Raw genomic sequence first — 271,355 nt, 5'->3', positions numbered from 1 at the left:
CCGGGGTGTCCAAAGTGCTGTGTGGGGGCCATTTGTAGACTACAGCTTGTTTTTTCGTTGACCGGTTGCATATTTTGCAAATAGAATTAATTATTAAAGAAATATATCATAGATATTACACAACTATGCTTTGCTGCGTCACCTATAACACAAGGTTTAGATGTTGATGTTTAGTATATACTGAGCTACATTTTACATTACATTTAGCATCTTTGATGTACAAAATATGATAAAGTGGCCCTCCACATTCTTCAATATTTCTGTATGCGACCCTTGTTGGAAAAGGTTTGGACACCGCTGCTAATCTTGACGGATTATTTCTTTAAAAAATAACAAATTCATGTAGACATTAGATACCCTTCCTTGCTCAGCAAACATTTCAACACGGATGTTAAAGTGCATGCAACACAGGGGGCACTTTTTTTTTTTTTAGCCCACAGCATATTTAAATAATATATTAGTTATGTAGTATGTTACAACAAAAAGTTGAAATGTTGAACGTTGCAAGATATTACAGTAATACTTAGTATTTGCTTTGCCAATTACAATGCAAAAATCAGATGTTTTTCTTTTAAATAGATTTTTTATACTTTGCATATTTTGCCCTACATTGGTTGGCTTTAGTGTGTTTAATAAACAAAGTGGCCTCTGCCATTCTTTCATTTTCAGTATATGGCCCTTGGTGGATACCCCTGTTGTAGAGTCTTCAGAACCTCATGGAATTATCACTGAAAGTTGTTTTTAGCACACAAGTGTCCATATTTCATTTTAAACCTTTGATGTCACTTTTGCAGCAGATGGAAAAAGACTGTCTTCAGCAGAGGTCCTGCTCTATGCATTATTCAAGTGGAGTAAGATTACTTGTGTTAAAACTGTTCAACCCAAACATGCTTCTTTGACCAGCTCTATTATGGTTGTGTATTCAAATTTGCAACACTGATCTGGCATAAAAAAAAATCCAAATAATATTTTGTATTATTGCAGTGGTGTGAAAAACTGTTTGCCCCCTTCCTGATTTCTTATTGTTTGCATGTTTGTCACATTTAGATGTCTCAGTTCATCAGACAAAATTAAATATTATTCAATGACAGCACAATTGAACACAAAATGCAGTTTTTAAATGAAACTTTTTATTATTAATGAAGAAAAAAAAAAAAACCTACATGGCTCCTACCTCCCATCCCCCAATGGTTATAAAACTATTTCTAAAGCTGTGGGACCCCAGCAAACCACAGTGAGAGCCATTATCCACAAATGGCAGTAACATGGAGCAGTGGTGAACCTTCACAGGAGTGGCCGGCCAACCAAAATTACCCCAAGAGCATAGCGACGACTCATCCAAGAGTCCACAACAGCATCCAAAGAACTGCAGGCCTATATTCCTCGGTTAAGGTCGGTGTTCATAGCTCCACCATAAGAAAGACACTGGGCAAAAACGGCCTGCATGACAGAGTTCCAAGACAAAACCACTACTGATAAAAAAGAACATTAAGGCTCATCTCAATTTAGCAGGGAAAATACTCTGTGGTCGACGAGACAAAAGTTGAACTTTTTGGAAGATGTGTGTCCCATTACATCTGGCGTGAAACTAACGCCGCGTTTCAGAAACAGAACATCATACAAACAGTAAAATATGGTGGTGGTAGCGTGATGGTCTGTGCCTGTTTTGCTACTTCAGGACCTGGAAGACTCGCTGTGATAAATGAAACCATGAATTCTGCTGTCTGAAGTATAATGTTCGGCCATCTGTTTGTGACTTCAAGCTGAAAAGAACATGGGTTGTGTAGCAGGATTCAAAACACACCAGCAAGTCCACTTTGAAGAAAACCAAAATTAAGACTTTGGTGTGGCCTAGTTAAAGTCCTGACCTTAATTCTATTGAGATGCTGTGATATGACCTTCATGCTTAAAAACCCTCCAATGTGGCTGAATTAAAACAATTCTGCAAAGATGAGCGGGCCAAAACTCCTCCTCAGCATTGTAAGAGACTCATTGCAAGTTATCGCAAACGCTAGATTGCAGTTGTTGCCGCTAAGGGTGGCCCAACCAGTTATTAGGTTTACTAGGTTCACTTTTTCACACGGGGCCATGTAGGTTTTGATTTTTTTTCTCCCTTATTAATAAAAAGTTTCATTTAAAAAATAAATTTTGTGTTCAGTTGTTTTGTCATTGACTAATATTTAAATTTGTTTGATGATCTGAAACATTTGACGAGCATGCAAAAACATAAGAAAACAGGAACAAAAACAGGAAAAGCTGCTTGTGAGTGTCCCATTCTCAGGCTCACCCCTCATTTCATTCTCTGTCCTGTGGTAGTAACACTCACCACCCAACTCACTCCCATGTGCTGCAGGGCCTGTTGAGGTGGTTTAACAACAGTCTGCCTTGAGCTTCTGGTTTCTTTTAACAGTAACAGGCTGGTGTTCCTGGTTTGAAATGCTTCCTGCAAACAAAAAAGACTTTTTGTTGGTATTAGAATCTGTAACAAATAACACACATACAGTATCTAATAACCAGTATAATAAATACAATTCAATAAATACATAAACTTGATACCAATTCTTTGTATATACGACACTAAATATAAGACAGAGGACGACCATTCATTACAGACTGTTCTTTAAATGATTCATCCATGTAACCTGGGCACCGAGTCATTTATTTATTAGTTCCCACAGAGATGGTCACCAAGCGGCTGAATTATATCAGGTTTCTCACTTAACAGGACAGTTTTCTGCTGCTTTGCCTCCCCTCTAGCCATCTCAATATTGATAGAGCTCAGTTGCCATACCAACCATGAGAGTGCGGCATATTCAGGTCTGCATGCTGTGTGACTAAGAGGTCATCTTTACTAATATCATGATGACTCAACATGCTCCAAGCAAAATATCAGCCTTTGCTTGTCAGTATGTTGTCATTAAATGATTCTTAAATGCAAGAAAACGTCTTATCTGTGGAAAATGCGTGACGCAGCCACACAGACGCGCCGTTTCAACTCGGGCACACCAGTCTTTAAATGGTGTAAACCAGTCCAGTAAACCCAGAATTATGATCAATATGTACCATGATTTGGATGCACCTTGCGGGAAGGCACCCATTTTGAAAGCGAAAGCAAGCAGGCAATGAAACATGACACCACCTTCCTAGCTTGTCATCAATCAAAGCATTAGAAGCTATTTGGTTGCAGAGGGAGAGGGGGAAAGGTAAGATAACACTGCCGTCAAGTGGCCAATTGATGTGGAAACGCACATCATGACTTTGAAATTCCTACACAAGCCTGCCCGAGGTCTTGCCTGGTTTTGATGTTAAAAATCATGATTTATTAGTATTTGTAAGTATTTTTCTGGGGTTAACTTTATGAACTTTGTTAACTTTGTTAACTTTGTTAGTTTTCTAAATTTGTACATGAATGTTTCAATTATGCATTTTATATTTGCATTATTAGAAGGGTTTATTATATAAAATTATATATATATAATTTTATAGTTAAAAAAGAAAGAACATTTCTACACAGATTTGAGGTTTTAGTGTGATTTTCGGACCAACTTACTACACCGTGTCGAAATGACAAAAAAACTGTACAGTCACATGTGAGGTTGTTAACAGCTTTTAAGGAATATAAAGGTAAAAACAAAACCGCTCAATCCTACCCTGGACTCCCAAAGCTTACAAGCTGCCATATACTGTAAAGTAGTCCCTCATTTATCGCAGTTGATTGGTTCCAGACCTGACCGTGATAAATGAATTTCTGCAAGGATTTCTTATTCATAAATGAAAGATTTTCATAGCTAGACAACTTGTTTACAGCCTACTAAATACGATCTTATTACAATCTCATTATTAGAGCCCTTTAGACATGAAATAACACCCCTATAGTCACCTTTACTGTACACTCGTATTACCCAATAGAGTAGACATAAATAACACTTGTGCTTGTGTGTGTTGCTATAAATGTGTTTCCGGTGCTAGGAGAGCGGAGTGGCGGGCGGACAGGAAGTGATGTCGGGGGTTCACCGCTGAGTTTAGCTTGGCGTGGGTTATGGCCACGACGTAAACCTGTGTTTTATTAGGGATTATTGAGAGATCGTTCAAACACGCAATAAAAGCCTGTTCCGGTGATCAAGACTGACACTTGGGTATCTCACCGAACATTACAATAACATTACTGACACCTAGTGTCCAGTATAGAATACTACATATTGTTCACAGCATCTTTGAATGCATCTTCTGAATGTCTTATCATTGTATTTTAGTTCATTTTGTACATTTATATGCTTGAAAATGCTTAATTTAGGCAAAAAATACAAAAAAATAGCTAATACAGTATATGCCTATGGTTTGATTATTAATAGGCCATATTCAACCACGAAACAGCAATCACAGACTGTGTACAAAGGAGTTGTTTAACAATAGGCTGCAATCTCACCCCGAAAGCAACCTTCACCGTTTGCAGTCTTAGCAGATGGAATTACCTTTTTTGCATTTTTGCAAGGTGGGTTTAGGCAGTCTCAGTCGTCAGTTTGATTAAAGCAACCTCATGATTGAACTTTCACAGTCAAATGTATGTTGTCTTAACACTTATGACGTAGGTTTTTATAACTAAGAAAAATCTTCACAACTTTACGCACGCCCTTGTACAGTACAACATTCTAATTTCCTCCCTCCCCCCATTTCGACACCTCTAGCTGGGACGTCATACACATAAATATCAGAGAAATGTCACCACCCAGTGGTCATTTGGTATCATTACACCCTCATCCATGCCATTTGGCTTTGGCACAGAAAGAGTGCAAGTGTTTCATGTTATGGTACGGTATGTGATGACTTGACATGTGGTCTTCTCAATTCCCTGTCATTGTTAGAAAAGAAAAACAGCTTTTGTGTGTCAGATTCCCATTAATAGCCACTGCGAATGTGAGCTTAGATGTCCTACATTTGTTTTCGGATGACCTCAAACTTTGCTGCAAGTCTCGCTATCAAATCACAGCTCTTTGCAAATGATCCGTGACATAATGTAGTCTCTCATAAAAGCTGACACGGTGAGCTCAACCCGGAGCTGATGATGTCAATGTTTGGACCCTTTAATAGGCAGGATATTTCCAGTGCCTGAATCTTTAAACACGTAGGTGGCAGCCAGTCAGCTGAGAATGGGGTATCTTTTAACTTGTGTGTACACCTGAGACCGTCGACTCTTTCTGCTGACCTGTTTTGAGTCGCCACTGAAACATTTGTACCACTATATTCTACTTAAATGTTACAAAAAAAAACATGCATACTTTTACACAAATTCACAAGGTATACCATACAAAATAAAGATACAAATACTTTAATGATTACAAGATACATCTGGCATGAGCCCAAACATACTCACTGGATCATAAGCTTAAATGTAACATGGTGGTGATGTAGCACTGATACTACTTGTACAAGGAACACAGTTTATTGTCTGAAAAGCAAGGCCACTACACAGTTACAAAGAAAGTCACATTATACATATACAGTACATTTTCAATAAAATATAGCTTATGTCTGATGCTGGGATGTCACTGGAATCCCAACCTCCACACACAAAAAATGATAACAGTCTCTAAATTTCTTGCAGGGACAAGTTATACATTGGATGAAACAGAAATGTGTGTTGATTGATTGTATTTTGCTCACTTATTAGTGCTTCACGTCCACTTCTCACTGCTTCTTCTTACACAGGGCAGCTTGGTGTTGCAAGCTCTTGGCTGTCGCCCAGAGGAATTCTCTAGTGGCCTCTGTAAATATAACATTTAGAATAACAGTACCCCATGTGTGGACTTAACCCACTTCCTGGGTCCTTGCTGCATCGCCTGCTGCTCAAACAGGCGCAATAACAGGCCTTCCTATGACCTGGTGAGGGGCTAATTTCAAAAAAGGTGCAATGAAGGGTCTATGTCAAGGCATAAAGGGCAACAATCCAACCCCTGGTGGTTGATAAAGAGGGAGGCTTGCTCAAATTAAATTAGTTTGGGGGATGGCAGGTCGTACGGTTTCATCTCTTTAACTTTCAGCAGTCCATCAAAAGCTGACAAAAGTGCAATAGCATAATTGTTTGTGGCTCATAAAAACAGAACATTCATTGATTCTTTGTGTGTGTGTGTGTGTGTGTGTGTGTGTGTGTGTGTGTGTGTGTGTGTGACTGTATACATAGAAGATGTAGTCACAGGGAACAGGATCAGTTTAAGCATGACATTTCTCTGTTCTGTTGAAATAATGACATAACTATTTCTGCATTTACATTGAAATGTTTAGCTTGGTCTCCAATATTAACCCTCCGTCAGTTAGCAGTTGAGTGACCTCTGAAACAAATGTGTGTATTAATTATATGTCATTTTCATTTTAACATCTGTTGGCATCATGGCTATTATGCACTACGGTTATTCATATGTGCCAGAACTGGACTTCAGACCTGTACAATTTGTATTTCACTATCAAGTATCTATACATTACAATACACATTCCCACTTGGAAACAACAACGGTGTATGTTACATATCTACAGAACATGTGATAGGTGCAATACTGTGAGGACAACAACAGCACGCCATACACTATTTCAAACGTATTATAGCTATTGTATATTTTAGCTATATTTATACATGTTCATATAAATATAGATTGTTTTTTTTCTATGTACATTTTGATATTTCAACATTGCATAAAGAATAAATAATACAAATATAGTCAAATCAAAACAGTAAGTATGACTAGGGAAATGCTATATTAGAGTCAAAATACACTTAACAATCCAAATAATCATGATAATAACAATCATTATTCATAAAAAAAGTGGCCTACAGTCTGGTGTGACTATACATGCTATGCCACAATTACCCTGCAAGTTTACTATGTGGGACTGCTGGAATGACTGGAAAGGGTGAAAAGAAAAAAAAGCTCAGGAAAGGGGTTTGTTTCCTTCTGCTCAGTGTGTGTGTGATCATGTGAAAATGTCCATTAGTCTGCACGTGTGCTACTCAAATGGTGTCGGCGTTATCAGTGTTGTAATCTCCTGCATTTTCACCTCCGGATGTCAGTGGCCTCAAGGTCTTCCTGCTCAGCCACCACTCCAGCATCTGGACCCTGGCGTCGCAGTCCCTGGTTGCGACCGTGAAGGTGGGCGCGGAAAGCCGCCTTACCGCCCTTGTCCCCGTTTCGCAGGGGGCGAGGGTGCTCTGGCTGAGGTGGGTGCGGGGGCAAGGGCCGACGGTGTTCGACGGCTGAACCAGAGGGCGACGGGGTCAGTGAGGAGCAGAGGCTGAGGCTGTCGCACAATGCTCCCCAGTTCTGCTCGCACTGGAGTCGTACGCTGCGGGTTAATGCCTCCTTCACTTCCTCTCCACAGCCCAGCAGAATATTCACCAGCTCCACATAAGGACTAGGCAGACAGGAGACAATAAATTAGATGATGTTTACACAAAAAAGGTCAAACACTTTGACTAAACAAGGAATAATGGTAAAGGGTAAGGAAACAGAAAAAAGTCAAAGGTCGTTCTTTGTTTAAAAAAAGAAGTGTCTACTTACCCTTTAGGGAAGAGATCTTGGAAATGGATCATCTCCACCATCACGCCCACATTCTCCTTAGCGGCTGAGCACAGGTTATGTTTGATATAACACTCTCTCTGCAGCTGGAACACCATCTCCTTAATGGACACACACTTCCTACTGATGCAGCTGAACTTATGTCGAAGCCCATGGGCCATACATTTCAGAGCATCTTTGATGAAGGTTTTCCCCTATGCACACACATACAATGATATTATTAAATCAACACAGTATTTTAGCACGAGTACACTGCTGATATTTGAAGCTATGGAGCACTATAGTGGAGTACATGTTCCACATCACATATGCAGGTATTTTTAACATAACATTACATTTTTAACATACATTCCCACTCTGAGGACACCTACCACATTTCTGACCAGACTAAAAGGTGTTTGCAACAACTGATGGTGCTATAACCCTGAACCATAAAGCCAATTTAGCTGTCAGAAAAAGGAAGAAAGTCACTTCTGGAAAAGACATAATTACTATATATTAATTTTATTTTATTTTTTTTACAAAAAAAAGGTCAGTTTAGTGACCAAATAGGCAGTTTGCATGTGAAAGATACAGTTAAAAATAGCTGAATTTGCATGTTAGATGGACTTTTGGCAAGTCAGCTTGACCCTAACTGTATACACATCCACCCAAGTGCATATTTACAAAAGTTTTTTTTTTTTTTGGGGGGGGTGCGGTATGCAACAACGGAAATAAACAAATCTGTTCACGGAGGAGTCTGCGGCATCGAGTCAGTGAAAAGGAATGTTGCCCCCTGGTTATACAATTTTTGCAAACAGTCCAGTAATACCTGAGAGTCAAATTTGCCAGCATTATGCAGGAACGTCATGCAGATCTCCTGGAGCCCTCGTATCTCGCAGGAATTGTTCTCAAAGCACTCGAACACGCCACAGCCGACGTCTCCAGCGCTCACCAGGCAGTGCTGAATCTCAGCTGGAAAGAGAGAACACGATTAAGAGAGGCAGTGGCACATTACTGCAAAAAGCGATGAAGACCGCAATGCTTGAAGGTGTAACTACACTTTTGCACTGACTGCGTTACATTAAAATATGTCCCAAATGTGGTTTGCTTCACACTTGTTGCTGTTACTACATTAGTCTATCTGAAATACCATACCCTGCATAGAACACTGAGATGGTGCATTGCAGATACAGCCTTGACTTTTAATTTTGGGAACCTAGAGTGCACTTATTACTATTACCTGGTTGTCAACATGTACAATACAATCCAAACATCTACTACTGGCTGCCACTTCCTGTCTACTTTAGTTATGAATGAACGGCAGGAGCAAACCACAGATATAACCGGGAGTCATCAGTTTCATTTTTTGGCTGCTTGCATTTTAGGATCTGCAGTTAGCAAATCACACCTGTTGGACCTGAATAAAATGTCAGCGTGGGGGAGTTGAACCTGATAAATGATGGACGTGATTTTTTATTTATTTATTTATTTATTTTAACCTTTTCATGTGCAGAGAGCAACCCAAGCACCCATCTAGTTTGTAGGCCTTAGTTAAACTTAAGTGCGTAGGAAAAGTGAGCCGCTGTCAGCAGTGCTTGTTTTGGCATCATAAGAATGCGCTTGGATCGTACGCGCTTGGCCGCAGCGTGCATTGAGTTACACGCTGCTGTTATTAAACCTGCCTTCGAGTTTGTCCATTTTATGCAAGAAGATTAGCCTCTAATATTCGGATTAGGAACAGAAGGACCATGTTTCAGCAGGACAACAGCAACCCAAACTAATTAGAATAAATCTAGATTTGATTGGTTGAAAAACTCCAGTTTACCACTAAAAAGCCATTTTTTTTTTACAGAAATCACACCATCTTTGAAGCACAAAGATGCACCACTGTGTAAATTACCACTTACCTTAGTTCAAAGAAAAAACGTGACAGCTTTGTGTTACAGGTGGCAAAGCATATTCTTAATAGTGTTATTAATATAAACATTTCAACTTTTTCTTCATTGCAATGCACCTTTTTGGTCTATTTTTCCCATTTTTGCTGTTGATTTTTCGTTCAGTTTTATTTCTACAATGTGCTGCGGGACAAAAAAAGGTACAGCTGAAATGGCCCCCGGCCCACCCTTTGGTCACCCCTGCCTCGGCCGTACTATTAATAGTTTACTAACATATTCGATTCCTGCCCAAGATTATTTACAAGATATCGCCTTTCTGTTAAAGTCGTGTGCGTAGTTTTAACCAAGCCGGCTGACGTGACTTCTGCATACATGCATGCACTCCTCCCCCCACAGTACACACGTGTCACACTGGTCCCCACGCAGATCCATGCTTGTGCACCGCCAATCATACGTTGCTTACCTGTGTTCTGCAGGGAGAGACGTCCTTTATGGTTGACAGGCTTCTCCGGTGGAGTGTCGTAAATGTCAATATTATCCGAGCCCATGACTTGCTCCAATACCGATAGAAGCAGCAGCGCCACGGCCACTTTCAGTAACATTGCGTCTGTGGAAACTATGCCCCGCTTGCCGGCAAAGATCTGCCAGTGGGCGTGCGTACGTGCGGATGCGTGTGAGGATTCACCTTGGAGCGGGGAACCGCGCGGCTGCGGCCCAGTGTAGAACTAACTGCATGCAGCGCTGTGGATGCTGCCTATATTGCTCTGAGTCCCGGGTGTCAATTTGGATGAAGGAGTTAAGCAGGTGTTGTCGCTCGGCGTCTCTCAGCCAATCAGAGACGAAGACATCCACGTCCAAGGCTTTGGGGGCGTGGCTAGGGAAAGTTACCCATTTTGCCATAAAACTGTGGAGCTATAAAAGAAATATTCACGAGTAAGTTGGCAGGAGGGGGCTCTTGGATGATCGAGTAGGGTTTGGAACGCTATGCAAAAATAAATAAAACATAACCTTATTTGACTTGATAAGCATGCTGTGGCGTTTAATGCAGTCAATGCAATGCATTTGCTTAACATTTCAGCAACAGTACAGATTTAAGCATGTGAAGCATACTAAGATTTAAGCTTCTTAGGCGTTCAAAGTGCAACCAGGGAGCCATCTTCATCCAGTAGTTTGTTTGTTACTGTATTTAAAAAATAAAATAAATTAATTATTAATGAGACTAGCTATTACACTAATGTGCTTTGTCTCCTACAACACAAAGCTAAGATGTTGATGTTTTGGTCGGATAGCTTAGCATATATTGACCTACACTGGATTGGATTTAGCATCTTTCCTGTGCAAAATGTATCATCTTCCATTTTTCTGTTAGTGGCCCTCGCTGGAAACATTTTGGACATTATATCATTTAAATGATTCATTATTTCCAATTACAAATTAAAATGCATAAAAATTGTCGTAAATTTTTGTTCTTCCCAAATAAATCAACTGGCTGCCCGAAGCACGAGCATGTACTCAAAAGCAGTCTCAGAGAAGCCACCAACAATTTGTCATTTTGTGGTTATGATGGGCTAAACATTCAACGATAGCTAACTTTAGTAGCTAAACTTTGTCAAATCGCTATCACAAACTGGCAACAAACATGTTAAGTCGGGCGTTTTTTACGTACTTAAAGCAGGAAGAGGAGGGATATAATGCTTGCAGTATGTTTCAATGTCGATGCCCTATAGAGAGGTGGAGGAACCTGCTGCATCCAGTCCCTTTAAGTAAGCTTGGATAGAGTTAATTAAATAACACTTTTAAGATCTATGTTCAGACATTAAAATGAGGCAAATGTTTCCACTACAACATTCGCAGATGAAATGTTAACAGACAGTGTAAAGATGGCGCTTTAAAAGGTGGTTAAGAGAAGGTATTTTTGAGGATGACATGCGGAAAAACTGTCAGTGCACTGAGGGTGCAGAAGGAGTATTTCAAATGTTTCCAGTGACCATGGAAACAGTGTTTCCAGTTCCAGGTGATGTATGATGTAAGCCTGCATGTTCCTGAGTAGGGCCTTATAATTTCATGAACGGAATTGCAGACTGAATCGCGGAATTGGCCAGTAAAAACAGAATCCACTGTTAAACGTGGAATCTCGTGGAAATTGCCATATTGTGAATGAAATGCTGCAACCGTGAGGAGAAGGAACGTTTGTGTGGGGAAATGTTTCCCCAGCGGACTGCTCATTCATAGCAGCATGTCCTCACAAACACTAACCAGCCCCCTCCTGAACTAAACACATTGAGGCGGCAAACTGAAACAACCGGCCAAGTCGGCGAAAACACTCTTGCTTGTCACCGAGTGTGAGTGTGATCTCCTGCACAGCAAAGGCCAGTGTAAGCTGGCTGTGTTAGCTCATACAGCTATGCGACACTCAGGCTGTAGTTGAGTTTTAGGTAATTAATGAGTTTTAGGTAATGTAACCGAACGTTTTAGGATGCCTAAGAGGCACCCAGCTATCTATCTCACTTACCAACAGTCAAAAAACATTTTCAACACACACCATACTTCTGGCCTTCAAAAATGTGAGCTGGTGATAAAATAAGGGTGTCTTAAGAAATAGCTTACATGAATAAAACGATTGCAGTTGCATCTGCAATTATGGATGTCTTTTTTTTTTTTTTTTTTTTTTTACAAGCACAGATATGGTCGCTTGTTGAGGATTTTGTCGCAACGAAAAACAATACTGGGCAAAATTGTCGAATGACGTATTGCATCAACAAATGTAAGGATTTTTGCATTTCATTCACTGACACAAAAAAGATGCTATACCAAATGGAAAATAAATGGCAACAAAAGAGAATGTTAGGCAAGTGCACTTGGACTCCGATCCTCCAGGGGGCCCCACCGATACAAATTGTTACCTTAATTAAAACAGCAACTTCACCTGAAATAAACCCAACATAAAACTGTGTATGTTATTTTCATTAAAAAATGCACAATGCAAATTTGATACTTGACAGATTTTCATGTGAATGCAGGAGGGATACTAGAATCCCCTGGGGAAACACAGGGGGAGAAGAAATGTAACCTTCCTGTATGACTAGTTTATATACAGCATGCACAACTTTGAAACATTATGGGAAATTATGGGAATATAGAGTGGATGGAGCTGGGGTAGGCTTATTTGTGCTTATGTGGAATGTACAAAAATGAATTGAAAATGAAGAAATGATTGTATGACTGCTGAGAGAAATCTTAATCTTAATTATCTTAATTTTGTCACACTAACACAACCAAAAAAAAATTTTCAAGGGGAGCCTTGCATTCTGCAAAAAAACAGGCTATATTTAGAAATATAAACTTATGATTGGAAGTGGACTGCTTATGCTTTATAGCTCTCAATACAGATAATTATTATGTTAGGACTGCCATATATATAATTTTAACTGAGGTTTTAGGCTGTGGAATTGATTGTCCACAAGTTACCGCAGTATTGTATCCAGGAGCTTGTGCATTCAGAATCTAAGCCTTTCAATTAAATTGTCATTATTATCTGGTATTTATTCAGTAACGCTGGTTTGTTATGATGCGATATCCACATGGCGGTGTTTAACAACATCACTTAATTATCTTCAGTTAAAATAATGTTCCACTCCGCGCGCCACAAATTGACTTAAGGTCTACGGGAACAGAGTGGAAAGTGCAATGCAGAAATTTTTTATGTCTGCTGGATTAGAGTAACTCGCATCAGAGGGTGTAACGCACCATGGCACATGTCTCTGGAGGGTTTACATGTTTCCACGAGACCTTCGACCACAAACTGGAATCTCCTGCTCAACTGATGTCTTCACTGTGAACACACCCTCCATTGACCCAATCAGGGCGCTGCATTGGACCACAGGCCACTAACAATGTGAGTCACCTCTGCATGATGATGCATTCACAATCCATGGGAAAAAATGTGGCCAAACCAAAACTAATGTGATGGATATACTTAAGTATTCTAGTCATTTAAAGACATCCCTTAAAAATCCCCAGGGAAGTTTGATATTTATTCTGTTATTCGGAACATTCTAGAACACAATGTGTTCCAACTTCAGTATTATTTGTATCGGCCACAGTTGGCCGATCGCATTAACAATATGATATGTCATTAAGTGCACAATTGCTTTATGCTTACGCTAAAAGAACTACAGTTCCAAGGATGCTTTGAGTGCGGAAGCAGGAATTTGGTTATTATACTCCACTATCATATGTTTTGATAAAGGTCATATGCAGTGATGGTGTTTTAATCTGACAAATCTTGAATAACTTTGATCAAATGTGGAATTACTATACAGGTAGTTTCTACCTGCACATTTAACGCAGCGGCAGTTGTTGAACTCCGAAGAAAAAAAAAGTCACATGTCGCGAGCGAGTTACGCTGGGAACAACGAGTGCAGGTAGGGTTGATTATAGTGTTCGTAAGGCACAGAATGTGCAGTTGAAATCCTGTGGCGCACTGCCACTTCCATATAACATGTCCAGCCTAGGTGCCCGAAGTGGGGTACGTGTACCCCTAGGGGGTACGCCAATTGTCAATCGGGGTACGTGAATAAAAATGAAAAACAATTAGTGCCCAACTCTCTCAATTACACCTGAACGCCTCACTGCACAAGGAGAACGGAGCAGAAAGGAGACAGCATGTGAAGTTGTTCATTGCTCTGTGTGCATCATATGAACAAATAAGTACGTTTGATGATTATTTTGTGCATTGAGAGTGTTTAATCTTTAATATTTCATTTATATTTGTGTTCCAATTCCCGCACGACACCGCAGTGAAAACCGGTCGCTGTGAGTGGGGCTTTATCATTGGTTGTATTTTTGTACTTCGGATACTGCTTTATCATGATTGTTAAACTTTCCCCTTCAATTTGGTATAAAATGAACATGCAGACTTAAACAATAGCCATCTTGAGTGGACAAAAAAAAGTGAAGCTCAAATTCAATCCATTCAAATGGGAGGATGCCAACATCAAACTGAGATGATTATTTATCAAGAGATGCCGTGACACCCCTATATTATACTATAGTTTATTGCATCGTATAGCATTAGCATTAGGTATTAGGGGCGTCACAAGATTGGATCTATGAGAACGAGACGATAATGTTATACTGAGGCTAATCAATAAATAAAATACTTCTTACCATTAATGTGACTTCTGGTGCTGCATGGTTTTGCTGATGGCTTTGTCGTCTGATACATGGTGAGGTTAAGCTTCATGCAGGCGTTGAAGCCAAACATGGTCAATATGGCAATACCCACAAGCTGCAGTGTGTGTTATGTGACAGGAAGTGCATTCCAAGTTTTGGCAATCACCTGGTCCTGAGGTTAAAATCTTTTCATTTCTGTGTTCACTTGTGGTTTCTCGCCAGCTCAGCTTTCTGTGGTAGTCCTTCCAAATCTTCAGTAATGTTGCTTGGGCAACAAAAAAGTAACTTGTAACTATGTAACTTCTGCCTTCCTTCAGCATATCCAGAAGTCCAACTTTTTGTGTGATGGCTGGCTTCCGCTGCCTTTTGGGTCCAGAACGTTTTGTCCATATTGTGGGTTGTGTTGGGGAGAAAACTTGCAACCATACAGCGTTTAGAGTCACACGCGGTTAGCTTCTTCTTTTTCTTCTATTGTTTACAGCAGGGGTGTCAAACTCGTGCCATGGAGGGCCGAGGCACTGCAGGTTTTCTTTCCAGCCGGTCACTAAAGCAGGTGATTTTAATGATCACCACCTCCTCTAATTTGAGGGAAGGAGCTCATTAATCAAATCAGCTGCTGGAGAAACTGGTTGGAGAGAAAACATGCAGCGTCTTGGCCCTCCATAGCACGAGTTTGACACCCCTGGTTTACAGTATTGGCGGTTAGAAAGCAGCTCACATGGTTAGCTAGTTTGCTAGCCATGACCACAAGAAACGGCACAAAGGAGATTGCTTGACAATGGTCTACAGCCACTCAGGACGCAGAAGACAATGGGCAGTGCAGACAGAAGAGAGAGAAGAGACACCGCCGCCTCGTGCTAAACCATAGAACTACAACACTCAGCTTGCATTTGCAAATGTAATTATTCTTAAAAGGGCCAGGCTTGGTTTGTAACAGCGTTTATATACTGTGACGAGGAGTGTTGACTATACCGGAATTTGGATCCCAGGATGCGGAGGACAAAGGTTGGTGCTTAACAGGTATTTAATAGTCACTGCAGCACAAAAGTGTAGAAAACAAAAAAACAACAGTGCCGGCAAGGCCAACTAAAAGGAAAACAGAGACTAAAAATAACCAGCCTGATGGAGCTACCGGACATGCCGCACAGGCATGCGCTAACCGACTGGATGGCACCCAGGTAGACCAACAGCAATCTAGTAGACAGGACAACAACTGGAAGCTTGGCTTGGTGCCTTCACCGTGAAGAATAGCAGAGTGCCATCCAGTCACAGCAGGTGAGCTTAAATGGATAACACAGATGAAGAGCAGCTGCGGCACGTCCTGCAGCTCCGCCCAAGACGGGAGTGGCCAGGGTCTAAGTGAAAGACTAAGAAGAATCAGTAAAAAGGCACAGCAAATGAGCAAAGGTAAAAAAAATAGCAATACCATACAGCAGGGTGTCACACCTACGATGTAAAAAAAAAAAAAGCACTAAAATCCCCGCTGAATATTTAGATGTAAATGGGGGATGGCCTGTGTCGAAGTGCCACTTTATATTTGAACGTTTCATCGATGAAATTTTATCACTGCAAAACCACCACCGCCAAACCTGCCGTCTCCACAAAGGTGAATTCCTCTGTCCATTTGTGCTGAAATGTACGGTACTCATCTTTCTTCTTGCCATCTTCTTGTCAAAGGTTTTGCGCTAGCTACAGATTTAGCTAGGCGGGAAGTTTACTGCTTGACCACTCAATAGCCCGGTAGGCTACCACATTATCCAATTATAATCGTGTTTTAGCGTCTGACCCGGAAACTAAACGGCAGGACAGTTAGCATCCGCATTGCGGTAGAAAAAGGATAAACAGATTAACATGCATTATAATGTTTTAACACTGTAATTTCTGTAACATTTTACTTTACAAATGTCAGTGTAAACAAAAAAGAAAAAAAATTGTGTTAAGTAACGTGTGAGAGCGAGAGGCAGACAGGGAGCCATACAGTATATGGTTTGCGAGCCATAGGTGTTATCCTGTTCAATGTGAATGTTAACATCTTTTTGTCCTAGTATTTAGAGATTTAATGGACGGTGTTAAGGGGTCAGCATCCCTGCAGGGGTATGTCAAAAAATATCCCCCACATAAGCTCAGTGGCGCAAATGGCAGCTAAAGGAGAACTCCAGGGACAACAGGAGTCCCAATGCTGTTAGGTGACACTGACAACGGCATAACCCTGATGACATCTTGTGGTAAGGGTGGGTTCTGCTTCCCTTTAACTCAACCAGCCTCATCCTGCATTCGGCAGCAGTGATATGGTATGGGAGGGAGTCTGAACGGCAGACCTGGACTTACTGATGATCCTCTTTCAAAGTTTGTAGAAAGTTAAAAACAGAGATGTGGCAAGCCATGATCGCCAACATCTCCAGATACAGCACTTTGAGAAAGAGAGAGCGATCCCCTGGTTGATCAACAAGTTCATTAATAGGTCTACCCCATTACCTTTGTCCATACAGTGTCTGAGGATAGCAAATCTGACTGGGCCTCTGATGTGACTTGTTAGTTGTTGTTGAGAGCATCAATGCTGTGTATGAGTGTGTCGGAAGATAATAGCATTGCTTTCAAAGCAAACCCTTTGTTGAGTCACTCAAGAGTTATTGTCACAGCTTTCCACAAGAACCACAGTTACACCCACACGCTGCCTGTAAAGTACTGTAAGAAGTCTGTAAACTGGTAATATTAATTGCATTCACAAAAGCCCCCCCTTCTTATACACAAGCACACCCCAGCCTGGCCTCTGTTGTGGTTTCACTGGTTGATCACATGCCAGAACCTCAGGGGTCCCAGCTCAGAACATGCCTGCGCTCTGGGTATTAGACTACAACAAACTGATTAAATGAATGTTAGTGCTGCCACAGCATACTTTTACTCAGTTTTCTGCGGCATCATCCAAGGAAACATGATACGAAAAATTGCCTGCGCTCCATCAGTTCACATGCAGTTGTAGGCCTACTTTGTTCACTCCCATGTCCTATCAGCCAATCACTTGCATGCTGTCAGATTTATAATGGTTCTCTCTGAACTGCTAAATCATCACCCTCCTCCACCACTTCCCCGCCATCCAGTTCACCCATCTAATCAACATTTTTCCTCATGGGTACATCGTTGCCTGATGGTGAAGATGAGCACCAGTCCTCATCAGCCCAGCGGTGGTGGAGACCGGTTACCTTGAATGTACTAGTTGATGTGTGATTCTGTAACGAAAAGATTAGCTGTGCGTTTCCGTTACAGCCCCTAGACATGAACTACCACCCCCACAGTCACCTTTACACTCCTATTACCCAGTAAAGTAGACATAATAACAGTGAATGAGCAATTTAAGACATGCCGAATATGTTCGAAAATGGTGGCAACATGTACAAAACAAACTCGCCCACCTAAACATATCCACCCGACTCAGTTTTCCCATTGGCAACAAAAAAACTACACACTGACAGTCAACACTGTCTGAGATGTTTGAGCGGCAAAGAAAATACAAACACAACAGCGCAAAATGGTGTGTGTTTACTAAGAGCGTAGTTTAATACATCGCCAAAGAAATGCTGCTGTTTAATAGAGTTGAAAAGCCAGCATTTCACGTTAGACAGTACAAATTGCCTTTACGAAAATACATGTCAAAATGGCAATTCCACAACTTTACAGAGTGAACAATGACATATTAAAGTAAATACTGCATCATTATGATATTATTATTGTATGTTAAAAATTGACGATGTATGTTTTTCAAAGCTGATACTGATAACGTCCTGCTTCTCAAGACCAATACCCGATTACTTTTTATACCTATTATTTATTCAATTTAAATTTAACTGCAGTTTGTGCATACCTGGAGGTAAGAACAACTCAAACTGTAGAGTTTTCCTATTCAAATATCTTGACATCACTACTATTAACAAAACGGCTATGTAAATATACTGTAACAGTAGTTTAATTGTTCTAAAAAATTTAGACAATCATATCATTTAGCATCAATTGGTGGAACAATAAACTTTTCAAAACGCACCTGCATTGTTTTGTGACTCTGTTAAATAAAAAAGATTGTTTGTCGAGTCATATTTTTTCATTATACTTTTCTTAAAATGGACCCAATCTTGTGTATCGTCTCGAGTTGGGTGTCTCATGACACCACTAATATAATATAATATATATATATAAAAAACATCATACATTGCTGCTCCTCCACTGCCCCCACTGTCATCCTGTACCTACTTCCCCTTGGTAACATCATCCGCCGTCATGGATTTCTGTTTCACTGTTACGTCGACAATATCCAGCTCTATATATGCACCAAATGCTTCCACACACCACTCTCACTTCCTGCCTCTCTGAAGTAAAATGGATTAAACTCAACTTCTCAAACTAAACTATGACAAATTTGATATTATCATAAATGGTCCAAAATCCCTCACAAACAACTTCTCACTCCACATTGACAACACCTCCCTCGCTCCTTCACCTCAGGTCCGAAATCTTGGCCTTTTTCTTGACAGCACCCTCTCCTTTGAGCACCACATCACTAACATATCCCCGACTGGTTTTCAGTAGCCAAGCACCAGACCAGGGGTGACAGAGCCTTTAGTTTTGCTGCCGCTGCACTCTGGAACTCCCTCCCCGCACCCGACCGTAACTGCCCTGACCCGTCCACCTTCAAGACTCGTGCTGAAACCCACCTCTTTAAAAAAAAATGTTATTTTTAATGCTTCCATCTTCCATCTGTGCTTAGTTATTTGCATTTTAGCTCTATGAGTGATATTTTCTGAATTGTATTGCTTTATTGTACATTGTAGTAATTTCATTTGCTTGCATTATTGTCAAGTGCATTTGAATTTTTAGAAAAGCTCCTCTAAATAAAATGTATTATTATTATTATTTTTACTGACATCTAGCAACCAGTGTAGAATACTACTTCATTGATGATAGTATTCTATCTTCATCGTCCTTGGGTGCGTCTTTTGAATGCATCTTTTGAATGCCTTATATTTGTTTTTTAGCTCATTTTGCCTTTTTATTTGTGAAAATGTTTAATTTAGGGAAAAAAAAAGATTAAACACCTGCTTAAATATGCTTATTTTTTTACTAAGAATAGGCCATTTTCAACCACAAAACAACATAATTTATTAATTAATATATTTTTGATAGAGCCAAGCTGGATTAGAATTCAAACCGCAAAGTGGCGATACTATACTTGTTTTGTGTGTCAATTATCTGCATTATCAGATCAAATGTTAAAGTGATATTATTTTGGTTCGTTATTAGCTCTTAATTGACCCTGTCCCAACTTTGCAAGGGTTCTTTTTTGTTGGCTCTTTTACCAGTTAACTGTAGGGCATTTATAGACAAACACCCATTCACACTCACATTCACGCCAATGGGCAACTGACAAAAGTGATCATGCTTGGTTTAATTTAGTAACTATGATGTGTTGAAGCTAGAGGCTTTGTTTATAAGACTTTATGCATATTTCATCTTGATAAACTTTTGACTTAATGATACATTTTACACCATTTACAGTGGCGTGAAATGGTGTTTGCCCCCTTCCTGATTTCTTATTTTTTTGCATGTTTGTCACATTTAAGATCATAAAACATCTTTAAATATTAGTCAGTGAAAACACAACTGAACACAAAATGCAGTTTTTAAATGACGTTTTTCATTAAGGGAGGAAAAAAATTGCAAACCTACATGGCCCTGTGTGAATGAACACCATGAACACTGACCTTAACTGAGGCAACTGAGGCCTGCAGTTCTTTGGATGTTGTTGTGAGGTCTTTTGTGACCTCTTGGATGAGTCGTCGCTGTGCTCTTGGGGTAATTTTGTTGGTCGGCCACTCCTGGGAAGGTTCACCACTGTTCCATGTTTTCGCCATTTGTGGATAATGGCTTTCCCTGTGGTTCGCTAGTGTCCCAAAGCTTTAGAAATGGCTTTATAACCTTTTCCAGACTGATAGATTTCAATTAATCTCAGTTATGTTTTAACAGGGAATCACTTTTTCTACACAGGGCCAGGTAGGTTTGGATTTTTTTTACCCTTAACAATAAAAGGTTTCATTTAAAAACTGCATTTTATGTTAAGTTGTGTTGTCATTGACTAATATTTAAATTTGTTTGATGATCTGATCTATATTGTTCAAGCAAGCACTTACAGCTTCCACAAATAGGTTAGCTTTCCAGATTCCAAGGCTGTGAACCATAAAAAAGCCCCTGGAAGTTTCCTTAGCTTCAGCCTCCTACATAGCTTAGCAGTGGATAACACCCACTCTCATTTCAGTGTAGCAACAATGAACAAAATGCTTTAGCAACTACTGTATTTAGCAAGCAAAATTTCTAGCTCCACCTGACCAGTAAAAAGGTTTTAGGAACCCAGCTCTGCAAGTCAGCTCTAGTCCCTTTTCTGCTACTAAAACTTTACCTAAGAACTGTATGCATTTGGACCACGGGAACTGGGGCTGAATAGAAGTTCCTGGCCATTTTGGAGGAACAAAACTCAGGCCACCTTCATACACAGTACCTTTTAAGTTCCTGGAACTTTTAGGCGAGGTTTGCAGTGCTGAGCATATCTGATTGTATGACTACTTTGAACTGTGCAAATGCAAAACACAATGAATGAATCTTTTGGTTCCAAGAAGTTTAGTTACTAGGAACTAAATGTTCCTGGACATTTGGTGGAAAAGGGGCTTCTGTGAAGTGTGAAAGCACCACATCCCAGGACCTCACTTAACTCGTCTAAAACAATGTGCTATTATAGCCTTTGCTTTGTGTGGGCCATATTGCGCTGGCAAACTGCAGTGTTCACTCTCATTACTGTCCATATAAGCCCACAGGCCCCGCTAGCACAATGGAGTGATTGAGTGACAAGGGGACAGAGAAGAACCATAGAGGGACCTCACCTTCGCCTCGATGAGGAGGTGATGTCATCGTGACTAGAGACACAGGGGTCGACCTCTCTGATAGGTGGGCATGCTGGGACAAATGAGAGTAGCTTGTAGACAAAGGCCCCATTTAATGAGACTGAAACATGAGGCCAAAACTTACTCCGTGGGTGGCACATAGTGTCATAGCTACTGAAAGACCGGTGAGCAATGAATCATCTGATTCAAGAAATGGGCAAAGGGCTTATTATGTAAGGTCATTTCAGATAGCACCATTGAGGCGGAGGGGCCTGGCTTACACGCCGATTTAATCACATAAGGCCTCAAATTTTCCCTGATCCCATAACATTGCAGCCAGAGATACTATATTTATCATGATTGTCAAGTCCAACAATTGTGCAATATAATATGACACACTTACTCCTCATTAGAGTTGAAGGGCCCTTTGTGGCAGCCTGACAATCATTAAAACCTCTCCATTGGCTTGGCTTGTTTACTCTCTGGTAATTACCAGGTGATTGTGCAGCCTGTGACCCACATTCAGAGTCAGGTCAGCCAAGACATGGGGGATAATAATGACAATATTCAGGGATGTGCACGTAGAGAAAGAGTGTTAGTGGATAGACATGTGTTCCTGCATCATTAGACTGTGTTAGAAGACAAGCTGGCTCACAGTATTCTCGCAGTGGAACAATACCTCTGTACACTATAAGACCCAAATGTGGGAAATTGGTCAGTGCTTGATGGGGGTTTGGGACATCCCCATCTCTCTATTTATGCATTTATGTACTAACCTGAAAAGCGAAATCAATAAAGGAGACACAATTTTGAAGTAATGCATATTGTAGCTACAACATAGATCACCCATCTCACATGGCAGCCCTTGACAGAAACAAGTGGCAGACAATTTAACCAACCACCAAAATGCACAGGAGTAATGCGGGTTGCAATACTACTACCTGCTTAAATTTTACAGAAATGGGCTTGTCAGTACCCTAAAAGGTGTGCGCCAGACTCCATGGTGATTCTTGAAATTTCAAATAGGGTCAAGTAGGGCTCTGTTGTTTAATAGCAGCATTAACATGTTGTGCATTTATCAGAAAAAAAATGCTACCGGCAACACAGTAGGGGAGCATGTTTTGACAAATTTTCACCCGTCATGTGAATTTCATATGACTACAAGATGACATCTGCAGAAAGATCCTTTTATAGTATCCTCTAAGTTAACTCATTCAATAATTTCCTAAACCAGGATCTTAATGGTTATAAGCTGGTTCAGAATGTTTTTTTTTCATAAATGTTTATGTCTTCACTATGAGTTGGAGACTAATAATAGCCTCAGCAGGTAACTGAAGAAAAGTAAAGTATTGTCGACTTGGCTTCATTGGAAAGCGTTGTATGTATACATACCCTGACATTTGTGTTGACAGAAAACAAGACTCTACTTTTATAGCAGTAGAATAACTATCTTATATAATTATGTGTGCAAAGAATGGAGCTTTTCATTGCTATTTTGAGAAGAACATATGCTTGTCAAGCAGGAGACCATCTTCTGGCCATGATATAAATAAAGCACATTATATATTTAGAATATCTGTGGTTAATTAGTCAACTCATGAATTAGTGGTTGGGTCCCGATCAAACCAACATCTCACAGATGCTTGTGAACCGCAAGGCCATGATGTTTCAATTGTGGGGTGTTTTGGCATATTTGTTGTTTACGATGTGTGTTACAAAGTTAGGGGTAATTGATCGCTGTGTGATGTGCTTGTTGGAACATGTTGGATTTTTCCGTAAGGCCAGTGGAGAGGAGCGGGGGCTGGGACGCTGCAGAAAATGAAAAGCCTCCTCGGACCATTCAGCTCCAGCACCCATCCATTGCATGAACATGTGCATGCACGTACAACCACATGTGCACATTCCAATTACTCATCTAGCAACATCAACACAGATGGAAAGTGACAGGAAAATGGAGGGCAGATAGGATCTAAAGCGTTTGACAAGAGAGAGGCAGTCAAGGAAGTTACCGTAATTTCCGGACTATAGAGCGCACCGGTATGTAAGCCGCACCCACTAAATTTAAAGAGAAAAAAGATTTCTACATACAGTATATAGGCCACACCTGTCCATGTGTCCGCGTGACACATGAGACATTCGGTACACAGAAAGATTTTACACGGAATGATGTTTTTAACTTTTGATTAAATAAATGCTTTTTTCCAAACGGTGCTGAACTGTGCGTGTAATATGACTACGTAGTTAAAACGCAGCCTACCAGAAAAGTCATTCATCACCATCCTCCTCCTCCTGGCAACTAAAGACATTAAAGTTGTCTTCTTCAGCATCGCAATTAACATCATAATTTTTCCTTTGTCACACACTTTGTCAGTTTTTCTCTCTCTCACTCTCTCTTTCGTTGACGCTCTTGGATTCACTTTTGTCAAGCAAATTAGCCATTTAGCTTGACCTATCCTCTTCACATCTCTGTGTGGAGTTTGCATGTTCTCCCCGTGCGTGCGTGAACTTTCTCCGGGTACTCCGGTTTCCTGCCATATTCCAAAAACATGCATTTTAGGTTAATTGCCGACTCTAAGTTGTCTGTCTCTGTGTTGTGTGTGTCGAGAATGCCTGTTGATGACGGTTAAGATGAGCTGGGTGCAAGAAGAAACTTTGAAACAAGTACCTCTTGTCTTTACTTCACTCAGAACTTGCATGACGTCAGTGGGCATCGTGAAACACAACACGCTCTAAACACACTCAGCCGTACTAGCATGCTCTGCTAAAGTAAGGTAACCCCACTAGCTTCCATTCATGCTCCGTAGCAAAAGGAGTTTCGAAGTTTTTTCGCCAACTCTTGCCGGTGTTGCAGGTCACCATTTCTACATGTTTAGTTCAGGAGGGGGCGGACTAGTGTTTGTGATGAAATTCCGCCATGATTGAGCGACCCGCTGGGGAAATACTTTCCCACACAAAATGTTTCTTCTCCTCATGACAGCATTTCATTCACCATCATTTCATTCATTATGTCAATATCCACGAGATTCCATTTTTATTGGCCAATTCCAAGATTCCGTCGGCAATAACATTAACGCAGAAATCCTAGAAGTCTAAAATATTTCAATGCCCCAAATCACACAGTGCAGGGCTCTTAGAATCATTGGGTGTACAAGAAGTGTCAGTAATATGTATCATATATTTTGACATCGTAAGCTTTTTTTGATTTACAAACAAAAATGATAGCTAAAGACAAAAGAATACTTTGAATGTCAACACTTGGCTCAATTAGGATGATACACGTGGTCCTCGGTTTACAAAGTTCCACGTAACGTTTCACGGTTACAAACGTGAGAAGACAAACTTGAACACAAGACTCGCTCAAAAACTAGTTCGAGCAACTTGAATGCAGTGCGGTGGAAGGATACATTGTTTGCCTGCACAGCAACACTGAGAAAAGATCAATTTTAGTTTACTTTTTGCACTTATTGCATGCAGCAGTGCGCCAAAGAAAAGGAAACCAATCACCACGGATGTAGAGATTGCAAAATTAACCCGAAGCCTCGTGTCAGACTTTTTTGAAATAGTGCTTCGGGGCTTGTATCGTTTCGCAAATATGACGTGACCGATTACGTTGGAAGCGTCATATGTCGCAGCCGCGTATTGACGTCTTGAAACGGATTGGTGGCCGTCATTGCTTTGACAGGTATTTTGGTGCTAGCTTGTGTATATAATAACTATCAAGTTACTGAGCAAAGTTGTTGTAAGGAGCACATTGGCTATATTTTTGTGCGTTAATAATGGGTTATTAACGCCGTGTTTCACGCCGTTGAGTGACACAGAAACCCAGATGTAGCTAGTGTTGCTTTTCACTGAAGCACCAAAGCTCAGAATCTGTTTCGATTTGAAGGAAAGCCTCAAAGCTTCACCCGCCCATCTCTACTCGAATGTAGAAATGAACCTCAGAGAGAGGAGAATTGTCCACCTATATTGGCCTCTTACAACCATCATAGGATAAAGGATAAAGATTATTGAATGCTACAGAGGTCATGGATTCCGTGCGCTGTTACAAGGAGATCTGGGAGCAGAAGAGGAGGTTATCCTTCTCGCCTGGGGCAAAATTTTAAGAAGGCAGAAAGTATATGACCCGTACAGTGAGAGTCACTTAGGAGTTAATTTAGCTCTAATTTAGTTATAAATCCCGACTGACTAAAACTCAACTTACATTACAGTCTAAAAAGAAAACCTGTTCGTAACCCAACCCTTTAATTCATGAATGATATCAGAATGTATTTGTGTATTAAGTTTTTGTTTAAGCTTTTCCCACTTTGAAATGTGTCGTCTTTCCTGATTTTGGAAGTTTTTTCACTTAGACGTCACCCAAACAAACCTCCAGCATTAAAAGATATGAATAAAATGAGTACTTACTGAGTTTCCTTGGCCCTATCTCCATCGAAGCAGTGAAACATCAGCAAATCCATGTTCAGACAAGTGACAGGAACCCACACAGCCACAAGTGGAAGAGCTTGTCATTGTTTTCAGGAGTTACTTTCAGTGGATGTCATAAGTTAGCAGCTGAAGCTAACAGGCTAACTAGCAAATTCTTTCCTTTTCCAATTCTGCTCATTTAACTGCTCCAAAATGCACTTTGTATATAAAGTGTTATCCCACTGAGTGATAATAATAATAGACTTATTCAGTTCACCCGCTTGGTGTTTCAATAGTTTCAAGTTAATTCTTCAAACTAGCTTTTGAATTTCAACACCACTGTCCGGGTTTTCATGTGATGCGTTTGTGCGCTGTTGGCTGAGTGTTTTCAGTGTCTATGAAAAATGGTTCATGTTTATTTTTTGTTGTACTTGTCTCATTTCTATAATGTCATAGTGCATGGTGAAGTTAGCTATGACGGCCAATATGGCAAACGTGCAGCAACATCCAAACGCTCCAAACAGAGAAAAATTATTCAAAAGCAAAAGCACACAAAGTCCTTAACACAAACGCAACAGGAAAATGTCATAATCACATACATGCTGCAAGACCAAAAACAAATGCATCAGAAAAATGCTGGAAATGCAACACACACAAACTCTGATGCTGTAATCCTGCAAGTGACAAAACTGAAGTTTGCCAGGCTACCAGGGTAGTCAGATCTATGCTACGCTAACATTAGCCACGTAAGTGTGCCTTGTCCATCCATTTTCTATGCCGCTTATCCTCATTAGGGTTGCGGAGATATGCTGGAGCCTATCCCAGCTAACTTTGGGCGGGGTACACCCTGGACTGGCCGCCAGCCAATCACAGGGCACATATAGACAACAATTCAAGCTCACATTCATACCTATGGACAACTTAGAGTCGCCAATTAACCCAACATGCATGTTTTTAGAATGTCTGAGAAAACCCATGCACACACGGGGAGAACATGTAAACTCCACACAGAGATGCCCAAGCGGAGATTCGAACCCAGGTCTTCCCAATCTCCTGCCTGTGTGGCCAACATGCTAACCACTCGGCCACCGTGCGGCAAGTGTGCTTTATAACATTGTAAAATATATTACGGCCAATGTTGATTGTTATTATTAATATTATCATCATTATTATTGATTGTGATTGGGAGTTATAGCGCCACCTGTTGCTCTGGCAAGCTCTTGACACCCTACAAATGTGTGCACACTGCTAACAGTCATTTATGGGACCAACCCAAAACCAACCACTGCCCATGTCACTGAATTACTGTTGATTTCTTACAAGGGACAGCTTTATAATGCTAAAATGATGCAACTTTTGCATTTGCTAATTTATGCTTGTTTTTTTTTTTAGGGCGATTAAAAAATGCCCATAGTTCTTTCCTTTCACATTGTGGTTAAAATGGGGCAGGAGACCGTAAAGGCACTTGCTGCCAAGACTTTGGTAAAAGCTCAAACCATGTAGTTGTTCCTTATTGGGCTAGACTATGAAATTTGAACACTTGATTCACTTGTGGTTTTTCTCCTTTTGATTGACACAAACCATTTTAATGAATTGGGGTTTCAGTCCATCATTCAACACAATTTGCTGATTTAATCTGTCTGTGTTTTTGGTGTCTGGCAGCTTGTGCTGGTGAGATTTTCTTAGCATTACACTTTAAATAGCTGCTACTTGACTGTGGAATCACCCAAATGATCATCCTGGTTCACAAGTAATCATGTGACCACAAGCTATAACACTATTATTAACCATGGCTGTGTTAAAGAGGAAAATATCTCAATTTCCTTAAAAATGCAGGGATGGTTAAATGTTTTGACAGACTCCTCGCTGTAGGAGGAGCTGGGGACACAAGCCATCCAGTGTTAACCTAAGGATGCAAACTAAGGACATTTTGTTCCTGGGGGAAACTCGCTGATTAAGTGTTACTATTTTGACAATATATCAACAGACGGAGTAAAGATTAATTTATGAGTATGAAAGTTTTGTCCACAGGACGGGTGACGAACATATTCCCAACATCCTCCCAAAGCTGTCTGGAAAATGGGTGTTTTATTCATTTTTTTTTGGACTGCTGCCTTACTAAATCACTTTCATCATCTCGGTGTAGCATCTGTGAATACTGGTGGCATAAGTATACTAACTCCCAAAATGTATGCAAGCATGTTTCTTTATTTTTAGTACCGAGCCTTCCCCAGACCACTCTGCGGACCCCTCGGATAAAAAGGACTCTTTATTAAAGATGGCATACAGGTCTCCTTCACAAGGTCTGCGTGGGAGTTTTATAACATCAAACAAAAGCATTTGTGAGTGTGGCTTGTGTGTAATGGAGGCCCAACAGGAGATGGGATGATCACAGTGGAACTCCAAGTAAGTCATTTCCAGGATATACTGGAGATCTGCCCACTTAGGAAGCGATACGAATGGGAATCCACAAAGGTTGAATGGAGGCAAGTGGACCGGACTGTTTGTTGACGTTTCATCTTTATTCCAAATGGCTTCTTCTGTTCTAAATTTTAAGTGTGGTGTCTCCCCATGTATGTGTCTGGGGAGTGTGACGCCATCAAACTAGAAAGGCCCTAGTTTGGCGTAAATGTCCTGTCAAACTAGAAAAGGCCCTTTCTAAACAGAGGAGGTTTGCACCATCACCTTCATCTGCTTATAACAATGTCTTAACATCTCTCCCCCAAAGATTGTCTTCTTCCACGGGAAGAATGGCCGCCATTGAGCTGTTTTGCCACCCGTTCACCAGCCACGCCAGTCAGCAACCACAACAACAACCCTATTGTGACCACCCACAGAGGACACACTCACCAGAGACACAAGTAGGGAGACTACACACCAACAATTTAGAACTAAAGACGCCTTTTGAATTAAAAGGTGAAACATCTTCCACAAACAAGAAGAGCCTTGGTTGTCTTGGTTCATCCTTTGCGGATTACCATGACCTGCATGACTGACAATCTTCATTGTAGCCATTTTACTGGCTGTTGTGGAAATTGATCAGACAACTTCTGGAAAGGAAAGAAAATTAGCGAGACAACCCCTATTGGTCCGCAGGTGTGGCCAGAGACCATTTACATGCTTCCATTTCATGAGGCGTTGTCTGCAGCCCACAGAAGGTGGAGCGTGGAGGAGATACCAAGAGACAGGCCGGTTCACCAGAAGAGGTGGGAGGAAGGAAACTACTCAACAGCAAGACCACCATCTTCTCCTTTGTTCATAGAGGAGCCCTTAAAGTTAATCACCGACTGGCATCTTGTGTGCATGTTTTTGCCCCTATTGTGAGAAACAGCGGACCCATGATTTAGCTTGGACAAGGGTGTCAAAGTGGGAGGACAAATTGCAGTGGTGTACTAGTGCCCTAAGTACAGGGGGGCTGGGCTTTGGTAAAGTTTGGAATTTTTTGTCTTCTTTTTAAAAATTTCAGGGGTGGGTTTTGGGTGGGGTGGGTGGATGGGTGGCCCTTCAGAAGGCTTATGGATGAGGGCCCAGAAGTTGATGCTACGCCCCTGGGCACGGACATTAAATTTGGCTCTCAATTTTTAGGCTGGCAAGACCGAATGGCTGACTGAGACATTTTTAAAGAAGATCACTGCAGAGAGATCAAGATTAGTTTTCATGACGGTGGGCGCCACTCATCTTCATGGTTGCAGATTCCAGCCTCCAATCTGATGATTACACTGTCTTGGCCTTTTCCAGCATTCATAATCATACCTGTGGGTTGGATGGGAGCTGACAGCTAGTGAATTGAAGATGAATGCTTATGGTAAGAAGAAGCGGCCCTCTGGGCTCCATGCCGTCCTAGTGGAGCCTGTCACGGTGGGTTGTAGTATGAGCTAATCTAGGAGGTATCACGTGATTTGGGTTATTCATGTAAACCAATATGGCTGAGGGCTTCTACCTATCAGCTAGCCATTTTGTACTTGGTCATGGTCCTGGTTTATTTGTGTCAGACATGTTACATCATAGTTACATAACTCAACATGTCCGAAAAGCAGTATGAAGAGGCAGATCTTATTTAATGCTACCCTCTTCTCAATGTCGCAGCGATTTGGGTATGCGTTCCCAGCCCGTGTTTAACATGTTCACACTTACATAAAGCTGTTTGTTTTTTTTTTAATGAAAAAATGTAGTCTGCTCAAGAGTTTGTTCACTTCTTGGGTTTTTAATTGGTAAAAAAAAAAGAATACAGAATGTACAGTGTATTGATAGACAGGGAGTTTATGCACATGCTAACATATAAAATCAACAAAATAAGTGAATAAATTAGAAATAAATTAAAATAAAAATGAATATAGTCAAAATAAATATGAGATTAAAGATAAGTGAACAAACAATATTTACAGAAGTAAAAAATCGGACACAAACATTGTATGATGCATAAATAATGCAGACTATAGAATGAATGAGCAATAATGAAAATGAAAATGAATTTAATATATTGCTTCATGTTTTTGAAATTGGCTCACATGCTTTTCTGATTTTTAGATGCAGAAAGTGTTGCAGTGTTGTTGTTGAATATTAATGACTTTATTCCATCAGACTACATCGGTCTTTGTTTGTTTCCTTGTAGTGAAGATGATGTGATATTAATATTTGTCAAGTACTTTTCAGGGTGTATACTTGACTTCCAATCCAGGGGACATTGGAGGCATAATGTTCATCATGTTCCCAACTGTCACAGGAAATTCCTTTGTTCATGCTTGCAATACATTTGTGTCTATTGTTCTTTATCATTCATTTTTAAAACGATGACGAGTACATGAAGTACATGATAGTATCATTCGTTTGAACTTGAGCGCAATATCAAGCTTTATCGCCGGCCATAATGTGGATGTGTAAGCTCCTGAACCAGTTGAATGTACGCCGTTGAACGGCGTTAGAGGGACTTGGCCCGAGGAGCTGAGGATGAAGCAGACATGCACAGTGGTAGGAAGTATGTGGTAATTATTGTGTTCACGACTGCCATCTGTCATCTCTCGCCTTCTAGATATTTACTGGACCTGCATTCCTCTAGCTGCCTCGGTGGATGGGATGCGCTTTTCACTGCATGTGTTTGTGTTCTAAATACATACAGGCGATACATAAAGTAAACTAGTTTCTGTGCCCCAGGCCTTCTTCCATCAATTCTAACACAGTGTCCAATTCTTCCCCTCCATAGTTTATACCTCCTCTACAGATTCTATTTGTCTACTTTGAGGTATTTACATTTTTCAGGAATACAGATAGCGCTTAAACATACAAATAACTCTGGGTTTATGTGTTGTGTGTATGTTGGATTCCAAACATTCTCCCTATGGTCTCTCCATAATGAATCATTAGGTGCACGGGTACAAGTATTTAGAGTACGCCTGAGATGTTGCATGCATGTATAGCTGAGATGAGTGCTCTGTGCCTAGTATGGGTAAAATACATGAATACACTTTTGTTTCAGGGATTATTACAATCCAGTCAAATATTGTAACTCCTTGTTACACTCGTGTGACTACTCGGTTCACTTGACACCATTCTGATTTCATGACCCCGAGTGGCACAATTCAGAAATGGCTCATGGCAATCTTTAAAAAAGTATGAAAACAGATATTCCGCCTCAAAATAAACCTTCAGATTAAATATGGTATGAATATGTTATATAAAATAAAGACTACAGTATTATGCCGCGACTCTAATGAGGAGAAGCGGCATAGAAAACGGATGGACGGACATTATCTGAATGAGGTGAGATCTGTGTGGCACATCGACAATGCAAATCAAATGTTTCCTTGTCATTTGTTAAGAGTATTTTGTTGTTTTTACATTTTAATATTGACAGTTAACTTTTTTTTCTCCACAGTGGATCCCCGCATATTCACGATTGAGCATTTGCAACCCCTCAGTTTCATGTTTTTTTAAAAATAAAACATTATTTGTAAGAAAACCTGTCTTTTTGTGCTTGTAATCCCCACAATTAGGCCGTTTATTGGTAGAAAACCCACCCCAGTTGTCCTACAGTGGCAAAACTTGAATTGCACAGAAAGTACTTCAATTTGCTTGAGGATTTGTTCCGTATAGTCAGTGAATCAGCTTGATATTCACATTCTTACTCACACATCACAAACCAACAGGAGCTCATCTACGCAAATGCCTACCTCACTCATGGTGCAACCAAGAATAACACAACACATGTGGAACACACAATGTAACTACTCACAGGGGCGGACTTACCATTAAGCAAACACAGGCAATTGGCTGGGGCCCCAAGATTGCCAGGGGTCCCCAAAGGTTTCATAAAAAATGATTATTGCTTTTCAAAAATTTTATTTAAAGTACATATTACTGTTATAGTTTTATTTCTCATGCTTAAAACTACATCAAAATGCGTAATCCATCATGATCTTGATGATCCGCTCCCCCTCCCTTTCATGCAATGGACTATTCCGTGTTCCTGCGCACGTGCAGATTGATTCCGGAAGATGGGTGCGAAGCAAACTTGTTGGCGCGGAGTTACCCCAGTGGAGTGGAGAAGAGAAGAAAGGGAGCGGGAAACAACAGTTTCCTTAATCGAAACTACCCAAGGTAGACGGACAGACGCTCTTGGCAGGAGCACAGCCGAGGACAATGCAGTAGATTTGGGGATGAAGCCGAGAGTGATGCTTTTCATCACCAAGATGTGAGTGTAAACTATATTAAATGTTGCTTAATGTTCTTATTGTAAAAGTATTGGGATGATCCACTTGTTAGGTAATAATAATAATAATAATAATAATAATACCCTAGGAGGATTTTAAGAACTTTATCTAGCAATTTTCTCATATTCACACTTGTTAGTAGCTGATAAACAATAATTAAAATCGTTTTTTGGGGGGAGAGGGTAAATAAACATGGCAATGTAACTAGCAGCTTCAACTGACAGATAACTAACAGAAATAGGCCTAAATTACATTTTTTAAAGATAAGATAAGATAACAAAAGATATGCCTTTATTAGTCCCAGAACGGGAAATTTCAGATTTACAACAGCGAAAGTACAAGAGCACACAAGAGTATAGTAGATCAGAGGTTATATACCCTACATACATGTTGACCAAGTCACAGGTTTAGAGTATTTCACGGTTATTGCACTTGTTCATTGCATGGTTAATTGCACGGTTATTGTACAGGATTTTTTTTAGCAGTTTTTATTATAGACTCTGACAGCTGCAGGAAGTAAAGACCTGCGATATCTCTCCTTCACACACTTTGGATGTATCATTAAGGGAGCCCTTTAGTGCATTGAGTGTGTGTTAGAGGGGGTGGGAGTCTTTGTCCATCATGGAAAGCCAGCTTGGCTGTCATCCTCATCTTGCCCACATCCTCCACCTGTTCTAGAGGACATCCCAGGACAGAGCTGGCCTTCTCAATCAGTTTGTCCAGCCTCTTCCTGTCAGCTGCTGTGATGCTGCTCCCCCAGCAGACCACGCCATAGAAGATGGCAGAGGCCATCACAGTGTCAGGAGTGCCTCTTGCACCCCAAAAGACCTCAGTCTTCTGAGCAGATAAAGGCTACTCTGACCTTTTTTGTAAAGTGCTGTTGTGTTGTCAGTCCAATCCATCTTATGGTCCAAATTAACACTGAGGTATTTATAAGATGTCACCATCTCAATGCCCCTGCCCTGGATGTTCACTGGTGAAGGGGGGGGGGTATGGGAGCGCAGACAAAAATCCACAACCAGTTCCTTGGTCTTGCTGGCATTTACAGAATGAGGAGGTGGTTTCACTGGCACCAGTTCACAAAGTCCTGAATGAGTCCTCTGTACGACCGGTCGTCCCCTTCTTTGATGAGTCCAACGATGGCAGAGTCGTCAGAGTACTTCTGAAGGTCGCAGGAGGGTGACAGGTGGGAAAAATCCGCAGTGTAAAGGGTGAAGAGGAACAGTGCCAGCACTGTTCCCTGGGGGGCCCCTACACTGCAGAGAACAGTCTCTGACACAAAGTCCCGGGTCCTTACATACTGTGGCCGGTTGGTGAGGTAGTCCACAATCCAGTGTGTGAGGTCATGGTCCCTCCTGAACGTTCCAGCTTGTCTCTCAGAATGTCTGGCCTAATGGTGTTGAAAGCACTGAAGAGAACTCTAACAGAACTTCCGGGTGACTCCACGTGGGACAGGGCTCGATGAAAAAAACAATAATAGTCTTCTCTACAAATTTATAACCTGAAAGGCATGCTGGTAATCCCACACACACACTTCACCAACAGGAAGTTACCTAGCATTCCTTGAGCGTTATAAATTGTATACATTGTGTTGTGTTGTTTTGCATGTCTCTTAGCATGGAAGCATTTATTTTTTATATGTAACTTTGTGTTTTCCATGTGCTGCATACGGTTGCACCGTGAGTTGTTTTGATAACCTCCTGTTGAATTGTGTTAGAGTGTCAAAAGAGATATATTTTTCAGGGCCCCCTTCCATACGCCCAAGGCCAAAGGTCACATAAGTCCCCCCCCCTTTTCATAGCTGTCTCAGGTAAATGCTTGTAACAAAGTTAAGAGTTTTTTCTCGTAAATGTGTGACTTGATTCTCGTAAATTTACGACTTTATTCTTGTAATATTACAAATTTTGTCTTGTTAATTTACAACTTTGTCGTAAATGTACGACTTTATTCTCGAAATCTCAGATTATTTGAATACGCTGTCGTAACAGGCATTGCCTGAGACAGCTATGAAAACGGGGGACTTATGTGACCTTTGGCCTTGAGCGAAGGTAATAGTACGACTTTAGTCTCGTGATTTTACAACTTTATTCTCGTAAATTTCTGACTTTTCTCGTAGACCTACGACTTTTCTCGTAAATTTACGACTTTATTCTCGAAATCTCCACTTGGAAAGTTCAATAATAATAATAATAATAATGATAATAATAATAATAATAATAATAATAATAATAATAGGACCATTTCTTCTGTAGACCCCTCTTTGCCTGGATCAATATGCCCAAATTGGGCATGAAATGCCTCGCAGTACAGTCATGCTGTACCTGGTAGTCCGCATTGTGGCCGGAATTCCCCCACACCACACAATGTGAGTGTTCGCTTTACGCCGTACTCTTCTCCAGCAGATATGTAGCCATCTTGCCGCGTGTCAGACGGAAGGCACCTTAATTCCACACTCCAAGTCCTTCCCGTCAAGCTTGACCATTACATTATTATTACCCACCAGTTGAGAACCACTGGTGTAGACAAAAAGATCAAAGCAACAAGCACCACACAGCAAACTCCGCACTAACAGATAAGCAGACACACACGGCAACTACTAATGCTCGATGGAATGACAAACAACAACTTACATAACATTAAACACACACATAATATTTACAACTATTTACAAAGCAGTCCAGCAAAGCATGCTAGTGTAACGTTATCCTGTCTGTTCATCACAAAATAGACAATAAAATGAAATAAAAAATAACCTGAAGTGCCCACTAGAAGGACAGAATACATGAAAGCCCTTGCACTGGCTTCCATTAGCTGGCATGTTATTTTTTGTCGTTTCTATGTCTCACATGTTTTAAAGCATGTAACCTGCTTGTCAGTCATCTGGGAATCCCTTTACACCGCACTTATCCAAATGACAAGTGTTCCTAAATCAAGTTTTACAGAATGATTGATTGATTGACCCATTCGCAGGACATGTTGATGGCAGCAGGCCAGATGCGACCTTCAGTAAACACAGCACAGGTCCCCTGCAGCCTGTCAGACATTCAAAGTATAAAAGAGTCCGGGTCCAAGCAGTGGTGTTGGCTGTCATGAAGTCAAAGGAGTGTGTATTTTTATAGGAAGATTCCCAAGCCACAGCATTAGCTCTTATTCCCCACAGCCACTCATGACAAACCAGCTGGTTCAGATGTGGCTTTTCCACACACACACACACACACACACACACACACACACACACCCACACAAAAGAGCAGAGTGGTTCAGGCTAATATTTTACAGACCAGTAAAAACACATGACAATGAACAGCGCCTTTAAAGATCTACACGTGAGGGTCTGTATACTCAAAGAGGCAATGGTTTTGCCGTTATCATGATGCAGAAAGTTAAATGACCATGTGGACACATATTTTAGTATTGGCTCTACAGTATGAGCGAGTGCATTTTCATACAACCTGGCAGAAGGTGTTACACATCAATAATGTTGAGTATAGAGAGCCAGTGATGACTTTATTGACATTCAGCTTTTCCTTGACAGTCACGGCAATAAACCGAACCTCATGCTGGTTTAAATTATAATATCATAACTCTTTAACTGTAACATTCCTCTAAAAAAAAAATAGCAGTTCTCCGAAATATTGTGGAGTGTTGCCTGAATGTGCAGTTTCCAGAATATAGAGTTCTTCGAAAAGTAGGTGCTTAAATCCAGGAATGCATGTGAAACCTAAATGTGGCCAAAAGGGTTTCTACAAAAGTGAGACTTGAAATCAGATTGACTGCTCTGGCCAATAAATGGAGGGCAGAGTAACGGGCAATGACATGGAGAGGTTCACTTTATGTTATTCTGAGACAGTTTCTAAGCCTTTTTATCCACCGAGCGCTCGATGGAGTCCTCTATCTGCATTCATCCATATGCACATACACAGACTCTTAACACATATTCCAAAGGTTGAATGCGTCTTTAAATGACCTTGGTATTCTGTATAGCAGGACAGGAGTTAAGTCACTCAGCCGAAATTGTGATGCTGGCATCATCACACATCTGTATGATAATATGCCACCTTAGCTGGTTGCTGTATAGCCTTTGGAGGGACCATCTCTGATGCATATTCTCTATACAGTAATATCCCTCATTCATATTCTCTATACAGTAATATCCCTCATTCATCGCGGTTAATTGGTTCCAGACCCGACCGTGATAAGTGAATCTCCACAACATAGGATTCCTTCTTTATAAATCAAATATTTTCATCGTCAGCCCATCTGTTTACAACCTTCTACATATGTTTTTTAAACATCAACACCCCTTTACACTCCTTTACCCAATAAAGTAAATATAAACAGAGAAAATAAGCCAGTTAAGACATAAATAAGACTCAAGCTCGTGTGTGTTGCAATAAATGTCTTCCGGATGTATGACAGGATGTGGGGGTTCAGAGTTGAGTTTTAGCTGGTTAAGGCCACAACGGTAGCTTGTGTTTTTACTATACTATTATTATTATTATTATTATTGTGCCCATTGTGAGGTAATTCAAAACTGCAATAAAAGACTGTTGTTCCCGCGATGAAGTCTGGTGCATGTGTTACTAGTGACAACTAGTGACAAGTGTAGAATACTACAGTTCATCACCGTATTTGAATGCCTCATACAGTATTTGTATTTTAGTTCATTTTGCAATTTGTATGCTTCAAAATGCCTAATTTAGGCCAACAATGTCAAATCTGCTTAAATGTACATATTTTTAGACTAATAATAGCCCATAGTCAACCACAAAACAACAATCGTTTTTTAATTCATTAATTAAACGCATGATCGAGTAAGAGCGCAATATTCAAACTGCAGAGTGGTGAGGGACGACTGTATACTGTAAAAGAGACTAAGGACACAAAACATGCTCGACATTGGCTTTGTTATCCAATATCCGATGTAACAATGTTGTCTAGCACTTCATTTCCGATACCGATACTGGCAGGAGCTCTATTATAATATTGGTCGAGCAATATTATCGGGCATCCCTACACATGAACAGACATTATTTCACAAAATTATTTTCACAAAAGAAAGCATTTTCATGACAGCATATTGTTTCAAGGGACAGTACTGTATAAATCTAACTTTGATATAGCAGGAGAGATTTACTACCGAGTCATTTTCAGAGAACAGCAATTCTGTACTGCTAAACAAACAATTGGGGTTGTAGTCACTTTGAGGTAAATGAACTCGTAACTATGAATGACTTTTGACTTTTACCTGTCTGATATCGATTCTGAAATGTTGTATATCTGTCGATACCGACAATACCTTCTTTTCTGCTTTCTTGCAATATTTGTTTGCATGTACAGTCGTCCCTCGTTTATTGCGGTTATTTGGTTCCAGACCCAACCGTGAAAAGTGAATTTCCACAAAGTAGGATTCAATATTAATAAACTGAATATTTTCATAGTTAGAGCATAGAAAACCTGTTTATGACCTTCTAAATATGCGTTGTTTTTTTTTATTAGAGCCTTGTAGACATGAAATAACACCCCTATAGTCAAAAGCCTTTACAATCCTATTGTTCTTTGTTTACACTACATTGTGCAGGTTACAAGATCACTGCAGGGACATTTTTTTCCCCCACTCTATCATGTCGGACATGCCATGCCTGACTCCATGCACTGTTGTATCTAAAAGGTACCGTAATGTCTCATCAATGAAACATTACTGACACCTAGTGACCAGAATACTACATATGACTTGTTTTTCAACATTTCTGGACTAATAATAGGCCATAGTCAACCATGACACAGTGGTCATTTATTAATTAATTAACTTTTGAAAAAATGCTATAGAGCGAGAGTTGATTGTATCATCGGTCATAGCACACTTGACAGTAAAAACTGTTGAATATTTTGATTTGTTCAAGAGTTTATTGTGCTTGAAAATATTAACCTAACAAAAATAAACTCATGCCGTCATCCTTAACCATGACACTTTTGCAAATACAGTGTATAGCGTTTTGTCCAGATAAATACAGTATATGAATACTGTCAGGTTCTCAACTGTTTTTTTTTTTTTTTTGTATACATGGAGGGCGTGCGGGTGGGGGCATGACAGAAACTAACGGAGAACCACTACCCTAAGAGAAAAGGATGAATCCACATTGTTGGCCACTGGTTTCTGTCCACAGCATAGCCCAGTGCCACACATCTTGTATCAATTTGCGTACTCCCCTCTGCTGTGATCCAACTTGATGTGTAGGTATCACAGCTTATCACAGCGGTAATTCACTCCTTACCCTTCCTGCCAAGTCAGTTCTTGGCCTTTCTGCCAGGTTATTTTTAGTCACAGTTCTGGGTCACTGAAATGGTCTTCATGTGGTTTGCCAGCTCCAAGAAATTAAACCTGAGCCCTGAACTCTCAGGTTCTGTAGTCACAATCCATTATCTTAAAGCTGCTGATTTTAATCACTCACCTAGATACATAACCAAAAGTGCATTTCTTGTCTATCTGCATGTAAAACTGCGTGTGTGTTTGAGTCCACCCCCTGGTGCATTAGGTTTAAATGGTACAGTACAATGCAAGCGGAAGCTGGGCCCCATTAATGGCTTGGCAAATGAAAGCCCAAATAAAAATAAACTGGATGTTGCCTGATCAAATCTTTATTTGAGTGTTTCTCCTTTACACAGATCAAAGTGGTCCCTCTCAGGCTAAACACGACATCGCAACCCCAAGCCGCGTGGACGTAGAGGTGCGCTCACACGAGGACGGATAGCCATGCATTCCGTATTTGATGAGAAGCCCACTGACGGGCAGGAAATGAACTCATCTCCCTGTCCTCGGCGCATTGGCTCATCTTCTCAGAGCCAACAGGAACATGGAGTGCATCCCAGATAAACATAATGGAGTTAATTGATCAACTGAAGTTCAGATGGGGGACAGGCCTTGTATACACTCAATCCTCTTCCGTTTGTTAACTCGCTGAGCTCGCTCCATTCATCACGTCATACGTACCTGAAAGTGAGCTCTCAGATCACATCCCTTTATCCCGAAGGTTGTCTTTGTCTCTCTTTGTCCAACCCAGTGGAAATTGAAAGAGGATGGAAAGTTGGCTCCAGAGGATGCATGTCTTTTAAAAAGGTTTGAGAGGATTTTACAGCAACTCTTCAGTAAACTACAGTTAACATGTGGAAGCCCTGCCTCTCATTTTTCAATGACTGAAGACCTTTAAAAACCAAATGTCCCCCATGTCAAACAACTTTCAAAATGCAACCAGAATTTGGTGTGGGGGACGCCTTGAAAGATGCACAAAACACCACTGCATGAATCGGAAAAGGATTAACTCGTGCATTTTTTCCCCCCACAAAACGTATTCTAGTAAAATCACCTTAATTATATTTAGAACGACAGTTAAAGTTGATTCTTAGTTTGCTCATTTAAAATTGGTCAGCTTCATAAAAATTAAATAATTTTAATATTTTATCTCGGCCTGCGCCTTTCAAAGTCTAGCCATCAGAATAATTTCGGGTGATCACAGTGGAAGTTACGCAATGCTTGAACTTACTGGCTGAAATGTAACTCGGGCATACCAGAGACGATGTACAAAAAGGGTTTACTGGGCTTCATGTTTTAGTAATAATGGTATTCCTTTCCAATAGGAGAAATACCTCTATGTAAGCCACACCTTCTAATATTGCATTTTTGTATATTATTGATTGATTGTATAACTGCGATGTGATGGTGGTAGTATTAAGAGCTGGATTAAGTTGGTTAAGTCCCCACTGAAGGCCCAAGTGTCAAATGCACGGCCTGCCACTCTTTTATACAGTGTATAGATGTAAACTTATATATGTGCTCAGGAAAAATTACCACCGTTCTCAGAGCTGAAAGCATGCTTCAAAAAGGTCAGAGAAACCCAAAGTCTTGGCATATCACGTTTGCTGTCAAAACACTTTAGTTTGAATGACATGTGCGGTTTGCAGAGCCAAATGGATTCTTTATGTTGCAACTGACTCGGTTCTCCTGAATACATACGCAGGACATGCAGGACTACATAGTATGTTGTGGGCCTGGTATGCAGCATGTAGTGGTTTCCTGACAGCACTCTACTGGTTCAGCTGAGGTATTGCTGGTCAAAAATCATATCGTTTGTTTCGAAAGAAAATTGAACAGTATTGACTTTGAATGACCATGGTGGCTAAGGACAAACATCTTTCATTTCATCTTTTTACAGTCAAGTGAGTTTCCCAACACAAGTGAGTACCAAGATAACTGAGTCTTGCAAGCTGTCAAGCATGGTGGTGGTGGCCTTATTGTCTGGGGCTGCATGAGTGCTACCAGCACTGGCTGAGCTGTGGTTCATAGACAGAAACAACATTCCAATTCAAAAGTCCATCATGCACTGTGACTGAGCATGATCCCATCCGTTGGGAAACTCGGCTGCATGGCAATTTTACAACATAAGGAGCCCAAACACACCTCGAGGAAGGCAAGCGTCTTGCTGAGGAAGCTGAAGGTGATGGAGTGGCTCTGTGACGTCATCATGCAGGGGTGGAAGAGAATTCCAATAATAACCTGTGCAGCGCTGGTGAATCCACGCCCAAGAGGATTAAGGCAGTGCTATATAAGAATGATGCTCACTCTAAATATTGACGTAATTTGGCACACTTTGACAACTGAAATATCAGATACTATTTTTTCCTTCAAAAAAACAGTCTGAAAAAGACAGATCAGTTGAGGTCATCAATTACGGTCTAGAGGTTCATACCTTCAAACCAACAGGCCAGTGTCCAACGAACGCACCGTCACACACACACACACACACACACACACACACACAGGGGGGGAGAGGAGCAGAGAGGCAGCGCTCACCAGGAACTCAAGCAGGGAATATTTAGTTTGTCTCCAACGATGCACCATTATTGATGGGAACCAACAAGAGCAGGACACAGACGATTGCAAATATTAGGCAGTCACAGGTCCCCCTTCGGTGTAACACGCACAAGACGTCCGCAGGTCTCACGCCTAAAAAGCATTTGTCTAAATAAAATTTAAGTGGATGCCCCCCATCAAATAGATGCCTACTATTCTGTGCAGTTTCTATAGCCTGTCCTAATTCTGTGGCGCTCACGAGTCAGACGAGAGGGGATGAGCTACACCTCAGCTGCTTGCTCTTTTATTGAGACAAGCAGTGGCGGAACTGAACTCAGAATGAGCTTAAGGCACAGTCAAATGAACAGGGAGGGTCACTAAGCACACCAACTACAGTCACGGTGAAAGATAAAACATCAAAAAGGTATAAACATTTCACAGCAAAAAACACACTACTAATTGTATGGGATGACAAACAACTGAACATAGCACTAAACATGTAAATCTAACAGCAAAGTATCACAAAGCATGCCAGGCACCTGGAAGGACGCCAGCGACACTACAATACAAATATGACCAACCACTCACCTAAAATGCACCTTCATGTGACAGACTTTGGCCCGTAATGGCATTGTGTGTGTGAGAGTCTTTGACTGCTGGCCAGTCCTTCCCACGGCTGGCCAAACACAACACTGGCACCGCAGCAAAATAACCATCGTGAGCACCTGGCAGGGGTGTCTGAGGAGAAAACGCCAAGCTGAGGCAGCAAGAATCAAGTCTGTGCAGGAAGACGGTCACACCTTCCCCTCTGATCCATTATCCATTCTGGCATGACATGAGCCTAACAGACAGACACCAACACAGTCTTGATTAATAAAGAAAATCTGCAGCCCACACAGGGGCAGCATTTGGAGATTTGTATCAAGTCTCACTCACACGATTCAACACAGTCTATGTAGTCAAAATATGCTGTCAAAGAGGCGTCTGTTGAAGCCTTACAAAAATCTGTTCACCGTCGTATTAATATACACATTTGAAATACAGAAGTATGAATACATGAAATTATACTTAAGGATGTCTGACAAGGATACAAGGAAGTAGAAGAATATGTAATATTTAAATACGCAGTCGAACCCCGATTTTTGAATGCCTTAAAGCTTGTAAAATTGGGAGATGCAATGTTATGCCTTAGATACATTTAGTTTGTCTTTGTGTAATTTAGCTCTTTCTCTGGCCGAGACCATTCCCAACAGGCACGAGCCCTGCCCCAAGCACCTGCCCTTTTGCCCTGCAAAAAAAGGCCTTTTCAAAAGGAGCCCAATTTTGTTTCATTCACTTAAGAACAATTACTCTGTCATTAATTCCTCCCCAAATATGTTTTGATATCTGATGGGGCATTACTTTGGAGTTTTTGCTTGGCGGCGTTCGCAAGCCCCTGCCGTGGCCTGCCCTCCCCCACATGCATGTGACCTGCAACATCAGACAGACAGGTAATAACGGTGCAATCCTGATGTTTGGTGCTAAATTAACCACAACATTACCACCGATGAAAACATGACATCGCTACTGCTCCGATGTTACCTAACCCCCCCACCCCCCCCAAAAAAAACAACAACCTCAAAGCCTTGTCCATCTGCTTACTGACGTTTGTCATGTTTAATGAAGGGAGAGTGGAAGGCAGCTTGGCAGAAAATGTAAAGACAGTTTGACTGTTCAGTAATGTTTCGTCATTATTGAGATGAAAGGTAGGTCGTAAGTTGAGCTGCAGTCTGGTGAGGTAAACGGTGTTATATTATTAGTGTGATGCTGCTTATGCTTCAACTTTGTTAGCAAACAGTACAAAAAAAAAAATTGTGTGTGCGCTATGTTGTCAGCTTCATAGAGATTCTGTAAGTCACTCCTGATTATTATTATGCCCAACAACACTGATAGAAAATTTGCAGAATAATTTATTAAAGTATTGTATTTACACATATGTATTTTAATGTATAATAATAAAAAGATACATTTTTGTGATGGATGCCCTTTTTTCTGGCTTGAGCACCTTGTTGGCGAAGCTTGCAAATGATCAAAAAGCAAAGCAGGCAACAGACGAACGACAAGCAAAAACCAAACAAACAATCAATGCTCCGAAAAACGGAAGATGCCACAAGCCGAGCTAAATACAAATTAACCGCAGGTGCGAATGATTAATAAGGTAAAGTCGGCCCGAAACAGAACAAAGCAGGAAGTCAATACACAAAAGCATTGAAACAGGAAGTGACCAAAAAGGGGAAAATAAACGCAGGCAGAAGCACAGAGCGTGACAGTACCCCGCCCACCCCATCAGCAATTACCTTGTCAAAGTGGCTGTAAACAATATTGTACAAAATTGTAAAATATCTGAGAACTTGCCATTAGGCTTAGGCTGTGACATTTGTTTTAAAAGTCAACAGAATATCCATTTACATTTTCTGTGATCAAAAAGTCTATGGAAGAAAATCAAGTGTCATAATTTTTATGTAGGCCTAACACTCTTAGTGCAGCAGCCAAAATTAACATTTTGTACCATCAGATTTCAATGAAATTTCATCTGCAGATGAAAATACACCCAATATCATATGAAAAAGCAACATTTTCACAGACATCCCCACAGACTCTTCTAATCGAGCGCGCATACACACAGTGTCAGATTTTACCGTCGCTTACTTCTGGGAATTGTTACATTCCTACTAGTGAGGATAGGCGGCATATCTAGAAAATGGATGGATGGAAGGAGCAAGCTAGTTTGCTACTAGTCACCCACTTTTGTTTACACGCTTGAGAGGCGATTTGATGAGGTCATCTTTTGCACAATTGATTGATTTCTTCACACCAAGCTGCTTACCTATTGCAGATTCAGTCTTCCCAGCCTGGTGCAGGTCTACAATTTTCTTTCTGGTGTCCTTTGACAGCTCTTTGGTCTTGGCCATAGTGGAGTTTGGAGTTGCGGACAGGTGTCTTTTATACTGATAATGAATTCAAACATGTGGCATTAATACAGGTAACGAGTGAAGGACACGGGAGCCTCTTAAAGAAGCAGTTACAGGACTTTGAGAGCCAGAAATCTTGCTTGTTTGTAGGTGACCAAATACTTATTTTTCCATCATAATTTGCAAATAAATTCTTTAAAAATCAGACAATGTGATTTTCTGGATTTCTTTTTCTCATTTTGCCTCTCATAGTTGAGGTACACCAATGATGAAAATTGGAGACCTCCCTCATCTTTTAAGTGGGAGAACATGCGCAATTGGTGGCTGACTAAATACTTTTTTGCCCCACTGTGTGTGTGTGTGTGTGTGTATATATATATATATAGTCACATTTGTTTGGACAAATATAATGATGATAACAAATATAGTTCATAAGAGTTTAATTTAAGAGCTGATATCTAGCAACTTCAATGGTTTCCTTGATAACAACCAAAATCAATTAACTTCTTACATGAGTAGATATAGCATTGTACTGCCAAAAAAGGTACCTTTAGTTGTATCAGGCATTAAAATGAACAAGAAACTGAAGAAAAAAGGGTGGTCTAATACTTTTTTGCATGACTGTACATACACACAAATATATAATTAGTATTATATATTATTATTATAACTCATTATTATTATTTCTGTTACTATTATTTAAAACATTGTGTACCTTTAAAAACAAGTAAAATGGTTAAAGGGTGTTTGGTTGGTTTTAAACCAATCAGTTTCAAAAAGTATTAAAATAGCGAACAAGTACAAGTTGACATTAGAATATTTACAACATGAAGTAGCCTTGACAGACTTGATAAACTGAACTCTATTTTTTGTGAGGCAACGGCAACAACATGTACATAAAGCAAAAGAGGGAGAGGTCCTGGACTGTTTAGCTGTGGTTTGTCACTGCTAATGAATCATATTGCAGACATGTAACATCATTCTAAATGAAGCACCGAAATCCTTTCTGTGTGTTGTCATGACATTTTTGCATTGCTTCTGCTTGCATAATGGCCATTTAAGTGTTGTCTGGGAAATTGATAGATAGCATTTGTCTTGATGCACTTTTTCCATCATTCATCAAGTGGGTCATCATAATTTGCGGAGGGCACTTTCTGTGGAACATAACACTGAGGGACAAATAATGGGAGTGGATGGATTTAACCTCTCCTTTTCTGAACAAAAGTGATCTCCATTAAGGCTTCTGATGAGTGAGTCTGTGTGTCTGGAATGGGCAGCAACTTGAAACAGTGACATGAAAAAGCTGCTGGCAGAAACTTGACAAACCCTACAACAGGCCCTTGGAAACCATAATCACCACTTTCATTTTTCAGTCTTGTTTATTTCAGAGGCTGCGGGTTCAATTAAGACCATTTGCCTTGCAATTACTGGGTTAAAAATAATAAAAACGGTTTTGGCCGACCTAAAATACCTGCATTTTGTGTAATGATTTAAGCTGTGCAAATTGAAACTGCAATGTTTGGACATTGTCAGGGAGCTGTGTGAAGCTGCCAGAGTGATAGAAGCATGTTTGTGTGGGTGTTTGTCTGCTCCTGGATGGCTCGCACTTTGTCAGGATACAGCCAAACCCTGCTCCAATTTTCTGCCTGACCTTCACGGGATAATTTTAGCTGTGTGGATGTATAATGTCATGATTTACTGCGAGGATTAGTTTTTCAACAGCCACAACGTAACCGAGGAACATCTCTCAAGGGTCAGTGAGTAAATTTCCCTGTCAGTAACTCTGCACTCACCACCACCCCCCACCCCCCACACTACACACGCACGTACACACACACACACACACACACACACACACACACACACCATGCTCCTCGCCGCGCTGCTTACGGTAATATTTCCAATAAAGTTGCAGAACTTGGTCAGCCGTCGTACTCAGACCAGCAGATGTGCAGATCACACTTAGGGGGACATTTTTCGTGTACACAACACACATACACCTTTAATTCAAAAACTGTGACATAGAATTCAACTCATGCTTATGATGACTTCTGTGCATCATGACACCTTCTTCATGTACTGTAATTACACAAAGTAGACAGACCAGAACATACAGTGAGTACATTTTGCCCTGTCTTTGATTTTATTCATTCATTTTCTACCGCTTCTCCTGCTCATGGTCGAAGATGAGCTAGAGCCTATACACAAATTCACACCTATGGACAATTTAGAATCTCCAATTAAGCGAACATGTGTGTCTATCGGATGTGGGAGGAACCTGGACTAAATACGTCATAATACAAGTAAAGTGTACAGCATACGTGTACCATCGTTTTTTTAGTTTTCATCATGACATGCGTCATGAACCATAGTTGTGTGGTGCGTGACACTGTGACTCAGATTCCATATGTTCATTGATCATCTTCCATTATCATTCATTAGTGTTGAGCACATATACATTTTATACTTGAAAAATGTTTAGTAAGTGTGCAATGCATATTTAGGGCTTAAACGTGGATTGTGCATTTAGCTTGATGGCATCTGTTGCTAGGAAACAATAGCCCATGAATGCAATTGAAGAGGGGGTTCTGCAGCTGAATCTAATGTAATAATTACAATTAATTCGCTTTTATTGCAAATGTTGAGATGAAATCGGAGGAGAACATCAACGTCAAGCTAGCAGGAAGTTTCGGTGTGGGAGGAGCGAGCCATGTATCAAAAATAGACGCTTTTATGGGCGTATCAGCTACTTGCGAATTAATCGCCATTTGCTGATGGTTCGAAAACAAAAGCTCCTTTGTCTACTTCACACTGTGAAGACGTTCCCTGGTGTATTGTATCAGGTAGGTTTGTCCATGTCAGTGATTCTCAACTGGTGGCTCGCCACCTGGAGCCGTTTTCGGTGGGTCATGAGGTCTTTGCCAAAAAAATGATGTAATGACCCGATGGCCGTGAATGCAGCTGGTGTCTGTGTTGTTTGCTACGCCACCACAAGGTGAGTGCCATGTTTATGGCCAACTTGGTCAAGCTTGAGCAGGCGGGGAAGGACATCGAGTGAGGACTTAAACGTGCCATCTAACCAACACACAGCTGCAAACACAAATCTGCTATTCCGCTGGAGAAGAGCGCGAAGAGACAGCGTGTGACTGCTGCACCTCACGTTGCGTTGCATGGGGGAATTCTGCCCACAAAGACGACTACCAGGTACAGTATGGCAGGACTGGGAGGCGTTTCATGCCCAGTTCAAAGAAATGGCCTTCCTATAATTACTAAACTTACCCGCTGGGTGTGGAATCAGTGCAGTTGGACTCGCTTGATTTTCTTGAAGATCTTTCACCTCTCATCCAGGCCCATGTGCAAATGCACTGATTCAACTCCCCAGATGTACCATGTACTGAAAACATTTGACAAAAACACTGAAAAAGCAAAACAATTTAAATAAATAAATTCAACGTATTAAATAAATATATCAGGTTAATTTGGGTCTCCACTTGACTCACTGAAGAATGATGGTGGGTCCCACAGGCAAACCACTTGAGAAGCACGGGTTTATGTAATTACGTACTGACGTCACCAGTTTAGTCAGATTTGGTCCATTTCATGTTTATTCAATTCAATTAAAGTCTTATTATTAATTAATTCTACATAAAAACAATACTACTACTATCATTACTTGCACTGCATAATTTACAATGCAGCAGATGTGTGTGAATCATACATAGTGTACATACTGTACAGCTACATTAGATTGTTCTGGGTGTACCGCTGAGCATTTGTTGCAGTAGTTTATCTTGTGAAAGCCCGACAGTCATGAAAACACATTTATGTGCAATGCATCAGTCTGAGAGAGAAAGAAACCCAAGACCGACAAAGCAGATCACAGTGAACGAGAGGCCGATTGTACAAAAAGAACAGGAATGCAAGCAGAATGTATTCCAGGATTCAGAAGGATTTGCCAAACTTGACAGTTAAGGGCAAAACATCTGTCTTCCCCATTGTGGAAACGGGCAACAAGCAATGGAACAAAAACGGCAAACAATAGAGAGGAACAAAGAAGCGTAAAAGCATAGCTGTGGAAATGAACTAACTATCTGGTGTGCTGCTGTGTGAGCAGACTCCTAGCTGATTGGATGAAGAGATGATCTCAGGGAGGTCTGTGACAGCTGTCAGTAAAACCAGCAGTCAAACTAGAGAGGCCTTGCTTATGCAGCGCAACCATAAAGAAAGCTTTTATGCCTTTGCCATCAAAAGATATTGTTAGTTTATTTCCTTATTTTACACTATTACTTTATTTTTGCTCAAATGATTATATGTGTAAGTTGCACCGGTGTTAAAAGCCGCACCCACTAAATTTAGAGAGAAAAATAGATTTGTACAGTAAATACAGCTTATAGTCCGCACCGGACTATAAACCGCACATGTCCACGTCATAAAATGGCATATTGTGACACGCACGAGTCGATGAGAACCAGGTAGCCCTTTATCTGACAGGAGACAATCATGAGCTATGGAAAAACTCACAAGTTTGTCAACCCATCGGAAATCGCAGGAGGTCATTCCTCAGTGTAACAGTCTGACTCAGGGTGTCATCTTAAAATGAATGCTAAAATCATCACACAGCAACTTAACACTCAAAAGGTAAGTAAGAAATATACAATACAATACCAATACGAGTTTAGAATAAACTCCCAAAGGGTTCCTCTGGTGGAAATAGGCAGCTGAATGAATTATTACAACACGCCAGCAGCCATGGCCAATGAAATGGTTTGCTGGAAGAAATGCATGATGGGAAGCCGCTAAAATTGTTGGGGGGTTTTTTTTATAAAGTGTTTCCAAACTTTTGACCAGTATTGTAGATTTCCTTCTTGTGAAAGTGTTCATTTACACGCGCACGCATGCACGCACAGACACACACAAAACACAATGGAAAAAGATGAAAACCTGGGAAATCAGATGATGCCAAGCTGCTTTGTCTCAGTAAGTCCCACTCCTTTTTAGATTCGGAATTCTCGTCTTCCCTTTTGTATTAATATGTCTCAGGTGGTGTGACACATTCGGTCTTGAAGCGGCAGTGATGGTGAAACAAAACAAACAGGAGAAGAACACGAGTACTTCATTGCTTCATCTACTGGAGCGTGAACTGCATTGATAGTGACACTGAAATGGATTAGGTGTAACGGCAAAGAGGCAACCACAGTGGCTAGGGTTAAATCTCTTTGGCAGCCTTTCAGTCCACACTGCTGGGAGCTGCTGCTGCTGCTGTTGGAGCTCTTGATGTCTTTCTTGCCTGCTGAGGTGAGAAAACCATTAAAAGTAGTTTTTAGCAGTCACAATAGTAAGAGAAAAAAGCTTGAGTATTGTCCCTTTTAGTGATATTTCCCTACACAAACACAACAGCAACACTAGGATAAGGATTTCCTGGATCATTTTGTGTACCATTCCATGATTAACTGTGACTTTCATTTTGCTTAGCATGTCATGTCCAACACAATGAAATGTCCCACTCGCTCCAGACAATCCCCCAGCTGCTGTTATAGACACCATCCACTGAACAGAATTGATCTGTGGGCCAATGAAGAGGCCCATGAACTTAGGGTCTGGTTGCTGGAAGAAGAGGAGGATAAAAGGTAATGACGCAGAGGTTTCAGAGAAGTAGGCAGTCGAAAAAACACTGCATTCACTGCAATACAACATTTGAAAAACATCCAAATTAGGGCTACGTTTTCCACTGATTGACTGGCACTGATAATTAGCATTGATTAAATACCATACAATAGATGATTTATCAATCAGATTTTCAACAAAAGACTAGATAGGACTAGAGCTGTCCTATCTAGTCTTTCAGTATGACCTGATCAGGCCTGCTCGGATGAGAGGCAAAATGTCTTCTAAGACAACCTAAATAGTGGTTCTTGTGATGAGCAGTTAAATCAAAATGTATTTAAAGTCACGCAACATTCAATTCATTCCAACAAACAGGCTTAAGCGGGAGTTACATCCCGACGTACATGTTGCCACATGCACGGACTTTGCAAATTTTTGGGAAATTTGCGCCGTGTGACTCGTGCGTGCCAGGTGTGCTTCGTGTAAGGCTGTCATATGTTTCACTCACCGGGGACGTACCGAGGCACGTGAAGCCCAATCACTTTGATTGCAAGATGGGCGTACTGGCTTACTACAGCACCTTCGGCTATCGTGACCGGGAGAACCACAGTGTACAGCGGGAAGAGCCGCCCTCCGTGGCCAGGTAAGGCACATTAATGTTGAATACGTTATGTGAGCAGCCACCGTGTATCCATGGAGTTCGAGAGGAGTCGCTCCCGCTTTTGGCGAGTCTAAATTGTTCATAGGTATGAATGTGAGCGTGAATGATTGTTTGTCTATATGTGCCCTGCGATTGGCTGGCGACCGGTCCAGGGTCGCCCGAAGTCAACTGGGATAGGCTCCAGTATACCCCCGTGACCCTAATGAGGATAAGAGGCATAGAAAACGGGTGGATGGATGGGCTATGAAAAGCATGGGGGCATACTTACCACATATGACGACAACCAGACAGACTGAACAGACTAGGAATCACACCTGGACAAGACAGGAGCAGAAGGAGAGAGCTGATTGGGATTGAATTACGTTAAAAAAGTAATTAGTTATAGTTACTAGTTGCGTTCCCCAATAAGCAGCCACATTTCACTGTTGGTAACGGTAACTGTCTCATAGGGGTCTTCAGGACACACACACACACGACTGGGAGACGTACAATACATGCATTGTTCTCACTCACACAAGCTTAACTCTCACTTCTAAACAAACTTGACTTTTTTAGAGGGGCGCTGCAACTGCTACATAGACACGGTGTACTTTCATTTTGGGCTCTTCGTCCAACTCCCTTGTTGATGTAGAGGCCAGCGCTGCAACTAAATGTATTGCTCTTATTTTTTAATGCAATTTGAAAACCTGTTGAATTGTGTGATCACTCAATACTTCTCCGATAGCAACACGGTCCCCAGAACCAGGAAGAAAAGCTAAAGGGTAGAAATAGCCTTCCATACAGCCAGGTCTGAGCCGGATTCAAACCCAGACCTACTTGGCTATGAGGCAGGCATGCTACCATGTTCCACCATTCTGCCCTATTCATACAAAAAAAAACAAATATTCTGTATGACCTATCATGTGGACAAAATCCCCATGCGCCTATGTTGCTAGCATCCAATTCACAGTGTGACCAGCTGACTGCCGGAAAATGTGTCACATATCATTCATAGTTTCTAACAGCTGCTTTACACATCAAGCTCACACATCGGAGCGATCAACACCCTCCTTAAACTCATGCCATGTTTGCAGCGATACATCGTGTTCCACATGTGTGAGGCGAACTGGAGTAAATAGGAACATATAGTACATAGTACATGAAATAGGACTCAATATGAGTAGTTTGGTGTAAACTATCTCAAACGTCAACATGTGTAAATGGCCAATCAAACGTGATTTGTGATGTGAAAACATACCCTGTGACGCTAAAAGGAGAAAAAGAAAGTCTGCAAAGTTTGTGCATCAAAACCCACGCAACACGATCGGACCTGAGGGGGCTCTTAGGCCAATCTGAGTGCTTCAGTCTCACATACAATAATTAGCCGTGGTATCCAAGCTGATTTGTGCTGGGTCTTATTGCACGGCCATGGAATGCCGCAGAGTGTCAGTTTGTTTCCATGTACTGGTCCCAGGTCAGGTTCATGGCTCCTAAACACATTTCTACGGTTGTGATTTTGAGAGGGGAAGCTGATACTACGGGTATTATTCCCCAACTTATTGATGGCGTAAATAGATGTCGAGGTTTGCACTCTTGCAGGAATCTGCGGCTCCCAGCCAATTGTCCATGTGGCGACAGTTTCAGCTTCACACAGAAATGAGAAGCATGCAGCAGGCAGCGTTGGCCATGGCAGTGGGCCAACCATGCCAGGCACTCTATCCGTGCTTGATGCAGCATGCGCCCTGTGCTGAATGTGCTGTGCTGTTGTGGAATGATAACACACAAACACCATCTTTCACTCCTTTTCCAGCTACCTTTTATTAGTTTGGTTGTGGGTAAGATGTTCAAAGATCCCATTTACCATTTCCTCCCATTATTGTTTCAGTGCTTCTCACAGGGGATGAATTAAAATGGAATAGTTTGAACTGACACTGCAATTAAACATCTGGTACACGCAGCTGTCCATTGGAAAGTCATTAGTTTCACCATCTCCTACTGACTTGATGTTTTCATTATTTTTAAGCAGATTTGGGGCCTTACTGTGAATTCCAGTATGTAAATAAAAGCTCTGCAAGAAGAATTTTCTTGGTGAATTACACAAATAAAAGAAAAGTTCTGGGAAAGCTTAGCAGTCCACGTCATCAGCTTTTATGTCAAGAACAGCCATCCTTAGGATCTCACAAATGTCAATAGGAGAGTAATTACAGAAAAAAAGGTCTTCTGTGAAGAAACTAGTGGCAACACATTAACCAATGGTCAAAAGCAACACCTGGTGAAAGACCAGTCGTTAGTTTTAACTGCATGTCAATTTAAAAAGAACACAGTAGGTACACTATGTCCATTTTTGTAACATTTCCTTTTGTACTGAAAATAAGCTTCTTTTTGGGAACAGGAACTGAAGTCCAATAAACATCTTAGTGATGGCCAGGGCACGGCCCGTTTGATTTCACACTCACATAGCTGAGTCACAGAATGGCTGTAATGCCATCTCTCCTTGCAAATCATCGAAAATGTTTATGACTTTCTGTAGACAAGAAATAACACACCATAGTCACCTTTACACTCCTATTATTCTGTGTGCACAGGTTGGCACAACTGCAAGGGCAACACCCAACAAACACAAGACAGGAAACACAAACATCAGATCCTCCCACATGCAACATTTTTCTAGCCTCTCAGGGCATCACATAATATATATATAAGCTATACTGAAAAAAAAAAAATATATATATATATATATATATAAAAATATAGAAAAAATAAATGCAAGAAGTAGGGCTGTCAAAAATAGCACGTTAACAGCAGTAACTAATTGATTTCATTATTTAGGGTGTAACAATTCATTCACTACATCAATGCATGTGATTCAACTACGAGGAATTGGGTTCTTAACTTTCCATTCAAGAGGACATATACAGTATATCTATCTAACATTGTTTAAAAGCTAACTAATTGATTGAATCGATACTAGGAAATAAAGCAAGCATGGCAGGTAGATGTGTGTTTTTTAGCACTTTTAATGATAAAGACGTTAAACGTCACTCAATCCAGTCTGCCTGTCTGTGACATCACTGTCTTCTGGATATGTGGTGGTCATGGGAGTTATAGCGGACCTGTGAAACACTTGATTCGCCTCGCTGCGCCGTACGCCATATTGGATGCCTCATTCATGTGTTGCATGGAAGTGTATGACTCGTTTTACTGCCCAAACCAAATCCCAGAGTATAATCTTTCACAGTTAAGACTTAACAATTACCTTTGATAGTATTTGGCCCACAGACTGCATGACTTGGACATTATAACATCGTTTTGAAAGCATAATTTGCCGACGCTGTGGAAAACACTGTATTCCTGTGCACAATTCATTCATTGTCATCTCCCACTCTGTCACTATTTTCAGACATATTCGCATACACATATGCACATACATGAAACATGTGAGTCATGAATGTGTATCCCTGACACACACGCATACACAGGGACACACCGTGCTGGCAGAACAAATGTGGAGTGATGAGATTAGGAATGTGAGATAGTTGACATCACTTTGTACTAGCAAAGATGTGACTGACTGTGACTGGGTGATTGAGTAAGTGTAATATAAGCATGAGTTATAATAAGTTCATTCGGCCAATACAGGCAAGAAAGTTTCAACACCTAATTGAAGATACCATACCACTTTCATTTGCTGAGGAATTTGCATAACGTCTCTCACCTTTGGGTGCAAAGTGCAGGTTTGGATTACACTATTTCAAGTACATCATTAATCATGGCAAGCTATACCACCCTCTGTTCATCCTGATTTTGTATTGCATTTTTAACAATTTTTTTGTACTCATTGATCATTTATTGTTAAGTATGTCAGCATTATTAATCATTTATTCTGGATTCTTTTACAAAAACAGGAATCTAGGAAACTTCACCTGCACTGTCCAGTATCCAGGTATTTATTTCACGCAGTCAAACTGGTTGAATTTTTGGCTAAAAAGTTGCTGAATCGATTGAAAGTTACTGAATCATTTCGGATCGTACCGACAGTATTGTCCTTGAATCGTATCGGCAACCATGAATCGTGATACGAATCAAATCGTTATTAAAACGAATCGCTACACCCCTATTATTGACATTACATTTTTTCACGTAATTAACACATACACATCATGGCCAGCCACGGCTCTTTGTTATGACGGCAGACAGCGGCACATTGTAGCTCCCCACAGAGTCACACACATTCTGACGCTCTTTTATAACTTTATTATGACCTGATCAACAGCAGTGTAATTCCAACACCATATACTGCATGTATCTCCAACTTCAAACACATCTGTCCATTCGTCATTGCAACGACACGTCCTCATTGTCAACAGACAGACTGCGAGATGCATTCACGGAAACTCCGAACATCACAACAAAAAGTTGTCCAATGGTACTGAAGGATTTTCCTCAGGGACTAGGTCCCAATCGAAACTAACTGCAAGATAAAGGGTGGAGGCAAGTCCGGATGTAATTATTATGCTGTCTGGAGTTTGAGAGGCACTGGCCAAGATATAATATTTAAATTATTTTATTTTGATGAAATGATGAATTTGAAATTAACAAACCTGTCATGCTCTGTGTTGTTGCCTATCTGCCGTGTCTTGCAGTGCATGCTGTTCCCCGCAGAAGTGAAGCCACTGTGGCACACCTGCAGCTCGTTAGGGGTCTGCCTTCTTAAACTGGTTGTCTGCTGCAGCTCATTGCCAGATTGTTCCATGCACTTCGCCTGCTTCTTGTCTCTGTATGCCTTCTGTGTTAACTTATTGTGTGTTTAGCTCTCTGGCCTACCTACCTGTACTGTGAGTATTCTTATGTTCTGCCTGGCTTCCTCCAACAGCGACTCATCAGCAGCGCCTTTAGTTATATTGTTTTTTTCTCTGCTACCACTTTTTCTAGGAGCGTTTTTTGTACTCCTTTTTACGTGGCCTTGCCCGTTATTTTTTTGTGTTGGACTCCTTGCCTTTTTGCTCTTTTTGTGTATTGTTTTTTTAGTCCTGTTTGAGGACTCTTTTTGTAATAAACACCGCTTTGTTATCATGGACTGACTCCTATCTCTGCATCACAGGTTCCAAAACACTGCTTAAGCCAATGCTGACAGAACAATCTGCCCAGTATGGATCCCGCAGAGGTGGAGCACTTCCGGTCCGCTTTGTCACATCAGGGACAACTAGTCGGCAGCCATGACAAGTCCCTGCGGGAGATCAGGAAAGCCATTACCGCTTTGTCAGCCAATATAGGGGCGCTGGATCAGCGTCTTGAGCACGTGTTGGCTCAGGGCGTGCTGGAAGGGGCTACACCCCCGCCCAGTATAATCACCACTTGTCTGCCTCTTGCACTTATCCCCGTGGCTACACCGCACCGCGAGCCCAATATTCCACTTTCTCCTCGATTCTCCGGAGAGTCGATCTCTTGTGAACAGTTCCTTAACCAGTGTTCCTTAGTTTTTGACCAACAGCCAGGCACCTTTGCCACAGACCAGTCCAAGGTGGCATTCATTATGAGTTTACTTACTGATAAGGCTGCTGCATGGGCTATAGCGGTAGGCAAAGCCAACCCCGCCACTCGCTCCTCTCTTCTTGTATTTTGGTCAGAAATAAGAAAGGTTTTTGATCTCCATTGATTTTAGGGTATTAGCAGCGGAAAGTGGCTATGATGAAGTGGCGTTGCGGGGCCCTCAAAGTCCATCTGAAGGACGAGTTGGCGGTGCAAGACGACACCACTACATTGGATGAGCTAATTGATCTTGCTATCCGCCTGAATAACCGATTGAGAGAGTGGGACCGTGAACCGGCTGAAGAGGAGAAACCTGCCGGCATCACGTCGATTCCACGGCCGACACACATGGAAAACAGGAAGTGAATAAATGTACTGCAATAGATGTGGAACAGATGGGGGGTCGGATTAAATAAGCTTTGCTTCTTCCTACTCCTTTTGGACATGTGGAATTGTGAACTGAATTATGTGATGTATTCTATTGTAACTTGTATGCATGTTCAAATAAAATTAAACCATTACCATCACCTATAGACCTGGCTCACGCAACACCAAGCCAGATGCACTGGCCAGGGTGTTCGGCCCAGATGAGGTGGACAAAACCCCGGAGACGATCGTACCTGTAGCCAGGGTGCTGTGGGCTCTCCAGTGGGAGGTGGAGAAGAGGGTGTCCGACGGCGTGGACCCACCGGAGGGGTGTCCGGACGGCAAGATGTTCGTGCCGGCTGAAGTAAGGTCGGAAGTGTTTCAATGGGGATATTCCTCCAAGATGGCATGTCACCCGGGGTCCTACGCATCCAGTTCATCATGGCCCAAACATTCTGGTGGCTCTCAATATCCTCGGACGTTAAGGAGTTCATGGCGGCCTCCTCTGTCTGTGCCAGGAAAAAAGCTTCCCACCGGCTGCCTGTACGACTGAAATGGTACAACTTTTCACGTGCATGCAATAATTGTTCTTCTAAGTGGATTTCAAATTAAAAACAACATGCTGATAGAAGACGCCCCACTCAAAGTCTATTAACATACAATAAATAATGATAAAATATGTGCTGTAGTAATAAATGTCTCCAAGAATTCAACACCTCTGTTTGTTTGCCTGAGCAGTTGACTGACTTGTCACACCATTTTCTTTGTTTTTATAGCTTGCTCACACAGCCTATTTATGCAGCCGTGGTGTCAAGTTTGAAGCCCCATTTTGGAATGGTTTGATTTTAATTGCATTTATTTTGTAATCCGTCCAATGTGAATGCACTCCATGCGCAATTTGGGGAAACATCACGTAGCCTTCTTTAGCAAACACCACTTCCAAGGCAAAGGCTTTACCACCATTTGCTATGTTTATTATGACTACATTTCTAAATAAGTGTTTTACTTGCAAGTCGGAGTTGTATGTTAGGAGCAATGAGCCAAGTGGGAGACGCAAGCCTGGTGTCTCAACATGCTGATTCAGCCATACTTCATTATGCTGCCTTTGAAAAAGAGCAGGCCCTTGTACTGTCAGAGGATAAATGTATGGTGCCTGACTTGTCCTGTGTTTAGCGACCATTTACTATTCCCACTATGGCACCGGTTCAGCTAAAAAGTCATTTCACCAGCTGGTGCCAAAAGTAATGAAGGCTTTCAGCATGTTCATAATGCTACCACAATCCTATGTTGTTTAGGATTTTGACTTTAGACATCACTACAGTGGATAAGCTGTGATTGAAGTAAGGACTGTCAGCTTTAATTTAAGAGGTTTCACAAAAATATCTCATTTACTATTTGGCAATTACAGACATTTGTTGACTTTACTCTTACTTTAATCTACTTTATTTTCAGGGGATCAAATGTCTTTGGACAGTTGACATAATTGGATATATGTGCATACTTTTTAATACTTTCTTGAAAGTCCTTTGAAATCCTCGACAGCCTGAAGTTTGGAGTCCATGGAATGATCAAATACTTTGCCAGGATTTCACTGTAGTCCCCTTCACTTGCTACTTGCTTGTGGGTCTCGCTGCCTTCGCTTTATCTTCAGTAAGTGAAAAGCATGCTCTACTGGCTTGAGATCAGACCACTGACTTGGCTATTGCTGGGTTTGCACGTGATGTCACATCTGGTTGCTGCCGTCACGGTCTCAAACAGTACAAAAGTATTCAGAGCTAAAAATCATGTAAAATCTGAGTGAAAATGTCACATACAAGTGCTATTCAAATAGGGATTTTGGAAAAAGGTTATTACTAAGGTGGCTGATTAACCTTTTTCTCTTGTCGAGTGGAGCCGAGTATGAACACGCTCCAGTTTGCAGTGACCAACAACGAGGAAAATTTATACTAAAACCAAAGTTAAAATACTGTATTGTTGGAACTCAAACATGCCAATGGAAATGTGAAATGCAGAAAAAAATGCCTCATAACAGAAAACTATACATTTGTCATTCCCTCATACGGCTTCATCCATCCATTTTCTATACCGCTTCTTCCTCATTAGGGTCACGGGGGCAAGCTGGAGCCTATCCCAGCTGACTTCGGGCGAAAGGCAGGGTACACCCTGGACTGGTCGCCAGCCAATCGCAGGGCACATATAGACAAACAACCATTCACACTCATGGACAATTTAGAGTGGCCAATTAACCTCACCTGCATGTTTTTGGAATGTGGGTGGAAGCCAGAGAAAACCCACACGCACAACATGCAAACTCCACACAGAAATGCCCAGAGGAGAATCGAACCCAGGTCTTCCTGATCTCCAAGCTGTTACTGTGTTGACCAACATGCTAACCACTAGACCACTGTGCGGCCCCGGCTTCATCCAGTTATTCAATAAACAACATACATATACCTCCAAGATTACAAAGCCTGCTCTGTTGCAAGAAGGTATGGTGTAAAAGTACCATAAAAGGGGGAAAAAGTCTGCACCAGCCAAATGTGAACTTGTGACACGATCACGTTGACACGTGCCTGCACCCGCCTCTCTGCCCCTGCCACCCCCTGAGGACTCACAGGCAGGCAGGCAAGGTGTCCCTGGCCCCTCTCCACCCCGGTTCTCCTGACCTCCAGAGCAACACCCCGGCTAAAACGGTGAGGTGTTCTGCCTGAAGGTGTCTGCCCAGCGTTGCTCCATGGAGGGCGGGGAAGTGTGGTGAGCACCTGGGCTTCCAGCAGCTTGAAAATAGTGCGTGCAGGCCGCAGGCCAAAACAGCAAGCAGACACCATCACCCTGGAAGCCCTGAGGCTTGGCTCTGGAGCTCCCATGAAACGATGAAAGACACATACAGCAATGTATTCATGGAGACTGATTTAGTGAAAAACATGGATAACCATGTTAGAAGCATTATTTTCATCTGCTACATTAATTATGCCTGACTCAGAAGATAAGCTAGCACTACTGTTTGAGGGCCTTGTTTCCAACTATTTCATGTCTTTCACGCTCCTAACGGTTGAATGTTCCCTGAACATCTCTCCATGGAGGTGTCCGGGAGGCATCCTGACCAGATGCCTGAGCCACCTCATCTGGCTCCTCTCAATGCGGATGATAAGCGGTTCTACTCTGAGTTTCTCCCGGATGACAGTGCTTCTCACCTTCTCGCTAAGGGAAACCCCAGCCACCCTATGAAGAAAACTCATTTTGGGCGCTTGTATTCGCAATCTTGTCCTTTCGGATACTACCCAAGGCTCATGACTACGTATAGCTGAGGGTGGGAGCGTAGATCAACCGGTAAATTGAGAGCTTTGTCTTTTGGCTCAGCTCACTCTTCACCACAACTGACCAATGCCGAGTCTGCATCACCGCAGACGGCGCATCAGTCTGCCTATGGATGTCGCAGACACTCACACGATTGGAGCAAATCATTTCAACGTCATGCACTGTTATTTACATTAATCTGCCAAACATTGTACAAAGATACAGAGTTTGCATGTGACCATATTCATTGTGTGCCCCCATAGCAGAAATGACGTGGATTGCCTCTCAGTCACCTGGTTGCAACCCACTAATTGAAGAATATTCTGTTTCTTTGCCTTTAAAAAGTCTGCATTATGTTTCAGGTCATTATTTATCTGCATTCTAATGCGCTGTTCTATCATTGTTCTAGTAGAGCGTGAGCAGAGAGTATACTCCTGAACACCTCACAACTCAACTTGTTACTTCAGCTGTCACATCATAATACACACTAGGAAAACATTTCCATTATACTGTACATGCCCATAACAAGTGCTTTGAGTCAAGCGGTGTTCCAGTCCTTCTCCAGACTTTTCTGTTTCCCATCATTCTCACACAAGTTAACCTTTGTTTCATCTGTTCTAACAGTCTGATTTCAGAAAATTGAGGAATGTATAAAATTGCTGTAATTCCTCAATGTTAAAACCGTACATTTGTGAAACTTGAAAATGAAAAATGAAACATTATGGTTGTATTTGTGTATTGAGCCCAAATCATAATAACTATGCCACTGTCTAAATACTTCTGGATCATTGGGCATATGTCGTGTTTACCGCTTGATAGTTGATATTCGGTGTGTTGTTGCCTTCTCTACTTAAAGCTACCTCTCCCCTTCTGTTGACAGCTTTGCTCTACTGAAGAAAAAAAAAAAAGAAGCAGAATTACTGAGTAAAAGGGAAAAAGAGAGCAAATAACAGCTCTTCGACTGTTTGGATTATGAAACCAGAACATTAGTGCAAACCATAATGGCTGGCCAAGCAACTCTCCACAACTTCACTCTCCCAGCCAATGATGTAACGGCAGCCATTTCATATGAAACATTCACTTGTTGCTCTACTCAACGTCTATTTATACCTTTCTCCATCTACTTGGAATAAAGCGGCCTATGTTCGGCTTTTGCCCTTTAAATAGCCTTTTTGTTCAAGCCAAATGAATTATAATGCAACTTTGTGGTGGTGGCCATTTACTTATTATTCAGGGAACATTTTAATACTATTCTTTTGTTCATTTGTTGTTGTGGGTTTTTTTTTTTTTGCCTGGTGGAAACAATAGTTTGTGTTTCAAACTGAATAAGTGAAGGTGATGCATAAATGAGTCACTCAAATGTCTGCTATAACTTGTCCATGCAAGACACTGATGTGTGTAGCAACGTATATTATATATCAGAATAAACTATAGTCTGTGCTCCCAGTCTGTAATTAAATCAGTAGAAGTACACAAAAATACATTCAGCGGAGCATAATTTGCAGCACAAATGCTTTGTAATAATATGCTGCAGCTCACAGCCGCCCTATTCAAGTCTCACTTTGTCAAAGCTGCATTTTACAGCGTGGCAACCTGCGTTCGACTCTGCAGGCAGCCTTGACTGTTTTGGCTTTTTTTTTTAAATGGCGCTCACACATCCTAATGGCTTTACCATTTCGACACAATCATACCATTCCAACACAGACTAACTGCAGTGGTCGATAATCTGCACTAAAATGAGCTCATTGCCTCAAGACCAGACTACTCAGAGATAACAGCAAGGTCTTTGTATCGTATTTCCCCTCGATAATCACACTAGATTAAACTCTCTGTGTGCGTTGTTGCTCAGCATTCAAGCCTACCCACAGAGTAGTGGAATGCCATCTGCGGACAGGTGTGAAGGCTGATTTCGCTAATGACACTAATGGCCTCTGGCACAGTCACAAGAAGCCTACATGCATATTTGAACTTTAGGGACTCTGTTTTAAGTTTTTGACCAGATTTTGCCCTCTGGTGGTCTAACATAGGCAGCACTGTTTTGCAGAGTTACAGTTAGGGACTTAAGGTTAAGGGTTCGTTAGGGGCAATAGAGGGGTTGGCGTTAGGGGTTAAGATTAGGTGTTAGCACTGTGCTTCTCAAATACTGGGGTGTGCCAAGGTGTCAGAGGGAGCGCAAGGGGGGATTTCCATATAAGTATAAGTGTTGTTCTGCTTCTGTCAATTTTTGGTCTCTACTTGTTAGCTCAGCAGCAATTGAGTTCCATTTCAGAACCTTTGCTTTGAAGCACATTAAAACTGAAGATACAGAAATAAAACATGTCAGTTATAACTTATATATGATACAAATAACTTCTCTGTAGCATTCAACATGAACAAAATGTATTTAACAAATGTACTAGCTCAATGCTAATACCTTACACGCACTAGCGATTAGCATCAGCGATTTAAATGGCAATTTCTAACACCTAAATGAACATTTAAATGTACATTCGACTTAAACACATGATGCATAATAAGAATATCATACTTTCAAAAACAATTTCTGTCCCCTGGTAGGGAATGACAGAAAAGTGTTTGCTAGGGTTAGGTTTAGTGTTAAAGGCTATGACGATGGTTGGGAAAGGAGTTGGAGGCTAGAATTTGGGTTATGGTTAGAGTTGGGGGATTAGGGTAGAGGGTTAGGGCTGGGTTGAAGTTAGGAGGTTAGGGGATTAGAGTTCTAGTTTAGAGTTGGGTTACATTGAGGGGTTTTGGGTTTTAAGGCACAGGTAGGGTTAGGAGTTGGGGAACTCGGTTTGAAGGTGGGGTTAGGAGGTTTGGGGAGTAGGCTTAGGGTTACGCTTCGGGATTTGGGTTTTAGGTTTGGGTTTGGCAACGATTCATCGATTAAATCCATTAATTCGATGACAAAAAAAGCTTTGATTTCTCTTCTGTTGCTTCGATGATTCATTGTGAAATAATACAAATTTACAATATCTGGACTGCAAAGACCACTTGGAACTTAAAATATGCAGAAAGTGTTTCCGCACAACTGCTGCAATAAAGCGCACACACTCAAAGCGCGCTGGTGTGGTCCCATGGTCCGTGTGGCTAGGTACAGCAGACAGTGTCAATGGAGAGAGATGGCTCAAAGACAAAGAGCGAAAGAGAGGAAATGGCCCAAATGAAAAGCTGTCAAAAGTTTGGATAATTTGAAACTTAAAAAGACAACGCGGTAAAATGTTTGCACTGTCAAACAGAGCTGGTATTCCAACAGTACTACCATCGATGTAGCGTATCCACAGTTTGTATGTTAATGCTAAGGAGTTGTTTGGCCAAATATCGAACACCACTTCTCAAATTAAAGCTGTTTTAAATGTGTATGTGTTAAAATGATCTGCATTTATAACAAAAGGAATAAAGATTATGGCAAGAAGGATAGTTTTTATTTACGATAAAGTGTGTTTTATCTGATTACTCTATTATCCAGACAAATTAATCGATTGTTTGATTACAAAAATAATAGATAGTTGCAACCATAGCTGGGTTATAGTTATTGGATTTGAGTTTATGGCAGTGCTTTTCAAATAGTGGGGTGAGTCCCCCTGTGGGGGTCGTGAGAGGCATGGTGTACTTTCAAATGTTAGTGCAGACTTGCCAACATGTACAAATTCATTGTACTTCTTCCAGCTCTCCAGTTTGCTGCATTTTCCTGGTTTCAGTTTTGAGTTTAGTCGGTACAGTACAGATAAATAAATAGATATTACCAGTTTCTCAATAGTATTTCAAATCGGGAGGGCGTGAAAGCATTTCTGTCCCCTGTGTGGGCATGAGAGAAAATAATTGAGAACCACTGGTTTAGGGGTGAGCCGCACAGTGGCCTAGTGGTTAGCATGTTGGCCCCCACGGTCAGGAGATCGGGAAGATCTCTGTTGGGCATCTCTGTGTGGCGTTTGTATGGTCTCCCCTTGTATGCATGGGTTTTTTCCGAGTACTCCGGCTTCATCCCACATTCCAAAAATATGCATGTTAGGTTAATGAATGTGAGTGTGAATGACTGTTTGTCTATATGTGCCCTATATGTGCCCTGCGATTGACTCGGTGTACCGCGAGGGTGTGTACCCCGCCTCTCGCCCAAAGTCACCTGGGATAGGCTCCGGCATACCCACGACCCTAGTGAGGATAAACTGCATAGAAGATTGATGGATTAGGGGTTAGGGTTGGGTTAGGAGGTTAGGGTTTGTGTTGAGTAACGTTATGGTTGAGGGTGTTACGTGACTTTGGTGACAGTTGGGTTTAGGGGATTACGTTTACAAGTCAGTGTTAAGGTTGAGGGTTATTGAGGTATTGTGTATTGAGTACACTTTACACTCCGTACACTCCGAGTATGAAATTGAGATATTTTGACATGTGTATCAGCCTCTTAGCACATCCACAAGTCCCACGCAGTTCCCAAGCTCACTCACTCCCCACAACAGAACGGTCCATCCCACTCCCCCTTTTTCTCCCCTCTCATTTCCACCAGTTTTTTCCTTTTCTCCCTTTCATACTTTCTCTCTCGTCATCACCATTGCCATTATCGTTCCACTTTGTTTGGAGCTAAATGTTCAGCCTGACCTCATCTCTCTGGAAGAGGATAATCACCAAATGTGGACGCCATGTTTTAACAGTGATTATGAGGTCAGCAGCCTGCTCACGTTTTTCTGGTATTTTTGCTCTACGCTGTGAAACTTTCCAGTGTTCCTGTTTGTCTGCCCCTCCCCTCGGTGTATACACGAGTCCATAGTGTGATTGCTGTAGGAGTAATCACTGTAATCCCCCAGTCTCCCAGGAGTTGGCAGGGCACCTGGCTCATCTCGGAACACTCTGTCCATGCAGTCCTGTGTAAGTAGTACATAGTGAACCTGAGTGTGGAGAATGTGGCATGGTTTTGCAAAATGTCACCCTATTAACTTCAGTCATGCCAAAGCTACATTTAGGTTTCAAATGTTATGCAGGGCAAACATTTAAAACAAAACAACTATATTTTGCATGGAAGAGACATGCAAGTTCTGTCCCATTTTCACATTGTCATCTTTTTTTGACATACTCCTGTAGGAGAGGGTACGGTTGTGTTTATTGAACCATTTTGACAGTGTTGTCAGTGATCTTCCATCCACCCTGAGGGGTCTGTGTATGTACATATAGAATTGACTGAATGATTTACAGTTGTCCCTTGCTACATCGCAGTTCGAACATCGCTCTCTCACAGTTTTTCACAAAGTAATTCATATTATTAATTTAAAAAATAAACATATTTAATCAAATTGTATTTATTCTTATTCTTTACTAAATAAACTAAAATACAAATACAAGGCAGAAGAAGCATTCTAATTGTGAATGTAGTACTATTCTACATTGGCCACTAGGTGTCGGTGTTTGGTGAGACAAGGGCCAGACGTGATTGCCAGAACAGGCACAATAATAATAATCATAATAATAACACAAGCTACTGTCCGGGCCATGACCCTCGACAAGCTAAAACTCAACTCTAGGCCTCCGACGTCACTTATTCTCCTCTACACATCTCTGCCCGCCATTAACATCTGCTAGGGAACACATTTACTGTGACACACACGAACAGGAGTTTTACTTACATCTTAAATGGCTTATTTACTCTTATTATGTCTGCCATATTGGGTAATAAAAGCGTAAAGTCATTTAAAGTCGCCATTACAATACATTGATGAGACAATAGCCACAGCGGGAAGTACACTCTCCAGAAAAAAATAACAAACTGCTAACGTGTGAGTCCATGTTATCTTATTTATGTCTAACATGTCTTGTTTTCTCTGATTATATCTACTATGTTGTGTAATACAAATGTAAAGGGTGTTGTTTCATGTCTAATAATGTTAAAAAACCGTATTGAGAAGATCGTAAAACAGGTTTTCTATGCAATAATGATGCAAATATTATATGTATTAATACTGAATCCTACCTGGAGGTGGGGTTAGGGTTGGGCTTAAGGTTTAGGTGTAGGGTTGCGATTCATTGAGGGAAAAATGAAATTCAATAGAGGTACAGTCGTCCCTCGTCACATCGCAGTTTGAATTTATGTACTGTGGCATTCTGAGGTAGAGTATGAGTTTTGCCTGTGTAGTCTGCATGTAGAGGTGAAAACAACATGAAAACCAGAGAGCTGTCGATGGGCGTAAAACAAGCAATTGTGAATCTGAGAGAAGATGGAAAATCAATCATAACTATTGCTCAAACCTTGGACATAGCCAGTACAACCATTTGGAATGTCCTGAAGAAGAAATGAACCACTGGTGTACTACATAACAGATGTCGAACAGGTAGACCGAGGAAAACATCCGCAGTTTATGACCGTAACATTGTGGGAGCAGTAAAGAAAGACCCTAAAACAACTGTTGGTGACATCAGCAACAACCTGCACAGGGCAGGAATGAAGGTATCAATATCTACTGTGAGAAGACTTCATGAACAGATGTACAATGGCTACACCAGAAGATGCAAACCACTCATTAGCAAGAAGAATAGGAAGGCCAGGCTAGAATTTACCAAAATAGTATAGAGATTAGCAATAATATTGTTCACAGCTGTATGCTGTGTATGAATACATGTCTTTACTTCTTTATATCATTATTTTGTTTGCAGGAAATGATCTTAACAAGGAGGTATCAGGATGACAAAGCTGCCATTCACTGTTACGGAAGACTGTATTAAACTGGACACATGTCTGGCCCATCAGTAGCCCATTCATTCCTTCGTAGCACCTATCACTGCCCAAAGTGCCAATTCGAAGGAGCATTTGGGAAATATAACTCATGTTGTACGTGCCTTGAGGTTGCCACAGAAATGAAGCACATAGGTGTAAAGAAATGCTTCAGCCTCTCCACGGCTCCTGGCAGCGAGCTGGCAAGGCCTGGGCTCCAGGAATGCTGTGCCCATCTGTCAACATAGAACTGCCTTCTCTGGCAGATACCACAGAGAGGATTTTGTTACCTGGCCCTGGGTGGATTTCATAACCTGGCCTGGAAGTAGCATTTAGGCCATGGCGCTGCAAGAAGATTGTGAGCTTGAATATGTAGTTGTAAATGCGTGTGTGTGTGCGCACGAGGATGTCTGTCTGCTAAATACACCAGGATGTTTACATGTTCAGACTTTATTGAGCCATAATCCAACAAATATCAACCTGTGCATCATCCTCATCTCTCTCACAACTTCACCTCCTTGCTAAGCTCCCACTGGTCTAATATTTATCATGAATGGTCTTCTCTATGTGGGGGCCTGCATATATGAGGTCCTTCAGAGCGATGATTCTGTCCACCTTCGTCTCTTTTTACCGCCCTCTCTCTCCAACACACACAGACATACAAACCTGACGGGAAAACAGTATTGCTGTATCAGGCCTCTGTGGCGGAGGCAATTAGAAAAATCCAGACAGAGCACAAACTCTCTTCTCATACTGTCCCCATTAGAGAGAGAGAGAGACGGGAGAAAAGACAGCAAGAGCACAGACACTCACAATGCATCACCCTAAATTGTGCAAATTTACACCCTTTTAAAGCAACTAAAGCACCCAAAACTATGTTTAATATGTACATTGGCCAATCACTACAAGTCCCGGGATGCAATGCTGACCACAAACCACTTTCTCCTCTGTTGGTAGTACTGATGGGATTCCTTTTACTAACCCCAGTTCTTCTGAGTCACTCACTAAAGTGAATTGAGTACTCCTCATGCAGCATACACAGAAACTCACACATGCACAAGATGTACCTGTTAGTCAGTGAAACTCACGTTGTTAAAGACTACCTGTGAGTCAGTGAAACGCGAGTCTTCGTCAACCCATGAGTCAGTGAAACTCGAGTCTTTGTTGAGCACCCACGGGTCAGTGACACTCGAGTCTTCTACGAATACCCGTGAGTGAGTGAAACTCGATTCCTTGTTGAGTAGCCGTGAGTCAGTGAAACGCGAGTCTTTGTCGAGTAAACGCGAGTGAGTGAAGCTCGAGTTTTCATTGAGGACCCGTGAGTCAATGAACCTCAACTCTTCAGCGAGTGCCCGGGAGTTAATGAAAATCCAGTTTTCATCTAGCACCCGTGAGTCAGTGAAAGCTTGTGTCTTTGTTGAGTACCCGTTAGTCAGTGAAACTCGAATCTTTGTTGAGTACTCGGGAGTCAGGGAAACACGATTCTTCATCGAGCATCCATGAGTCAGTGAGACTTTAGAACTTTTGAAAATTTTGAACGACTCGTTCATGACGCGCACATTTCTGGTAGCTAGTCCAGTCACTCTTAGTAGCTCCATTTGAAATGGTAATTTTGTAATGAGTGGTGCAGAGTTTAGTGTAGAAAACAAGTTACCATTTATATTTGCAATTAAAATTACTGTATGTGTGTCAAAAATGCAGCCTTATCATCATAGGTTATTAGCTTGGCTCCTGAGGTCAGTATGTGTCTCAAGTATGTTAGCCATTTCAACTAATTTGACAAAGCTCTCCATTGTTTGTGAGTTCTGAGTGCTATAAACAATGTTTGTTTAAACACTACATGTTTAGCAGAGTCGGTGTGGGCAACAGCGTGTAATGTCTTATAGTTTATTAGATTCTCCACTGTAAAACAGGTGTATTATAAGGACAATGGCAATTGCCATATAGCATAATGTTCCTTAAAAATGTGAGTGTAATGTTAGCACTGTAGCTCGCATAGCTATGCTAGTGTTGCTAACGTTTGTGTCCTGTCCTTCTCCTTAATGTTGTATGTGATATATCTGTTACATTGGACATGTGTAGTGTTGGAGTGTTTATGAAACAGGTCTATTATTATTCAGTCTGAATTAGTAGTTTTCACAGGTGTTATTTAGTTAATATTGTGCATGTTGAATTTGTATTATTCCCTATTGGTACTAGTTATTTTTGCTCAACACACATCTTGTTGATTGCCCATGCTGTGGGTGTCCCTGGATGTGAAAGCCTGGGAATAATGGGCTGGAACAGACTTGATTCTGTCAGCCACAGTGAGTGTGCCAAGATGACGACACCATGTTCGATGTTCTAAATACTGTAGGGGTTGCCACACAATTAAAAAGTGGTGAAAATGGGTGCGGAGTAAGTCAACAGTATGTGTTTGTGTGCAGACCTGATGGAAACCAAAGAGCCCATCCTTGACCAGAGACGTGCACAGACACCAGTACTCATGTGTCGGGCCAAGACTGGTAATCAAGCCATCTTATTATGTCAGCCTATTTGTTTATTAGCAATGCTCTTTCTCATTTTCTTGGTAAGGCTGATGGAAAAGTGGGTTAGTTCAAAGTCTCTGTAAGGCTGGTGGAAAGAGGGGCATGGAAGTGAGCGTAGAAGATCTATGCACAAGAGATCACCCAGGACATGGTCATGAATGCTTTACAAAATAAATTCTGAAATTTTTATTTAATTAAATTACAGTGCGGTATGCATATTGTCTTAAGGAAAATTAATATGACAATGTCACCAACCTGTATGTCTACATTAAGTGTATGAATAAATAACCAAATTTCATTGTATTGTTTTTTAATCTTATAACATAATTCTCAGGGCATTGAACTGATCGCAACTGGACTGTTCAGGTTGTTTTTGAAGACGTTTCGCCTCTCATCTGAGCAGGCTTCATCAGTTCATGCTCAAAGACTAGGTGGGACACACACCAGTCAGACTAGATAGGACAGCTCTAGTCTGAGAACTTGGTATAAGATCCAATCTATTTATCCCCTAAAGGAGGAGGCATGTCCAGACAAGAATGGTTTGGCTCTTTAGCAGTGTCAAATGATGATTGTTAGGATACAATGGAGTCGGGGCTCTGACCGCCAGCGGTGGTGTTTTGGGTGGTATCACCTTTGTTAGCATCCCATTCAGATGTAATGATGGTCATGGACCCACCTGAAACAAACGTGGCTGTGCCTTGTTTATTTGTTAGAGGCTAAATGATGGAATATTTTAAGAAAGGATGCTGTCCTTTCATCCCTTCCCTTCCGAAAAGAAACGCCTTCTCAGACAACCTGAACAGTCCAGTTGCGATCGATTCAATGCCCTGAGAGTACAATGACCTGGATGAATGAGTTTATTCACAGGCTTTATAACGTAATGCTGCCCTCTTGTGGTCAAAACCAGTACTGAACTACTATGCTCACTGTACACAGGAAGTGAAAAGTGGGTCAAACCTTTCAGCGATATGGAGCATAAAATCATTATTATTATGCATTATGTACAGGTATTGATTTAAGTCACATCTTAACAATTTAAGTGTCACCGGTGTAAAAAGAAGTTAATATTGAAATGTAAGTTCACTGAGAGTACCTGTATACTGCTTTGTGCTTCCTTGGCTGACTTTCACGCAGCCAGCGAGTGCTCAGATCCCACTCATGTGGCCTGTGATTGATTGGCGACCGTTCCAGGGTGTCAGCTGCGATGGACTCCAGCTCATCCGTGACTCTGAACAAAATGAGTTGCAAAGAAAGAAATGTGTGGATGGACTAAGATGTAAAAATGCTACAACTTTGTTAACACTTTAATGACACAAGTATAAAGAGACTGCTTTTACCTTTTACTACTGTAAAAGGTAAAAGCAGCAAAAGACTCTGATGACAAGTGACAATACAAATGGTCAAAACTGGACAAAAGTATTGGGACACTGCATTTTTTTTAATTGATCCATCGGTATGTTCTAAAAAGAAAATTAATTATTAGTGAGTATCTACATTATAAGATATTATACCAATTTGCTTTTCAAAGTTAAAATTTAGATGTTTTGTTCAGATAGCTTAGCATATATTGACCTACATTGGATTGCTTTTTGCATCTTTAATGTACAAAATGTATCAAAGTAGCACCCCGCATCCTTCTATTTTTAGGTATGCGGCCCTGGGTGGAAAATGTTTGGACACCCCTGTTCTAAGTCACAAAAATGCAAAGAAAAAGCACAACACGCACGGCAATGTAGCAATCCTTTGATTCTGTTGTGCAGATAACATGAAAAACAAGGGACTCTTTCATCAATGTTGTAAAACACACACACACAAAGCTTGTTGACAGTTTGAACTCTGAAGATTTTTGCAACGTTAGGCGCATGTTTTCCTGAATATGTTTTTAGAATTCCTAGAAACCGCGAGTAAATGGAGGAAAATGCCAACTTGTCCCTTGAAGTCCATTCATCAGCTCATAAATTACACAGTATCGTTTACTGTACACTATACAGTGTACAGTATCCTACTACTGCACTCCAACATCAGCTGCAGGAGGACGTAGACAAAACTAAAGAAGATACGGGGTGAAAGCCATCCTGTGAAGTCCCTCAGGACCCTTTGACCTTCCACTCAGCAGAGGAGCGTGTGAAGTCTTGCCAAACTATGACCATGACCTGGGGAGTGTGTGGGACAAGCCAAGGGATGGGGAGATACATGAAGAAGATGCTGCTGTATCACAGACATGACAAATGATGCACAGACAGATGGCCCTTGACATAGCTGCCATTGTTAGTTTTCCCTTATAACCTGACTCCAGATCAGTGGATGCTTTAAGTTACAGCTGTGCAGTGTGATAAGTGACACAGAGGGCTGACCTGTGAATGATCTTTGCAGCAGCAGGACCTCCAGCTCTGTTCGTGCAGTAATGACAATCTAAAACGTTGTGTTCCTATAGGAGCCACTTGATGGCAGTGTAGCTCATTTTGGAATGATGAAGGGGCCTTGGGTTCAAGAAGACATGATAAAAAGTGACAAAACACATGCTGTGACATGCTGCAGCTGCACAACAGCTGTGATGGCTAATGTTATGGTGAACATGATTTAAGCATCACTTACCAAGACCTTTTAGACAGTTTGTAGGAGGGAATAGTTCGGGGAAGGCCCTTCTCTGTTCCGGCACGGTTGTGCCCCAGTTCACAAAGCAAGTGTCCAGAAAGGCATGCTTGGATGACTTTGGTGTAGAAGACTGACACCTGACACCCACCCCATCAATCACCTTTGGGATGAACGGGAACAGACATGGTGAGCCAGCAGGTCTCTCAAGTCCAACAACAGTGACCTCTGACCTCACAAATGTTCATCTGGATGAATGGACAAAACTTCCCACAGTAACAGCCCAACATTTGCAGAAAGCTTTCCCACAAGAGTGGAGGAGGGATCTATATACTGTACTTTAGCTATAAAAGCCCGAAGAGACAGCATGGGTCCCCCCTCCAATGATCTCACCACTCAAGGGAGGGTCCAAAGGGGTCAGGCGCAGAGTGAGCTGGGTGGCAGCCGAATGCGGGGACCTTGTCGGTCCGATCCTCAGCTGCAGACGCTACTGTAGCTCTTGGCACATGGAATGTCACCTCTCTGGTGGAAAAAGGAGCCTGAGCTGGTTTGCGAGATGGAGAAGTTCCGGCTAGATATAGTCGGACTCACCTCAACGCACAGCAAGGGCTCTGGAACCAGTCATCTTGAAAGGGGCTGGACTTTATTCCACCCTGGCATTGCCAGCATTGAGAAACGACGGGCAGTCTGTACGTTGGAGTTTGACCCGGCTAAACAGTTCAGAATACCTGCCCTTTCTGGAGTGCATAGAGGGAGTACTGGAGAGTGCTCCCTCGGGGGATTAGGAGGAATGGCCCCCCTGATCTAAATCCGACCAGTGCTTTGTTATTGGACTTCTGTGCTCGTCACAGATTGTCTATAATGAACACCATGTTCAAGCGTGTTCAAGGGTGTCCACATGTGCACTTGGCACCAGGACACACTGGGCCGCAGTTCGATAATTGACATTGTGGTCATGTCATCATAATTGCGATCGTTTGCTTTGGACACTCGGGTGAAAAGAGGGGCGGAGCTATTAGTCGATCATCACCTGGTGGTGAGTTGGCTCCGATGGTGGTGGGAGGATGCCGGTCAGAACTGGCAGGCCCAAATGCATTGTGAGGGTCTGCTGGGAACGTCTGGAAGAGTCCCCTGTCAGAAGGAGTTTCAACTCTCACCTCCGGGACAGCTTCGACCATGTTCCGAGGGAGGTGACGGACATTGAGTCTGATTGGGCCTTGTTCCGTGCCTCCATTGTCGAGGCGTTTGATTGGAGCTGTGGCCGTAAGGTGGTCGGTGCCTGTCGGGTCAGGAATCCCAGAACCCGTTGGTGGACACCAGTGGTAAGGGATGCAGTCAGGTTGAAGAAGGAGTCCTATCGGGCCTTTTTGGCTCATGGGACTCCAGAGGCAGCTGACAGGTACAGGCAGGCCAAGCGGTCTGCGGCTCTGGCTGTCACTGAGGCAAAAACGTGGACATTGGAGGAGTTCAGAGAATCCATGGAGAACGACTCTCCTCCGCCTCAGGAGGGGGAAGCAGTGTACAATCAACACGTGTATGGTGGGGATGGTGTACTGCTGTCCTCGACTCAAGATGTACGGTGGAAGGATCACTTAGAAGACCTCCACAATCCCACCGACACGTCTTCCAATGAGGAAGCAGTGCCTGGGGATTCTCCCATCTCTGGGGCTGAGGTTGCCGAGGTTGTCAAAAAGCTCCTCAGTGGCAGGAGGAGATCCGCCCGGAGTTCCTTAAGGCCGTGGATGTTGTGGGCATGTCTTGGTTGACACGACTCTGCAGCACCGCATGGACATCGGGGGTGGTGCCTCTGGTTTGGCAGACCTGGGTGGTGGTCCCCCTTTTTAAGAAAGGGTACTGGAGAGGTGTGTTCCAACAATGTGGGCTCACACTTCTCAGTCTTCCTGGTAAAGTGTATTCAAGGATTCTGGAGAGGAGGATCCGCTGAATAGTTGAATTTCGGAACCAGGAGGAGCAGTGTGGTTTTCATCCTGGTCTTGGAACTGTGGACCAGGTCTACACTCTCGGCAGGGTCATTGAGGGTTCATGGGAGTTTGCCCAACCAGTCTACATGTGTTTTGTGGACCTGGAGAAGGCATTCAACCATGTTCCTCAAGGAATTTTAATTAATTTATTGTTTTTTTTTTTAGAGCAGCGGCTCAGCAGATGATGTCAAAAAGTCAACTGCATTAAGAAGATGACTGTTTCAATACCAAATCCAATCAAACCAGCAAACATATTGGTCAATTAATGGATCACACAAATTGAATGTGAATGTTGCCGTTGCATTTAAAAGTTAGTGTATGTCAAATTATGTTCATCCGTAAATGTACCTGTGAACATTTGCATTTGAAAATAAAAATTTTCCAGAAAATAAGGGAAATTTACCAGTCAGGACAAATGGCCTGAGTGCCCATTGCAAGTGTGCTCCTCCATTGTCCTCACAATTTGCTGTTGCTAAAGCGCGGATACTGTCACCAGTTCCGGAGAGAACATTTTCATGAAAGGTAAAATACAGGAAGTTTACAGGAAACTATAAACAAGAGCGCAATGGGAAAGTAAGGCAAAATATGGGAGTTTCCCAGGGAAAACGGGAGGGCTGACAGGTATGCCTGTAAAAGGTTATATACAGTATATTTCAGGTTCATCCTGAAATGTCACCCATATAGTCAATATCCCAAATTTTTGGTGAGTATTGTATCGTTAAGAAACACAAATAAAAGACGCTTTTTCTAAAATATGATAAAAGGTTTTGCATGTATAACATATAACAAAACAATAAATCACATAAAAATGTTCAATATCTAATGCTGGGCCTAAAGTCAAAGAATAAAGATGGGTTTTGAGATGAGTATTAAAAGCGAGTTAATAATGCATTTAAATTTTTTGTGAAAATGTGTTTTTCCACAACGCACAAAGGTAATTGGGCCTACAACTTTTTAATGTGGAGTACTTCCTCCACTCCATTTTAATATTTTGATTTTTATCCCACATATACTGTTTTTTGCCCGTCCTGATTTATTTGATGTTTAATGAATTTCAGGGGAGCAGTAGATTTTGTCCTTTCAATCACCTTTTTTTTCCAATTTAGGTGACACACACACACACACACACACACACACACACGCACGGACACAAACACACGCAGACCCACACGAACACTTGCAGTGAGACACACACGTTTTAAAATACTCACGCTCCAGCGGAAGTTTTTAAGCAAGCTTATCTGCATCTTTATCTGGGCTGGGGATGTGCTGCAGAAAGACAGGTCAAAGGGGACGAAGCATTAGAGGATATGGAACACATGCCAGACGCGTCACGTTCAATTTACAGTTGACACAACAAAGTTTACGACCCAAATCACGACTAAATGCTTCATCTGACAACCAGAAAGGATGCAAACCTCTTTTGATGACACGCAAATGTGGACAAGCTTGCACGACATTTGGTTTTGGGCTGAGTGTTATATTCCAGCAATTATTAGAAGGATTAAAAGGACTGCAGCAACCCATCCATCAGCTGCGGAGGCGCACAAATAGTCTTTACAACTATAAACACCATCCAGGCTGGGAGAGTGGGGGACCCATTTAGCCTGTGGCTGTGCTAAACTGCTGCAGATAAAACAAACGATAATACTGTCTGTCTCCTGGGAGAGTCTCCACACGCATTAACTAACAGCAAGTTTGGACACAGACACCGACACACAGCATTTACGCGCCAGTGCGCGCAGTGCTTGGTAGAATACATTGGGGCTGATTGGCTGTGCAAGTTTTGAGTGTCACGTATGGGATAACTGGGCCGGCAGCGTGGGTGGGTGTGTGTCTTGTGTGTGTGTTTGTGTGTGTCCAGGTTTGTTGTCGTCTGTTATCACGTCCAGATAAGAGCGACAGTGGCTCCAGAATCTCTCGGAGGCAGACAGCAGAGTGTGTCGCTCCTGGTTTCAGGTTCCGTGTTCAAAACATTTCGTCTGCTTAGTTTCCTCGTCCACGATGAGGGACAAGCTGACATCCCGAGTGTGCAACCTGCACGCAAACCGCCATTTGTCTCATTAACACAAAAACGGATTCTTGCTGAGGAGTTTTCAAGACAATATGGTACACCTGCATAATCCAATGCTATTCAAGAGCAAATAATTAATATAGAATAATTAATGTGTTACTATTTGTATTATTGTGCAAGCCATTGCATTATGGAGTTGTATAAAAGACTATGGCACATATCTTTGCACTCTGTTCCATAAAGCACATTATAAGATTAATTAATGCATTTGCGACTATCGTGCCAACAATATTATATTTGGTAATTCCAGTGTTCTGTTGCCCTTTATTGGCAAAAGGAACAATATTTGGCCACCTAAACTGTAGTGGTGTCTCCCAGCTATTGTGGGGAGGAATAAAAAGATGTTAACTAATTCAATAATTGTATTATGATTATTTTTTAATTATTGTATTACATTTTAATAAAATATATTTAAAAAAAGACATATGCACATTAAAAAAGCAAAATAAAGCAATTTAGTAAGTATAATGTACTGTAGCTTCTGCACATTAGGCCTATGCACACATATGCAGCCCGCAATAAAGGCCTATTATTAAATACTCATGATAGCCTAAAGAATAAGCTACTAAAATTCGTTTATTATCTAGACGAAAATTAATTTGAAAAGGTTCCTAAAAAGCACGGTTGTGCACTGCAATTAAATCAGTGCATCTATACAGTAATAATAATTGTAGTTTGAAGTGCAATAAAACTGTGAAACAGGTACTGTGAGCTTCATAAAGGAGCAAATAGGCTATTATAAACGAAGCCTGTAATACTTCCCTGACTGATGCACACTGGTGAAGTGTGTCACTCGTGATGATTTACATGCAAACTTTTGTGCAACAATAAATGGGAACTACTAATATTATACATTCATGACAGCCACAATAATATAAATATCGGTAAATAAATACCTATGGCAGTGTCAAACAAAAGTGAGCATTATTATCTTTACAATCATTAGATTGTGCAGGTGTGCGTAATGTTGTGGTGTGGACGTAGAGTGTATTTAGTTTCAGTTCCTTGGCAGCGGATGACAACAGGGGCCCAACTTGTGTCAGTCATGTGAGTATGAAGTATACCAGAGGGACCACAGAATGAAGGTTCCACTAGCCCATTCGTGCCCACCCCCTCCACGCGTCATGGTGCAGGGGAGAGAGAGGTTGCAAACGAGTGAAGACCTCACAGAGGACCAGTGTGTGGCATACCAAGGTAATACTTACATCTATAAACATCGCCAGGGAGGAGAGGAAGCCCTTGTCTTTTTGTGACCTCCACATGTCAGTTTAACAGTTGTTGGCAATGTTTCCAAGCCCCAGCACATCCACTCCCTTCTCTGTAAAGGACATATTAAACCTGGAGAACAGTCATGACCTCATGTCTTCACTGGACCTGCAGTCTTCTCGCATGGATTGCTGCACTCATGTGCCCTGCACCTCCTCCTGCATGCTGGGCCGCCTCAAGCAGGAGCCTCTGCGGGACGCGTCGACGGTCGTCCCGCTGTTTGATGAGGACCTCCACCAGGACCCCAAATGTGGAAGCTTTGCTCATGCCATTTATGGGAAACCCCTGGAGATGAACGCTATGAAGGAGGGAGCATCACACATGTTGGAGGAGAGTCATGCAAAAGGTGCGTTTAAATACGGTGTGCAACAAATTGAAAACAACATACAGTGTAGCCTATAATACATCCATTTAAATGCGGTTTAAACCTGCAAAAATGTATCATATAACCAATTCTTGGACTGAGATAGATATTCTATTAATCAAAATGTATTCAGCAATATTTACATAGTTATTTTAGCAAATTATTTTGCTACAGTGGCCACATTTGCACTGTAGATTAAAATAAGAATAAAATTGTTTAACGTAGAAAAAGAACAGGAAAAAAAGTAAAGAAAATATAATAAAATTCAAAATCTACACAGCTTCTTATGTTCAGTATGTATACAAAAATCAAATGTAGTATACGCGTACAGTATGTACACTTGTGCATCCGTATTGTGCAATCAAAGCAAAAACGTAACGGTGCAGGGTTGAAAGGTGCACTTGTTAAAGAAATGCAGTAGGCCTATACCATTTCTAAACAGGTCTTATTAGCCTTATTATATATGTATATAGTAAGTGTAATATTTTCCAGGCCCAAATACATTCAAATACATTTTAGTGGTAATAAAGCTCTTTCGTATATTTGTATAACTTTACAGCATTATTTAAACACAAAAAGATCAAATATATATTTTTAAAAACACCCTTTTAACCTGCAATTTTTTGAAGCACACTTATTTCGTATATTTTTGTGAATAGCAATTTAGAAAACACAAAGATGTTTGTTGTGATTTTTTGTTAATTGTATTAGTTCAATATAAACCCATTCAGATGTCCCACAATAACATACATACATTACACAAATTATAATATAGAGAACAACACAACACAATCAAATCACATAAAAAACAAAAGACAAATGAATATAGTAGAAAAAATAGCTTACTTTTTTCGTCTTTTCAGAAGAATTGAGTCATTCGGGCCTGCCACTAGAAAGCAACAAGCCGGACGATCCGAACCGACCGAAGGCCCGAAGACGCCGGAAGCCGCGGATCCTCTTCTCCCAGGCACAGGTGTACGAGCTGGAGCGCCGCTTCAAGCAGCAGCGATACCTGTCAGCCCCGGAGAGAGACCACCTAGCCGGGCTCCTTAAACTCACCCCGACCCAGGTGAAGATCTGGTTCCAAAACAGAAGGTACAAGTGCAAGCGACAGAGGCAGGACCAGAGCCTGGAGATGGTGTCCCTTCCACAGCCCAGGAGGGTGTCGGTGCCGGTGCTGGTGCGGGACGGCAAGCCTTGCATGTCGGCTGACACAAGCACCTGCAACCCGCCCTATTGTATGGCCCATGTCAACCATTTCACTTATAACAACTATCCGCCCTTTAGCGGCTATACCAACACAGCCTGCAGCGCAAACTATGCGTGTAATTATCCCACAGCCACAATGCAAACATCGACATCCAATAATGGAAACTACATGAACTTTGGTGTGGGGGATCTAAACAACGGGCAGCCCACCTTCCCTTCCTCCAACGCCAGCTCCTCGCTACATGGAATTAGGACTTGGTAGACCACCCTCAGAGCATGCATGCATCAGTCTTTTTGTTTGAATATTTAACAATTTTGATATAGTTTTTGTCCAGTGCTAGTTTTGTCCTTATATCGAAATAGATTTTTGTGACATCAGCGTCAAAAAAACTAAATAAAGAGCACAGGTTCTTTTATAAATGTGAATTGTCAAATTATGTATACCAAAAGTATTATTATATCATCCTCAAAACAGCTTTGTAACTAAGAAGTGTGTTGGGATCTGTCCAGCTCTCATATGGTTTGTGTCTGGTTAAAATGTTCAAGTGGCTATTATGAGGCTTCCTTCAAAGTGCTTCAATAAGGTTAAAAGGTGCTTAGTAGTTTACATATTTTACAACCTGCTGTCTGCTTAATGTACACCCACTAAACTTGTTTAATGGCAGACAGCAGCACAAACATGGCTGTACACCAAATGACCTTGACCTTCTAAGGTTTCCATTTACAGTGCAAATACTTTTACTACCTTACACACCTTTAAAAGCGCAGTTAGATCAATTTTACAAAATAATCTTGTAAATATTGACTGTAAGCCAATTCAACTTGCCAAGTTAAGTTTATTTGCAATCAGATGTTAAAAGTAAGTTTAGTTTGTACAATTTTACACAATAAAACTTATACGTATACCCATTTATTCGGAACAGTACTTCTAGTGCATTAGAACATATTATAAATATGCAACTTGAAAATACATTAAATCAAGCTGTGCTCGTTTAAGAAATGTTTACATCCTCAGACTTATCTGCCTGCACTTAATGACACTATCACGGTACTCAAAGCAAAAAATAAATTTATGTTCGAGATAACTAGTACACACTTGAAGAAACATGATGCACTTTACATAGAGTATCTCACAAAAGTGCACCCTCACAATTCAGCAGCCATTTCTTCTCAACGGACAATACTACAGTATGAGATGGGTTATACTTACAGTATAGTCGGTGTACATCTTAGTGTAGAGTTACTGTCCACTGAAAATGACTCACCGCACAAGACATTACTATCTAAACAGATGGCAACACAAGTGAGTAGCAATATAATTGTGTCTTGCCTACAGTCGATGTGGTTGTCACAAGGGACGCTACTAGGAATTCGGGGCCCCATCCGGACAGTTGCCACCTCATCTCCAATTTGTTGGGGACCCTGATTGGCCTAACTTTAACATCCTATACAGTGCCGCTGGTTGTCGAGTCATGATCTGGGGCTGCATGAGTGCTGCCGGAGGAACTGCCGTTCATTGAGGGAAAGTTGAGTTTCAACATGCACAGCAACATTCTGAAGTAAATTCTGGGCTACATGGTAGTTTCCCAACATGAGGAGACCAACCACACCTTCATGATGACAAGTGTCTTGCTGAGAAAGGTGAAGATGATGAAGCAGCCAGACCTGAACCCAACTGAGCACCTGTGGGGCAGCTTCAAGCAGAAGGAATGTGGTGGCGAGCAAGGTGCCAAACATCCATGCCCAAGAGGATTAAGGCAGGGCTCGATAACAATATTGACACTTTGGACACAATTTGGACATATTGAGTACTCATTTGTGTTGCCAGCTATTTAGACAATAATCGCTGTAATTTGACTTATTTTCAGAAGACGGTAAATACAGTATATACTGCTATAAAAGCTGTACAGTACTTTCACCAGTCAAAGTTCTATCCAAGTTTCATCTCTATAGTATTGTGCCTTGAGAAGATATAATTAAAAGTTATTGAAATGTGAGACGTGTACCCACTTTTGTGATATACTGTATGTGAATAATGCACAGTGCCTCTCCCTCATTTATTAACGCCACATTTCAATCATCAATTGGTCATTTATTAATCCGAGTATTATTTATTAAAATGATGGCAATGTGAAGCTGTATAGCGAGGTCACGCAGCTCCTCTGGACACGCTCTGCTATGAGGTGCTGAAAAGGCAACGTCAGATAACAAATCCACACAGACCAAAAATATCCCCCTCCCCTCACCCTATACCCACATTGGAGAGGGGAAAAACGGGCAGGATAGTTTGCCTTTCCGGGTCTTATCTGAAGAAAGACAGAGATGTGTGCTGTTCTGTCTCGGCCATGTATGTGCTCGTGGCTGTACAGCCAAGCATGCACGTAGCTTGGAAGCAACGTGATTAACAGGTGCATAGTGAGGCGCAATCCTTTCTGAATGCTTCAAAACTGTTTGTTTGAAATCTAGTTAGTGTAATGTAGGTTAAAAACGATGGATATTTTGATTACTTTAAAATACGTAAGCAATATACAGTGGAACCTAAAGTCTTGTAAGACTGGAGCAAGCAACGAAGGACCAGCCTAATTAAACGGTGTTACACGTGATCAAATTGAAGGTAGATTGTTGTAGGAAGTTACATTTTAATAATATTAACAGGCCATGAATTTTCTTGAGCAACTGCCTTTTTAATTAAATCTAAAAAAAAAGAAATCCGACAAATAATGTTCTGGCATTGTTGTCTTGTTAGAGGCATCGGTGTGTTAGAGTCACACGCAGCAGTAAATCAAAAGTAACACATAGTAAGAAGTAGTGTAATACATTATAATCTAAAGAATATCCAAAAATAAAATTTTCAAATACCAGTAACTAGTAATATAAAAGTAAAGTTGTATACAGTGTATGTATGTATGTAAGTATGCACATATACTGTGTGTATATGTATATATATAAATATATAATGCACTATATATTTTAGGATTATGTATTATATTTGTGTTTATTGTACATTAAAGGTAATATATATACATTTTGTTTCAACAAAGTTTGACTTTAGACGTTCCACGGTATTTGCATTAGTGAATTAATTGTATTAATCTGCACATATTTGATAACAGGCTGTCCCATTGGAATAAGCGATACTAGACTATCTGTAATTTCTGACAGCAACAATGTCACTGTCACACATATCAGGTTATTAATTGCAAAAAAATCCTACACCAGGAATTTAACTTTGGCCCAATTGCAACAGCCATGAGATGTATGAATGTTTACATCATCAATGTAAAATATGCGTTTTTGTTTTTATTACAGTTTTTTTTCTTGCATTTAAAACAGAAAGTGGATATATTTTAGAAAAATGCATCATAGTGTATTATTTGAGTTTGACTTAACATGTCATTAAACACAACATGCAGCATGTTTGAAATCATTTCAGCTCACTTGAGAAAGTAGTGCTTGTGCTCCTCAAAAAAAAGGGAAGATTCTCTTCTTCAGGATGTAGAGAACTGTGGCGAGGAAGAGGGCCAGTGCAAGAAAGATGAGCAGTTTATCAGTGAGCTCCCTGCGGTTGTACTTGGTGATAAGTTTCCTCCCCAGCTGAATGGTCCCCGTCATGGTCTTAAATTCGTCATTGGTCTCATGGATGGTTCTGGATGAGGTCCCTACAACCAAATGAGGACATTATCCTAAATGCTATGTACCAAAAAAATATTCAAATAACTTTAAAATTAGAACAGACTATATGCTACAATGAATTAAAAACAGAAAGCATTGTTCAAACCTAGTGTTGTCATCGTCTCCTCGCTCTGGTTAACCTGCTGGGCCATCATTCGACTGATGTTCATCAAGTTCTTTGTAATGTTACTGGACGTCTCAGCCAGGCCCTCTTTGGTTGTCTTCCTGCATAAATACAATAAGAAAATCAAAATATAAGTCCATTTGACCATGAAACATTTCCTATACAGACTACTACTTCTATTACTAACAATAGCATCTCCCAAATTAGAATTCAACCAAAACTGATAATACAGTACTAACAAGTCTGTATTTTTTTTTTTTGCAGTCATACCACCAGAGAAGGGTACCAGTGATGGCGGGGAGGAAATGGGTGATGATAACTATACAACCGAAAAATAACGCAACAGGAAAGCTGAACACCCAAGCTACTCAATATATCTAAAACGAAACTTCAAGAGTAAAGGCGAACCGAATGCACACTGTAAAGAGACTCTGCTCCCAGGCAGTGATTTTCCTTTACATGCTTGCCACCATGTCAAACATTTGCCGCGCATCACTCACAAGTTAAGGGTGAGTATATAATTTTCCATTTGTAAGTCTTCTTGTACAGCATTTCAAAATGGTGGATCCCTGCACAGACGTGATTCAGCATTTCAAGCCTCACAAATCTGCTGATTTTTGTAAAAAATAAAAAATAATCCAATCCAATCCAAAATAGGCTTTTCTCCCCGCAGAAAACATCTCATTCACACTAAATCGGTAATAATTTATAAATACGTGATAATACAGGTCAAATGTACAGCATATATGTACCTCTGTTTAAAAAAGCCCAAAATTTGTACATGCTAATATCTTTGTTTCATGTTTTCAAGTGTTGAGATTAGGGATGCTCTGATCAGGGTTTTATGCTACCGATTCCGACACTGATCACATGGATTATCTGTACATTTGTCAATTTATTTTTGATGAGGGCTATTGGCCAAGGTCGCCATTAGACAATTCCAAGGGCCCCTGGCAAATAGGTAAGGTTTATGAAACAACAACACACAAATAGTGTTTGGAGGACAAGACATAGAGTATGACAACAATGGACAATTGAAAAAGGTAGTACATACCTGATGGACGTCCCCGTGGGACAAAAATGAGCTCCAACCCGCATTGTTTGTTTGTTTTAAAAACAAAATGTCACTGTGTTTAAAGGTCACATTTGGAGTCCGAAGACAAGAAGCTAGGCAGATAATTCTAGCTAGCTACCTAGCTAGTTAGCGGTGGCCGTGACCAGCTAGGCAAAGCGTGTAAAGAAAGATACAAGAGAAGTCGAACACCAATAGGTTTGCCAAGGGGGTGATCAAACACACAGGCATCGATTGGCATAGCCTGTGCAAACAGAAACCATTGAGGTTTTACAAACTTGATTCTCGCGACAATACGGGACAAAGTGCGTTCCACCCATCGGCGTATCCCGAGTTGAGATTTTGCGCTTTGTTCATCGGTCCTTCAATGCACCGTAGTTGCTGTGAGACGCAAAAGTTAAACTTGTATATAACTTCTACACTTTGACTCCGATTCCATCTGCTCATCGATCTTACATTATCAATCATTAGTTGTGATTATCTAAACATTTCAAATATGTGTTTAATAAGTGTGTGAGATATATTGAAGAGAGAATGGGAGAGTTCTGGAGCACACTCTAATTAAAAAATCACTCTTTTTGTAAATGTTGATTCAAAATCAGAGGCTTGGCGGGGGTTGGGTAGCAAGCCATGTGTTCAAAAAAGTCATTTTTATGGGCGTCTTAATTAATTGCGGATTTTCACCATTCACTGGTGGTCACAGAACGTAACCCCCACAAAAAGCGGGTACAGTAGTATGTTAACGTAGAAGCATGTTAAAATGCCTGACTTATGAAACCGACACCTGTTCAGCAATCAACGTTTTGATGGCAACAGTTTGACTCTGGAAATGATTACTGCGTCAATTCCTATGGGAAAGGTTGTTTTGAAAGTAGAACAAACCTTGGAGGTTCCGCTGCCTAAGCTTTTGTTATTTGGGGAGAGCTGAAACCCGACTATGATCTCCTGAAAGAGACAGTTTAAGCAGTTGGACACGCTGTCCTCTCACCTCTGTCTAGCGCCACCATCACCTCCATTAAGAAGCGCCTGCTTCTCCATATTGTCGATTGACAATTTGCTGGCCAGGTTGGACTTCCTCCAAGCAGTCTGGTTGCTGCCACAAACATACACAAACCGTTTCAGAACATACTTATTTGCAAGTTTGCACATAAAACAAAACAAAAAAAAAAAACTCACCTCAGCATCTGTTTCCTGTGTCCCTCTACTTGGCTGATCAAGGCCAGCTTGTCTGTTTCTTTGTCTTGCTCCATCGCCATCTGCTCTAAATCCTGAAACATTATTTTTATATTATCCGATGTGTGCATGTTTAACACATATGCTTAGTATTTCTTACTTGTATACGTAATCGTAGATTGTGCAAACTCTTTTTCACATCAGCGTTCAATTCAGTCAGCTTGCTCTGAGGACCTCTGCACTCAGTGATATCCTGGGAGGACATGGACATCATGATATACAGCAATATGATGTGCTGACATGCTGCACTCATGTCTATAGCATTAATGCTGGATAAAAGCTGTTTGAAAAAGTATTCCATCATATATACGTAGATTCAATATTATACACACACATATATGTATATATGTACACAAATATACAATATACAAATGTACAATATACAAATAAACACACAAAAATAAAACATTAGTAATTAAAACACATTAAACCACACTTTGATACCTAATATATTCTTCAGAAAAATGTGTAAAAGCTCTTAAAATAGCATCTAATGCAATTTTGGCAAAGTAAAACGCAAACGTGAACGTGAACAAACTTAAATCTACTTTGTCGACATATTTAATACCCTTTAAGACAAATCCCACGTTTCATTTTTATCTACATAAAAAGCATATTCGGTAGTTGTCATTGTATCAACTTCTAAAAAAGTTGCTTTAAAAAGATGTTTTCTTGAAACGATAAAGTCAAATACCACCGAATACTGACGCAGTCCCAATTAGTCTTACCAAATCAACATTCGCACCTGGACGAGAGCTTTGACTTCTAAGTCATACTTTAATATTTCTTGTTCACATATTCGGACGTGAACGTCAGTGGACGCCATGTTGTCAACGTATACAGCAAAGACACTAGAATTGAATAAGACTTTGAACTACAAATCCACTTCCGTAGTATCCACTGCGCGGGTTTGGCCGCCATGATGGTGAGCTGAATCCACAAACACTGCATTGTAAACATGTCCTCGGCACACTACTCAGCCTTTAATTGTTCTAATAAACGGTACAAAAGACCAGATTTGTCATTTTTCAAGTTCCCCCCAAAAAAGGCAGGTATGTGTGATAAAAACGTTGTAGATTTATAACACTAGTTGTTGTAAATAAACAGGTCAGTGGACAAGATTCACAAAGTGTATATTGTGTGGGACTCCCATAAGATGTAGCTTAAAGGTGAATTTATGACAATCAGTGATGATGTCAGTGATGATGATGATGATTTAGGCTATAGTCTATCAAATGCATTAACAATGCCATTACCGAAATAAATACTACATTGTATAAATACTTCCAGTTAATCATCCATATAAGTATTACTGTTTTGTATGATGATTGTTCAGCGTTGGTAACAATGTAAGGAAGGAAAAAGTCAAATAAAGAAGGAAAAAGTTTCTTGCTGCTGCTCGAGTTCATCAAAGTGTACGCACAGCATATGATTGTATTTCATACCCAACCCAGTGCTAGTGAATACATTGTACAGTTGGCCGCCTAGCACCGCCCACCTCTCTTTCTCGCCATCACGGCGGACTTTCTCTGTTCCATCCATTTGCGACTTAAGTCCAGTTCAATTCTAGTGTCCCTGGTATACAGTTCCCAGTACGGCAAGTCAGAAGGACATTTCTACTTCCTCTTTCCGTCCTGACATTTTTCGAACGAGAATTCAAGACTGCTTTCGTCACAATGCAAGTATTTTAACCGCAAAGCAGTTATTTACCATTTAAATTGTTAAAGTAAATGAAGGTAAAAGTACAGCAAAGTTTATGATTTCAGCAATTTGAAAACGAAATGAAAACGGGTGCCAATAGAAAGTAATAAGGTACAACAAGAAGTCACCATCTGACTAATTGTGCGTATGAATATAAAAATGGGCGCCTGCAGAAATGGAGTTTTGATTAAAGTAACAAACATACATACATAAAAACACAAACAACCAGCATGAGGCACAGCATATATTTAATGACAAGCTAATTTATATAAACAGCAGCACTTAACAATACTACACATAAACTAAACACTTAAAGTTATTTTTGTTTTGTTTTTGTATTATAGCACACTCATCCGGAAGCAATTAAGATAGTCCTTTTGGTATTCTGTACAAGGCACAAGTGTGAAAGACACTCTGTTAGCACACAAGGAAGTGACATTAAGGCGATTTCAAAATGTGGACCGTGGCTGGAAGTTAAGCGAAAACGCTCCACGGTGTTGCAGCAGCATCTGTGATGAGAGAAATGACAATGGGCAGATGTCAGTGCAAGATGTAGGCAGTTCATCAGAAATACAACACACAAAACATTGGCTAACCATTGAACATGAGTCTTACCTGCAGGAGAGTTGTCTGCATTGGATCATTAAGGCCAGTGATAGTTCAAATACCAGATGGCATCAGTGGACAATGACGGTCCAAACAGTGGGTTCAGCTGAGCCAGAATGGCAATCAACCAGCTGATAGGACAGAATTGATGTATGAAGATCATATCTGAAGATCATGTGGCGCGCAATAATAATAATGGTGGGGAAAACTGCTAAGCCTCTTTGCTGCCCCCTTGTGTCCATTTTACATGTAAAAAGACCCCAGCTGGAAACTGGAAACAGCATCATTGTAAATTATTTAGTTTGGCACACTTTTTGTATTCTTCTTAAAACAAACTCGAATTAAATTACGTGGCAGTTATTCTGAGCTGTCTCTTTATGATCCCAACATTCTGATTCAACACACGTTATGTTGTACAATACATGTTTATAATAATAGTGTTAGCGCAGTGTTCCAAACTCAATTGATGACACTCAACAGTGCAGTACATGCAAAATTCAGTAAACCTAACAATAATACTTACAACAAGTAGCAGCAAACAGCAGTTAACACCAGCATTGTGATAATAACTCTGTTTAAACAGAAGAAATTAAATGAGGTTATGCGGCACATTCAGACAATAGTGGTTTTTTTAAGCATTGCAGAAAAGGAAGTTCCATCGTTTTTTCCCCCACACATAGGTATTCTTGAAGGAAGTATGACGTTTAAATGGCGACTCTTAAAACTAGTCATAACAAATAGAAAGGAAGATATTGACCTATTAGTTTCGGCTAGCTAACACCAACTTTCGCTAGAAGTAGTAAGAAGTAGTAAGTTACCAGTTTAGACAAGACTCGAGTAATGCTGATTCGATACAAAACAAACTTCCAAATATTTTACACATGTTATCATATGACACACACACACACACACACACACACACACACACACACACACACACACACACACACACACACACACAGGTAATAATATTTGAAAAGAGTAGTCAGCTAACCTCGCTAACATACTCACCCTCTGTTTGGTCCTTTGGGGATAAACCAGGGCACCACGCCTCCAACAATGCCCCAAAATAAGGTCATGACGGACATGGAAATCACAAAACTTAGTTCTGCCATGGCAGTAGTGAGTTTAAAAGCAAATATATACCACAATATCTCGCAGGTAAAACTTCTTACAACTTCGACAGTAGACTTCGTAGGCGGTAGAACGTGTCACGTGACACCGTCACAAGGTAGCCGGAAAAGGAAGTTAACTGTCGTGTGCGCATGCTCATCACTGCTTTACAACCGTGGTACGCTTTAAAAAGCACGTCTTCCTTGTAAAAACTCGAATGCCTTAAATACTTTTGTATATGTGAACTTTCCAGTGCCACGTTTAAAAAAAATAGTACTGTACATCCAAATGTGTTCAATAGCTCAGCCATTAATTTTCAGCAGCATTCCTACATGTTAGCACACCGCGAGGAGGCAGTAGTCATTTTTAGTTTTTTTTTTTAGTATTTTATCAGGGAGCAAATTTTGAGGGAAAACTACTTTTTAAGTTCACTTGTACAACTTAGGTTTCGACAATTATAATTTATTGTGCCCATGATTTTCTGTGAAACATATCCTTACCCGTTTCTCCAGTAATGGAGTTGTAAATGGACATGATCTCCTACAGCACAGCAGGTCAAAGCAATTTCAATTTATTTTGCATTCCCCCTTACCCTGACTTCTGTTTGCATGTATTTTATACAGCAGTGTTCGAAGTGTTTCCCATCGTGTAATCAGCATAACTGAACTACAAATTACTTGGCAAACCCCTTTTCTTTTGTTTGTAATTTATGTAAAACTATAACCGTAATCTGGATGAGTTGCAGATGTGCATTTTCAAGTCGGTTTAAATGGAACTGGACAGCTCAATCAGTTTTTGGAGGTTTTTAAATACCAGCATCAATCTCCGTAGTACTAACATACAAGTACGGTGTGTGAATATGTGCAGACTGCCTTGCAAAACTTGGCCCACTTCTAATCCTATCAAAAAACAAAACATGATTGCCAAATTCTTTTATACAATTTATTGATAGCAAAAGATGTTTACTCCTGCATCTTCTCAATGGTCTCCTCCTTGTATTTGCCTTTCTCCTTTCCATCAGCACGAGATTTGGCCTTGCGCTCCAGGATCTTCTTGCGGTCCTTGTCCAGCTTTAGCCTGGTGATTACCACCTACAAGAAAAGAGAACAAGATAGCCTGATTTGGGGTTTTTTGAAATTTAGAGAGCTGAGCCACTGTTGGGCAAGGCACCAAACTGCTGGAACAGAAAGACTGATCACTGCTCTACTGTCATGAACAGTGTGTTCACTCTGATAAGATTCAAGCAGAAAGCTACCTAGAATGCATAGACATGACAAAGAGCATCATAATAAATAAAAAAAATCTTTATAATAAAATCATGACATGAACAGCATTTCAACTGCATGCTTCTGGGCACAGTCAGCTTTCTATCAATTCCATCTGAAATGTGGGAGAAGACTGCACGTATGTACAGTAATTAGTCTGACAATACACAATTTACATATTGGACACATGTTTTTATCACAGTCTTTTCATAGGAAATGCTTGACTCATCTGGTGAGCACTATATTCTCAATGATCTACAAGAGCATCATAATAATGCGCCGATGTATAAAGCCGCTACTTTTTTCTCACGCGACAACAAGAGGGAGAGAGACTGGCAGGTTGTATGGTGAGGGAATTGTGCTGCTGTTCGGTTCCGACACTGGAGATGACACTTTTAATGGTTTTAGCGCAGAAGGAGGACGACGAAGATGGTGATGACGACGACTTTTCTGTGTAACATCTTTGTGTACTAAATATCCTGTCACGATGCGGACAAATGCGACTTAAGACAGGCGTGGCCTATATACTGTATATATAAATCTTTTCTTTCCTCTTTAAATTGAGTGGGTGCGGCTCATATTCAGGTGCACTTAATTCCAGTAATCAGTTTTGGATTTGAATCTCTGATAGGTGAATGACACCATGACAAGAAAAAGTCTTGCTTTCCTGTAAATAGTACCCAAGTGTTGCTGAAAAGATGCAACATGGTCTTTGCCCTTAAGCTTAATAGTCAAGTCCCCTATATTGACAGTGTAGTTAAAAACATAGTTGCGCACAACCGCAACCTTGCTTTGAATTAAAAACAGAAACAAAGATCATCGTTGACTCAGAGCTGATCTGAATAGGTTAAGCCCAACTGCCTCAAAGCATGTCGTGTGTGGTTGTAATCCCCACTCGTGTGAGTTGGTATGTTTCTAATGTGCACCATACAAAAGCATGTTAGGTTAAATGAATTCTTTATTGTCCATAGATGTGGATGGTTATCCAGCCACGCTGGTTCTCACTATTTCTGTTTAAGTAGATTCCAGCTTCCTTGTGACCCTAAACTGGATTAAAAAAAAATAAAAAACCTGAAACTGCTGGCAAACCCAGGTGTGACTGACTCAGTGAATAAGCCTGACAGTACAGCTGTCCCTCGTTACATCGTGGCTCGAACATCACTCTCACTCTATCGCAGGGGTGCCCATTACGTTAATCACGAGCTACCGGTCGATCGCGAAGGTAGTCTGGGTCGATCGTATAAACGCCACTTTATAGATGTCTGATGACAGTCAGCTGACATTAAGCTTCCCTCCTGATTTGCTGTTGCTCCCCCACGGCAAAGATTAAGTGGTGAACAGACATCTCTAACTACACACGGAGATGCAACTTTCATCTTTATTATTCTGATTACAGATAATCTAACTCGGTGGTAAGATGCCTATAACAACAAAAGTAATCAGTTAATTTGTAGCAGCTAGTTATGCAAAATGAAGTAGTTTGATGGCTTTGCTTCGCATCCTGAACTCCACTAAAAATGCTTGTTTTCTACACTTCAATTTCTTTAACTATTATTTCATGAGTAACTGGAAAATGTGCCCATAGCTGAAACCTTTTAATAATACCTTTGTTTGCATTGTCTTTTGCATAATCATGTTTATTTCTTGTATGTCTGTTTGATAACAAATGCCAACTGGACATACTGCATTAACTGTGCTTCTAATGAATGTTATGTAGCTATATTGACCGACGCATTACTGGTGCCCAGGTTATGTACACAACTATTGAGGAATTATGTGTAATTATCTTTTTACTGTTGCTATATTGAATTGAATAGTGAATTATTTAATAAACTACTTTGACTTCCTGTAAAAAACTGTGGATGTGAAATACTAATCAGTAAGTATTTAGTAGAATAGTTTCAAAGTTTACCGGTTAGATATTATATGTTTTATAGTAAGAGATAAATCATGTGGACTTATAATTCGCATGCTGAAAGTGTGTGCACTGTGATACGTTTTTGACTTCTTACGTTGCCCTTCTTACACACTCAGTTTCAGACCCATTAAGTTTAGAATAAATAAACTGGAGGCTAACCAGTTAGCTCAGTAGATTGCCATCACTTTCTACTTAACAGTCTCGTGTCACTTCAGAAATCCTGTATCCTGCGCATAGGAGTTGCACAATGACAGTGTAAACTAAGCTAGCAGTAGTGTCGGAGTGTACATCTATGTATGCCAAATTCATGTCAGACTGGCTGCCCTGTATATCAGTCAAGTGAAATGTTGATGTCTTTTCTTTTTTTTTAATGCCATGTGATCGATCCATATTATGTTCGAGATACTCCAACAACAAGGAACTTTCCCAGTGCTAACATGTGAGTTGTGTATCATGTCTACTATAATAGGTAAAACAAGCATAAAGGCGACTATGGGGTGTTATTTCATGTCTACAGGGCACTACTGTTAAAAACCTTTTGTAAATGATCAAACAGGTTTTCTATGCTCTAACTATGAAAACATTCCATTTATTACTACTGAATCCTACTTTGAAAAAATACGCTAATCGAGGTCAGGTCTGGAACCACGATAAACCAGGGATGACTGTACAGATTAAGCTGTCACAGTTGACGTGATGTTTGAGCACAATATTCTCCTTAATATGCTCTAATCAACAGCTTTGTGATGGCAAAAAGCTGCTCCCCAAAGACAGAAAACAAAATATGATGCGAAAACCCTTAAAATTACACTTGGGATTGATTTGAAGCAGGAAGAAAGCTGTAAACCTAAAAATGAACCAAAAAAATGCACAGATTTTGGCATTTTCTTACTTAAAGAAATTCAGACCAATCAAGCATGTGCATCTAATGAAACCTGCGGGTCAATATTTTACAGAAACTTATTTGTGACAAGTTGGTAGCCAGCTAGTGAAAGTGGAGCGGAGTGAACTATGCCTACAATCCATAAAACCGAAACTCGGAAATACTCATCAGGAAACGTACATTCCGAAGTTCCGACCAACCTACCTCATTTTCTATGTGTATTGTCTATTAATACTCCATAAGGTGGCAACATAGCTCTTGAGTGCTATTTGAAACCTGCTTCCATAGAAGACCAACGTGTGTTAGTATATGCCAGTTGAGCATGGCAAAATGTATGTACAACATAACTTTTATAAAATATAGATTTTGTATGGTGAAGTTTTGGCAAAAAGAGCATCAAGCTGTCAAGGGATGAAGCCGTCTTGTGACCGCCTTCTGAAAATTAATTCACAACGGTAGGCCCCTCAGTTCTGGTGCAGCACTGCGATAAGCGAGTATTCTTTACTCACCAGGGGAGCAGTAAATGTCCTTCTTCAAAGCGCGTTTTACACTATTTACCTACAAATACGGTGATCATTTTGTATAATAAAATCTACTTGAAATGCACTTTTCTTTTAGTTTAACAAGATTAACAAGATGCTTCCAAAGGCTGTTACTACAACATTAAAATACACGATACTATAAAATGTTAATGTTACACGTGTTGTGCTGGCCTCATGAGTTAAAAGAAAAGTTACATTTGTATAGGGAAATCTTTTTGAACCGCACTTATCTGTCAAGTTGAATCAGAGCAACTGGACTGTATTGATTTTCACAAAGACCTCTCATCCAAATCCAATTGCTCTAATTAAATTAATATATTGTGTTCTGAAAACTTTTACAGACACTTTTTTTTGTGCCAAAAATGTTTAGTTTCTGTATAAAAATGTATGTGTCCTGAAACATGAACATGGCTTGTGCTGGTGCACTGTTATTTTGCATAACTCAAATTCAAAGGGGATTTTCTTTTAGTTAAATATAAAATATTTGAGATGAAAAAATTTTGGTCACCGCTTGTCATCGAGGGATGATGGTGGGTGCCACAGCCAAACCAGTTTACAACCGCTGACTTAAAGCACTAACAAAGTAACTCCATGTATCTTACATCAATTTTAACAAGCATTCAAAATATGTTCTCACCTTGCTCGGATGAATGCCAACGTGGACTGTGGTTCCATTGGCCTTTTCTCTCTGCACACGCTCAATGTAGATGACGTATTTTTTCCTGTAGACCTGCACCACTTTGCCAATCTGCTGGCCTTTGTAGTGTCCACGAACAACCTATTTTGGGGCATCAAAAGAAAAACGAATTAATTTATAGTATTCACATTTAACATCTCTAACCTACAGTCAAGCAAATACCTGGACTTCGTCATCTTTGCGGATGGGCATAGACCTCACGTTGTACTTCTGACGGAGCTCCTTTGACAAAGGGGAAGACATAATCTTCCTCCTGATGTGTGAGGGGGCATTGAAGTGCCTCTTGCGATTCTTGCGGCGAGAAGATGTGACAAATGGGTTCAGCTTCATGGTGCTGTAGATGAAAGGTACATTTTAGGATACCACATTCTCAAATCTGTCCATCTTTTTGTTGTGATACTAATGAAAAGGTCAACAGAGATGCTTGCTGAAGTGCAGCGAGCACATACATCTACTAGACCTTAAGAGTGTTAACCATAAAACTTAATTAGCTGTCAAGTTGCTTTTTAAGTGAACGTCATAAGTTTGTTCTCAAAGTGTCACACCGGGATTCTTGCCTATGAGGGCACTTGCTTTAGCTAGCTATCAACAGTTAGCATAATAGACAAACCAGACCAAGAGCTTAAGGGGGTCAGACCATAAACAATATTGATCAAACGTAAATGCAAACACACTAAATGGCTAATTAGACAACTGGCGAATGCAGGACGTTCTTTTTTTATGTAAAAGGGAATTAGTACGTTCAATGACTGCCAACATGCGGATAGTACCGAACGCTAGCAGAGACGTTCGCAATAGGCGTCGTAATTCAGTCATTTTTCGTAAACACTATTGCAATACGGGTCTTTATGTGAGGTTGGTATGTTTTAAAAGGGTGCTCGGGGCTTTATTTAATAAAAAATGGGGTGTAATAACGTGGATGGCTCAAGATTCGTAAGTGAAATTACTCGCATCGAATCTTACCCTGCCGTGTACTCCTCTATGGCCGGCGGAAAAGAGGATGGCAAAGTACTTCCGCTGGCATTAGTTCACACGCAAGTCTCGCGAGATTCCATGAGAACTTCAACAATAACAACAGAGCAGTTGTTTCGCTGGTTGAGCTGTATGACGTTGGTTAATTCGGAAATAAGGAATTGAATCACCAAATAAAATAGCAGACTTATATCTATATTCTTTAAAGGTACTTTTTCTCTATTGTGTTGCATTGAGTTATGTTTGACACGGAACACCGCCACAAGATGGAGCCAGAACTAGTCAGTCTATAAACTAGGAATAAGTTGCGTATGATTCATCAAGTTTGCTGCTGCCTCTTTCTGGGCACACTAGTGTAGCAACAATTAGTAAAAAAAAAAACACTTACACTTGAATATTTAGCGCAACATCTCTATGCAAATGAACACAGTGAGCAGCAGCTTGCATTTTTGCCGTACTTCAACACAGTCAGCCATACATAAATCGTCCTCCTGCGTGAGAGTACACAAGTCAAACAACATTGCAGACAACTGCCGGCTGCAGTTCCAGCGAAACCTCCCACAGCTCTTTGCCTCCGCGGTGTGGATGAGAAAGGGGGATGATGCTGTCATAGCCCCCCGCGCCGTGGACACACTGTTTCTCCGCACCCCACTGGTTCTTGTCTGGCTGGCTGTCGCCGAGGCAGTGCGGATGTGGAGCCTGCAAGCAAACACCCCACACCCGTCGGCAAGCATCGGAGAAGATGAAATGTTTTTCCCGTTACCTACCGTACATCTTCCGACCGCCGAGCACTATCCTGTCCTCCACTTGCCACACCGAAGGTAGGGTGGGACACATATGGGGTCTGTAGAATGCACTGTGAGTTTCTTATAAGCTCCAGTAATGAGTTCATTTTGATGGAAAATAAGTATTTGTGACGCGAATGTGTGATTCTATACATACAGTACATGCAGAAGTTGCACTGCAGATTTGACACACATGAAGAAGTTGTGGGAGACATCGTGTAATCTAAATACAGTATATACTATATGCATGTTTTGCATTAGAGTGATGTGTAATCTGCATACTCTTGGCATTATGCATTTTTCTCTGCTGTCATGTTTTCAGTTGGTCAATAGACAATTTGGAGAGTTGCTTCCATTCTTCTTGCAAATCTATACGAGGCATATTCAACTTGATTCTGTTAAGACAGCTTAGACTGTTGTAGCCTTCATTCTTCCTTGCTCAGTGGTTACCATACAGAAGTGTCAGCAAAGTGTCGGGGCAAAGTTGAAGTATGAGATTAAGTGAACTGACCCAAGCCACAATTGCAATACAGGAGTTCATAAAAGGCAGTCCATTCATTCTGGTGATTGTGCTGTCAGACGGAGCAGCCAGGAGGGTTTGAGGGTGTTTTCTATAAGCAGCCATTTACTAGGTCATAATGTGGAGACTAGGCCGCTGCATTATTTAGCTTTGCATGGTTGCTCTCCTTCCAATACGCTCTGCCCTCAGCCCTGTGGCACAAGAAGGAAGACACTGTGGTACAGTGCACTGTACAGTATGTGGCGGTCATGACCAGGGCCATTTCGTAGCCTGCAGAAATGACCTATACACTGTATGTACCTATATAAGGTATATCTGTGTTTCCCACAGGGCTGCAATCCATCTATGGTGTAGATGACATCATGGTAAAATTTGCAGAATCTACCATGATGCAAAACTTAGTGTTTGTATGTGGAGGGGTGAAAAAGAGCTTATCGGTTTGTGTCACAAGAAATGTGCCACGTTATTTCATGATTTGAAACCTTATTTAACAACAGAACATAAAAATGAGTGACTTACGGGTGTTGGTTTCATTCTGTGTGGCGGTTGAAGCACGTGCATGCGCCTCATAACGCGCACAGGCGATTAAAAACATTCTTGATGTGTCCTGCACTCCATGTAAGTGTGTGGTGATTGTAAAGATAATGTACATGTCATTGTAGGTCTAATATATTCACTGTATTGATGAACATATACATTATAATGCACGATCAAGTCAGCTGTGGTGCCCTCTACTGTATGGAGTACAAATCCTTCTGTGGTGGTCCAGATTTAATTGTGGCAGGCCACAATTGGGAAACACTGAGTGTTTACTCGAGAGTATGTCTTTGAGGCGTAATTTCAGGTCTTTCATTGTAAATTTATCTGTAGCTTCATGCCATGCAACCTTCATAGAGCATTGCATAAGTTGTGTACATCCGCTGTGTGCACCTATCCACTCATCAGCTATACAGTATTGCCGAATTTTACAAAAGTGGCTCAGTATTAACGTGAAAAATAACATGATCCACTTGTTTTCAAAAGTTTATATTCTCAGTCTCCATAACTCTGTTGCTGATCTGAAAACGAATGATAGTCTGTCTCTATATTTTCCCTGTGTTTGTTTGTAGTCTGGGATAGGCTCCAGCTCCTTTGGACCATGAACAGGATAGGTGGCAGAGAGAAGTGATGGATGGATGTGTCTTTTTAAATATCCATCCATCCATTTTCTATGCCGCTTATCCTCATTAGGGTTGCAGGGGTATGCTGGAGCCTATCCCAGCTGACATTGAGCGAGAGGCGAGGTACACCCTGGACTGGTCGCCAGCCAATCGCAGGCCACATGTAGACAAACAACCATTCACACTCACATTCATACCTGTGGACAATTTAGAGTCGCCGATGGACCTAACATGCATGTTTTTGGAATGTGGGAGGAAACCGGAGTACCCGGAGAAAACCCATGCACGCACGGGGAGAACATGCAAACGCCACACAGAGATGTCCAACGAAGATTTGACCCAGGTCTTCCCAATCTGCTGACTGGCCCAACATGCTAACCACGAGGCCACCGTGCGGCCTCTTTAAATATATATATAATTATTTTAGATAATCTATTAGCTTGTTCTTTACTCATGTGTTCATTTTGTACCACTTATCCGGTTCATGGATGGGTTGGAGCCTATCCCAGCTGACTTTGGGTGAGCAGTGTGGTGCACCAAGCATTGGTCAGTCACACTTGTCAATCACACCTGTCTCGTTCGTTCTCAATGTGAGAAAAAACATGTGTCAATCACACCTACTCCAGATCCTCCCCTGTTTCACCAACATCCAACTCATAAACACAGAGCTCCTAAATGTTAGGATGGGATGTCAGCAAACACTCCAACTGTCAAAAGCACGATATTAGAGGAAGCAATATATCAAGAGACACTTATCATAGCCACAGTCCAAAGATACATGATCCGCTGCTGCTGTCTACATGGAGAAATAAGAAGCAGTTGTAGCGAGAGAAAGCCAGTGTGAGATGTTGACCCTCATGTAGTGGAGACTAGCGGTGTATGATGACACAGCAGATGACCTTGGAAATGCCAGCTCCCCTGCATGCACGCAATCTACTGTACACTTCGTGTTTGGGGTATAGCGGCAATGCTTACACAAATCAGGGCACACATGTCTGTTTGTTTACACTTGTGATTGGGGTTCACAGTGTGACCTTCCATCTTTCCTATCAACCTTGAGGAAACTTGCCTGTGCAGCGTTATTCCCCTCCCCCTCACCCCACCATTTCTCAGCATTCATGTCCACTCCAGCTGAGCGGAGTTCGCCCCCGGGAAGATGAGTGTGCAGTTACCACGTTAGTGGAAAATACATTACATAATCCTAGTGGTGGACACACAGTGTGTGCTCTGTTTATTGGGATCATTGTGATGAGAAGGCAGCACATTCTTTTTGTGTTGTGGCTTTTGTGTATATATAGTTTTTCTTTTGTCCCCTCATGCTCTTTTCCCCACTCTCACATCAGCACGTTGAGTCTGGTGTGACGGATTAAGTCTTTCAGGTTTGCGATGGGTATTTGCTGTTGTGTATGAGTCAGGGAAAAATGTGCATCCACAGTGTGACACTTTGTCACGTCTCACATCAGCCATCAATCAACCTGTCATGTCTGTCGGGTCATCAAAACAGCAGTGACACATTACTCAATGAATAGATACAGTGCAAGAAAGTTATGTAATGAATGACTTCAGATGGCATTTGACATGTCTTGTGGTGCCCCTCCTATGGCAGGCCTGGTGGAGGTTGGGGGTGGGGGGTAATTTGTCTGCATTTTACTAGCATAACACAGTTTTGTGAATGGGGGGGTGAGAATTTGCGGGTGTGCATGTGCTGTTATCATGCATCTACTTGTTATCTTGACAGACACCTACTTGACAGTTCAGAACACAGCCCGCCTATAGCGCTGTGCTTGCAAACACACACATACAGGAAGGCATCGACATTTTCATACAAACAACCTCTCAGTTGCAGTTTGAGCAGCTAGCTTCAGGGAAGACACATGTGGACTTTATCTAAATTTATAGCTCAGCACAGTTTTTTCTATATTCATGTATTTAATTAATAATTAAATTCAATATTATTAATTGTAGTTTCCTCGGTCCAGTTTGGTTAATTTCGGGTTGTGTGTGTGTGTGTGTGTGTGTGTGTGTGTGAATAGTTGTTGTTGTCTATGTGTACTGTAATTGAACAGCTTCAAGAATGCAATTAATCAACAATCAATTCCTCACAGTCCACTAAATCTCGATATCGATATCCATGACAGGATATTTAGGATGAAAAAGCATCACACAAGTGAGTTCACCAGATTATGTACATTTCCCACAGAAATACATTACAGTTGAACTAATCCATAATAGCTATTGACACCGGATCATACACTGCATCATAGGGCCATGTGTAATTTGATACATAGAGAATAGAGTTTCGGGTAATGTATAATGTGAAAGCTATGTGTGTGTCAGAAGTGTATTTTTTCAGAACTGCTACTCCATCAAAATGTGAAACTCGGGATGAGTAAGTCCTATCCTTTTTGCAGGCCAAAACACTAACCAGTTCTGTGATGTTGGCCTTGAAGATCAAAATCAAGGTCATGATAAAGAAAAACAATTATGTCATGACATGATGCTATAAGATAGTGAAAAAGAGTGCAACACACACAAACACCACTGATGTAACTCTGCTTGAACATTTGCTGGTATCTGAGGATTGCTGTGATATGCTATGATTTATCATTTCATTCATTTCTGGTCCACTCAGTTTGCAGTTTGCGCTGACATCATCCCCTATGATGCTCACATGCCGCAAAGGGAAATAACTTACCTCGTGTTTGAGGATTACAGTGTACTGTACTAATTTGTTGTAAAGTTGTGACTTCTGATTGACTGGTGTCTAGCCTAAGTGCCGTCTGCCTCTTGCCCAAAGTCTCTGGGGCCGACTCCAGCTCAATCAGTGTAATGTCTTATTGTGATAATGACACATTCAATGTTTTTTAAATACAAAGTATGAATTGATTTTGGATTTTCTCCAATTTACACACAGTCAAAATTGGACATACAGGCTCAAATATGTGCATACAGTTACCTAAATCTTATAGTAAGTGGTGTGGAAGGCTCCAAGATGGATGGACCAACACCTCACAACAATGTCAAAGTCCAAAGAACCCAGTGAAGATCTCTGAAAGAATATCGTAGATTTACAGTCCTCCCTCGCCACTTTGCCGCTTAAAAATTCCTCCCTCACTCTTTTGTGGTTTTTCAAAAATTCATTACTCAAATGATTGATGTTTTGTGGTTGACTATGGCCTGTTATTAGTCAAAGAAATATTGAAAGACATATGTAGTATTCTACACTGGCTACTAGGCATCAGTAATGCTACACTGATGAGACATTACCTTACAGTATGTTACCTTAACTTGCACCGCGTGTAGTTAGCCATGGATGCAGAGTGAAAAAAAGTTATCCTCCCATTCCGTGTCGAAGTGGTATTTTTGCTTCTTACTTTGCCCTTCTTCCCCACTCAGTTTCAAACCCTTTCTTAACTTTGGAATAAATAAACTGGAGGCTAACTAGTTAGCTCAGTAGCTTGCTATGCTTAAAGCAGCGGCTGTCTCTTGTGTCCCAGCTGAAATCTCGTAGCTTGTTGGTTAAATTGGTTAGGATGTTCAGGAACAACCCAGGAACACACCAAGGCTCAAGCCTACCATGAACTGGAAACCGCTGGAACACCAGTGTCACTCTCCAGCATGAAGCCAGTCTTACATGGCTATGGAGTAAGAGGGAGAGGCCTCTGTGAAATCAAAACTGTCAATATCGACTGAAATTTGCAGCTGTCCACATGGACAAACCAATTGCCTTCTGGGCAAAATGTTGATCATTAGACGAGACAAAGGTTGACCTGTTTGGCCATGACGACAAGAAGTAGCATATTGTTTGGGGGAGTCAAGGTGAAGCTTTCAAACCTAAGAACACTGTAGTAACTGCCAAGCATAGTGATGGTAACATCATGCTCTGGGGCTTATTTGCTGCCAGTGTTACTGGTGTTCCACACAAAGAAGTGAAACTTGGACACAGTTGGGTGTTTCAGCAGTCAACTCATGACGATGTGTATCTAAATGTCTCACCACAATTGCATGTGACTCATGCAATTAAAAATATGAATGACTTTGAAGCAACTTTACTTGGGAGCTTGATGCTACTTGCTGGTTCTCTTTGGCACCTAATGTTTGCAATACCATAAGAAACATTGTGTTCTCTCCAGAGAGCTTACAATGATATATAGTGCACCAGGATTGGCCCGTCCAGAGTGGAAGAAAAAGGAGCATCATAGCTTAGATGATTAGATGTCCATCCATTTGTTATTTATTGTGGCGAGCTAAAATTATTCTATTTCATTGTTTATATATTTGATTAAAGGTGATGTAAGTGTACCTGTGTGGCGTTAAACTCAAATTAATGACACAGAAAGTTTTTCCATCTTGCCACATAATAATGATGCAGGCAAATGCACCATTAATTTAATATTGAAGGAAATCAAGAGATTGAGTGAATGGTTTTGCGTCATCATGCTTGCAGTGCAGTAATGTAAACACACGATGTGATTTTAATGGGCTCAATCTTGTATCCAAATCGTATCAGGTGACTCTCAGGAGGGAGCTGAAGTGTTCCTGACGTTCCCTTTAAAACACAACAACAACATACCGGCTTCCCTTTCTCACAGCACTTATCTGCAGTCTCACGTTTCCACAAACACTTCCTACTCGGTCTCTCACAGCGAGCCGACATGAAAACAAGGAATGATATTAACAGTCACAGTATCACAGAGACACCTCATCCACTGGAGGGTGTGTACTGTTACAGTAAACACTGACGCAAGTTTTACTCTCTCTTTACTTCTCTCACACAAAATGTAAACAGTGGAATTGTTTTTGACCCGTCTTGCTCAACCTGACTGTAAGAGATTCCCTGTGTTACAACATCGACTGAGCTCCTCTCTGTAGTTTTATAGGCAGACAGAGAGGCTCCTTATCGAGCCGGACTGCTGGGCCTGACAGGCTGCAGCACAGACACACAACCACTATTAGGAGTGGATTATATATAGAACACTAGGATGTGCACTCCCTCTCTCTGCCCATCTGTCTCAGTAGTTTTATGAAACGATCCTGGTGGGTTGATGGGAGAGTGTGCTGCAAACAGATTTTTGCTTCGGATTTGATTTTTTTACTTTTCATTATGACCATTTTACTGATCATTATGAACAAATAAGTCAAAGTGCATTCATTAAGAAGAATAATAAAAATAAGACGCTGCCAAGTCTCAAGAGGTGTTATGAAATAAGCAACACTTTTCACACCAAAAGCTTACTGGACCAGAGGGGCTCTTTATTGTTCATGCAGCAACACTCCACAAAGTACCGTGACGTCACAGTTGACTTTACTGTGTGCTCAATATAATGTCTATACCAACTTTGGGACAGGTGTGAATGACCGAATAGTGAAATAGTAAAAAGCAAGGATGTCCCGATCAGCACTTTTGGCCTTGAGTTTTTGGTCTCAGATCCGTTCCGATTTTGAGTCCTAATCATATACTTTGACAATGTTTTTATAGATTATGGAACTGAAAATGATTTTAGCAAGTATCTAAAGTAAAAACAATAACACCTTTTTATGAAACTTATTTCATTATATTTTGAGTTTCTCTTACGGAGAATTACAGGTTAGCTTCACTTTAATATTGTAGAAAAAAAGTCAAATCACACATAGACTTGGTGCAGTATTGTGAAATGTAATGACAGTAATGTATGGGGCAAATGTCAGCGCACCATATATCCGTGGTGACACTTACAGCTGTCAGGTTGTGTTTTAAATCACGTATCACGTTGTGTATGTTTTCCTGTACTTTTTTTTGCACAACTGCGGTAAGGCGGTGCCTGCAATGTAGTGTCGTGATGGCAGAATATTGCGTGGATCCTTACATTCTAAAAGATGGCAAAACACCACAAACCACGACTGAGATGGGCTGGCAATAAATTCGGCTATCTTTTCAGTGATCCGCTTGGCCTTTTCGCTCTCTTTTGGGTATTTGGTTTTCCTCCTAAACTCCAGAGTTTGTTGCTTTGGCGTAGCAGTCTTTTCGGCGGTGGCTTTGCCGATTGGTCCTAAATTGACAAATTAAATTTGTGGTATTGAATGCAGCTCTGCAAGTACCGCCCCTTCAAAGTGTCATTTTGCAGACATTGCTAGTGGCTATAGGACTATTTTCTATTCTCTTTACCAATGCAGAAGCACTTTCACAGGGCTTACATGGCTTTCTCTACTTTCCAGCCTGGTGCAAAAACAAAGCACTTTACGGCAGCTGTGGTGAAGATCGGTGGGCTCATCCTCCAATCTCCGATCAATAAAAAAAAGGCAAAAATCAGGCCCGATCCTGAGATCGGGACAGTTCTAGTAGAAAGTGCAAAAAAGTGTCATCCTTACTTTTATACAGCATCTCAGCAAAATGTAATAATGATATATTCTTAACATGAAGGTACTTTGGGTGTACATTAGTACAGTTATACTTCAGACCTTGGTTTTGTACTTGTACTTGAAGGATTTGTGCAGTGCAAAAAATAATTTCATTTCATTTTATTTGTCCATCCATCCATTTTCTATACCGCTTCTCCTCTTTAGGGTCGCGGGGGCATGCTGGAGCCTATCGCAGCTGACTTCGGGCGACAGGCTCATTTTATTTGTGTTCTATGTAATATTTTTTTTTGCTTATTTATTATTATATTATGTTTTGTATCTTTTGTTGCACTGTATAACTTACAGCTTGTATAGTTTTTTGTTTTTGTACCAAGGGACTTAACGCATGTTCTTTTGATTATAAAATTAGAAAATAATTTCTAATAGCCCAGTCTTTTAGATGCCATATTTGCCTGTCTTGTTGAACCAGCTGCCGTTGTTACTGTTACAAGCTGTACCATTGTATGTGGTAATCTACAAACTTAGTTTTCATAGTTTAGATTTTTTTTTATAGTTTAGATTTCGAGTTTAAAAAAATTTTTGGAAGAAAAGCTAGCAGTATGAATTTGTGTTGCGGGGGGGGGGGGCACAGCTTCGTTCCACCCATGGCATCCTTTAAGCCAGAACCGCCGCTGTGTGCAGCCCTTAAACCATTCTCTTTACAACCTGTGTTAACTTTTACATTACAATCCTATTGTAACAGATTCTATTTGTACTTTCAGTAGTGTTTCTTACCTTCTTTATCAAAGTGCTGGCACTCGCAACTTCCTTTGATCCCATGGTGGGATATTTTGCAGCCGTAATAAAAAACAAAAGTACACAGAATGCTCAAAATATACGCTGTGCGCTTGAACACCTCATCTGCGAAGGGTGCACATTGCTGATTAGGAGGAAGAAAGGAGACAGGAAGTGAGTTGTTCATCATTTTTGTGCGTTCTATGAGTAATTAAACCACCCACACACACATAATAAAGATGATCAAAGGAGTCCCTGGCTGGAATCTATCTATAGTGCCCCAACTCTAAAAGAACAACTATTCATTCTTCACAGAGACCGTGTGGATGCTTTGTTTGGGTACTCAGTTCAGCAGAATGGTACGCAAGCAAACGAACATGTTTGTTAGGCTTTACGATAACCGAGATAGTGTATGAAAACAGAGACAAACTTTTGGCAAATTTTTTTGTCGAGAACCGAATCATATGAAAACCGGGGGTTTACCAAAACTTAGGTTCGACTGTAGTGTGTTGTTGGATCGTGTCGTACACTGAGACCGTACCGTTTGCATTCTGGGTTGGGGGGGTTGCGATTCCACTGACAGAAAACGGTGGCAAAAGTAAATGAATTCCTCTAACTACATTTTTAGTTCCATGTGCACCGACATTAAATTAAATCGTGCGATGCACTTGTACCAGCTATGCACACATTTTCATTGGAATCAGTGGTGGAATTTTTGCATAATCTCGTTAACTAACACACAAACCACCAAATGGGTGAAATCAATACATGTTGCCTTTGCTCTTGGCAAAAGTAATAAAGTGTGTGTGAACTGGTGGTGTATTTCCATTATTACGTGTCAAATAACTACAATAGGAGTTAGGGGAAGGGATACGAAAACGGATAAGAAAAATATAAATAATAATTTGCAAAAGTAAAAGAAAATATGCACAAATACATGCAACCACAGTTGGCGTAATGATGAACCCATTCCTCCATTAAAGACAACACAGTATAATACAGCACAACCTGCTTTTTCCACTTTATGTGTAACACATAGGTCATAAAATAAGCCATAAAAACACACCATCTCCTGTTATAAATACACATCATAGCTGAACAAAACATGAGGGTTTTGATGATGTTATATTTTTGTTCAACCAGTCAGTAATTTTCTACCGCATATCCTTGTTCAGGGTCATGCGTGAGCTGGAGCCTATGCCAGATGACTTTGGGCAAGAGGTGGGGTACTTGGGGTACAGGTCAACAATCAATCACATTTTTGTATTTACTTAATTTTATTGATCCCTGAGGTAAAATTCAATTTATACAGTAAATACACACGCACGTATTATGTAGTTCAGGAAAGTCAATAACATAATAAACACAACAACATAATAAAACAAAATGCGTACAATTTATGCTCATTCAGTCAGTCTCCTTGAGTAAATATAAGTTAATAAGAAAATCTGACTATTCTGAAAAGAGCAGATGAGCTTGTGGTCCCAGATGGTCAGGTCTGACCTCTCAGACCTTCCCTGGTCAAGCTGACATTAGAGTTCCCTAGGGAGCAAGTGGAAGGTGGGCTCAGTGTCACAGCGTAAGAGCCTCCAGATAGAAGGATGAAGGACATCAGAGTCTCGACTCAAGCTCTATACACATCCAAGCCCACTTCTTTAAACAAAACATCTTAAACCACTGAAAGTAACGACAAGTTGTAATTTGAGTGAGTCGCAGTAACACTGGCAGTGGGCAAACAGAATCACTGGCTCCATTTCAGGGGTAATAGCAACATTCCATCTTGGACTTTTACAGGGATTTTTTTTCTGTTTCCCCAACATCATTTTCAATCTCCCTCTGAAAATAGCCTTCCATTGTTACAAAGTCATCACTGCTGTTTGCACTGAATAACCTCAGTATAACAGGGTCGATATGGATCAGGGATCAAAACGTGGCCAGGAGCAGGAACGACTATACATAGAAAGAATGCTGTTTATTAAGAGGTCTTGTGTTTTTTTTTGTCTCTCAGCACCACGGATAGAGTGTAGTTTGTGTGTGTTTTGTGTGTGGGAGAAGAACAAGAGCGATAATACGTCACCTTACATGCCTCGCTGATGACTTTTGACTCTGAACGTATATGTCATACTGACCAGACATGTCATTAGATACAGTATGCCTGCAGAATCAAATCACATCGATACTACTCAGTTTTCACTGTCAGATGGATATTAATTTAACTTACAGTAAAAGCAACCAGTTTTTGTATGATTTTTACCTTGGTTTTTGCACACTATCTAATTTTTCATACAATATTGCATGGAACAAAGTAGTCTGTTGGCCTTGTACTGTATCATTCCGCAAAATTGAGTGCCTGAATTAATAACGAAAACTGAGGTACCACTGTATTACATTTGGCTTGCCATTTTGGCTACATGAGTGTTATTATCTTTGTAAGTACAGTTTATTAATGCAGCTGTTGTATTTTTGTATTATTATTCTTGTCTCAACCCTTTGCCTCTTTTTCACTTGCTCTTCCTGGCAAACACACGCACACACACACACACACACACACACACACACAGACACACACACACCGTGTATGGATGGATGTCACATGATGCCACTTCATTTATTGGCAGGCAATTCTAGAACCTTGTGACTACCTGCTGTTATTAATACAAGCAAGCAAAATGTTCTAAAGTTGCTATTTGTAAGTATAAGATGTTCTCCCACAGAAGCAAACAAGCTGCATCACGCTCAAGTCGTACTTTACCATGGCAAATATGTAATGTGTTGTAACAGATAATAATATCACTTTTTCAATTATATTACAAATCAGAACTCAAGCCAAACAAAAGTAGACTACCTGAAAATAAACGCACTAACCATCAAATAAAGAATGTTACAGTTGTATCTAGAGGCTATTTGATTTTGCATGCAATTGTGCTGGTAAGTGTTACCAGTTCAATGAAATGACCTTGGTTCTCTCTACCCTTGCATGGGAGGGATTATTCAACATTGATCTGACCAAATGGTTCTGTGACCTGCTCAGCATAAAATGTGTTTGCCATAGAAAAACACTGAACTGGTGTTCTATGTAATGTGCAAAATAGATAAGAAGCAATAAATGAAATTGACACATATGACATGTTCTCCAAACCTGCAGAGATATTTACAAGGGTCTTCTATTCTATATATATTTTTAAATTGTTAGTCCTAGGTGACATGGAAATTCCATGGGTGTATTTGATATGTCACTGAGGTATAGTGATGATAAAATGATTTTTGAATAATGTTTGGTCCTTTCATAATTGCCGATTTAATCTGGATATTGGGGGGAAAAAGGACACAAAAACCTGACACAAATACCATGGTTTTATTGAGGGGCTATGATATTAACTGTAATTGCTTCCTGTAAAATGATTTGCGGAAAAGCTATGGTTAAAAAGTTAAAGTGAGACATCTTCGTCAAAAAAAATCGTTTCAGTGACAGCAAGACTGAATGCTCTTCTCGCTATTAGACAATCTTTGAATCTTTGAATCTTTTTCTTCAGTCAGTGAAGCAAAAGCTAGCAACGGTAGAAACGAAGTTTGAAAAAGCTCATAAACAAGCTGTCTTTGCGCTAAAACGTTTGAACCTTTTGTCTTTGTGAGTATCTACAGTATGTGTACAAAACACTTAAAATAGCGACCTCGAATGTTCCCGAATCATTACTTTGGATATGTTTGTAAACTTGATGATATGCTGTGGCTGATGGCAATGTATTCCTGTGTTTTAGCTTGCTACCTGTGTTTAGCATGTTTAATGCACATTTGTAGATAGTAATTTCACTTTGTGTATGTTACCATCAAAGAAAGCTTCACTAAAGCAAGAAAAGTAAGCCTTGTGTACTGAGTTTTCTAGATTGGTTCGCTGGATGTCTAGCACTCGTACAGTCACGTGCCGTGAGGACAGCATACACTTTGCATACATTTTGCCTCAGTTGCTTATATACTTTGAAATGCATGTTGCACATGGAAATACCTATATGTCAGCTTATGTTTTAAAAATACAATTTTTGTGCTTTCAAAGGTTTTTTAAAATTCTGTTCCTTGTGTGGGTTGCGACTCGGAAAATGTTGGTGCCAGGGTGAGACCATTTCAGAATTCCTTTTAGACTGAACACAACTAGACTCCTCTGTCCTGACCAAAAAGACCTTATTCTCTCTTGTTTACAGTGACCCACTGAGTTTTATAGGCAGTCCGTTCAGGACACATTTTTAACAAAAGTGTACTTGGAAATACATGCCTCCCAGGAGAGCAGTATAGCACTGAGGTTATTTAGGGGCTGCAGACTGGGAGGAATATTTCACTGAGCCCATCTGGCCTGCTTTAAAGTGCTGCTGAGTCAAGGCGAGGTGGTCGGTTGGTAGAAAGGAGGTGGGGATGGATGCTGGGGGAGACGAGGAAACTTACGGGGGTAAAGAGTTGAATCTTGGGCTTGGCTGCGGCACACTGAGCTGCCTCTTTCCATATCAAGCACTTGGCTCTGATTCCTCAACCCATCGATGCCTCTGAGCCTCACCTGCTCTTTCTTTTCTCTTTCTTTTGCCTGTTGTTTTACTCTTCATCTTCGTCATTCTCTCAATCTCCTCCTCCCCTCCTTTTACGTTCTCTCTTTCTCTCTCTCTCTCTCTCTCGCCACTGACAAGCTATTTTTCAGCCTTCCGCTCATCCAGAGGGTTCTGGGATGGGGTCAGGGCCTCCAGGTTACCATAGTGATACTTTGTGTCCTGATGTCATTAGTATTGACAGTGTGCAGCTGGGCCAAGCTGTCCTGGCACTGGGGTTGTTTACTGTTTACACTCACCTAAAACATCCATTTAAAGGTTCTGGGAAGTGTATGTTGACATGTATTCTGTCAGTCTATTTTAAAGTTTTCGCAATGAAACATGTAAGCAACGGGATGCCGAAGCTTATTGTGAAACAGTGAAGTGTTGGATGAACACCAAAAATTGACATTCTACTTTGGAAATGCTCGTCCCTTTAACACCACTATGCCAGATGTACTATTTTTGTTTGCTTGCTGGAGTGCATGTGTATGATCTCTGATATGGCCACCTAAATACATAAACCACAGTGCTTTTCTCATTCCTGCTCGTCCAGTGATGACCTCCCGTGCCAGTCCTCAGCTGGCATGTTGCACCCTGTGTGGCGCTGGGCATTAGTTCTGCCTAGTGTGAGGCCAGGCGTGGACGGAATATGGATCTGAAATGGATACTGTCACATCACATCTAGTCAAATTGCATCTGCAGTGTCAACCAAGGACTCATGCAGAAGTGTTGAACAACTTTTATTAAATGAGTGACAGCTTCATTCATTCATTTCCAGCTGCTTATCCTTTTCCGGGACTATGGGCTAGGGGAGCTGTGCTGTACACCCTGGACTGGTTGCCATTCAATCACATGGCCCATACAGACAAACAACCATTCACTCACATTCACATCTATGAACAATAACCAACAATAACCACTTGTTAACCACATAACTGTGTCACCATCATGACAATAAAAAACTTTGCACTAGGTCTGCGTGCTTAACGTACTTAATCATTCCAATAATCCTATAAACTCGTTTATTTATGGACTCTTGCAAGGTCGCACAATGTTACTCTGTAGATTAACGGCAAGCTTGATTTTGCAGGACTAATTCATCAATTCAATTTCACGAATGAATGAATGTGTGTTGCAATAGGGTGGTGCATTTGATTTAACTATGTACTACTTATTTTGGCCAGACGGTGGTGCTGTGTGATAAGCTGAACTGTTGCCCGTGCCACTGTCTTTGCCTGTGTGGTGTGTGTGTCTGTGTGTGTGTGTGTTTGCTTTCCAGTCAATTTGAAATATATGCTTATGAATCTTCAAAACTATATCACATACAATAGAGGAAAAATATTCATACCATGACCACATTTGCAGTTAAATTGATTTAAAAAAAAATGTTCAGTGGGCATCATGACTGGAAATGACTTAATAAAATGGCTGAAGACCTGTTAGAAGATGTTAGAGTTAGGTCAGTGTTTCGGTCAGTGTTTCTCAATTATTAATAATTTTCTGTCATGACCCTCCCTAGGGTACAGATATTTTTTTCACGGGCCTCCCAATTGAAATCCTGTTGATAACCCGATAAAATGTATTTGTCTGCTGCCACCATGCATTCCGCATAAACAGTGGCGGAGCTACGGGGTGGCCACCCTTGGTCACTCTCACATGTTCACTTTGACTTAAATTCTGAAGCATGATTCAGCACATAAATTGGTTAATATTGGAAACTCTTTGTAACAGCATGAGTGGGTGTGTAAACCATGGAGTCTAGAGTTAAAATAGGAGTGCCGATCGGCATCCACTTCCGTATTGTACCCCGCACAGGTTTGGCCGCCATGATGGTGAGCAGAATCCAGAAGCTATGCTTTGAAAAGATGTCCTCGGCATACTGCTCACCTATGAATTCCTCTAATAGACGCTCCAAAAGCGGACTGGCGGAGCTACGGGGTGGCCAGTGGTGGCCGTGGCCACCCCACTGGCCATCTAGATAATTTAGGTATCAACTTATTGCCACCCTTATGTGAGATAACAGATTCTGAAATAACATTTGCAACAACATCAAATAATTTCAAGTGAAGTGTGCTCACAGCCAGCCCCTTGATACCTCACCTACACATTATCACACTGTTGTGTCATTTCCAGCAAAAAGACACCCATTCAACAATTAAAATGATGTGAAAATGATTTGATTCTGCCTATTTATTTTATTGAAATTGTTTTTGCTACGATTCATAATAAATCGAAGACAGTATTTTTGACAGCCAGCCAGGATGATAAACATGCAGATGGGCAAAGCACTGCTGCCAGGAATTCTGCTCACTCTCTACTATGCTGTGTTTCAAACAATGAACCCCTGAGGCGACTTTGCAACACTGATCCCTCATGCCAGATCAATAAAATGGGCAATAAAAATTAAATCCTTTCCCAATGAGATTCCGTCTTGGTGAGCCTGTGACATGTTTCTATTAAAACAAGTGGCATCATTTATCACTAGTGGTGCTGATCCACCTTAATCTCAAATGTGTGTGTGTGGGTGTGTAATAAAAAGAAGAGTGTGGCTGGACAGCTTGCCACCCTGTGGGCACCCCAACTACAGTCTATCTGTGATCCACGCTGGCAGCTGCTCTGCCAAATGGGATTTTTCTGGAGATTACAGCCTTTAAGTGAGACACGCTTGCAAGTATTTGTCTTTGTTGTTGACAGAGTGTGTGTGTGTGGACTATTGTAATAAAGCAGTGTGTTTTTTGTGTGTGAGGACCCTGGGCCGAGGTGCTCAGAGAACATGCTCTGCGGCCACATGGGACTGATTGGAACATGACTGAATGGCTGCAGGGAAAGCCATTCTGGCAATGTGTCACCGCCAAAGGGGAAGGTGGTGGCAGCAGGCTTCTCATACATTTTTAGCACCATACAGTATATCATGTTGAATACATGCAAGATGGAGGCAGTTCTTCATTGACTCATGCACTGAAGAAACATTTGAGATTATTGTAGCATTATTGCTTTCTTATTCAAGCACAATATGAATAATTTTATTAAACAGCGGTGTAACTCTTCGTTTTAATAACGATTTGATTCCTATCACGATTCGTGGTTGCCGACACGATTCAAGAACGATTTTGGTTCATTTAGAATGATATGATCTGAAATGATTCAGTAACTTTAAATCAATTCAGTAACTTATTAGCCAAAAATTCAACCAGTGTGACTGTAAAATAAATACAGTACCTGGATACTGGACAGTGCAGGTGAAGTTTCCTCGATTCACATTGTTTTTTTTTTGTAAGGGAATCAGGTATAAATTATTAATAATGCTCATATACTTAATAAATTATCAGTGAGTACAAAACATTTGTTAAAAATGCAATACAAAATCAGGATGGTACAGCTTGCCATGATGAATTATTTACATTAAATAGTGCAATCCAAACCTGCACTTTGCACCCTTGGTTGTGTCAACCGAGACATGTCCACAGCAGCCACGGCCTTAAGAAACTCTGGGCGGGTCTCATCCGACCCAGGTGCCCTGCCACTGAGGAGTTTTTTGACCACTTCGGCAACCTCAGCCCCCAGTCTCCAGGCACTGCTTCCTCGTTGGAAGACGTGTCGGCGGGATTGAGGAGGTCGTCAAAGAATTTCTTCCACCGGTCCACAATATCTCGAGTTGAGGTCGGCAGCACACCATCCCCACCATACACGGTGTTGCACTGCTTCCCTCTCCTGAGACGGCAGATGGTGGTGCAGAATCTCTCCGAAGCCATCCGGAAGTCATTCCAGAAGGCTTCCCTGAACTCCTCCCATGTCCGAATTTTTGCCTCAGCGTCCACCATATCCGCCAACCACTTGGCCTGCCTGGTACCTGTCAGCTGCCTCCGGAGCCCCATGGGCCACAAAGGCCCGATATGACTCCTTCTTCAGCTTGACCACTGGGGCCCACCAACGGGTTCTGGGATTACCGCCACGACAGGCACCAACCACCGTATGGCCAGCCACCAACCACCTTATGGAGGTATAGAACATGGCCCACTTAGACTCAATGTTTGTCGTCTCCCTCGGAATATGGTCGAAGCTATCCTGAAGGTGGGAGTTGAAACTCTTTTTGACAGGGGACTTTGCCAGACGTTCTCAGCAGACCCTCACAATGCGTTTGGGCCTGCCAGTTCTGACCGGCATCCTCCCGCATCATCGGCACCAATTCTCCAGCAAGTGGTGCTCTGTTGACAGCTCTGCCCTCTCTTCACTTGAGTGCCCAAAACGTGGCTGCAAGTCCGACGACATGACCTCGAAATGTTGTTCATCATGGACAAGTCCAATAACAAAACACCGCTTAGGTTCAGATCAGGGGGGCTGTTCCTCCCTATCATGCCTTTCCAGGTCTCAGTGTCGCTGCCAACATGAACGTTGAAGTCCCACAGCAGTACTCCCTCGAAGGACTCCAAAAAAGGTGGGTATTCTGAACTGCTGTTTGACACATAAGCGCAAACAACAGTCAAGACCCGTCCCCCCACCCACAGGTGGACGGAAACTCCCCTCTTGTTTACCGTACAGGCCCTGAGCCGGGAGGCAACAAGAATTGCCACCCCTGCCCGTCGCCTGTCACTGCTGGCAATGCCAGAATGGATTAAAATCCAGTTCCCTCAGAGGACTGGTTGCAGAGCCCTTGCAGCTCTGGCTCCTTCCCCACCAGAGAGGTGACATTCCACGTGCCAAGAGCATCTGCACTTTTATCCAGATACACACCAGAATTGATTGTGTTAATCCTTGTATTCCACCCCTCTACAAATGTTTAGGTGATTCTTAAGCAAACTCTATCTGTTTTACTATCTACTTACTGTTCTACTATGTCAGTATACAAATTCAATTATGTCTTGCCTGGGACTTTTCTGTGTGGAGTTTGCATGTTCTCGGAGACTATAAATTGTCCATAGGTGCGAATGTCAGTGTGAATTGTAGTTTTATATGGGTCCTGTAATTGTCTGTATGTATCCCTTCTCGCATCCAGTCATCTTGGATAGGCTCCAGCTCACTTGTTACCCTGAACAGGAAGCAGTAGAAGACAGTGTTGATTTGTGTTGGCCCATCACAAATGAATTTGGACTGCTACAGACATGATTTGATGCTACCTGTTCACCATAGCTCAGAAACACATTTTAATGGGACTGTCTATGTAGCTTGTTACAACTCCTTACAGCAGATGTTATCGTAACTCTGCTTCTTAACATACCTCATACATGTAACAGTGGGTCATCCCGCACAGTCCAGCTCTGCATGCGACTGGGCCCGCTAACGCGCCCCACCGACTGAGAGTCGAGCACGCTCGTCAGTAAGCTAAAAGCCCAGGCTCCCAACCCACTCTGCTCCATCCAAGGAGTCAGGGAGCGAGGTTTGCATAACGCACAGCTAAGCTAGCTGGCATCCGTTACATATGCACATATGCACTACAACTGACTTGGTCAGTTATTATAATGCATGTGTTCACCAATATAGTGAGATATTAGATGTACAATTACATGTACATTATTTTTAAAATCAGTGCACACTTACATGCAGGTGTATAAACAGGCATAGTATAACTGCCTGTTTAACTATGCATATGACAATAAAACTCTTGAATCTTGAATCTTGAATGCAGTCCAGGAAACATTTCTTTAACCCTGTGCGTCTTATAAGGTGCATACATGCGTCTACAGCTGCACAAAATGAAACCAACAGCCATAACTCAATAACTTCATGTTATTAATGTTGCACATTTCTAATGACACAAAGAGTTTTGTGTCATATTTGAACGTAGCACCACAAATTAGGGTATTGTCACAAAGAGTACATATAGTATTTGATTCATTTTAGGGTATGTTTTTTTGAGGTTCTCCTTGAGGTGCTTCGAGGGACCGTTAATTGTTTCTTCTTGATGAGAACTGTCCACGGTCCTGAACATTTGCTGGCTCACATACTGCATGGGGAGGTGGCTTTGTATTCACTCTCTAACCTGCTTAACCTACTTTCCACTTGGCCATCTTTCATCTGTCCACAGAGATAGAAGTGCTGTTGGATAAATATAGCATGCTTAACAACACGCATGCAGTTTGTGCATTCTGAGACGCACAAATCATTCCCACTGTTGTCTGTGTCGTGAACCTTGAACGCATCACTGATCGTTTGACTAATGAAACCCAGTTCCTCTGAGAACATGTACTTCATATTTGGCCCATTAACCCGACTGCTATAAAACATGTTGGGACAGGTTTGCGCCTTTATTGAAATGAATATGAGCAACATAAAGACATTTTGAAGATCTTAATTGTCCAATTATGGAGACAGCTGTTGTGCTGCATTGCAATGCCAATTGAATTGCAGTTTCCTAGCAACCGAAGAAGTACAATACAATGATTTTTTTTCCCCCCTTAAGTGGCACCATTTCCTCTCAGCGTGTTGAGTCTATACTTCCCACAAAACAAATCCACATCCACAGTGTGTGCATGCATTTTCACCTTAAGGCTAATCTATTTGTCAATTTGCATCTTTTATCTTATTGTTGTTGAGCATTGTGCGTGCTTAAAGCCCCCAAAAACACTTGCAATCCCTCCGTTTGATGAATTCTGTCCCAGAATGTTCCACCCTAAGCTAATCATTGTACATGCATTCTTTTCAATTAATTCACTGTCAAGGGAATTAGGGAGGGGTAGTTTGGGGGAGGGGAAAGGAGGGTCAGGGGGAAACAGAAATCCACTCCTGCTGGTTTGAGGACTCCAAGCAATGAAGCATTAGTCACATCCTGATGTAATTGGAATGGCAGCAAGTGTAAAACCTGCTGGTTTAGGGACTGCCTCTAGGCTGGATTTATTGCCCTCTACCAAAACCATACCACGCCTCTTTTTATTTTTCTCTCTTCTTCACTCTTCACCATACCTCCCCCACACTGTCTCACACTCATTCACCAGCTTCAGCCATGCATCTCCATCTGTACTCCATTAAGCAGAACAGTATAGCTGCACTTTGTCTCGTTTCGAAGCTAACCAACTTTCCATTTTTTTACTTGCACCTTTAAATATGATTTACACACTTGACTGAGTAAGGATTTAACGCTGAGTAAATATCTCCGGAGAAAAGTGCAAAGCCACGACAGACTGCAGCAGGTGTATCCAGGCCAGGGTGCTTTGCTGCTGCTCAGTCTCCTGACAGATGGACTTGCAGGGCAATCCTATTACCCCCATGTGTTGAGCTCCTCTTAATGCCAGGGTGGGTTCCATAGTTAAAGGAAGGCAGCACATGTTTTGAAGTAGAATCTGATGCTACTGAATCATAATAATCCTCATTTGTTTGATAACACAGTGGAGATTTGTCATCTGGAGATCAACAACTGTTGGCATTTTTACATTGATTGTAAACAAACTGTGCTGCTAAATGACATATTAAACATATTCATTATTGCAGTTTAGTTTTTTATTCCTTAAAACACAGTGCTCTTGGCGCATATATATTTTTCCCTTGTGGAATTGGTAAATTATCTATATATTTGACAACATGGCCTATTTGGGATTTGTGACCTTTAATTACCAGGGAATTGTGATTCATCAACTTTCGGTGCATAATTTACCCACTCTCCTGTCAGTTCCTGTTAGTGTAATGGTACAGCTTTTTTGTTTTGACTGGCATTTCGTGATACAGTCATTTTGTAATTGGGGGATCCAATGAAAATTCTGTTTAGCGCCCCAATTTGGCCAGGGGCGACTCATCATACTCAGAGGGGTTTGTAATACATTGGAACCTTGGTTACTGTCATTAATCTGTTCCAGAAGGGCCGGCTCTAACTGAAACATACTTTAAGTGGTTTCTCAACTCAAGTCTCTGCTTTTCTTTTGATCATGGCTGCAAAATATGGTTATGGTTTCATTTATTTCAAACATGCATCTAGTTTACATTGAATGCTTCATATTACAATTCACAAATCCACATGTGCCGCACGGTGGCCTAGTGGTTAGCATGTTGGCCACACAGTCAGGAGATTGGGAAAATCTGGGTTTGAAGCTCCGTTGGAGTTTGCATATTCATGCGTGGGTTTTCTCCGGTAGTGCGGTTTCCTCCCACATTCCAAAAACATGCATGTTAGGTTAATTGCCAACTCTAAATTGTCCATAGGTATGAACGTGAGTGTGAATGGTTGTTTGTCTATATGTGACCTGGCGACCAGTCCAGGGTGTACCCCGCCTCTCGCCTGGGATATCCTCTCGGGATAGGCATACCTGTGACCCTACTGACAATAAGCGGCATAGAAAACGGATGGATGGAATTCCACATGTCCTATAAAGAGTAGGAATAAGCAGAGCTTATTTAATCCTACCCCCTGTCCATAGCTGTTACACATGTTCACTTCCTATATACAACATGCACTAATTCACTACTACGTTATTCTTCCATAAAAGTTATTATAATAATAATTATTATTATTTTTAAACTAAAGAGAACAAAACAACAAAAAGCAAAATATCCCATCCCACAATGGAGCCACAGAAATTTGCAAGTGCCAGCATTTTGATAAATAAGTTGAGAAACACTATTGAATTCAAGAAATAGCGTTGTCTTTTCAACAAACAGATTTTCAATGAAGATAAAAATAACCTTAAATGTTCATTTATCCCTTTCATTATTTATTTGTATGCATTTAGTATTATGCGTGTAAAACTATAATTGCAAAACTATAAAAACATGTTTTCTGTTTACATTTCTAAGACTTGTGGCACAACTGTGTTAGGTAGCAAAGAACTACATAGTCAACTGCTGATGACATCATAGATGGGAAACTGAGCTGACTTCCGCTACTTGTTTTCATGTAGTAGCAAGCTAATAGGCTACTGACGAGGGCGTTTTGTGGTAACGATACATTAAGAACACAGTTGGACACAGGTAGTATTTATAACACGTCAAGACATGCACCACATTGTATGCTAACTAGAAAATGTAGGCACACTGAGGCAAATTTTTTTGTGTACATTTTTTATGTTAACTGGAAAACACATTAACCGTACGCAAATCAAGGTTCCACTGTATTACAGTAAACATATTCTTAAATCAATATATTTGGATGTATTACTGAGTTAAATCATTTCTATGTGCTGTCCTGATCATATGAATGAAAGTGATTTCTTCTGTTAACCTGGAGCAACCTTTAGTGAAGGTGAGCTGTCAGTGCTGATCTGTCCATGCGTGTGTTCACGCCTCTATGTACATAGTATGTTGCTTGGTATGCAGACGGCGTATTTCCCGCCTGTAGCCCTTGCACGGGCATCCTCGAGTGAAGCAATTACCACACATCAAGGAAAGCAATTGGGCATGACTAAAATATCATTGCCCTGTGATTGTCCCCAGGTTTGGACTGGTAGAATCTATTTTAACCCACTTTGTCGAGGAGAATTGAGGACATGCTCACCAATCCCGGTGCGCTCCCCCTTGAGCATTTCCTGCGAGTGTGACCTGCGAGGGGTTGTAATGTATAGACACGCTGTCACATGTGCTTTACCAAGCAGACATGGAATGCAGTAAGCAAGTGAGGAGTGTATGTATACTGACTGGAGGTAGGGACCAATGAGCAATGGGATGCAGAAACTTGAGGTCCTATGTGAGAAAATTGTTATCGATCTGAGATTGCTTGTAAGGGAGCCAATTTACGAGGCACTGGTGTTGTTACTGTGTTCTACTTTGCTTGAAGTCCAGCAGCCATTCTGTGTTGTCGCAGCGTGGGGGGTGGAATGAGATAAGAGGGAATGTGATCGTCATATATTCAGAGTCCAGAAAGGCAGCATTGATCCCAGGCCTTGGCTCAGAGCAGTTCCTCATTATACACTTTAATAACTCTGCCTTTAATAGCCACCTCTGTCTGTCTCTGTCTATCATACACACACACCCAACCTCTCACCTCTGACAAAAATGAACCTTTCAAGCATGTGGCTTCATCTTATTACACCCATTGTTTCGCTGTTTCCATTTCAATTCCATTCAGTCATGCTGCTCAACTGTAACTTAGCCGACTTCTCTGTGGCAGAATATTTCTATTGTCCTTCTGGATCCTGTTTAAATATTGATAGAGATGGGCAACACCACAGACCACTCAGTCAGATCCAGGAGGTCAAGGATGGAAGCGTTTTTCTGCAAATTTCATTAGAGGAGCAAAGGACTGTGGAGATGGAAACACACAACCTCACCGCTGCTCCTGCAGCCCTCATTATTCCCTGCATGGATAATGCCCTGTAATATATTCCAGTGGAAGTTGCAGGTTGATGGGGTGTAAAATAGCATGTGTAGGAAGGTGGTGCTTTTTTTTTTTTTTTTTGGCATTGACAGCCTTCCTCCCTCACAGTCAGATCCCCATTAGAAGAGGAGAGGATTGGATGTGCAAATGGTCCTGTGGATTAGCGAGCTAATGCATTTAGGAGAGGGGGGGTCCCAATCCCTTTATTGCTACTGCTGCTGTGCACTGGGGGGCTTGACAAGGGGTGATACCCAGTCCCTTTGTGGAAGTAGAGAGATTTAGGTTAAAGTGAGGAGATATGAGCAGAGGATGCACACACTAAAGCACCTCTCACACGTACAAAACAGCCATCATAGATGAGGGTTTGTGAAAGAGAGGCCACATTGTTGGGTTATTTCAGTTTAAATGAGATCTTTGTAGAAAGAAGCGCAGACGGTGGCTTTACTAATCTAATTAATCAGCGTCTGGGCGGTTTCTTCTTTCTTGCCATTTCTATTGCATCTTCATTTCTTACCAAACTCTTCCTCCCTGCCTTTGTATGAATGCCTTTTGTGTCTGTCGGTGCACTGTACTACACAATACTGCAATAACAAGCATGTACTTCTCAGAAAAAAAAATAGTCTTTTTACATATGAATAAACAGTGAGTGCTGGTGTCAACTGACTTTGCTCTATATATAAAAGGTAAAGTGCAAATACTGGTCTGATCGTACTGAATGATGTTATTGACATTGGCATCATGTTTAAGTATCAGTATGCTGCTTATGCAGTTGTGTGTGTGTGTTATAATCATATAAATTGTATCTTACAGTCATATAAAATGCAAAATGTTGATGAAAAGATAATTCAATATTGGAATAGACACAATTAATACAAATATTATTCTTATGATGCAGTTATTCTCATCTGGTGGATCGCAAAAATCATTTACAAATATATAATGCACAATATATAATGACAGTATGGTGACGCAGTGATTAGCATGTCTGCCTCACAGTCAGGAGATACAGGATCAAATCTGTTGGAGCAGCTCTGTATGTCTGTTTGTCTTTATGTGACCTGACTGACTGGCAACCAGTCCAGTCCTCTTACCCAAAGTCAACTGGGATAGGCTTCAGCTCACCCGAGATTCTGAACAAGACATGCTGGATTAAATGAATGAATGAACTGATCTATTGATCATGGTTTTAGTTTTTTGGTGTGTTGTTTCCATGCTGGCTTCCTCCCACAGCAATTCAGCTCAGTCAAGACTGAACTGAATTGCCAGTGGTGTGTGAATGTGACTGTGTGTCAGCCCCGTCCTTGACAGGTGATCAGTCACACCTTAAATCAATCGGGACTCCAGCTACGCCTGTGACACTGAACAGGATAAAACTGTTCACGGAAGGTTGCATTTAGTGTTCACTGTTATGAATGCACTCATAGGTGTGATACAGGATGTACAAAATGTAGCCCCGGGAGCATTTGCGGCACGAAGCTTGTTTTTTATTGGCCCGAGACATATTCTAAAGATAAAATTAAACACAGCCTGCATTTCAATATTACACAGACTACAAAGAAAAACTGAAAATAAGGCCGGAGTCCCATCAAATGCACCTGCAAGTGAACCTGCAAACCAATATGGCAGACTAGCAGTGCGCCTTACAGCATACTCTTACTTTTTAATGATCTGTCTGTATCCTGTCATGATGAACATATGTTCCAGATTTCCTGGCAAGTATTTCTCACTCATTTTTACCAGATGCTGGCAATATTTGAGATGTTTTCGAGTATGTTAAAACCATCAAAAAGGTGATTTAGTTGCCGTAATAGTAGTGAAGAAAAGAAATCATGAGTTTCAAGAGGGCCTCTTTGTCACCTATACCACAAATGTGAATAGCATAACTTGACCCACATTTGATTCATATTAGCATGTTTAATGAATTAAAATATGAAGAATAATTCAAGTGAAAGTGAAGGACGCACACCCCTGGTGTTATGTGGTACTTTACAATATATACAATTTGTGTCCTTACTTTTGAGGGTTAATATTCATTATATTTCTCATTATCTCTCTTATACGTTTATCCATTATGCAAATTTTGTGTCTACATGTGATCGTTCACTTCATATTATCCAAAGCCAGGAATCACACGTTTGATTTGGTCATTCATGTATGCTCTCTGGGCAATTTTTTAATTTGATTGTGACAATATACTGTATATACGGTAGATCATTGTCGAGTGTGTGTCTGCATGGGAGGGGTCTCCTATGCTGCAAGTGCGGAGGCAGCAGTGTGTGTGAGTGTGTTTGCATGCACTTATATGCATGCCTAGTGAGTCAGCTCACTATCGCTCCGTGAATGAGAAGAGCATTCGGCCCCGGTCCACAGAACGCAACCTCTGGAGGTGTTGGACTTGGCAATGCAGAAGTGGTCGGCGCCCGCTTGTTGACGCATAATCCCGCCCGCCCCGCTGGCACTGAGAGGGGGCAGAGCCATCCTACCTTAAATCAAACCCTGGAGGAGTGATTTATGAGAGAGCTGCTACATCTTCACAAGACATTTCGCTCATTTCATTTTTTTTTGCATGACGACGCACGGATTCTACTCGCGAACCAGAGAGACATATAGCATTTGATCCAAAAATTGGCACATCATCACCAAGGCTATTTGATCGCCTTCGTTGCACCGCAGATCTGGAGCCATGACAGGCGCCCCGCTGGTTCAACAGCCCGCCTGCTGACGGTACCGGGGCAGGATGGGAGAAAGGTCTGCCGCTGTCAGGATCCCGAAGCAGCCGATTTATCAATGGAGGAGGAGAGCGACACCCGGAAAATTAACAGCAGCTTCCTTCGCGACCACAACTATGCAACCGAAGGTATTTATTTCAAGCTTGCGTGGAGCTTTGCTGAGAATGCACGCCGAACCGGTGCAGCTGCAGGGATGCCTTCAGAACACTGCCCTAACTTGTGTGGCAGCAATAAGAGTTTAAATGTCATTGAATGACGCAAAGTGCAAGACAGATATTGTGGTGTTTCGTCATGATGTAGTAGGTAGTGGTGCTGCCAGTAAGACAAATATTGTGGTGTTTCGTCATGTTGTAGTAGGTAGTGGTGCTGCCAGTAAATGGAGATGATGAGGTGGAGTCCAGTCATGCTATTTTAGGATAAGCAAGGCTTTAATCTGTGGGGACTACACTATATGGGCAAAGGGAATAAATCCTCCTATGTGCACCAGTGTGCAATGTCTATCATGCTGTTACATGTTTAGAGACAAGAAAAATTTGTTCCAATTTGAGGGTTATTTCCTCTCCTCTGTGACTGGAAAACCAATTAAATATTATAATGGAATCAATGTATATTTTTTGCTTTCACAGAAAGTGGAACCAATAAAGGTCAAATGTCTCCCTACCGCACACACTGAGCAATGAACAATAACAGTTATTGCTGCTTCAGGGCAATAATCGCTGCTCCCATCCTGCTCTGCTCCCTGACCACAGAGCCTCTTGATTGTCTGCCTGTTAGCTGTTTGATGGTTAATAGTTCCCTCATGTTCCACCAATCAGTTGCACAAGCTGCTTGGTCAACATAAAACATTGATTTACAGGTAAAGGCATTCCTGAATCAAGTCATTCATCTCATTAGGACCTCTGCCTATGTAGTAAGCAATTATGCAGATTGTGTTAATGGCTGAGCTGGTATGAGTAAGATAATAGCAGCGTTTAGGCTTTAACTTGCAGCAATTAACTAAGTGCACCATATTGTCATTCACCAGTTTGTACAATATTAAGAGAGTGCCTCCAATATTTTTTAGTAATGCCAAGTATTTTGTCTCAAAAGTCCCTGCAAATTTAGGTCAGCCTTTAATATTTTAATTCCCAATACATCTAAAGCATCCTTATGAGAGTACAAGGCAGATAAAGCAGGTTTTTTGTGCAATTGCCAGAAAATGGAGGGTGTTTGCGGGGTTCGTCAGACGCCACATTTAGGCTGCAGGAGCAACAAAGCATGAACTGCAGGGAGAAAGTGTTTTCATTTAAATGTGTCATCATTGACTGAGCTCCCACATGCACATACTGCTAAACACACAGAGCGGGAGGCTGTGAAGTGGGGGTAGAAGTGATGGATATCTTTGTTTGCGCTGAGATGAAAAACTGGAGCTTCTTCCAGCTTGTGTCTCGCTTGTGTCTTGCGTCTGACTCCTTCAAACCTGCCCCAGTGTTTCTCGTGGTTTCATCAAGAGGAAGTAGATGAGCGCTACACATGGTTGTCAATGACTGGCCAGCCTGTGGCCCATCTGTGCTTTTTAAACTCAGCAAGCTTACTTTTGTTACATTTTATAGCTTTAATTTATGATCGCCACAGCCCATATATTACGGATGAGTGTGTGTATTTGACAACTGCTAGCCCTCCCTAAGTAGTATGAAGTCAGACTGCAGCCAAAGATCACACGAGCAGGTGTCTGGGTCTACATCTCATCCTCATAATTTACGTTTCATCAGGCCAAGCCCACTCAGACCACACACACACACACACTTACACAGATAGGCAAGTCTCTGATGAGTAGTGGCGAGATGGTAGGGATCCCCCGGCCCCCCAGGCTGCGCTTGCCCATACCAGCAGGAGCCTGTAATGATGTCACATTTTAATGATGTCAGTGGCGCTGACCTTTGCCTTGTACCAATCCCATGCATCGCTGAGTGTGTGGGCAGTTACATTGACTCTGTGTGTGTGTTGATGTCTGTAAACTATATTCGCAATCAATTAGCTATCGCCTGTCAAACATCATCATCATTTTAATGAAAGAAAATAGCATTATGGTCTCATTTGACAAATTGAGCGGCAGCCACCTGCAGATGACACATGCATCGCTAATGGCAACTGGCTGAATGGCTCAGCACATCATGACTGCATGTCTCACAGTTAATGTGCATGTTGCAGTGTTTCCCAGAGGGCTGCAATGTATTTGTGGCGGTGGTGGGTTGCATATACGCCCACGACGCATTTGCAAAAACACAAAAAGCACACAAGAATCAAAAGAGAAATATGTTTAGATCTACAGATGAACTATTGTTTTTTGCTTCTTTTTTTTGTGTTTTTAAAGGTCACAGACAAAACTGAGCCGCCTGTGAATACTTTTCAAGAGGGAAGGGGCCCACAGCAGCACCCACTGCTCTTTGAGAAGAGTGATACGTGCTTTCATTTCAGTCAGGACCTTTCCCTCAAGTTGTCGCTAGTTGTTTTTTTGAAAAAGTGTCCAGAGAGGTCTGATTACTCGGTAAATATAGTGACAGTCACTAAGTTGGCAACACCGATCCCTCCTGTTCCGTCTTCTTATTCTCTGTCAGACCAGGCGCTCCTGGAGGGGCTCAGAGTAGAACTGCTGCTCCTTCACATCGAGAGGAGTCAGTTGAGGTGGCTCTGGCATCTAGTCCGGATGCCTCCTGGATGCCACACTGTTGAGGTGCTCCGGGCATACCCAGCCGGGAGGAGGCCGCAGGGCAGACCTAGGACACATTGGAGGGATTATGTCTCACAGCTGGCCTGGGAATGCCTTGGTGTCCTCCCGGTGGAACTGGAAGAGATGGCCAGAGAACGGGAACTTTGGACTTCCCTACTGAGACTGCTGCCTCCATGACCCGAATACGGATAAGTGGAAGAAAATGGATTGATAGATGGACCAGGGGCGTTATACGGTAATGTGTTTAAGAGCGAGGGCAAACAAGTAATGCGAAATCTTTTTGTGGCGTGCCAAATTTTATGTATGGGAAACGCTGTGTTTACATTATGCTCTTACAGCACAGACCAATGTTCAATTTAAGGTCTTGGCTGAAAGAAATGTGAATAGCTTCCTTGCTGTGAGGCAGCATCCAGCCTAAATGTCTGCTTTGGTATTGATTTTTGCTCCTTTACGGAACAACGACCTAAAGATCTCTTGGTTGGACACGTAATCCTTTCCTCCATCGCTTCCCTGCCCCCTGCATTCTCTCATTTGGTGACTACAAGGCAGCTTGTGACATATTTGAATACTGATGCAGAGAGCTCACAATCTTTATTGCTGCCGCTTATGAGAGAGGAGCTGGGGCTTGCCTGTGTGCCAAGGCAAACGGCCTGGGGCTACACTTTAGGACCCCAGCATGAAAAGACTTAGCCCACCATACCCCCAGGTCCCATCCATTATTCACCTCGAAACGTTCAAAACACCTCGCCTCGCCACGTAATGCCAGTCGTATAATGTGTGTGTGCGTATGGGGGTGATGGGTAGGGGCTTAATGGCAAGCTGTGAAGTTGGGGCGAGTCGTAGTCCTTATTCAGCAGCTGCTTTCTTGCCCTGATTAGCTTCTTATTAAGTCTGCAGCTCCATGAAAATTTAATGAGAATTTATTAATGTGTACCCGTGGCGCTGCAGCTACATGATTACAAATATATCTTTTTTTCCTCAGCCCTGCCTACGATTTCCAGGTCAGATTGTGGAGCCGCTTTGATGGTTACACCATGTGTGAGCCACTGAGTGTGCCACTCGCCTGAAGGCTGAGCAATGTTTGACCTCTCTGAACTTAATAACGGGGTGCATTAGTACTTTTTGATACCGGACTGCTGTGTTCGTATGGGGCAACACATGGGATCCTTTATAGTCTACTGATAATGCCCATGTAAAAACACGATATGTGACTTTCACTTCATTCAGCCTTGACAAGAGGATGAAAGAGATTTCAGCAAGACAGAAAGGCGAGAGACAGCTTTTGTTTTGCTGCTGGATTAAAATTCAATGTGCTCCCTTTCTCCCCCCAAGTCCCCTCCCTCTATTCCATCTTCAATTTCTGTGAGATATCAACAACAAAGGTTTGCAAGCCTCATGTGTTTGGTGCCTGCATAAATTGATCACTGACTTCATTCTGACGTCTGTCCCGTGTTGTGTCTGCAGTCAGATGTGTGCCACTTGCAATGTGTTAATGAAGTGGGAGAAATGAGGCAACGACACCTAGTTCACCCAACTCTCCTTTCAGTGTGGCTCTCCCACACATACACACACACACACATTCAGCCATAATGCACGCTCTACATCTCATGGGGCTGATTCACAAGAAACCAGGTTAATTAGCTTGTTCACATCAGATCTTACAAAGAGTCATGCTCCTCACATGAAGAGAGCTGCATTATGCTCTTTGGCTTTGTGCGGTGCTCATAAAGCTTAATAAAACACTTAATCGCATGGCTGCCAGGCCAGTCGGTTACAGCAGCGGGGCTTTTTCAAAGTTTCAATTCATCCCCATTGTAAAGTGGCTCTGAACAGAGGCGACAATCAGCTGTTTATTCCCACTAGAAAAGTGATGAATTAGCACTTAGTACTTAATATGTTGCATTTGTGAAACAGTGGCAGCCAACTGACCTCCAATTTGTGCAGATTTCTAAACAAAATTTCTAACAATGCAATGTAGTACTGTAACATTCTTAACAGCCGAACAAGTGAACAAGTGTAACTACAATATGCTGCAAATATACCACTGTAATACTAATACAAGGCCACCGATCAGTATCGGTCGATTTCCATTAAAAAAATCATGTGATCGACACATGCCGATAAATGCCTTTCAGCGCCGATTACAAAAGCCTGTGGCTAGCACTATTGCACCCCACAGCCCAACACATGCCACGAAAACTATCTTGTGGGGGTAGCATGTTAAAATGGTTTAAAACGGCATTTGAACAACAAACACTTAATGGAGTATGGTGACCTTACGAGGCTCACGGTGTGATCATCAGTCAAACGGCAGCTAACGCAGCCATGTGCAGGCTAAGCTGGGCCCCCTGGCAGTCAAGGGACCTTGGAATTCTCCTGACTTTTTTCCCTTTTATACGGCACCCCTGGCCAAAAGCGGTCATCATAAATAAATTCAAACATGTATAATTAATCCATGTGATCGGTATCGGCCCATTTCAGTCCTGGATGATCGGAATCGGCAGCATAAAACCCTGATCGGAGCATCCCAAGTTAATACGTGAAAACTGGGGCATCTGACTGAATTTTTAATGCGATAGGGGAATATGCCATTGAATGTTCTCAATTCCTGTTTTGATGCCAGCGTTGTATTGAGCAAAATAATGCTGCCAAGAGGCCATAATGGATGTCTGCATGGATGGAGCTCAACGTCCCACACATGACGTCGTGTTGCAAGCTAGTTGAGACTGAACTGAGAGAGCCTCTGCTGGTTGCAGCTAAGTCGTGGACTCCATTTTGCCTCAACTGAATGAAAGACACAATGGAGTGCATTCATCACAATCAATGTCATAAAATCTTTGGCTAGCAAGACAACAAAATACTAAGTATTGCTGGACAAAAATATTGGGACACACTTGAGTCTGCTACTTCTGGTGTACAAGTGATCCCGCAGATTTGTGATGCAGCATTCCCGGACAATTTACAGATTTTTGGTAAAAAAACAAAAAAACAAACGTTTTTAGAAAGTTTTTCCACAGAAAGCACATTTCATTCATCCTAAGTCGGTAATAATTAATGAATGCGTGATAATACAGGTAGAATATGCAGCATACATGTACCACTGTTAGAAAGCCCACAATTTTTACGATTAGGTCTTTATGGTGCACTGATAATGTTTTTTCATAAAGGGTCGAGATTTCGCACATTGTTCGGCAGTCTTTGAATGCACCATAGTTATGTGACTGTGACTCAGATTCCATCAGTTCACTGATCACCTTATGTTATCATTCATCATTCATTCCTGGTGAGTACGTATACATTTAATACTTTGAGTGTGTGATGCATATTTAGCACTTAAATCTGAATTCTGTTATGAGTGGACAATGGCAATTGAAGAGAGAAGGGGAGGGTTCTGGCGCTGAATTGATCGCAATCCTTTGCTTAAACTACATGTCACACAGGGTAAAAAAAAAAAAAAAGTGCAAAGAAAACGTTGCACAGTTCATCTTTTGATGCTTGCTAAATTGAACATTTGTGAGGTATGCTGACATCCTGTGAAGCTGAGTGAAACGGTTAGACCAAGGTTGTCATATCGTTTTCATTGAGGGCCACATCGCAGTTATGTTTGCCCTCAAATGGCCACTTGTAACTGCCAATATATAGGAATATTAATATGAATATAACCTTGTGATATTATTGCACATTTGCATTTCATTATTTTCTTTTAATTAACAAACTGATGGATAGCTTGCTTTGAAATGAGAAGTGAAGTGAGAATGTCAAGATGACAAGCAGACATGTGAGTATTTATTTTTGATAACAAAAAAATGTTTGGAATATCTTGTTGCGCGATCAGATAATATTCAAGTTTAGAAGAACTGCACGCAATATAATTTTTTCTGTTGAAATGAAAGAATAAATATATTTAGAAGAATGCATCATTGACACACATTATCCCCAAGCTTTCGCGGGCCACTTAAAATGATGTGGCGTGTCACATCTGGCCCCTTTACGTTATTTTCTGGGTTTTTTTTCATCAACATTCTTAAAACCTGTGCATTAGTATTCTTACTGAATATTAATGTTTGGTGCAAGTGGGACTAATAACGCACACAGGAAAGTTTGATGGCTGAGGACAGGGAATGAGCCTGCTGCTGCTGTTTGTGCGTGTGATAATTGTGCCCTGCTTGCAGCTTTTCCATAAAATAGATGTGTAGCTCCTGATCATACCTGTCAACTCTCCAGTTTTCCCTCAGAAACGTATTTTGCCCTTTTCCCTGTGTGCTCCCATTTAGTTTCAGTCAATTAAACCTCTCCGGTACTGCAGATGACCAAGACAACAGTAGCTACAACAATGGGGATTGTTGGAGTGTTCATATTTTGAGGTCAAATCAATTTTATTTCTATCAAGCCAATCCACAACAGACGTTATCTCAGGGCACCTTGAGCAGGTCTAGAACTCGTTAAAAAAACAAACAATTGAGCAAGCACTTGGTGACAGATAGGCCTGCCACAAAAACAAATTTTGCTGGATGATAATTGTTCTACAAATTATTGTCGATAATCAATATTATTGACAACATTTTGTGAAACTATTTTTTCATGGCATAATAATGTGAGTATCAAAAGCAGTGTGTGTGCAATAAACTTTAATTTCTCAAGAATATTTAACATTGCAATTGGTCAAGGGCTGTGAGTGTGCACCATTTTGTGCTGTTTTGTTTATATTTACTTTGCCCACCAAACGCCTCAGCAAGCGTTGACTGTCGGGAGAAAGGCTCTGCTCCATTTCCAGCAGTTAAGTTAGGAAAACTGGACAGGATGGTTGTGTTTGAGGCGTGCATTTGGCTTACAAACCATCGCTTTTGTGCCTTCATTCATATTTGCGTTTGTTTGCGCACAACGCTAACTTGTGCTAATATTAACTTGGTGGATTTTAACTTCAAAGCAATGGTAAATTATTGACGGTCCCTAGTATAAAAAACAACCAGTGATTAGAGCGACACTTCCCGTGCGAGCTCCCCGCACCATGAGAGAGCAGTCCCAGCACAGCGAGGGGAACTACCGCTGTTGCTACGGAGCCGAATTATTCAACTGTCAACATGAAATTAACAGCAACGGAGACGAATATCCAACGTCCAACATGAAACTAACTTGACCACGCTGCAGAGTGAGCCCTCTTGTCATCCAAAAGGGAGGACGACAAACACGCATGCACGTCAATTTATCGATGCCGGCAAAATTATTGACTTACTTTTTTTCTATTGTTTAATCGATTTATCGATTATCGTGACAGGCCTAGCGACAGAGGCAAAGAAAGACTCTCTGGGGAAGAAACCTTCAACAGAGCTCAGTGTGGGTCGGCCGCCTGGCTCAACTGGTTGGGTTGAGATGGACAGGTGGAGTAGAGGGACAGAGAGGAGATAGAGGGTTGGGGGAGGGATGCGACAACAGTGTGTGTGTATGAAGAACAGTGATAGCACTATGATGATAGCAGTGATAATGATGAGGTAGCACTGTGCTTAGATTCTTGTGCTCTTTGTTGGAAAAGAAGACAGCGTATTCAGTACATACTGCCGGTTGTGGTCTGGAAGGGCAAGAGAGTGTGACGTTAAACACCCCATGAGCCTGATCCTTCTGACGTAGGCAGCTCAACACAAGTGCTTTAATCCTGCCCTCGCCATGCCTATAACAAAGCATTTATCCCCAATCCATGTTCCTCACTGGATTTGCTTACACAAGTCACTTTCCGTGCAGCCGCACCATTTTGGGTCTGTGTGTCTTATTCAACACTCCAGGGTGAGGCTGAATCACATCACAGTGTATGTTGCACCCTTGACAGGATTAAGTGTTGTCTAGAGGTGAGCCAGGGAGCTTCTATTTTAGCCTGCGTGTGTACCAATGAGATGATCTGTACGATCTTTTATTGACCTACTTGGTGCAACAAGCCTCCACATGAACTGGATCACACCCCTCCGTCCCCATCACTAACAATTCTCTCAGTGCGTTGTCCCCTTCTGTTATGCACAATGGATGTTGCATACACTGGTGTCAATAAATACATTCAATAAGCCTCGCACCCCCTTTGTTTTCCTGGCTCCCTATTTAATTCCAGGATCAATGCATATCTATATTTCCATCTAGTTAGTTGGACTCCATATTGAATGCTGGAGGCTGGTTTTGAATGGCTATAGGCGGAGATTTATAGCAGTTGTATACATCACAGCAGCAACCCACCAGCCTGTGTTATTGCTGCTGATGGATGGGTGTTATAGCAAGCATTGCAGGAAGCACTGACCTGTCTGTGTCAGACCTGACTGGACACACAATTTATAGCCTTCATCTGGTTAGGGTCTGCTGATGAAGCCATGTGTGTGTATGGGAGCCTCTGTGTGTGTGTGTGTGTGTGTGTATAATTACACTTCCCCCTTAGAAATGTGACTTTATTTACCTTTTGCTATGATATTGCTGCTATAGTTACAATACAGTTAAGCTCAAAATTATTTATACTCTTACGACAAACTTTTCAGTTAAAGTATATTTTATTTAATTTGGGTATCTTTTAGCTGGAAATAACAAATGTCAATGCTGTTAGATATTCATAAAAACAAACTGATAGGCATACATTCATTTTTTGTGGTAGTTGGCTACTAAATACATTTGAATAAAAATTTGAAACATTTGAGACGGCACAAATGGATTAGGCACTACCTGTTCTCCACGCCGAATTCTCAAACGGTACGCATAAGAAAAATGAAACAGGAAGTGTTTTTGCATCTTGTATTTACTCAGCTAATCAAATACAAGTGGAACGGAGATCCAGTCATGCAGGGCACATCCACAAGCCTGGGTAGTGCACATTACCAGCTCTGTGAAAGCCAAGGTTTGGAAGCATGCAGCCCAGCCTTTCACTAGTCGTGACTAGCGAAAGTGCTAAGAAGACAGCGCCTGCTGACACTCTTCAGTCTTTTGGAAACACTTCACCTTCCCAGTGAAATACGTAAACCGCAGTCCAAATTTGTGGACTGCAGCTTGATTTTTACAGGCTTGTGACACATGTAGAAATAAAATAAATGAAAAAAGTGGGGAAAAATTGAGAAATAGAGCAAAAAGGTGTAATCTAACAAGAAAATGCTGAAATGTTAATAATGATTACTATATTTCTAACTACTAATAATACTAATAAGTAATAAGTTTTGCCTTTAAATATCTGTATAATCCTTGTGTTAGACTTTTTAAAAAATCTGTGTACATGCATCATCGCAAATTATGCAAATTCGATGATTAGAGCCCCTACAACCCACCACCACAAATAGATTACAGTCCTGTGGAGAACCCTGACACCATACTGAAATGATACGAGGGTCTTCTACGTAATATCAAGGATATGAATAACTTTCAAAATATATAAAGGATAGAAAATGGCAAATATGTTTCATTAATATCTCTAACACGTCTTACCGTCTTGCCACTTTCTTGTCTTACTCACATGCCGGAAAATACAGATAAAATCACTCTCTGTCTATCGAGTTTGGCCAGAGAATGAATAATTTTGATCTGAACTGTAAGTATCAAAGAAGTTCCATCAGTAGCTGAGATAGAATAGACTGTCTTGTCTGCCTTGAATATATTTGCATGTTAAAACTAATTTAGATGCTTCATCTTGACTTTCGGCTTCAGTGACTTCAGTGCAGTCTGCTCATTCTGTGAAATGATTGAAGGACGTATTGGTGTGTAAACTCGTTAAATGGCGCCCATCAATTACTGTTTCTCCTCAGTGACTTAATGGGTTAATAATGAAGGAAGGAGCAGTGTAAGATTGGGGGAGTGAAAGATCAAAAAAAACAGCGGTGAAAGGAAAACCTTGATGCAAGAATGGTCTGTGCTAAGCTGATTCACGCCAATGCTTTTGGCTTGATGGTTCCATGTCCGTGTGAGTGTGAGGTGGAGCCTCTCAGACACACAAAGAAAGAGATGCATTTGTAAGGGTGTGTGCCATTTGTGCAGTACATTAGCGGGGTGCCGCCTGGCTATAATTAGGCCAGTGGGTGTCTTTTTTTTTGGTGAAATGTTATTAGTTTCCTGATTGAAACAGTACATGGCCACGGAAAACCCTATGCTATGAATATGCTTTCCCCTTAACAATGCACGCATGCAATACACACTCCCATATGTGGCTGACATACAGTCATTGAAAAATTATTAGACTGCCTTTGTTTCTTCAGTTTATTGATCCATTTGAATGCCTAATGATGATTACAAATACAGCGCATAATAGTTTAATTTAAGAGCTGATATCTAGGAACGTCCATGGTTTTCTTGACAATAACCAAAATCACTTAGTTCTTACATGAATAGCATTGTACTGCCCAAAAATTTAACTCTTATGAGCTATTTTTGTTGTCATTGTTATATTTGCCCAAACAAAGGTACCTTTAGTTGTATCAGGCATTAAAATGAACAAGAAAGTGAAGAAACAAGGGTGGTCTAATAATTTTTTCCATGACTGTATGTGAAATTAGTATTATTATTTATATTTAGTCACTCGCTGATTCCTCCACTACGCCCAGGGAGTCCCTTGAGTAAAAATGCAATACAATGCAAAGGAAATACTACACTCCCCAAATTGCTGTAGCAGATTTTCACTTCATTCCAGTCACTCTCTTTCTCTCTGTCTCTTTCTCTCTTTCTCTCTCTCTGTCTGTTGAATTACAGCTACCATCAGCAGCAAACTTGCTACAAGCACATACACACACGTACACACACCCCTCTGACTGCTGCTTGAGATGGAAATGGTCTCCATAGCAACATCCCCCTCTCCTGTTCAGAAGAAGGTCCACAGAGGGCGTGGGGGGATACTAAACAACTATAGCTCTTCTCTCTCTCTCTCTGACTAAAATAATTGTCAGTTTTAAACAGAGAGAAAGCCTCTGGTGTGACACACACAAAACTGTATACTAGCTCAGGGCTGTTTGTTCACAACAAGCATCAACAAGTCTGTCCATAGAAATATATATTTGAAGAGGAGAGAAAAAGGGAAAGCGTGTGTTATTTTGTGGTGCAACTGCAGGTATGCACACTGAAGTAGTTGCCAGTATGCTTTGTTCGTAACGGACTGACGTACATTGACATGATGTACACTTGCTGACCACAACTTTAGGCACACCTGCACACTCGAATAAGATCCAATTAAAAGACAATGTGCATCATACTGAGTTTCCCAATATTTTGTCATGTTGTTTGTTTTTTGTTTGCCCTGAAAAAGTTGTCGGTTTTTGCTATTAACCCATTCCTAAGAGTGGGTCTAAAACCAAATCATACGAAAACTGAAACAATTTTTCCTAAAGGAAACAATGTAAATCCAATTAATCTGTTCCAGACACCCAAAAATGTCAACACAAAACACTTTTAATATCAGAACAATTACAGTTTTACATGCAGAAAAGAATGTGAAATGCATATAAATTAGGGATGTCCCGATCCACATTTTTTGGCTTCCGATCCGATCCGGTACCAATTGTTTTTTTTTGTTTGTTTGTTTTTTTCTAATAATAATAATCTTTTGTTACAAACATGAATTTGTGGGCTTGAATGTGGTTATGAAAATAGCTCTTCAGAGCATTAAACATAATGCAACCAAAAGTACTGCTGAATTTACTTTTTTATTACACAGCATGACCAACAATATTGTTTGGCTTTTTGTAATAAACCTCTGTGAATCAAGTCCCTAATCCAATAAAAGTCCATTCAATAAAACTTTTAGGGTAGGACTAATCATTTGACATTGTTATAGATCAATGTGTGGTGTGATTTAGAATATATGACTTTTTTTTAACACATCTTTCATAGGGGAATCCGTTTTATTTTTTCCAAAATTCCTTTTTTCCCCGTTTTTATTTTTTAGAATTCATTTTTTTACCTTTTCCACGTATTTTACCAGCATAGAGTGTGTGCTATTTGGTTTAATGAATAAAATGCAAAAATCCTTACATTTATTGATGCAATACATCATTGGCCCATTTTGTCCAGTCACTGAGAAATGGATGAAGCTTAGCTAACGTTTCTAATGGGATATTAGCTTCAGCACATATTGCTACAAAATCTTCAACAATGCCCGTAATGCCCGTGCTTGTGATTAAGGAAGCTGTAGTCACAGATGTCATTCCAATCACGTTATTAACATAAGATCATTTTAATGACACCCTTGTTTTGTTTACACAACTAGACTAAAGTGACAAAGAGCACTCTTATTTTAAAGGCCGTAATGTGTTGTGTGTGTTGAGAATGGCAATTGACGGTTGATACGCGCTGGGTGCGAGAATAAACGTGCCTCTCGTCTTTTTTCACCCAGAACCCGCACGTCATCGGTGGGCATTGAAAAATGGTCCTTACATTAAAGCAGTAAAACACTGCACACACACAGCTGCACTAGCTAAACTAAGCGAACCCCTCTAGCTTCCATTCACGCTCCGTAACAGAGGAGTTTCCAAGGTTTTACGCCGCCGTTTCGACATGTTTAGGAGTGTTCGTGCGGTTCCTATTATAAGCGGCAGAGCGGCACTTCCGTGCGAGCTCCCTACACCATGACGCAGCAGTCCGGGCACAGTGAGAGGAAACTACCGCTGTAGCTACGGAACCGAATGTCCAAGGTGAAACTAACTTCACCACGGTACACCACGGTCATGTCTGCATGGTGGTGTTGTGTTTTCTACTTCTTGCGGGTGGTGAGAGTCGAGTGGCAACCAGCTTTGAGGCGCATTGCCGCGCTTAAAATGCTGGAGTGTGGCTTACCCTGATTGAAGACTTGTTGACAAAGGAGGCGGGGAAGAGAGAGCCACACGGACGGTACTTTCATACTTTGCTATGAGTTATTTCTTGAATTCAATAGTCATTCTCACACCTTTTTTTTTTTATCAAAGTGCTGGTACATGCAACTTTCTTTGGCCCCATGGTGGGTTATTTTGCAGACGTAAATACAAAAAGCAGAGACTTGTGGTGTGTCTGTTAGTTAGCAAAGAACTACAGTCAACCAGTGACGACGTCATAGGCGCCATAGCTGGGGGACTACGACTCCGACTCCGACTTCTTATTACAGTTGCCCCATTAAGAACACGCTAACAGGCACATTTTGTAACACAAACGCAGTTGGACTCAGACAGTGTATTCATAACACGACAACACTGAGTCACCCATCAGGGAGATTCTTTGTTTGGGCACTTCTCATATGAGTTTGGCAAATGAATGAGCCTTACTGGATACCGTAGTATGAGTATAAGAGAACCATAGCTAAAATTTTCATTGAAAACTGAATCATACGAAAACCGGGCTTTTTGATATGGTGTTTGAGTCAAATTTCCAGGTTTGAATGTATTTATTCGAGTGTTATTAAAGTGTTTTTAATGAAATGGAAAGTGAGCAATGAGGGGATCAGGGACTTGTAGCCAAGATGAGAGACAAATAGTACCATTAGTGTGACTGCAACGTCCTTTGAAAGCACAGGAGTGTAATTATATGACATGGCTTGGCTCACGTCCTCGAGTGACAGCCAGTGACTCACTCAGCGTTTGTCTTCACCCAAATTTCGTTTCTGTGACAGGGTGTCCTCTGCGGCTCATTGCTGCTGTGTTCTTTGAAATCACTCCACTCCCGAATATATGTATCCCTTGTTTTTACAAGCACAGTGCACATCCACACTGACATTTCTCCCCCTCTCTCTGTGCTGCAGCTGACATTATCTCAACGGTGGAGTTTAACTCATCGGGGGAGCTGTTGGCCACTGGGGATAAAGGAGGCAGAGTGGTTGTCTTCCAGAGGGAGCAGGAGGTAGGAAATGTCAACAAAGCAACACTCATCATGATGATACCGTGATACTTTTTGGCAGCTTCAAAAATTTCTTCTTGGCCAGGATGGAACTTGATCATTGATGCAGACTTCCCGTACATTCTGGGGAGATCGGCCACACGTACACCACCTTTGTACTTTACGAACATTTACTTTACGAGTTCTTTCTTTAATTCAGTAGTGTTGGGTTATTTAGCAGCCACAGCCAATAAAAAAAAGCATGGTGACATTTTTTGGAAGACAACAGAATTCATTGTTCCATTAATCACAGCATGTCTTCCAGGTCCTGAAGCAGCTAAACTACTCCAGACCATCACACTGCCACCACCATAATTTACTGTTGGTGTGATGGTCTTTTTCTGAAATGCAGTATTACTTTGACGCCAGATGTAATGGGACACACATCTTCCAAAAAATTCATTTTTTATCTCGTCAGATAACCCTAACCCAAAGTTCTTGGGGATCATCAAGATGCTTTCTGGCAAAATTGAGATGAGCTTTAATGTTCTTTTCGTTCAGCAGTGGTTTTTGTCTTGGAATTCAGCCATGCAGGCCATTTTTGTCCAGTCTTTCTTATGGTGGAGTCATGAACAATGACCTTAACTGAGGCAAGTGAGGCCTGCAGTTCTTTGGATTTTGTTGTGGGGTCTTTAGTGACCTTTTGAATGAGTCATTGCTGTGCTCTTGGGGTAATTTTGGTTGGCCGGCCACTCCTGAAAAGGTTCACCACTGTTCCATGTTTTCGCCATTTGTGGATAATAGCTCTCACTGTGGTTCGCTAGAGTCCCAATGCTTATAAAATGGCTGTGTTTCCACTTGAACTCGTGTGATAAGCCACATTTAAGTTATGTGGGAAATCACTTTTTCACACAGGGCCATGTAGGTTTGGGTTTTTTTCTCCCTTAATAATAAACATTTTCATTTAAAAACTGCATTTGTGTTTAGTTGTGTTGTCACTGACTAATATTTAAATTTGTTTGATCATCTGAAATATTTAAGTGTGACAAAAAAATAAGAAATCAGGAAGGGGCAAACACTTTTTCACACCACCGTACGTCAGAATATTGAATACATAAGTTTATATGTGTGTCTAAATTGGAAACCTGTATATTTACATACGATGTGTTGCTGGTTGTGGTCGTAACTCATTTTAGTAATGCATGCCCTGAGAAATTGTGTCAGCTGCAGGATTTAATGTACTTTTTTTTCTCGAATTTGCAGAGTAAAAGCCAGCCCCAGCGTCGAGGCGAGTACAATGTTTACAGTACATTCCAGAGCCACGAGCCAGAGTTCGACTATCTGAAGAGTTTGGAGATAGAGGAGAAGATCAACAAGATCAAATGGCTTCCCCAGCAGAACGCAGCTTACTTCCTGCTCTCCACCAATGGTCAGTCATTGACACTAAAAAATGCCTTCTCGCCTGCTGGTGTTACCCTGTTTGTGTTCCGCTCTGTCGCGCGAGTGCCACCAACAGAAGGTTTTAAACTGAGAGATTCATGCATGGTTACCGCAGCACACACACATCCAATCATATCATCTCCGCACTTGCACTCAAACATCAGCAGAGGAGACGTCTTGCAGATTGCGGCCGTCATGCATGGCTGCTGCAGAAGTGCTAAGGGAGGCTGGAGCAGATGGTGCGGAGTCCTGTGGAGTTGGCCTCGCCGCTCTGACACCAATATACACAGCGGATATTAAAAGAAAAAAAATAGTAGCAACCTGACTGCTGCCACCAGCCTCCTCAGCAGACCGAGAAGATGAGATGTAACTGATGTTTGTAATGCAGAAGTGGAAAACACCCAGATGGCATTTTCAAGGCGGGAATTGTAGTCAACTTGAAGATTGATATCAGTGACATCACAATCTACACAGGGGCCGCCATTCATCAGCTGCGCTGGCTCCTGCCATGCTACATGCCAGATTGGATGCCCAACCCCCTCACATCCATCTTGTATCCAAGATTGACTGTAAGGCGAGACTGTCTAACTGAATTTTCTTTGGTTTCTCAGACAAGACAGTGAAGCTGTGGAAAATCAGTGAGCGAGACAAACGTCCAGAGGGCTACAACCTGAAGGATGAGGATGGACGCATTAGAGACCCTTCGACCATCACTTCACTACGAGTAAGGGGTCGCGCATGAAGATCATCCTGTAGACGTCTCACTTGTCTCATAGTCAACTTTGTTACATAACATTTTAATAAATAGTAGTTAATAAATCTACAAAACTAGTTGTTTCTTTAGAGTGTATGTGAATGCGAAGCAATGCTTTGCCAAAATGCCAAAGTAACAAATTGATTATGCTATGTAATATATCAGGCCGGGCTGCACGGTGGTCTAGTGGTTAGCACGTTGGCCAATACAGGAACAGCCTGGAGATCGGGAAGACCTGGGTTCGATTCTCCCCTGGGCATTTCTGTGTGGAGTTTGCATGTTCTCCCCGTGTGCGCGTGGGTTTTCTCCGGGCACTCCGGCTTCCTCCCACATTCTAAAAATATGCATGTTAGGTTAGTTGGCGACTCTAAATTGTCCATAGGTATGAATGTGAGTGTGAATGGTTGTTTGTCTGTATGTGCCCTGCGATTGGCTGGCGACCAGTCCAGGGTGTACCCCGCCTGTCGCCCGAAGTCAGCTGGGATAGGCTCCAGCATGCCCCCGCGACCCTAATGAGGATGAAGCGGTATAGAAAATGGATGGATGGATGGATATATCAGGCCCTTTCAGATGTATAGGGATTACGTCAGAGCGATTTGAGCAAAGTGATAGTGTTTGGTTAGGTTAAAGCATGTGAGCGGCCTTGGAACACGATGTAAAATTTAGCCAATTAAGCATTTCTGGTCTGGCTTTGGCTTTGGAAGGTGGTAACATAATTTCTTGTAAATTTGCCATTTATATTTTGCTCCACAAACATTGCACACATTGATTTCAATGATGCACACCTTTTTTAAACACTATTTGATACAAGACATTTTAATATATTGTATCATCCAATTCCATCCGCTGGGATAGGCTCCAGCATACCCCCGCGACCCTAGTGAGGATAAATGGCATTGAAAATAAAAATAAAAAACAATGAGAAAATAAGTGTGCACTGAGGTGAAGGCCATGAAGGCCATGATCATCTTCTCATCGCACTCATCATTCCCCAGCCTCTGCCTCATGTTTTCACCATGAGACAGTGTGTGTCATAGCAGATTAGTGCTGTGTTCAGCGTGTCTGTAGCTCTTTGTCTGGCTAGCCAGGGGATCATAGCGACCTGGAGGACAGGCCGGGAGTGTGGCAATCCTGTTTAGAAGGTGTGAAATCTTCAAGCGCCAGGGCAGGGTGGGGGTGGAGGGTTGTTAAAATTTAATTCCAGATTTGTTGGCAAGTTCTCGGAGTGCCAAAAAAAAAAGGATCAGAATGTAGGTTTTTACTGATGTGCTGTGTGAGCATCAATGTAAAACATTATGCTGTAAGCAGGAAGGTCAGAGAGAAGGGGCATGGGCCAGCTGAGAAGGGGGACTGTCAATGTTGGGGGGCTATGGGTTAATGCCCTATAGGTCTCTTTGGACAGCCAGTGAAAGACATGGAAATGAAGCGACGCCCGTGGAGATACAGCAGCCTGCTGCGCTACCGTGCCTCTCTGCCATCGCCAGCAATCGGACGAGAAAAAGAGGGAAGAAGCAGTCGATTTGTTCTTCTCTTCGCTCCCCTCCCCTCCGTCTTTGTCTGGGTTTTATCTGGCCAACGGGGGGCTGCATGCAGACTGGGGCTGGGGCATCTTTGAAGCTGGAGCTGCAACTGCTCGTATGGTGTGGAAGTCTGTGTGCATGGGTATAAGAGATGAGTTATCGTTCCTCAGCAGGACTTAGTTACACCCTCAGGGTATCTCCCTCTCTTCTTACATTTTTTTACTTCCTTTGGTGCTGCAACACATACACAAAACAGAGGAGGCTTCTTTAGCTCTTGTGTGTGCGTGTGTATGCGCGTGTGTGAGAGAGAGTAGCGCAGATATTCATAGTTTGATTGGGTCAGCTCGTCAAACAGCCCACGGGTGCTTGCCGCATTAAGATGTGTGGAGTAAATGTGATATGAATCCCTGGAATCACAAGTTTGTGGTTCACGCACACAAGACACACTCGTGTAGTCACACATGCTCGTGTGTCGTCTGCACATCAGCAAATAAACTGATAAACAGACCTTCGGCTATTCAGTTTCAAATAACATTTAAATATCATATCAGTGCTGGCAGGCACATGTGGGCCTTATCAGTGCATATTTTCCATTTCTTCTTTCAATTTGACCCTCTAGGTGCCGGTGCTGCAACCAATGGATCTGATGGTTGAAGCCACAGCCAGGCGAGTGTTCAGCAACGCCCACACCTACCACATCAACTCCATCTCTGTGAACTCTGACCTACAGACCTTCATCTCCACCGATGACCTCAGGGTGAACCTGTGGAATCTGGAGATCACTGACCGTAGCTTCAGTATCCTCTTTGCTTATTAAGCTTAGAATCGAGACTTTGCACGAGCATTTGCGTCAACTACTGACACTCCAGTTCTTCCTTAATTGCCATCTCTCAGATATTGTGGACATAAAACCATCCAATATGGAGGAGCTGACAGAAGTCATCACCTCAGCAGAGTTTCATCCGCAGCAGTGTCACACCTTCGCATACAGCAGCAGCAAGGGCTCAATAAGACTGTGTGACATGAGACAGGCGGCACTCTGCGACAAGCACTGCAAATGTGAGTACCAGCAGAGATATTGTTTTTTAACCTGTAAATATAAAGACTTACTCTTAAAATTAAACTTAAAAATAAAAATTCTGCCCATACAAAGACTGTCTTAGTGTTATTGATTTAGAATTGTCTTTTTCTCGTGTAGCATTTGACAAAACATTAGGAACACTGCTGAATATGATGGGATGCAGTTCTGTGACATTACAAACTGCAATTACAATACTAAACATTTTTTAAATGAAAACTTCATTTTGTTGTGTTATTAGTTGTTAGCGTAGAGTGGAATCTCACTTTTCGTACACCCCTGTTTTTGTAGGATTTGTTTTTGAAAAAAAAAAAATATTGCTAAAACATGTCTTGGTTTTCGTACACTTGTGTACACCCAAACAGTGCGCCTCACAAACTGGGCCACATTTTGACTGATGGCAGCCCATTCTTGCACAATCAGTGCTTAGAGTTTTTGTTTGCCCATCCGCTTCTTGAGGACTGACCAAGGTCTGAGGAGTTTCCTGGTCATGGACCCAAAATGTTGATGTTTTATTCAAGTTCCTCCATCATGCTGGAAAAAAGCATTGGTTGTCACCAAACTGTTCTTGGATAGTTGGGGAAGTTTCATGTTATTGGTACCATTTTTTATTTGTGGCTGTGTTCTTAAGCAAATTTGTGACTGAGCCCACAGCCTTGGCTGAGAAGCAAGCCCAGTGAAGAATGATATCAGGATTCTTTACTGTTGGTATGACACTGGACTGATGGTAGCGCTCACCTTTTATTCTCCAGACAAGCTTTTTTCCATATTCCCCAAACAATCGGAAAGGGGTTTCATCAGAAAAAATGACTTCACCCTAGTCTGAAGGATCCCAGTACCTATATCTTTTGCCAGTAGCAGTCTGTCCACGATGTTTTTTCCTGGAGATAAGTGGCTTTTTTGCTGCCCTTCTTGACACCAGGCCATCTTCCAACACCTGCCTGCTGCCATTCACAAGCAAGCACTGCACTCGTTGCGCCCCAATATTGCATTAACTTTCGGAGACTGACGCTTGATGGATTTTCCTGGGCGCCCTGAAGCCTTGTTCACAACAATTGAACCTCCCTCCTGGTAGTTCTTTATGATCTGATACATGGTTGATTTACTTGCAATCTTACTAGCAGCAAAATTCTTGCCTGTGAAGGCCTTTTTGTGCTCAGCAATGACGACTGCATCTGTTTCCTTGCAGACAAGCATGGCTAACTGAGAAAAAACTACAATTTCAAGCACAACCTTCCTGTTAAAACTTCCAGACTGTTATATTAACTCATTCAGGATGAGAGAATCATCTCCAGCCTCCAGTCCTTGTCAACACTCTCACCTATGTTAACCACAGAATCACTAACATGATGTCAGCTGGTCTTTTTGTGGCAGGGCTGAAATGCAGTGGAAACTGTGTTTTGGGGATTAAGTTCATTTTCATGACGAGGAGGGACTTTGCAATCCATTGCCATTGATCATATCACTGTTCATAACACTGTGGAGTATATGCAAGTTGCCCTTATAAAAACTGAGGCACCAGACTTTGTGGAAATTAATATTTGTGGCATTCTTAAAACTTTTGGCCGTGACTGTACCTTCTGCTGAAGTTTACAATACAGTTAATTGAGCAAGTATACAACTCTAACCATCCACTCTTTAAAGTTAAGTTTGTAATGGAGCGTCCGTGTGGCTCTTCCGTCCCCTCCCATCCTACTTTCACTCATCACCTTGTTCACCAACAAGTCTTCAATAAATCTAAAAGTGATGTTAAATGTTCATTTATCCATTTCATTCATCATTAACATGTATTTCATTTTTTTTCTGCATGTAAAACTAAAATTGTTGTGTCTAAAATGTGTGTTTTGTATTCTTTTGGAACAGACTTGTAACCAAACTGAGGTTCCACAGTAATTTTTCATTTCTTTTGATAGCGAGGGAAATTACAACCACTATGCTTAAAAGGTTTTATTTCCTTTGAGCACAAATTGACTTAACACTTTAGACACTAGTCTAATCACAATCACAAAACTATCCAAGAGGCAGGAAATAAGAAGGGGAAGAAGGAGAGATAACAAGGAGTGACTAATTCAGACTAATTCAAAGACCAGACACAGGTTTGCAGATCATGAGAGCAGGGAAAGAGCTGATGGCTGAGATGCATTAACAGCATGAGATCATGAAAACAAATCCAAAACAGTATTTAAAATATTTGGAGAAAAACATGAGTATTGTTTTGTTTTTTCAAAAAATGCTACATACAGTATATAACACACATAACAAAGGAAGATAGGCAGCACCTTTGTGGCTGGGATTCGCAGAAGTCCCCCAGCTCAACATGCCACCACTGATAACCCATCAATAAATCCTAGTGTGTGTCCCTTAAACAAAGAATGGCCTAACATCACAGGCAAACGCTTTAGTTGAATGAATAATGAGGAAATTGACATTTTAAACAGGCAAATCGAAAGCATTAGTCCTTCATGGACACACCTCGTTGTCCAATAATGTCTGTTGTTTCCTTCCGATGTATTGACACGTTCACTGGAGCGTGTGCTAACTAACACGGCTTGTCGGGATGCACGGTGCATTTGTGTTGAGGAAATGTGGGAATTGTTAGCATTAGGGAGTGAATGTGGGGCACCAACAGACACACACACACACGCATACACTGCAGGTGGCTGTTCTTGTTAGCCTCAAGACAGGCCTATAATAAATAAATATGTATTTCCACACAATCGCTTTCCGAGTAGCACAAATAAATAAGACATATTAATCATAGTGCACCCCCCCACACATACACACATCTATAAATCAGTGAGCTGAAATTAATCAGCGTTAACAGTGAGATGAATGGAAGGATGAGAGAAGGATGAACAGAGGGTGAGGAGAGTGCCAAAGATACTGAGCCCCAGGACAGAGAGAAAAAGGACCTGCCAACTCCCCGGGTAGCCTATTATGTGCCCCTAGTGGGGGGCGAGGGCAGGAGGGAGGGCGGGGACGCACACACATGCATATAAACATGCATCACTGACACATGCGTAAATCCAGCGAGGCTCAAATGGGCCCAACTTAGACATTGATTTGTTTTTTTCTTATTTTTATCTCCTTCCTATAACCTCCCATCACCCCCTCATTTTTCCATCTTTCACTCCGAATCCCTCATTAGACTCCCCACTGGCACATCTCAGTGCATGGATGTAGAAGGTGGAGGATGGTGGAAAGAGATGGAGAGGAAAGTGGTGAGGAATGGTGGGAGGGCAAAGGAGGAGGAGGAGGAAGAACAATAAGTTGACAGCTCACAATGGAATGTCTGGCTCTCATCCCCTGAGTGCAGATGAGCAGCTGCCAGAATCGATATGTATCATAACCAATATTTAGCCATCATGCTGACCCATGGCTGTCTCCCTCAGTGCACACACACACACACACACAAATAATCCTGTGAGGGGATGCAGCTGCTGCAGCAAAATGAATATCCTTGCATTGTTATGCTGTTATTGTTAGCGGATGATGCTCCCGCAGTGAAATCTCCTCTGTCTTGTCTCAACTTTATTTAATTTCAGATGCTTAAAATGTATGCCCGCTCTTGTGTTATAGACTTTGAAGAGCCGGAGGATCCTGCCACACGCTCGTTTTTTTCTGAAATCATCTCATCCATCTCTGATGTGAAGTTCAGCCACAACGGCCGTTACTTGATGACAAGGGACTACCTCACTGTTAAGGTGTGGGACCTGCAGATGGAGAACAAACCGTTTGAGACCTACCAGGTACTGTTTCATCACGCTACCATGCATGTGAATGCTCGGGGTATCCAATCGATCGCAAATGGACCGTTCAGGTTGTCTTAGAAGACGTTTCGCGTCTCATCCGGGCAGGCTTCATATGCTTCATGCTCAAAGACTAGGTGGGACACACACACTAGTCAGACTAGATAGGACAGCTCTAGTCTGAGAGACTGGTGCCAGATCCAGTCTATTTATCCTCTAAAGGAGGAGGCAGGTCCAGACTGGACTGGCTCTTTTGTGGTGTCAAATGACAATGGAGTGTGGCCTCTGCCCGCCAACGATGGTCATTTGGGTGGTATCACCTTTGTTAGCATTCAATTCAGATGTAATGATGGTCATGGACCATCTGAAACCAAGGTGGCTATCCCTTGTTTATTTCTTTGAGGCTAAATGAGTCTTTTAGGAAGGGATGAAAAGACAGCATTGTGTAGTATGTGGGAGAAAGCTGGTGAACTAGACAAGAACTATCCTATCCAGTCTGACTGCTATGTGTCCCACCCAACCTGTGATGCCACTGGATGCATTTCACAAAGAAACACTGTTTGTGCAAAATAAGACAAATTCTGCAATGTGCACAATGTAAGCTATAGTAAAATGGTCATATTTATTTTAAACATTTTGTCTCAACAAGTCATTAAAAAATCATGACCAATAGTCAACTAAACTTGTTCTACTACTATCAACAGGTAAGGCAGGTTAGTCTTAATGGATTCACAAATAAAAATCCAATTAAATATTGCTAACAAAGATACAATTTGCAAAGCTGCACATTTCTATGCACAAATACCTGTGCAAGTTCAAAGTATGAACTCTCGTCTAATACAATCAGTGAAATTATAAACTGGGCTCATGCATGAGCGGAGCATGAAGGAAACAGATTAGAAGCGTTAAAGGAAGACGTCTTACTCCCTCCACGCGCAACCAGCGCTTTTGATACGAATTGCATAGTTACATTCCAGACATGAAACTTGGAAATAATTCCAGATCGCGGACTTACTGAATTGACAAACTTGCTGCTGTTTGGAGCACGTCATCACTTCCACGCCGATCTTATCGTCAGAAAAACCGTACCAGCTCGGCCGGTAATATTGGCTCTAAAAAAGGTTCCGCCGGAGCAGCACAACTTCTAGTCCACTGGGCAACCACAGCAACATCGGCATAACACATCCTATAGCTGGTAAAGTCAGGCCTACAAAATATAAAAGCATGGCAGTAAAATAAATTAAACCGGTTGTTACACAAGCACCACATGGGTGGAAGGACCAGAATTTCCCTTATTTCCCAGAAAATATCCCCTATTTTCAAATGCAGTGTTGACAGATATGGTGAATGTTGCTAGATTTTAAATAATGCTAAGATGTAATCACAACATATTGATTTTGGACTAATCACTCAACATAATCCTCTAACCCCGCCATCTTTAACAATCAGGCCGAGAGTGCTTATTGAGCTCCCCGTCCCGTAAGAAGACAGATACTGTTGCCACTGATTCAACCTGAAGGGCAAAACCTCCCACAGTGGTGGGTCACGGGGGTCAGATCCACACCGTCTGATCATGGACAAAGGCTCTCTCAGGCAGGTCATGATTGATAAGGAGGCCGTCAGCAGGGCTCAAGGGATTCTCTGTCCAATTTCCTCTTCACCTGCTGCCTGTATCACCCTCGTCACCAGGACTGCAGGGATTAGTCAAAGCACAGCATGTGGCAACACTGCACTTTATGGGGGGGTGCCTCGTCCACTTGGGAGGCAGCACCATTCAAAAGTCTGATCATAATTCAACACGTTTTAATCTCAGCATGCTGCTTTGATTTTATGGCTCTGTCAATTGCTTTTTACACACAAATCAACTCAAAAACATGTGACAATGGCCTTGAGTATCGGGCAGTTAAATCAAATTTCATCAGTAAAAAGATTTTTAAAAATATATATTAATTCCCTCGCCAAATGATTAGTTGCATTTTAATTTTGGGGGGATGAAAAATATCAGAAGATTGATATGTTCACTTAAAAAGCATTTTCTTTGTTTTCTTTGTGACATTTTGACAAAATTTTGATGTCCAAAAGTACAGTGGAACCCGTTTATGTCTGACTGTTATCGCTTGCTGATATCAACGTAAGTTGTTGTCGACATAATTGAAATCGAAAATGAAACTAGGCCTTGCATTAACATTTAGTTGTGACTTTCACCAGACAAGAGGAATGGGTAACAACAAAATGTCCCATTTTGATTCTTGTGTTTTCATATGATATTTTACATTCTTATCCAGTAGAGCTGCTGCGAAAATTTGCTGTATGTCTTTGTTGTGGTTTTCTGTTGTGAAGTCGGCCATTTTGCTTTCCGCCGGTGATTTTCGGGGCGAAAACCAGGGGTTGTATTTTGACGAATTAGTCCTAGGGATTTGGTCCGAATGAGCTCAAATGAAAATCACCGGACACTAGACAGATGGGCGATGTTAAATTGTGAAGCATTTTAGGCTGGTCCATGAGGTGTGGGCGGGGCATAGCGACAAACTTTGATTCTAACGTTGAACTTTGAACAGAACTGTAAACGTTAATAACTCGGCTCCACAAGGTCAGATCGTCATCATAATTGGTACTTATGATTAAGACATTACCTTGAAGCTATGTGTAGGTCACTTCCTGAATTCTTCTCGACGACAGGAAGTATCAAACAAAAAGTTTGCGATGTGTATTAGCCTTCTCCTCCGAGGAGATTTTTCCGATTGACATCAAATTCAGTAGTATGACTGCCTGCAGATGGTCACATCTGGTTGAAAAACGTATACGGCAAGTGAGAATTCCAGCCTGAACAATATAGTGCAGCTCCCAAATGAGACCACCCGAATTCGACTGACAAACGCCACCTATAAATTGTGAAAAAATTATCCCCCGCCACCCGTTTCACAGATCTTTACGAAATTTGGTGGAGACATCACTCGTGACAGGACGCACAAAAAAGTCTCAAAAACCCATGTTCAAAAACAAACAGGAAGTCGGCTATTTTGATTGGAAGCGGCCATTTAGGCCAAAAACCAGGGGTTGCACTGGGGCAAGCTCCTCCTTAGGGACTTTGAGCAAATGAGGCCACATGAAAATCACAGATACCACACACATGGGCGATTATATATTGACAACCAATTTAGCCCACGAATGTGGGCGGAGCCTTGGAGACTCTCCAAGCAACACAAAACTCAAATAACTTCACTCCAGAAGGTTAGACTTCTACAATAACAGGTGTGTATGACGGAGATCACACCCTGGAGAGATTCATATTCAACAGTGCCTCCTTGTGGTGACAGGAAGTGACCTCAAAACATATGCCTGATACTCCTCAGAGTTATTGTTTTGAATCACTTTTACAGCTATAAAGGTCACATTAAACAGATTGATGATATGAAGCATTACGTTTCATTACATGTGGTGGGTGGAGCCTGGTGACAAGGACTGCTCCTCCATTAACCATACAGACAGTCATAACTTCACTTCACATCATCAGATCTCCTTCAAAACTGGCATGAGGGTTAATGGCTGGGGTCTGGTCATGACTACATTTTCATATTGACGCCAATGGCGCCACCGACTGGTGGAAATGTATAGCGCCTCTAACTACCTTCTACAATCTACATGGATCGTCCCGAGATTTTTAAGATTGTTTGGGGCATGGGACAGGACATGGCCACCTTGGCACCGGTGACGCCCTCTGCTGGTCGAAAATTATACATGTCATAACTCCCTTCCACATGGCCAGACCATTCTGAAAGTTTTTATGGTTGGTTAGGTCCCCTGCCAGTCGTGACTATGTGTATACATGGACTAAGATGACGCCCCCTACTGGATAAATATTATCCACCCATTTATTTTCTATGCCGCTTATCCTCATTAGGGTCGCGGGGTATGCTGGAGCCTATCACAGCTGACTTCGGGCAAGAGGCGGGGTACACCCTGGACTTGTCGGCAGCCAATCGCAGGGCACATATAGACAAACAACCATTCACACTCACATTCATCCCTATGGACAATTTTAGAGTCTCCAATTAACCTAACATGCATGTTTTTGGATGTGGGAGGAAACCGGAGTACCCGGAGAAAACCCACGCATGCACGGGGAGAACATGCATACAGAAATGCCCAAGGGAGAATCGAACGCAGATCTTCCTGATCTCCAGACTGTTCCTGTGTTGGCCAACATGCTAACCACTAGACCACCGTGCGGCCCTATTTCTTTTAAATCCTTTAAAAATAAAATAAAGTCAAAGTCAAAATAAAGTGCCTGAAAATGAAAGAAAACATGTAAACTAACTAAATAAAGTTTGATTGTGACCAGTGTGGGTTCCTGCATTCTTTTTTGATAAATGCGCTTACAGATATAATTAGTATATAAATAACAGCAACATTGAGTCAACAAAACAAGTTTAACTCCTTTTTCTTTGCTGTTTTCTTGTTTTAAAGCACATCTGTAATTATTTTTGTCAGCAACATAGAAAATATCAAGTCATTGTTACCACAACGCTGTTGTTGTTCTAGGTGCACGACTACTTACGGGGGAAACTTTGCTCACTTTATGAGAACGACTGCATCTTTGATAAGTTTGAGTGCGTCTGGAATGGATCGGACAGGTAAGAGTCCCTCCGTCTTGACACCTTCATCATACTGTACATATTGTACCACCAAGCCTCCATTCTCTTCTTCATCTTACTCAGCGTCATTATGACCGGCTCCTACAACAACTTCTTCCGAATGTTTGACCGCAACACCAAGCGGGACGTCACGTTGGAAGCATCAAGGGAGAACAGCAAGCCTCGAGCCATTCTCAAGCCTCGCAAGGTACAAACAGTGAACTGCAGTAAACCTTATAGAGCACAGTGTGTGGTCTGTGTGCATGCAATGCATGTATAGAATGTGTGTATGTAATGTGGGCAACACTGCACCCTAACACTGCTAATACACGATATCGACTACAGTAAATATTGGTCACTAGAAGATCAGACATGTGGACTGAAATTTTAGCATTATTGTGTTCATAACACTGATCATTTTAAAACTCTGAAAATCATAATATCTACTTTTCTTTCCGCCTTGTGTCCATTTTTGTGCTTAGTGCTGATTTGTCCCACTTTTCAGGTTCTAGTAATGTAGCAACCTGCATAATTGATCAGTAAAAAAAAGTTAACGACAAGCGTCTCATAAAATAAGTATATTTGTTAGTATTTCATTCTGACTTAAGCTGTTTTATTTGGTATTGTAACAATAAGTATAATGTGTTTCATCTGTAAAAATATTTAAAGATGTATTTATTTATTTACATCGATTTTTATGTTTAATTTTTTTTTTTTAAATGAACAATTTCAAGATAATTAAGTCACTTCAAGTATTCCAGGAAGGAGGTGACTTGGTGAAGAAATAAAACGGATAAATATAAATAACTTAATTCTCTATACTGGTGGTATTAAAATCGTTTGAGTAAGAAAAACAATACGTTTTATTTCCCGTGTTCGCCTGCTTTTCCACAACTGGTACGGATGCTACTGTGTAATAAAGGCTGTAAAAATACTCGTCCTATTTGTGCCATGTTGTCCTGCAGGTGTGCGTGGGCGGCAAACGTCGAAAGGATGAAATCAGCGTGGACAGTTTAGACTTCAGCAAGAAGATCCTTCACACCACATGGCACCCGCACGAGAACATCATTGCTGTCGCAGCCACCAACAACCTTTACATTTTCCAAGACAAGGTCAACTAAAACACGATGTCCCTGCTTCACCCCTGACCTCTTCATGTGTGGGGCATTGGAGGGGTGTTTTTATCTAGCAGAGAAAAGCCGTATGGAGCCCCGATCTGCCTTCTTCGGGCTTGTTGCTGCTCACGTGATTTGCACTGAGGACGTCCAATTCTGGAATCAGTGATGAGTGTTGAATTTATTTCACGAAAGGGAATCCTGTGCAGAAAGACGACAGCTGCATGAGCAACAGGATGTAGCAGCCCTCTGGACCCTGGAAGAAAAATGGGAGGGCGGATACAGTGAAATCTTCCCTGCATCCCTGCAAGAAAAGGCATCCTTTTTGGACAGCGCAACCTGCTGATTCTGTCTTTTCTGTCTGTGGTCAGTCTTTCTAATTGTCGCGTCCCCACGCTTGGACGACTGTAGTCCGTGATGTGAATGAGGCTATTTTTATTCATGCTTTTATTTAACGCTGGTTTGTTTAGCTGCTGTGGTGCCTTCTTTTGGTATCTGGGGATTCAATGTAAGAAGGGTCGGGGTGGGGGGGATTGAGGCAGAAGTGTGAATGTTTTGTTTTGTTTCCTGTCTGTCAACTATGAACAAAAATGAGAGAGGAGTAAGGCCCCCAAAATCTAACACTATGATGTGTACATTAGTTCCAACCCTGCAGATACTTTGCAAGCCAGCACGTACAGTATTATCACTATGCCCTGGATAGTTCTATTGGATAGTTCTAAAAAAAAAACAAAAAAACAATCTTTCCATTTAGAAAGTTCATTATAATTCTGACATGTTGCATGTAAAGGACGTAATCCTGATGACTTCGACACTCCGTACGAGGCACAAGTGTTGCATTCCATCTCAGATTGTTTACATCTTGTTGCAGGAGTGTGCAAACATTTCAACATATGGATTATAGCACCTGTTAAGAGCCAGCGTCACCTGAGGTAAGCACTAGAAAAAGGAAAAAAAAAAAAGGTCTAAGCAAACTCTGTGAAATCAGGGAATCGATACTGTACATGTCAAGAAATGTCTTCTAAACAACTTTCCTTTTGTGACACTTCTAATTGAAACAAAAAAAAACATTTTATAGCTCAGAATGTAATAAGAATGCAGTCTTTATGCTTACTGAACTTTTCTTTGATTAAAAAAATAATAAAGATGTGCAAGTTCAAAAGGGCCTTCCTGATACCTTGTGTGCAAGCAAGTAGTGTGAGGGCTCCCCCATGTGGACAAAAGGGGAACGACAGAATGGTTACTAACACGGAGGTATGTACAGTACGTACATTAGCTTATACAGTGGTGTGAAAAAGTGTTTGCCCCCTTCCTGAGTTGTTACTCATCTTTGCAGAATTGTTGTAATTGAGCCACACTGGAGGGTTTTCCAGCATGAACCGCCTTTTTAAGGCCATACCACAGCATCTCAATAGGATTCAGGTCAGGACTTTGACGAGGCCACTCCAAAGTCTTCATTTGACTTGCTGGTGTGTTTTGGATCATTGTCCTGCTGCAGAACCCAAGTTCCTTTCAGCTTGAAGTCACGAACAGATGGACGGACATTCTCCTTCAGGATTTTTTGGTAGACAGCAGAATTCATGGTTCCATTTATCACAGCAAGTCTTCCAGGTCCTGAAGCAGTAAAACAGCCCCAGATCATCACACTACCACCACTATATTTTACTGTTGGTATGATCTTTTTCTGTAATGCGGTGTTACTTTTACGCCAGATGTAATGGGACACACACCTTCCAAAAAGTTCAATTTTTGTCTCGTCAGACCACAGAGGTCCATAGGTATGAATGTGAGCGTGAATGGTTGTTTGTCTATATGTGCCTTGCGATTGGCTGGAAACCAGTCCAGGGTGTACCCCGCCTCTTGCCCAAAGTCAGCTAGGCTCCAGCATATCCGCGACCCTAGTGCGGATAAGCGGCATAGAAGACGGATGGATGCTGGAAAACTATTACAGGTGACTACTTCTTGAAGCTTATCAAGAGAATGCCAAGAGTGTGCAAAGCAGTAATCAGGGCAAAAGTTGGCTACTTTGGAGAAAGTAGAATATAAGACATGTTTTCAATTATTTCACACTTTTTTGTTAAATACATAATTCCACGTGTTCATTCATAGTTTTGATGCCTTCAGCAAGACTTTACAATGTAAACAGTCCTGAAAGTAAAGAAAACGTAGTGAATGAGAAGGTGTGTCCAAACTCTTGGCCTGTACTGTACACAGTACCAAATTATTATGCAAATGATATAAATTACAGTCATCATCATTTTCAAAACATCAACCCTAAGTGTACAATTTGAATGTTATTGAACAAATCTCCCAGTGATAACAGCATTTGTTTCAAAAATAAAAACTTATAATGCACTGTTCCACGTTATTATACACAACAGGGTTTCAAAGCATTTCAGTGGTTGTTAAGAACCAAAAATGGTCATTTGTTGAATTTGCAGCATAAGGAGGTCATATTTACTGAAAGCAAAAGCTTTCAATCACTAACATTTTAACAGGCCAAGTTACATGTTAACATAGAGTAAGATCCCTTCTTTGATATAACCTTCACAATTCTTACATTAAACTTGTGAGTTTTTGGAGTATTTCTGCTTGACTTTCATTGCGAGATGTCAGAATAGCCTCCCACAGCTGCTGTTTTGTTGTGATCTGCCTCCCACCCTCATAGATTTTTTGCTTGACGATGCTCCCTACGTTCTCAATTGGGTTGAGGTAAGCGGAAAAAAGGGGGCCAAACCATTAGTTTATCTCCTTTTATGCCCATAACAGCCACTGACAGAGAGGTAGGTGTTCTTTGCATAATGAGATGGTGAAGTGTCATGCATGAAGGTCATTTCGCTACAGAAGGTTTGATTATTCATATTGTACCATGGAAGAAAGTGGTCAGTCAGAAATATTACTTTGCTGAGGTCATTTTCATACCTTCAATGACCATAAAAGGCCTACCAGCTCTCTGCCAATGATTCCGACCCAAAACATGACTCAGCCACCTCCTTGCTGACGTCACAGCCTTGTTGAGCTATGCTGGCCATACTCTACTTCACCTAAGGTTGCAAGACCCTCATCAGTAAACAGGATTGTTTGAAAATTAATCTTCGTGTCTTTGTTGGCCCACTGCAACTGTTTCTGCTTGTGAGTATTGGTTAGGGGTGGCCAAATGGTACCGTAGGTTTATGCATAACTGCAAGCCTCTGGAGGATCCTACACCTTGAGGTTCATGGAATTCAGAGGCACCAGCAGCTTCAAATACCCGTTACCTGCTTTGTAATGGCTTTTTAGCAGGTGCTCTCTTGATTCGATACATTTGACTGGCAGAAACCTTTCTCATGATGCCTTACTCAGCACAATCCCGCCTGTCATCTGAATGCGCCACAAATGCCATCAACGTTTTCATGCCCTGTCCAAGGCATTGCAATATTTGACGCTTTTTTGTCAGCAGAGAGATCCTTTTTCTTTGCCATATTGCTTGAAATCTGTGGCATGCTTAATAATATGGATAAACAATCATTTTTAAGTAGTTTTCTTTTAATTGAGCTCACCTGGCAAACTAATTCTCACAGTTGTCCGAGATTGATATCAGTAAGGCAAAGAGCCTCAAGACACAATGCCATCCCTGAATTTCATTGTAGAACAAAAATATCTATGTTTATGATACTAAAATCCACAATCATTTGGAACACAGTGTATGTATATATAATGTACATACATATACATAAATACAGCATATACAGTACATATATATTTATACATGTACACATACACAGACATACATCTATATGTTATATATTATCTATTCGCAGTATTGCGCTCCTCTGGGCAGAGATTTCAGGTGTTTTTCCTGGTATCTGTTGGAGCCATCCAGTCTGTGAGTGACTGCCCCCAGTTCCCCGATCACAACTGGCACCACTGTTGCCTTCACTCCCCATATTATATATATGCTGTGTATATATATACAGTATATACAGGGTGTCCCAAAAAACATATCCACACTTTAACTTGTGGTTTATTATAATTCGTTCAATTTTCAAAATGTAATAGAATTTACTGACATCTTTTTATTGTTTTGTCACTGCCTGTTCTCAAACTGACGTCTGTTCTAGTCCAGACCCTGCTGACAACGCAAAGCAATGGAATGGCACACAAGACAAAACAATTCCCTCGGTACTTGGGGGCGTTCACGTTCAATGGCTGCTCCCAATTCAGCGACTGTTCCAGATCTCATAGTGTAGACTTTGTCTTTTAGGTATCTCCATTAAAAAAAAAGTCTAGTGGTGTGAGGTCTGGTGAACGGGGGTGCCCCATCTTGCTGAAAATAAAACATCATCTTCAAAGTCTTCTCTAATACTTGGCATGAGAGACTGTTGCAGCAAGTGTATATACATTTTTGGGACACCCTTTATAAACATGCGGTATTTTCTGTATTTAATGAAGTAGTTGTGGTAGTATTAGTGAATTGTGCGTAAGAAATATTAGCTTTATGGTACAGTCTCCTTAATTGGCCTCCTGAGACTTGAGTCTCCACGCCTTTTTTCAGCTGGGGACACCAGCTGTCAATCAAACAGCATCTTTATAAGAAGCCACCCTCGCTGCAGCATCGTGTGTCAGGATAAATCCTCACACAGACAGCAGCTCCCCTGTGATCACAGACTCAGGATCAATATTATTAACAATATTCATCGAATATTTTTACATATTTTGTGGGCAAACCTTTTCTACTTCCTTGAGGTTACTGTATTTTCATATCATCTCGCTGTTCTTTTGGAAGAGATGGACAAACTCTCTGGGAACAATTTAACGGTGGTAAACGGCTCCTTAAACCAGTGGTCCTCCAGTGACGGGGGCTCCTTCCAACATTTGGACCCCGGGGAGCTGAGGGTGCTGATGCCGTCCATCCTTGGTGTCATTTGTGTGCTGGGTGTCATTTGCAACCTCACAGCCGTGGCCATCTTGTTCTCCAACGCTCACAAGGGCAAACTGTCTCTTATCAACTCGCTCATCTTCAACCTGATGTTCGCAGACAGCCTGGTGCTGCTTTTCACTGTTCCCTTCCGGGCCGCCGCCTTCTCAAAGACCGGCTGGACTCTGGGCTGGGTGGTGTGCAAGACGTCTGACTGGTTGCTTCACTCTTGCATGGCGGGGAAGAGTTTCACCGTGGCCGTCATGGCCAAAGCCTGCTACCGTTACGTGTCCAACCCCACCAAGCAGGTGAGCATCCACCTGGGCTCCATCCTCGTGGTGCTCTTCTTCATCTGGCTGTCAGCGTGCACTGTCACCATCCCTCACTGGCTCTTCTCGACCTTTGAGCGAGGGCTTCACGGGCTCATGTGTGTGCTCCTCGTTCCGCCTGAGGCGTGGAAGTTCATGTCTGTGTACACAAAGGCATATCCACTGGGAGTCTACTGCACCCCCCTCAGCTTTGCCCTCATATACTTCTGGAAGGCGTATGGCCAGTGCCAGCGCCGCTCTAGTAAAACTCAGAATCTACGCACACAGATCAGGTCCAGGAAGCTCACCTTGATGCTCTTCAATCTCACAGTTGCCACAGCTATCCTCTGGCTTCCACAGTGGGTGGTGTGGCTTTGGGAGCGCCACTCTGCAGCATCAGGAGGATCTCACACCTTCATCTCATCTCCTCCTCTTCTCATCACCCTCTGCGCTCAGCTGCTCACCTTCTCCCTGTCGCTCATCAACCCTCTCATTGTGCTCTCACTCTCCGAAGAGTTCAGAGAGGGCTACCGCGGGTTGTGGCGGCGCCTTACCCTGCGCAAACAACCTCCCGTAAAGCCAAAACCTGGACCTCACAAACCCACATCCCTCCAGTCGCCATGCCCCAGACCTGAGACCTTGGGCCAGCTGAGGGTGGAGAGGAGCCCAAGCACCAAGCCAGGAACCAGCAGAGATACCCAGCTGGAGCAAAGTGTCGACAAGGATGGGATGATCTTGCCTGATGTGGAGCAGTTCTGGAACGAGAGGGAGACGGGTTCACATTTGGAGGAAAATGACCCGGTGCCGTGGGAGCACCAGGACCACCGAGAGAAATTAACAACATCATCCTCAGCATCATCACCATGGCAACAGCAGCTCTGATGAATAGATTGCAGTATAGAACCATTGGTGTTGTGTGTACTTGTCTTGTCATGTTTGTGGGGTATCGAGTACAATTAGTGAGGAATACTGCTAAACCAGCACCGACTTGAACATTGATGATCATTTCTCCGAACCAGCAGAGATCTTTACAGGGTTCTTTCATTCCATGTATATTTTGAAATTGTTAGTCGTCGGTGAAATGGAAATTCCATGTTTGTAATTTTGACATTATTGAGATATAGTGAATCTTGGGTAATGTTTGGTCTTTTGGTCTAATCCTGGATATTGGGGGGGGAAAAGAACACAAAAACCTGACAGGAATCTCATGGTGTTGTTGAGTGGTCACTGATGTACTGTATCTCTAATTGCATCCTGTAAAATGATCTGCAGTGGAAGTAATTAGTGATGTGCTTTTTGCAAAATATGCACACAAAAGTTATTAAGTTAATTATGTACTGATATCTAATTAGATTGAAAAGCAATGTTGTGTCCAAATCATCACAATTGTCATCACTGATATATTTTGGTAATTGCAAAGTTTTATTTGCCACTATTTTTCATGAATTTAACATCTGCTATTCTTCTTACATGTTATTTTTATGATGTTGCAACAATTAAGCAAGTTCTGAGCGCACCTCAGCATTACCACCATTACCAAGTAAGTGGAAGTAGTTTCTGTGAGGCTTATTGTGCATTTGTGTATGTGCTACCAGTGTTTACAATAAAGTCATCTCGAACAACTGTGGCTAAAAAAGGTCATGTCTGTCACACTCACACACATGCACACACACACACACACACACACACACACACCTACACACGCACGATGAAATGAAGGAATCAGCGGAAGATCCCCTGCTGCCATGAGGTCATTAAATATATTTTCATAAGGGCATCCATGGGCTCTAATTAGATTGAAAGGGCTTTCGTCTGAACTCAGATGGAGCGCATTCAATGGACTTCCTCATTGATCTGCACGAAGCTGTAGGTCAAAACCTCTCACTCTAAGTAAACAACATGAGAGGAAACTCTGCCTGAGCTGAGCTGCGTTCTGCTATGCCACTGTAAAAAGATCTATATTCCAAATAATGCTGACAATGACGACATTGATTAAATGCATGATGGCAGTTATGGAAAGAAATGCTGGAGGCAAGAGTCCACCCTGACGCCCTCTCCTCCTTATGACATTTTCATCTCATGAATCATTGATGCTGACCTTTTATTGCTTGAAGCAGGAGCAACACTTAACTCCATAACCCACCATCAGTCCCGAGGGTCGAGTCCTGCATGGCTATAACTGCTGAGAAATACACTCATAGTTAAAAATAACAACGCACAACGTGGTTGGAGAGAAACCTTTTTTTTACTCTGCACAAATCAGCCATTGTCTATTATATTGCACTAAATACGAGCTCCAGTGCTCTCTAGAAGTATTGGAACTGTGAGGTCAATTTCTTTATTTTTGCTGTAGACTGAAAACATTTGGGTTTGGCATCAAAAGAGAAATACCAGACCCAAAAGCAACATTGCAGCTTTTATTTCCAGGTATTTACATCTGGATCGGATGCACAACTCAGAAGATAGCACCTTTTGGTTGAACCCACCCAGTTTTCCTGTGAGCAAAAGTACTGGAACATGCCATTCACGAGTGTGTTTTGTTGCCCAGATGTGTCCTATTGCATTGCTTATTCAACCAATTAATAGCACCGAATGTCGACACTCAGTTTCAGATTGGGTAGGAAAGGTTTTGCCTGTAGAGACTGCATTTAGAGATGAAAACAACATTAAAGCCAGAGAGCTGTCTATGGGTGAGAAATAAGCAAGAGTTAATCTGAGAGGAAATGGAAAATCAATCAGAACCATTGAACAAACATTGGTCATAGCTCCGACAACCATTTGGAATTTCCTAAAGAATAAAGAAACCGCTGGTGTACTAAGTAACAGATGTCAAACAGGTAGATAAAAAAAAAAAAAACATCAGCAGATGATGACCGAAACATTGCAAGAGCTGTAAAGAAAAACCCTAAAACAACTGTTAGTGTCACCAGAACCAACCTGCAGAGGTCAGGAATGAAAGTATCACTATCGACTGTTCAAAGAGGAATTTATGAACAAATGTAAAATGGCTACGCCAGAACATGCTGACTACTAAAAGAATAGGCAGGCCAGGCTGGAATTTGCAAAACATACAGAGAAGGGTCTAAAAAGTGAATGAGTCCAGAAAACATTTGTCTCACATTTGTGCTTTTATGTGATTTTTGCGTCCTGCTGGTAGCCCGAAGGTTTGGGAGGTTGCCCCCACCTCCTGGACTGTGAAAGTGTTGGTGAAGAAAATGAGATTTTGCAATAGACCAGCGGGGCTGAAAATGAATGAAAACTGACCCATCAGAAATGTGGCATTTTTGGGTCCTGCCGGGACCCCCCATGGGAGGTTATCTCCACCTCCCGGAGCAGAAAAGTGCTGTTAAAGCAATTAAAAACCAAAAAACTGCAGAAGGGACCACCTTACCGCTTTTGCAGAAAATCTTAATCTCAAAAGAGTGGCAATTTCTGCCATTTTTTGATGTGCATCCAGGACCCCCGATGAGGGTGTGGGAGGTTTCTCTCATCTCCCAGAAAGCAGAAGAGTGCAGTTTTCAGCAAAGTGTAAGAGGAGGACCCTTGGGCAATTTTTACTTCAACTTGCATCAACTGCCTACAGCCTCATTGGTGTCCTGGCAGGACCTAAAGAACATGACATCTTTGCACTCTACGACAAATGGGAAGTATTGTATGTTGTTAATAACCATCAAGCAAATCAGGCCTCGATCCAAAAGAAATGTGTGGAAAAGGTTGAGCTCATCAACAGTACAAGTACAACTCGGGCATCATTAGGTCTTTCTGCAGGTGGGGTCATCTTTTTAGCACCCCGCTGGTGTGTCACCCTAGTGTTCCATCCCTCAGCCAATCATCATCGCTTAGAAATGAATCACCGCAGGAAGTGACATGCTAGTCAAATGCTAATTGTGCTCAGCGGGAGAGCCTGCTTGCAATTAAATCTGTTTCCCACCAGTACAGACATCTGTCCCTCAAGTATCACCTGAGGGTCCTGCTCCTCAGTCCACATAAAAGTTGTCAGTATACGACTTATCGTGGTTACAAATGCACTCTCGTAGATTAATTACAAATGTAGTTTTGGCCATCAAAAACCAATACTCGCTCGAAAACTAGTTACAGCATACATCTGCGGAAGAACACGGGCCAAATGCAGCGCCGGAATGGCGGGTATGCCTCGTGCTGGGTGGATGAATACAGTGTGTGCCTGCTCAGCTACACTGAGGAAGAGTAACATCGCTTATTAGTTCTCTTTTTACACTTCATTATGTCTCCCAAGCGGCAGTGCGCCAAAAAAAGGAAAGCCGTCCCCATGGAAGTGAGAATGAACATCATAGAAAGACAGAAGAAACACATATTGCATATTGTAGAAATACATTTTCTTTTAAAAACAGAAAAAAATGAAAATATTGAGCAAAAAACGCAAAGTTGGTGGAAAGAGTTGGACACCCCCTACACAAATGTCCAAGTACGTTGGAGCCATTGAAAATGAACGCATGCTACATAAATTCTAATACGGTCCGATGCAAAAACTGAAATCTAAGCAAGTTCAAATCAAAGTCAACAATGGTTATTTTTGACTAACAAGATATTTTGTCATGCTAAATTTCTTATCTAAGTACTGCGTGCTAAACTTGTGTAATTTAAAATGGTTTTATTGGCGGAGTGTCACGTTTGGGCTGAGCTGTCGGAAGCTTGACGCCCAGTATGCAGAGGAGAGGCGGTGGAGTGCAAATAAAAGTATTTCAATTGCACAGGTGCAGGAACTCACAACAGATCAAGAACAAAACCAAAACCGACAGAGGAAAAAAGCTCTGTGTAAAAATAATACAAAAGTAGCATAAACAGGTAAGTCAATTCTTTTAGGTGACAGCACCGATAAGGAGACGACGTACATCAACAATATCAACAATGAACCGGCGCCGCACGTTCGACGGCGCTGGCCTTTTAACCGCCACAAATGTTAATTGACCGCAGCTGCGCGGCCACCAGGCGTAAAGCGACTGCCTCTTCCTCCCCGGAGAAGGCGCAGCCCGCCAAAATAAGAGCGCAGGACAGGAGACGCTTGCTCCTGTCCTGCAGAACGTGACAAATGAGTTTAATTTATGTACAAGTTAACATTGGAATACTTCACATGTTTACAAATCACAATTCCACATGTCCGTAAAGGAGTAGGAAGAAGCAAAGCTTAATTAATACATTTGTTCACTTTCCTGTATTCAACATGCACCCTTTACCAATTTTGGAATGATATAAGGTAATGATAAGGGTGTGTAATAATATGTTACAGTATAGTTTGTAGATAGATAAGTAATGAAGTTATAGTTGACATACATGTACATATTGCTTGATGATTAGGGAGTACAGAATACATAATACGTCAAGTAATCATAAGGAATGAAGACGAAGTAGTAAGTAACTTCAGGTAGCATTATACGTACCCTGTGGTTTAGAATTCTTCTCCCATTTTAGCACATTGTTGTGCTGAAATTTATTTTTTTTTACATTTTTAAGTTTTTTTACGTTTTTTTTTACGTTTATTGTTTTTCCCTAAAAGTCGTATTTCTCCTCCTTTGTTGAGAGGAATTGCTTTGCATTGTTGGGTAGCAGATTATTGTTTGTTTTGTGCATTATTTTAACTGCTACCAGATGAGTAAATTTTAATAAGTGTGATTTAATGAATAACGGGTTTGTGTGTTCTCTAGCATTGTGGATTACCGGAAATGACCTTTTTTGTAGAGCAGTTAGTGAAGGAAAGTGTACTTTTGTAGTTATTAAACAATGACTAAGATACGGTAACATCAGAGAACAATAAAGAATATCGAGTGACTTTTGGTCCAGAGCAAATTTTGCTTTGTTCTGTATTGAAGTGTTTCTTGTTACTTTATGTTGTGTATTTTTAAGTGGGATTTCCAGCTCCTCATTCTGTCATCTATTGTAACGCCTTGAGATTTATTTTCGTTCACTCTGTCAATGTCTACTCTGTCTCCGTGTCCTTTCTGCTATCATCAAATAACGTTATTTTAGTATAGTCCGTTTTTGTCAAATCATCTTTTGAGTACAGTCATTTCCCCTGTTTTTTTTTTAAATTTGTATTATTAGCTCTTGTGTGTTTTCTACAGAACAAAATGCAGTAGTATCGTCAGCACATAATACTAACCTTAGCTGTTTTTTCACTTTGCAGGTTGCAGGTACATTTCTGTATAGGATGAACAGTTTTGGTCCCAGCATTGATCCTTGGGGTATGCCACAAGATATACTGTATGTACGTACAAACTTGCAACATATTCTCCTAGCTTAACACAATGCTCACATTGTGCCTAGAGTAAAATAAGTGCAATGATCTTCCAGCACAACAAGACAGATTGACTACAACTATCTGACTTTAAAATTTGTTGCATTAGTTGACCAAATTGGTCTAACAGAAAATGCCTGTTAAAAAAGATATTGCTATTAAAAAAACAAGTACAGTAGATTCCTGCTTTTCGTCGGGGTTACTCTCCAGAACCACCAGCACCAGAATGGCACAAAACATAATCAATAACGCATACTATTGTTCACTCGCGACACAATCTAAATTTAAGCCCTAAATATGCCTCACAGACTTATTAAACACAATTACAGTATAAAAAAATTTAAAAATTGCCTATTTTTGGAGAAAAAAAATCTGCAAATTTGTTGAATGCAGGGATCCACCGTAATTGTTGTATTTTTTTTTTTAAACTCTTAACTCAACCCAAAAGGCAATTCAATAACTACGAATGCATAGAAAAAGCCCAAACAGGATCAAATGCATAACATTTTATTGACTTCCAGTCGAAAATGAGATGAAATTACAATGCCTGAGTTTGCATAGAAGTTCTTTGGAGAAGACAAAATATGGCAGCTGTGTTTCCATATTACTTTTAACACCAATTACTTCCCAAACCTTGAATGGTACCTTCATGATACAGGTTTCCCTGTTGCAATGCTTATTATCAATGATACTGTACAAATCAAGACAAAGGAACATACAGTATATCCATTGTACTTAAACAAATATGATATCGTGTATTTATTATACTGGAATCTTTGCTGTAAATAAAAAAAAATATCAAAAAAGACATCTGCTACACTTCTGCCATCTATTCCTATCGTGTCTGCCTGGTGCCCATACAGGCAGGCGCAGTTAAAATTCCAGTATTACCCACAAATAAGAAGCATAAGAAGCACTTCAGCACTGGCATATTTTCTTAATATAAGATATCCATTTACAGCTGGTGCTCTTTCAGAGGCACCACGTTTATTAGATCATGTAAACATTCATTTTTCTTTGCTTTGGAATAAATATTGCAGACAATGTTTCATCACAGCTGACATTCACATCAAATAATTCACATTTCTTTCCCCCGCAGTCACCATGTAAATAAAATGCAGTCCACAGGTCCAGGGTGTCAAGTACAGTGTGTCATTTTCGTACGTGGTGGCATTGGTCCCCAACATCTCCCTGAGATTTAAGATCTAGATTAGGGGAAACAACGAGACTTCATTTATATTGCATCAAATTCTGCCTTCACAAAGAAAATTATGTTCAATTTTAATGGACACTTTTATACCGGTTCTCATTTGATGATGTTATTTTGTCTAACTCACCTGTTTGCATTTTTATGTCCAGCAGATGGCGCCAAAGCAGCTTTTCCCTTCAGCAATGCATTGGCGGTGACGATTTGGCCTCTTGCTTGCTAAAAAAAATTACAACAAAGACAAAGTTTGCTGAAGAGTTCATATATATGTCGACATACTCATATTTACCACTGACGGTGTGCTGACAGGACAAGTTGGGGGAGGCCTGCTAGGTGGTTCTGGCCGGGGATCAGAAGGTGAAAGTGAAGGTGCAGGTCCTGAGGGTGGCGAAGGTGCTTGTTTTCGCCTCTGCTCATGTTTATGGATTGGGACAGGTGGTGGTTTCACTGTTGGACGCACGATGGCAAGTTTGGAGCGCGTTGGATGCGCCTGTCTCAGATGGGGAGGGGACTTTCGCTGTGCAAGAAAGAAACTTAAGTGAATGGTACTGATATCACTCATTTCTGTAGTCCTTGGGGGTTTTATTTACTCAACTGCAGAGATGGCGAGTAGTTTATTTACCTGTTTACATTTATATAATAGTATCAAGTGCAAGAACTAGAATACAGACACAATTTGGAGCATTTCACAACAAAATACAAAACTAGTTTCCACTAAACTTTATAGAGGGGCGAGCACATTGACCAAGGAAGATATTAAAGCGAAGTACATTATAGCGATCTAATTTATCTTATTTGTTATGTATTGTGTAAAACTAAGACATGAATAACATCAAATTAAAAGCACAAAATGAATGCTGACCCACCATCCACCAGTTCAAGTCAATTTTGCTGTCTACCATCCTTCCCTCATTTGTGAACAAGACCTCAACTTCACCTTCCTTATCAAATTGCTGGCACTTGCAGCTTTTTTTTTTGGCTCCGTGGCAGGTGTTTTAACAGACGCACTCAATAAAAAAATGCAAGGACAGTGAGTCAGCGCTGCCTTGTTTGGGTACTTGATTTTGCAGAACGATACAGTACAGGGCAAACGGAGTAGTAAACAGAGGCACATTTTTGTGAACATTTTAGACAAAAACCAAATCCTACAAAAACCGGGGTGGACAAAAACTGAGATTTGGCTGTAATTCTTCAGGGGAAAAAGGAGGGGTCTATTGCGAGAAAGAGGCCTTTTTGTTTCAAGTTAATTGAGATTCAGTGTTAGTCACAGTATTCAAGTGAAGGCCACAACAGGAGGAAATACTGTATATGCGACAAGCAGGTGCTGAAAATTGTGTCCGAAGATGGCTACAGATCTCCTATTTGAACTACCATGCAATGTTGCATACTTTCAAAATCAACAGTACTTTGACAAAACAAGTACAGTCGTCCCTCGTTTAAGAAAGGGTTTCAAACGGAGTGGGGAAGAAGAACAAAGTAGGAAGCCAAAAATGTAGCACTTCCACACGGGATGGGAGGAGAAGGTAAAGTGTTGAGGTAAAGTAACGTAATGTCATGCCACATCAATGTTTTGTGTCATTATTGACGCCTAGTGACCAGAATACTACATATGACTTGTTGTTCAATATTTTTTAACTAATAATGAGAAATAGTCAACCACAAAACAGCGATCATTTATTAATTCATGATTTAAAAAAAAACGCAATCAAGTGAGGGATGACTGCACGTCTTGAACAACACTAGCTGAAAACTGAGCTTGGTACATTGCTGACAAGATTTCTTGTGTCATTTCTGTACCTGTTGGTCTGTGTCTTGCTTCTTTAGCAAGAATGTGGGGTTGGTGTGACCGTTCCCATGACCGTCAGTGTGCAGAGATTTGGCTTCGACTGGCACCGAACAACTTTAGGTCCAAAACACATCGACAAATAACGCAAATGCAAATGCATGTTATGCTTGCTACAGTGTAGGACAGCTGCAGGACTACATACCTTGGTACAGGTAGAGCAGCTGGGCTTTTAAGTGACTTGAGTTTATGTTTGTAGCAGCACCACAGTCCAACAGCCAACAGGACAAAAATAAACAGAGGAAGGACCAGCAGGGCGGGAAGAATATTGCCTGTTGGAAAATAGCATATGAGAAAAAGTGTGGTACCAAATAAAATAAATCTTTTTCATACATAACAGGAAGTCGTCCTACTGTGTTTGATGACAGGTCCACTGTCCGCACTCCCACCAGCCCCCCACTGGACACACAAAGGAGGAGCCCAGCCATTCTCACAGTGGCAGTTGTGGTTGTTGTTACACAGCTAGTGAGAGAGGAGGAAAGCAGATTCTAACAACCGGTCGTGTCCACAACTTACATACACACTTCTTCATCAAGTATGAACTCACCCCGTGCCCATTGCATTTGGCATGGCAGTCATCAGCCCTGAGGAAAGATGCATTGCGACATTCGCCATTGAAGCAAATCTATTAAAAGTGAATAATAAATATTACATGTTATTAAAAACCCAACGATGAGTGCGCAGATGCAATCATCACCATCATTATAGTAAAGTATAAGTCTCACCGAGTCATCGCCACATTTAGTGCCCGTTATGACGAGGCCTGGGTCCAGAGTGTCTCCCTGCACCTCCTCATCAATCTGCCCAGGCTTGTAGACATGTGTCCCCATACACTTCACCCTATTGTTGCCCACACTCACTGTGGTCTCGATACGCACTGCATTGCTCTCAATTGGCTTGGACGCTGAAGATAAACACTGGATCTTACCGCATTTAGCATCTCTGTTAAAAAAAAAAAGGAAAATGCGTCATTCATTACTCCAGTACATTATCAGATTAACTACCCAGTCTCCTATAGCTGCTGGGTGCCTGGCAAATAACCAAAAGCAAATAATTCGGGTCTCTATGTATGCATTGCATATTGGGTCGCGGTCGAGGGCGGGCACCTGAACAACCTCGTCTTCAATGGCCAAATCTGGTTCTTGGGACAATGGAACGTCACTTCTCTAATGGGGAAGGAGCCTGAACTTGTGCGAGAGGTTGAGATATTCCAATAAGACACAGTCAACTCACCTCGACCCATAATTTAGGTTCTGGAACCAAACTCCTCGAGAGGGACTGGACCTTGCTCTACTCAGGAGTTGGGTAGAGGCTGCAAACTGGTGTTGGCTTATTAATAGCCACTGTGTTGGACTCATCCCCAGTGAACGAGAGAGTCACTTCCCTACGACTTTGGGTTGGGGAAAGGGTCCTGACTGTTGTTTGTGCGTACATTCCAAATGGCAGCTCAGAGTACGCAGCCTTCTTTGGGTCCAACAGAGGGGTGCTGTAGAGCACCCCTGCTGATGACTGCGTAGGTCCACTTGGAGACTTTAACGCCTATGTGGTTAATTACAGTGTGACCTGGAGGCGCGTGACTGAGAGGAACGGCCTCCCTGATCTGAACCCATGCGGTGCGATGTTATCGGACTTCTGTGCTAACCACAGTTTGTCCTAACAAAGATCATGTTCGAACACAGGAATGTCCATAAGTCCACCTGGCACCAGGACACTCTAAGTCGCAGGTGACTGCGATAGACTTCGTAGTCAGATAATCAAACCTGCATCCAAACGTGTAGTGAGGATGTGCTGGGAACTTCTGGCTGAGTCTCTCGTTCATCAAGTCTTCAACTCTCACCTTCGGCATCTGCATCTCGGAAGATGACAAGGATATTAAGCCCGAATGGGCTGTATTCAGTGCCTCCATTGCTAAAAAGCCGGTGCCAGTTGTGACGACAAACCCCAAACCCATGGGGGGTTAGGGCTGCCGTCAAGCTGAAGAAGTCTTATCATGCATGGATGGCTTGTGGGACTCCTGAAGCAGCTTACAGGTACTGGCGGGCCAAGCGAGGAAAAAACTTGTGTGGTGTGGGGGGAGTTCGGTGAGACCATATGGCACGGTTTTCAGTCGGCCTCAAAAAGGTTCTGGCAAACCATTTGATGCCTCAGAAAGGGGAAGCAGTGCCCGGTCCACACTGTTTATAGCGGGAACGGAGGCCTGCTGACATCAACTGAGGATATTGTAGGGTGGTGGAAGGAATACTGAGGCCCTTCTCAATCCCACTGACATACCTTCCGTAGAGGAAAACAGAATCTGACGACACTAAGTCTGAGGTATCTGAGGTAGTCAAAAAAAGATAGCAAAGCTCCGGGGATGGATGAGTTTCGCCCGGAATTCCTGAAGGCTGTGAATGTTGAAGAACTGGCTCGGTTGACACGTCTCTTCAACATTGTGAGGAAGTCGGGAACAGTACCTACCTCATTTAAAAATGTTTTGGTTTATGGAATAATATATGGAATTTTATGTAATGATTTTAGAATGAGTTCATGTTTTTATGGAATGATTTTATGAAGTGATTTTACCCTTCTTTTCTTGAAATAAATAAATAAATAAATAACTTGCCTTGCCTTGCCTTGCCTTACCTCTGGATTGGCAGACCGGGGTTTTCATTCTTTATTATTCTGCATTATTATTTATTATTAACTATTATTACTGCTGGCGTTGCCATTTGCTCCTGACTCCTATTACAACATTGGTTCTGTTTCTGCTGTGTTGTGCAAAGTGCTATGATTTCCTTTCCACTTTCTCATGCACTTCAATCATTATTCCAGTTATACAATTAAGTTGTTTTTTTCGAATTTTGAATTTGCCGACCCGTCCTCTTTTGTGAGGTTAGTGAAGTAAACACACCAAATATAATTTAATATAATTTGAGTATTTATGCCAAATGAAGCAAAGAAACAAAACTCACCTGTCCTTACAGCTCCTGTATTTCCCAAAGACATCTTTGCCACAGTTCCCATACATGTCCCCTGCTTCGTTAACCTTCTTAAAACACACGTCAGGAGCTGGACGGCCATCTGCACGGAACACACACAAATACACGCGTAGTGTGTTATTCCACCTCCCGAGAGCAGTTGGCAACCCTTCACTGTCTGTGGGACTCCTGTGATACCCCTCTGGGGTGACTGACTCCATGTGAACACGAACACCATCCTATAACAATTCCTGTTAAACAAGGAAACCATTTGTGATCTCTTCCCTTTAACACCAATTTTATTAAGATTGTTGACAAATCATTTGATCATATTTAAGCAAACATGGAAGATACCTAGTGGATACATCGCTGGATATCAGTATAATTCTTTTCCCCTTTATTTTTCATGATCTGCTTTTAGAAAAATACTTTTTAAAGCGCTCTGACTCACAAAGTATGAAACTCCAGACCCTGAAAATGAGACAACCTGTCTTTATCAGACTTTGGGGAAAAATACAGTCACAGTACACAGTACTTCTTTTGAAAACCAGACCTACAAAAATGTCTTATAATCTTGCATCATTTACCTTCAAAAGATCATTACTTAATAATATGATCACAAATAAAAGTTGTTTGTTGTGTTTCTCTTTTGACCTCAAATCATCCTGTTTGTGTTGGATATTCTCTCACATGGTTTCTTCCTTATAAACAGAATTGTATGACATTTGGTTGGTAATAAAGCTAAATGTGAACTAGTGTCAAAACATTTCTATTTGCCTGAATGTGCCTGGACTGCAAGTGATACCGGAATCAACCACAAGAGAGGGCTAATACAATGCTGCCAGATATAGGGAGTCATTATACTTGGTAGACATTCTTAAAACGTACAGTAATCCCATATGGGTTCTACATTTTTACTGATGACATTTCAAGCCTTAACTTGTATTACTTCAGTATTACTTGAGCTTCACACTCCCACACACCTCAGATCAGACCAAAATCAGTTAACATTCATGTCTAGCAGATGACTTGTGACTTGACTCAGTGCCTCAATTAAAAACCCTAGGGCATTTTAAGGCATCAATATTATCACTACATCCTCCTTTAGTGGGGAATATAATACTGTAAAACACCCTGTAACCTTTGTTTTGAAAGGTGCAATACAAATAAAATTGACCTTTAGTATTATTTACTTATTCATTAACAAACAATGTTGATTATTGTTTGAATTAATGCATACAACATGCAACCAAAGTTTGGGAGCAAAAATTGACATATTCTGAATAGAGACGCTCGATATTGGCTTTCTTACCGATATGTGATATACACATATTGTCCAGCACTTCATTACTGATACCAATATTGGCAGAAGCTCTTCCCTCAAACTAATGTCGGGTAATGAACACGTTAAGCTTCTTAATTTACTGTGATGCAATTCACAAACAAACCATGATGTTTGTGCAAAATGAGGCGACTGCAATATGCAATCTAAGTCATAAAAAAAGCGATATATTTGTCGTAAACATTTTGTTTCAACAAAAGTCATTGAAAAAATCACAACCGATCATCAACTAAAATAACATGTTCTCCTTCCATCAACAAGTAAGACAGGATCGTCTTAATAAATTTGCAAAAAAGAATACAGTCAAATAAAGCAGGGGATGCTCCGACCAGGGTTTTATGCTGCCGATACCAATCATCCATGAGTAACATCAACCGATACTGATACTACTACCGATCACATGGATTAACTGTACATTTTTCAGTTTATTTATGATGAGTCTTATTGGCCAGGGGCGCCGTATAGGGGGAGACGTTAGGACAATTCCAAGGCCCCCTGATTACCAGGGGGTGCAAAAATTTGTGAATTCCTGGCTGCACCCTTGCTATTGGCGGTATGATCTGAAAAAGGAACTGCAAAATTATCTTAATCTTAAACATATTTTACTTACTTTGTCAAGAGAACATGTATCACTGGGGAAACTTATAGAGGATGAGATGCCTTCTTTAAGGCAGTGGCTCTCAATTATTTTCTGTCATGCCCCCACTGAGAGACAGAAATGTTTTCGCACCCCCCTGATTTGAAATACTATTGACAAACTCATATCTATTTATTTATCTGTACTGTACAGACCGTACTCAAAACTGAAACCAGCTAAATGCAACAAAATGGAGAGCAGTGAAGCATACAAGCATATTCAAGAGTCAAATTGTTGGCAGGTCTACAGTAATATTGAAAGTCGTCCCTGGCTCTCACGTTCCCCATGCCAGTTCACCGCGCCCACTCCAGGGGGGCCCGCCCCACTATTTGAGAAGCACTGCTTTAAGGAGACTTTTGAAGTGAGAGTACACGGTCTGGTGGAGCTGTAAGCAGGACTTCCAGGTAGCAGTCAGCAGAATCCAGTGTCTTCCACTGCTGAGAAAGGCTGGTCATCCAGTCCGATTAATTCAATTATTTTTCGGGTTATTTGCTTAGCCTTCTGACAGTCACGCACATATGGGCGAGTGTTGTCCAGCGTTTTGGCTGCATCAGCCGCCGTCTGACTGATCCGTGAGCCCTGAAAACTCACCATCCTCCCAAGTGTTTATTCTTCAAATGCTGTGTTCAATTATTTTTCCTGGCATGTGTTGCAGCATGCAAATTTAACATCACTCTCACAAATGGCAGATAAGCTCCACGCGGCAGACTTGTTTGTTTTGGTTTTATAGCCTCTCGCCTGCGCAGTGAGAAGGAAAGAGGGAGGGGACGCTACCCAAGACATGACAGCAAGACACTACACTGCACACAGGGATCGCTACAGGCTGCAGACTACAATAGTACGAGCCACAGGTGATCGGCTTTTATGATTGGTGTTGAAAGGCATTTATCGGGGTATGCTGATCACATGCTTTTCTACACAAATTGGCCGACGCTGATCAGTGGTCGATCGATCGGATCCAGACCGCGGACATACTAAGCTAGCAAGCTTCTTGTTGTGTGGAGCATGATGTCATCACTCACACACCTAAAGTACATCAATATCAGCGGAAAAAAACATTGTCTTGTTTTTAGGCCAGTATTGGCTGTGAATATTAATCCTAAATGCAAGTTACCCACCTTGTCCCCATAGTGACCGGCACTGTTGCTCCAGTGTGAGGCACATTCCCGTGTAACAGTAAGCCTCCCCATCTGCACACGATGTCCCATCCACCAAATAAAAGTTGGCAGGACAAGCCTCTGCCTTTCCATCGCAGTACTCCGGCAGGTCACACTGGCCTGATGGGGCACGACACAGCACCCCGGGACTCTTCAGCTTAACAGTGCGACATGAACATTAGAGTAGATGAAAGAAACATCAGCCACATGACCGTCAAACTATTATGTTGCTACCTTGCAGTTATGACAGCAGACACCATGGGCGCACTCAGCTCCGGCTTTTAAAGTGCAATTGTTTGCGTTACAGCAGGGGCTGGTACACTCCTGTGGAGAAAGTTATCTGGTGAACCCCTGTCTTCACACGGATGAATACTACAGACACAAACTGACCTCCTCCTCGCCGCAGTCACATTCCTCCCCGTCCTCAAGGTAGCCATTGCCACAACGCTGCCCTCCATACATGGATCTGGTGTTTGGTACATTGAAGAGACACTTGCCTCCTCCGGAGTTCAGGTAGCTCTTCAGCTCCCGCATGTTACAAGCATTAAACACACGTGGAAAAGGGTGTCTACAAGAGGGGGAAGGGGGCAATAAAAATGGTGATCTATCAATCTGCACTTGCTCAGTTTTGATTGACAATGTCAGAGAGGTATTTATTTAAAACACCCCTGGCCGAGACAAGCATATAGTAAGATCGCTGCATAAGACTTCCAAACGTTAGCTTAGCTTCCACTTCACTTGTCCACATCACTACTTCGTGGAGCTGCACTTTAAGTTTTTAGCCATCACTGTACAAGCCGCAAGGTTCAAAACTTAACGAAAAAAATAGCGGCCTGTACACCGGAAGTTACGGTACATTACAAAATGAGAAAAGCAAAATATTAAAATCAGCCAAACCAACTACAACAATAAACATACTGTGAAATTAATACCTGAGTGTTATCTGATTTACAGTGGATACATTTATTTTTATTATTATTTATATATATATATAAATAATTTTTTAAATTAAACATTTATACATACATGATGATACAGGTAAAATGGACAGCATACAGTACATAAACCACTCTTAAAAAGCAAAGAATTTTTACATGTTTATGTCTTTATGCTCCACTGCTAATGTTTTTTCATCAGGCACTTTGTTCGGCAGTCCTTGAACGCGCCATGGTTGCTGTGCGATGGAAAAGTGAAACTTTATTTAACTTCGAGACTGATTCCAGTTGTTTATCGATCATCTTACATTACCATTCATTAGTGGGAGGTACCTGTACATTTCATACTTTAAAATGCATGCAATAAGTGTGTGAGACATACTGAAGAGGGAAAGGGAGGTTTCTGGAACGTAATCTAACAATACAACAGTCACTCTTATTGCAAATGTTGATCCGAAATCGGAGGAGAAAGTGAATGTCAAGCTATAGCAGGAGGACTTACTGTAGTGTATTTTCAGACCTCTAAAATACTCAACTTTCAGTCATGACTCGTGTGAAAAAAAGTAAAAAATACCCAGTAGCAGCTGCCATGATGCAACCCCCGTCCTCATCTTTGGCCTGGCAGCATCCAACGCTGTCATGACTCATACCAAAGTTATGGCCCATCTCATGCGCCATGGTGGCAGCGACGCCAACAGCTGACTCTGAGTGGTCCTTTTCCAGAATCACAGGTACAGAAACACATTTAAAAAAATGTTTGCTCATATACACGCTTTACAATACATGAACATAAAAGGAGAACTCTACACATGAGACGTGAAGACTTAAATCTGATGCTTACTGTGTTTACTCCACCAGATTGGTATTCAGAGCACATGGCTCTGAGAGGTGCCAGTCCGATGGTCGCACCCTGGAATGACCGTCCCCTGGAGACGGAGGGTGTTTATGAGATTTGACAACCCGAATGCAACTCATCATCTCAGACAAACGAGGTGAAATACTGACGTGATAAGCTGAGCGTTGTCGTTAGGAAGCACGTTGAGCTGTTTGCGTCTCCAGGACAGGAATGCTGCAAGCGTGCTGTGAGGATTGTCGGAGACTGTGATCATGTCCTGGCTGGTCCACACCTCCAGACCAATCAATGCCACACGGATGCTCAAAGCCTTGTAGTACTGTGTGTGTGTGTGTGTGTGTGTGTGTGGAAATGTACAATGTATACAGAGGTATGAACAGAAGAAGGATATAATGGAAACGCATTGTTGTACAGTAAATTACCACATTGCATCCCACCGGACACCCCCCAATTGCTTTAGATGCAGTACTTAATAGCAGGGATCAATAACTGGTGGCTCGGCGCTGTCCAATATGGACCTGGACCTCATTATTCAAGTATTTTAAGGTTTGACGGGGTGCTTTTATTTGGACCGGCACATCTTTTTTCAACTTTACAGTACTTGTTAATCAGCTCAGGAAATCCACTGACCAATTGCTTGCGACTTAAGCCATCCCATGTGACAGTACTCTGCCAATCAAATCCGTGCGTTGGCGCTAAACATTAGGACTTTAAATACAACAGGGAAAGCGAGAGAGGGAAAAAAGCAAAGCGAATGACATGGGTGATTGTTTCTGCATCTGGACCTATTTCAATTTTAGTACCTCTGCTGCAGATGTACCACAGCAAAAGTAATTTACTCACTTCTGACTCATTCACAACAATTCAGACTAATTCTGACAAAAATTCAGCCACCCTACGACGGAAATTCATTTCAGCCATTTGTAACTGCGATCTCGTTCTTTCGGTCATGACACAAAGCTCATGACGGGTGAGCATCTAACTAAAATGCTCAAGCCAACAGAGAAATTGGAATTGTTTTGGGACATTGTTCTTGTAAGCAAAATTGCACTTTCATTGAAACAAGTTGTTTTTGTCAAATACCTCATGATGGGACATTCCTGGTTTCGCTACTGGGGGAGTGCAGCGATTCTCTCTCGCTAAAGGACTGACGTGACTTCCTCATTCCAGAGGAGGCTTAATGGTGAAGACACCGCTTGCACGTCTCACTTATTTATCCCAGTTTTAACAGGTGGGTGTCCATTTAAAGTGTCACGAACGACATGTACACATTATAAATATGCTTAAGGACAACTAAGGTGTATTTTTGTGACATTTCAGAAAGGTTTAAGTGGTTTTGTAGCCATCTTTGAACAGTCCAGTATTTCTGTTTTTTTCTGTCTGTTCTTTTGGTAAAATGGCGGATCCTGCTCTTTGGTGTCGCTAATGAATGATGCCGATGATTATTATGTTTGTGACTTGTTGTATACATTAAGGTGATGTTAAGCACTTTGGGAAAAAACATCTGTTTCAAAGCCTGCCATTTCATGCACATAGATAATCTTTCACTCAGTGCCCAATACATTAGTTGCAATATGCTAGCCTGTTTAATACATAGTTGAATATGCACTACGAGAGAAAATGTCTTTATTAATGCAATTGTCTATTTTGGAGAAATTTGATATGATATGTGGTGATGACTTCGAAAGAACCCAATATTGCATGTCAATGTTTATTAATGGAATGTAAATAAATTCCACTGAGGAGGCTTAATGAAGAAGACATCGCTTGCACGTCTCACTTATTTATCCCTGTTTTAACAGGCCATTACACCCTCCACAATCTGCTGAACTATAATCGGTTAATGGGATCTCATACTGAGACCTGTAACACATTCACCAACACCGCAATTCTGAACATCAACAATATAACACAAGTGCTCATGACACCAAAAAAAGTTGAAGAAGAAAACAATAACAAAGTAACCACTTAAAACTGCTGTCGTAGATAAACAAACAACTATGAAATATGAGTGAAATAAAGGGATTATTCAAGATTCAAGAGTTCTATTGTCATGTGCATAGTAAAACAGATTATGATTATGACACAATTTTGACACGCCCCTCTGCGAGTTTTCTGAACTGACACCATCTTGGTTTTGACGTCACTACTAGACTGCGTTCCGAGACCCAGATTCAAACAGATGCAGCCACGACCTCACAGCAAAGCCAAGAAAGTGACTTATTCACAGCAATAACACAATACTGACATTCAGTTATATTGTGTTGTGATAACTATGATATAACACACACAAAATGGCCACAAGTATGTTTTTTTTTTACTCTCAGTATGTGACACAGACAGCTGGAAAATAACAGACCAGTTAGTCATGGAATGAAACCGCATAGTATTATTCTAAGATATTTAGATCAGATCTTGTAAAAAAAAACAAAATGCATTTGATGACAGATCAATTGCAAGACAGACTAGAAAGACGAGTGACAGCAAGCTATGTTTGGCAAGCAATTCAGGTCTAGATCACTTACGGGTGACATCGGCATCTAGGTGCAAACAAGCACTGCCAGGAACGCACACGAATAAAGTGACATATTCACACTAACAATAACATTCACTAATGCTGTGTTGTCAGGCGTATGATATGTTTTACTGGCAGTGATAGCTACAACTGATAGCACATTAGCCTCTTCCACAGTCAAACATTTGTGGGTTTTTGACTTATTTCCATCCAGCAGAAGCCTCCAACACAACGAGTGGAGTATAATATAAAAATATATATAACAAACAACAGCAATTCATCCAGAACTGGATCGTAACAAGTGAGAGAGCATTGGTGTGAAGGAGAAGTTCCGTGAAGGACCGTCTGGTGTTGACGTCCCTTGCCACTCCTCCCCCAGACCCGGAAGAACTGCTGAAATGTTTAAAAAATGGTAAATTGTCTCAATATTATAATATTATAATATTAGTAGACATCTAACACAGGAAATATGCCTTTCAATGTTATTTTTCATTGAGAAAATAACAATATTAATGTGTTTTGGTGTTGTCGGTTCCTATAGTTACGAAGCCTTAGCTTGATGCTCCCAATTCTTCCCTCCCTGAGCTGAATAAACCTAAATCACCTTTTATCCTAATATCAATCAACTTAAAGAGTATTTAGGCTCCTACAGGTGTCATGGGCACTTTAATGTTGCTTACACAACTCTTGCATGTAGGATTGGCAGACACTGTGGTAACAGTAGTCTAACATTGCCTCTGTACGTCTCTGCCCAAGCGGAACATTAATATGGTATGTGTTTGTTTTTAAGTGGTGGACTGAATAATATTTGCACAACAAACTTCTGAATTCAAAATTCTGTTCATTATAAAATAGCTTGAATCACGATGCCATGAATACTTGTATATTTGAACAAAAGGCCAATGCTAATGTCACAAAGTGTACCATTATAAGTGGTAGCCTACAGTATGTTTAAACAGTGAATCAGGGTGGAAAAACTAAACATAGCGCTATAGTACATCTGAACGGAACAAACGTCTACATGAACGAGTGCTTGACAAAACGCAACGTTGGAATTGCCAAGAAAGCACATGGCTTGAAGAAGCGGGGAAAAATCCAAGGCACTTGGAGTGCCAACTTAAAAATTTGCATCAAGATGCCAGAGTGCAGAGGGATCACGTTTATCATCATTGGACAATGTCAGCATTACACAATTTCTTTTGCCATTCTAAGTGTCTTTACCCCACATGGTCAGACAGTATCTGAAATGAGTTACATTTTTTAAACAGGGCTTCATCTTCTACCGTTAACATGACACTGCTATGAATGGTTATGTTTTTGCAAACATGGCTCTGCTATAATGCTATGCGCCAGACTGCACAGGAGGTTTTAGGCGTGGTAAGGAAATAAATGAAATAAAACCTTTTTGATTTCTGTTATAAAAGTGTGTGTCTGCTCTTGTACTTAAAAAAACACATATCTTTAAAGCCTGGTGGGCGTTGGTGTTATGGAAATACCATTGAAACCACGTAGATTTTTAATTATGCTGAAATGTTCAATGTTCACATTAGTTGAAATAAAATTGAAATTGTGTTAATTTATGGATATGAACTCAATGTTGTTTCAGTGTTGGCAGAGAGTGCAAACTGACATTGATTCAATGATCTAACGTTAACAATTCACTGCTGATTTTACAATGTGTCAATGTTCATTTGCCATCTGTGAAGCTACTGTAAAATCTTGCAGGTTTTTTTGCATATTCTTGTGTTATATATTGCTGCTGGTTTTGCTGTGCTAATTATGGTAATATGGTAATGGTTTAATTTGATTTGAACATTAAGACATACAAAAGCGATAATATGTGGTAATATAAATGTCGGGGTTTTCCCACAATCATCCATGCATCCATTTTCCATGCCGCTTCTCCTCATTAGGGTCGTGGGGGCATGCTGGAGCCTATCCCAGCTGACTTCGGGTGGCAGGCGGGGTACACCCTGGACTGGTCGCCAGCCAATGGCAGGGCACATATAGACAAACAACCATTCACACTCACATTCATACCTATGGACAATTTAGAGTCGCCAATTAACCTAACATGCATGTTTTTGGAATGTGGGAGGAAACCGGAGAACCCGGAGAAAACCCACGCACGCACGCGCGGGGAGAACATGCAAACTCCACACGGAGATGCCCAAGGGAGAATCAAACCCAGATCTTCCCGATCTGCAGACTGTTAAGTGTGTTGGCCAACAATCCCACAATCATAATAAATAATAATCATATATAATAATCAGTATAATAATAAATAATAATTACAAATAAACATAACAGAACAGGATCAAGACATAACAATGACAAATGAAATACAACAGAACATAGTTGGATAATGGGTGAGTATGACTGAAGTATTCCAGTTAGCATTCTGTCCAACTTGCGTGGCACAAAATTCCTTAAAAATTAAAAAGGTATTGTTTTTTAAGTAGAGGTTTGGACATCGTCTAACACAAGCACCATTTCAAAAGTACCAATGTGGCACCGGTATCAGATAATATGCAAGATATACCCAACCCTACAAATGAATGTGACAACCCACATTCAACTTGGCGTGTCTGTTCAACTTGAAAGCTGTAATTTTACTCAGATTTCAGTCTGCAGGAAGCATTCGTTGTGTAGCTTTTCCTGGTACAGAGAAATTCACGATATCACAGGCCTTGCAATTGAACATTTATCCATTTTTCACCAAACCATTATGACTTTGGCCACCCTAGTGGTTAGCATATTGACCCCACAGGTCAGCACATTGAGGGTTGAAATGGACTTTTCATGTTGTCTTTGTGCTTGTGTGGGTATTCCTCCCACATCCAAAAAAACATGCATGTTCTGCTAATTGGAGGCCTTAAATTGTCCATAGGTGTGAATACAGTATGTGTTTGAACAATTATTGTAAGTCTACATGTGCCCTGCAATTGGCTGGCATACATAAGTCCGCTGGGAAAGCCCCAGCTCACCTGAGCTCACCCTAATAAGTAAGAAAGAAAATGGATGGAAGGATGGCATTGTGAGCTTACAAGCAAAACCGGTTACAGGTATGTTTTTACAGCTGATAAAGATGTCATTTAATCACGCCTACTATTTCAGATGCGCGTTCCCTCTTCGATCCCACGTTCAATCTTGCTGTGACTGTGTGAAAAGAATACAGGAAAGAGACAGAGCCATGGCGATCATCAGTTTGGTGCTCAGGCAGCTTCTGAGGCAGGCTTGCACCTGTCGGTGTCATCAACACACAGCGCTCATCTACTGTGGGGCCCTCGTCCTTTTCGTGGTGTCCATCCACCAAATAGGAGAGGTGAGTTTACAGCTGAAAACGTCTTAATGATCAACTACTTGATCATGTGACATGTTTTTCCAACCTGCAACGGTCTTTACGAGAATCTTCTATTCTATGTATATTTTGAAATTGTTAGTCTTAGGTGAAATCAGTGTTTCCTCTCATTTTCCCTGTATGAGTCTAAGAGCAGACACACAAACGACCTGAGCATTCCTTGGACCACTGTGAGCGCCATCAGATGTGCACACTTTTAGCACGACACCTGTCCAAAACCTGAGAACTTGAAGTAGTCCAACTTCCATTCTGTGGTATTTTGTACATGAGTCACAATGTAGCTCTCTTTTTTGTCCACCTCAGTCATAACAAGCCATGGAATTATCTCATCCAATTCATTAACTGAATCTTGCAGGAGAAACCTACTGGATCTTTTCATTTTCCATGTCTTTTCTTGTTTACCATTTATTTTGTTAATTATGCATACTTTTATTTCGTTATTTCCTTTCTGTTTTTGCAGCAGCCTTCGTTCGGGAAATGTACTTGAAAGTGATGCCATATTTGCTGTATATGTTTACCTTTGTCTAAATAAAAAATTTAAATAACAAAAAATCTCAACCGAACAAACAACCACATTTCGGTTCCTCCGGCATCACTCGTGCAAACTCGGCATGACGCTTCCGGTATCCTGTAAAATAAAAGCATGCGAGTACCACATGCACAATTAAGCCGCACATTCAGTCCACACTTTTCACTCAGAAAAGTGGCTTACTACTTTGTCATTGCAGCATGTTTTTCAGAGCAGCCCTTTCTCATTCAAAAAAGAAAAAATCTCACTCAGACTCCCTTCGTTCTGCCACAATACAGGGTTAGCAAGCATACATATATACTGTATATATCTACATCACTTTTAGCTTTTTCATCAAGTGCTGGTGTAACTTTCTGGCTAAAGTGAGCACATGATTGTATTTCGTAGCGAGGCTCAATAACTTTAATCATATGCAGTCATGGAAAAATGATTAGACCACCCTTGTTACTTCATTTTATTGATCCATTTTAATGCCTGGTACAACTAAAGGTACATTTGTTTGGACAAATATAACCATGATAACAAATATAGCTCGTAAGAGTTTATTTAAAAGCTGATATCCAGCAACTTCCATGGTTTTCTTGATAATAACCAAAATCACTTAAGTTCTTACATGAATAGCTATAGCATTGTACTGCCAAAAAACGTAACTCTTATGAGCTGTTTTTGTTGTTATTGTTATATTTGTCCAAACAGAGGTACCTTTAGTTGTATCAGGCATTAAAATGAACGTGGTCTATTCATTTTTCCATGACTGTACTTAAAGCCAGTGCTCTCAACAACTGAATATGGACGTCATCTCGTGGCTATAAAAACTCCCAATACCGTGTGTTACTGCTTTGGCCCGACCAATTATCGATGTTTGCACTAAACTGGTTTTCTTTCTTGTAGATGTAACATTCACTGCCAGATGATGCCACTTTAAGTGGGCTTAACATGTTAGACGTGTTTCCTGCAGCATACCCGATATCCGTGGAAATGTCGACACACAACTTCGGATTCATCCACTTGTTTTGTCCACCCGTAATTTTAACAGGGTAAGCCAAAGTGTTCCCAAACAGGAGACCGTAGTGAGATGGGAGAGTCTTCCAGCTCAGGATTCTCGCTTGTATTTGCCATGATGCCATTTGTCACGCCGGCGAGCTACTAGGGTTCTTCCCCCTCAGTCAGTGGCGTACGACCCTCAGAGGCGTCCGTGCGGAAACTCGCCCAGGACTTTAATTCCGCGTGAAGCGCTTAGATCACCCCGGTAATACATTTAATGAGAAAAATAGCGTAAAATATAACCGAAACGGTACGCAAGCGGACCGAAACGAACATGCAGAACCGAAACGGTTCAATACATCCATGTTTACACCCCTAATATATATGCACATACAGTATATATACATATATACAGTGTTGTGAAACAGTGTTTTCCCCCATTCCTGATTTCTTATTGTTTGCATGCTTGTCACCCTGAAATGTTTCAGATCATCAAACAAATTTAAAAAATTAGTCAATGACAAAACAACTGAACACAAAATGCAGTTTTAAAATATTTTTATTATTAATGGAGGAAAAAAATCCAAGTCACATCACTGTATATAATGGGTGCAATATAAGATCCACAAATGGATGCATTTATTGTTTTCATAGGGGCTCAGAAGCTCTTCAAGGGGGGCTTGGCTCCCATTAGTTCAAGCAAGTATGTCACCAGTGTGTTCGCTACTGTGATGAGTTCACTGCAAGGGTCACTTTGTATGGAATCACATGGACAATGTAAAGTCATTAAAAAGAGGAGTCTTAAACTTGTGGTAATGTAGTACTAATCACTCTGATGCACACAGACAGTGGAAAAGCAGAGTCTGGACCAATCTCGCCACATGTTATTGCACATGGTCAACAACACTAAGGACTGCAAATCATTCCACAGCAGGTAAGTAAGGCTCACCTACTGCAAAACAGCTTCACTGTGCTCATCTCCTTGGGTGGCATCCAGAGGCAAAATAACAAAAGAAAAAGATAATGATAAACATTTGACATTATGAATTTCTCTGTACCAGGAGCAAGCCACATATAGGATGCACTCTGCAGAGTGACATCTGAGTGAAAGACAGCTCTCATACAATACATGCCTTAACATACATGGTTGAAGTCTTCCACATGTATCTTTTTGTTCCTGACATAGCTTGCGAAATAGTTGGTTCTTTGTCTGACATCCACCTGTTCTGTGAAAGGTATAAATGCCCACTGCAAGTCAGAATCTCTGTCATTCACCCCTTGTCATCCATCTGTCATCCATCCACCCAAAAAGAGCAACGTGACCTGCTTGAATGACTATCGCCCTATAGCACTCACTCCTATTGTTATGAAGTGCTTTGAAAGAATAGTCATGACCCACATCAAAAAGAGCATCCCGGCAACTGTGGACCCGCTACAGTTTGCATATCGCCAGAACCGGTCCACGGATGATGCAGTCAACACTGCCATCCACACAGCCCTTTCTCACCTACAGGGCCAGGACACATATGTCAGAATGCTATTTATAGACTATAGCTCTGCTTTTAATACAGTCAGCCCCCACAAACTCACAAAGAAGCTCCTCACACTTGGCCTGTCTCCCTCCCTCTGTAACTGGGTGTTAACTTTCTAACAGGCAGGCCCCAGTCAGTCAGAGTCCACAATCGCACATCCAGCTCAAGAATTGTGATCACTGGGACCCCACAGGGGTGTGTGCTGAGTCCACTCCTCGACACGCTCTTCACCTACGATTGCGTGGCCTCCCAGAACAACACCAGCATCATTAAATTTGCGGATGACACTACAGTCATCGGACTGATCACTGGTGGTGTTGAAACGTCATACAGAAGAGAGGTGGCGGACCTCATAGCTTGGTGTCGTGATAACAATCTCCTTCTCAATACAGATAAGACTAAAGAGATGATCATCGACCCAAGAACAAGGGAAAAGGAGCTGCATAGACCCCTGTTTATTGATGAGACTGAGGTGGAGAGGGTGAAAACCTTCAAGTTCCTTGGCACACACATCAGCGAGGACCTCACCTGGTCTCACAACACCCAACAAATTATGAAGAAGTCCCAAAGGAGACTGTACTTCCTGAGAAGACTGAGGAAATTTGGCATGTCCACCACAATCCTGAGTTGCTTCTACAGATGCACTATCGAAAGTGTCCTTACCGCCTCCATCACTGTTTGGTACGGTAACTGTACAACACGTGATAGGAAGGCACTCCAGCGGGTGATCAAGACCTCACAGAACATTGTTGGGGCAGCCCTCCCCTCACTGCAAGACATTTATAAATCTAGAGTCCTATGCAGAACACACAACCTCATCAAGGACAGCACACATCCACAACACTCATTATTCACACTCCTACCGTCAGGCAGACGCTACAGGAGTTTGAAGTCCAGGACCACAAGGCTGGCGAACAGCTTTTACCCACAGGCCATCAGGCTTCTCAAAGAAGCACTCGCACACGCCGCACGCAACACACGCACACAGTCATAGCACTTTTATTTATTTATTTATTTGTATTATTTATTTGTATTAATGTCTCTTCTGTTGTTGTTGCTTAATTTATTGGGATTTATGTTTCTTATGCTCTTATTCTTTTCTTGTGTTTTCTTTCTTTTCTTGGGAGAATGAACAGAATAAGAATTTCATTGCATGGTATTACTGCTGTTTTACTATGCATATGACAATAAAACTCTTGAATCTTGAATTGCTGTCTTATGTAATGACCCGAGCTCAATAATTAAGTCCGTAGTCTGTCCCTTCATTGCGTTGCGTGTCCATCCTCATTAGAGGATGGGGGTACGCTGGAGCCTATCCCAACTGGCTTCGGGCGAGAGGTGACTTCGGTGTGCCCGCAAGGCATATATAGACAAACATTCACTCACATTCATACCAATTTAGAGTCGCCAATTAACCTAACATGCATGTACTAGTAACCGAACATGCAAATTCCACACAGAGATGCCCGAGATTCGAACCCAGGTCTTCCCAATCTCCTGACTGTGTGGCCAACGTGCTAACTACTAGGCCACCGGGCGGCCCGTCCATTGGCATATTATCAAACATGTCTATATCTTTATACAAAATGATGTTTACAAGGCGGCATTATGCGTTAAAAAAAATACAGTCCGACTTGTGGAAGCTGCTAAAGTGCTTTTCTCTTGCAGAAACTGTACGCCCATGCCCATCGATCTGGTGTACACGTGGGTGAACGGTACAGACGAGACCCTGCTCAGGAACCTTTTGGTGGCCAAACAGCAGCTGGAGGAGGAAGAAAAAGCTACGAGGTGGGTGGAGGCAATCCAGCCATAGACTGATTGCTTCGAATGAACTGCAACAAATACCTGGTGTTCAATCATGGAATTACACCTCTCAGACAGCGGATGGGGATGAGCGGATGGAGCAAGGTTTTCAACAACCCGAAAATCCAGTGGAATCTTTGATAGTGCCATTAATTCATTCTAGAAGGTCCGACTCTAACCGAAACAAAGATTAACTGAATAATGTAAATTCAATTAATCCATTCCAGAAAGCCAACAATTTTAACTCAAAACACATTTTTATAGCTTAGCATGCACAAAACAATTATAAGTAAATAAATAGATATAAATGTTGAATGAAAGAGATAAATGAACATTTAAGGTTACTTTTCCATCTACGCCCATACTACCTCTATCCTTGTTCACAGCTGGGTTACTTCCCGTATTGATTATTGCAACTCCCCTCGTCAGCCTCCCTCACAAATGTCTCCATAAGCTTCAAATGGTCCAGAATTCAGCCGCCCGCGTCATCACCAGAGCCCCTTCTTTTCATCACATCACCCCCATCCTGCAGCACCTCCATTGGCTACCCGTCACATCTAGAATTGAATTCTAAATCCTTCTGTATACATTCAAGGTCATCCACAAGCTCACCCTCCCCACCTCTCTGATCTCCTCAACACTGCCACCTCCTCTAGCTTCGTGCACCTCACCGTCCCACCTGTTCGCCTCAGCACCATGGGTTGCAGTTTCAGCCGCTCTGCTCCCAAATTTTGGAACTCTCTTCCCCTTTTCAAATCCATACTTAAAACCTACTTATTTTATGTGTGCATTGCTTTTAACTGTGTGTGTGTACAGTGTCTGTCATAAAAATGCATTATTATTATTATTATTATTATTATTATTATTATTATTATTATTATTATTATTATTATAATTATTATTACTTTTACAGTACCTTCATTGAAGACGTGATTCTTGACATGCTTGAAAACAGGAAGGTGGTGGTGGTTGAGCTCGCTGCCACATCGTTTCTTTGGAAAGAGTCACGTCTTCAATGAAGGTACAAGTAACCCGAAATGTTAATGTATCCCTTTCTTTTGTCTTTTATATGCATTTAAAATTGTTTCATGTATGTAAAACGATAATTGCAAGGCGATAAAAATATGCTTTGTGTGAACTTTTTCGAGCGTCAACTGCTGATCACATGATTTGTGATGAAAAAAATACATGAAGAACCCAGCTGGACAGTTTTAACATTTTATGTCTTCCCGATTTGTTTCCAGAAAGACGCCACAATGCCCACTGTCGAACTGCATTTCATCACCCATGCTGGCAATTGATCCCGCCCTGCCGGCCAGTTTCAACACCAGCGAGTTGTACTTCATCTCACCCTCCCTCTCGGCCGCAAAGGCGCTACTGAAGCTCACCAAACCATCCCAAACATCTGAATCCGTCTCCGTGGTTATCTTCCATTCACAGATTGACGGTGAAGCTCTGAACTGAAAGTTTCAAATTGCAACTGCATATATTAGGTTTTAAAGTAATTATATACAAAATTGTAGCCAAAGTCACCTTTGTATTATAGGCATCACTATAATCAGTGCCAGCGCCAATGTTATTGTCAAAAAATGTTCTCAAGAGTTCTATTTTTATAAATTCACACAACTCAATTTTTGTCTTTTTGGCTTGTCAAAAACAAAATGGTTCACTCCATCCAGGAATGAATGAATCACATTGCATTGTCTTTCAGCTGAAAAGGCATTGACAGACACGCTCAGCAAAAACAAGACATTCTCGATTAACAAGTGTTACTTGGTGAGTTATGTTTTATGATTTCTTTTCAATTCTCCTGCGAATGGCTGGCAACCAGTCCAGGGTGTACCCCGCCTGTCGCCCGAAGTCAGCTGGGATAGGCTCCAGCATGCCCCCGCGACCCTAATGAGGATAAGCGGCATAGAAAATGGATGGATGGATGGATGGATGGATGATCTCATCATCTTTCGGTTATGTTTTCCAGACCACAGACAAAGATGCTCCGGATGTAATCCAAATGCAGACTGTGGCCTACCTGACTGGATTCTTCGGCTCCTTCACGACATCAGAGGTGCTGCGAGCCAAATTACCTGTTGCCATCACCAACAAGATCACTGGGGTAAAGCTCCTTGTCGAGTTAGCTTGCTGTGTGATGATAATTCTTGTATATTAGAACTTATATTCAAAAAATGGAAAAACTTCCATTTTGAGCTGAACTCAAAGATCTAAGACTATTTCTATGTACACAAAAGACCAATATTGTTCACAAATCTGTCTATAATATACATCTGTCTATGTTTGTGAGCATCCGTAATCCATCTGGAGCTGTTTCTTATCAAGCCACCAAAAACGTAAACCATATGGTACCATAGGTTCTGATGGCCGTTTTTTTTTATCTTTAGCCCTGCACATATTTGAACATCACAATTTCAAAATGATACTTCTTACCACACTGGCCCAAATATAAGATTTTGGTGGTATCAAACAACTTTGCCCTAAGCAAGTCACAGGTTTTCATCCTGCCACTCACAGAGACCGCAATGACCCGCTCAAAACAAGGGGTTCAAAAGTTAGTTATGATGACAGGTATGATGACAATTTTAAGAAAACGGGAACCAAACAACTACCAATTGTAAGAAGGGATGTTTTATTTGGGCCATTTAATCAAATAAAAACCATGGCTTCACTTATATTTGTATATGTGTTCCCCAGTTGGAGTTGTACAGAGATGCCCGCATCGCTCTGCTGCACTTCAGAAGTTCACAAGACTTGACTGATCTCCTCCAGGAGGCAAAAAAGGCAGAAAAAAGCAGTAACACAATGATGCTGAATGGGAAGCAGCTGGTCATCAGACCTGTGTACTTATTCTGGGACCTGAGTGCCATCATCAAGGTTCTACACCACTCCAAACTACAACCGCAATAATAAACATATTGTTAAATTACTATTCACCTCTCTGACAGTGTCTGTGTAAAAGGCGATTTTCCCTAACAAAGTGTCTTCTGAATGTGTGTGTGTGTGTGTTTCAGTTTTGAAATGAAGTTGTGCATATTATAATGTCGATTTTTCCCTGTTTTGTTCTTAGTTTGTGCAGATGCAACCTGTCCCTACAAAAAAGGAGACCAGAGATTTTCTTACAGCCAATCGCTTCGAGGACAACGATGCACTACGGCATTCTCTGCGCTCTGTGGAGAAATTTGCTCCCTGGGTGCGACACATCTTCGTCGTCACTAACGGACAGATTCCTTTCTGGCTCAACCTGAGCAATCCCCGTGTTTCAGTTGTCACACATAAGGTAAAATCTGAGCCTCTTGCACAGAGGAGGAGCAATCTTTATGGGCAGCCCTTCTCATAAGTGCTGGAACTGAAAATGTTCTGGAAGAATTTGTGCAACTGGTATCTCTTCTGAATTGCAGGAAATCTTTCTGAACCACAGCCACCTTCCCACCTTCAGCTCCCGCGCTATTGAGAGCCACCTCCACCGCATTCCGGGAATTTCCCAGAAGTTCATTTATCTCAACGATGACATTATGCTTGGCAAAGACATCTGGTTGGACGACTTCTACACCCCATCAAATGTGCAGAAAGTAATCAGAAAAGATCATGATAACCCCATGAAAAAGTGCTTTGTCATTGGCGTGGTATGCTGAAAGATTCAGCTTTTGTACTACTGAAACAGCTTGGGAACATACCATACCATGCGTATCATAGATCTCAAAAAGCAGTTTCCTCCAGGGTACATGCGTAGATAATACTGTATCTTGACGGACATCAATTGACTCACAGATTACATTACTTCCAACAGAACATGTGACAGATCACTGACACAATTTTTTTACTACTTCTCTGCAGATTTATGTCACCACGCCTGTTCTCCCTTGTGCCCGCAACTGCCCAGGGACCTTGATTGAGAACGGACGCTGTGATTCCCAGTGCAACAATGCTGCCTGTGATTGGGATGGGGGAGACTGCAAGTGTAAATAGATTAACAATTACATTGTATTTTTGTATAATTTACTGTTGAATATGTTTTTATTACTTTTATTTGATTGGTATAGCCATAACTCAGAGGTCAAGACGCAGTGTTGGTCCTTGGGGGGCCTCTACTACTTTTGGTGGTGAGCTTCCTCAAGCTGGCAAGTCTGACGCCACCAACCACAACCAAACGCTGTCACCAAAACCACCAATCTTGTTCTTGAATGAGAATGAGGACAAAGGCGGTCCCAAAGGGAAAGTGTCCGATGCTGATGCAGCTCCCCTGTGGAAGAAGTTTCAACAATTTGTCCCTTCTCACAAAAGCTTCCTGCCCTGGGAGAAGTACTTTCAAGATCTACTTGAGGTAATTACGACGTACATGTGTACTGTACCTTGCGTTATATAATCACTTTGTATTATCAGGAAGATGACCATCTACAAAAAGCGCTATTGTTTGAGACCAATGGTGCTGCCATTGGCCGAAAGCTGCTGAGCAGTTTCAGCGAATCGCTGCGCTTCGTCGACAGGCTGTACAACCGCAAGTTCGGTATCATGACCCGAAAATCTCCTGCACACACACCACATATGTTTGACAAGTCTATCATGCAAGAGGTGCAAGACACGTGAGTGCTGACAAGTTGTGATGAAGGCCAACAAAGGGCTGAGTCCTGAGGCTGCCTTGCTCTTCATATTTCAGATTCCCAGAAGAATTTCACAGGACCTCGAGCCATAATTTGCGTCACTCGAATGACATGCAGATTTCCTTTTCCTACTTTTACTTCCTGATGAGCGTTAAGCACAAGGTCAACATCTCAGATGCGTTTGACACGGCTGACAAAGATCACTCTGGTATTCTGTGCGATAGTGAGATTCAAGATCTAGGCACAAGAATCCAAAAGCAGCCAATCAAACCTACGGTGGGTGTGGCTTAGAAACTTGGATCAAGGATGATTTAAGTTGATTGTAAGATAAATTTCTTTTTGTGTTTCCTTCTAGGACTTGGAAGATTTGAAGAAGCAGTTGATCACCTGCTGTACAACACTTCCATCGGAAGTCACTGGCATTACTCAGATAAAACCCAGTCAGGTGACGGACCATAACCAAAGAATTAAGTCTAAGCCAAACAATCAAGCTTAATGTTTGCGGATTTTTCAAGTGACCATTTTTTTTAAGTTTTGGATGACAGTTCTATGGTTTCCTCATCTACAGCCTCTGATCACAAAAGACGTAGTCTTGAACTGCAAACCTATCACTGATCGCATTGGCAAACACCCGAAGTACAAGTGAGACATCCACTAATAACGTGTTGAAGCAAATCTCCATGCTGCTGCTAAGAATTCACCTGTCCTGCAGATCTCAGGTCATGGGGCAGCAGGACACACATTACAAGTATATTACCAACAACGTAGACAGTGCCAGTCATCAGTTTAAAGATGTTCTGACCCATCCCAAGTGAGAAGAACCCTTGCAAGTCTGAAAAGCAATTTCATTGAGCACTGTTCAGATATCTTCTGTTCTTGCTCCCAAAGAAAGTTCATCTGCATCAATGATGGAATAGATCACACTGAAAACAAATCCAAGGAAGTAAAGGCAAAGCTGGCGAAATTTTACCAAGACATGTTCCCACAGCCTTCTACATTTGAGCTGCCCATAAACAAATCCAACAGGTTTTTGTACAGAGACGAGCTTTGGGAATGGTAAGAACCATGACGACGGCATCACTTTTATCACAGAAGCAACAAATAGAGTTGATAGAGTTGAGGTGGAATTTTTTAAATGTTAAAATTACAAATGCTAAGTTCTGCAGGCGTTGCCATGATGTGTAATGCTTGCCATGTCTGAAAAAGCTTCTTCTTTGTCCTGTCATTCCTAGTGTTCTATTTGTGCTTCTTAACTGTAGCTTGTATGTTCAAGATGCGAATAATAGTCCAGTGGTGGGAGCATTTTGTACCTGGGCCTTCAGTGGGGACTTAAGCAACTCAATCCACCTTTTAATTGGGGATGAACACTATTATTACTTAAGTAAGAAACCCAGTTAACGCTTAATCTGTAATGTACGGTGCAGTTGGATCCAGACGGCGAGGTGGATTTAGGTGCTGTTGGTGTCTTTACTAGATTGTCAGACAGTAATGGAAATAGGTAAGGTATCAAAAAGTAGAAACAAAAGGCAAAGAACACAGCCTGAAAAATATAGTATACCCAAAATACACTCAGAACAAACACACAATGCTCACAGAACTCACAACAAACCATGGAAGGGCATACAAGGAGCAGCACAACCAAGTAGCAGGAATAGTGTACTGGAACACCTGTACCTAATATGGACTGGAGGTCTTCTACTTGCATATATACTTATTTGTCCATATAATTCACACAGAATGATGAACATCGCAGTGTCTGTCTCCTTTTTTCATGTTGAAAAGGGCCAAATAAGCACTGCACAGTTTATGTGATGCACTGGTAACTGAGTGTTAGGGAATAGACATCAGACCAATCGGAGGTCAGACAAATGATGACGTGACTGCGTGGTCACTGTGTCACACAAAATGTATTGATTAGAAAAAATAGATGAATAGAAATCCTTAAGGTAACATGTCCATCCATCCATCTTCTATACCGCTTATCCTCACCAGGGTCGCGGGTAGGCTGGCGCCGATCCCAGCTGACTTCGGCGAGAGGCGGGGTACAAGCAGGACAGGTCGCAAGCCAGCAGGGCACATACAGACAAGCAATCATTCACACATTCATACATATGGATAATTAAGAGTCGCCAATTAACCTAACATGCATGTTTTTGGAATGTGGGAGGAAACCGGAGTGCCAGGAGAAAACCCACGCACGCACGGGGGAGAACATGCACATTTCTCCAATCTCCTGACTGTGTGGCCAACATGCTAACCACTAGGCCACCGTGCGGCTCAAGGTAACACGTATCGTGGGCATTATGACATGTTTCTGATTATGAATCAGTGTCACTGAATTTTGATGAAAAAAACGGAGAAATAACACGCAAATACGCAGTATTTGGGCGAGTGTTCACAAGTTCACATCGTGTGTCAAGGCAGAGGTCAACTCATTTGGATATAGTCTTCCTCGACTCAGTTTTAGCAAAATTGTGTGCAGACTACGCTGGTTTGTTTTGGATGCAGCCAGATGCGTTCAAATGCACAATGAGGTGTTTCACTTCGGAAATAACCGCTGTAACGTAAGTTACACCATTTTGTTTAATTTACTTCATCAAAATGGTGATGCGCAAATGAGCCGAAATTGACATCAGATCGTGTTTTATACACAACAGACACAAAGAAGAGAATGCACGCAAACCGAGGCAAAATTGTGGAGGAAAATTTCAATGTTAACCGAAAAACACGTTAACTGAGGTTGCACTGTTTTCGACACTGTTTCCCCTGTTTATTCAATGTGTTTGCAGTATAGCTTTATTTGATTATAGCTGCAAGTCACTGTGGTCTGTACGTCATGCCCCTTGAAGTGACGGCGCCCTCCCTGGTCTCTGGTTTCAAGAGACTTAAAACAGTAGTGGGCCGTCAGGGCCAGCATTTTCCCAGAAGTTCATGGTATTTTCTCCTGGCCTATCGGAAGCACTGTCACTGTTCCATGAAACTGTGTTAATTTATTCCCAACATTCTATTATATTCATTTTGTATAGCGAGTCTTTTGTTATTTATCATTTGTACAGTTGTGACATGATCGTGGTGTTATAAAGAAGTGGATTGAGTTGGTTAGGTCTCCACTGAAGGACCAGGTACCAAATTCACAGCCCACCAAGTTTTAAAATGTTAATTTACTGCAGTTCCCTCAGTAACTTGGATTCAATTCCTACTCCAATGGTAACCAAATAAATTAATGGCTATAGTAGCCTTGCTGCGGCATGCCTCTGTAATAGCCTAGTCACCCCGTATTCTGGGAACCTCTTACCTAAACAAACACCCTGCACGTTTCACAGGCAAGCCTATCAACAGAAGTTGAGGTTCTACAGATTCTGTGCCATTGTGGTCCTCGTCATCGTGATTTTCAAGTTCCTCTTCAGAAAGGTCTGAAATCCAGAAGTTTACTGACACATTTATTAGGGGTGTAACGGTATACTAAAATGTCATTTCGGTTCGGTTCAGTTTCTTGAAGTGCTCAGTTCGGTTCATTTTTGACAAAAAATTTGGTACAAAAAAGGCAGAAAAAAATGACTTACAATGCTTTTTTACATTAAAAACATGCAAACATATATATTTTTTAAATAAATAAAAGCGACCCGTTTAGGTGATATTTCAAATAAATTTGACTGTGTTGTAAGTGAAATAGCAGACACGTGTGATAGCTCGTTGACGACATCACTTTTCGCTTTTTCATAAAGTGCTGGCATAACCTTCTGGTTAAAGTGACGACGTGATGGTATTTCGAAGCGAGGCTCAAGAACTTCAATCATAGGCAGTCATGGAAAAAATTTATCCGTTTTAATGCCTGGTACAACTAAAGGTACATTTGTTTGGACTAATATAATGATGATAACAAATATAGTTCATAAGAGTTTATTTTACAGTAAGAGCTGATATCTAGCAACTTCCATGGTTTTATGGATAATAACCAAAATCACTTAAATAGCTATAGCGTTGTACTGCCAAACAATTGAAGTCTTGAGCTATTGAGCTATTTTAGTTGTCATTGTTATATTTGTCCAAACAGAGGTACCTTTAGTTGTATCAGGCATTAAAATGAACGTGGTCTATTCATTTTTTCCATGACTGTACTTAAAGCCAGCGCTCTCAACAACTGAATATGGATGTAATCTCGTGGCTATAAAAACTCCAATATCATGTGTTACTGCTTTGGCCCGGTCAGAGCTGCTTGCTTCAGGTTGTTTATATGCTGAAGTTATCGATGTTTGCACTACGCTGGTTTTCTTTATTGTAGATGTAACATTCACTGCCGGATGATGCCGCTTTAAGTGCGCTAACATGTTAGACAAGTTTCCTATCTGTGGAACAATGTCGACACACAACTTCGGATTCATCCACTTGCCTTTGTCCATCCGTAATTTTAACAGGGAAGCCAAAGTGTTCCCAAACAGGAGACCGTAGTGAGATGGAAGGGTCGTCCAGCTCAGGCTTCTTGCTTGCATTTGCCATGATGCCATTTATCACGCCTGCGAGCTACTAGGGTTCTTCCCCCTCAGTCAGTGGTGCCCGACACTCAGAGGCCCAAGACTTTTGTTCTGTGAAGCTCTTACATCACTCTAGTAATAAATTTAATGAGAAAAATAGCATAAAATCAAACCGAAACGTTGCACAAGTGGACCGAACTGAACGCTCAGACCCGAAACAGTTCAATACATCCATGTGAACCGTTGCACCCTTAAAGTTTATGGATAATCCCTCACTGTGCCACCTTTTTCCCTGCAGATGACTCCCTTGATAGGAAGGCTGCTGCACAGACAAAAGGAGTCAAAACTTGAACATGTTAACACGCAAGGTTTATACTGCTCGATGTAAAAAAAGTATGTTGTATTTATTTATACACACATTTGTTGACAGAAGTAAGACTATTACATACAAGTCAACCCTCAGGTTCATACGAAACTCCCGTATTTTGCCTTTATTTCCTGGCACACTACCGTTGTTGTCACGTTCGTCAGTGGTCTGTCTTCGTGCTCTATGTCGCTCTAGTTCCTGCCTTCTCCTGGCCTGTGTTTTTCCCTTGCAGTCACACCTTGAGCGGGCTGGAGGCGGGGACGCTGGGCACACCTGTAACTGATTACTCGCCATCCATTTAAGATGACTGCTTACAGCTGGACGCTGCTGGTTCTTTGGTTCTGACAACCGCCGCCTGCCCCAACGTGGACTCCTACCACGCTACCAGTCTTCTCCTAGCTTCTACTTTTAGCCAGGCTAGCCCAGCTGTTACCCAGCTACCCAGCCAGCTCCTTCTATTGTGTTTTTGGACTATTTCATGGTGACTCCTAGTTCTGCCTTTTCTGCACCATCGCTTTCTGTTATTCTGATTGGAATTTTGCCTGCACACTTGCATTAAAGTGTTGAACTGCATCTAAAGCTCCCTGCCTCTGCTTCTGGGGTCCCAACCCCCTCTCCACTCGTCACAGTTGTAATAGTTTCCCATATTTAAAATTTCATGAAAAAAAAACATCCTCTCCGTACTGCCGGCCCATCAAAGCTTCCTGTCTGCACTGCAACACTCGGCAGAACACATCCTGTAGCCAGTAAAGTCAGGCCTTCAAAATAAAAGCACGCCGCACACCAGTAAAATTACACAGCCTTGTGGAAAGACAAGAAGTTTTCTAAAGAAATGCCCTTATTTTCAACTGCAAATGTTTACAGGTATGGACTATAAATCCATAACCTGACCTGGGTCTTCCCCGGTGGGATACAACAACCAGTGGTATTTGTGATGTTTACACTTTAGACAATATAAAATGTTACCTTGTCAACTAAATTGGCAGCTTCCAGTAATTTCAGTTTGGTCTTGTCTAGACTACTCCCATGTTTGTCGAACTGAAAGCCACAATAACCACATATATAGCAGTTAACAGCAAAAGACACACACACACACACACACACTTCACATTGAAAAAGAAACTCACAACTGTACAAACAACAGACAGGATGAGAATCAGTGCTTTATATTTTCCTCAGCTAACTAAACTGATTTAAGGACTAAAAATAGTGTTCTGTGTGTGCTGCTCACCAATCTACTTGACATCACTGGCAACTTCATTCACCTGCACTAATAAGATCCTATACAAGAGCTGTATCAAAAATGTTGTCTTTATAAAGAAAATAATGCTCAGTTTTATTGATACTGTTAGAAAGGTTTTAATTGCACAATGTGTTTAATATATCGGTTGTAGTTTGCAGTCATTTACAACTGCACACTTTCTTTTTTACCCTTATTTATTGTGAAATAAGAGGAAAACATTAAAACATTAGAACAGTTCTCACTGTGATGCATAAATAATAATAAATAAATATACTGTGTATCAGGTCCTGTATTGGACCTTATTGGAATATGCCTTAACCTTGACCTTAACTTTAGGACAATCTACACTGGAACCAGACCAAAGTCGAACGCCCCAAAAGTCAAAAAGTCAATCAAATCATGGGTGACCTCACGCTACACGTCAGTAAATCCTGTGAGACATCAGCTCAGCTAGAGGTAGCTAAAGCATTATCTCCACAAACATGCTTTGCTTTTTCTTGCATGTATTTTCTTGTATGACAAATTATTTCTGTTTCCATTAAACATGTTACCTATGCCCTAACTAGGAAAATATCCCATTTCTAAATAAGGAATCCTACTTTGGGGAAATTCACTTATCACTGCCTTGTCTGGAACAAACAGCAATAAACGAGGGATTACTGTATTTCTTCAGTATTATTTTTAATATGGAAGAATATCTCTCTGCACATTGTGAACATCTTTTTGTAAGCCAGTGTCATATTGAGCAAACTAAAGAGGAGTTGTGCCGCTGTGTGAATGTCCCACAGCATAGCTATGTAGTACAGAAAGGATTATTTTCATCCCTCCTATGAATATTCAATGTTAAGTTAATTAAAAATAAAAAAAGTTGACAACCACTGATGAAAGTGACTACAGTCCATAGATACCGTGTGTTTTGTTTGCTGAACTGCAAAATACTCAAACATGCACACATAGAAAGCATTCTCACCTCAGCCTTGTCTGCCACCAGCAACAGTTCCACATATTTCATATTCCGACTCACATCTCTTCTTTCCTTTAAATGACGGGTGTGATTGACATGTGCAGTATTTCTGGTGTTATATCGTTACTAGCAGTTACTATATTTATGTGCAACATTCACCCTTATCCTTTGTTGTGATGTCATCCCTTGGAGGAAGTTTTCCAGCTCTTTGTTTTGGTGCTGCAGGCAGTTACTTGGAGGTAGAGTGACACTCTTGGCTCGGAAAACAGCGTGCTGAGGCGTAGCCGCGGAAAGGGGCTCAATGAGGTAGCTGACGCTTGTGTTTAGAGAAATTATTCCCCTGAGGAAATAAACAAGGCATTGCTCAATGGTGTCATCCAAGGTGGCACATCGACGTCTGTTCTTTTCCATAAAATGCGTGACTGTCAGACTGGTGAAAAAAAATGATTTCCATGTCTCATCTATAGTTTTGTATCAACACTTTGATATTTGCTTTTATTTTACTTCATTTAAGCTCCATCCATTTTTTATACCGTTTTTCCTCAATCAGGCACCTGGAGTGGTCACCAGTCAATCACTAGGCTACGTTCACACTGCAGGGTATGATGCCCAATTGAGTTTTTTTGGTTAAAATTCCATCTTTTATGTGGTCGTTCATGTTGCAAAAAATGGTACTTGTAAACCTGTAAAACGAGAAGTGACTTGCGCTTCCTTGACGACTTACTTGACGAATTACTTGACGTGCCCGAGTTTGTGCTCTCCCTGGAGTGTTTGTGGCAATTTCAAAGATTTTGTACAACGGGAGGCAACATTTCCTTGACCAAATGATTCCATGTAGGAGATTAAGAAGGAAGAGGTCAACTCTTTTTGCCATGGCAGTTTGTGGAGCACTTGCTGCGACGCATGTTCCAAGGCACGCATGGGTGGATGTCGGAGCCAGGAGTGGTAGGACATTGACGTGAGCCGCTTCACTGAGACATTTTTGAAATCGTTTTCTGGTGACCAAGTAACTTTTGCCTATATAAGTGAGTACCTTTTATCCAAGTCTCCCACTGCAAAACATCTCTTTCCATGACGTATAGGTGGGATATATGCAACATCATCGTTCAAACAGATAGATGTTAGATATAGCAGGTGTTTCTCACCTGAGTCCTGCGCATGTGCTGACAGCGACGCTGGAACCTTCTACACCCAAAACCTCTCCATGGTACAAGCAGTGATTCTAGAATGCCAAAACAATCTGATATCAACATGCAGCTTGATCATGTATAATACGATCATTTGAATTCTTATTGACACATCACTGGAACACTTCCTGTGCCATATTTCCGTTCTATACACATTGATGAATTGCGTGTATGTTTATCCTCGGATTCCTCGGATGTCCCTGCTGCAGTTAAAGATCTTAAACTCATTCAATCCCAGCCATTTTTCAAAAGACAACCCTTTCAGTGCCGGTCATTTCAGACGATTTTGACTGATCTTTCAAGGCACACAGAAAATTGTGTTCTATGGTTATATAAACATGGAACATACCAAAAGAAAGATTAGACTCCCGTCTTTCATCAGTTTGTTTCTACTTTTTTCCGTTCTTAACTAATCAGCAACAGCAACAAAAGTCAGTAGAACAAAGCTAGGTTTTAGGAAAAGATCAGTTCCTGACTAAAAAAGGGAGCTTTTTGTGAAACGATACATGTGAAGCATAACTTTCACTTTGACAACTAAAACAACTTAAAACAACTGCACCAACATAAACAACTCAAAAAAGGGGTTGGTTTACATCAAATATAACACCATTACAATTTTCACATTTAGAACTGAGCTACATGTGTGCACACGTGTGCGTATGTGTTAACATTTCCCTACAATCTGCACGTTACACTCCTCCACGCACTCTCACTTCCTCCTTCCTGTCATTTGTGATTCTTCCATTGAACGATCCCTGCCGAGCAGTTATCAAATGAACTTCTGCCACCTTGTGGCCGTTTTTATAGCTTAGAAGTGCTCTGAAATGTTAATGCATTACTGTGAAGTTGCATCATCACCTCTTCTTGCCACTCGCACAAAAAAAAACCCATATACTGTAAATACATTTTGGTGCTCGGGCATTCGGGATTATAAAAACATAAATACGTCTTTGGCATTGAAAGAGTTAAAAGTGTCTCACACACTTACCATGTTGACTGGGGAGGAGGACCTGCGGCTTCCATCTGGAGTGTACCATATTTCTTGATATCCAGCGGTCAACAGCTGCCTGGAGATAGACGTTCGGATTGCATTAATAGCACAAAATCTCTCTATGCTTGTATTTATACTGTACCAGCAATAAGAGTAATAATAATAATGATACTACCACATACATATAAATAAACAAACATTGTTGGCTGCAGTTAATAAATGTTCTTTTGGACATTCCATAGAAAACAACACAATATTGTTTGTGATCTGATAACACACAGTATAAATACCGCAGTATGTATATAAAATGTTTATGATAAGACGTGTGCTACACTCAAACGCTTTCAGGGATTAGACAAGACAGAGCTGCTGTGACACCTACTGGCCCAATATTTACATTTTGTCCAGATGTTTCTTTTCCAGTTTTGCTCCCCACCTTACTGTTCATCCTTCCTGTTTTCATTCATAAACATTCCCTACTCAGCAGCTGTTTTTCGCAGTAAACCCCAGTTCTTACTCCTCTTGTCACAGCTCATATCCATCAAACCATCTGCAGCCATGACGTAATGAGAACAGACACCATAAAGTGATGCTTGTTTGACGACTTGAGCACATGTGGAACACATCCTTTGCGCTGCTCTGTCATTTTATTTGGCATTTTTTTCAACAGGAAATACAGTGGAACCTTGGGTAGAGTGCGTCCCGGTTAGCATGTTTTTCGGTTGTCGAAAATTTACGGAAGAAGTTTGCCTCGGTTTGAATACATTTTAAGGTTAGCACACAATATGGTGCACATCTTGTCATGTTATTAATACACTGCGTGAGTCCAACTGTGTTCTTCATGTTATTTATGAAAAACTGTCCTTGTTAGCAGCCCATTAGTTTGCTACTACATGGAAAAAAGAACCAGAAGTCAGCTCCAACCTACTGGAATGGATTAATGATGCTAACCAAGGTTCTACTGTCTATTTTTCCATCCGTTATCCATTCCTCACTGAGGTTATAAATACATCTACTTGGAGGTGTTCCAAATTACATTGGATCTTATGTAATTCATAATTGACTTTTTTTCCCTAAATGTTTAGTTTATCAGTGATTCACAGTTAAGGTTCTACTGTATAATGGATCTCAACTGGAGTCTTGATTGACGACCTGTCATGTCTGCTTTCACCCAAACCATTTGCTCTCGATCACATGTGTCAAACTCGTGCCATGAAGGGCCGAGACGCTGCAGGTTTTCTCTCCAACCAGTTTCTTCAGCAGGTGATTTAATTGATGAGCTCCTTCCCTCAAACTGAAGGTGTTGATCATTAATATCACCTGCTTTAGTGACTGGCTGGAAAGAAAACCTGCAGTGTCTCGGCCCTCCAGGGCACAAGTTTGACACGTGTCTTAAATGCTGACAAGTGGTGTGACGTGCACGATGACAGTAGGACAATGCAAGTTTGTGTGTGTGGCTTTAGAGGGGTCATTTTCTCTTGGAAAAACAGAAAAATTGCTTCAAGACACAAGATGGAAAAGAGGGGATTTTTTGGGGCTTTTTTCTCCCATGAGATGCAATAAAGGAGACGAGCTACTTGAAACAATGGCTGCCTGTCGATGCCATCTCTAAATAGACAGACAAAAAGCAGCCGTCTCATGCGTTAACAAATGATGTGGTCTGACTAGAAATGCGCACACACACACACACACACACACACCCACACATCCTGCAAGAGGAAGAAAGGAAGAAATGAAGCTGCAAAGCTGATGTCACCCCGTCCTAGAGCAACTTCTCAATGTGTTGCCGTTTGACCTTACAACCTATTTCACGCTTCTCTCCCATCCCCGAAAGATTCCCAGCATGCTGTCTGCCTCAAAGAGGCAGAATTACAGGCAAAATGTAACTGTGTTTTAGCCTGGCGCTGTTCTCATACTTACAAGATAGATGATCACACATGAGCAATTCCTCTCCTCTACTCTGCTATTACATTTACGATCCTATACTGCTCCTCTGGGATGGCAGAGTGTGCACCAGATTGCAGGCTGTTAAAGCTGACAACAAATGACATATAGACACAGCATGCTTTTAATAACATTATGTCATCAGTACTTGAAGCCAGGTTCATTTAATTAACATTTGGATTAAAACCGTGACAAACAATGTGTATTTCCCACAATTAAACATTATTATATGTTTCAACTGAGGCTTTGGGGACTGCAATGAAAATCATTTACTGCTGCAATAATTACGCCTGTAGAAATAAAGTTTATGATATCATCTGTTTCTACATAAGGAGGCAAAAGTGCACAGTAAAATGATCACATGAGCGTTGAAGTTAATGTGTTGGGCAATAAAATCAGCAGATAAACACACACAAATGATAGATTATTAGCGTTTTCTCATTTTTAGGTCAGTTTAAGCTTTCTTGAGGATATTCACATTTACCTCAAATGTATGCTCACTGCGAACGCGTCAATGCAAAATTCACACCATGGACGTATTTTGAGTTCAACTGAATTTGACTTTGTTGAAATGGTATCTGGGATGGACACAAGAACATGGAAATTACATTAATATTTAAAGTTTTTTAGAATTACTGTATTTAACTATTTTTAATCATTCATAGCCGATTATCTAAATGTATCGCCAGTTAGAAGAGCCCCCCTCCCTTCACGCAGAATAGGTTCAAGGGGGCACACTGTCAACAAATGCCCTTATGTGATCAACAGATTTGCTCTGACCGGGAAAAGTGTGAGATACACTTCCCCGATTATACAGAATTTATTTAACTTTGATGTTTTGTTGTTACGTTATGTAATTTGGAGCGGCCGGACCGGAGCAGGAGGGGATAGAGAAGAAGAGAGAGGAAAACAGAGGAGGGAGTGCGGGGACAACAGGGGGACAATAAAGAGAGAGACAAGCACAACAGCGACGACAATTGCAACAACAATAACAAAACAACAGAAACAAACCACGATGTTTGGCAGCTGAAGTGACACTGCTCATCTGTCCATGGTCGTGTAATAGTACAGCTGCTTCCTGCTTACTTGAGCACAGCGTGTTTCATTTTACACTAAAAATAGTTTATTGAACAATTTGTTTCCCATGTATTTGTATTACTCCAAAACATGCATGCATCTAAACTAAATTCTGGGTCAAGTGGAGAAGGGCTCCAAATTAAATTCTGCTTAGGGCCCCAAATTGTCCAGGGGTGGCCCTACCGACTGGAATGCTGTAGATCAGGGGTGCCCATTACATCCTGGTAATGTGGGTCTATCGCATTTGTCACCCACGTCATAAACGTCACTTGGTAAAGGTCATATGACATCAGTCAGCTGATATTAAGCTCCCCTCCTGATTTGCTGTTGCACCTCCACCGCAAAGATTCAGTGGTGAGCAGACGTTGTCTCATGCGACACACGGAAATGCAACTTTCATCTTTATTGTTCAGATTACGGATAAACAAACTGAGCGGTAAGATGCTCATATCTGTAACAAAAGTTAACCGTTCACTTGTAGCGACTAGTGATGTAGAAAAAAAGCTCAATTGTTTTATGGCTCTGCTCCAGGTCCTGAACTCCACTATAGAAATATGTTTTTGACACTTTTGTTTGTGAAACTATTATTTCATGATAATTGAAAATTTGCCTATTGCTGAAACCTTTTTAATATGTTTCCTTGACTTCGACCGCATTGTCTTTTCCATAATGATCATTTCTTGTATATCTGCAATGTTTGCTAGAGGAAATGCTAACTGAACGTAATACATAAACTGTGTGTACAGTGTAGTACAAGTTCAACTTTTGTCTCGTCCAACCATTTTCCCAATCGTCTTGGGGATCATCAAGATGTTTTCTGGCAAAATTGAGAAAAGCATTCATGTTGTTTAGTGGTTTTCATTTTGGAACTCTGCCATGCAGACCGTTTTTGCCCAGTTTCTTTCTTATGGCGGAGTCATGAACACTGACCTTAACTGAGGCAAGTGAGGCCTGCAGTTGTTTGGATGTTGTTGTGGGGTCTTTTGTGACCTCTTGTCTGAGTTGTCGCTGCATTCTTGGGGTAATTTTGGTTAGCTGGACATTCCTGGGAAGGTTCACCACTGTTCCATGTTTTCGCCAGTAGTGGATAATGGCGCTCACTTTGGTTCACTGGAGTCCCAAAGCTTTAGAAATGGCTTTATAACCTTTTCCAGACTGATCGAGTTCAATTAATCTCAGTTAAGTTATGTTTTCAGAGGGGGGCAATCACTTTTTCACACAGGGCCATGTAGGTTTGGATTTTTTTTCTCCCTTAATAATAAAACGTTTCATTTTAAAAACCACATTTTGTGTTCAGCTGTGATGTCATTTGGTTTGATGATCTGAAATATTTAAGTGTGACAAAGGGGGCAAAGACTTTTTCACACCACTGTGTAGACATGTTATATGTTTTAGAGTAAGAGGTAGATCATTGTGACTTGTAACTTGCATGCTGAAAAAGTGTGTGCACCCCTGATATACATGTACAATGTACATAAATACTCATTTTTATAAACACACTTAACGTATACATGATCTATGTTTATAGTGGATGGTAGATCGTAGCGATTTAGTCAAGTAGCGTACCTCATAGGTTGAAAAACTGCGCGCACCCCTGCTCTAGATTGTACATGAAGTTACCAGGATCCTTTAGAATGCCGCAAATCCTCTTTGGTGGAAATTCTCACAACTTCTTACAATCTTTTGACATTTTGTGTGTGATACCAATTCAGCACATAAAAATCCACACAATTTGGTCACTGTATGAATAGTTTTGGGCTTAACCGTAGAATTTGGACACTGGTGAAGAAAGTGCCAAATTGCTACAAAACATCCATAATCCATAATTTACAAATAATTTACAAAACCCCTTAAATTGAGTCTCAGCTGGTTCTGCAACACGCTGCATTGTTGAGCCTTTGCATCTATATCAAAAATGAACAAATAAATGTGCTGGCCTTAGGGGACTCTGCAGAGTTTGGATGTGGTCCAGGCGGAGGACAGATGCTGTGATTGAGGAGCGCAGTGCTGCCTGAATCAGCGAGACAAAGACTTAGTTCAGCTTCTGTTGGGAGCGGGGATTACTCATGCTAATGTACTTTGGAGATGGTGAAGGGAAGAGAAGGGGATGTGGGGTAATGCATTAGGGTCAGTGGGTCGCATTCTCTCATCGTATCAGATAACATCACCACACACGGGGTGAAGGCGATGGAGGATTTACAGGCTTTTATTGCTCAAAGTAACTGTGTGTGTGTGTGTGTGTTAAGACATCCGAGCAGACTAAACACAGTTAGACATCTCCTGCTCTCCCTGACATCCATCAGGTCTAAGCCTTGTTTGTGTATACGGTGTGCATTAGCTTTGTGTGCCTGCGTGTGGCCGCAAACCTGACAGCAGTCTATACGCGGGGGAGATGTATATTTGCCCTGGAAGCTCTGGGGAATGTCAGACAAGAAGACAAGAACTGAGAGGAGAAAACAGGGCCCTCGTTTTTGTAGCGCTGACAGTCGAGGACATATGAGGTGAGGACGGGAGGACAGGAGAGGACGTGACAGGAGAGACAATGATGTGCACATCTCCTGAAGGGAGGGACTGTTTCAAGACAACAGTAAGGACAAGGAATGACGGTCGTTATCCGTTCAACAATGGGCCAAATTTCATTTTGGCTCAATCAAACAATAGCTATTTATTTTCAAAACCACATACTTTCTATCAATTTTTAGCTCTGAAACAACTACAAAAACTTTTCTTTTTACCAGGGAAAAAGAACATCTGGCCACCGAAACATACCGTTAGAAAGTCAGCCACTCTTATTCTACAATAAGCAAGTCCACACGGCAAACATGTAACTCCATGACCTGTTTTATATACTGTATTACCATCGCAAAAATAGGTGGATGTTCAACAATTTACTTGGCATTAATTTCCTTACAAAATCACCGTCTTTTTTGTGAGAACAGGCTTCACAAATATTTCCACGCAATACACATTGAAAAACATTGAAACATACCAATGGTAAAGGTCCCGTATGATACCATTTTCCAACAATTGTAAATAAATCTCAGAAGTCCCATATTAATCTCCTGGAGGTGCAAACAGGGAAATAATCTGTCAGCCTTGTTGACTATTTTTCTCAAAAGCACCGCATGCAGTACTGCAAGCAAAGTTTTCCAACTGACTTTATATCACCAGCCAAATTCTAATGCAAGTTGAGTTGTTGCATAAGTGAGTGACGCAACACAAGCCTGCACAGCGCTATCTTGTCAAATGCACCGCGTAATTTTCGAAACAAGTTTACCAAGTAACTTTAGAAATAGAGGCAAGCTGAGGAAAACCTGACAAAGTGGAGGCAGTGGGCAACGCCTCACGAGCCGTTTTCAAATTGCCAATTGCGACGCGTACGTGAATGAGGCACTGATCAACTCCTCTGTGGCTCCAGCCTGCACAGTCTGTCTCCGGAGGGGTGGTCGCTGTGTGTGACTGGCCAATCACAGAGCGTGAGGAGTGAATACATAATGGGGATTATTCTTACAGGTAATGACGAGATGTACACTACTCGTTTCATGCTCGTATTCGGCAAAAATGCATTATCCGTAAGGGATACTCGTTTACGAGTATCCGGCTCACCCCTACGGCTTAACTTAAAACTGAAGACATTCAGTGTCCAGGTTGCATGGGTTGCAATCACGACGAGCTTGTCAACCCATCGGAAATCGCAGGAGGTCATTACTCAATATACTGTAACAGTCTGACTCACAGCGTCATCTTAGACAGAATGCTAAAATCATCACACGGCAACTTAACACTCAAAAGGTAGGTAAGAAAAATACAATACAAGTACCAATACAAGTTTAGAATGAAAAACAACTATTTTAATGGTTTCCCATCATGCATTTCTTCCCAGCAAAGCATTTCATTGGCCACGGCTGCCGGGGCACTAGTGATGTGTCGTTGCGAACGAATTAGCCCTAAGAGCCGGCTCATGTCGTTGCGAGCCAACTGGGAGCCGATTAGATTTTTCCTCATCATTTTTTTCTGTTCAAGGCGTATGTCATTGGTCAAGATGTGTGGCGGCGTCTTTGTGTCCACACTGAGCAGGGGGAGGGGCGGGGTTAAACACATGCTGTGGTGCTCTTTGAGCCGATTCTAATGCAATTATTATTATTATGATTATAATGCAACATTACAATATATTTTTGTAGCTGTTCAATGAGGTTTAAATAAATCCATTTAAATAATAAACATTTGAATCAATGCCATTTTTACATTGGTAATTCATTTTACACAATACACATAATTTGGTAATAAATTAATTTAATTTGGGAGCCAAAAGAACCGGCTCTCCAAAATAGACCCAAAGGGCGCTGCAATGATTCATTCAGCTGCCTCCGTCCACCAGAGTGAGCCAGAGGGAGCCTGACAAAAGATCCAACAACAGATGTGTATAAAACGTTTGGCTTGTCGTAAGTTCATCAAAAGTCAAGACATGTATGCCATTTCCTGGCCCATGTTGAAATCTTGAGTACTGTTTCGAACACAAACTTTAACACATTTTGAATGGGCTAAAAAAAACAACAACAAAAAAAAACTGTCTGTTCCTTGTGGCGGCAGATGACAATAAATGGTTACATGACTTTAATTATAAAGTCTAACTGCAAAATGGTTACATGACTTTAATTATAAAGTCTAACTGCAATTTAATAAGTGAAGCTAGTAGAATGTCGAAACCTGCGTTGCTCCATGCAGGAAACAGTTGCTCAAAAACTATTTCAAAACCAACCTTTCCTGATTGATTGAATAATGAAATAAAGCAAGGGTGCATTAAGACATGCTCTGTGTCTCTCCTGTGTTTCTCCTCGACAACAATACACAAGTAAGTGATTGATGAAGTATCCCTACTTCAGGAAATATAGGAAATATAAGAGTGTGACCACCTGCTGGGGAGGGAGGACGTACATGGGGATAAATCCCCCAGGGCGTCATGACTTGATGCTAATGGGTGCGTGGATGTGGGTGAATGAAAACATACATTAGCGTGGTAAAATGTGCTTCATTTCTCTGCTCATAAAAGCCTGTTGTTGCACATGTGTGATGGTTGTCACTACATTTTGTACATCACAAAGAGTGCTGACTGGCATCCCGACAAGCTATGAAAGACTTTCTCATCAAGCTACCATAGTTACTGTGACGGGAAGCACACAGAACCACCAGATTGCAGAATGTTGAAGACACACTGACTTGATGTTAACCAAAAGGCACACAGATCGAGTGTCAACAACCCATCTCAGCCCCCACGGGGGCCCTGACCTCATCCATGTGTCTATGTGTCAACTAACATCTGGTCAAACAAACAAGCCAGTTGCGGCGTCTAGTCTCGGTTAGTGGACGTCTCGTGGAATGATGCCTCACATGCATTGGCTAATTTGACTACAATTCATACACGACTCACTCATTTCTCTGCAGGTGCAGCTTCAGCTGCTGGCCTTCAGCCGAGATGACAACTTGAGTCTCCACAGGGTGCTGGAGGGACACAGGATCAACTCAGAGCTGGAAAAACTGGCATCGTGTCTTTAATCATTTTATGAAATGAAGTGACTCACCTCTCTGTTGGCAGACCTGCTGTGTCTGTGATGATGCAACCATATTGGATAGGTTATGTCATAACTGTGCACTGCACTCTTTTCTCCTGCAGAAAGATGGACAAGCTGCCGATTGCTGCGTGCATCCTCATTTTGTATGCCTTCATTTTCACAGGGTTCAGTTTTTGACCCAAATGATTGCTAAAAATACTGTCTCGGTTGTCGTACAATGAAACTAGTCAGCGGAATAGAGTGTCCAAACAAAGCATTCACATGTTGGTGAAGAATGGACTGTGGTTCTTTGACAGTTGGGACATTATAAACAGACTATGTGCAGGGAATCCTTCAGTTGTCTTTATTATGTGTGTGGAAGTGGTTTATTTGTTCTGAGAAAGCACACATTTGTCTCCTTTTATCCTCTTCATGAGCAGTGTGTGCCCTGCACTGATGAGGCGTTCAAGCACACAGCATATTTCTGAGTTTTATTATTTGGATAAACTAAATTTGGATAGTCATTTGATGGAAGAGTTGTCCACTGGTCTAATATATAGTTGACACGCTGCACTACTAAATTGTTACAATATCCCTTTAAGAATAACATAATAGAATATAAGCCTATAAAATGATGCCTGTATAGACTATATTATTTTTATATATTGATTTAATAGTTAATGTAGTTGTGGTCCACCAGTACGTAACTATACTATATTATCACACTGCATATATTCACTTTTACCAGCTTTTTCCATCATGCAACTTTACAAAATGTGTGCCTTTCCAATGCACACATCGGCTGCAAGAGACGGAAAAATGCAATGAAGCCATTCATCGTTGAAACAAGTCGGACTCACCGTGATAAACAGCGCCTTGCACGACAGGCTGAGCCCAGTGGAGGAGCGCTAGGAGGGGCAGGCAGACCGAGTACGCCGCGCCACGGAGAAGAGGAGGACGCATCCTAAACACGAGAAGCTCCCAGTCAATATGAATAGGAGATACATCAACGTGCACGCTGCTCGGGGATCCTTCACGTCAGACACATCCACTGTGGGTCTGACATGGCAAAGAGCCGCTGCTCTTCCGAGGGATGATGGATATCTTTTGGAGCCCTCCCCTTCACGTGCACGCGCACACGTACACGCGGAGAGGAGAGACAAGACATTCAACCCGATATTATGAATACACTGTATATTTGCATCACGATGGACAGACATTCAACAAATAGGATAGCAACACCTAGTCTTAACGACTTCAATAAATATGATTCTTAAAGGCATATTCCACCAATTTAGGACCAAAGTCAAATTCCCTATCAACAAGAGGCTTTTCAACGACAAATAACCTTGCACAAACTGAACAGTTCCCTCAAAAAGGCAAGCTCAACAATCAAACAGCCAAGTATTAAATCACTGTTAAATGGCTGATTTAGCACTGATGTTGTATTCTTGACTCCACTCAAACAGACGCCACACTTTAATCGTCAGGCGCGTACTCAAGTTCAGTCAATATGTGCACACACCAGTAGACGAATAGAAATTGACTGGGGGAAAAAGGAGACTACTTCAATACAGCTTGTAGAGAAATCATATTTCCTCAAATAGTGGCCTCCACTCGAATGGACGCCACACTTGAATTGTCAGATGAGTACTCAAGTTGAGAAAATTCGTTCGCGCACCAATAGACGGATCGTAACTTGAACAAATAAGCACTGCTTATTTAGCACAGCTCATAGAGAGCATATTTTGTTTTCTCGTTGGCCTCCACTCGAATAGATGCCGTGCTCAAACTAATAATCACACGCATACTCCAGTTCACTAAATGTGTGCTGCCCACAAATCGACAGATAGCAAATTAGAAAAAAAGTGACCACATCAGCACTGTTTGTAAAGAATAACACATTTCCTCAAACAGTGGCCTCCACTCAAATAGACGCCACATTTTAATCATCAGCTGCGTAATCCAGTTCAATAAATATCTTCCGCACAGAGATGGTAAATTGAAAAAAAAAATGAACTACTGTAGCAGCACCTTTAGAGAATACCACATTTCCTCAAATACTGCAGTGGTCTTCATCCACTCTAAACACCACCGTGCTGTAACCATCAGATGTTTACTCCCACTCAGTAAATACAAGATGTGCCGCAAACAAATAGAGAGATGGTAAACTGAAGGGAGAAAAAAAATGACTAATTTAGCACTGCTTGTACAGTATGTTGTATTTCCCTGAGTAGTGGCCTCCACTCTTATAGATGCCATGCCATAATTAATTGAATGCAGACTCAAGTTCCATAAATACAAGAAGGTTGGCCTAATTTTTCAAGATTGTATATATTCTGTATGTATACCGTGCAGACCGTAAGTGCTGTACTCTGATAGCCGGACAGAAAATACAAAGCATTTTCAAACGTATGTTATACATTTATATACAAATGTCATTGTACAATTACAGACCTTCTTGCCTTAACCTTAATAGATGCCTAGTACTCTCTGCATTTCACTAAATTAAATCCCCTACAGCCGCCAAATGAGGAAATATAATATCCCTAACAAGTTTCAACTAGCAGGCTTGAACGTAAACACATACTGTCTTTAAATAACTGAACCATTTGCCTCCACATGTTCTGCTAAATAAAATGTGTTGCGTGAGGCCACGATTCACACCAGTGACTGAGTTGACTTTCGTTGTGTCCCAAGTGAGTTGTCCACAGCTGTTATGCGCTTACTTCAATCATACACTGAATGTCTTGAAGCACACCTGTGTGTCAGACTCATTCACAAGACATAGCATTTAGAACTGGTACTCCTTAGAGTGAATGTAAAAGTTGAGTCCTGACTTCACTGAAGCATGTACAGTAGCGTTGAAAGAGGTCACCGTACCCCAAAATACAGTACTTACAGTAAACGAGCTTACGGTGGTAATGAAATACAGTTGGTTCACTCCACAGCAGCCATTCATACCGAGCCGGTCGTTTAGAAGTGCAATGATAAATATGCCACAGAGCACATGTCAGAGGGGATAGAGTGTACTCGGTGTGTGTGAGGTATTCTTAGCACTGGCGCAGGCCTACCAACCCATTCACTTCTCTAAATGGCATCCTGGCAGCGAGACAAGCCTGCCAAACACTTCAGTATCTGCAGTACTTGATTGAGGTGTGTGAATACAGTGAGTCATGTCTTATGTGTCCGCCCCGACCAAAAAGGAGAAAATGCAAGGTATGATAGAGCCTGGACCTTTATGGTTTAGCATGATGCAATATAATAAGGGACAATACTAAAGAAATGAAACATATAAGATATGTTTTACAGTAGTTATTGTACACTCTGAATAGCAGCATACATTTATTTACATTTACGATCTTTCTGAAAATGGCTCAACATGCAGCCATTATTGGCTTAATAGTTGGCAATGCAATAATTGTGTCTTTCATATACAGTCAAGCATGGTCGTGGTAGTATTGTCTGGGACTGCATGAGTGCTGCCGGAAGTGGGGAACTGTGGTTGAACATGTACTGTAACATGCTGAAGCAGAATATGAGCCTCTATCTTGGGAACTTGGGCCGCATGGCAGGTTTCCGACATAACAAGCCCAAACACACCTCCAAGATGACAAGTGGCTTGCTGAGGAACCTGAAGGTGAAGATGACGGCGTGGACGTGTTGTTGTCGTCATCAACAGCGACGATGGCAAAATTACTTTGTTGACGCGTCTTTTTTTCCGAGACAATAATGTTACGCAGATGAGCTCAACATGTTTTTTTTGCTGACTAAAACAGATGTTAGTTGACACATACACAAACATTTTGTGGGTGGTCTGTCAGATGTTCAAAATGCATGACATGCCAATAGGGAGCCCCAGAGTTGCATGTTCATGGCCTCCTCATGGTTGCCATTTGCCTGTGAGATCCCCAGGTGCTTGTAGCTGTCCTGTACATCTGTTACGTTGCCTTCAGGTACTTCAACCCCTTCAGGAGTGATCATCTTCCCTCGTCCAGATGTCATTCATTCATGTAGAGGAGGTGGATTGATCGTCGTTCCACTTCGGAACCAGTACCCGGTTAATATTAAAGTTCTCTTGGTTCAACTGGTTTTCCCCATCGGATCTGCTTCTTCACCACAACATCATCTTCCTCTCATTGGGGAAGATGGAAGGCCTGAATATACATCAATAACTTTGGAGGTTCCACTGTAACACACACAAGATAACAGTATTTTGTTTGCTAAAACGTTCTGTCAGACAAACTATTTGCAGACAGACAACTTAGAGGTGGGTTCACTAAATTAACAATCAATCATTTCTTCAATTGTTTTTTAAATCTGAAATAATATGTGAGTATTGTGAGTAACTACAGTTCTGTTTCCATCGACGCTAAATTGTCCATAGGTATGAACGTGAGCGTGAGTGATTGTGTCTATATGTGCCCTGCGATTGGCTGGCGACCAGTCCAGGGTGTAAGTCAGCTGGGAAGTCAGCTGGGATAGGCTCCAGCATACTCCCGCGACCCTAACGAGGATAAGCGGCATAGAAAATGAATGGATGGATGGATGGATGGATGGATACTGTTTCCATACCAGTGTCGTATTGAGTAAAGTAATGAGGAGTTGTGCAATCACGTGAACGTCATAAAGCACAGCTAACCCCTTAGCATTCCGGGTTTTTTTGGGGGGTGGGGGCTAAAACACCTGAAGAAGTCATACCCAAAGGAAATATGAAAGAAAATGTAATTGAAACATTTGGAGTCGCAGAGACATGGTTTTCAGCTCTTCTATCTAAAAAGCTGAATTTTTATCCTCAACAGTCAGAATTTGTCCAAGTGCCCCTCCTTTTTTTTTTTTTTTTGTTTTGCTCAAACCTTGGGTTTTTTTCCATTTAATTTCCACCATCTTTGTGATGCCATCATAGAGGTGTGAGTATTCCATTCCAGCAATAACCTGTGCAGCTCTGGTGAATTCACAAGTTTGCACACTGAATATTGACACTATGAACACAAAATGTTCAGTGTGCGATGAACTCACACTCACTTGTGTTGCCAGCTATTTAGACAATAATGGCAAGTTACTACACTTACTAAAGAGGACAGTAACGTCACACAGCTTTCCAAGCTGTACATTTTTACACCACTGGTGCGTGGATGTACAGGTGCGAATCCCAGTATGCAGAGGCAAGACACTTCCAGATAAGAACAGAAGCTTTACTTGACACTTTTGTAGTCAAAAAAGTACAGCAACTAAAAACAACGGTGCTACAAGAGTGTCCGAAGCACCGTGACAAAAAGGTACTGTAGGAATACTCCTACACCTTCCTGCAGCAGCTGAGGAGCTTAAATGCAAGTGCTGATGGGAGGCAGCTGTGCTCATCCAGTGGCTCCGCCCACCTCAGGAAAACCAGCCTCTGGAAGACAGAACAAAACTGATCAGTAACGAGCACAAAACAAGTCCAAAAAGGTCTTATAGCAGTCCGGCCATAAAGAAGAGGCTGCCATGCCACAGCAGAGCGTGGCACATTTACAACTCTTAAGGTTCATTACTATAATGCTGCCCTTGCTGCCCTTAAGAAAATGGTTGCCAAAATGTGAGGGCTCTCCTCACTTCTGTTGTATATTGCCAGAAAAACCTGTGGATGCCTGCTTAAAAATTTGGTCTGGGACCAATGAGCTTGACAACATGGCCTCCTCAGCTACTCCACAATGGGTTAAATACACATTCTGCACATGCTTGCACATCATAAAAAGGTGTTGCCTTGATTTTACAAACCGGTTTGTCTCTTGGCAAGGTGTGCGACGAGACACTCAGCTCGTGAGATGAGATGTTACACAAGATTGAGTCTACCAGATGACAATAAACAATATCGTTAAATTATTTGGAGAGGAAATGAACCACTAATGGTATGATAATTTATCATAATAACAATAATTATATTTTAGTGGTGTGCAGTCAGGGCTAACAAGGCCTTCTCTGCTGGCTTAACCACTGCCAGAAGCACAGCTCTACATTTACAACTTCAATTCTAATATTTGTTTAACAATATATATCATCATAATATTTCATCTTCGTATAGCGTGTTTCCTTGCTGCACTGCTTCCAGTAGTGTATGGGTACTGTATGTTACAGGACCTCCAGAGGCCTATACTGCTAACGTTGTCACGATGCGTAACGGCTGTCGAGTGCTTGACCCCCACTATGCAGAGATGAGGCGATGGTGTGCAAAATGAAAAGTCTTTAATCGTTCAGATACTCAAAAAACATAGGAACAAAAAGCGACAGAGTGGAAAGCTCTGTGAAAGACTGACAGGTATATTAAATAGGCAATCTGAGTTATAGCACCTGTAGCGAGACAAGGAACAACAGGTACGAGCTTAACAACCTCAATGAGCCAGCGCCGTCCTGTTAACTGCCACTGGTGTGAAGGTGTGAAGCGGCTGCCCCTTCCACTGAGCAGGAAGCACAGCTCGCTAAAATAAGAGCCTGACAAACGTGGCTCAACATACCTAAGATTTGTGTTCATGATGCAGCTCAACAAAACCAAAATTCCCCAGAGTTAACGGTACTGCAGCGGTGGTTACAAACTTACTTTGTCAAGTCCTGTTCTCGGCTTTGTGCTCACAGGGGCGTTTGATATCATATTATTCTATTTCTGCAAAAAAATGGAGCGATTCCAGACAGTGTATTTTACACCAGAGGAGCAAGTCATTATTATGGGAAAGATTATCACTGCCAAAAGCAACACTGTCATACGACTGCTGGCAGAATATTGCTGACCGTGTAAGTTTAATACTTTATTATACTTTACCCTTAGTTTTTTAATTAATGAGCGCTCAACATTGTGCAACTTTTACACATGAACCCTTATCCATTTAAAAAATAAATAAACTGGAGCAACAACTGTCTTTTTTTTCTTTTTTGAAATATGTCTACAGTACAAGTATAGTGCTATAATTGTTTAATGCGCTAAATTATAGACTGCTGTATCTAGTGGTGACCACCAGATGGCAGTGTTGATGTGTTCGTGGAGAGGTTTATGTGTGACAATTTTGTTTTTTTTCTGCTTGGCTAAATGGATATTTCATATTGCATTTTATTGCAGTTCCTACACCATATGGTATGTAACTCCTACTCCAAACAAACACGTTAATAACACATTAATTGCAACAACACTTCCTCATTGTCACAAGACAGACCGCGAGATGCGTTCACTGACACTCCGAACATCACAAAACGTTTTATTATGCGTGCATGGGTCGTCTAAATAAACAAAAAAAGCAATGAAAATCAATAAGTGGACATTATTATCACTCACTGTGCAACTCTTAATGCTGAAGTGCAATTTGCTGCATTTAAGTGTGCTCGGAAATTCCAGAAAATTCACTCAAAAAATGCAATTTCATCTTAAATGACGTGGTGTCTTTGAACGCCACTCCTCATTGCTCATAATAACACAGTTAAAAGTCTGATTCAAATATTCTGCTGTTAAAGAAACCAGTGTTTGGTAAATAGATTTTCAGACGTGTGTGCCATCTCTTAACTTGATTTAAATGTTGGCGCTTTGAATACATACAAATATATATAAACCTGCACTGTCATCCGTCTTTCTTTCAATAAAATACAGTAAAAATGGACATATTTCAGACATTATTTTGAACATGCATACACGTTACATTGGAATACATCAAATCACTGTTCTGCATGTCCAAAAAGGAGTAGGAAGAAGCAAAGTTTATTTAATCCTACCCCCCCCAATTGTTCACTTCCTGTATTCCAAATGTACTCTTTGCTAGTTTAAAATACATCGGGAAATGATAAGGTAATATGTTACTATGATAATGTAGTGTGACATGGTGATTAATCATGATGAATTAATTTTGCTCATTTTAGTGCACTGTTTGAGTTCTTTACTCAATCCGTTGCATAATTTAATTTCATATACTGAAATGCTGAATTGTATCACATTTTGGGGTATTGTTTGGGAGCTTGAGCAACAAAGAGGAGGAGGAGAGCGAGAGCGAGGCAGGCACTGTCTGCTAGGCGGAGAGAGAGCACAGAGAGAGACAAAGAGCTTGCAGAGAGCATTTGAGAAAGGCTGTCGCGGTGCCACTTGGCAAGGAACGATCAAGGCTGTCACAGACGGCCATGATGTGTGTCACAGAAGATGCCCTACCTTGGCTTTTGCTCCTCAGCCCAGAAAGCCGCCGTGATCATGGAGCTTTGGGTGGCCGAAAACACAGAACTGATCAAGTTGGTAGGACTACAGTCATTACGATACCCCCTCCTTTGGGCGAAAGTATGCTGGGGGTGTGTCAGAGAGTGCCCTCGCTCACGTCAGTTGTCGGGAAACGAGAACGGGTCCGCGTAGATGCTGTTTATTATGCAACTTTCAGGAGCCCTCAAGTTCAGCAAGAGAAGCCGGTCCCTGCTCTCCCTGGCAACTAAAGTGGGCATGGGCATACAGGCGATTGGAGCTGTGGGGCGCACTCCAGATAGAGACTCAGGTGATGTACTGGTTCAAGTGGAGGGCGTGCCTTGCCTGGCCCTCATAGACACGGGGCTGATGGTAACACTAGTGAGGCCTGACGTGTGGCCAAAAAATACCACTACAGCAGGAGCCCCCTGTCACAGTTAAGGGAGAAGGTTCACTGCACCAAACTTGGATAGCAACCGTATAAGACTCGTGCATCCCGAGTCTGAATTTTTTAAAAGTCGGTGGGCTGCGTTGTGAACATCGGAGGTGAGTCGAACAGCTTTCACGGAGTTCCTGCCATTCCCATGGCCTCCTTGGGCTCCCTCAATCCCCAAGTCAAGCCGGTGGCGCGTGCACTGGAGGAAGTGAGCCAACTTTCACCCTTGAGAGCGCCCAACAGAAACCAAGAGGCGCAAGGCAGAGGTTCAGCGAACAATGGGGGTGTGGACATGACAGTGAGGGAATTGCAGCAGCCTACTATAAGGTGCTGTTCTCCCTAGAGGCCCGGCCCAAGACTGAATCCTTTACTGGGAGGGGCTTGTGGCAGTTTAAGGTCGTCCCCTTTGGACCGTGCAATGCACCAAGCAAACGACAACCTTTTCAAGCTTGATGGGCCTCACTTCCAAGACAAATTGAAGATTTTAGACCTGGCCACGGAGAGAAGTGATCTGGTGGGTCACAGGTCCAGGTAATCCCCAACTTCAGCGCCTCCCTCATGCACAAACGGCGTCAGTTCGATTCTGTTAAAAAGAAACTGCGCTGCTGACATCAAATATTTTCTGCTATATTCCTGTCAGAGTGGTGATGAAGGGGAAACCAAAACTCTTCTTCATGACCTCTTCTTCCCGCTCCTCTTCGTGCTGTGCTTTCACCGCCTTTGAAACATTTATCTAAACTATAACTTTCTGCCTGCAGTGGACAACAGCAAGCACTGTGGTGCATGAGACTTTTTGTTTGCTGTAAACTAAGATTCTGCTGACGTCCCCTGTCGCAACTGCTGTACACCAGCCTGGTAAAACCGGATTCAGGACACTTTTTGTTAATGAGCTCAACTTTGCTGGTTCTCTGATTTTGTGTTACATATTTTGTTTGACTATGGTAGACTTGTGTGCATTTTATGCTCTCCTATTTTTGCTGGCTAGCTATGCTAGAACGGCACTTTTCTTAAGTAAATGTTAGTTTTTCATGGGGAATGAGCCTATGGCTACTTGTCTTCTGCTGGTTAATTAGTTTTTTAAAATACTTTATTTATATTGTTCATGTATGTGTGCGTTAGTCTGTTTGTTTTTCCCGTTTGTTTAGGAGTGTGTCTGCTCTCAACCCTCCCAAACCTTTTCCCATACTTCTACTCTTTATATAACGTACAATTGGTCATTTAAAAGGTTTAAAGATCATTCATCTTAATATCAGGAGAGCCGCACCAAAAATGGATCTTCTCAGGACCTGGGTTGAAATCCAAAAGCCAAATATCTTTCTGAGACATGCCTGCATGATAGAATTCTAAATTAGGTGCTAAAGATAAAGAACTTTGTACTTCTCATCGTAACTCTAAATTTGTCACTCCAAAAGTCAAACCAGTAAACTTTGAATGTCTTTTTATTTGTATTATGTTGTACCGATATTGACGATACAGACCTCAATACAGCCCCAGCTGATTCGACCAAGTGTATTTTGTCAACCAGGGCCATTTTTAGCACTAGGCAAGATGCTGTTTGGGGGTCCTAGTTTGTCGGTCTGCATGAATAGATTCATAACCCTTACTTAGCTGGTCTACTAAGATGCCGCAGTTTATTGTACACCTCATGAGCAAAACCGGCTGCAGTTCCAGTGAAACATCTTAAGTTTAGCCCCTCTGTCAGGTTAAACTGATAGAAAAAAAAGATAATACAAGGAAAAAGGCAATCCTCTAAAAATAAATTTTAAAACATGTTGAGCGTTTGCAAAAATGCTTACTTTGAATAAACCATTTTATCAAAGTAATAATTACAAAACAATAAATGGGGCAAAAGAGCGGGTAATGTTAGGGATTCAATTTAAAATAAGACACCCACAATGCCGCTGGGGAGGAAATGGCCCCCATGTAATGGCCCCCACATGTAAACTGTTTCCTGATTGGAATATGTTTTAAATATGTTTTTTTTTTTTTACGTTATGCTGCTGCCACTTTGCCCATGTCGCTCTTATAAATTAGATTTTTATCTCAATGAGTTTTTTACCTGGTAAAGCGAAAGTCAAATGAAAAAATCTGCTACAAATGGTGAGATTGTGAGTACAAACATATGTCATCTGTATTTAATTTTTACAGTTCTAAAAATACTTCAGGGAATAGTAGAATGCATTAAAATAGGAAATGATGGCTGATAAAGTAATTCAACAAAATAACACAAAAGCAAAATAAACTTATAAAGTTGGACTTGTGTTTATTTCCTTGTTTTCGGTGTGACTTTCTGTTTAGACATTTATTTTGTCATGCCTGTTTCCTGTGTTGGCCCGCCTATGGCAACGTTACGTTCTGTAACGCTGGCAGCTGCCGAATTATTACTTCAGTTTCATTTGCATGTGTTGATCTACAGTACTTTTTCTTGCTGTCGCTTCCTTGCAATTTTTGGACTTTTTGGAGGACAGAGCAGGCGAAATGCAGCAAAATGGAGAGCTGCGAAGCATACAAGTGTACTCAAGAGTTGAATTGCATGTTGAGTATTGGCAGGTCTGCAGCAACACTGAATGTACTCCTTGCCGCCATTAGCACGCTTAACAAAAGCAGCAAAAGCACCATTGATCAGCATCACATCGGTAATAGTACTATTTATCACCAATGGTTTTAATGAGTACTTGTCATCTGTTTCTTGGACATTGCATACTACTCCTTATTCTATGGCTGAACATGTTTTTCTCACAACGGGCTTGTTGTTAATATGAGAAGACTTAATATGTTCTGTTTGGTTTTTGGTACAAAATATGATTGATCTCGCTCACCCGAGATGCTTATCAATTTTAGTGACGCAATAGATAAGAATAGATGCAGTAGAAAGAGTCAGAATGTTTAAATACCTTCAGCTTACTTTTAAATCCTTGATTCATAACATTTGGAAGAGAATGTTTGGTTGTCCGGGCTCTCTCTACCGATCAGTCAATTGCTTTTCATTTCAAAGGCATGAATGGTTTCAGCCGAAATCCAGGCGTCAGTTTCACTGGATCTCTTTTCATTTTGAATGTATACACTTACAGTACATGTTTCACCATACTTAAAATAGCTTATGGTTCCATTTACATCTCTGTATCCTCTTAGACATATGACTAATTCATATTTCATAGTCCCTGAAGTCTGTAAAGAAATAGGTCACAGTCTGCGCTGCTAAATTAAGCTAACTCAGCAAGATGAATTTGACATAGCTGGTTTTTCAGGTGGCTGCTTCAACGTTTAGATGTTTAGATGTTTAGATTTAGAAATGCTGCTATCAAAGAGCGGCCCGTTCAGGAAATATTTCCTCCACACAAAAGGTTGCTTCTCCTTGCGATGACAGCATTTCATTCACGCTGGCTTGTTGAAGACAGTAGCTCCATCTAATGTTTAACCTAAGGAGTACAACACATTTAAGTACATACTGTATTATGTGCGGGCCATCGTCCATTATATTTTTAGACTTCGATACGGGCCAGTTACAAATGTATCGCCTGTGGGCTGTAGTTTGGATAAAACATGATTTTAATGAAATGCTGGTATTGAACATCATTAAATTTGCCATTGATTTTTAGTTAAGTGGAAATTTCAATGTTCACATTAGTTTGAATACAAGTGCAATTGTGTTGCTCTATGGTTATGAAGTTAACGCTTCAGTGTTAGCAGGGGGTACAAACTGATGTTGATTCAAGAACGGACATTGATTCAATGATATCGTGTTGACAATTAAACAATTCAATTTGTTTCAGTGTTCATTTGCTATCTGGGAAAGTACTGGAAAATCTTCTCGGAGTTCTGATTTGCTGCTGGTTTAGCTGTGATAATTCTGACAATTTGTTGTAGGTTTAGGGCCGCACGGCGGCTTAGTGGTTAGCATGTTGGCCACACATTCAGGAGATCGACAGGATCTTAGAGAGAATCTCTCTGTGTGGAGTTTGCATGTTCTCCCCGTGCGTGCGTGGGTTTTCTCCGGGTACTCCGGCTTCCTCCCACATTCCAAAAACATGCATGTTAGGTTAATTGTCGACTCTAAATTGTCCATAGGTATGAATGTGAGCGTGAATGATTGTTTGTCTATATGTGCCCTGCCATTGGCTGGCGACCAGTCTGGGGCGTACCCCGCCTCTCGCCTGAAGTCACCTGGGGTAGGCTCCAGCATACCCCCGTGACCCTAATTAGGATAAGCGGCATAGAAAATGGATGGATGGATGTTGCAGATTTTATTTTATATTGGTGAATTCATCACTGGCTTATATGATTGAAGTATTCAAATTACTATTCCGTTCAACTTTCATGCCACAAAATTCCTAAATAAAAAAGGCATTGGTTTTAGACAAAATGTGGATGGTTAGGGCACCGTTTTAGCACTGGCACCTTTTCAAAAGTACAGATTTGGCGCTGGCTATTTTTGTCGAACAAAATATGTGATAGCCAACATTCAACTTATCTCTCATGTCACCTCATCTCTCACCAGGGCATGTGAGAAAACCGGTCGTACGTGATAAGACATTGCCTACAGTTGCAGGAACAATATTATTCAACACTGTTTGCATGTACTGTTTGCATGCATATACAAAAGAATAAACATATTCTTTGGCTCCTACCATCTTACCAATTCAACATATTTAATGTATTTGACTTGCTGCTCTCCAACTGGTGCTGCACTGCTGCTTTCAAAAAAAAAAAATCAGTTTTTTCCTTTCTATGGAAGGACGTCAGTGGCAAGCACATTCCAGTTCACGCACGCCCCAAACCTCTCCAGGGTGAAGCGAGTAGAAGTGCCTCCTGTGTGACATTTCTGTGTATTTTATTGTAGATTAATGATGTCACGCTTACGTTTAAAGACTTTAAATGTGCTGTAGAAAGTGATGGTGTTGTTAAAATCGATTGGAATCATACAGAAAATAAATCCATAATAAAGTTTAATGAACACAATTCATATTTATTTGTGTATATGCATATATACATATGTATTTTTTATTTTTTAGGTGGCTCTGCCTCACTGGTCTCCCCTGACTGCTCGTCACTGGATGGTTGGTGTTATGAGTTTATAGCAAAAGACCCCTCATCAACTCGGTTATGTTTTCCGTCTCACAAAGAAGATCCCTTTTGCTCACTCCCACTGTTACAGATGCTGCGACTGTGTAAGCTGAAGCTCATTTGAAAAGAATAAAGTGAAGAGAGAGAGCCATGGCGGATGTCAATTTGGTGCTCAGGCAGCTTCTGAGGCAGACTTACACCTGTCGGCCTCATCGACGCAGAGCTCTCATCTACTGCGGGGCCCTTCTACTTTTCATGGTGTCTATCCACCAAATAGGAGAGGTGAGATTACACACAAACCTGACATGAATATCTTGGTTTTATTGAGTGACTCTGATAGTAACGGTAATTGCATCCTGTAAAATGATTTGCAGTGGCAGTCGTTATTGATGTGCTGTTTACAAAATATGTACATAATTTCTGCTTTTCAGACAATATTGACGAAGTACAGGAACTTACAAAAAATCTTTTGAGTAAGCAATTTATTGTGAAGACCCATTAAATTGAAATAGGCTGTTCATCAGCTGATCAAAACTTTAAGACCAGAGCCTTTAAAAGCCAAAATATTGGCAAAATTGTCATTTTCTGTCAGGTATTCACTGTGTCATTCACAGTGGCAAAAAAGGTTTCTCTGTTTGAACGCGGTCGGATTGTTGAGCTGCATAAGCAAGGCGTCTCGCAGCACACCATTTCTGCTGAGGTTGGCTGCAGTAAAAGACAGTCATTTGAAACTTTTTAAAAATCCTGAGGGCTATGGAACAAAAAAGTCAAGTGGTAGACCCAAATAAATGACACCGGCTCTGAGCCGGCGGATCCGACTGGCTGTCCGTCAAAACACGGGACGATCCTTGGTGTGACAAAAGCAAATTAGTGCAATATCCTCATTAGAAAGAACAAAAAACAAGATGTGGAAAAGTTCCTTTTCTGACATGCAGTGTTAATAGTTACAGCATGCAGAAACATTCTCATACTGAACAATGGCTGCAGGCTGCTTTCCTCTTATGCACTCATCTTTGTCCCTTTGTGACATGTTCAAAAACAGGTGCACTGCACCTCTGCATTGAGGCCAGGGCGTGGCGGGCACATACAGTGGTGTGGAAAAGTGTTTGCCCCCTTCTTGATTTCTTTTTTTTTTTTTTTTTTGCATGTCCCACTTAAATGTTTCAGATCATCAAACAAATTTAAATATTAGTCAATGACAACACAACTGAACACAAAATGCAGATTTTAGATGAAAGTTTTTATTATTAAGGGAGAAAAAAATCCAAACAAATAAGGCCCTGTGTGACAAAGTGATTTCCCCCCCCCATTTAGAAATGGTTATAAAGCCATTTCTAAAAGCCTTGGGACCGCAAACCACAGCGAAAGCCATTATCCACAAATGGCGAAAACATGGAACAGTGGCGAACCATCCCAGGAGTGGCTGGCCAACCAAACTTGCCCCAAGAGCACAACGACAACTCATCCAGGAGGTCACAAAAGACCCCAGAACAACATCCAAAGAAATGTAGGCCTCACTTGCCTCACTTAAGGTCAGTGTTCATGACTCCACCATAAGAAAGACACTGGGCAAAAAACGTCCTGCATGGTTCCAAGACGAAAACCACTGTTGAACAAAAAGAACATTTAGGCTTTTAATTTAGGCATTCATTCTGCCAGAAAACGTCTTGATGATCCCCAAGTCCTTTGGCAAAATACTGACAAGACAAAAGTTGAACTTTTTGGAAGGTGTGTGTTCCATTACATCTGGTGTAAAAGTAACGCCACATTTCAGGAAAAGAACATGATACCAACAGTAAAATATGGTAGTGGTAGTGCAATGGTCTGGGGCTCTTTTGCTGCTTGAGGACCTAGAAGACTTGTTGTGCTAAATGGAACCATAAATTCTGCTGTCTACCAGAAAATCTTCATGACCTCAAGCTGAAACGAACTTGGTTTCTGCAGCAGAACAATGATCCAAAACACACCAGCAAGTCCACCTCTGAATGGTTGAAGAAAACAAAATGAAGACTTTGGAGTAGCCTTGTCAAAGTCCTGACCTGAATCTTGATTTTAAAAAAGCGCTTCATGATCGAAAACCCTCCAATGTTGAATTTCTGCAAAGATGAGTGGGCCAAAATTCCTCCACAGCGCTGTAAGCGACTCGTTGCAAGTTATCACCAACGCTTGATTGCAGTTGTTGCTGCTAAGCGTGGCTCAACCAGTTACTATGTTTAGGGGGCAATCACTTTTTCCATACAGGGCCATGTAGGTTTGGATTTTAATAATAAAAATATTTTATTCAAAAACTGCATTTTGTGTTTAAAAAAAAAAAAAGAAGAAATCAGGAAGGGGGGAAAACACTATTTCACACCACTGTAGCTGGGTCCACCGGGGCCGAGTTACCTTCCTCAATTGTCAACGCAGATGGGCGGAACCATATGACTGTTGTCACCTATACTCTCCGATACATACTCTGTCTTATACTTAGTTACCGAATGCCTCACATTTTTGTCCACTTTTAGGCAGACTGTCCCTCACTTGAAATATGTACAGCGTGAGAAATGAGACATTCTGTCGCAGGGAAAGCTTTTCGGGTGTTTTAAATATGGGTGTTTTAAATTTGTTGTAAAATTTTATTTACTCTTATGCATGCAGAGAGTGGCAAAGCAGAGTCTGGACCGGTCTCGACACATGGTATTAGACATGCTGAAGAACACTGAGGACTGTAAATCATTTCACAGCAGGTGAGTAAGGCTCATGTATGGCAAAAATGGGATCATTCAAAGCAAATGTGGCAAACTTAATTTTTAGGTTTAACCAACACTTCCTGGCAACTTAATTTTTAGGTTTAACCAACACTTCCTAACACATCCTAACACCTTCACTATGCTAATCTCCTTGGGTGGCATTCAGAGGCAAAACAATAAAAAGTAATGATAAAAATTCCTATAACATTACATAAAATTATATTTAAAAAATGTCACTATACAATAAAAATGACAGGCCGACTCAAGCCAACCAATTTCTTATTTTCTCTTGCAGAAAGTGTACGCCCATGCCCGTCGATCTGGTGTACACGTGGGTGAACGGTACAGATGAGACCCTGCTCAGGAACCTTTTGGTGGCCAAAAAGCAACTGGCGGACAAAGAAAGAGCTATGAGGTGGGTGGAGGTCATCCAGCCATTAACTGATTGAGTCGAAAAAACTGTAACAAATACCTGGTGTTCTACATTATTTGAAGTCATGGAATTACTCCTTTCAGACAGCAGCTGAGGATGATGAGCAAGGTTAACAACAAGCCCGAAACAGCAATAACTAAGGGTGTGAGGAGATCTCGCGAGAGAGTTCTTGTTCAGAAAAGAAAAAACTGTCTTGTGGGCACTAGGCCTGGGACGATAATAAATTAATTAATTAATCACAAGAAATGAAAATTAACTCAGTAATTTTGCAAGCCTCGATATATCGCAATATGTGCATGCGTGTCTGTTTTGTTCGTCTCTCGCTTCCAAACAGGCAGGATAAGGATTCAATCTATGCATTGGTTTCGGCACTCTAGCGTGTTTGTTCCATAGAACAATGGCATTAAAAAAGTGACCTCTCTTGTCAGTCATACAGTCGCTTGGCCTCTGTGGAGGGCGGCGGGATAGCTAGCATACATACAGAGTGCAGAAGCGTGTATGAAGTCGATTTACGGTTACCACAATGCCATTATTAATGAAGCAAAACACACACTTAACCCTTCAGCTTCAAATACATCATCACCGATACGTCTGACTTCAACTTGTGGGCCATTGTGGGCGTATTATTGTACTCCTTCGTCTACCTCTTCTTGTAAGGAAGGGGAAGCGTGGTGGTTAGTATGTCTGCCTCACAGACGTACTAACCACCCTGGTTCTTTGACTGCAGTATACAATCGTCCCTCCTACATCGCGGTTCGAATATCACTCCCTCACTTTATCACGGTTTAAAAAATATTAATTAATGAATAAATGATCGCTGTTTTGTTGTTGACTACAGCCTATTATTAGTCAGGAAATATGCATATTTTAGCAAACTGTAGGTATCGTATTTTTTGACCAAATTAAGCACTTTTAGGCATAAAAATGGCTAAATGAACTAAAATACAAATACAGTATAAGCCATTAAAGGGTCACTAACATGATTATTCAACTTTACTTAAATATGTTCTACAGTATTCTGGCGCTTTATGGATGTGAAGCACTGACCCTCAAAGCTGAAGACACCAAAAGACTGAGTGCTTTCGAAATGAGCTGTTATAGGCAAACCATGCGTATTGGCCCAGTGAAACAATGAATCTGTATTGAACGAAATGGGAACAGAGCGGCGCATCATGAGAAACCTCAAGAAACGGAAATAAGAGCTATGGACGAGGGCCCTATAAATGGACGACGGACCAGAGGTAGACAGCGGAGACGGTGGAGAGATGACATCAAGGACTGGATAAGAGAATCATTGACTTCATGCATAAGAAGTGCACGGGATCAATGTGAATGGAGAAGACTGGTGCAGGAACTCATGGTCCCCGACTCTCCGTAATGAGGATGGGAATAGAGAAGAGAGGGAAATTATCTCACAAGAGGCACAATAACAATAACATGATAATAACAATAATCATAATAATACGGGTTACTAGTGTTCCCATAGCCCACAACAATCTAAAACTTAACTCTGAACCTCTGACGTCACTTCCTGTCCGCCATCGATTCTGCTCCCCTACAAGGTAAACAGTATTAAATTACTTATTTTCTGTAATTATGTCTACTATATTGGGTAAAGGCGACTATATTGGGTGTTATTTTATGTCTAGATGGCTCTAATAATGTAAAAAAATATATATATATTTACATGATCGTAAACAGGTTTACTATGCCATAACTACAGAAATATTCAATTTATTAATATTGAACCCTACTTTGTGGAATTTCACTTATCACAGCCGGGTCTGGAACCAATTAACCACGATAAACAAGGGATGACTGTATGTGCTCTTTGATTGACTGGCAACCAGTCCTGTTTGTAAACGCTTCTCGTGGCCCTTACCAGGATAAGCAGTGTGCAGCGGTTGTTTTTAAAAATGAAGAAAGGTATGATATGCTTTTCACTGAATAGCAACAGCATTAACTTTTTACATCTTGTTCATTTGTTTCCAGAAAGAAGCCACGATGCCCACTGTCTAACTGCATTTCAGCACCCATGCTGGCACTTGATCCTGCCGTGCCGGCCAGTTTCAATGCTAGCGATTTGTCCTCAATCTCGCCCTACTTCTCGTCTGCAAAGGCACTACTGAAACTCAACAAACCCCTCAAAACATCTGACACCGTCTCCGTGGTTATCTTCCATTCACAGACTGATGGTGATGTTCCAAACTGCAAGTTTCAAATTGTGGCCTGAATGAAGCTGCAGATATTAGGTTTTAAAGCAGACATATACAGAACTGTAACCATAGTCATCATTGTATGAACTGCATCATTAAATTTAGTGCCAGTACCAATGTTATTATTGTCGAAAATGTTAAGAAAACACTATTTTGTGTTTGGCATGTGACAAGCAAAACTGTGCATTTCATCCAGGAAGCTATGTATCTCATATGACATGTCTGTCTTTCAGCTGAAAAGGCCTTGACAAAAACACCCAAAGAAAACAAGACATTCTCAATCACCAAGTGCTACCTGGTGAGTTGTGTAATTTTTTTCCCCCTCACTGATGCTCTCATGATCTTTCGGTTGTGTTTTCCAGACCACAGACAAAGATGCTCCACGTGTAATCCAAATGCAGACTGTGGCCTACCTGAGTGGCTTCACAGGCTCCTTCAAAACGTCAGAGATGCTGCGAGCCAAATTACCTTCTGCCATCACCAACAAGATCACGGCGGTAAAGCTGGTCATCCAGTTAGGTTGCTGTGTGATAATTCCAATGTTTCAGTAATTATACTCAAAAATGTAAGCGCAACATTTTGTTTTCGCTCCAGTTTTTCATGAGCTGAACTCTTCTGATGCATTCCGAATTCATCCATCTCGCAATGTAATGGCCACATAGTTCCACAATTGAGTCTAGAGATGTCCATAAGCACGTCACTAAGGATACTCAGCTGGAAGAAAACTTTTTGTCATGTGCAATATGAACATTTACAGGCTAACTATCGAGTTTGCATTTATTTTTGCATTTTTTGTCTTCAAAATGTTAATCCGAAAAAAATGGGTCATGGTATTTGGGCCAATACAGCAATATTTGTTATCATTGTGTAATCATTTTCCAGTGAAATTAAAAATCAGTGACACACTTATATATGTGTTCCTCAGTTTGAGTTGTACAAGAAGGCCCGTGTCGCTCTGCTCCACTTTGGACATTCACAAGACTTGACCAATCTTCTCCAGGAAGCAAAACAGGCAAAAGAAAGCACAAAAAAAATGACATTGAATGGGAAGGAGCTGGTCATCAGCCCTGTGTACTTGTTCTGGGACCTGAGTGCCATCATCAAGGTTCTGCACCACTTCAAACTATTAACCGCAGTAATAAACATATCTTTATGAATATCTACCTACAATGACATGGATCAGATTAGATCTTCCCAACAGAAAATTCACGAACTGCATATGCATAAGGTTCAGAACAAATAGTGATATGTAATATCATTTAATCACCAGCACATTCTCAAGCTTTGAATGTATGCAGTTCCTTCTTATCTAGTTTTGTTGCCTAGTTTGCAAGACCCTATAATTCAATGCTGACTGAGTCATTCTATGAATGTATGTGTGTTCAATTTTAAAATTATGTTGTGCGTATTATGAGGTAGGTTTTTACCCATTTTGTTTTTAGGTTGTGCAGATGCAGCCCGTCCCTACAGAAAAAGCGACCAGAGATGTTCTTACAGCCAACCGGTTCGAGGACAATGATGCACTCCGCCATTCTCTGCGCTCTGTGGAGAAATTTGCTCCCTGGGTGCGACATATCTTTGTCGTCACTAACGGACAGATTCCTTTCTGGCTCGACCTGAGCAATCCCCGTGTTTCAGTTGTCACACATAAGGTAAAATCTGAGCCTCTTGCACAGGAGGAGCAATTTTATGGGCAGCCGTTCTCATAGGTGCTGGAACTGAAAATGTTCTGGAAGAATTTGTGCAACTGGTATCTCTTCTGAATTGCAGGAAATTTTTCAGAACCAAAGCCACCTTCCCACCTTCAGCTCGGGTGCTATAGAGAGCCACCTCCACCGCATTCGGGGAATTTCGCAGAAGTTTATTTACCTCAACGATGACATTATGCTCGGCAAAGACATCTGGTTGGACGACTTCTACACCCCATCAAAGGGACAGAAAGTAATCAGAATAGACCTCGATCATCAGACAACCTCATGAAAAAGTCTTTTGTCATTGGAGTGGTATGCTGAAAGATTCAGCTTTGTATCATTGACACAGTTTGGGAACATACCCGGTCAGTTTCCTCAAGACTACATTAGCTTAGATCATACTGTATCTTGATGGACGGAAATTGATTCACAAATTACATTACTTGCAACAGCACACATGACAGATCACTGACACAACTGTCTCTACAGGTTTATGTCACCTGGCCTATTCGCCCTTGTGCCCAGCGCTGCCCAGGAACCTTGATCAAGAACCAGCGCAGTAATCCCCAGTGTAACAACGCTGCCTGTGATTGGGATGGGGGAAACTGCAAGTGTAAGTAGATTAACAATAACATTGTAAGTTTGTATAACTTAGCTTTTAAATTATTGCTTTTATTCGATTGGTGTAGCAAGAAAGCAGAGGTCTGGACGCAGTGTTGGTCGTTGGTGGGGCTCTACAACTACTGGTGCTGAGTTTCCTCAAGCGAGCAAGTCCGAAGCCGCCAGCCAAAACCAAGCGCTGTCACCAAAACCACCAATCTTGTTCTTGAACAAGAATGAAGACAAAATAGTTCCCAAAGTGAAAGTGTCAGGTGTTGCTGCAGCTCCCTTGTGGAGGATGCTTCAACAATTAGTTTCTTCTCACAAAGGCTTCCAGCCCTTGGAGAAGATTAAGTACTTCCAAGACCTACTTGAGGTAAATATGACATACATCTCTACTGTACCTTGCGTTGCGTTGTAATCACTTTGTATTATCAGGAAGACAAGCATCTAAGGAAAGCACTATTGTTTGACACCAATGGTGCTGTTATTGGCCGAAAGCTGCAGAGCACTTTCAGCGAATCGCTACGCTTCGTCAACAGGCTGTACAACCGCAAGTTTGGTATCATGACCCGAAAAGCTCCTGCACACACACCACATATGTTTGACAAATTTATCATGCAAGAGCTGCAAGACACGTGAGTCATAACAGATTGTGACGTAAGGCCAACCAAGGTTTAGCACTGAGGCTGCCTTGCTCTTCATATTTCAGATTCCCAAAAGAATTTGAGAAGACCTCAAGCCATTATTTGCGTCAATCGAACGACATGCAGATTTCCTTTTCCTACTATTACTTCCTGATGAGCGTTAAGCACAAGGTCAACATCTCAGAGGTGTTTGACATGGCTGACAAAGATCACTCGGGCATTTTGTCCGATAGTGAGATTCAAGATCTCAGCAGGAGAATCCAAAAGCAAACAATCAAACCTTTGGTGGGTGTGGCTTCCAAACTTGGACCAAGGAAAAATTTTATATGATTGTAAGATCAATTTCTTTCCGTGGTCCCTTCTAGGACTTCGAAGTTTTGAAGAAGCAGTTGATCACCTGCTGTAAAACACTTTCATCGGAAGTCACCGGCATTACTCAAATGAAACCCAGTCAGGTGATCAACCATAACCAAAGCATGGTGAACTGTGTACACCTCCATGTTGAGGCAAAACAAGCTTAATTTTTGCAGATTTTTCAAAGCACTGTTTTTTTACGTTTTGGTTGACAGTTCTATGGTTTCCTCATCTGTAGCCTCCAATCACAAAAGACCTGGTACTGAACTGCAAGCCTGTCACTGATCACATTTGCATAGCCTCCACAAACCGGAAGTACAAGTGAGACCTCCACTGATAACATGTTGAAGTAAAGCTCCATGCCGCTGCTAAAAAGTCAATTGTCCTGCAGATATCAGGTCATGGGGCAGCAGGACATACATTACAAGTTTCTTACTAACAACGCAAGCAACGCCAGTCAACAGTTTAAAGATGTTTTGACCCATCCCAGGTAAGAAGAACCCTTCAAGCCTAAAAAGAAATTCAATCGAGCAGTGTTTGGATATCTTCTGTACTTGCTCCCACAGAAAGTTCATCTGCATCAATGATGGACTAGATCACACTGAAAGCACATCCAAGGAAGTAAAGGCAAAGCTGGCGAAATTCTACCAAGCCATGTTCCCACAGCCTTCTACCTTTGAGCTGCCCAAAAGCAAATCCAACAGGATTTTGTACAGAGACGAGCTCTGGGAATGGTAAGAACCATGATGAAGGCATCACTTCTGTCTCATCTCTGCGGGTGTTGCCATGATTGTTTAAAAATTCTTAATCTTTGTCCTGGTGTTCTATGTGTGTTGATTTCTGTTGTCTACAACCTTGTGGTGACATCCTGTGACGTGCATTGGCAAGCATATGGAAGAAGCAACCCTTAAGCAACCCAATCCACCTCTTAATACCTCCTAGCACATCACAATTGTACAAATCATCAATAACATACAAAACACAACATAACAATGCATGGAATTACAGAATTGGGATGAATATTATCATTACTAAAGCAAGAAACTCAGTTAACCATTATCTGTTATGGTCGGTGCAACTGGAACCCAAGACCGAGGCAGATTTAGTTTGGATATATTATCCTCCATCGTGGCAGTCAAATAATTATAAATGATGAATGAAATTGATAAATAAACATTAGAGCCTCACCGGCCTCCCCTGACTGCACATCACCGGCTTGAACCCCCTCAGTCACATCATAACCAAGAGTGGCTTCAGGTATCAGTTCCAAAGTTTTTTTGTTTTTTTCCCCCTTGACGGGGAAGGACGTGTATGGCAGGAGCTCTGTTGATGATACTGGAAATTTTAACTATTTTGGTGCTTTCCTGACTACACTTCATGAACACAAGAGCAGTGCTGCTTGCTGAATCCCCCAACTTTAACTTGGATAGTTGAGAGGTACAGATAAAAGTATCGATACCTGCTAGCAAGTCTAGCGAACTAGTGAACTGCTGAAGTTCAAAGAGGTTGCTTAGCAACAATGCCAAACACAAAGGAAAATGATTCTGGCTCTGAATTTGCAGAGGACGTGGACATAAAAACAATTCCAGAATACGTAGCAATTGAGAAACTGCATTCAATGGCAGAGATACATTCTGCTTCATTCTACAGCTATAAAGGACTCTATATTGCTTCTGGAAATAGATGTTCAAGGTATTTACAACAACCTCTTTGAAGTCATAATGGATGTCAGTAATGGTGACACAAACATTATGAAAGAAAATAGAGCACAGAGCAAGTCTATCACATATATTATGGAAGAAAACAGAGCACAGAGCAAGGCTATCAAAAAAACTAAGAAAAGAAGTCAAGAAATTGCAGGATGAAAATGCAGACTTGAGTGCTGCTCTTAAGGAGGTTAAATACCCTATGGAAGATATCAAGGCTCTGCAGGACGATATTAAGGAACTGTTGAATGACAATGCCACCTTGCGCTCAGCTCTTAAAGAAGCGAAAAACCGGAAAGAAAATACAGCATTATGCAAGGATGTTAGGGTTTTGCAGGATGATATCAGGGCATTATTGGAAGATAACGCTGCCTTGCGCACTACTCTCAAGGAGGCTATAAACCCTATGGAAGCCACCTCATGTACTGATCTTAAGGACGCTAAAGACCCCAGGGAAGAAAATAGAGCATTATGCAATGATATCAACATTCTACAGGATGACATCAAGGCACTATTGAAGGATAATGCTGCCTTTCGCACCACTCATGAGGAAGAGAAAGAAGCAAAGGACAATATCAAGGAGCAAATTAAAAAGTTCATTGACGAGATGGATCAGATTGCACGAATGAATGATGTGGTCCTCACAGGGCTCCAAATCACACCCAAGTCAAGAGATGTTCCTTCAATAAACCAACAGATTGCTAACTTCCTACAATCGAAGGAGGTGGATGTCGATGTCAACAGTATTGACACTTGCGTCCCAGTATATGGCAGAAACAACACCACACCTGTCATCATTAAGTTCACCAACAGGGAATTCAAAGCTGCACTGCTGAAACAGGGAAAGAAGCTAAGAGGCACAAATGTCTACATGAATGAGCATCTCACAAAACGCAATGCTGACATCGCCAAGAAAGCACGAGACCTGCGGAAGCAGGGAAAGATTCAAAACACTTGGAGCACTAACGGGAATATCTACATCAAGCTAAAAGGAGGTTCAGGAGTTGCAAGAGTGCTTGTTCTCCAAGATATCAGCGATCTGGATACATATTAAAGATCATATTACTATGACAATAAGGATGATGGAGGAAACACCCTACAAGATAGACCAAGGCAACGAGAAGGACCACAGGAGAAAAAAAGGGGAAAAAAATGATTATTTTTTTTAAACATGTGTGTACCTGTATACTGTGTATGTGTGCACTGTATCTGTACATATGTGTGTACTTGTGTAGGTGCAGATGTGTGTGTATATAATGTATGCACGTGTTTGTATGTACACATGTATGTATTAGCAATTGATGTACTACGAAGAGGGGGTAAGATTAAATGAGCTCTGCTTCTTCCTACTCCTTTTCGGACATATGCATGTTCGAAATAAATGAAACCAAACCAAACCAAACCAAAAGTGGAACAACAATCGGCCACCTCCTCTACAATGATCACATCAAGCTGTTTGCCAACAACGAGCATGACATGGATTCCCTTGTTCACCTCACATGGACATAGATTAATGACATCGGAATGTTATTTGGAGTAGATAAGCGTGGACGAGTGATATCTAAACGAGGGAAGAGGATCACTACTAATGGGGTTGAACTACTTGAAGGCAACATAACAGATGTACAGGACGGCTACAAATAAATGGGAATTCCAGAGGCAAATGGAAACCATGAGAAGGCAGCACGGAGAGCAGCCACAGCCAAATACCCACAGAGGGTGAGGCAGATCCTGAATAGTCAGCTGAATGGCAAGAATAAGATCCAGGAAATTAACACCTATGCCCTGCCAGTAGTCGTACCTCGCTGGAATAATACCCTGGCCACTGGAAGAGATGCAAGCCACTGATTTCAAGACAAGAAAGCTCCCTATTATGCATGGAGGGTTCCACCCCATCCCGAGGCAATATGCGAAGCGAAAAGAGAGGTGCCAAGGACTAGTCAGCATCACAGGCACTACCCAGGAGGATAAAACAGGCCTCCAAGAATACATCAAGAAGATGGCCCTCCTGCTAAATGAATGCCCCAGGCAACAGAAACCCAGTAAGCAGGAAGAGCCAGACAAGCTGTCATAAAAAGACAAGCTCTGGTATGTATTAGTAGCTGGAAAAGGCTGTACTGAAAGACAATCATAGCACCACAAGAACAGGCCCTAAACACAAGATCAATAGTGGCAGGGTTCTACCACATCAAACAGGACCCCAGGTGCAGGTTGTGCAAAAAAGCATACCGTATATAAACAGAAGGTTCCAGAATCAAGATGGCAGACACTGAAGGTGGTTGAGAACAACCAGGCCAAGATCTTTTGGGACTTACAGATCCAGACTGACAAACTGGTGATGGCCAACCAGCCTGACATAGTGATGGTGGATAAACATCAGAAGACAGGAGTGACAGATGTAGCAATCCCGAGTTATAATAACGTTCGGAAGAAGGAACAAAAAGCTGGAGAAATATCACGGTCTAAAGGAAGAGCTAGAGAAAATGTGGGGTGTGAAGGCAACAGTGGTGCCAGTAGTGATTGAAGCACTGGGGTCAGTAATCCCCAACCTGGGTGGATGGCTCCAGCAGATACAGTACCAGGAACAACATCTGACATCTCCGTCCAGAAGAGCGCAACACTGTGAACAGCTAAAATCCTGCACATAACTCTCAAGCTCCCAGGCATCTGGTGGAGGACCCAAACTCAAAGGTGATACCACTGGGTGGGCGTGAAAATAACTTCGGAAACTCACCTATTTGTTCAAATATTTCACTCAGAACGATGAACAACACAGTCTGTCAATTAAGCGCTGCACTGGTTATGTGATGATGCGTGTAAGGGCACTGCTAACTTTAAGTGTTCGGGAATAGGCTTTCAGACATCAACGAATCAGAGGACAGAAAAATGCTAATGTCACTGTGGGCCAGCTAGCTGGCAACACATTTAAGCTGAAATCTGATTGGACAAAAAAATCTAACATACATATACACTACAAGAAGCAGTGCAGCCAAAATACAGGCTACAAAATGGAGATAATAGACTGCTGGAAAGAAATTTTAGTTTAGAAGTTTTAGGTCAGTGCTTTTGATTGTGTTTCGGCCACAGACGGTGGCCCTGCTGGCTCGACGGCCCTGACGGTGCACCACTGGTATTATTTAATCAGGCTGATCCAGTTCACATCGACATAGTGAAGAGAAAAGGTTCCAAGTTTATGAAAACTACTTACAACTGCACTTTAACTGTGAGATCATTGTCACTCATCCGGTACACTGCACGACTAACGGCAAGACAGGACTTGAAATTCACTGCAAGAGAAAGGCGACAACTTAAAATCAGGCTTATTAAAGGTAACCCAAATATTTTAAAAACTTAACGAGCTGCTTGATGTTGTCAAAAATTATCCAAACTGAACGTTTATCCTCCCCATTTGCCAGTAACGTGACAATTTCACATCATCATTGTAATTGTAATTGTAATTAAGATACATTACTACTCCAATTGTGACTACAAGGTAACAGAAATGTTAAAAAATTATTCATAGCTTTAGTAGCCTTGCCTCGGCACACCCCTGTAATAGCCTAGGTGCACCACGCATTTTGGGGACCTCTGACCTAAACAAACACCCTGCACATTTCACAGGCAAGCCTATCAAGAGAAGTTGAGGTTCTATTCATACTGTGCCATTGGGGCTCTAGTCATCTTAATTCTCAAGCTCCTCTTTGGAAAGGTAAGACATCCAGAAGTTTACTTACACATTTAAGGATAATCCCTCACAATGCCACCTTTTTCCCTGCAGACGACTCACTTGAAAGGAAGGCTGCTGCACAGACACAAGGAGGCAAAAGTTTAAAGTCGAACGTGTTAACACGATACTTCATGTAAAAAAGGAATTGTTCAATTGTCAGTCGTTTCAAAACCACACAACATTCGTTCAAAGAGGTAAGACTCCGACATACCTTTCAACAAAGGACATGCGGTGAGGGTGATGGCTGGTGAGGCACTGATTCCTTTGGAGTTTTTTTTAATGTTAATACAGATTGTTCATTTAGACGATCACAAAAAAAAAGAAGAGACTAATTTACTTTGGTTAAAAAAAATTTCAGATACTTCTTAACCGTGTATTTATTTTGTATTAACTAACAAACATTTGTGTTCTTATCTTTCACCTGTACATGAAATACACTCCAGGAAAGGTTCTGATATTTTGTTGTAAAAGTTTGATCATAAAATAAAAAACGCTGGCAAGGAAATGTTCAAATCAACTGGAATAATGCAGAAAATAAATATAACAGTTCAATGGACATACAGTATAAGGTTCTGCCTTCCCTGACCGTAAGTCACTGCTTTCAACCTTCCAGTTTTCACCGGAAAAGTCCATATTTTGCCATTCTTTACCAGCTTCTTCTAGTTTTCATAATTTTCCAAATTTTAATTTTCATGAAAAAACTATCCTCTCCGTACTGCTACCCACAATAACCTCATATGGTTAACAGTAACAGACTCATCCACACACACTTTACATTGAAAAAGAAACCCACAATTATACAAATAACAGGGGATGTAAATCAATACTTTATATTTTTCTCAACAAAGTGTTCAGTGTGTCCTGCTCACCAATGTACTAAAATCGTCGGCCACTTACTAGGTACACCAGCATGAACATAAAAAACAAAAGCTGTACAAAAAAACGTTGTCTTCGTAAATATCATAATGCTCAGTTGTATTGATACTGTTAGAAAGGTTTCATTCAATATGTTTAATATTGTGGCTGTAGTTAGCAGTCATGTAATAGGCTCCAGCATACCCCCGCGATCCGAGTAAGGGAAAACGGCATAGAAAATGGATGGATGGATGAAGGGTAAAACATTAGAATAGGATCTCAGTATGACACCGTGCAATTGTAAATATAAATTATAAATACACTGTGTAAAAGTTTTTATTGGATCTCACTTTTGTGATTTTTTTTTTTTATTGTATGAGGCCAGAAAAACCTGTGGGCGACTGCTTAAAAATTTGGTCTGGGACCAATGAGCTTGACGACGAGGCCTCCTCAGATACTTCATGATGGGTTCAATACAGATTCTGTATATGCTTGCTTATCATAATAAAAATGTGTTGGCTTGATTTTACAAACTAAGGACTATTGGTAATGTGTGGTTTGTGTCATGGCTAACATGGGTCCATTATTCTCATTGTCAGTTCATTAACAGGACGTGTTAGCAGCCATCATTCTCCAGAACGTCTGGGTGTTGTTCCCAAAACTGTTCTCCTATGATGTCACAGTGGTAGGCCTGCACGCTCTTCCTGGTCCGAGTCACAAGCACGTCCTTCTTCTCATCATTTGCTAAATTCATTTGTTTGGTCAAAGTTTCATCTTGCTGGAAACGAAAAAAACATAGAAGACAAAGTTGAAGATGCTATGAAGGAACTTGGAAGGCCAACAATGTGCAACAATAATAATAATGGATTAGATTAGATTTGTTTAACCCATTATTCATTCACCCCTCAGTCACACACTGGTGGTAATAATCTACATCTGTCGCCGCAGCTGGCCTGGGATAGACTGATGGAAACGTGGCTACCAAACATTCATACACTAGTGTGTAGTCTATTTCTACAGCCTGTGCAATGACTTTAATGTAAGTGTGACATCTTTATTCTTACTAATCAGACAATATCATACACAGAAATGCCATATGCCGAAGTGCTGCAGTACTCGCCTCATCCTGAAGGTGTGTGGTGTGTGCGTTAGCTAAGTGTGTAATAAGAGTGCGTTTGACCCTAGAGCATGTGTGTCCAAACTATGGCCCAGGGGCCATTTGTGAACCGCAGCTCGTTTTTATTGGCCTGCGACACATTCTAAAAATTAAACCCAAAAAACAACAAGATCAAGAACAATGGGAAAAAGAGCAAAAGGTGTAATAATAGGTGTTGATGATAATAATACACTTGGTCACCTAAACACAAAGCTAACACAAAGTTTTGTCTTTAAATACATATGGTCTTTTTTAAGCCTTTTTACACAACAAAAACTATCAAATTGGCCCCCGCATCCTTTGACTTTCCCACAAGTTTGTAAAAGTTTAGGGAGTGTACTTTAAAACTGTCTAGATCTTGAGCAAAAAACGAGCAAGTGAGTATTTCACCTCACCTTTTCCCAGATGAGGGTGGTGCCCTTTCTATGGATGGCAGGTTCATTGTTGTAGTTAATGTCAAACTCTGAAAACAGGATCTCATTTTTGCCAGCAGCTAACGTTCCCTGCAGGAGGAAAGAAATGTGATACATTAATGTAAAGACCACATTAATTAAGTGTACAAAAATGTAAAACATCACCTTCATTAATAATAATTTTCTTAAACTGTGTACATTACAACATTCTAAAAAAAATTCATAAAATGAAATGAAAGAACTAGAGCAGCAAGCACGATCATGATAGAAAATACAACTAGCTCCATCTTGTGGCAATATACTGCAGATAATACAGTACTGAAAAACAGAGGGGCGTTCTGTACAATGGCCAAACCAAAAATGTTTTATTTTTTTTTATTTTTTATTTTTTTAACTGCTGTAGTTTATCTTGGAAGTACAATAAAAAAAACTATGTTGATCAAATAAAGTATTAGAACCTAATGTTATAATTTGTTCTCTTGCCTTTAGAAAACATGCTGTAAGTTATAAGATTTAAACTGTCAGTGTGCATCGCTGTATGTTGTTATACGATTTAACTCAGATATGCAGATATGCATTTATACTGTGTTGAATACTCACTTTTAGGCGATCCTGCGCCTGGGTTGTAGTAAGTCCACTTTTCTGTACTAAAGTCCAAAACACTGTGTTGTACAAATTATTTATGTGACCTGAAAGAATCAGACACAGTCTTGCATCACTTCAAATAAATTAACCACCTCCGTGTAAATACAGTTGCAGCATACTTACAGTCTGCTTGCCTCCAGCTCAGGTAATCTTTGAGGTTGCGGTTGCTGGGATACAGCACCACACGACCATCAAATCCTGGGGGGTAGAGGAGGGGCTGCTCCCCAAAAAACTCTTTCCAGTAAAATACATAAGAGGATGAGAACTGTGAGGTAACGTGAGTCATAAGCTTGCTGCCAGGTGAGTAGAGAGGAGAAATAAAGTTAGGCAAAACAGCAGCACAAGTATAACTAATGTTGCAAAACAGTTACCTCGCTCTCCTCTTGAACCAGGTGGAGGTTCTCTTGAAAACAAAACTGAACTCATCACTTTGTCCATATGCAATGATGATATCCTCTAGTTCCTCCATGACCGAGCGGGCACTGCGAATCATAAGTTCCAGAGCCCTGTTGTCATTCGGCTTGATGAACTTGTGCTGCTCCGCAAACCTGAACACAACACACAACCACACTCACATATTTTCAGAAAGATCACAGATGTCCATCAGGTAAAAGGAGGCTCACTTGTGGAAGCTGCGGCCATCCAGTCGCACAACGATGTAGCAGTTTCTCAGACAGGTGTCATCGACTTCAAAGTTACGCACATATTCAAACTTGCTCTTGGCCATGGTATGAGTGCAGGTAAACAGACGAGCCAGAGGTGAAACAGCACAAGCCTTTATGCCTTGGAGATATCTGCAGACATGTACAGTCAGCATCAGGGTGCTCCTGCAATGAAAAAGCCATTACCAATGTTATTATTTTTCTCCATTAACACTCTCAAGGCAGTCATTTTGACCGTTTTCAAAATTTGCAATGTCATAACTTGGTTAAAAAAAAACCCTATGTACCCATAGGACCCTGACTTTTCCTAAATGTGTGTATATTTTATTCTAACATTGTTTTATCATTAAAATTTCAAAACACAAAAGAGTTCTGAGTATTACTACCTCGAATGACCATAGCAGTCAAATTAACTGCCTGCTTTTTACAGGGGGGGTCATATTTCACTATTTGCTACATTTTTCCCACCCTTCCTCCTGCTCTATTGGCTGTTTGTTTTTTATGCTCTGTGATGCTAAAACCTAGCTGTAGCGTCACTCTAAACCCAAGAGAGACAAAAATGACAAGTAGAAAGAAGGTGACAGCTATGGAGGCTTTAGCCTTGCTTCAGAAAAAATGGTTGCAGTTCGAGTTTGCATGTGTAATTGCAGAGAAGTTATGTTGTGTCAGTTCAATCAAACACTCAATCACTATAGTTTTCATTTAGTGTCCTGATGTGTTTTTTTTACCTATTCCACCAATTTATTTTTGATCTCTTATGATAGACCGGCATTTAGTCTAACAAATCAAATTCACAACATAAAATGAGACAAAAAGACTGTTCCTATCAGTCTTAAAACATACTTACCACACTTCAGATGATGGGAATCTTTCATACAAATTATAATGAGCAAACGGATATGTTACTTTGTAAACTGCATTTTGGATGCTGTAATATATTGCTAAACCAGTTTGTCTTCTTAAATAAATTAGAAGACAAAAAATTAACTATCTACATTAACATTACATTAATCATTAATCTACATTAATCTACATTAATTTAAAAATACGACATCTCTCATACGTGTTGTGTGTCTTTGGGTCCGCCGCGGAGTATGTTCCGACTGACAACACGGGCTTTCTTACAAATCTTCCGGATTTCCTGAATTTAAGAAAAGCCAAAAGTAGATTACTTTAATTAAATTCATGAAATTTTCGACATTATGATATATTGATACAAAAATATACACTAGCATGAGTTAGTGGGTTGGCGCGTTATAATAAATACAGTATACAAATTGTGATCGTCTGGATGTTACTCGAAGCTCGTGTCACCAAAGATCGTCTATTTAGTAAAATAACATATACAGATCGCTTTCGTAGCGCTGTTGCGCAAGAGACATTTACGTAGCAGTGGGAGAGGTCCCACTGTTTACTTATTCTTGTACTGATATACATATATATATATATATATATATATATATATATATATATATATATATATATATATATATATATATATATATATATATAAACCCCACAATATATTTGATATTTTTAGCAATAATAGCAATAATTCTAAAATGTATGCGGAGTGAGTACTCTGGCTACACAGAATATAAACATTTCCCATGATGCTCTGCGAAAACGTGTGTTCCGTTGCTGCGGCGCTTTCAAACAAACATGGAGGAGAAAGAAAGGCAGAAGGGAATAGAAAAGACAGATAAGAAAGAAACAGCCTCAACGTCCCGCCTAAATACCTCGTCGGTGTCACGGGACGGCGACACTTCTAAAACAGATGTCTGCTCTGAAAACTTCGACCCACTTTTGGCCTTGTACTCACCCGCGGTGTCGCTTCCTTTTCCAAACATTAAATGTTTCGACAATATCGCCCAGTACGAGAGCTTCCTGAAGGGCGGCCGGGGCAGAGCCAAGCCGGAGAATGTGGAGAAAAAGAGGCAGAAGGCAATGAAGGGGGTGGCTGACCCGGAGCGTATCGAGCGGCTGAAGCAGCTCATGGTGAAGAAGAAGCCTTTGGATGAGGAGGGAGAGGGCAGCAAAAGAACACCGCAGCCACGGCGACAGAAGCCTCAGAAAAATGTCCTGACTAGGATGACCCGTAGGTTCAATACTTAAAACATTTTACACCTAATTCTTCTACTGTTTCATCCCGAACAGCCACTTTCACGGAAAAATTAATTAAAACAATTACAAACAGTTCATGACTGTTACTCTCCAAACCCTATAATTCACCATATCAGTCACAATTTGGTGTCATTGATAACACTAACAGTAATAACAGGCTTCCTCATTCTATAGAATTGCAGTATATATAGTGGGTAGCTGGGGTTAGAAATATAATAATAATAATGGGGCATTTTTAAAATTAGTTCCTTACATATTTTTGACATGAATTCTTATGCATATAATTTATTTTTGTTGTGCTCATTTACTTGAGCTTTTAAAACTGACCTGAGATCTGCTTGTGTGCAGTATGCAAAGGCAGTCCTTTGGGCGAGCTGTACCGATGTGTGGAGGAGAGAATAAGGGTCAAAGTGCACATCAGGACCTTCAAAGGATTGAGGGGTGTGTGCTCCGGCTTCATTGTGGCCTTCGACAAGTTCTGGAACATGGTGAGCTCACCTGGCTTTGGAAAAACAGGCCATTTGGTGTGCTTTTTAGTTTTGATGCCCGATGACCTCTCGCTGCTGTTACTCTCTATTTCTATTTGGCAGGCGATGGTGGATGTCGATGAGACATACAGAGAGCCTCTTCTTGGGGAGGCCTTGTACCACGAGAAAGCCCTCACCATTACACGGGTATTTGCTCCTTGAGATTGTCAGTTGACTAATTAGATGATAAGAACATTGTACAGTAATAGTTCACAAATAATGTTATTAAACATGTTATATAGTACAAAGCAGTTATAAATATTACATATAAAAATATACTGTCTATATTGGTTTACAATATTTTAATAAATAGAGGAGAGGAAGTGAAGTCGGAGGTTCAGGGTTGAGTTTTAGCTTGTTGTGGGTTACGGCCCCAACAATAGCCCGTGTTATTATTATGATTATTATGTTGTTATTGTTATTGTGCTTGTGGTGAGATAGTTTAAACCTGTGAAAAATGCATTGGTGATCACGCCCGATCATCACCACCGTAGAATACAACATTCACTTTGTCATTCATTCATTCATTCACAAAGCTTCTTCTGCCTTGTATTTGTATTTTAGTTCATTTAGCCATTTTTACGCTTGAAAGTGCTTAATTTAGGCCAAGAATAAGTACTTAAATCTGCATATGTTTTTTAATAACAGGCCATAATCAACCACGAAACGCAGGTCATTTATGAATTAATTACTTTGTGAAAAAAACATGACATGAGTGAGGGTGCGATGTTTGAACCGCGACGTAGAAAGGGACGACTGTTGATCAGATTTCTTAGCTGTTTGACAGTTGTTTGGTAACTCTGCCTCACCATTACCTTCAAATTGGCATCATAACGTATTCATTCTGTTTGCTATATTGTCCTAACTGTAGGTCACTTTTTTCGAGTCGGTGTTTGTTACTGCCGTGTGAGTGATGGGAAGAAATGCTTGGGGAAAAGTCATTTGGCGCCACCTTTTGGTTTGCATGTGTAAATCTCCAGACCTCAAACATAAGACAACCAGTTTTTGACTTTTTGTTCCCAAGTTATTAAATACCGTCTTATATTTGGGTTAGTGCTGTATTCGATGGCTGAGGTCACTCATCATGGTGCCTAATTTCTGGGAATCAGCTGCTTGATATTGAGGAGAAGTGGGACTTACTGTATGTAATGTACATAGTTGTCACTCTCACTAAGGCACTTGAAATCTTTGCACAGCTCTTTGAGAAGTTGAAGCTCCAGGAGAGCTCAGGACGTGAGGACACAACAACACAGCAGAGCGGCCAAGGAGAAACCAGCAAGAGTCCACCTTCAAATCTTAAAGTAGCTTCAAAACGTTTGACTGCTCACCTTGCCAGGGAGAGAGGTGATGGTGAGACATCAGACTGCAAGACTTACGGCAAGGTCCAAACTCGTCACGTCAACCAGCTTTTCATTCGGGGTGAGAGCATTCTGCTGGTCAATCCTCAGCCACTCTGACAGCACCTACTGTAACTGTGCAACTTGTTTTTGTGTTGGAGTATTGACGGTGATCTGTGGTTCTTCAATTTGTAAGAATCCATCTAGAATTAATCATATATCATATTGGTATGGAATGTTTGCAGATTTATCCACACAAAAAAACTTGGTTGCGGAATTAAAGTTTCTTTGTTACAGTTTTGGGTCTTTTCTGTCATGCCATCTACAACCTCAAAGTCACTCACAAGCGCACAGACCTCTGGCAAGGATTTTTATCAGCACCAAATTGTACAATTTCATAAAAACCTGAGATTTGATATACAAAGCTCAGAAAACAACACAGCACCACCCTTCCCCACAAGCTGAACTGTATGTATGTACTACTTTATCTACCCGTATTTATATTATCAACCACTGCTATTTGCACCCATGCACATTTGCATGACATACTGTCGCGAACATAACACTGTAAATTTTGACCTGTAACAATGTACTTATTCTATGTAAATATGTATAGTGTAGTATTCTTCTTCACCCATATATGTGAAGTTCAATTGACTATTTTTGTACTTTGTAGCAGAGAGTGATGTTAGACCAGAGTCATACATGACGAATAAAGCTGATTCCGATTAAGACAGCGCAGGATACTTGTGGGTGCATCCCAGTACTCGTCCAGCAGGTGGCAGCAAAGATTCAGAGCTTTGGTCGCCATTATCTCCAGACTGTCTCTTGATGTTGCTTTTCCACTTAGTTTGAACAGGAATGACAGCACAGTCTCAGCGGACTTCATAAATGCATTATGAATAATTGAGTTTGTGAAGCTCGGGATTGCAGATGGCACTCAAAAGCTGTCATTTGTCTTGACGTCTCGGATTGCCTTTACTCTTTAATGGGCACATTACCCATAAAAGCACAATTTACTTCATCTCGTGGAAGTTGTAAAATGCTTTCGTTTTTCAATGGCGGAGGTTCCGTTTGGTTTATCAGTGTCACCAACGCTTTTCTGTATTTTTCCTCGTTTATTTTGAGTAAGGGAAGTTGGTCAATCCATTTAATCTAAATTAATTACAAGTATAGAAGTTTTAGGACAGTATGCTGCCTGGAGTTATGATCACTTATTACGTTCCCTCCAAAACGTTTTTTCGCCTCAGTTATATTAACATAGAGAACTTACAGTATATTGGATTTCCACGTCATGCAATGAGTTTTGTTATATTTTTTTCATCATTTTGTCGCACACCACCGCCAGTGAACACCAACGAAGACAGACCGATGCTGTCAAAGGTCAGCCGTACATACTGTCGCACTGTCGCAAAAAATCGTGGCTTTTATTACAGTAGTGGATTTGTGTGGACGATATTACTGTTCATGAACAAAATTAAAGGTAGACTTACAAGTACTATGTACGTTACTCTCTAGTATGTACCAATTTCTAAGCTCTACTGCTTAATATGCAACGTTTGTGACACAGAGCTTAACATGCTTACATCGGCTAAATGTACATTTCCGAGCTCAGTTCTTCGCTTGTGCTACTTGAAGCTCATTTGAATGAGGCTAATGAAACAACACTAAATAACACACGCCATTAAGTCATTTCAATCAACTGTTTAATGTTGTAGATAGGCAAACTTGCTGTGTAACACAAAATGGAAATAATGCAAAACAAATTCTTGATAGTTGCATATACTATTGTTTAAGTAACAATGCCATTTTGTGAGAAGATCAAAAGTAGAAAAAAAACTGCATAAGACAAACTCTAATGAAAGAAAACTAATTTTGGTCATTGTAATGCTCCATATTTCAATAAAAGGCTACAATATTATCGGTGTGCAAGGCCTCATGAGCCCTCCCAGGCTGCAGAATGCACTTCCTTGTACTCTGGCCAGTGAATAATTTATATCATTGGCAAACCAAAGATGTCAGGCACCCAAGATTTATATGATAGTACAGTTACGAGGGTCAGGGGGCACTTAGTCCAGTTGAGGAGCAGTGCTTTGTATGCTCTTCTAACAGATCAGCACCGGTTCAAAGTGAACAGGATTGTTCTACTCATATCTGCTAAGCTGTGAGGGACACACACACATGCAGGAACTGACAACACATGGGACAGCACATGAGCTCCTGTAAATGTTTAAAAAAAAAAAAAAAAAAAAAAAAAAGGGTAGAGACATGAATAAGAAGTAAAGCACACATTTGATGTAATCAGAAAACAGTCTGAGCCAACAGAAGTACAATAACTCAAAAGGGAGGAAGTAAAGATGTCCAAAAGACAATCAAACAGCATCCTTGAACTAAATAAGACAACTATTATCTGTACAGTTTGCTTGGCTTGAGGCACGAGTACAAACACGTATTTGTACATGGTGTGGTTGCTGCTGTCAACACTGCATGGTCACATTGTCTCCCTTGAGTAAGTTAACTGAAGAGAAAAAGGTCTTCCAGGCACTCTGGGTTGTAATTGGAAGAAAAAAAATCCAACTACTGATTATCTCATTTAAATGCAAAGTAATTATACTTTTCTTTTTAAGTAATTTATATATATATATAATGTATATATGTACACCGTCACAAAAGCCATATATGTAGTACCAAAGATAATTGATGTCTGTAAGTGGAAATCTCCAGACATGAATTAATCAAAGCTTTAGTTTCACACGGTCAATGATTGCCAGTAGGACACAAGGCTCCATAATGAATGTATGGGTCTCAACATGGAAGGGAAGGTAACAATGCTCTCCATTCTAAATCTAAATGCAGATCCTTTTCTGGATGATGTAATTTGTCACATTGTTATCTCCCCCGATAAGCTTCCTCATAACTTCAGAGAAAAGTGTGGAATTTCTATTTACAGTCTACAGGAAGACAAGGACAAATAAGAGGTAACTTGATATATTAGAAGTTAAAATGGCTGATCATGTTATCCAAACTTACCATTCAATAAAGTTAGAGAAGAGGCATCTCAAAAACCGATGCATATACATTTTTGCTATTCTGGTGATTTCATTTGATTGAGGTTCTAAAAGCAAATCCCCTGACATTACTCTGGATAACACACCTCGCATTCATAACCGGCAAGGCACACAATTTACAACAGCTGTCTGATGACCACCCCCAGACCGCACCCAACATTGGTTCAAACTCCATACACACACACACATTTAGCTCCATTTCACTATACAGCATTGTTTTTTGTTTTTTTTAAAATAAGGACATCGCAGTGTTTATTGTGAGTTGACATGATTCAAGTACTCTTTGTTTGAAGCTCATAATCCTTCACTAACAAGCCCTCAGATATAATCTCTGCTCTCCAGCAAAATCACTTCCCAAAGTTACCAAAGTCGGCAAAGGCGTCATGTTTGGACTGTTGGACCATTCCTGGATTCATCCCCATTCCCATGGCACCAGGCATTACCATTGGCATACCTCCCTGTGGCATCCCCATGTTCATGCCCATCCCCATCATCCCTTGGTTGGAAGCCATTGCCATCCCCATCATTGCGTGGTTGGGGGTCATTCCCATTCCCATCATGCTCGGGTTGGAGGCCATGCCCATGCCCATGCCAGCACCAGGGTGCATCATAGGATTCACAGGCGGTCTGACTGCAGAGGGTCCAAGGCTCATTGTGGAAAATCCTTGGGAGAGCATGTTAGCACTTGCCTGGTTGCCTGGAATAAATGGATTTAACATGTTAGAGTTAGTCAACAAAAGAGCGCATATTTAATGTCACCAACATTCCTTTCATATCAGGGCTCCAGACTGCGACTAAATGGTCGCATTTTGCGACTAAAATATGAGACATTGCGAGTGAATTTTTCATCTACTTGCGCATGTGCGACCAGATAAAATTACGTGTTCCATATTGAGTTAACAAGGGATGTCCCTTATTACTGCGAGAATGAAAAATAGTCTGGGAAATGACGCAATCACGGGACATTAACAGGTAGCTCATGAACTACCAATAGTTACCCATCTGATAAATTAAATAGCTCACCAAAGAATATTTGCTTCACCTCTTAGTGTTTATTATAACTGTTAAATTCAGACATGATGCCTGTATTGAATATAAAATAGCAGCAGTGCAGCTGGTGAGGCCTTTAGGCACACTGCATATTACTGAGTGTTCGAGGAATCTGTGCTTTAAAAAAAATAAATAACTAAAAATTAAATACAGTTGTAAAACACTTGCAAGTTTAACAACTTTGATAAAGAAGGTGACAAACACTATTGAATTCCTTAGTTAACACAGGTTGCTGGGGTAATGCTTTCAAGTAGACACATTACAGAAAGTGAACTGGGCCAGTGTGTGTAATGATGACTGTTCCTGCTGCTAAAGCTTACAATAAAGTTCAAGTGAGCAAGTATATGGCTCTAAATATACACTCTTTACAGTCAAGTTTGTTACGGACTAGAGTGTAACAGCATCCAGTGGCTCTTCTGTCCCCTCCCTCCAGTCATCACCGTGTTCACCAACAAGTCTTGAATAAAAATAAAAGTGCTGTTAAATGTAATTGATTTACTTTATTTCTTAAGGGATTATTTCTTAAGGAAAAATTCGTAGTGGAGGAGTTTGCGTGTCCCGATGATCCTAGAAGCTAAGTTGTTTGGGGCTTTTATGCCCCTGGTAGGGTCTCCCATAGCAAACAGGTCCCAGAGGAGGGACCAGAAAAATAGTGCCTCAACAGACTCCTATGAAGAGACAAAACATTGAGTTTTCCCTCAGCCGGATGCGTGTCACTGGGAAAATTTGGGTCCCCCCTCCAATGAACCTTATGGGAGGGGCCAAAGGCTTCGGGTGCAGAGTGAGCTAGGTGGCAGCCGAAAGCGTGTACCTTGGTGGTCCGATCCTAATCTGCAGAAGCTAGCTCTTGGTACATTCCGGACGCCTCCCTGGGGAAGTGTTCTGGGCATGTTTGACCGGTAGGAGGCCTCGGGGAAGACACAGCACACTTTGGAGAGACAATGTCTCTCAACTGGCCTGGGAACGCCTCAGGATCCGCCAGGAGGAGCTGGACGAAATGGCTGGGGAGAGGGAAGTCAGGGCTTCCATGCTTAGGCTGCTGACGCCACGACCCGACCTCAGATAAGTGATAGAAGATGGATGGATGGAAAAATTGCTTTGATTTTGGTACATTTCGGTTTTCGTCTGACCTTTCGAAACTAATTAATAAAACAGAGTTGTTTCACTGTACTTTAAGACTTATTTTAGTACAATTTTAAAAATTAGCAATCATTCAGTTTGTTATATTGATATATGCATTAACACCGGTGTGTGTGATACAGCGGGTGGAGAATTGTAAATGCGCGAAAAATGACAGAAATGATATGGAGCCGTGTAAATAAGATAAATAACCCAAGTCTATTTAGTTTGTTGAATAAAAAGGACAAAATATAGACCTGTTCTATACAGAAACAATGTCTGTTGTAATCTGACGTTAAAAAGAAAAGAGATATCATAGGTACGTTTTTCTCTAACCTTGTTGGAGTGTATTGAGGGTGGGTTGACTTGGCTTGGGCGCCTGCATGCCTGGACCCAGAAAGTCAAGGCTGATATTCACAGAGTGGTCTGACCAAGTGGAGGGGAGGGAAGCTTTGGCTGCAGCACCCTGAGAAATGACTCCCTGCTGAGCAGTCTGCGGTTGTAGAGGCGCCCCAATGTTGTGGATTGGCTGGAAAAGACATTAAAAAAAGAACCAAATAAATAAAACACTTTAAGAGATGTTTTAATACTACAATATTACCCAACAATATAATGATTTAAGTTCTTTGCAATTTGTCTTTCTCCATGGTAGAGACATTAATATACAGGTTCAGTGAGAAATCCACACTATGCTGCAATAAAAGTAATATAGTGTAGTGTGAAAAGTCAAGATTCACTCTCTGAAACCAACTCTGAAAGAGATAATGAAGAGTTACAATTCCAGGTTCTGATCTTAATTGATTAAACAATATTCTTGAACAAAACAGACTAAAGGCAGTGGTGGGTGTCTCCTTTAAGTGGGTCAAGAACCTTTCAGAAACAGAACACAGTCGACATGCACCAGCTTTTGTCGGGTTTTTAACGTTGGTTTACACATCTCAAACCTGATGTTCTTATTCTTGATGTCAGTTGTACGTAGAGTGGGCGGTTAGGTAGAGATCTCAAGGGGGAAGAGCATCTGTTAACGCTCTACCGTCAAGTTTATAGTCTATTTCAATCACAAGAGACGTGTCTTTATCACACAAGTGCACACTGACTGATGTGGTCACAAAGCAGTGCAATTGGTGAATAAATGCATACAAAGGGATGGCTATATGTTCTAACACTTATCTATTAGGGCCAAGGATAAAAAAAAAAACAACAAAAAAAAAAACAAAAAAAAAACTGGGGAAAAAAATAATTCTTATGCCAACATACAAGACATGCACCTTTGGAAGTGGTGGTGCTAGTACCCGCCTCTCTAGTATTAATACTAATAGTATATTGAAGTAGTGGGTGTAATATTATTATTATTTATTTGTATACAAAAATGTGAGTATATGTGTGTATTTTTAAACAATATTTATTTGTCATACCTATACTTTGTACTAGACACATACTTTGATCACGTGAATGTGTTGAAGTAATTACTTTTATGTCTTGTTCTCACTTGTGTTTCGTCATTGTCGTGTTCTTTTGATCATGCTCTTTTGTCTTTACAGTTGGAAAAAAAAAAAAAGAAAAAAAGATTGGTCTCCAGATTGGTCTCCAGAGGCAAAATTGTTTTATCAAGTCCTGAATGATGCTTGTTACACGATAACAGCAGTCGTCACATGAGGTCATGTGACAGACATCTCCTTTGGTCTCTCCTGTTCAAGTACAGAATGCAGAACAGCACTTTAGCATCCATTAGGTTTAGCAATGACTAACTGAAATCTACAGCATCAAACAGAAGGGAAAGCAACAGCTCCCTGCTTCAGATTTTTAGCTGTGCTTCCAAAGTAAATGTGCCACCTGTTCTTAAAAACAAAACAAAACAAAAAAAAAACCACTAAGCAACATTTCTTTTCTGCCTGGGATGCTGTGTACTCTCTCTAGCCCATTATAATTGTACACATCAGTCAAGTAACATTAACTGATAATATCAGCATTCCAAACCTGTCAAGGATAATTCTTCCCAAAATGTCAGCATGAAACTGATGTCATGTAATGCTAAGTATATCAATGAATTATTCAAAATGGATGCTTGTGTGTATGAGTGCAACCATGCATACCTGTGACCTAGACTGAGGCAGGCCTGTGGTGCTCATGCTTTGTGTACTGTTCATGCTGAAGTTGAGGCTCTGAGAGGAGGTGAATGTCTGAGATGGCCCCATCAAGTCAAATAGATCTGCTGAGGACGCATTGTTTCCCGCAGCTGCAACTGGGGCAGGGGCAGGACTTGCAGTCATGGCTCCAAAAAGGTCATTTCCACTGGTGTCAACAGACTGAGCAGATGCTGGCATCTGGCCACCAGGGAATGCATTCCACTCTCCAAAGTCTCCATTGCTGCTGGAGACTGGTGCGGCTGAAAGATAGGGGAGATAGTACAAAAAAAAAAAGAAGAAAAAAAAAGAAGAAAAAAAAAGTTATTTTCCACTCAAGTCATGACGTTGATATTTTGAGTGTAAATAACGGCAGCATTCTGCAAACAGAAATCAAAATGTCAAATTGAATCTGTCCTGGCAATCAGCAGTTGAGTCTTTGTAGGGTCACTCCAGTTTTATTGAGGGTATTCTCAGTGATAACCAATGCCACATTTTAAAATTTAATTGAATTGATTCTGCTTGTTGTCTTTCCCTCTCAACTTCCTCTGCCCCCCCACCACTATCTTCCTCTGTCCCTGTCTCCTTGTCATCCATAACTGAAGCTGATGTGTGTCTGTTCTTGTTATGCAAAGCAGGTAGCATGCACCATATGGCCAGCTTTCCTTTTGAATATTCTAGCAGTATGCTGGAATAGCTACAATGGCACAACACACACTTAAAAAAACAAAAAACTTGAATCCTACCAGATCCTGCAGAAAGACCAGCAGAAGCAGCGGGTGAAGAGAAGTCGGCAAATCCACCAATCAAGTCTGAAATGAGAAAGACACGAAGAGGTCCATTTTTTATAGAAGAGCTCCAGGTGTTGAGCTGCCAGTTAGCATTCCTTCAGTGTCAGAAGTGCTGGGCAGAAAGGATGGGTGGTGACATCTGTTCAGTCCACCCGCCCTCTTCATTCACCAGGGACTACTCCAAAAAACATCTGCTGCACTTAGTTCCTATACATTAACTCCCTCCTCCAACTGTCCCCAAAATCTGACGCCAGCGACAGCAGCTGCACACTGTGAAAAGTATGGAAGTGTCTGTTTTAAGTAAGCTAGATGTCAGGCCATCAGATCACCATTTCCCATTTCATGAATAATCAAGTACACAGACTGAAATTGTCTTTACTGCTTGGACCTGGATTGTATGAGTGTATACGATTAAACAGACGCTCGGTGACCCATAACGTTACCAATTTATATGGTCAATTACATTGTGCTGCTATATCATTGTATCACTATGGGGAGTGACGGAGTGCAGTGCGACTGATCTTTTACATTGCACTGATTTCAGCTGTAATATGTGTCTTGATGATTGAGCACCCACCTGTAGGTACATAAGTCCATTTAATTGCAGAGGAAAAAAAGAGCTTACTAGACTTTTGACCAGGACTTTGGTTACATTACAATACAGTATGTATGTTATGTGTCCGACCACACCTCATTTTATGTATTTACTTAAACTACACTTGTGAGAATATGACAAGTACGCCATACAAAAATCTTTGGCTTTCATACATTTGGGCAGACTGCAAACTGCTAACAGACATTTTTTACTGAAAATCATGGTTGAATAGGTCTTTCTGAAAATGAGTTAGAAAATACCTGTGGAAGCAGGTTTTGAAGGTGTTGTGTCTACCATTAGTAGATCAGCGAGTCCACTGCTAGAGGGCTGTGGGGCTGCAGACTGAGGCTGCAATATGATAATATAAATAGATAGATGAGAGAGGGACAATATGCTTCCATCTACTGTATAGGAAGTTTCTGTTCAGCGTATGCTACCTGTTTGGTGGTGGCGTTTGGGCTCTTGTCTCCTGTGTACTGGGCCGCCGCCCCTAAGTCCACTTTCCTGGATGGGACACCTCCTCTCTTTCTTGTAGCTGTCGTCTCTGTTGCTTGGACTATTTGTACACTCTTGGTGGTAACAGTCTCTTCTTCATCTTTGAACTCTTTGCCTGACTTGCCATTATGAGATGAGCGACCTCGTTCCTCCTCGTTGTCACTTGGTTGAGAAACAAAAAAAATATTGAAAGCCATTGTAAAATGTTTTAGTGTTGGATATATATTTAAATGCTAAATGTAAAGCTCTGTTTTCACTTGTGCTGGTAAGCACTGATGGTATAATGTAAATATCAAGTCTTATATATTGATGCTGAAAGCACACCACATGAATCACTGAACAAGGAACAGTAACGGATGACAGAACATGCAATCACAGTAAAATATGGTGTATAGTTCAGTGCTCTATTGTATTCAGGCTAATCATCCTGGTTTGAATTTTATCAACATTGTTTAACTCATTTGTGCTCAAAATTGTGATTTGACCTGTCAACCTGTCAATCATTGTATCACAGCAAGGTACATTTTCAAAATGGTTAGAATGGGCTTTTGGCAATGGGAGTTGATAATGGAAAATGGTTTGTGCCTCTTGCTCCTACCTAAATCGGTCTGGAGAGTCGTCTCTATCCTTTTTCCTAAATTTGTTGATGGTATCGTCAATGGTGCTTCCAATCTTGTCACTGATCTCTCCCAACTTATCGCTGAAAGGGAACTGCCCTTTATTACTCTCCCAGTCATCATCCCACCTGCCACGGCTATCTGAGTCATACCTGTCCCCCGCTGGAGGCCAACACATCAAAACAGGAGGATTAGATCAGACAGAGAAAAACAAACATCAGTGTTTTTGTTTAAGGGACTGAAATTAGTTTCGATCAATTTGTCAACAGTGGACTTACAGTAACCTCTGTATCCTCTACTGTCGGAGGACACGCCAACATATTTATCTTTGTTTTTCTTTGCTTTTTTCCTCTCTTCCCTGAGCCGTTCATCATCCTGGACAAATTCCACCAGCTCCTTCACCTTCTGCCGCACATTCACCCCTTGGTCCTTCCCATGCTCATCTACGTACAAAGATGCAGCATATAATAACTAACATGAGCAGATAAAAAAAAACAAAACAACTTAAATGCTGACTAGCAGTCTCGCACATACATACCACAGCAAATATAAAATAAATAGAAAATGCTGAATGCTCTTTCTAAACTACACCTTAAATACACATACGGTTGAAAATAATGAAAGCCGCTTTAGGTGTGTGTGTGTGCGTGTGTGTGCTTGCATTTGTGTGGTGTAAGGAATTGTGGTATAAGCAAAGCTTTCATCACAGCTCACACTGAAACTGTTATTAATTAGCTTTCTGTTAGAGAAAGCCTCTCATTATCAAAGCAGAACTTTACAGCTAAAGTGACAATGAGTCGCAGTGGTTGACATGCTTGCGTATGCACTCCTCTTCCAAAATGCAGCGGGAAAAAATGGGAGAAAGCAGGAGAACACTTACCAACAAAGTGGTAGCTTTCTAATGATCTCAGGTCATAGAGATGTTCTCTAGCACTAGTGACAACCCGCTCTGATCCATTCCTGATTAGATGAGCAAGCAATAGTAGGGACTGCAGGGGGGGCACAGAACATATAGTAGTCATAAAGAGTGATTTTGTAGTAATATGAATATTGTAGACTTCTATCCAAACGGGCCAAGATGTATTTTTTTTTCTGGCCTGCAAGGTATTGTGTTGAGGAAAATTCAGGATCGGTTAAATGTCAAACATCCAAGGGTTTTCAAAACATGGTTTTGATGTATTAATGATTAATAAAATACATTTACCTGTAAAGTTGAAAACAACTGTACACAGTGTAATTGTAAAAAAAATCAATTGCAACCCAGGGCCTTTGCTCCTGGTTTGCAGAAATGCAAATAAGTTTGTAGTACATGGACATACCTTGTAGACTCTCCTCCAGTTTTTCTTGTTGTCTCTCAGCATGCGGGCCCACAGCATGTTCATCACCTCTGGGAACTGCTCGTACATGAAGGTTGCTCTGAGCATTAACACATTTGCAAAGGAGGGAAACAGCCAGCGCGTTAGCATATCATGATGCAAGTTGATCTGGCTTGAGCTAGTAATAACATCACTGGTCAAAAGTTTTTCGTTTTCAACCAAATTGCCTCTTTTCGGAGTATTATCAATATATAATTTTAAATACTACAAGAATATTTTAGCTGTGTGGATTACTGCAATATGTAACTGTAACAAAGCAAAACCTTTATTTGAGATAGTAAGAGAGGCAGCATGCAACATTAATTGAAATTTAAAGACATGTTGAGCTACAAAAAGCAGCAAAAACAATGTACAGCAAAGTACTGTACACCATTTTGTTTCTAACATTTTCTTTCTAAATTGTTGGGTTTTTAAAAAACTAAATCACCTTTCAGTAAAATCATTCTGTTGTGCTCACCTTGAAATTTCACTCATCTGCTGTCCTGACGGCCCCCAAGGGTCATCATTGGTTGCCTCTCTAACTTTAGACTCCACCTCCGAGTAGTTCATCACCACATTGGTTCTGGGCAGAATAAAAAAACATTCAATATGAAAAAAACAAATGATACGTTGTTTTAATGAAAAACAAAACAGATAGAATATTCATTATTTCCCCCTCTCTGTTTCAAAAAGTAAAAAGGCTGCCACTGCCATTACTACCACATCCATACACTTGTTCTTTCAGCCTTTGAACAATGGGACAAAGGCAATGCTTGGTTGTGAACTCTGGATGAAACCAGCAGTCAAAAAAAGAAAAAAAATAACATGTCTGTGAACAAAAAGGAAATTTGTGTCCAGTATAAAACCACGAGACTTGCTGGAAGAAACCTCTTGCTTGGTGACATTTAAACTACCAGCAGTACAATGTAGGGCAACAAAAACATAGTCAAGACTTATTTTGGCTATCTTAAAAAAAAATCTACCAAATGAGAACAGCTCAGTAGCTTGTGAAAACACAGAATGATGATAGAAAGTAAAGCCACACGTTATGTTTCATCTGTTTAGTCCTTGTACACATGTTGCAACTTCTGTTTGAAGTGGTTAGAATGTGACCTTGTTGAACAGTCATGAAATATCCTAAAAAAATGATGAGTATGTAGAAGTTAAGCCACAAAAGAAGACCAAATACAAAGAAGGAAAGAATGTGGGACCTCAAAATGCAACTAAGGTCATAGAATTTGGAAAGCAAAAATTTGAGGTTATATTTGCATAAAGAGGTTGGACTGTCATCATGTGCGATCCAATCACTGTTAATGACGACTCTGCAATTTACTGTTTTAAGTTTACTATATTGCAGTAAACTTCTTTTTACTCTTTCAGTGTTCAAGAGCATGATGCATGATATCGAATCACCTTCAGTAAGCCTACTTTTCCCACTTGTGGGAATGCTATGCCTCTGTCACGAATGTTATTATTAGACTTTACACCAGTGTTTCCATACATTCATTTGTTTGTAGCAGTCCGGCACGTTTCCAAATACATTTGGACTGCCACAGATATATTTGGCACTTTTATTAAATTACAAAACATTTTTTTTTTAGACCGTTTAGATGCTCTCTGTTTGCCCTCGCTAACAAACACATTATATTGGGACTGTCCCTGTAGATTGTCGTTACAACTGCATACAGTAGATGGCATCGTAACTCTGCTGCTCAATACACATACCACAACTACTTTGTCGCACACTGTAACGCATCTGTTAATCAATACAGTGCGATACTAGATGTACAATGACGTGTACATTATCTTTAAAATCAGCACACACTTGCATGGAGCCCAGGAAACATCATGAATGTATTTTTAAATTGTCTGTGCGTGCTGTAAGGTGCATGAACACGCTTCTACCAGTGCACAAAATGAAAACAACAATTTCATGTTCTGTCGTTAAATACGTTTTAAAGACATGAGACAATGTGGCACGTTTCTTATGACACAAACAAAAAAGTTCAGTTTTACCTGTCCACTCACAAACACAGAGCCGTAGTTTTTGGACAGGTCTGTTTTTTAGGTTTAGTGACAAACTGTAACTGGTTACGGTGCATCATAATCTACGACAAAAACAACAGAAGTCCGAAAGTGTAATTGTGAAGCAACATTCTCTGCATGTTGACTAAACACAGTGCACACATCCTTGTTTTCCACCAATCACATACTTCTGTAAAGAGCAGTTCAATAAAACTATTATACAGTGGAACCTTGGTTAGCGTCGTTAAATCGTTCCAGAAGGTCTGACTCTAACAGAAATGGGCACTAAACGAACCAATTTTTCCCCATAAGAAATAATGTAAATCCAATTAATCTGTTCCAGAAAGCCAAAAATGTTGCACAAAACACATTTTTATAGTTTTACAATTATAGTTTGACATGAAAAAAAACAATTCAAAGTCCATATAAATAATGAATGAAGGGGATAAATTAACTTTTAAGGTTCCTTTTACCTTCATTTAGGCCTGTCACGATAACAAATTTTGCTGGACGATAATTGTCCTACAAATTATTGTCGATTATCAATAGTTTTTTAGACCGTTTTTTCATTAATTTTATGACATAATGACATAATGCGAGTACATCATATCAAAAGCTACTTTAATTTCTCAAGAGTATTTAACATGGTAATTGGAATGTCAAGAGCTTTTAAATAAAATGATAGATGCAAATGTAATAGCTTTATTAATGTATGCCATTTTTAGGTCATCCTTATTTTATTACCACTATTAGACAAGATGTGCACCGCTCTTATTTTGAAGGCTGGAAGTGTGATGAAAATGTGTATTGACTCTGGCTAAGTGAGATAGCTATCGAGTCATCACCTTCCTGTTTTGACATGAGTTGTTTCTTGAATTCAATAGTGTTTCTCACCTCCATACTGTCACCCAAAATGGAGCCAAAGAAAGCTGCAAGTGCCAGCATTTTGATAAATAAGGTGAGAAACATTAACAAATTCAAGAAAAAATGTCATGACAAAACAGGAAAATGGTGTCCGTGTGGTTTCTGGCTGCCATATCATGTCTAACCCTGTCCCTAACCCTAACAGTTGTCTTCAATGAAGGTAAAACTAACCGTAAATGTTCATTTAACCATTTCGTGTGTAATTTATATACATTTCCAATTGCTTCATACATATAAAACTATAATTATAAAACTATAAAAACGTGTTTTGTATAAACATTTTTGAGTCAATCGCTGATGACATTATAGACGGGCAACGTAACTTCTGGTTCCGGTTGCCATTTTGTTTGTTAGCTAATAGAATGCTAACAAGGAAGGATGTTTTCTGAGTCAAAAAAATATATATAAAGAATACAGTTGGATTCACTCAGTGTATTAAAAACACGACAAGATGGGCGCCATATTGTATGCTAATCGAAGAATGCACACAAACTGCGGGAAAATTGTGGCGTAAATTTGATGTTAACCAAAAAAATGCTAACCGATGTGGACACTATCTGCCATCCGAGGTTCCACTGTGCTGTATTTCAATTTAAATTCTTTCATTACATTATAAAATTTGGGAATCACAACTACATTTTAAATCATTCAGCTCTAGTTTTAATCTCAACCTCTCATTTTCTCTCAAATGCAAATTTGTACGATGTGATGCATTGATGTATTTCGCTGTAACTTGTATGCATGTTCCAATAAATTAATACATTACCATTTAACCTCAGTCTGCGGCATGGCAAAAACAGTCAAAAAAGAAAGATTTTGTTCATACTCAAACAGTACAGCTGTACATTTCAGCAGTATTATCATATATTTATGAATGATTGCCTACTTAGGGTGAATGACTTGTTTTCAGAATAAAAATACACAAAAAAAAATATTTTTTGACCAAAAATCTACAATTTGTGGGGCTGTGAATGCTGAATCTCGCATGTGCAGCGATCTACTGTAATTTGAACTCCAGATAACGAAAGTTTGCTTGTGAGTACAAAATACACATACAGGCAACATATGCAATACAGAGAGCATTTTGAAACACTTCCACATTTAGCATTCAGCGGGGTTGCCATGACCATTCAATATTAGTTACGCAACTACATAGTCTCTCAAGATCAAAATCTCCAGCATGGTACAGCCAAACTTTTTATTTCTTTTTATCAGAGATACAGTATAGCCAAAACATGATATGGCGGGTACATTTGGGCCGTGCACTTCCTAACCTCCTCACATATTAATGCCACCTCAGCATAAAAAAGCAGCATTGATTTGGTGGTGGTTTAACTGGGACAAACCCTTTTTTGTGGTTGTGAAGACAGACTGCATCACTATGTCAAGCTCCGGGGGATGATGATTACACACAGAGTACACTGTGTTCTCATGGAAAGAAAATTGTTCCAACATTACCACGGCAGGTGCTTTTTATTTTAGATCAAATCAAAACAGGCGAATGCAACTAAATGTGAAGGTCCAAAATACAGTCCATTCCTGCACTCTCATGATTCAGGATTCGTGGCCACGCAAATTTGTGGATTTTTCGTCCAAAAAAAATTGTTTAGGTTTTTTTGTCACGGAAAAAAAGGCTGTTTTTTTTTCCCCCACAGAAAACACATCTCATTCAGTCTGTAATCATTTTAAAATATGTCATAACACAGGAGAAATGTACAGCATACATACACAATTTGTAGTTACAATTTGTACACGTTTATGTCTTTATGCTTCACTCACATTTTGTCGTCTTATTCGGCGGTCTTTGAACGCACCATGCAGTGAGAAGCATCTCACATTGTGACTCCGATTCCATCTGTTCATCGTTTATCTTACATTATCATTTATTTGTGATGAGTGCCTATGCATTTTGTATTTTAAAATGTATTTGTGATTTGTAATGCAAGTGTGTGAGGCATATTGATGAGAGAAGGGGAGACTTCTGGAGCTGACTCTAATGTAATAATTACAAGCCACCCTTGTAGCAAATGTTGATCCGAAATTGGAGAACGTCAACGTCAAGCTAGCAGCCATCTACTGTTATTCTGGAATGGAAAAATAGCCCCAGTTTGAAAGATGTAATCATTTCAGAGATCACATCTCATTAATTTGTAGCAAGTTCTTCCAGTTACTTTCGATTTGTTGTACGATTTGGACGTATCCTCTGCCTCTGTAATCATTTCGGATACTGCACAATACCTCGTGTATAAACGACACATGCATACGGAGGCAGGATGTAGTGATGCAATGCCTTATCTTATTTGCTGGTGGCCATTGCCTTCATTATTGCCGATAAAGCAGAAGTTGCAATTCTCTCCGACAGTAGTGTAGTAACACATACCTTTTAAACAGATACACTCCATAGAGTTTCATTTGTCCAAGTGTTTTCCTCGTTGCACACACGTCATTTTCATGTATTAACAAAACAAACAGCTGAAGCGTAATCAGTTGGAAACTGTTTACACTACATTACAGTGTATGACACATAATGTATTAATCACCCAAGACATCAGGGAAACTCTGATCCTTTGTTTAAACATACTCCAGTATTACATTTTCCTCTTTCTTTTGTGGCCTTTGTGTCACACTACCGGCAAGAGTGCATCCAGCAGAAAAACACTCTTGAACAACAACCGCCTTAGGTCAAATGTCTGCAAACATGTAACTATTAACACTGCATGTAAGGCCTATTTTAGAAAAAAATAATATAATATAATACAAAATGCGCATACATGTAAAGCTACATTAGAAAAGAAAAAAAGAGAAGTTGCTTGCTGAGGTCAAAGCTGGTAAATATTTACTGCAGGTGCCATCACACACAACTGACACTTTAGTGCAGTTGTAGTAGGAGTAGTGCACTCCTACATTTAGTGGATGTAGGAGTGTCAATGCAAATCCTTTGCATACACTTTTTAAATCAGTTCACAGTAGAGCGGAGACACCGCAAACGTTTGAGCAGTTTTATGGCCCTGTATACCATGGAAATACAGGGCCACTATTGACGATAACACTGTTTTGACTTAAACATTTAAAATCATTGCATGATTTTGTCCTTAATTTCTTCAGCACGACTATGATCATATGGCAGGCAAGCAAAAAACACAACAAAACACACATAATTGGGAAAATAAACATAGAAAATAAAGCTAATATCGATCCGATAAGGATACGACCACCGATATCAATACTATGGCAGTATCAGCCCCATTGTCAACCAGCTGTTGTAATGTAAACAAGAGAAACTGCACGTCTTGTTAGCTAAATGATTTGTGATATACAAACAAGTGGTAGAAATACAGAAATAAATGATACACTACTAACATTGTAACAGTATTTAGACATGTTGGATCAAATGAAATTATTAGACATACGGTCACACACTAAAGTGAGTCAAACTTTACGACAAGTGCCATAGCGGCCACGTCACACCGTGAGTTTATGTATTTAAATGCTGTCACTTCAAACGGGGGTTGTGAAAAGTAGTCATATGCTTACAATCGCAGACGCATTCCCCCTCTAATTAACCAAAGCTGTCAAACTAGCTTAGCTGGCTAGCCGGGTCAGTTAGCCTCCTAGCCAGGAAATTAGCTTATTGGCTAAGTGAGTTAGCTTGACCTGCTGGGAACAAACACCAACAACACGCTTAAGTATGCCGTAGAGGAACATTACTTCTCATACCAACGAAAGCAACAATGACATAATGAGTGTATACGTTGAAATAATGAGTCCGATTTGCCAAATACATCGCCAGCAAGCGTCCAAAGCTAGCTAACTTGTTTGAGCGACGTGACGTCAAACTTTTTGATACGTGTCTCTTTCAAACAGGTAAACTCGGCACGCAAAAAACACCTAAACAGCTACGAGATACTCACGCTTTGTCAACCAACTCCCGAACCTTCCACATGTTCAGCATCTTGGCTCTGTGAAAAGAAGCTTTCCGCCTCGCTAAAACGCTTCACTCAAAGCCCAACACCGATACCAAACCTTGAATTGGAAAAGTAAAGAGTGGTCACACCTCTCTTTCTAGACAGGAGGCGCAAACGCACCACCAGGCCGTCACGACAGCTTACTGACATCAGAAATGATTGCCTCCGTTTACTACAATTACCTTGATGTGGAAGAACAAAGAACCTGACATTACACCTCGCACCAGGAGCACCTTGTTGCGAACTTTGTAACGGAAACACATAAGCAATATAATAACGAATTTACTGTACATACATTCCTCATTCATGTTTTGCTTTCTAATCTATCTATAATCATGCGACGCTATCTATAATCATAGTTACTGAAACAAATAAACCATACGACACTAAATGTTGATAGTAATAATTATAACACAAATGTATGTCTTTAAATATATATATACACCATTCACATATTATTCAGGTTTTCAGTGTATTTTCAGGATGAAGCCACTGAGTAACACTGTTCAGTACTTTTTGCACTTGTTGGTCTCAAACAAGAAACTGAAAGACAAAATTCCTAACAGGTGTGTGATCCAACGTTTTTTAAGCCTTTTTACAAAATTGAAAAGATATATAAATATATCAAAGTGCCCCCCGCATTCTTTGCTCTTTTAGGATGTGCCCCTTAACGGAAAAAGTTTGGACACCCCTGCCTTCGCATGCAAGTACTCTGATAATGCATTTTTAATGAAGCAGTGCATTCACACATTTGTCATAACAAGTGTTTGATTTGACACTGGATGTGCATTATTGTTAAGTTGGAAGGGTTATGTTAATGTTTTGACTGTGTGTTTTAGTGTGTTTTGTGTGTGTAAACACGAATCAACCCATTTTGATGACAGCTAGTTAGTCTTTAACAACTATGTGACCTAGAGGTGGTTCCGGTGAGCAGATGGGGGGAAAGCATAAGCTACGGCCACATACACACTCAATATGTTTGTGCAATATTTCTGAGATTACAGCGAATAACGGTGCATGTTGTTGAAATTATTTGCTCCAACTGTGTGATGCATGAAGACATAAAATCATTGAAAACAAGACAGTCGAAAAGCAGTGAAAGCTTATCTCCGTGTCAGACATAACGGAATAATAAATAAATAAATAAATAATGCTTGTAACATGTCAATTTGCTTTCTTACGCCCAATCAGTGTGCATGAATACATTCTTGTATCTGTCCTTCATTGTTTCGCTACACTGCTGGACATTCTTCCAGGTGACTGCATTTCACATTTTCGAATTGATTTTAGCATAAATTCTGCATTTTGTTGCTCATTTTAAACTCATCTCCACTCAACGACAGCTGGTTAGCAAACGCCAAAAAAGGTGGCTTCTCAGAGTTTCCTGAACTTTTTTGTTGTTATGATGGACTATCAGTGGTTAGCATGTAGGCCACACAGTCACAGTCCGGAGATCGGGAAGACCTGGGTTACAATCTCAGTTTGGGCATTTCTGTGTGGAGTTTGCATGTTGTCCCCGTGCGTGTGTGGGTTTTCTACGGGTACTCCGGTTTCCTCCCACATTCCCAAAACATGCATGTTAGGTTAACTGGAGACTCAGGTATGAATGTGAGTGTGAATGGTTGTTTGTCTATATGTGCCCTGCGATTGGCTGGCGACCAGCCCGGGGTGTACCCCGCCTGTCGCCCGAAGTCAGCGGGGATAGGCTCCAGCATACCCCCGTGACCCTAATGAGGAGAAGCGGCATAGAAAATGGATGGATGGATGGATGATGGACTATCTTAGTATTTACGTTTTCTGAAATACATATTTGAACTATTTCTACATGCCAAAACAGTGCATCTATTTTTGCTCTGACTATGCATGACTTCTAGTTACGAACACCCTTGTTCGTCCCCCATCTCTTTGAGGCAGGGCTGACAATAACAGGATGTGACGTCACGTGAAACCCAGCAATCGATTAGTTGGAGAATTGTTACTTCCTTGTTAACATGTGTAACTGGCGTACAGACAGTGAAATGTGTCATGTTATTGTGCACGGATATCTATATCACCAATCTGGATGTTGCTTCACTCGCCACTGTTCACTACGACTACACAGGAAACTAAATATCGAGTCAGTGAGAGGTCTGTTCATGCTCAGGAAAACACTGTGCCCTATCGTTTTGGGAGAGAATTTCAAATCCCAAGCTCCGCCCTCAGCCTAATCTCATGAAACAAGAACACAATAATTACTTACTCTGGTAACTTGACAGACTAATTCTGTTTTTTTGGGAAGGTAACTATAACTAATTACTTTTTAAATGTCATTTTCCAACACTGGTTGTAGGTGAACTAATTGCCCCTGCTTCTTCCCTCCTTTGTGACAGACACACTTGCCTGAAGCGCATGGTTGAAGTATTTCCGATTGTAAGATGACTCAAGATTTAACAATCTAAAGTCGTAAAGAAGCCACAAGGGATGTTTAAGGCATCTTTCTAATGTATAAGCATTATGTTGATAAAGGTGTTTATTTGTTCAAGTGAACAGCTAACTGAGGCATGGCGTACAGTGCATTAGAGCAGAGGCCACTGTTTGAGCATGGATGTGTCAAAGTCTGCGTTCTACATGGCAGTTTGTGGTGTATTTTAGGAGCATCTCAACTAACTTCTCACGCTCCACAGTCAAAGGAAAACCTTTCATTTTTGTCCAAATGTGCTCAAGCCACATAAAAGTGAGCAGGCCATCCCCCCTGCATGCTCTCACTCCCTCCTCATCTGGCATTCAGGCATGCAATGACCCAGTGATGCTGTGTGACAGGCCAGCGAGGGCACTGGCTGTTTGTGTCAATCCAGATCAATCACTCCCTCTTCTGGACGGACGACGTCATCAACGCTCACAAAGGTCACAAGGGTATACTAAAGCCAGGCCTGCTGTGGCGAGCAGCGAGGTCAGCATGGCATGTGAAGCGCCTTGACTGACTTGAGTGTCATCTCAGATATAGAAAGAGTTCTTGAGGAGGAAGAAGAGCTGAATGATTGGCAGCAGTTGTTTGGTCTTGTTTTTAAATACACTTCCAATTCTCATGTGACTTGCGTGCTTATACAAAAACATCTAAAGCCTTTTTGTCCTATTGATTAATATAGCTCTGGGAAAGACGGCCTACATCCATCAGGATTCTCTAATGATACGCGTAAATCGGCCCTTGACTTACACTTCAATAGGAGAGCAGGAGGAAACAACACAATAGCCAAAATACAAGCCTGTTGAGAAAAAAAACAAAAACAAGAAACAGCACTTAACAGCCCAGAATGCACTGCACCCGAGGGAGCAGCCTCAATTACTGTTACACGTCCGAAGAGCAGAACTCTAGGAGTAGTGATTGCTGAGATGGAAATGGCCGTGTGTGATTGTGCATGTGTGAATGTTGTGTGTGTGCGTGTGTCTGCGAGAGGATGGATAGAAAGGCACTCAGTAAAAAGATCTTTCAGGAACACTTTGCCTCGGTGACGTTGACGCGAGCTGTTGATTGACGTGCACTTCTCGACACAAGCCAGAGCTATCAAGCTATCTGCCACGCATTAGGCATGGCGTGCTCCTCTGGGAGGGGCCTAAGTGGTAAATGATGTTGCTCAAGACACTCTCTGTCAACAATGTGTGCGTTTTTGAGACTGCGGATGCTGAGGAGAGCAAAGTATTCAATCAAAGATTTGATTGGAAAAAGCCCATCTGTCCTGGAAGATCAGAATTCTATCTGCTGATGTGTGGGTAGTGTGGGTGTGTGTATGCAATCTTGGTGAAAAATAAACTTAATTGTTTTGATTCCAAATAATATCAGGGTGTTTGTGTTTCACTTTTCAGACAAAAAAGTTGTTTTACATTTGATTTTGTCATGCCACAACCAGAGTCATCTTCCACAGTTTCAAAACAGCAGAAAATTGTGGTGTAATTGTAACACTGGCAACACTAGGGGGCACTCTGACTTTTCTGATCCTGTGAGATTGATACACTACCGGTGTGCTTAGTTTTTAGATTCATTTTCAAGACTGTATGCCAGTCAATGCTGGATGACCAGGCTGTGTGTTTACAAAGTTCCCGTGATAAAAGTGCTTGGAACATCATCTCTATGTGCATAAAATAGCATTTTGTGACTCTATCATTGTTTCTAAACACCCCTGTGGAGATACAGCGCCATTCGGTAACAGTGCTCTTTGTTTTTCACATTACCTATAATTTAACAGCTCTGTGGAGTCATTTGTTGAGGCTCAGCTTTCCTGTTGTCCATGGGACTGTTCTTTCTCTGCTGTTGTATTCCATGCTGTTTTTGTTGGCCCCTTTGCAGCCCCAGTGAGATCTTAGGTTCTTTTCCCAAGCGATACAACCCCCACACACATCAAGCAGTATCTGACCCTTGTCTCCATGACACATGACAGGTCCTCTGTGCTGAGTGTGTGTGTGTGTGTGGTTATGTGAGCAAGCACTGATGAGTGTGTGTGTGTTAAACTTCCATGTAAATACCTATATACAGTACTGCATAGAGATACAGTATGTACCCAGCTTACGGAACAGATCTGTCGCAGCATGTAAGTATTGAATGTCCAATTGTGATGCGTTCAAAGTCACGCACACATCCTGCTGTGATCTTAAACCACACACACAGATGTTCCTAATGGGACAAAAGCAGTGTTCCCATTCCTGTGGATAACCACTTTGTTTATTTTTCCTTTAAACTTGACTTGACTGCCACTTTCGCTTGTGAGAAAAAAGATGGGGAAATGATAATAATAATTTAAAAAAAGCGCAAGTAAGCCAACAACAGAAGCTCCCACCGTGCTTTAGGCCTCCAAAGTCAATTGTCAGTAGAATAAAACTAGTGAACCTCAGCAACCGTGACTTAAGGGGGGCAGTCATTCAGTGTATAATAGAAGCTGATACAGTACCTGTGTGCAGATCCTTGCTTTAAATGAACTTGGGATAAAGACTTACAAGTATTTATGAGTCGGCATGTTACACTAAATCCTGTTTCCTTGAACCTGGCCGAGGCATCATAGACGCGGGAACCCACGCAGGTACGCTCAAATCCAGCGAGCATCTGCTGCTTTACTACCAGATTGAATTAGCAATTACAGAGAGTAAAACGCAGAACAAAACATCTGGAGCTGTAAGGAGTAGAGGTTATAAATCTGAGCGAGAGGAAGGGGGGTATGAAAATGAGCCAAAGTGAGATTCTCAAGGACAGTGTCTCTGATTGGTCCATTAACATGGCAGAGGTGTCAAAAAGAACCTGAGGCAATGGGAGAAATGGGACAGAGCAGAGGGCTTTAGAGGGCATAAGCAACACAAGTGAATGGAGAGGTACTATAAATGGAGAGTTCCAACACTGTGACAGTTCCAACAGTGTGACTGAGATAGAATGATAACTCTCCTCACAGGAAAGTACCTCCATAATCAGCCAGAAAGCAGTGGAAAAACAAAGATAGTGAACCTTTGTGGAGAGTTAAAAAAACTTCATGTATACAAGAATTCATGATACTCACATAACCTGGAATTCTCGTTTCCCCTGCAAGGAAGAACCCATTACATTTTCATTACATACATCAACCATTTTATTATACTGTATCTTTCCAAAAAACAATAGTATAGAAATTAAACTCGGATGTAACTTAGAGTAGACAGTGTACAGCTTGGAAAACAATATAGATTTACTTTACTATCATCTGAGAATATCTCAACACATGAGCCTTTATTGTCTAAATAGCTGGCAACAAAAGTGAACAAAGTGGTACCTCGGTTTTCGTTATTAATTAATTCCAAAAGGTCAGATGAAAACTTTTTCCCATAGGAAATAATTTAAATACAATTAATGTGTTTAAGACACCCCAAAAAGTTAACAAAATAAATTTTATAGAGCATACAGAGAACAATGCACAAATAATTATAAATGACAAATGAAATGGACAATGTGCACTTAACTAGTAATAAACGAAACATTTTTAAGTGTATTGAACACTCTTGATGGCGAGGACAGGTGGTTCTTTCTTGAATTCAGTAATGTTTATCTGTTAACTAGCATTGCCGTAATTCTCTTCGGCATGGAATTTACCAGAGCTGCACAGGTTGTTACTGGAATCCTCTTCCGCTTCTTCATGATGACATCACAAAGCTGGTGGATGTTTGACACCTTGCACTGCTCCACCTTCTGTTTGAGAATGCTTCACAGGTTATCATGTTGGAAAACAGCCTTGCAACCCGGCTTCTGAAGAGAGGGGTTCATGCCCTGCTTTAGAATACCACTGTACATGTTATCACATTCCTACGTATTTACAATTGGCGAAAAGTACATTTGGAATACAACAGGTGGACAAAAGCATTGCAACTGATGTGAAAGGATTAAATAGGCTTTGTTTCTTCCGACTCCTTTTTGGACATTCGCAAGTGTGTAATGTACTTTGTGATGTACTCGAGTGTAACTTGTATGCATGTTCAAAACTAATCATACCATTACCATAACCATTATCATTTAGACAATAATAGCTTTGTTTTGAGTTATTTTCCGTGTTGTAAATCTATATTGCAACACAAGCTGTACACTGACTACTACAAAGTACAAGTACTATATATCCAGTTTCTATAGTATTGTCCCTTGGGAAAATATACTTTAATGGAAATGCTTGCTGAAACATGAGTGGTGTATTCACTTTTGTGAAATACTGTAAATGTGTGAATTTTTATTCAAGATAAAAATACACCTGACAATTTCATATTTTCTCAAATATCTCAAAGAAAAATGCACAAATACTTTTATTACAGTACTGTGCAAATGTCGCGAGCTGTGTTGCTACCATGACATTTTGTATGTCCTGCTGGCATAGTAAACAGTAAGCTATACAGTTTGCAGGGCTTGGGGCCGCTAGCATGCACACAGCAAAAGAGTGGTATGAGCAAGGAGCCCATCAGCACGACCGAGCCAGTATGCCGAATTTTGTCAAAAGTGGTGGCAACATAAAAAGCAACCAAACGAACTTGCCCACCTTAAACATATCCACCCGACCCAGTTTTCCCATCTGGGAAAAAAATTACACACCGACAGTCAACACACACTGAGACATTTGATGGGCAAAGTATATATAAACGGAACAGCGCAAAATGATGTGCGTTCACAGAGTGTAGATTGCTAAATCCCAAAAGAGATGCTGCTCTTTAAAACAGTTGAAAAGCCAGCATTTCAAGAAATGCTCCAAACGGCTGATAGACAGAATGAATTGCCAAAGAGAAAATACATGTCACAAATGGCAAATTCACAACAGTGAAGGGTACATATTAAAGGACATATTTCATTATTATGATATATTATTATTATCATTTATCATCATACATGATCATAACATTAGTGGATTATTTGGGTCTCAAAAAATGTTGACAATATTATCCTTTAGCGTCAGTTTGTGGGCCAATAAACATTTCAAAACACACCAGCATTGTTTTGTGACATTGTTAAATAAAAAAGTTTGTTTGTACTGTCATATATTTTCAGTGTACTGGTTTTGAAATGAATGTTAAAATTTCATCTTGTGTATCGTCTCATCTTGTGAGTTGGGTGTCTTCATGTAATTTATCTTCACTGATTGGCATCAATGAAACCATTCATCCCAGAATCAGAATGGCACTGCCCCTCTGTTTCATCATCCTTCATAAAATGCCCTAATCACTACCAAACATATCGACTCTCTGTGTGGAGTTTTTATATTCTGCCTATGCTTGTGTGGGTCTCCTCGAGCTACTTCCTCCCACAGTCAAAAAGCGTGTATGTCGGGTTAATTGAACACTCTAAATTGCCTGTAGCTGTGAATGTAAGTGTGAATGGTTGTCATGTCAGCTGAGATGGGCTCTATCTCCCCCTGCAACCCTGCAGAGGCGGTATTGAAAACGGATGGATGGATGTACAGTATATTACATGTGCATAGTCAGGGCTGCTCCTGGCCAAATTGGAGAAAAGTAAGCAGAATTTTATTTGAAGCCCTTCCAATTACAAAATTGCTATATCACTGACACGGGCACCACCAGGAAATCTGGACCCCTTGAAAAAAAAAAAAAATCCCCTATTAAAACTGACCCAATAAAAGCTATTTTTATACTATTTGACTTGAACCTGAATTTAGTTAGATGCATTGTTTGGAGTAATACAGATACATGGGAAACAAATTGTTCAATCAATAATTTTTATTGCAAAATAACCAATTAACACCAATATATTTAAAAAAAAAGTCCGGGGCCGTGATCAAACCCCAACCCTCTGCCTTAAAAGGCAGCAGCTGTACCATTACACCACCAGGTACTGAAATTGCAGTGACGAGCATGGTATAGTCATTTCTTTGCTTCCCTGCCTCGAGCTGACTTGCTCTATGCTGTGAATGCACCCCCTTGCGCAAAATGGGGCCCCTCATGGGTTGTGACACCCTACGCCCAGTTCGTGTTCTACGTGAAGGGAGGGCGGCCCTGGACATAGTTATACAGTTATCGTAATAAAGCATATTCCCAAGTAAGCAAAGTGAATGTAAAAAGAAGAACCAATTCACATGGCGATCACTGAAGCAAAACAAGAAACATGTCATCCTTGAAATTGAGAAAATTGTGCTTGTCATGATTCACATACACTAATTCAGCTGTGCAGCTACTGCAAGTCATTGCAGAATTGGTATTGTAGATCCACAGTAACATCAATCCAGTATTTGTGCGCAAAAAGGAGGACAATCATAATTGAAAGAGCCTGACAGAAGAGAAAGTGTTGCACTGAAGGACAATATCAAGTAAGTCTTATCAATTAAAAAAACAGTGTTTATATTTCCTCTCCAAGGCCAGACACTTGGTGGATGTTTCAAATAGGTCAAGGTTGAAGTGAAAACAAAAGTTTGTCGATTAGCAGTCGAGGTGCGCCATTCCTAATTTGTATGCAAATCTGGCCGATCATCGAGCAGGCAGCGCTTACAATTCTACATCTGCATGCACTCATTTAATTATCCAAACACAATTCACAAAAGTCACTGGAAACAAACCAAACCAAAATAAAATAATTTGCATATATTTAAAAGAGCAGATCAAATCCCCGGGGGTTGGTTAATATTTTAGAGGCATAATAATAATATGCTAAATCATTCACATTTTATCCAGCACCAAAACAAAGTGGCTTTGTCGATGTAATTAGGGTGTTTTAGAGTTGAATCACCCTGGCAAATGACCATGTTTTTCTCTCTGGGAGACCGGTGTGTGAACATAGATACACCTCTCTCCACGTTTGTGTGTGTATGTGTGTGTTTGTGTTGTATTGTCATCGTTCTCCTCCATGTGCGTGCAATCTTAGAAAAGGATTGATTAAAGAGCCAGTGTCTGTCTCAGAGCAGTTAATGAGGTTTAGTCCCATGAGCTGTGAGGGTTTGGCTGTGTGTGAGTGCATACTCATGTGTGTTTGTGTGTGTGCATGTAGACCTAGTAGAAGACACTGTTAATTGGCTAAGACTTACTTTCAGCAGGGGGATAGTCAAGGGCACAGTGCCTTCACGTTTCTGCAGCACCGTTTGCGGAACACAGTGTATTTTGTCATTTCACTTTACTATACATCACTCTTAATATGTTTTCATGCTTGGATGAAACGTGAACATGAAAATACATCCTATGTGAAAGATACAGACAAGAAAATGAGCATTGAAAAGTGAATGGAAAATAATTTGCTGTTCTGGGCTTTACCTGAAGCTTAGAATGTGAATGAAACTCATTCATTTCCATCTCTTGGGACATGATAGAAACAACAAAAGAGGAGGAAGAAGGAGAGGAAGGAATATTTAAAAAAATAAATAAACAGCCGGCAGAGATACTGTGGAATGGATAAGGGAAGGAGGAGAATAATATGAAGAGGGCCATGACGGATGGACGACTTGTCACCTGTTTTGCTGTTGTCACACACCTGTCCACCTACAAGGATATACTGACTTGTATATTCCTTTGCAATGCAACACTCAGCTCGTCTCAAACAACAGGGAGCATTGATGCTTTCAAGTGGAGCACAGCCCAAAGTAGAGCAAGGCTGTGTCTATGTGTGTGTGTGTGTGTGTGTGTGTGTGTGCGCGCGCGTGCATATGTGTGCACGTGTGTAAAATCCAGGCATTTCCCCCCATGGGACCTGCACAAACACGCTTCCCATCTTTCCTTTGAGTTTTACATTCAAAGGTTCCACTCGTTCAACTGTCAATCATCCTCTCAGCCAATCAAGGCGCTCCCTTCTCAGTCTGTTTATAGATCAAGGCTGGTTTAAGAGTATGTATGTGATGTGACTGGAATTTTTACTATGACTAATACTAATAGTGTAAATATTCATTTTTTTTTTTAGACCTCACCAGTGGTGTCAATCAAAATCAACTTTATTGTGTCATACTGAGAGCATGCTGGCACATTTTTTATGACTTTAGGCCCTGGAAGCACACTAACATAAATCTTAAAAGAAATCCGGACCCAGAGAAATATGTTTAAAATGACTGAATGGGGTAGTTTCAAGGATTCATAAAGCAAGAGAGAGAACATTCTTTGTGTGTGGAGGTTATTAAAGACATATCTTTGTGTTTATTAAGGCTGGTGAGTGTGTATATGTGCACATTTGTGTAATCAGTGCTGTATAGTAGCATTATGGTGTGTTACAGAGCTATCGCAACCCAGATATGTCATGCTTAATTTAGTGGCGAGGAGGACAAGAGAAATAACCACATTGCGTTGGAAATGTACAGTACTGTGCAAAAGTATGTTGTTTTAGCATGCTACAATGAGCATATATTGTAAAACTAGATATACAGTGGGTCCCCTCATATTTGCGATTCACCCTTGCACATTTTTTTTTTAAATTTTAAAATATATATATATATTTTTCTCCAACAACAGGCAGTTTTCTTCTCCACAGAAACATCTCATTCACCCCAAGTCAGCAATAATTTCTAAATATGTGATAACCATATTTGGGGTTGGCATGGCTCAGGTGGTAGAGTGGTCTTCTCCCAACCCGAAGGTTGCAGGTTCGGTCCGCCGTCCTCCTGTGATCGTGTCGAAGTGTCCTTGGAGGTGCTCTATTTGTTGCCACAGCAGCACTAGCTTGTACGGTCGACTTTCTTCAAATCCGCCCTCGAAACTTGCAGTGAGGTGAGCACGAGGTAAAATATGAGCAGAGTAGCAATAGCCTCTTTAGAGGGAGACAAAGGCAGGTCCCCCGCAACAGTACGGTACGGTTTTTATCCATTTTATAATTTCAAATGTGTTTCATAAGCGTGTGGGGCATAGTTAGGGCGCAAATCTGGATTATGCTTCTATGCATTTAGCATGTTACGTCGATACTGAACAATGGCAATTGAAGAGAGAAGAGAGAAGGGTGTGTGTGTGGGGTGGTGGTGGGGGTCTTGGAGATTAATCAAATCTGTTAATTGCAACAGTCACTTTTATTGTGAATGCTGACCCAAAATTGAAAGAGAGCGTCAACATCAAGTTAGAACAAGGATTTGGAGGGGGAGGAGTTATTAGTTTTTATGGGCGTCTCAGTTACTCGCCATGTGCAAGTGTTGTTGGAACGTAACCCCCGCGCATCTCTTGTACCTCTGCCAAAAACGTGTAGTATGGCGTTAGTTCGCAGGCTGCTTTCTAGTCTATTATGATTCTGAAGGGGTGTACAGCTGCTTTGAAGCCATAGTGATGTAAAATGGTAATAATAAAATCCTGTACATGCGCCACATTCTCACCAAATGGGCGTACTATGTAATTTTTGCTGTGCAAAAGGTCATTGAAACAACAAAGCAAGTGGTACCCTGAGACGTTTGCATAGTATTGTGATAGTGCAGGTATATCAGAACTGCACACAGGAAGCTGAGAGTGGGATACACAAACAGACACAGCATCAGGTG

At 41.1% G+C, this 271,355-nt stretch overlaps 13 protein-coding genes across 28 annotated transcripts; 6 read left to right on the top strand and 7 right to left on the bottom strand.

Annotated features, from left to right (window-relative positions):
* Positions 1-5,340: 5,340 nt before the first annotated feature.
* Positions 5,341-26,091, bottom strand: stc2a (stanniocalcin 2a). Of its 2 annotated transcripts, none has more exons than XM_054792074.1 (4): positions 25,942-26,091; positions 8,377-8,519; positions 7,548-7,759; positions 5,341-7,401 (listed from the first exon to the last, which is right to left on the bottom strand). In XM_054792074.1, the coding sequence occupies exons 1-4, from the start codon at positions 25,964-25,966 to the stop codon at positions 7,044-7,046; spliced, it is 738 nt and encodes a 245-aa protein (XP_054648049.1). In that variant the 5' UTR covers positions 25,967-26,091; the 3' UTR covers positions 5,341-7,043. The 2 variants fall into 2 exon arrangements, with proteins under 2 accessions (XP_054648049.1, XP_054648048.1); XM_054792073.1 differs by lacking the exon at positions 25,942-26,091 and adding an exon at positions 9,906-10,211.
* A 50,883-nt stretch (positions 26,092-76,974) lies between these two features.
* Positions 76,975-78,938, top strand: nkx2.5 (NK2 homeobox 5). Its single transcript, XM_054792377.1, has 2 exons — positions 76,975-77,368; positions 78,250-78,938. The coding sequence occupies exons 1-2, from the start codon at positions 77,041-77,043 to the stop codon at positions 78,855-78,857; spliced, it is 936 nt and encodes a 311-aa protein (XP_054648352.1). The 5' UTR covers positions 76,975-77,040; the 3' UTR covers positions 78,858-78,938.
* Positions 78,939-79,448: 510 nt separating this feature from the next.
* On the bottom strand, positions 79,449-86,472 carry bnip1a (BCL2 interacting protein 1a). The gene is made up of 6 exons (XM_054792912.1): positions 85,442-86,472; positions 84,797-84,889; positions 84,640-84,731; positions 84,452-84,556; positions 82,374-82,492; positions 79,449-82,254 (listed from the first exon to the last, which is right to left on the bottom strand). The coding sequence occupies exons 1-6, from the start codon at positions 85,520-85,522 to the stop codon at positions 82,058-82,060; spliced, it is 687 nt and encodes a 228-aa protein (XP_054648887.1). The 5' UTR covers positions 85,523-86,472; the 3' UTR covers positions 79,449-82,057.
* A 288-nt stretch (positions 86,473-86,760) lies between these two features.
* atp6v0e1 (ATPase H+ transporting V0 subunit e1) lies at positions 86,761-88,233 on the bottom strand. Its single transcript, XM_054792913.1, has 4 exons — positions 88,015-88,233; positions 87,527-87,574; positions 87,013-87,134; positions 86,761-86,906 (listed from the first exon to the last, which is right to left on the bottom strand). Exons 1-3 carry the CDS (start codon positions 88,116-88,118, stop codon positions 87,041-87,043), a joined length of 246 nt encoding a protein of 81 aa, XP_054648888.1. The 5' UTR covers positions 88,119-88,233; the 3' UTR covers positions 86,761-86,906; positions 87,013-87,040.
* An 811-nt stretch (positions 88,234-89,044) lies between these two features.
* rpl26 (ribosomal protein L26) lies at positions 89,045-94,471 on the bottom strand. Its single transcript, XM_054791895.1, has 4 exons — positions 94,385-94,471; positions 93,584-93,755; positions 93,362-93,502; positions 89,045-89,207 (listed from the first exon to the last, which is right to left on the bottom strand). The coding sequence occupies exons 2-4, from the start codon at positions 93,749-93,751 to the stop codon at positions 89,079-89,081; spliced, it is 438 nt and encodes a 145-aa protein (XP_054647870.1). The 5' UTR covers positions 93,752-93,755; positions 94,385-94,471; the 3' UTR covers positions 89,045-89,078.
* Positions 94,472-94,844: 373 nt separating this feature from the next.
* On the top strand, positions 94,845-152,999 carry ppp2r2ba (protein phosphatase 2, regulatory subunit B, beta a). 2 transcript variants are annotated; one of them, XM_054791892.1, is made up of 10 exons: positions 94,845-95,214; positions 135,920-136,017; positions 137,257-137,422; positions 138,045-138,157; positions 140,327-140,504; positions 140,602-140,766; positions 144,365-144,534; positions 149,077-149,168; positions 149,253-149,376; positions 150,134-152,999. In XM_054791892.1, exons 1-10 carry the CDS (start codon positions 95,136-95,138, stop codon positions 150,287-150,289), a joined length of 1,341 nt encoding a protein of 446 aa, XP_054647867.1. In that variant the 5' UTR covers positions 94,845-95,135; the 3' UTR covers positions 150,290-152,999. The 2 variants fall into 2 exon arrangements, with proteins under 2 accessions (XP_054647867.1, XP_054647869.1); XM_054791894.1 differs by lacking the exon at positions 94,845-95,214 and adding an exon at positions 121,076-121,633 and having other exon boundaries at positions 150,134-152,997.
* Positions 153,000-154,939: 1,940 nt separating this feature from the next.
* gpr151 (G protein-coupled receptor 151) lies at positions 154,940-157,086 on the top strand. The gene has a single exon (XM_054792402.1). It carries the CDS (start codon positions 155,051-155,053, stop codon positions 156,368-156,370), a length of 1,320 nt encoding a protein of 439 aa, XP_054648377.1. The 5' UTR covers positions 154,940-155,050; the 3' UTR covers positions 156,371-157,086.
* Positions 157,087-162,280: 5,194 nt separating this feature from the next.
* On the bottom strand, positions 162,281-206,912 carry adam19b (ADAM metallopeptidase domain 19b). Of its 3 annotated transcripts, XM_054791667.1 has the most exons (23): positions 206,679-206,912; positions 205,849-205,934; positions 205,698-205,768; positions 197,246-197,324; positions 196,216-196,292; positions 195,230-195,410; positions 195,077-195,142; positions 193,830-193,901; positions 172,843-173,009; positions 172,679-172,763; positions 172,412-172,551; positions 171,293-171,470; positions 171,137-171,226; positions 170,864-171,059; positions 167,761-167,869; positions 165,535-165,751; positions 165,357-165,434; positions 165,163-165,271; positions 164,955-165,081; positions 164,764-164,866; positions 163,256-163,483; positions 163,097-163,185; positions 162,281-162,964 (listed from the first exon to the last, which is right to left on the bottom strand). In XM_054791667.1, the coding sequence occupies exons 1-23, from the start codon at positions 206,779-206,781 to the stop codon at positions 162,958-162,960; spliced, it is 2,658 nt and encodes an 885-aa protein (XP_054647642.1). In that variant the 5' UTR covers positions 206,782-206,912; the 3' UTR covers positions 162,281-162,957. The 3 variants fall into 3 exon arrangements, with proteins under 3 accessions (XP_054647642.1, XP_054647643.1, XP_054647644.1); XM_054791668.1 differs by lacking the exon at positions 195,077-195,142; XM_054791669.1 differs by lacking the exons at positions 193,830-193,901; positions 195,077-195,142; positions 195,230-195,410 and having other exon boundaries at positions 172,843-172,917.
* LOC129189707 (N-acetylglucosamine-1-phosphotransferase subunits alpha/beta-like) lies at positions 178,316-193,436 on the top strand. Of its 4 annotated transcripts, XM_054791664.1 has the most exons (20): positions 178,316-178,530; positions 180,925-181,013; positions 183,280-183,399; positions 184,659-184,861; positions 185,126-185,190; positions 185,393-185,527; positions 186,121-186,300; positions 186,494-186,703; positions 186,825-186,995; positions 187,261-187,384; positions 187,467-187,747; positions 187,807-188,006; positions 188,081-188,300; positions 188,380-188,469; positions 188,593-188,666; positions 188,737-188,835; positions 188,913-189,080; positions 191,348-191,435; positions 192,795-192,889; positions 193,096-193,436. In XM_054791664.1, exons 1-19 carry the CDS (start codon positions 178,399-178,401, stop codon positions 192,882-192,884), a joined length of 2,739 nt encoding a protein of 912 aa, XP_054647639.1. In that variant the 5' UTR covers positions 178,316-178,398; the 3' UTR covers positions 192,885-192,889; positions 193,096-193,436. The 4 variants fall into 4 exon arrangements, with proteins under 4 accessions (XP_054647639.1, XP_054647637.1, XP_054647640.1 ...); XM_054791662.1 differs by having other exon boundaries at positions 192,795-193,436; XM_054791665.1 differs by adding an exon at positions 184,370-184,435 and having other exon boundaries at positions 178,316-181,013; positions 192,795-193,436.
* A 7,929-nt stretch (positions 206,913-214,841) lies between the features above and the next one.
* LOC129189949 (N-acetylglucosamine-1-phosphotransferase subunits alpha/beta-like) lies at positions 214,842-235,137 on the top strand. Of its 6 annotated transcripts, none has more exons than XM_054792177.1 (21): positions 214,842-214,964; positions 219,446-219,490; positions 219,589-219,779; positions 222,135-222,223; positions 222,522-222,641; positions 224,652-224,854; positions 225,109-225,173; positions 225,238-225,372; positions 225,801-225,980; positions 226,318-226,527; positions 226,646-226,816; positions 227,056-227,179; positions 227,256-227,542; positions 227,605-227,804; positions 227,879-228,098; positions 228,179-228,319; positions 228,406-228,488; positions 228,559-228,657; positions 228,734-228,901; positions 233,495-233,582; positions 233,652-235,136. In XM_054792177.1, exons 3-21 carry the CDS (start codon positions 219,648-219,650, stop codon positions 233,703-233,705), a joined length of 2,769 nt encoding a protein of 922 aa, XP_054648152.1. In that variant the 5' UTR covers positions 214,842-214,964; positions 219,446-219,490; positions 219,589-219,647; the 3' UTR covers positions 233,706-235,136. The 6 variants fall into 6 exon arrangements, with proteins under 6 accessions (XP_054648152.1, XP_054648153.1, XP_054648155.1 ...); XM_054792178.1 differs by having other exon boundaries at positions 228,179-228,268; positions 233,652-235,135; XM_054792180.1 differs by lacking the exon at positions 225,801-225,980.
* thg1l (tRNA-histidine guanylyltransferase 1-like) lies at positions 233,068-239,315 on the bottom strand. 4 transcript variants are annotated; one of them, XM_054792186.1, is made up of 8 exons: positions 238,179-238,452; positions 237,293-237,496; positions 237,041-237,217; positions 236,793-236,962; positions 236,625-236,713; positions 236,007-236,114; positions 233,608-235,233; positions 233,068-233,160 (listed from the first exon to the last, which is right to left on the bottom strand). In XM_054792186.1, the coding sequence occupies exons 2-7, from the start codon at positions 237,484-237,486 to the stop codon at positions 235,072-235,074; spliced, it is 900 nt and encodes a 299-aa protein (XP_054648161.1). In that variant the 5' UTR covers positions 237,487-237,496; positions 238,179-238,452; the 3' UTR covers positions 233,068-233,160; positions 233,608-235,071. The 4 variants fall into 4 exon arrangements, with proteins under 4 accessions (XP_054648161.1, XP_054648163.1, XP_054648164.1 ...); XM_054792188.1 differs by lacking the exon at positions 238,179-238,452 and adding an exon at positions 239,154-239,315 and having other exon boundaries at positions 233,082-233,160; XM_054792189.1 differs by having other exon boundaries at positions 233,082-233,160; positions 237,293-237,463; positions 238,395-238,474.
* On the top strand, positions 238,959-242,003 carry lsm11 (LSM11, U7 small nuclear RNA associated). The gene is made up of 4 exons (XM_054792184.1): positions 238,959-239,429; positions 239,804-239,943; positions 240,046-240,129; positions 241,179-242,003. Exons 1-4 carry the CDS (start codon positions 238,994-238,996, stop codon positions 241,437-241,439), a joined length of 921 nt encoding a protein of 306 aa, XP_054648159.1. The 5' UTR covers positions 238,959-238,993; the 3' UTR covers positions 241,440-242,003.
* Positions 242,004-243,004: 1,001 nt separating this feature from the next.
* On the bottom strand, positions 243,005-259,529 carry clint1a (clathrin interactor 1a). The gene is made up of 12 exons (XM_054792183.1): positions 259,393-259,529; positions 253,011-253,115; positions 252,497-252,593; positions 252,058-252,166; positions 251,456-251,620; positions 251,159-251,339; positions 250,503-250,722; positions 250,326-250,413; positions 249,426-249,491; positions 248,650-248,942; positions 246,893-247,085; positions 243,005-245,084 (listed from the first exon to the last, which is right to left on the bottom strand). Exons 1-12 carry the CDS (start codon positions 259,431-259,433, stop codon positions 244,735-244,737), a joined length of 1,908 nt encoding a protein of 635 aa, XP_054648158.1. The 5' UTR covers positions 259,434-259,529; the 3' UTR covers positions 243,005-244,734.
* Between the last annotated feature and the right edge of the window lie 11,826 nt (positions 259,530-271,355).

This window comes from Dunckerocampus dactyliophorus, chromosome 11, assembly GCF_027744805.1.
Source record: "Dunckerocampus dactyliophorus isolate RoL2022-P2 chromosome 11, RoL_Ddac_1.1, whole genome shotgun sequence".
Taxonomy (NCBI): domain Eukaryota; kingdom Metazoa; phylum Chordata; class Actinopteri; order Syngnathiformes; family Syngnathidae; genus Dunckerocampus; species Dunckerocampus dactyliophorus.
This window is presented reverse-complemented; position numbering and strand designations above follow the sequence as displayed.

Coding starts and splice junctions, on each gene's coding strand:
- stc2a (XM_054792073.1), bottom strand. CDS start 10,044: ATGTTACTGAAAGTGGCCGTGGCGCTGCTGCTTCTATCGGTATTGGAG. Junction 8,520..9,905: donor TCTCTCCCTGCAGAACACAG/GTAAGCAACGTA, acceptor CTCTCTTTCCAG/CTGAGATTCAGCACTGCCTG. Junction 7,402..7,547: donor CAAGATCTCTTCCCTAAAGG/GTAAGTAGACAC, acceptor CTGTCTGCCTAG/TCCTTATGTGGAGCTGGTGA.
- nkx2.5 (XM_054792377.1), top strand. CDS start 77,041: ATGTTTCCAAGCCCCAGCACATCCACTCCCTTCTCTGTAAAGGACATA. Junction 77,369..78,249: donor GGAGGAGAGTCATGCAAAAG/GTGCGTTTAAAT, acceptor TCGTCTTTTCAG/AAGAATTGAGTCATTCGGGC.
- bnip1a (XM_054792912.1), bottom strand. CDS start 85,522: ATGGCGTCCACTGACGTTCACGTCCGAATATGTGAACAAGAAATATTA. Junction 84,732..84,796: donor ATCTACGATTACGTATACAA/GTAAGAAATACT, acceptor ATAATGTTTCAG/GATTTAGAGCAGATGGCGAT. Junction 84,557..84,639: donor CACAGGAAACAGATGCTGAG/GTGAGTTTTTTT, acceptor TGTTTGTGGCAG/CAACCAGACTGCTTGGAGGA.
- atp6v0e1 (XM_054792913.1), bottom strand. CDS start 88,118: ATGGCAGAACTAAGTTTTGTGATTTCCATGTCCGTCATGACCTTATTT. Junction 87,575..88,014: donor CCCAAAGGACCAAACAGAGG/GTGAGTATGTTA, acceptor CTGTTTAAACAG/AGTTATTATCACAATGCTGG. Junction 87,135..87,526: donor GCTGTTTGCTGCTACTTGTT/GTAAGTATTATT, acceptor CTGTCCTATCAG/CTGGTTGATTGCCATTCTGG.
- rpl26 (XM_054791895.1), bottom strand. CDS start 93,751: ATGAAGCTGAACCCATTTGTCACATCTTCTCGCCGCAAGAATCGCAAG. Junction 93,503..93,583: donor GCAAAGATGACGAAGTCCAG/GTATTTGCTTGA, acceptor GCCCCAAAATAG/GTTGTTCGTGGACACTACAA. Junction 89,208..93,361: donor TTGGCATTCATCCGAGCAAG/GTGAGAACATAT, acceptor CTTTTCTTGTAG/GTGGTAATCACCAGGCTAAA.
- ppp2r2ba (XM_054791892.1), top strand. CDS start 95,136: ATGAAATGTTTTTCCCGTTACCTACCGTACATCTTCCGACCGCCGAGC. Junction 140,505..140,601: donor GATCACTGACCGTAGCTTCA/GTATCCTCTTTG, acceptor GCCATCTCTCAG/ATATTGTGGACATAAAACCA. Junction 144,535..149,076: donor AACCGTTTGAGACCTACCAG/GTACTGTTTCAT, acceptor TTGTTGTTCTAG/GTGCACGACTACTTACGGGG.
- gpr151 (XM_054792402.1), top strand. CDS start 155,051: ATGGACAAACTCTCTGGGAACAATTTAACGGTGGTAAACGGCTCCTTA.
- LOC129189707 (XM_054791664.1), top strand. CDS start 178,399: ATGGCGATCATCAGTTTGGTGCTCAGGCAGCTTCTGAGGCAGGCTTGC. Junction 188,301..188,379: donor AGCAGCCAATCAAACCTACG/GTGGGTGTGGCT, acceptor GTTTCCTTCTAG/GACTTGGAAGATTTGAAGAA. Junction 191,436..192,794: donor TCAAGTTCCTCTTCAGAAAG/GTCTGAAATCCA, acceptor TTTTCCCTGCAG/ATGACTCCCTTGATAGGAAG.
- adam19b (XM_054791667.1), bottom strand. CDS start 206,781: ATGCGTCCTCCTCTTCTCCGTGGCGCGGCGTACTCGGTCTGCCTGCCC. Junction 195,411..196,215: donor AGCACATGCGCAGGACTCAG/GTGAGAAACACC, acceptor TTATTTCCTCAG/GGGAATAATTTCTCTAAACA. Junction 163,186..163,255: donor CTGTCAGCACACCGTCAGTG/GTAAATATGAGT, acceptor AATTTTTTTTAG/CAAGCAAGAGGCCAAATCGT.
- LOC129189949 (XM_054792177.1), top strand. CDS start 219,648: ATGGCGGATGTCAATTTGGTGCTCAGGCAGCTTCTGAGGCAGACTTAC. Junction 225,373..225,800: donor TCACCAACAAGATCACGGCG/GTAAAGCTGGTC, acceptor TGTGTTCCTCAG/TTTGAGTTGTACAAGAAGGC. Junction 227,180..227,255: donor GGATGGGGGAAACTGCAAGT/GTAAGTAGATTA, acceptor CGATTGGTGTAG/CAAGAAAGCAGAGGTCTGGA.
- thg1l (XM_054792188.1), bottom strand. CDS start 237,486: ATGCTGACTGTACATGTCTGCAGATATCTCCAAGGCATAAAGGCTTGT. Junction 236,714..236,792: donor GAGCTGGAGGCAAGCAGACT/GTAAGTATGCTG, acceptor TGATTCTTTCAG/GTCACATAAATAATTTGTAC. Junction 235,234..236,006: donor CCACCCTCATCTGGGAAAAG/GTGAGGTGAAAT, acceptor TTTCGTTTCCAG/CAAGATGAAACTTTGACCAA.
- lsm11 (XM_054792184.1), top strand. CDS start 238,994: ATGGAGGAGAAAGAAAGGCAGAAGGGAATAGAAAAGACAGATAAGAAA. Junction 239,944..240,045: donor TCGACAAGTTCTGGAACATG/GTGAGCTCACCT, acceptor TCTATTTGGCAG/GCGATGGTGGATGTCGATGA. Junction 240,130..241,178: donor AAGCCCTCACCATTACACGG/GTATTTGCTCCT, acceptor ATCTTTGCACAG/CTCTTTGAGAAGTTGAAGCT.
- clint1a (XM_054792183.1), bottom strand. CDS start 259,433: ATGCTGAACATGTGGAAGGTTCGGGAGTTGGTTGACAAAGC. Junction 252,167..252,496: donor ACTGGAGGAGAGTCTACAAG/GTATGTCCATGT, acceptor CCCCCCCTGCAG/TCCCTACTATTGCTTGCTCA. Junction 245,085..246,892: donor CCTCAATACACTCCAACAAG/GTTAGAGAAAAA, acceptor CATTTATTCCAG/GCAACCAGGCAAGTGCTAAC.